General features: G+C 39.2%; 5 protein-coding genes and 1 pseudogene across 28 annotated transcripts; 3 read left to right on the forward strand and 3 right to left on the reverse strand.

The window, feature by feature from the left end:
• The first annotated feature begins 11,358 nt into the window (after positions 1–11,358).
• Positions 11,359–133,607, forward strand: MTUS1 (microtubule associated scaffold protein 1). 6 transcript variants are annotated; one of them, XM_071556387.1, is made up of 17 exons: positions 11,359–11,457; positions 33,269–33,326; positions 46,449–48,621; positions 50,810–51,008; positions 64,184–64,366; positions 68,090–68,221; positions 70,197–70,286; positions 71,366–71,413; positions 105,099–105,316; positions 117,877–117,943; positions 126,273–126,487; positions 127,006–127,111; positions 128,081–128,154; positions 128,260–128,355; positions 130,742–130,858; positions 131,987–132,084; positions 132,931–133,607. In XM_071556387.1, the coding sequence occupies exons 3-17, from the start codon at positions 46,639–46,641 to the stop codon at positions 133,145–133,147; spliced, it is 3,843 nt and encodes a 1,280-aa protein (XP_071412488.1). In that variant the 5' UTR covers positions 11,359–11,457; positions 33,269–33,326; positions 46,449–46,638; the 3' UTR covers positions 133,148–133,607. The 6 variants fall into 6 exon arrangements, with proteins under 6 accessions (XP_071412488.1, XP_071412487.1, XP_071412489.1 ...); XM_071556386.1 differs by lacking the exon at positions 33,269–33,326; XM_071556388.1 differs by lacking the exons at positions 33,269–33,326; positions 64,184–64,366.
• LOC139672412 (zinc finger protein 3-like) lies at positions 49,167–55,020 on the reverse strand. Its single transcript, XM_071556394.1, has 3 exons — positions 54,863–55,020; positions 53,917–53,998; positions 49,167–53,676 (listed from the first exon to the last, which is right to left on the reverse strand). The coding sequence occupies exon 3, from the start codon at positions 53,658–53,660 to the stop codon at positions 52,800–52,802; it is 861 nt and encodes a 286-aa protein (XP_071412495.1). The 5' UTR covers positions 53,661–53,676; positions 53,917–53,998; positions 54,863–55,020; the 3' UTR covers positions 49,167–52,799.
• A 4,995-nt stretch (positions 133,608–138,602) lies between the features above and the next one.
• PDGFRL (platelet derived growth factor receptor like) lies at positions 138,603–158,842 on the reverse strand. 2 transcript variants are annotated; one of them, XM_071556393.1, is made up of 6 exons: positions 158,731–158,842; positions 152,367–152,655; positions 144,982–145,043; positions 143,317–143,610; positions 142,884–143,023; positions 138,603–139,242 (listed from the first exon to the last, which is right to left on the reverse strand). In XM_071556393.1, the coding sequence occupies exons 1-6, from the start codon at positions 158,798–158,800 to the stop codon at positions 139,054–139,056; spliced, it is 1,044 nt and encodes a 347-aa protein (XP_071412494.1). In that variant the 5' UTR covers positions 158,801–158,842; the 3' UTR covers positions 138,603–139,053. The 2 variants fall into 2 exon arrangements, with proteins under 2 accessions (XP_071412494.1, XP_071412493.1); XM_071556392.1 differs by having other exon boundaries at positions 144,892–145,043.
• A 3,309-nt stretch (positions 158,843–162,151) lies between these two features.
• On the reverse strand, positions 162,152–216,056 carry SLC7A2 (solute carrier family 7 member 2). 15 transcript variants are annotated; one of them, XM_071556399.1, is made up of 19 exons: positions 215,631–216,055; positions 198,252–198,424; positions 198,042–198,130; positions 194,513–194,587; positions 190,622–190,684; positions 189,649–189,748; positions 188,238–188,342; positions 187,165–187,226; positions 180,839–181,229; positions 179,453–179,608; positions 177,521–177,686; positions 177,054–177,190; positions 176,181–176,403; positions 173,824–173,963; positions 170,119–170,221; positions 168,715–168,920; positions 168,238–168,404; positions 167,519–167,627; positions 162,152–166,960 (listed from the first exon to the last, which is right to left on the reverse strand). In XM_071556399.1, exons 9-19 carry the CDS (start codon positions 181,212–181,214, stop codon positions 166,773–166,775), a joined length of 1,971 nt encoding a protein of 656 aa, XP_071412500.1. In that variant the 5' UTR covers positions 181,215–181,229; positions 187,165–187,226; positions 188,238–188,342; positions 189,649–189,748; positions 190,622–190,684; positions 194,513–194,587; positions 198,042–198,130; positions 198,252–198,424; positions 215,631–216,055; the 3' UTR covers positions 162,152–166,772. The 15 variants fall into 15 exon arrangements, with proteins under 15 accessions (XP_071412500.1, XP_071412501.1, XP_071412503.1 ...); XM_071556400.1 differs by lacking the exon at positions 215,631–216,055 and adding an exon at positions 210,474–210,551; XM_071556402.1 differs by lacking the exons at positions 198,042–198,130; positions 215,631–216,055 and adding an exon at positions 210,474–210,543.
• Positions 216,057–240,610: 24,554 nt separating this feature from the next.
• Positions 240,611–285,781, forward strand: MTMR7 (myotubularin related protein 7). 4 transcript variants are annotated; one of them, XM_071556412.1, is made up of 14 exons: positions 240,611–240,870; positions 256,083–256,205; positions 258,990–259,152; positions 260,012–260,169; positions 262,120–262,248; positions 265,424–265,558; positions 272,146–272,278; positions 276,032–276,141; positions 278,037–278,162; positions 278,890–278,939; positions 280,629–280,829; positions 282,001–282,141; positions 283,961–284,087; positions 284,579–285,781. In XM_071556412.1, exons 1-14 carry the CDS (start codon positions 240,847–240,849, stop codon positions 284,936–284,938), a joined length of 1,980 nt encoding a protein of 659 aa, XP_071412513.1. In that variant the 5' UTR covers positions 240,611–240,846; the 3' UTR covers positions 284,939–285,781. The 4 variants fall into 4 exon arrangements, with proteins under 4 accessions (XP_071412513.1, XP_071412514.1, XP_071412515.1 ...); XM_071556413.1 differs by having other exon boundaries at positions 260,057–260,169; XM_071556415.1 differs by lacking the exon at positions 240,611–240,870 and adding an exon at positions 253,426–253,494.
• On the forward strand, positions 266,848–266,963 carry LOC139672667 (5S ribosomal RNA; annotated as a pseudogene).
• Positions 285,782–288,358: the final 2,577 nt, after the last annotated feature.

A 288,358-nucleotide genomic window follows, 5' to 3' on the forward strand; every position in this document is an offset into this window, starting at 1 on the left:
CTTTAATGATTGCAATGCATCTATTTTTTCTTCTGTTCTAATAACTTTGAGTGTCTCATTTTAAATATCTCACAGGAGTTTTTGAAATAAGACTAATGCAAGTTGTTCCAGGCTGTCATTGAATCCTACCTCTGTTATACAACATGCTTAATTAAAGATCTCAGCACAGTTCTCATCTATTTCTCTTAGTGGCTTTTCCCTACAAGGGGTTAAACAGCTTCTGAGTTGGTTTCACTAACCCTCCGACTCAGTACAGAAGAAAAAGAAAACAGAAAAATCATACCCATCTGGAGGAACACAAGCCACTCAACCTAAAATTTCTAAGCAAAAAGCTCTAGAAACTGAAGGAAGGGAAGGGCTTCCTTCTTGTTTTACACAGCTTGAATAAGACAAGTCATTAATAATACAACTAGGGAAAAAAAGTCATTAATATTTGCAATTGATGACAGTAACTTTAAATTCTACTTTTTATTTTCCTTTAACTCCCCAATATTAAACTAAAGTGCTTAAGCCAGTAAATCTGATATTAAATTTCACATATAAGGCAATAACTGGACATCCTCCCTGCTATGTAATTCTCAACTTTTTTTTCCTCTCTCCAGAAGAATTAGCAAAATTAAACTCATGCAAATCAACAAGTCAAGTTACAGTGGAGATTAATTAGTCATGTCATCTGCTTCTCAAGTAGCTCATTTATATTGTATCCCAAAGAAAACACAGCTTTAACAACATATCCTTTCTATTATTCTACTTTCTCATTAAAAAGGTATTGGCCACATTCATTACTTAGCATTTTATAGGGAGCATAGCCCTGTTAGTTTGTACATGCTCTGTAGTTCATCATATACTAATGGTCAACCACCTTCTCTCATGTTACCAGAACAAAAATACCTGTGCAAATGTCCAGCTGGAGCTGGAAAGAGGTAGAGCTAAGAAAACAAGGGAGAGATGGCCCATGACATCTCAAGTGTACTTGTTGATGTATGTGATAACAGACTATATATTTCCTACAGAGGTAACACGATGCCTTCGTCATTTGTACACTAATTAACCCTCAAAACCAAAATTCAAGAGTAATTAAGTCATCCTGCAGCTTTTCAAAGAACACCATCATTAAAGATGAAGAATGAGCAACAGGTTGTCCAACATAGGAAGAGTTCCTGTTAGAAATGTTAGCAAGTTCACTGTTGAGATCTTCTGGTACATTACACAGTGACTGTAGGGAAAAATATAGCCTTCCTTAGAGAACAGCATCACCATAATGATTTCAGCAGGTGAAATATAATTTAAATCAGTATTTACCTTTGTTTCTTACTTGATAGGCAGCCTCTTCACCTAAGACAGTTCTAAAAATATACTCAATACTGTATCCTAGACTTCTCTCATTAAAAGATCTTATCAGAGAATACAAGAGACTGCCTATTTCAGAAGGACACATGCTGCATTATGGTTTTTTGTATCATGGAGGATACAGATATTTTTGAAGAGCACAGTAGAAGGTGATGTCTGGCAGCTGCCTCATCTCTGTTGTTTGTTATTCACTTCCATCTTTTTATAGGATCTCCTTTCAGATAAACAGTGTTAGAACCAAGAATGTAAAATGAGACTCGGGAGAAGTCAACTGCTAATAAAAGGTTCCACTGTCCTTTCTTGCTGACCCACTAATTTACATGCAAGCATGTCTGACGTGATACCAGAGAAACCCTTCATTGGGGTGTATTCATGCTTACTCATTAAAAACAAGTAGTTTCAGCAGACTGCTTCTTGGAAGACATACATCTTCTGCTACAAATGTGTTTCTTACATTATTTTAAGCAAGGTCTATATTATTCTCTGAAAGAAAAAGTTTATTTCACTGCCTTTTTTACCATCCAATCATTTTGCTAGAGAACAAGTTACCAAAATGAAAATCTTTTCTTTGGGATGTACTGATTTTGAAAGGCAAGGGAAATCTGGAACCCTTCTGACTCATGGATCTAATTCTCTTAATATGAAGAATAAAACCCGAATATATGTATTTTCAGATTAAGAAGTCAAACCTAGAATTTGAAGATGTAAAAGAGAGAATTAATGTTTTCCCCCCATCAACTCTGATCTGATATTTTCTGTCTTATATAACACATCATTGAACTTTTTGATACTGTCTTCATGTGTGTGGGAAATATGTTTGAACCACTTTAGAGAGCATTTTGAAACCTTCTTAGGAAACATGCAATTCAAGGATTATGTTTTGTTCTATTGCTAGCCTAGGCTAATAGTTCTGTCTGATCACTATCTACAATCAGTTATCTTCAGGTTTTTCACTGTTATAAAACCTTATTAGTAGCAGTTCCTGAATCACAGCCAACATATTAAGAGAGGCTGAGACTTTTGTGTACTGTCTGCATATAGGTTTAAGGTAGGAAAATGGCTCCTTTTCAGCAGCATTTTACACAATGATTAATTCAGTCTCTGGGAGAGGTATACTGCACAAGTATTCCAGGGTGTATTTAAAATGCCCACAGTTCTCCCTGAGAGATTACCTTTGCCAGCATACATCCCAGGTGTGTACTTAAAAGAAACAAGTGCTGACTATGGGAGAAGGCTCCACTATACTTAGCCCTTATTGTTTCAGTTTCTGGACTGGCATGATTAACTAAGGAACTCTGCAACTCCATCTTCTACGGAGACAGCAGCGCTGAAGAGCAGGAAATAATCAGCTGCAGTTGGCACCACCATCCATTATACCAACATTCATAGAGACAGGATCAGTAACCCTTAATAAGAGCATTACCTAGTATAGCCTTTTTAAACACACTGCAAACTGCTCATCACAAATGGCAAATGAAATCCAGAGTACAAGTCAGTGTGTGTAGTATGGTATTTCAGTCAATCTTCTGTGACACAAAGTAGGAAAAAAATACAGGGATTCCTTGGAGAACCCTAGTCATTCTAAGCTTAGAAAATTCTATTTGCTATTACAGTTTCCATTTCAGACCGTGGAAAATTATAAAAACTGACAAATGCCCACGAATAAGAGGCTGAGCAAGAGATTGTGGTTAAGGAGGGTGCCACGTGGGACAGCAGGGATGAGTGTTCTGCTGCACATTCCATCTCTGACTCAGAAGCTCGTCACAATGGAAAACATACATGTTTTCATAATTTTTTGTGCAAATTAACTGACTTCAGCTTTCAAAACATTCCAGTATTGCATCTTAGTGGCTTATCTATGTGCTAACCTTAAGTTCAGCTACAAGAAATCAAGTAGCTGAAGAAACTAGTATGTTTGTTTCTATTACAGTTTAACTTCTCTTCCTATTATCCAGGACTACTGACTCATCAGAAAAACGAACTGAAGTAAAATTAACAAAAGAAATAGATTGCTCAAGCACTGTTAATGCTAATGATTTTATAACTTTGTATGCTTGACTTTTCCTTTTTTCTTACAGTCCATGATACTTCCAATTAACACTTAAGACTACAAAAAAGCCAAAATAACACATGTGAAATATTAATTCAACATTTATCTGGTTTATTAATAACTTTGTTTATTTACCTTGTATTTACAGTACAAAATATCAACAACACATAATTTCATAGAGAAATCGCATTGCATCCCAGGTGAAGAGTGCTGTAGACACATAATTATACATGTATGACCCATCTCATTTACCTGTAATTTTTCAATAAAATAATGTTATTATTTCATGCACCTGATTCAGCAGCAATCTTGTCCAGTTTGTAATGCTGAGTGGCTTGATCCCTTAGGCAGAGCTAAATTTTTTGTGTAAGCTCTGTCCAACTATTAATCCAAGAACAACAGTCTTAGGGGGTTTCCCTAGCCAAGTGTCTTTATCAGTTACAAGTATTGGAGGAAAGAAAATTAATACATCAAACCTGTTCTAAGGAAAAAAAGGATTGGTTCAGAAATGAGTTCACGTATGACCTCTAAGTGATTTATGCTGGTATGGGAAACATGGGCTAAAACACATTAGGTGCAAAGAAGAAACTTCCCCCAACTCGATTATTTCCTCTCTAAATTCCTTGTGTTTTCTTATCTTCCTCCTTTTGGCTTGTGTTACCATACAGGAGGGAAAAAACCCTTACACTTACTTTCATTTTCCTGCTCCAAATGGATAAATATAATTTCTTTAAAATGACAGGTAGAAAACGTTTGGTTTGTGTTTTTTTTTAACTTCTTTTTCCCCAATCTCTTACTGTCCCATAATCTTTTAAGCATAGAGAACAGCATTCAATTTTAATCCCCAAATCAAAAAGCACATGCTATCCCTTCATTCATGTTGGAATTCATCTATCCATATTCGAGGGGATGAGAAAAAGAGGAAAGGATTTCGTTGTCCAGTTATTTGACTTTGAGCAAACTAAATCCTGCCATAGGCTGCTGCAGCACAGCTTCCCCACAGCATTTTGTTCCATTCAGTCTCAGTAAGGCTCAGAAGGGGACATCTTGTTGCCACACAGAACTGGTTTCAAGCTTTTCATCTCTATTTTGCTTATGTTTAGCACATAATACATTTATCACAATTACTCCCATTTTTCTGTTGTTTCTGTCCTGTTACATATGCCACACTTACTTCTAAATAGGACTATTCCAGCCAATGATATAACTTGTGATATTAATGTGCTGTGTGTCTAATAAAATACACATTCACATACACAGAGATGTGAAACCCATAGAAGCCATTAGTGATAGAACAGGATCTAAGCAAAAGCAGTGTGGTACACTACATCACATCACCTTGTGAGCTCAGAAGCACCATCAAGTTAACCCCTATTAACAACTCACTATGCATCAGCTGATCTGCAGAAATTGTCAGCATGTATTACTCTGCATTTACTATTGGCAAACTGTGTGCAAGTTAGCTTAGCCTTCTCTCTTGTCAGAACAAGTCACATCACCATGTATTTGCTGCTGGCTAAGAACCAATTCATCCCCATGTCCACATTTACCATGGTGCAAATGATACTTTCTAAACTGTGCTAACTTAATCTCACATCCAAGCCTCACATAGGGGAGATGCTGCAACAGCAATAGGATTTATGTGTTCCTCAATCATAGAAAAGTGACAGAAGCAAATTATCTTCAGTACCATTTAAGCAGCTGACCTGCAACTAAGAATGGAATTGGTTTTACTTGAGCAAAATTTTATTTTTTCAAGACATTAAGTATATAGTGAGCTAGTGATGAAAACACTGGAAAGTAGGAAAAGAAACTGGCCATATAATCTTTTCCTTCTATTATTTCCCTTAAATTAAATAAGTCTTAGTATTAATAATTCTGCAGACCCCTGTTATCCACTGTTACATAGCTGAAGGCATGTATATCTTGTAGCTGTTGCAGAGACATAGCCCTCGAGGCTCAGAAGCACTTGTTTCCTGGCAAGAAACACTTTCAGATAGGTCTGGGCAGAATAGGTCTCTTAATTTCTCTACCACAGACGGTTCCTTTAACAGAAAGATCTTAAGGAGGACTTCTAGAAAAAAGTTGTTTTCCTTTAAATAAACAAAACAAACAAACCCCCTAAAAACAACAAAACAAAAGAAACAGAAAGAAACCAAAAAAAGGATGCAAAAGTAAGAAATGTGTGGTGCTGTCTCTAATAGCTAGAATATCTCCCACTTCTCCAGCTTTCTGACTCATCTGCAAGCATCTTCTTTGGAGAGCTCCTCCACTGTCTCCTCTAATTTTTTATGGGGTGCCATTATTGTCGACCATCGTTTATTTATCACATCAAACAGTCCCACCAGTTAGCATCTTGAGGCACCTTTTCCACAGGTCTCTTCCTCTCTCTCCTTTGATCAAGTCATTCATTAAATTAGTGCTCTTTTGGTTATTTAAACATCAGCTCCAGTTCAGCATGACTGAAAACCATGATTCTAAATGCTCTTTCTATTCATTAATTTCTTGACATCTACAAAGAGCACCACTACTCTCTTCGGAAGAGGGCAGGTTTGACTAGAAATATTCACATTGTGACAATGCATGAATCTCTCAAATATCTTCACATGACCTGTGATTTAACCTTACCCAGTAGCCATCTTCTCAGCCAGTAAATTTTTTAAGGCTTAACCATCTTCCTTTCTGTAATATCCCTTCCCCATTGCCTTGACAAAGGCAATTAAATTCTTAGTTGTACTTACATGGATTGAAGACACTGCTTTAATGGTAACTCTGCTGGGCCATTGTGTTTAATATACAATTTTTTTTTTCCCTCTCAGGATAAACAAATAGCTATATTTGTCTTTTTTGCATAAATTTACTGATGTGAAAGTGTGTCTGCTTAGGAAAGAGTATATGTGGAAAATACCAAGGTACAACATTCAGTTCAGAACAGTACAGTTGTCATTCTGCATCAGGTTATGTGAGCTCATTGAAATTACACTAAAGGGGGGAAAATTAGTCCATTTTTTATCTAACTGGAAAAAATAGAAAAGTAATTAAAATAATCTAGAAGAATAACACACATATTCTCAAACACTAATATCACGAAGAAAAAAACCTATCTCAATTTCTTGACATATTAATAAGAATAAAGCAGTTAACATGGTACTTTTAACTCCACAAAGATAAAACATAATGCTTTCCTTATTATTTGCCCTAAGAAAATGCTTCAAAAAATATTGAACAGATTTGTTTTTATGAATTGTGCTAGAAACCATGAGCCAATTCTTTAACGTCCATTTAAGAATAATGGAAGGAATAAATAATTCATAAGACATACAACGCAGAGGTTTATTGTAGAGGTTAGAGATAATGGCCCATGAAGGGAAGAGTGTATTACATTAGGAATTCAAGTAAGCTGCAGTCTAATGGTTAAAGCATTCAGAATATTTTCTATTCTCCACCAGCGCTGCATCTAAGTAGAGGTCTGAACCTTGCTTTACTGAAAAGCATATGAAAGAAAAATTATGTATGTGACTAATGTAGCCCAGAGATCTGTGATCTGTTCACCAGTACTTTTTCTGAGGATATCCACAGTCTGATTGTTTTCTAAACTGGGAAGGAAAAATACTGACTTCTTAGAATGATGTTACTTGTTGCCATTAGAGGTAAAATCACTAGTAAAATTACAGGATTGAACCCAAATTATCATCCAAAGACATTTTCAACATTTTCAGCAGGACTACTCCTAATGATTTTCTCTAGCATACCTCATCAGTATGTTGTCAAAGCAGGAAGTATACAATTTAATTCAAGTAAGTCATATGAATGTGAAGTATGTGGTAACAAAAATTAAAGAATATTCATTAGTAATTGAGGCTCAGAAGATAATGAAGTCTCTCAGCTGTAGTGCTATACTTTTCTTCAACAAAAACTGGCACTGGCCTGAAGAAAGGTTTGCTTTGTATTAATGCAGTACTTTAAATGTAGTCTGCATAAACAAACAAAGGTGAACAGTACTTACCACTTGCCAAAAAAATTAAATGCAGTTATCAACAGTCATTACATGTCTCCACAGGCCCTCTCTCTACCACAAAAAAAAAAAAAAAAAAACAAACAAAAAAACAAAAACCAAAAAAACAAAACCAAGTAATCACGACAGCATACATTAACCTTCACCCTGCAGGAATTTCATCTGACAGAAGTCAGGCTCCTGATGCCAGAGAATTACCCATGAACACACTGCGGTGTACTACAACACAGTATTTTCCCAAATACAGCTAGGATAAGACTTATCACAAACTATAAATCCACCACAGACCAGGCTGTTGCAGTGTTAAGAGCTTAAGGCCCCACACTCTGACACCAATCTGGTGCCCAGGAGCCCATAGCTAAGGTCATGTGCCCCCGCTCCCCACATGGCAGTACCTTGGACCAGAATCTCCAAAAACCAATGTGAGAAGCACTTCAATTGCCAATTACTGACACTGCAACTAGAACCTTCTTGGGATCTAAAGCATTTCATTCTTGAGTTAGGCTGGAGCAGGGTCTGCACTTACACATTGGCATTTTTCAAAAGCATGACAGGAAGATAGGTTCTCTCAGCAGCTAAACAGAGGTCAGATCTGGAGAGTCATGAGGACAAAAATGAAGTCCTATCTGACACTTCCCAGGAAATTCCCTTCATCACCAGGCCAGAGGCTAGCTGGGAGGAATGCCTTTCATTGTCCCTACTGAAAATCTGTTATTCTGTACAAAACCAATCCACGTTCATTGGGCCAGGGAAGAAAGACATCTCTTTGCAATGCAACAATTAAGTTACCTAGCTGGGAGCAGGGAAATTTGAATTTCAATCCCTGTAACAACACTGCTTTTCTAGATAATTACCATGTAACATTAAAGTATATAAGAATAAAGAGCCAGGGACAGAAACTGAGTTTCCTAATAACCTATTCAAACCTATCCATTACTCTGGATACCAGCAGGACACAGACTTGGCTATCCTGTGCTGCTGCATTTTTATTGTTATGGATACTCAAGTTACCTGGTACTATTTCACATTATTTATACCTGCTGCAATCATATCTATTATTAAAGACAGACATACATCCATCTTGGGGTAGCTTTTCTTTCCAATCCTTTCAGAGGCATTTCTGGAATCTACTCCTAATTAATTCAAATTGACAAGAAATAAAGAAAGAATATAAAAACCTCTTTTACTCCATTTATTCTCTTTCATGCCTATTGTGATAGTCACCCCATGCCCTGGTCTCTCCAGTACTTTCTCATGGTTTATTCTTCTTTATGGTCCTGTACTGCCCCCCACCCAGCATCCTTTATTTTTCATTTCTCTTCCTCATCTGTGTTTCTGCCTTCCTTCTCTTCATTTTCAACATTCAGTGACATGAACCTGCAATCTTCCTCCTCCATTTAGGAAACTCAAAATGCCTGGACCAGAAGAGCTGAGAAGGAAAAAAAAAAAGGTAAAGAGGTAAATGTCATTCTCTCATTATTATCTCATTTTTAAAGAATTCAAGTCCCTGTTTTTAAATTTTTTTCTTGATTGCTGTTGTCTGAAAGGCCTAGGCAAACAAAAAACCCAGGAAAAATTAAAGAGCCATTGGAGTGGAATAGTTGAAGTGAGCACTGAATGAACTGTGATCTTTGGCGGCATCAAGACCAACACCACATGCTTACAGCTGTAGAAATCAGTCGATATATTTCAAGTCATCCCCACGGTGACAAAGACAGAGGCATTTTTAAGTTGTATTTGAGATTAGTCTTGATACATACAGTTGGAGCCATGCCTGTGAACTTTGCTAAAAGGCTGGCTACATAAACTATCTATCACTTTCACATGACCAGTAATCTAATGATACCACAAAAATCTCACGGTGTCCCTCGCTCCACACATCCAGCCACAGCACTGGACTCACGCCAGGGTGCTTCAGCTGTGCTACTGAAGCATTTGCCTCCCAAGATCTGGAGCACTGTATAGACCCTCACTAACAATTTGACATTATTCCCTGTGGGGGCGTCCAAGTTTTGTGCAATGCTCAGTCCTGTAGCCCCAAAACACTCTTGCTCTAATCCAGCTCACTAGATTTGCAGTCACGTGCTAACTGAAAACCATGCATAATACTACTGACTCCAGCACACTTTGGATGAAGCCCATAGAGACAGGCAAATCTGCTTTTCATAGATGGGAATAAAATATTTTGTTTGTTACTACTAAGCTAACCACAATAAATAGTTCTCTTTCATGTGGTGATGAAACAAAGCAATCATGCTCTATTCCTTTTTTAATTATTAGGTTGAAAGAATCAGTGTCTTCCTCTGGCATGTTTATTCTGAATCATATTCATCACATATATAAATAGCCAGCAACTGTATATAGTAGAGGAGGGTGGACAGGAAGGTCAGGGAATTAACTTGATGTCAAGAAAGCATTTCCTGAAGAGTCACCAAATCTGTCCTGGATAGAAACTCCTACACTGGCACACAGGTAGCCTAAACGCTGCTGTGCCCTTGTGCACCAGACATGCCAGGTAATCGTCTCCAACTTTACTGGCATTGGGAAGCTTCTCCTCCTTGCACATCACATAGGCATAACTTACTTTTTGGGGCTTTGTAGTGATGAGTAAAAGACTTTTCCTTTCTGCCTCGTGTTACAGGCAGCACCAAGCAGCTACTCCATGGGGTCAGGGAGGTTATGATGAGATACACCTCCTCCACTGAAATCTGAGCGGACAGGTCCTGGAGGGAAGCACTGGCTCTACTACCGCTGTTAAGCATAAAGAAGTGGCAGCAAGTAATATCATGGACAGGGTGCTAAAAGGCAGTTATAAGTTGTGGCCAGTCACAACTAAATTCTCACTTTCTGTGTGGTTTGCATTTTTAAACTATTCTGCATAAATGCAAGGACTAGCACAAGTCTGGCATTGCACAGCTTAGCCCATCAGGAAAACTAAGCCAGAGCTTCCTGGGACTTTTTGTAGTGACCTGGACATTGCCCTGGCGTTGCCGCGCGCCGTTTTGGTAACCTCAGAGCCACGGCAGCTCAGCTGCCTTCACTTCGCAGGATCAGAGGCTGGAAGGAGCCTTTACGATCATTCAGTGAAACCGCCGGCCCAGCACCGCCACTGCACCCCCTAAACCACCGACCCGCATCACTCAGCGCCGGAGCCAGATCATACTTGAACACCTCCAGGGATGGTGACTTCACCACCTGCCCGAGCATTGGAATAGACTTTAGGAACTTCGCGGGTAAGAACTGTTCGTCCACGCTCCATCGTTTGGCCCGGCAGAGCGGGCACCCAGGGCAGGCAGCCGGTCCCGCAGCAGCCGGGGCGGGAGGGAGCGCACCGCGGCCCGGCTGGAGGGTGCTGCCGGGGGAATGCGGCCCGGCCGCTGCCCCGGGCGGGGATGGAGCCCCGCAGCACTCACGGCTGCTCCCCCGCGCGGCGCCCGCGCAGCCACACGCGGGTTGGGAACCGAAACGAGGGTGGGCAGGTTGTGTCCCGTCGGTTGTGAGTTTGAACCAGCGCACCTTGCCCGGCCGAAGCAAGGTCACCGCCTCGCAGCCCGCCGGGCCCCGCCGGCAGCCCCCAGGATCCTCCTCCATCCCGCGCGGTATTTTTAGCCGCTGACCCAGTTCCCCCGCTCGGCTACCTGCGCCTCCCTCCCCGCCCGGCCGTGTCCCCGCCCACAGACGCAGCGCCCCGGGACGGCCCGGCCAGCGCCAGGTGAGTGCAGCGGGGCAGGGACGCCGCGGGGCAGGTGCGGCCGGAGCGCGGCGGCAGCGCCTCGCTCGGGACGGCTCGGCCCGGCCCTGCCGGGGAGCGGGGCCGCCGCGGGGAGCAGCCCGGGCGCAAAGCCGCGCACGCCGGAGAGGGAGAGGGAGAGGGAGAAGGAGAAAGAGAGGGAGAGGGAGAGGGAGAGGAAGAGGGTGGGAGGGCGGGCACTGCCGAGCCCCGCGGGGGCGGAGCGGGCGGCGCCGGAGGCGAGAGCGGCCGCGGCGCAGTTTTCTCCGGCGGAGCCGAGCTACAAGTGCGGGGCAGCGTGTGAGCGCCAGCGTAAGTGCGGAGTTTTGTCTTTTACAGAAATACGTCCCCCACTTATGCTGCCCTCGCAGGGAGGGCTCCCCTGAGCAGGCGGGTAACGGAGCGCGGCAGCGGAGCGGGGCTGGGGTAGCCGGGCGCCGAGGTTCCGGCGTAGGAAGTGGGTCACTGTCGCCGCTCCGTCCTGTTCCAACTTACTTTCCTTCTTTTCCCTTGGTGATTCCCCCTCTCCGCGCTGCCGAGTGCCTGAGCGGTGGGCGGCCCCTCGGGGCGCAGGTGCGGCTGCCGTGGGCGCTCTGCCCGGCCCGGCGGGTCCCAACTTCGAGGTGCCCAAGTTGTGTGGTCGGAGTTTGCGATACTGAGATATATGGAAATTGTTTATTGCTGGCGTAGCGTTTTTATCTAGACGAACGCTGGCACCGTGTTTGAAAGGTTTAAAACCTGCTGCAGCTCTCGTGCAGCCTGAGTGCTTTGGTCCTGCACTAGGAAGCACAAACACTCCTGGGATTTCTAAAGGAATATCTTTGCTGCTTGCTCCTCTGCTTGCTGCTATTTATACCACGAAAGGTTGGCAAGGAGAGGAGAGCCAGAGTTTGAAAATGACATTGAGCTTAAACTTGATACCATTGTTTCAAGGCCAAGGCAAGACTGCATATTTAAAATAAAACAAAAAAATGTTCAACAAACAACCCAGTGAAAACACCCTACACCTTTGTTTGCAGAGAACTGAGCATCCCCTTCTCATTAGGGATATGTAGGGTTTTAATTCAGTTTTACTACTCTGACAATCTGCCACCAGGTCTAAGCCTGAGCTTCAGTTCTATTTTTTTGTTTGCTTTATGCTTCTGATGTGATGGACAGGAGAGCTGGTTAAACTCCTGGGGGTTATCTATGACATGCATGGCCTTACTTATGCAGGTAAAATTAATCTTTATTGGTCATTGCCAATGCATTGTAAGATCTGAGAGTATCTACAATGTAAAATATTGTTAGCACTAACAAATTGAGTGATACGTACACTGTTAAGTGTATATCCATGTTAATCATTTTCTTCTTTCTTTTCTTAAATGAACTGAATACACAGTAAACTTCTCTCTCTAAAGTGAGAAGGGATAAGGTTTTCATATAATGAAACCTTTTTTTTTTTTGAAATAGAAAAGCTTTAACCTTCATTATTTATATAACTAAGATTTTCAGAGTGGGTGATGGTGACTAATATGATGGATCTCCCTATCTGGTTTGCTAAATATGAGGTATTAAAAGTTGTTTATTCCTCGTGACATCCATAATGCTCTTGTGGAACTGCAGCGCCACATTGTAGCGGCTGGCTGGAGTGACTTTGGACCAGCCACTGGGGTTAACTTAGTTCTCCTTGTGCTAGTTACCATGGGTGAGCAATGGATTGTATTTGAGCTCTGTTTTTATGGAATGTAATTGTATGTATGGTAACAAGGCTGTATTTAGAATTCATATAGCCACTTTTAAAATACTGTGGAGTTCTGATTTCTGGATGAGATCAGTCTGTTTCAGAACTGTGACTAAAACAGTGATAATAATCTGATCACTCTGAAGCTAAAACTTTCCTTAATATCATTTTCCATCCAGGGTGGACATGATTCTGTATGTAAAGATTCTATAACTTGAAAATATTTGAACAAATGTTAAAGTTTTAGTAGCTGGCATCTTAAAATGGGTTTCATGATCTTTCTGAGCAGTTATGGTTCAGTAAATAGAAAGCTTTACTATTGGATTCATAACTGTTCCTGATTCTCATGTGGTTTACTTATTCTTACAGGTGAAATTGATATTAAGAATTGACTAACTCTGCAAAAATGCAATGTCAAGGCTTTGATAAAGTCAAGATTTGACAGAGTAATGACACACTAAATGGATTTGGGGCTCCTGTCTCTTAACTCTTGCATTGTGTGGTTTCAAAATTTGTCTGCAGCCATGTATAGAAGCACTGGGTTTCTTTTTTAGGAAGAGCCAAGATTCTTGCACAAAAATGTATCTAACAAGTTAGATAGCTAATGATAACAATCTAGCAAAGTAATTACCTAGACTATTATAGTAGGAACTGTGGAATACAGATTTTCCAGCTGATAGCGTAGGAGTGATTTTTTTGAATGTAAAAAATAAAAACATGCATATGTTTTTATACAGACATATTCACTCTATACATGTATAAATGTATATGTTATGTATAAAAATGTGGTATATTACATATCCATATAAGATGCTAAAGTGTGCCACTTCTGTATTGAGATTGTTTGATGTTGAGACATAATTATGTGAGCAGAAGTAGCTTGTGTGGTATGATCCAACAGAAGCTGCTAAAGTGATGGCCTGCCCCAAGTCCCCATCCCTGTCATTTTGTTCTAATCTTTTGATTTCATGATGTATCCTGATTCACTGTTTAATTGGGAAAATCAAGCCTTTTTAAAGTTGCCTTTACCCCATGAATTCAGAGGATTACCTGGTGAGTTTGTGGAATGCTCAGTGTATGCAATAATGTGGGAAGAGTTGTGCTTCTTCAGTGTTTGTGGTGTGGAACCGGTTGTTGCACAGTTTGTTTTAAACAAACATTACAGTGAGAATGATAACAGCCTACTTCTTTTTTAAGGGAGTACTTGTGCTGTGGTATTTGTTCATTTTCCTATTTCATATATGAAGATGCTTTTTAGACTCTGCAGTTGATCTGATAGAGGCATGGAAAGAGTTGTTTTCTGCATTTCTTTTCTTCCCTATTGTTGCAGAGATTATTCCATGGAGTACATTTGCTATGCATATAGGTATGCTTTATTACTTGAAGAAAAAATCAGTGCTAGTTGGCAATTTTATTTGTACTCCAAGTGAAAAAATAATATTAATGGTGAGTCTTACTTTTCTACTGAGTGGGCTTTTTTTTCAGCACAAAAAACTTATGTCAGGACTCTTCAGTGGAAAACTTCCTTTTTCTCCATTCCTAGCACCTATATTGACTTCAGTTTTATTTCATTGACTTCTCCTTCCCTTGGCTGAATTGCATTAATCCTTAATGATTCTGGCCCTTTTGCACTTAACCTCAAAGTGCTTTGCTCTAGTATTCTGTTCAGTTTTTGCATCGGGAAAAACTGAAGCCGCTGTTTGTGTATGACTATGATGTGATTTGTGAATCACTCACTTGCATTGACTCCTCAGTCACTGTTGTCATTCCTCTTTAGAAGATTCCCTTAGGTCTGTCATCTTGTTTGTCTTTCTCACAGAATTTATTTTAGCTCTTCCAACTTTGCTAAGTTGCCAGTGTGCTCTCAGCAATCTTCAAATATTTAAAGATTTCACAATTATTTTTCTTTTTGCAATTTTAAATAACTATTTACAAAATAGGCACTAGCTCATTTTTGCATGTAATGTAAATGTGAATTTATGGGGTGCAATAGGGTAATTTTGCAGGGAAATGAAACCAGAATACTCAAGTCACTGGGAGTTGAGATGTTGTAATGCATTTTGGGTTTTGGTGACCTAGTCCTGCTGCAGACCCCACTAAATGTGCATGCAGGGGTTGTCTGCTCAGAGTGACAGTGGTCATCAGCTGTGCAGCAAACTCCCAGAGGTGGGGTGAAACAATCGGAATGTGTGTGGTGTAGCACTTTATTCTAATGGCTGGTATTCCTACTATCTCTAATACCTTTTGCTGTATACTCTGTGTCTAACAGGAGGAAGTAAGAAAACCTTCCTTCCAGAGTCAGTTTCCCTGCTATGTTTGCTTCATTCATGTCAGGGAAGAAGGTGGACAACCTTTTTTTAAGCAAAACCAGAGCTATTGAAGCAGGAATTGTGATTACTATGAAAAAAAAAATGATGTAGCTATGTTAAGTAACTGGTTTTTAACCTGATCTCCGGTCAATGTATGAGATCCCTATTGTGTATTCTGGACTTGTTTGTTTAGTTTGGTGGCATTTGGTGCTACTGGTCAGGTCTGGATGGAGTGATCTGAGAAATGGTGCTCCTTTTTTCTGTGTTACAGCATCTGTAAACTTATGCAACTGGCAAAAAAGTAAATTATTTTCATCATTGTGCTCCTGAACGGATGTGATTGTGCTTCTGGATGGGTGTTTGGTATGGCGAGTGTTACAGACTGCTGTTTGTATCCATTCACGTCCTCTTGGAGTTGTAGCTGAGGCTGCTGGAGAGAGATGCTGACTTGACAGGTCTCTAGTGTTGAAATGCAGCAGCCTGAATAACCTTGACTGAAGAATTTTAAAAAATAGGAGCATTTTGCTGCACCATCATGCCAAGAGGGTTTGGAAACTAAGGATCTGTATGCCACTGGGCAGTGTGAGAGCACTGTAGTAAAGAGTATGGGCTGGTGCAAAACTACTCTGAAACAAGGACTATGAACTTGTCCATCAGCTGTGTTTTGTGTGCCCATTCTTCCAATTAAGATGATGTACCTTTCTGATTTTACTTGGTGCTTTACCTGTATGCTCCTAGTGAGTCGAATGTGATTACTCTTACTTGGGGACGCTAAAGGTAAAATAGTTGGAATACTTCAAGACTGTGGTATGAGACCATTTTTAAACTGGAGGTATAAATGGAAGATGCTGCTGTGCTGGCTTATGCATAGTATGCATCCTGTTAATGCCTGGTCTACCAGAGTCATCAGTTCTTGGAAAATGTCTGAGTTGCATGCTCTTAGTATCTGATTTAAATGTTTTAGTGGTAATGAAATACTTCTTTTACTGCGATTATGAGAGATATTTGAAATACTAGTGGTGTGACTTTAAAAGGGAAGTCAGGAAGTGCTTGCATGATACTTGCCTCAAGTTGGTATTTTTCTTTGTAACTCTGTAAATTAAAGCACTTTTTAATTTGGCTAGGAAGTATCTTTGGAGTTTACTTTTTCCAAATTCTATATTGAAGTAGAACTACTGCCTTTGCTAATCGGGTTGGTCATGGCAGGGTCCAGCTGAGTCTTGCAAATCTCTGTGGGTGAAGGTTCTGTAATCCGCTTTCGATGTTCTAGCAAATAACTTTGTTTAAATAAATAACTTGAACTGGATGGCTGATGAGCCATTTACAGGATTGTAGGCAAAGCATGTTAACAGAAGTTGGTTGGCAATTGTACCCAGTTTTGATACCGAACTCTTTCAGATGAAACGCAGAGACCTTCAGGGAAACTGCTCTAAAAAAAGCTGTTGGTCACCCTTGCCTCTGACATTACACTAATCAGATGATTCTTTTTGTCATTCTTCATGGCCCTAACTCTTTATTGCAGCTCTCAGTTGCAAGATTGTAGTTCTGCCTGTAGGTGCTGTGCAGTTCTTTGAATGCTGGCTCCTGCTATAAGAAATTCTCATATGCTTCCCTTTGAACCTGTCCTTTCATCCAGCTGAAGTTTCAATGTGCCGAATGTCCTTAGAATTTCGTTTAGCTTGGGGGAAAAAATCTCCAAGTTTTATGGGTGAAATTAGTGGGAAACTTGATGTTTTTAGTGGTAAATGGTAAAAAATTGGAAGACTGTTTTGTGGATGTAAATACAAATAGCTTGATAAATAATTACGCTGCAGAAAAGTGGCATATATACAGTGTGTAAAACTGGGCATCTGTCTGTGTATTTGCAAGTTTTATCTAAAGTTTCTGATTTTTCTGGTGACCTGTGCGATGCAGTGGTCAGTATGGCTTTCAGTCTGTGGAGCAAAACCTACATACACAGCTGGTAATTACTTGAAAACTGGGTGACTAGTTTTAGAGAATTATAAAGGATTGTTCAATTGGATTCAATATATCATTTTCACTTTGGAATGGTTTGCTGGTTATTTTCTTCTCCTGCCTATTTTATTGATTTTGATGTATTTCTGTATTGTTTAATGTTGCTTTTCTATAGCAGCAGTATTCCACACTGGTAGTTTTCTCATGCCTATCTTGGCCTTTAAGTTGCTCAGTTAGAAAGACAGCTTATGGCAAACTCATTCACCATGAACATTTGGAAGTAAGTGGGGTGTTTATTTTGAGAGATGCTGATCAGTAGACCAAACCAATATGCAGTATGCCTTCCTGTGTTAGAATTACTTATATCAACATTAATTAACCATTGAAATTATGAATCAACATAAAACTTTCTGTAATAGTATCGAGATGCTGTCCTCTTGAATCTCTATGATGTTCTTCTGGGGAAAAGTGAAGAATAACTTGAAATTTGGTTTGAAAGGCTTTTAACACTCCTCTCTGCCACAGACAGTGCTGTTTGGGCTATCATGTCATCTGCAATGATGTCACTTGGAGATTAAACTATTCTTTTGATGGAGTTTTACCTGTCACAAAGCATGATCTTTCTTGGTATCTTCATTACTAGGCTATATTTAAAGATTTAATAAACCTGCTGATTTGCACTGGTTCTGTTCATACTTAAATTGTGCTCTTCGGGATTAGCACACCCAAAAATCATGGTTTTCAGAAAACACAGCTTTTAATGAGTTCTCTTCTATCATTTAAATCAGTGTATGACTTTCCTAGAAACTGGAGAATTAAATGTGATAAAAAATTAACTGTTGCATCTGGATTTGTTGCCCAGATTTGTCTGACAAATAGACATGCTAAAGCTTGAATAAAACCCACTTTGGAAAGGGGTTGTTTGAAAAACTTATTCTTGCAGCAAGGTGTATGCAGTATTAGGGTGTTCACTTTGTGGAATGTAAAAACAAACTTCTGTTAATGATCTTCTATCTAAATTCCTAGGAGTGTGCATTACACAAAGCATTGGACTGAAATTGTAGCTTGGGCAGTTGGTCTAAGAAATTAGCACTGAAATTATCCTCTCATACTGGTTTTTATCATGGAGGTCTAATATGACTCGTTAGAAAATCTTGTACAGAGATTGGACAACTGTGCTTGGAATGCTTGAGAAAGCCTCCTCTGGCTTTAATGCCATGTACACTTTTCCATGTATGGCTCAGTGTGATTTGATACAAGTGGTCCTGTCTTGGGATTTTTTATTGTGATTTTTTTGTTCATTTCCTTGTTTTGGAAAAAAAGATTGGTTGAAACTAGGTGGTGATTTGTCCATCATTATATATGGACTTCATGATTCCCTCTATGAGAGGCTTGACATCTTTTTGTTTTGCAAAAGTGCTGGTGTTCAAACCATTACTTGAATTACTATATGGCACTTTCTGACTCCCTCCTCCTTTCTGGTTATTGCTTTGGGAAGTGAGCTGCTCCTTTCCACCTTCCAGACATCAGTCATTCAGTCCTGTTGTGTACGTGATTATTTCTGACTACTGAGTGAGGCTTTTTAATGGTGCTGTGGCTCCTTTGTTGATATGGGCTGTCTGGGCATGTAAAGTTTCACATTGATTCTGTCTCCACTTTGTCCATCTTGAGTTGCATGGCAGCTCACCTTAGATGTGCTTGTTGATGGTGGTGTGGTGCAGGCCATTTCTGCATGCACTTGACTTGCATTTCTTGGCACCATAAGCAGGCTCTGTCTGTTGCAGCTCACTCTTACCTGACCTGTGTACTGGTTATTGCTCTTCTCCCATCAGTTGTCAAGGATCTTAAAACCATTACTCTGTAGCTGTCTGTTATCTGATCTTGGGAAGCCTATTGATTGCTGTTCCACTGTTGCAACACTACCTAATTCCGTGGCTTGTCTGCCAGTTTCACCTCTGCAAGGCGCCCTCAATGCTGACTTGATCATTTTATTGCATTGTAGACAGCTAGGAGATACCTACAGAATTTGCAGGAGCCAAACTCTACTGCAGATTTCCATTAAGGAGAATTCTATTTTGTATACCTAATTTGATCCTCATTTAGTGATAAAGCCAAAGTTATGGGGCTTTATTCTTACCTTTTTATCTTTCAATCAGTGAACATGGAGTGTTTTTATTGTATGTGAAGTCTCATCTTTCTCAGGTCTGTATTACCAGCAGCTGCCATGAGCAGTGTGAAGGCACTGAAAGAGAATCTGTTGGTATGATTCATAGTTCATATGTGTTATCACATAACATGAGGCTCAATTTAATGAATTTTTGCCAGAATTGTCTGAGGCAGACTTCATATAGTAGGTTACTTATTTCTTTGATGCAGTGAGGGTAATTTTATTTGACAATGAGTTTAAGGTAATCAAATTTTTGCCCAGGTTGTATCTACAGGTGGATTTTTGGAGTTTTTCCTTTGCAAGCTTTCCCTAAAGGAAAGGAATTCCTCAGAAATTTTGATCTATGTCCTTACATGTGTCTCATTATACAAGTGTCTCAAAACAACTGTTGTTCCCTGTAGTGCATCTGTGTTTCCTGTGCTTTGTTTCATTCTCATAAACAGTTCATAGGACCTCTTCAGGAATTGTTGCAGTTGAGTATTATGAAACTGAAATGTCTGGGTGTTGTCTCCTGCTACAGTATTATAATCAGCCAGAGCCTTGATGCTAGGAGATAATAATGGCTGGTTTGGCAGCCAGCATAGGTTGGTGGCCTTGGGCAGCGGGATGCCTTTAGGTGTTTGCACTCTCAGTATCTGCCTAGAAGGATGGCAAAGGCTTGCCAAGCAGTTAGGAAGCTCGCTGTGCTTGAATCTGTAGTAGCAGAATGAATGTTCTTGCTCTGCACCAACTCATCTAATGAATAGCTTCTGATACTCATTTGGAGTTGTGCGGAGCACTGCTTCACCTAAGGCTTCTTTGTAGCTCCTTGATGTTCTAATAGCAAGTAGTATGAATGTTGTGAGCTTTGTAGTTTTCTCAGGAGATTATAAAGACTTTTGGTCATCCACTTCATTAGGTGTACTGCTCGTGGTCAAAGTTTGTATCTACCTTATTGCACAAGAATACAGATCAAGATAGCTGAGCAGTTTCTGTATGTGGTTAGGATTCACCATTACTTTCCTTTCCTTTTCCTGAACTTGTTTGGGTTTGTGTGCCATAGATTTCATGTAATAAAATGTCCTGCTGCTCAGCAAATGGGCTCCAAAGACAAATACCATAAAGCCAGTCTTCTGTGTCACAGATTTCTCATAGGTTTCATAATAGTTGTGTTGGGCATAACTCATATTTATTCATGCTTCCTGGCTTTAATAATGCTGCATCTCAACACTTAATAAGTCTGGTTACAAATTTCAGCCAGCTTGATCTGGTAGTTCATTTAATAGCTTAATTGCAAGGTGATAATTGAATAGCAGCTGTCAGTTTCCTAGATGAGGAGGATGTAGCATTAGACTTGAAATCTTGGTAAAAGCTGCCTCTACTGAAAGATGCATTGCAACTTTAGCTATTACCTTAACAAGAAATGTATTGAGAATATTTTTTGTGGTTGTTGTACTGGACTAGTAGGTTTCCTGATTGCTCAGTCAACTATTGACCAAGTGCTTCAAGCACAAGGCAGTGATGCAAGCCATGTTAGCTGGGATCTCTGGGTGTTTCTTGGGCTGTGGCTTTTTCCACCTGTCCTAGCATAGTAGTGATCAGTATTGTAGTTCTTCCATCTGTGCCCACCTATCTTTATAGCAGTGTCTCCTCTAAGCTGAACTGTTGGTGTCCCACAGATCACAGCTCTGTTGTGCCAGCGTGTAAGCCTTCCTCTACACCAATGTGTAGTCACAAACATACGTTTGTAAAACATGCACGTTTTAGACAAATAAGTATTGTGGAGCCTTGGGAGGAGTGTCTGTAATGTATCCAGAACAGAGAAGAGCTGAAGGTAAGGCACTGCAGTGGTTAGAGCAGCCCTTCCAGTACACTTGACATTTCAGTGGTGTAGCTTGGCATGTGGGCATGCCTCCAGCCTTTACTCTCCTGTGGGGCACCCTGTTTGTAAGGTGTCACCTAAATATAGTAAGCCTGTGTGGTGGGGTGTTTTTTCCTTTGCAATTGGCTATTTTCAGTGCAAAGTAATCAGGAAACCTTTGTCTTCTACAAGGTCACTCCATCACAGCCTTTCAGGTATTTCCAGTTGTTTAGCCTTCCTATTGAAGGCCATGTAGAAACTTAGCAGCAGACTTTGGAATCAGTATTTCTGTTCTCTAATCTGTAATGGGATGCATATCAATGATAAAAGAAGTCTGGGTCTGTAGAGGTCATTCCATAGTATCTATAGAGGTTATATTTAGTGCTTGTTTCCATCTGAATTGTGTCAGAGTAAGGCTACTGTTACAAACTGCTTGCTTATTTATAAACACATGGAGAATACCAACTTCCTGGTGAGGGGCTGCCTAGAATTTTGCTCTTAAAAAAATTGTGGAGAAGAAGATTTCTAGGGAAAAAAAATTGGTTGCAATGTGTTCTTGATGGCTGTTTTGTCAACTAATGGTTTCATATAATAGCAGGTTTGTGGTTGTCAAATGTGTATAAAGCTAGATGTTGTAGAGAAGTATGTTTTTCAGTCTCTGGGACTAATCATGGTCTGCAGGTAGCAGAAAGTGGCTTACAAAATAGTTGCAAAAGTGGTGGGCTGGCTTCTTCCTGGCAGCTATTTGGATGGAATTTCTCCCTGAGCAAAGAAAAAAAAAATCACAAATACAGTATTCATGTCCATCTTATTTCATATTGACTTGTGAGTGAACAATTCAAGAGTGTGCAAAGGGTCAGGTCCCTGGATCTCTTAAATATTAATAGCCTGTCAATGTATGTGTTTTGTTTTCTAGTTTTGTTTTAGAGAATTCATAAATGGCAAATTTGTCTTATTTTCTGCCTCAAAATAATATTGAATAACTGGATAAGCAAGCAACCTGTTAAGAATAAGTGTAGCAACCCTGTAGTTTTTAATTCAGCTTTTAGTTGTCTACTATTTTTTTTTTACATGTGAGGTCGATGTTGTGTTTTGGAGTGCTTTTTTTGTGGGTTTGGTTTTTTTTCTTTTTGTCTTTTTTTTACGCCCTTGCACTACATTGTTTTCATTGTCACAGAAATTTGTTAAGCTTGCTTTATTTTGACTTAGGGCTGTCAGTGTAGAAAACTGGTTACTACTGTTTGATAGCTGGGTCTTGACATAGAATCACCAAAGGAGAACTTGCCTGTGAAGTCTTAAAAATCTTTTGACTTTACTAATGTGAAACAGTAGCATTTTTAAACACAGAAGATGGATCTGTAGTGTCAGAAGAGGAAAATGTCAAATAATGTGTGTCTGTCCACACTTGTGAGGTCTGTCATTGAAATGATTGTGAGTACTGTAGTATGTTTTGCATGCTCTTCAGCTCTTCTAGAAATCACTTTCAAAAAGAGGCAAGATGGACTTTGTCCTCAGTAATACTTCCTGGGCAAAAAATTTAATCTGGACTAACGACTGCCTTTCTACAAACCAGTGACTTTGAGGTTAATGTTTAATTATTTAAATGGATTTGGCATGTTGCCTTTGAAGTAGAACAGAATGTGCTTAACCCTGAAACTCAAACTGTTCCCTGGGTAGCCAAAAAGAAAAAAAATATTACCTATAGTACAGTGATGTGGTAACCTGAAAAATCATAATTTAAGGCTAATCCTGAACAGAGTTATCCTAAAGGAGGACTATATATCTGATTTTTTTCCCTGTTTATTGAGGGGAATTTTTGCAGATGGTATTGGAACTTTTTACAGAACTTTTAAGGCTAAATAGTAGCACTCATCTAGGGGTTGAAGTCCACTATGAACAAACTGGTGTAGACTCTAATAAAAATAGTCCTAAAAGATACTGATCTGCATGAAGGAATTTTAAACTTGTTGAAACTGGGTAGCTCGCTAAATTCAGATGACTTTATTTTTAGTTCTCTTTGTTTGGGTTGGAATGTGAGGGTTAGGCAGGGTTGATTCGCGTAAAGCTCAGGCTTAGTTTGGGAGTCTCAATACTTTCCACTTGGAAAAGTTAGAGAAGAAAGCTAAGAGCAATTGCACTTGGTGTTCTTCACATCTCTAGTGCTCTCTACCTTAATCCAGGGTGCTGTGTTGGCTCTGTCCGGAAGAGAGGTGGGAGCTCTGACCCTGGGACTGCGTTTTCAATCCTGTCTGATTCTGACCTTAAGCTTACCAAGAACTTTGCTAAAAGCATTGCAGTCAGTGGAGTACTTTGTGCCTCTTGTGCCAGATGATGCAAACCCAGATTTTCTGTCAAGTATCCCAAGGATTTTCTTATTTTCTTCATATGCTACATTGGTGACTTCATGCTCTCTGTAGTTGAGATAATGAAACAGTGTACAAGGCATGTTAAGGTAAGCCTGGCTGGACAGGGAAGACAATATTCTTTCCTCACCCTGCTTTGTTATATGAATCTCATGTTCAAGTTAAACAAGCATGTGAATTTTTCAACATGTGTAAATGTGAAACCTCCCACTTTACAACTTTTAGTGAAAATAACTGTAAATCCTGTAACTCTAAGACTATGAAAGAAATATTTCACATTGCAACAACTTCCCAAACTAGTACTTTGCTTAACTGATTAAGTTGTGTGGTATTTGTATTTCAGCACAGAAGTGAAGTTCTCTGGGCCAATATTAGTTACTTGCTTGAGCTCATGTTGGCATACCCTAAAGAAAGGAATGACACTGCAAATGGCCAGCGCAGAATTAATACATCACATATTATGATGCAATTTATGTGGCCCAAAGGAGTGGTGCCCAAATAAATGGGTACAAAATCTGTACAGTACCAAAAAGCATCCTCCTATTGGCAGCATGAGTGCTACAACTCTGAAACTGGTATGAACTACTTATTCTTTTGTATCATCTGTGTTGGTAGTTGGAGAGAAAATTTAATGGTAATTTAATGTATTTGGTGATCTCCTTATAAATGAAAAAAAATTCTACTTAAATAGGGTCTTTTCATGAGGGGAGGAGAGACAGACTGCTTTTTGTTGACCAGCTGCTTCCTGCTGGTCGTTCAGAGACAAAGGAAAGATCAAACCAAAGGGAAGTTTACTTTTGAGTGCTTTACACATGGATAATAAAAGGCTAATCTGTGTTTCATCCAAAAAATAAGACATTAAATATTTTGGCTAGAAAACATTTAGTAGGAGCTTTTCAGATGAAAGTTTTAAATCTTACTTCTGAAGAATAAGGCTCTTTTCTACCCCTTGCGTGTTAAATTAGATGAAGGAGAACAATGTGTTCAGACTGTCAGCTCAACTCTCAGGAGCTTACAGTGATCTGTGCCTGGTGCTGCCATGTGTAGTCAGCTTGCTCCAGCAGCACTCTTTAGCATCCTTAGTGCAGGGAAAAGGCTCCAGCAGTCAAAGTGGTAGGTAAGCACTTTGAGAAAAACTGTTCAGGAAAGCACGGAGATTTAGTCGATTTATAAATAGTAATATCTTCAAAAAGAAGATAAGTTTGGATCTGTGCTGTTCTGAAGGGGAGAGGAGAAGGAGGAAAGGTGACTGGTGATCACTTTTTTTTTGGGAGGTATTTGGGCTATATTGAAATAGAGTGAAACCTTGTTATTCTCCATGAGGAGGATTGTTGTGAGCAAAATTGGGAATATTGAAGTAGAAACATAGTTCACAGCTCAGTATTTGCTGACCTTGAAGAGCAGCTTTTCAGAAATGGTTAAGGCTGTGACCAAGCCATAACACCTTCAACTAGTGACCCAGGAACACCAGGTAATGATGAGCTGATGGCAGGCTTGGCACAGCAGGGCAGGAATGGCCAGCGCACGCAACTTCAGTTAGTGATGGTTTTTATTTTGGGATGTTGGTAGGCCATGGTTGTTAGGTGGATCTATGGTTAATGCCTTGTCCTGTGTGCCAGCTGAGCAGCAACAGGTTTTACCACCCAGTGATTCTGAATGCAGAATGCCTGTGATGCTGAGAGTGAACTTGAAACTGAGTATCCTCCCAGTCAGTGGATATATACTTACTGCTTATGTTGCTTCTGATTTCTGTTTGTTTATGTGTTGGATTTTTCTCTCTGAGAGATCATAGAATTGTGGAATGGTCTGTGATGCCAGGGATCTTAAAGGTCAGGTCATCTAGTTCCCACCCCCCTGCCATGGGCAGGGACACCTTCCATTTGACCAAGTTGCTCAATGCCCCATCCAAACTGGCCTCAAATGCTTTCCAGGATGGGGCATCCATAACATCTCTGGGCAACCTGTTCCACTGCCTCACCACCCTCGTAGTAAAGAATTTCTTCCTAATACCTGATCTAAACCTCCTCACTTTCAGTTTGTAACCATTCCTCTGTGTTCTGTCACTACATGTTCTTGTAAGTGGTCTCCATCTTTCTAGTGGGTTCCCTTCAGGTAACAGAAGGCTGCAATTAGGTCACCCTGAAGCCTTCTCTCTTCCAGGCTGAATAATCCCGATTCTCTTAGCCTTGATGATTCTACTTGTAGATAGCGATGATGGCTTGATGATTGTGGCCTGCAGAGAGCAATTCCTATTCTGCAAGTGCTCAGCTCTCTGCTTTTATATTAAGTTTCTGGTGCAGTGTTTTTCTGATGGTAAGCACAATGAGCTGGGAGCCTGGAGATTGGATCTCAATGGCAAACTGGGTAGTGCCACAGTCTGGGCTCTTCCAGTATCCTGTTCTTCCACTGATATCTCTGTGGAGCTGTACTATGCTGTGTGTTAGGTGGAGTTTGAAGCCTATTGCCATCCACTTAAATTTTGCAAGGCAGAAAGAAACTTGGGTTTCCCAAATTAGTTTGTTTGACACCTTTAAAGAGTGTTAATGCTACAAAGCTCCTTGGTAGATGTTGTCATCTAGAACATTGAGTAGCTGAAAGAGTTGTTTCCTCTTCTGAGAGCAATCATTTTATTTATGTACCCTCTGTTGCTAAATTATGTCACGGTAATGTAAGAGTTGTCACAGATTTCAGTCAGAAAAAAAGTCAGTTGATACTCTATGCCTTTTTTTAAGGATGGTGCATTATAAATTCTTGTTTATAATTAGAGGTAACTGCATCCTTTCTTGTAATACTTCTGTATCACCAATTGGATGCACATTATGCGTGGGATACCTTAGATTCATAACTTCTTTTTTTCCCGAAATATTAGAGGTTGGGTTTTTTTAAAAAAAAAATCTTTAATTTTGTGATATTTTAAGAGATTTCAAGTTGATTTCATTTCTGATAGCTTGAAAACCCAGTCATTGAACTGAATAAATTAAATTAATGCAGTGGACATTCTCTTTCTTGTTGAAAAAGAGCAATTATTCTGAAATGTTTAACTATTCAAACATAAGGTTGTGTATGTTTTGGTTTAAAACTTTGGCAAAATTCCAGGTATAAACCAAAGCAACAGATGCTCCCTCCCCCTGACGAGAAAAGGGAGGAAAAAACCCCTGGAAAACTTAAATTGAGATATGTATTTACAGAAAAAGGGACAATTAAAAGCAAACTATAATATAACATACTTATATAAAGGTAAAAAGAAACAGCAATAACTCCACACCTAGTCACCCACCCAATAATACAGATTCTACCACTCTAGCCACAAAACACCCCAAAAGATACCTCCCAAGAGACACCCAGGAAAAGAGGAGAAAAAAACAACAATAAAAAACGTTTACTTCCCAAAGTAAAGGCCTTCTCAAATTAAGGCCTAGCCTAAGCCTAACTAAAACTAAGGCCTACCAAGGCCAAAACTGCCACACTGTGCCCAAAGGTAGCAGTTTCTCTGTGTTTAAAACATTGTCAGTGAGCACATACCACTCAAATGGCTTAATTTAAATGATGAATATATTACAGTGAGGTTTAACATAACTATGGTACTTTCACATTTAAAATGACTTTGTTAAAAAGTATTTTTATATTTATTGCAATTCTTTTATACCTTGAGGAAAAAATATTTTCAAAGGGTCAAAGAAACCTTAACACTGTTTTACACAGCTAGTGTTTTCTAGCTTTCCTTTTTATTTCCTTCCCATTTTTCCTGTAATGCTGAATTAATTTAGAAGCCTATGGTAAATAGGTGTAGTAGCAAATTATATACTTCTAGGTTAATTCTATGATGTGGTTAAATTAATTGAGTAAAGGAAAGTCTCTGGTTCAGTTTTTTGGAGACACAATATTCATCTTTCCTTGCCTGTAGCAAACAGGAGCTAAGAGACTGCGGTTTGTGTCACTTAAAAAAGGTGAAGTGTTAGTTCCATAGGGCACCAGTACATAATTGTTTGATGTGTTGAATCTGGCTTTTCCAATCTGGCTTTTCCTCAGGCTATCTAAAGGTAGGCTAAGATTAAATTTGTCCAAGCTGCTCTTCAGCCTTTTCAATATAAAACTCTCTTCCAGGATAGCTGTTTCCCATAATTTGTGGTGCATGTGTGAAGGACAGTCACGGTGGGGCAAACACCTCACGTGTGTGTGCCCTGGAGCAGTGGGGAAATGTTTTGCCATCCAGTGTCTGAGCACTCTGAGCATCCAGCTCCTAGTGGAGCCCTATGCCAACAGCACCAGTGGCACTGGTTGCAGAAGCTGCTGGGCACGTCAGCTGCTGTGGAGTAAATTTGTGATGTACGTATGGCCAAACTTCACCAACGAAGATTTGGGAAGGTCTCTTCCCATGTGGGTGTGCCCTTTCAGCCTGTGCAGTGGATGTTTTAGTTGAGGCACAGTGTGCGCAGAACTGGCCCCACCGTTTAAGTCCTAAGGTCCATTTGTCACAGCCAAGCGAGTTTGGACAGTGACAGTGAAGTCCTCGGGACTGTCACAGCACCCGGTCCTAACTGGGGCTGACCCTGCTGAGCATCTGAGATCTGACAGGATGGGGTGGCAGGGAGGCATTGAACTGCCAGGAGATGGTCCCCACTGAGACTTGAACTCACGACTTTGGAATTGAGAGTCCACAGTGCTCTCCATTAAACCATGAGATGGCCCTTTAGTAAGTTTGTAGCCAGTCTGTATTTGAGTTGTGGTAGCCCACAGCTGTGAGAAATTAGCAGTTTGTGTTTTTAAAGTCTTATGAGTTCTTCAGCTGCAGAGACGGGAGTTGGTAACTCCATCCCTTCTCTGATTTCAGACCACTCCAGGCAAAACTGTTGCTTACTTTGTTGAACAGAGGTTTTGTCCCTCACTGTGAATAAGGTCTGAAGTGTTACAGAAAGTACCTCTTTGCAAGTATCATTTGTCAAATCTGTGAAGTCCTTGTCAAACCTGCTCTCTGGACATGTTCCTAGCACACAGGGAGCTTTTGATGCAGTGCTGGCAGAGAGTCTAAGGAAAATTCCTCAGCCTGAGCCTTTTATTGCTGCGTGGATGAACTGATCTTTGAAAGCTGCAATCTTGTGAGAGAACTCTCTATAGTTTGGTTTCTGTGTTTATGTTTTATTTTGTTTTTTAATTTTTCCTTGTTATTTTTCAGTGATTGTGCTGTGGTGTATGCCACTGAGGAGAGCTTTTAATGATTAAACTTTTTAAAAGGCCTATGCTTTGACTGCAGGAAGTAGTTTGTTGTGTGTGTCTTTCCACCCTGTTCTAGTATAAGGTGCTGCTGTACTCTGAATAACTTTCCCCATTTATTACTTGAAGTTATTTATTCCAGAAATACAGAAGCATACTCTTGTATGCGATGCTTACCGTTTATTTTTGGCTATTTAGAGGATGGTAAGATTACTTGTATTTTCTGAAGCTGCTTGCTTAAATATGGTTCAAAGTAAATCTTTTAGTTGGAACAATTACCCATAAAGTGGTAATATTGTGGGGGATGTTTAGTGACTTGTATCAAACAATAAGCATGTACTGTCACTGATTTACTGTTGCTTGGTGTTTTGAGTTTTACCACTAAAGCAGAAGCATTAGTGGCAGGCTGGGAGACAAATGCAAAAAAACCCCAAACTCCTTAAAATAGTTTCCAAATGTTGCTGACACATTATTTCCTGGGAGGCTGGTTGATGTGTTGGCAAAACTAGTATAATATGCCATTTTCTATTAGAAGTTTAAGAAGAACAATCAAGTATCAGTTCTTAAAATGGAGACTTGAGGATAACAAAGGACCTCTACTTAATGGCTTTTTTGATATTCTTAGTATTTGAAGCGATCTCTGATCATGAGTCTTTGCGTGGTAAGCTATTGCTTTTCTGTCTGTTGCTACTTTTGGATAAGGTAAAATAACTAAAACCAGGAGGTGCCAGTATTGGATTTCTCAGTTAAAAGGAAAGTTCAATCAAACTTAAAGGTGATAAAGGAAATGTAATTTTTTTCTTTTTATGAAAGGAGGGAAGACCTATACCCAGAATGCGAAAAAAGAGTAAATTAGTATTCCAAACATCCAAGTGTTCAAGGATAGGGTTGAACATCACGAGCGAGCAAATCAGTGATGGGAAAAAAAAAAGCCTGTTTGAGTGATAGCGTGGCTGCCTCTTGCTACCATCCTCCCTTTGTGATTCTGGAATTTGGGTCAATCAAACATACAGCCACAGCATCACCTTAACTTTTAGCTCTATTGTGATTGTTTCAGGGAGAAAAGGTAAAAAAACCCTAAATATAATAGTGTGCAGGAGGAAAGTCTGGATGCAGCAGTTAGACCTGCATATGGGTCTCTGTTAGATAAAAGTAGTAATTATTTCTAAAGAAATCCCAGTAGTAGGTTTTGAAGGCTTGTAGTGCAGTGATCATTTCTTAAGTTTATGATATGATTTCTTAGATCATCTAACAATTTTTAAGAATAGTATCTATTTTCAGCATCCCCTTTTCTAACCCTGAAATGGCAGAGGAGGAATTAGTTTCACGCCTGTATTTCTATACCTCACATCTTCAACTTCTCCAGAAAGCTTGAGATTTTTCTTAATAGAATATCTTTCTCTTATTCATGCTGAAAGGTGAGGAGTGAATGGAAGGAAGTGTGTGCATGTGAGGAGTAGTGTCTAATAGACTTAACAGTCACAGTGAAAAGTGATGGTTGGCATCAGGTGTCCTGCACAGCCAGGCAGGTTTCACCTGTGGCATAGTGGGCTGAAATCTCTAGCCAGAAGGTCTGGGAAAAGTGCATTAAGCTGAATCTGTCTAAATGTGGAATGAAAATGCTGTGGGCTCTGACCTACACCCCTGTCTCTGTGTAAGCACAGATATATTTTTCAAACTTGAAAGGGGAAACCATTCTCAGAACTGACTGACATGATGCATTTCATTGCTGTCCTAAACTGGTCCTTTCCTCAGCAGATGGAGTGGAGCGCAGGCTGTGGAGACAGTGATGGGATCTGCTAACTTTCTTTCCCTTCCAATGATCTGAGGGAACATGGGTTATGAAGGGTTTGCATAGTACCGGTTGCTGGCCAGGAATGGGGGAAAAAAGGAGCAATTATATGATCCTTGCATCTCTTTTTGTGTTCCTGGTCACTCTGCTTTAGATGAAACTGTCTCTGACAACACATCCATGTGCCTGAAAAGCAAATGTGCCCACCTGTGTCTTGCAAGTGAGGCTTCCTAACTTTCAGCTTTCAACTTGACTCTTTGATTTAGCTGTGGGGGTTTAGTTAATGAAAGCAGGTGATCTGTACATCAGTATAGTAGTTGAGTAGTTTTGTTCTGTGTAAGAAGCTGCTGTTGCCACTCAAGCACTTAACCAATATCAGAAGAAGAAACTCATGACTGGTATTTCTCTGTATATGTTCTCTCTAAATAAGTGTGACAGTACAGGCATCCTGTTTCTTTCTGAATATGGTAGGGTATTAAGCAGAAAGTGATCTTGTGACTCTCACGTACCTCTTAGTCTTTGCCTCCCCCAAGTCAGTAATCTAAAAGCCATCTTTGCCATTCTGCTCTGACTGGGGACTCTTATCCAGACACCTTTTTTCAGGATGGGTCTGTATTTTTCTTCCCATGTTGACTAAAATGTGTGTTTTTCCCAGGCATCTAGGAGCATGTGAAGTTGTTGGGGTTTATTCTTATTGTGGGGAAAATGTGGCAGTCTGCAGTCAGGAGGGTCAGGTATTGGGGTGTCCCTGATGGTGATATATTCCTTGTAGTTGTTATTGCTGTTAAAGTGAATGTGCAATCGTGATTGCTGCAGCTGCATCTTCTTAGCTACTAAATCTGCTTAGCTGGTTCCTCTTGTGCTGTCAGCTTTCCTGGATCTCAGCTGGCTCTGTGCATCTAGACAGAGAGGTGGGATGTCATTCTAGGGCTGTCAAAGTCTTGTGGCTCATGTAATATGAGATACATGAAACTTGGCAGCCTCAGTTTGACAGAGGTCTGGTGGTGAGACCACAGGAATGTTCTCTAAGTTGTTATTTGGTTTTCCCTTCCATACTTAATATTTTGAATGTATTGACCTTCTGGGTACATGCAAAATTAATCTATCCAGGCCATGGTGTGAGTCTAATCAAATGTGCACTCATGTTCACTGCTGCTGGTGCTGTGCTTTCAGTTGGCACAGCCTGACTTTGTTATTACATAGTTTAATTCAGAACAGAATGAGTTCACTTGTGGTTGGTTTGGGATCCAAGTTATTTGCTGATCTGACTCTTGATAGGCATACATATTTGATGTTGAAAGCTCAACAGGGATTTTAGTAAATCTATTTTGTATTATTTAAAGAACGAGTATTTTATGATCAGCTACTGGAATGGTACTTTCCCCTTGTAGACTATAAATGACTTACACTTTATATCATAGAGTGAGGTAGAGATAGGCATCTGACTCATCAAGTTAGCCTAATAGTAAGCTCCACTGTGTTATTACACTGAATCTGTGGCTGTGATAAGACTTGTGATTTCTTTGTCAAATAGTTTTTAAAATATAATTTTCTGTTGTGTAGTCATATGAGCAAACACACAGGTGTACGTATGGCCAAACTTCGCAAACGAAGATTTGGGAAGGGCTCTCCCCACATGGGTGAGCCCTTCCAGCCTGCGCAGTGGATTTTTTAGGTGAGGCTCAGCGTGCGCAGAACTGGCCCCACCGTTTAAGTCCTGAGGTCCATCTGCCACAGCCAAGCGAGCTTGGACAGTGACAGTGAAGTCCTTGGGACTGTCACAGCACCCAGTACTAACTCGGGTTGACTCTGCTGAACATCTGAGATCTGACAGGATCAGATGGCAGGAAGGCATTGAACTGCAAGGGGTCTGTCCCCACTGAGACTCGAACTCATGACCTTAAACACACACAGGTACCTGACATAAAAATAAACATGAATACTGAGGTTTATTCCATTTTATATCTGCATGTGGAATCCAATGCTAAGCAGGCTTGTTGAAATAAGCACAGTGGGATTGTGCTGTATCTCGTGTCTAGTCTCTTCTGTGTAAAGTAACTGATTCATGTGCTAGGATGAAATGCAAAATTTGGCTTCTGAGCTGGGACACTGAGACTGGAGTTGAACAGAAGGCACTGATGATGGCAGTGGTTCCTGTGTTAATAAAGATTAGTCTGCTTAAACCAAAACATGCTCTTCAGCTTTTTTGTATGTGTATGCCAGGTTATTCTCCATGTGTAAGGTTCTTTCAGTGGAATCTCTGGGAATCTCTCAAGCATATTGGAGATAGAAAGCATTGTCAAATAATATCCCAAAGACTGCTTCTCTGCTATAGCATGTGTTTGGCTTGGCTTTGCTTTGTATTACCACCTGGTATGTGAAATTGCAGTTTCTTTATAGTAATTCTTAAGAGTGAATGTAGTTTGTCCACAGCACTTAAGTTTGTTAGTTGCCAGCTTTTAGTTTGAAATGAGGATAGGAAAACCCAAATTCTCAATACTGATATGCAAGCTTGGAATTCAGGGACATGATGGGGAGAAACACATATTGATTTCGGTGTAACTACTAAGACAGAGGTAGGCGGTAAAGTGGTAGGATCTAAAACCTGTAGAAACTGTGAGCTTGAATAGACTCTTGATTCTTGCTTCCATCCTGGGTAGGGAGAGGAAGATAAGGGGTGAAACAATTCAGGAGACTTTAGTACAGTTTAAGAAAACAGTTGTTTCAGCTATGTCTCACACCTGCCATTCTCTTTATTACAGGGATTTGTGAAGAAAATAGTTGAAGAACTCAGTCTAACATCTTCTATTGATGTGGAAGGTTTGTTTGTCTGACACATATCTTGGTTTGGTTTTTAGATCAATATATATATGTGCCTCAGCAGAGGTTGTTTATCTGTCATGGGATCATTTGAGAATACACATTTTTCTCCTTTCTGCTTTAAAAAAAATCTGGAAGTGATATCTGATTTTTGTTACAAACCCTTATCAGCAGACAGAAGTGAAGTATTCAAGCCATCAGTAAGTCTGTTGTGTGCAAGATCAGAAGACCAGGATTAACTTGAAAACTTGATACTTGCAGGCAAATTGAACCTTCACCTTCTGTGTGACAATTGTCCCCATCCCTGGGGACTGTCTCCTTTCTGACTTTTGGCGTATGTAGTTTTGACTAAGAACTTCCCTACAGATGCAAGAAATCCAGCCCAAGGAAGCTTATTACGCCTAGCAAATTCCTAGAAATATTTGACAGACTGCTGTTCCTTGATACTTTTTTCGGAATATTTCAACAATTTATAATCTAACCACCAAATACTGCTTTGCAGCCCTGAAGGCTTTTCTATAGCTGCACTTTCCAGAGGACTGAACCAAGTGGTGTCCAGGTGCCAGTCCCTTCCACCCCTGCTTCTTATGAGGCAATTTCCTCTGGAGAAAGTTCCTAATGCAGCATTAATTGCTTGCAGTTGACATTTGTGAGCAGTATACTACCCAAATGACTTGAGAAAATGCATCTGGTATGTTTAACTTGGCTCAGAGAAAGCAGAACCCCAGTGCTGGATCTGAAGGGAAAACTTCAAAACTGAAACAAACTCCTCTTTAAGGAACATCCCCCAGTATCTGATGAAGGAGGAAGAAAACACTTTAACTAGTAAATACTCACCGAATTAGAGAAATGGAAGAAAGAGATCCAGAGGATGGACATCTCTTGTCGATTATCCTGGCTGTTCTGCTCAGCTCAACCTTTTTTTTCCCCTCAACCTTCAGCAATTAGGCCCATGTATTTTCCTAGCAGGAGAAGTTTAATGGCTTTTCCCCCTACATATTTTCTCAGATTACTCAGAACTGGGTGTGTGTCTGTGGTTTGGGGTTTTTCTGTTTCGTTGATTCCCGCCCCCCCCCCCCCCCCCGCATAGGCAACCCATCTCTACTCAGGCTGCTTCAGCATTCTGGGATTCCATTTACCAGAGAAGTTTTATCAACAAACTGGGCATGCAGAGTCCTAACTGAGCAGGACATGAGGATCCTTGTTTGTGTGCTGTGGATTGGTGGATTTCTAGATGGAAATTTACAGACTGCAGCATTGTTAACATGCTTTGTTGAACTTTATGCTGGTAGAGGAAATAATTCTCTCATGCCAATCTAAACATACTGAGATTACTTTCAAAAAGAAGTTGGTCACCCTTTACAGGACAGTATTCAGTTGTGCAAGTTCAATTAACTTTTATTAGCTACCTGACCAATGGGTTTTGTTTGGTTTTTTCTAACAATGTTTCTTCCTCATTCCGTAACATCTGCCCACAGAAGCAATTTGCAGTCCACATATATGGTCCTGTGCAAGAATTGTTTCCCTCCTTTAAGCTGAAATGCAGAAGTTTCTTAGCCATGTCCCAAATAAACTTCAAGCGTGTGGGGTTTCTCAAGTATGCTAGTTTGTGTTAGCCCTGTGTAGAAGCTTTCCACATGCATTGCAGAGTGGTGAAACACTTTAGGTATGAAAGTGTTTCTGACTTGCCTGTGATATGGATGATGGTTTCATTGCTTTTTGTACTGTTAAGTGACTGATCCAGCAGTCAAACACCTGCCATTTTGCATTGGTACTTAGCAAAACTAAGTAATGAAGGTCTGTGACCAACATAAATCCAGAAATAATATTCTGTCTCTATTGCCCTCTTAGTAATGGATGTGTATTACGTCCTTGGAGGAACAGCCTTGAAAGCACAACTTTTGAGAAGCTTGTGCATAATGATACTTTACATTCTGGTGCTCTCTACAGTTTTGAGGCAGGGAAACTTTGAGTTTTGACTCTAAAAGCATCATTTAACTTGAATCTTTTTATTGCCAGTCCCTGTGCAGAATCTGTAGAAGTTGCAGTCAATTTTTTCTCTTAAGTCTTTTTAAGATAGTACTAATGAAAAGCCTATTTATCTGTGTGTTCTCCCAGTTATTTTCTGCTGCCTGTTTGCATGCCTTAAATTTGCTTTAGCTCAATGAATAGCATTTTATAGGTTGCTGCTAAAAGATTGGGTGTCTGATTTTGAAATGACTGTTTAAAGTGTACCAGATCAGAGTGGTGCCCTTTAAATCACTATACTACTGTCACTGCGTGTATGCAAGCTCCCTCCATAAGGCTTATGAAGCCACTGAAGTCAGAGCCGAAAGGGTTAAATCTGAGGTGGGGTGTATTGCAGACTGGATAGTTTATACTTGGCACCAAGTCCTACAGACTGCAGAGAACCAATCCACATGTACAAGTGAATCGCCTGACTGAGAAGTATGGCAGAAGTTGATGTGTGATCAGTCCTTGCAAAAAAGGCAAAGCTGACTCAAAAAAACCAGTCAGAGGAAGAAAAAGGCAGGTTTTGCCTGTTAATCATGAGGCCTGGTTAGGTCGTCAGCCAAGGAGTGTGATTTAGTTTATTGGAAAACCAGAGTGCTGCTTTTTCACTTAGTGGCAAGGAGACAGTACTCTGCCAGTGTGTGTCATGTGCTCTGGCTGTGCAGGTCTCTCATCTCAAGGGGGAAGTCTGTAGCAGAAGCTGAAATTCACGGGGGAACAGCAAGTATGAATGTGGCACTGGGGTGGGTAACTCTTCTGTCACTGCCTGTGGCGCTTACCTTGGTCAGTCCTGGTTTGACACCAAAGCTGATGTTCCCATATAACATGTAACTGTAGTTCCAGAGTGTCTGCAATGATGTGGCAATGTATATAACCTTTGCTCTTGTGGGAAGCTGTCAAGTCAACTGTATGGTCAAATGGGGAGAACTGCTGAGATGTTTGCATTTGAAATTAAAACACCCTTCAGCTCTCTGATTAAAGCTTTGGTGTAGAGGTTTGACTATGCCGTAAAACAAAACATGATCTGTAATAAACACCTTTTGGATTTGATGCTTGACATTAAGCAAATTGAATCAAGGAAAAATGCTAAAATAATGGACTTGCACCACTTGAGTCTTAAGGAAGACATTTATAATTCTTTGCTAGACTACAGCATTCTTGTCAGATGCCAGAGGGACTGAGAGGAATACTACTGTATGGGAGCTCTGAGTCCTGCTGTTGCCTCCGCAAATACAGAACCTTCATCTCCAGGAGTGCTGCTCCTCAGGGCTCAAGGGAAGCCCCCTTGACCCTGAGATTAGCTCAGTTGGTTAAAACTTCGTTGTAATAATGCCAAGGTCATAGGTTCAATCCCCTGTGTGGGCCGTTGACTTAAGAGTTGGACTCGATGATCCTTGTGGGTCCCTTCCAACTCAGAATAGTCTGTGATTCTGTGATTCTCCAGCACTGAGGGGAAACTGCAGGGAGTGGCTGGCAGCCTGCAGGGCTGGATCCCTCTCAAGGGATCCCTTGGGTGAGACTAATAACCTTGCCCTGGCAGCCTTTCAAACAACATGTGCCCAGCTTGCCCTTTTCGCCAGTCTTTCCCCCACCAGGACCTGGTGGAATTTCAGCCCTCATGGCACTGCAACCAGCCTGTCGTCAGGCATGTCAAGTGGCACAGGGAGCTGGTGCTTTCCAGAGAGCACTGACGGCAGACTGCTAGCCAATAGTGTTGCATAAATCAAGCTTTTTCTTTTTTTGTTTTTTTTTTTTTTTTTTAGAATTTTTTTTTTTAACAGCACTGCAGAACTGCCATGCCACCTTTCTTGCCATGTGTCAGTTGCAGAGGTGCAGTGCTGTGTTTAACTTTGCAGAGCTGGTCCCTCTTGGATTCTCAGAGGCTTGTGTCTTTTGGGCCCAAAAGGCAAACAACCAAAAAATGTAAAACCTATGAAACTCATGTAGCAGGACTGAGATCTCGCTGTGAGAAAGTTTCCTTTGTAGGAAAAATAGCAAGGTTTTCTTGTTCTAAAGGATTCTTAAATGTGTTTTATTTGGGATTATTTTTGCCTGAGACTACAACATTTGGAACAGTGGTTACAAATTGCTCTGTTAGTCCAGGTGCCAATTGTGCAGGTGAAATACTGGTGAAACTATTAGGACCGAAATAATATTTCCTGTAACCAGTTTATTACAGTTCTGTTATGTTCTTTTTTCCCCCTTCACTATATATAATCAGTAGCCTTAAATACTTTTTTAAACGTAAAAACAGCTGTTCTTTAATTGGAAAATGCTGCATCTTCAGAATCAAATTCTGTTGTGACGCTGTTGCTGTGCAAAAGTGCAGTCCTAACCCAGAGGTAGAATCCTTGTAGAGTCAGTAGAAACTTCTTGGCTGGCTGTAGTCTTTGCTGAATGAAAAATCACTTCTGCACAGTAAGCAACTTTTGAGTCTGCAAAAACTGCAAGCTGAATAAATTTCTGACTTGGTTAACGTGAGAAATCCTAAGCATATTGATTAATTCTTCAATTTCTACTGCAAAAGAATACCTTGGCAAAGATATGATGCTTTTTCAGTTGTTATATGAAAAAGCAGATCAACGTGTTTTCCAAATTATTCTGGTTATAGCTTTGTTACACAGAATAATCCACTAGAGCTAATTAATACTTATGTACTTACTATATCTTGATTCACTACAGGTTATGTTGAGAGTACTCCAAATGCTCTGTAAACTAGTTCATATCATATGTCAGTGTTAAATATAGCCAGTTGCTGAGCTCAGTTTTAGGTGAAGACTCGAAGGACACGCAATACACGGGAGCAGATGAATCTTTTTGTGGCCTTAACGATCTGATTGCATTGACACAGTCACTGTACTAGCTAGAAGAATGCTAATGTCAGCTATAAGTTGTGTAGTACTCACACTAGTGCTGGGGGCATACATGCTTCATAGAACGGTTCAGGAAAATGAAAAGTTTCAAGTTAGCACATAACCTTAAGAAGTTTGAGTGTATGCTGCCTGGAACATTGTGGTATATTTGCTTGCCATTAAAACTTACTTGTAAAGGCAAATATTTCATGCAGGATTTATTTCTGTGGTAATGGTTAAAGCCATTTCCGCTCTGACTTGCCATTGTTAGGCAACAACCACCTTTTTTTTTTATTATTTTTTCCCAGGGTTACAACTGGCTTTTTAGCCACCACATTTGCAGTGTGGTGCTGTTTCTACAGAGTATTTCTGCCTTTTTTGTATTTGCTCTTTTGTGAAAGCCTTGTACTTGTCAGTCAGGACGAGATTAGCAGGAAACAAATTCTTCACTTAAATATTTATTAAATAGAGGGGGATATTTTGAAACAAAATTTAAAAAACACAAACAAACAACAGAACAGTAAACCCCCATAAAGCCACCAGAGCAACACTCTGCCATTTGTCTTGAGAATCCAAGGTGTATTGGCTATTCTGCCTTGCTTCGCTGTGTACTTGCTCCTCTACTAGATTTAACTCCGCTAGGATGAGAAGCAAGAGAAGAGAATGGGGCAAGTTGACAGCTCTGTAAAAGAGGAGAAACGTGTAACAGACACTAGAAAGATTGCCAAGAGGACTGACCTTTTAGTTTAGAACAGGTCAGCCCAGCTTCTACTTTGAATGTTTAAAGTTTGTTTAAAGAAGTCAGGCAGCAAGGGTGCTGATGGCTGAAATGTCAATGTAGAATGAGAAATTATGAACAAGAATGGATGCTGAGAGACTTCAGGAATACTGCTAGATATTTGAAGACTACTTTGAAACTTGAGGATGTTCTTCAAGAGCACAAAGCTTATTTGCTCTACTTTAAAATTTTACTTATTTGCTGTATGTGAGTGGCTGGGCAGAGCTAGTGGGAATTCTCAGCATAATTTTGTTCTTGAAAATATATTACTACCTTTCTTCCTACACTGCTAACATTTCAGTCTTGGAGGGAAAGTTCCTGTGAATAATCCTGGCCCACTCTTTTGTAACCTGAACATTACAAAATGTATGAATATACTCTTTAAATGGTAACAGTGGACAAAATCAGTTCAACAGAATTCCAGCAAACAGAAAAGGTGAACTGTATTTGTAAGCTCTGTCTAGTCAAGTAACTTGAACACCGATTAGGATTGTTAAGCATGACAGTCTCAGTCTTGTTTGTGCTTACCTATTCAATCAAGTCTTTCAAAAAGAAGGATTTGAACCTTGACCTTTCAAGGAAGTGCTATAATAAATGTACTGTTTGGTTTTTTCAAGTTCCAGCTTCTTACTTTCCTTCTGACCTGAAAATTTTTCCTTCCCTGTACCAGAACATGTACTTTTGCTACACAGTTAAGTTGTGATAAAATAGCAAATAAATATCCCCAAAGCACTTACCTGAAAAGCTGATGATCAATTTACTAAGAAGAGCTTAATGGGATTTTGGAAAAGCTTCTGAACATGAACAGGCTGAGTAGTGATCTCATGCAAAACCATGCCCAGGCTTTGTTTATGATAGCAATGGATAAATAAATTGTAGCTATGACCATGTGTGCAGTTGTGTACTGCAGCATGCTTTGAAAACCCCGTGAGCAGTCTGTGGCATTTTTAGCACTGTATGCTGTCTTAATGAAGGTATAAATGAGAGCCTGGTTAAGTTGTAAGAGTGTGCAGGAATAACCAGGCAAGGGGCTTGTTGCTGTTCTCATCTGCACGTTCAAATAGGTCGCTTTAGTTTGTTAGCTCGTGCACTTCATCTCAAACAATGAAGTTCACTTGCTTACCTGCACTGTGTTAATAGCTGGCATTTCTCACTGGCTTGTGTATGCTTATCTCTGTTACTTGCAGCAGTTTCATCTTGGTGGGTGCTGTAAAACGGAGTGGGGGAAAGGCACGTGCATTTGCAGAACTTCCTGGTTTGGGAGGTTGCATGCACCTCCAAATCCCCAAAATAGCAGACTCTGGGTTTAGACAATGTTATTCACTATCTTGGTTATTTAAGGAAAAGCTGGGCTTTATTTACTACCTTAAAAATTCACTGGACCAGTCTTTCACTTCAGAATACGAAGTTCTCCTGAAACTTATCTTACAATGAAACTCCAAAGTTGGTAGTTAATAAAGGGAAAAGAACTGTGTTATCAAGACACTATAAATCCATTGGAATGTCTGTGTGTGTTTATGTGCTTTCACATAGTCTGAAATTGTGGATGGAGAGAACAGCCTAACATCCTTAAAGAGAGGCCAGCAAGGACAGCCAGAGTTCATAAGCATTTAAATAAATAAGTACTCTTCATCTTAGGAAAACAATGACTATGGATAAGGAAAAAAAGGTCCAAAAGCCATTGAAGCTTTCAGCTGAACCAACAATCTGAGCACTGAATCACTGGAGGCTGTGAGTTTGGGGAAGGTGCTAGCATTGCAGTCTCAGACAACCATTTATTCACTAGTAGGCCAAGCTATTAGGGTAAATGTACCTGTAAGCATCAGCAATCAAGTTTTATGGTAGTCTGGTTTGAACATCTCATGGAAAGTCAACAGCTCTTGCACAGCTGTACAATGCCTGATTTCTGCAGCTGTATGCTCAATTGCTGTTCTACTTTACTTCTTCTATACCTTACAGCCAAGAATTAACTGATAAAAATTTATGCTCCTTGGTTGCTATAATTTGTATGTTACACTGGTGCTTCAGTCCTGAAGCAGTCTGGCAAACAGCCAAGTAGAGAAGGCAAAAACTGGTGGTTCGTGCCTGTGAAAGTGATACTGTTTCAGGCAAACATGCCTGCATGATTGCTTGCAGACATAACTTGCATGTTATTTCTGCTTACCACAGCTTTGGCTTCTAAAATGGCTTTTAGTGACTCTGTGGGGTGGATTTGGTTTTGGTTTGGTGATTTGATTTTATTGGTTTTTTCTTTTTTTTTTCTCCTCTTTTTTTTTTTTGTGGTAATAAACAGAGCACCTTCACAGTGCCAGCACTGTTGTTACTGTGTGTTCCTAAGCAAGCAACGCCATTAGCTTATGAGCACTTCATGTATTTCACTTTTACGAATATGTTGTATTTTTAATGTTATAAATGTTGGTTGAAGTTGTTATAGGATCTTAACTCACTCTCTCTTTAATAGTTTGAATTAGCTTGGCTAGTTCACATCAGGATGTGATGTTACTGAGGTTGCACAGAGAGCTCCAAAATTTGCAATTCTATGTAAATACAGCATTATATGAAATTGTTTGGTTTCCTAGTGCTTTCTTATGGAGCACATGTGAGTGACACTGAACAACATGTTGGGAGGGATGCCTGGTTGCTGCATGCAGACTCTCCTGGATGATGTCATCTCTGCCTTTGGGGGTATATGCTGAAAAAGTGGGAATTCTGCAATTGTGTTCCACAATGTGGTCAAATAAACAGCTTGTAGTGTAATGCATTGACATATGAAATACCTTATATGGTTTTTGATTTCAGTGACTGTGGTAATCATGACCATATACTATGGTTTTCTGCTGGAATGCTGATGCTGCATTTTTGTCTGGCATCAAAGCATATTCAGTTGATGAGAGCACTTCTAGAATGCCTTCCTGCATGTCTGGGCACACCCTCTCCTTTCAGATTTATTCTCCCCCCCATGTCCCCCTTCATACAGGCTGCACAAACATAGCTGATGGGTGTGAATGCTGCATGATGGTTTGGTTGAAAGAATCAAGTTCCAGATGGGAGTACCAGGAAAAGCGTAAATTATTACTGTCTGAATTTGGACACTAACACAAACTGACTTGAATTCTTGTAGTAATTTATCAACTTGTAGATTGAATTATCTGTTGTAATTGACATGATATTGATTCCTGTTTACCTAGCACTGAACAAGTCACTGTCCCTCCGCCCTTTCACAGCACATTCCTGGACACCCCTTGTTTGTTAGTTGAAATAATAAGATCTTGCTCTGAACCCAGTTCTGCATGTTGTAGTATATTTCTCCTGGATTTGGGACTTCCAGCAGCCAATTCCTCCTCTTTTTACAATAATCTACTTGCTGAGCAACTTTCCCTATTTTTTTCCCCAAGTGATATTACTGTTACCCCAAACTTTTACATTTATTGAGGAAGGGGAAAGCCTAGAGCTTTTCTCCAGTGTACTTGAAGTACACAACTGAAATTTGTCAAGCTGAGCTTTAGTGAATGCACAAAGCAGCTGAACTGTTTTGCACTGCACTGTAGGGTGTTTTGGAGGCATAGTACTTGATGTAAGACAAAGTCAAAGCAAGTTTATGAGTAGTATTTAGTTTAGAGAATTCCTCATGTGACTAGTTGCCTGGAATGGTGTGTTCTCAGCCAAGGCAACTTCTCTGTCTGTGCATCTGCTACTGACACTCCCTAAGGCAAATAATGAAATTAAAGAATTTCTCATCACTATTATGTGTTTTCATAAGCTTAGTGAACATACTGGTATTTGCAGAGTTACAGAATGTCAGTTCTTTGAGGAATAATATTCATCTAAGTTACAGATTTTCATACACCACATCTGATCCTTAGAATTACCTCACTTTTTATGCAGGATGCCTTTAGGACTCTGTGGATGTGAAGCTGTATTTGAAGCTGGTCTACTTGCTCATGAAAGTATTGATTACTAGAGTGAAAATTTGCTTTAGAAAGAGTGGAATCAGTTATTTATTGCTGTATATTCTCTGGTTACGTGAAAGTCCAGAGCACTGAGTGAGCAGACTCCTGTATGTACATGGACACCTTGGCATGTGCAACATGGACACACTTCATTTCTCTCTTCAGTCTCAAAACTGCTTTTATTTTTCTGGGAGCTTCTTTAGCATCAGCTGGATCAAGGTTTACTTAGCTGCCTCTTTTAATTTTTGGCATTATTAGCTGTGCATACTGTAAGATAATGCGACCTCAGTCTGTCTTGCTAAGTCTTGATATGTTGAAGTTGTCTGTTTACTGTAGAGAGAAAGCTCTTGCAGAAGGTAAGACTGCTGGTTCGTTCTGAGCTAATGCTGAATCAAAATGGAATCTTAACTTTTTGTTACATGCGTAGGTGAGCAAGCTGTGTTGAGGGCTAGTCTCCAGACAAGTAGCAGCAAGTTTTAATGTGTCAAAACAACAGTGAAGGCAAAGTTTGCAGGTATTTTTCAGCAATTGATTCTGTGATTGACTTAAATTAATGGAAAATTATTCAGAACGGGTTCTTGCCCTGCCTTCAGGAAAGACTTTTGGAAGAACTCTTCAATCTGCCCTAGCTTTCCTAATTGAAGGTGAAAATGAGGGTACTAAAATTGTTTAAGCTTATATAGGCATTGAATAATAGTGGGTAAGCAAAAGGTCTAGACCAGCCTTGAGATACTAGGACATTTTTAGCTGTATAAGCCATTTCATCTCGGAGGGGAAGCAGGGGCGGAGAAGGGTGTGCTGTCTGATCTCATTAGCTTGTTGCTGTTTTCCTTGTTCCATTGTCTTTTTACCCTCCATCTGAATCAGATATTCAAAGTACCATGTAAAGACAAGGTTGTGGGACAGAAGCCACTTTGTATTTGGTTCATAGCTAGCAGGCAAATTGCTGCAGTTCGAGAAGAGTCCTACTTTGGGTGCTGCTTTTGTACTTAAAACTTCATGGGCCATGTGGCCAGTATGTAAAGCTTTATACTTTCCACTGATATGAAAAAGCCTTTATTTTGGATGTAGTTACTCAAGCTATGTTTTCGGCTGGAGAAAATAAGGTTTAAGGGGAAAAGTGAATTTTGAATAATGCAAGAATGCATTTTAAATAATGCATTCTTGCTTTAAGTAACTTACCTTTCATTGCTTAGCATGCTGGCCTCATTTTATGCTTTCCAAAGTATTAATTAGTAAGAGTTTGTTTTCTTTCCCCTGCTATGGTTTCCAAAATGACTTACGTGGTTTCTATGAGGCTTTAAACTTTTTTGATAAAGAACAAATCAAGAGTTGCTTCTCTTCTCATGGCAAACTTGTCTGCCAAAGCAGTCATTGATTCCATTGGACAAAAATATCATGGAATAATTCTTCACTGTGCCTCATCAACATTGCCGTAGCAGAAATCTATTATTATAATCTCTTCTGATCTTGTAGCCTCCTTGACTTGTCATGGTGTATTGCATCTCGTATTGTTACCACAGTTGAAATAGTAAAATAATTTCAGACTTTAATTCATATGTGAATTATAAATTATTCTGCCCACCCTACATATTTAATCCAGAGCTGCTTTCTTCACACCAGATTTCAAATATGTCCTTACATCCATATCCATGTTTGAGGACACCACGCTCTGATGTCTGCATTTTTAATTAAGCACCGTTGACCTATTTGCTCATTGATTTCATGGCAAGTGTCCTCCTCCCTGCTCTTTGATTGGAGAGTGGAATCTGTCATTCCAGATATGTGATGGTGTTCAACACTTGTCCAACTGTTCTTCAGTTGGGAAGCTGACCTTTTTCAGTGATTGCATCTTCAGCCAAATTCCCTTGTTGAATCAAGTGAACTTCATCTCCCCTATTTAGACTTTATTGCTTTGAAAGTGAGCCTTCCTTCTGGCAGATTGCAACCCCCACCCCTGGCAACCATATCTTGTAAATCTGAAGTTCTTTATACCTCTGATCTCATTTTTGGTACTAGGAGAGTTTCATATGAAGTTGTGATAGGAAGGTCATCCAGCTGCTTTGGGTGTTTGATTTCTCTCAATCATGTCTTGTGGTTTTGGTACCTATGTGCAGTTTCAATGCTTGCTAGGAACTTGTGATTATATGTTGCAAGTGTTCTTCTACTGTTTTTGTTTGTTTATGCATCTCCATCCCACATGTGGTCCAGTGTCCTCCATCGTCTGTGTATGTCCCTCCTGCACGCCCCACCTTCCTGTAGGGTTTTGGGTGAGGTTATGCGGCTCTGCTCTGCTGGAGAGGACACTGGGACTGTTTCCTCACTTGGCTAATGATCTTTATAGAAGATGGAGGCTATTACTAGGTATGGGATTGCTCTCCAGTGAGTCTGAAGGGGTCCCATATGCATCTACTGGGTGGCCAATCCAAGCAGCATGTGGGAAGTGTACAAGTGTTGTAACCTCAGATCTCATCATGCACCTCCCTCTCCTCTCTTCATTTCATCTCAGATGTCTTAACTCTTGGAAGATCTTGAGCTGCACTGCTATGCATTGATTCCTTGAAAGGCAAGAAAAGGCCTTCCATGAAGAGAAGAATTGCTCTCTCTGCTTGTTACTGCTCTGTGCATCAAGGGATTAGCACTAAACTTTTTCTTCACTGGCATTCTTAGTGTTGCTCCTGTGTTGCTGCTCTTAATTCTGTTGTAGATCTGAGCTTATACAGCAGCATTTCATCATTATTACAATATAGATCTCTATTTCCTGTCCTCATGCAAACTTGTATGTAAGAATATACATGTGACCAGACGTGGTCAGACTAAAGATGCACATAACACTGTGTCCCATCTGCAGCAGTAACCAGAGCTGAATGCTGAGTGAAGAGTTGAAGAACAGGATGAGTGTGGAGTGATTCTTCTCTAGAATTCTCCTAGTTGCTTGCAGCTCAAGACTGATGGCGTCTCGAATCCGTGTGGTGTTTGGTTTTGGAGAGGTGTCTTAGTTTTTTTGGTGCTTGTTTGTTGTGGGTTTTGTTTCTTTTTTAAAAAACATGGTTCTTAACTACTTGTGCTTTTGGCTTCCAAGCAGTGTGCAGTAAGATGATTCACAGCTGGACTACACACTGGTATGAAAAACCATGCCCTGGTTTTGGGTACCTGCCACTGAAAGAGCGAAAAATGATGGTTCATTCTGTCATGTAGGCCCTCAGATACTTTTTCCTGTTGAGGAGCCAAATCTTTTGGGTTGTTCTTTTGCTTGTATGAAAGCCAAGCAAGCTAAGTATCTGAGAATGTAACCCTAAAGTTGCATGTGACTGCAACTGACCAAAGGGTTCAAAGTTGCTTGGCAGTCAGAGAAGTGGAGATGGCTTGGGAAGGTAAGCATGTATGGATGACATCTTTTTAAAATCCTAATTTGCTTAAGAACATTGGTCAAAATATCTGCACTTCATTGAAAGACTAGGAGCTTAAAAATGTTTACTGTCTTAAATCCTAGTTTGGCTAATTGTTTCTAATTTGTTTTTAATTCCAGAACATTTGAACCCTCTTGGGAAACATGAAAACAAAGAACTGCTTTTTAAATATCTTTCAGGACAATTGACACATTCAGGAAAAAGCTGTTGTGTTTGAGGTTTTTTCTGCAAAATTTGAAAGACAAATCTACATTCTCTGAGATTTTACATAAGTATAAAATGAAAACGGGTTAAAATTTAGCCTTCGAAATGAATGTTGGGAAGTTAGATGACAAAGCAAAGAATGGCTTGAAGTCTTCCTTTCTTATAAGGGATGAAAATGGAAATAACTATGCACGTGACAGAGCTACACCTTCCTCAAGGAGTTGTACCACCAAGATACACAGTAATTCAACTGACCAGAATATAATGTCTGAGCATGAAGATGATTTTGAAAACAAGAGTGACTTCAGAAGTGTTCTTTTAAAACAGCAGTGTATGGAAATACTTGATCTGCAGAAGACACCTTGCAAATGCAACTGCACAGGAGCTCTTTTGGGAGATGGAGATGCTGCATGCAAGCCTCCCATGACTGAACAGATTTGCATGAGTCCTTTGAACTGTGACTTGAAAGCAACAACAAACATACTGAATGGTGACATTGCTATGGCAAAAATACAAAATCAGAGTATCAAACACTCAGTGCCTTATGGTCAGACTGAGCATAAGTGTGTATTAACAGTTCCTGCATCAGAGCAGAACATGCAGTCCCTGATAAATGACAGGGCATGCTGCCACCTGAGCACATTGGATGTTGCTAATGTTACAGGTGAAGCTCTGGGAACTGAGCAAAATGATGATACGCATCTGAGAGAAACACTGATCTCTTCTGAAGTATGTACAAGAGAGAAATTTGATAGAACCAGCTCAGAAAGAACACCTGATTTCACCTCTGCAGGTGTCGAACACTGTCTAAAAAACACTATCAAGACTGATAAAGAATCACAGGAAACAGAAGCACAGTCTGTAAAACTATCTGCTGAATGTACAGATCCATATAGGCAAGATGCATTAGCACTATGCTTAAGCATTAATGGAGATGACCAAGTGAAATCCTTGCAGGACGCCCCTGACCATGAAACTGGGAATTCCAATGCTGAAACATGCATGGATAGTCTTGTAAATAATGTGCACTTTCTCCCAGTAGGTAAAATGGATGGAGAAAAATTATCAAAGAAAACCAGTGAACTCTTAACCAAAGAACAAAATATTTCTGAAAATGCTGCTCTTCAGGATATGCACAACACCCCTTCTGTATCTTGCAGTGTACCAAAATTAAAGAGGACTGTTATACCTGACCTGAAATGCGAAGCAACTTTTGTGGTCTTCAGTCCTAGGGCTGATGAAAGTGATTCTGCTCTATGTACTTCAACCCCTAAAGAACAATCCAAAATTAGAACTTTTTCTGTTTTGGCTGTGGAAGAACTTGAAGGCAAGTCTCCTAAACTAAGAGCAAATGAGGCACTTGTAGGAGGACATAATAAAAGGTCTGTGCTTAAAGCTAGTTCAGATCAAACTGTAAGAAAATCAGTGAGTAGGTCTCCTATTGCATCAACAGTAACCAAAGCAAAGAAACCAGAGATTGTTAGTTTTCCCAAACCTGATTTCAAAAACGTGAAGCCAAAGGTTGTGTCTAGACCTAAGCTACAGTCAAGAGACAGTGCAGCACTAAAACAGTCTCCCCAGTCCCCCCAGCTATCAGCTGTCTCCTCACCTTCGCGGGTGGCTTCCCCAAGGCAATTGTCCTCCTCTACAAAAGTGCTGAATAAGACAGTAGATCTCACTAAAGATTCTAAAGTGGAGTTGTCTGTAAATAAGCCCCATATGCTACATCTTAACAAACGCCTCTTCACTAGCCAAGTTGTACATGCCACAACACATCCCAAAAATGCTTCCCACAAGGCTTCAAAGACACCTGCATTGAAGAGAAGTCCGGAAAACATTGACAAAGCAAGTGCTACTCATTCGGCGTGCTCCTTGGTTTCTGCTGCGCTTCCAACATGTGTAGAGATCTCAAAAGAGATGCTAAACAATAAAATGGAAAGTTCAAACTCATTAATGCAGCCGTGTGCTCAAGATATCAACCTGCCTGGAGGTGAAAAAGAGCAAAGCAGCAATATGGGAACACTTCTGGAAACAACATTGGTAAGGGATGTGGCAAATGAAACGTTTGACATGCACTCTGTTCCTTTGGTAAGTTTTTTCCCCTTTCATACTTCATTTTATTTTTGGTACATTTGGAAAAAAGAAATTTGGCATTGCACAATGCTGAATGGAAATAGCAGAAAGGGTTTTGTGTCTACAAATATAACTGTAGTTTTGATGTCTGAGGTGAAGTCTCTTCCTAATAAAGGAAATTAATAAATACTGGTTTACAAACTGGTCGCACGTAGCATCAACTGTGATTTACTGTCTTCTGTCTTCATCTTTTTCCATGATATACATTTTTTGTAGTCTTTTAAAGACAATGCCATTGGTGCTTGAAGTCTAATAAAAGCAAACAAACTTGGTCAAACTTGTAAAACTGCATAGCATCACTTGGTGGGGTTTTCTAAATATAGCTTTTAATGTACACTTTTTTCAAGATGATTCTAGTGGTGCTGTAGCTTTAAATAGATATGAGAGATAAATTGCTGTTTTCAGTATTTTCATCTCTTTCCAAATGTGCTTTAGAACAGAGTTACACATTTTAGAATTACTTGTGTTAATGTTGTGCATATATTGTCAGTAACATTGTGACACAAAACCAGAAGACCAAGAAGTTGGTGAAACATTTTATTTTGATGTCTGCATTGAATAATTTGGAAGTTTGTTTGTTTGAAGTAGAACCAGGACTCATTAGAATAGTTAAGAGTAGCCAGGAAATATCTCATGCAGAGGGAATATACCTGGCTTTGGGCAATCAGCCAGCTGGAAGGTGCAAACATCCTGTCCGGGAGGTATGAATGTGCTGGTTGGTTGGGAAATACTTTTGGATGAGTCAGCTGCCTGTCAGTAGAAACATGCTGCTTTCAAATACTCTTGAAAGAAAGAAAAACGGAACGATAGGAAAGAAGGGAAGAGCGTCAGGGTTGGGTCGCTCAGGATCTCAGGAGGTATGGTGGGGACACAGAGTTGGAGTCTTAGTGCTGTATGGAGTTTCTCCTGTTGCTGGTTTGTGGGTTCACCAACTTTTGTTAAATTGGTGAAGTGTAGGCTGCAGCTGTTACTGGTAAAATGGATGGTGTCTGAATTTTTGACAGGCTTTACTGATTTGCCAGAAAAATTCCAGTAAAGCTCAGTACACAGAAGCTACTTAAGTAAAACAGAAGCAGCTATGCATTTTTGAAACATTATACCAGAATAAATATTACTATTTATTAGTATAAATAACTTAAAAAACTAAATAAGCATGAAAGCAAGGATGGTCTATTGTAGTTCGAAAGTCTTTAAAAGCTTGGATTCTCCTTTGGTCCTTACTTTTGGTGCTGACAGTTGGAGAGAATGCTTTTAATTTATCCCATTGTTAATATGGAAACCTTTGTGATATTTTTCTGCTTGTACCTGGAAAAACGATAGAGCAATTTCTATAAAATGTGCAGTAGACAAATCAGCTGGACTAAACTTAACTGGTCCTCTGACAAGTATAGATTAACATCTGAAAATGAAGGTGAGGATTGGCATCGAATGTGGAGAGTGCAATAATATGCTGCATCTTGGCTTGAGGCACAGAAAAGCATATGAAGAGCTGTACAGTCTTATGAGTTTACCTTTACAGGTTTTAATGGACAGCAAGAGTGGTCATGAACTAGTCTGTATAAACTGTAGCAAGAATTCTGTATGAAACATAGATATATTGTACATATAAACCAGTTATTTTAAACTTGTCCCATGTCCACTCTTGAATTTATGTTTTATCTATGGGACCTCTGTGAAAGATTTTGACCTGTTTTTGTTTTGTGATACAAGACCTAGACCAAGAGGCTACTGAAATGGCTGTGACATTTCAGGTAGTACAGGATAACTAACGTCTCAGGGCATTAACATGTGTAGCTTGTTGGTAAAGAGATTAGGTGTAGTCATGTAATGGAATTGCTTAATTAGAGTTTGGGGAGGAAGAAATTCTGATGTAAGATGACCTCTGTAAGCTCTTTTTAGTGTGCTTGTCATTAGTAGTGATTAGCTTTAAACTAACAGGTTTGTGTTGCTGAAAGCCATTTAGGAGATGACTCTTGAGGTTCTAAACTGCAGATATGGACAATGTGATAGAGGCTAAGAATATCCTCTACCTGGGTGGTCAGTATTTCATTATCAATTCTGCAAAGGGAGATCTTCAGGTTTTTCACACTGGTGGTGAGTGGATTGTACTGTTGTTGGTTTTTTGGTTTTTTTCTTAAAACAGATGCATTCTGTGAAAAATGGGACAACGCAAGGGAACAACATAATACCAAAGAAAGACCCAATCACACTACGAAGTGTATCAAGTCCCAAGGTTAAAATAGTGCCATCTGTGTTGACCTTGAAGAGAGGATGTAAAAATAAAACTACCAGCACTATTAAAACACCATCTCAGAAAGAAGCTCTTCTGTCAGTGAGCTCTGGTAAGAGAATTTTTCACTGAATATTATCACTTAGCCACTTTCTTAAAATGAAGGTATCATATTTAATGTACTTTCTGATGCAACTTTTAGGATGGTAGAGAGTTGTATTTTTGGTGCTAAATACAGTTCTGTTTAAATTGTAACTTGCAGGGCATGGGGGCAAAAAAAAAGGCAGGCTACATCTCATAATTGTAAAATCTCATCTTGTAATGAATGTCTTTTAAGAGGATGTGGTGCTATTAGAAGAATTGATATTTAAATATTATTTATAGTTTGGTTATATAATAGTACTTCGTGAAATTACAACTAAAATTACTTGAAAGAACAGAAAATACAGAGCCCAAGCACCAAGCTCTTACGATAAGCAACTGTATGCTGTCCCAGAGGGAATGAGCCCTTATTTCAGGTCATAATATATTTTGTTCAGCCTAATTTTAATACAGCTCTATAGTTTTGAGAAAGGGGAGAGTATAATTGAAGGAGAGACTACTGCTTGAGTTGCTAATTAAACCGATTAGTACCAAGGGCGGGGGGGAATCTTAGATTTAGTCTGTGGTCTGCTGTTCACATCTCATGGCTGGAAACTGCATTCTGTAACTGCAGAGATTCAGAAGTGCTCTTGTAATTATGTGCTTATTTTTTCTTTTTTAACCAAGTACAGTGATATAACCGCAAAAGTAGCTTGGCTACAAATGGCTACACTGCAATTTGAAAGTGTGCATACCCATTTATACCCAGTAAGACATGTGGTTTTTTTTCCCGAACCCACTCAATCTAAGATTTTAAAACAGCCCAAAATACTCTTCTTAATTATATACAGGTGGTGAAGTGTGCGTAAAACCTGTATTTGTAGTCCTTTACAGGATGAGTCTCTCAGAGAAAGTAGCTATATGCCATTCTTTGACTTCAGCCTTGCTAATGTGAGGCACTTGCACAGTGAACTAGGTACCAAACTGTAAGCCATCAGTTTCTTGGAAAACTCATCACCTCTCGAAATACCAATGTAGAGCTTCCTGTCTGTAATTAACTGAGATGGATATTAATCCAGGTTAGATTTATGACATGGTCACTAGAAATAAGTGTAAGCATAGCTGGTTTATAGGACTGACTTCTTCCCTTCATGAAGAACAAATTAACAAAATGGAAGAAGCAGAAGTCATCTGCTGTTGAAAATATTAGCCTTTACTTCCCAGATCTTTTTAAAGTTAAACCTGTCACTCCTCAACTCATTTATTGTATGCTAAAATTACAATAGTCAGTAGAATAATTTCCTATTGGAAACAGGCTGCTTTAACTACAAGCAGGAAGCAGCACCTCAGCATTTCAAACTTGTGCTATGATCTGATGAGACTGGAACTTTAATGCTGCACATGAGAAGTGGGTTTTTTTCCTCCATGCCCTTTCTCCAACCCCCTATACTAGCCCACTGTTCCTAGCACATCTTGCCCTTCATTTTGCTGCTTATGCAGTGTTTTGGTGCAATAAAGGGGAATTGATGCATTAACCTATAACAGGTTCAGTTCCCCATCCCTTACCAAGGGAATTTTTAGACATGTTTCATTGCTTCTTGGTAAACATTGTACAGATGCAAATCAGATGGACATGGGGGAAGCTTCTGGCAGCTTCTCACAGAAGCCACCCCTGTAGCCCCCATGTGCCCAAGACCTGTCCATGGAAACCCAATACACTGCCCAACATGTATCACTCAGATTGGGGGTCACCAGGTCTCTACCCTCTACCCAATGTGGGTCACTGTGGATAATCCAAGGGTGATGAAGTTGGAGCAGTGGACTAAGTCCTGCGGTCAGGACACTTGTAGGGCTTCCTTTCCCGATGGGTCTGTTGGTGTCTGATCAAAGAAAAGCTCTGATTGAAGCTCTTAGAACACTGGGTACACTTGAAGGGCCTCTCCCCTGTGTGTGTCCATTGATGCCTGAGGAGATGCGAGCTGTTTCGAAACCTCTTCCCACACTCAAGACACTCGTAGGGCCTCTCCTCTGTGTGCGTCCTGTGATGCCTGTTGACAATTGAGCTGCTCCGAAACCTCTTCCCACACTCAGGACACTCATAGGGCTTCTCCCCAGTGTGGACACGATGATGGATGACAAGGTCAGCGCTGCGGACAAAGGTCTTCCCGCAATCAGGACACTTGTAGGGTCGTTCCCCAGTGTGCAGGCGCTGGTGGATGATGAGGTTGGAGCTCTGGCTGAAGCTCTTTGCACATTCTGAGCACTTGTATGGCCGTTCCCCTGTGTGCACTCGGTGGTGGGCGGCCAAGGTGAAGCCATCACTGAAGCTCTTCCCACATTCACGACATTTATAGGGCCCTTCCCCAGTGTGGATGCTCTGGTGGCGAATCAGGTGGAAGCTCTGGCGAAAGCTCTTCCCACATTCCAAGCACTTGTAGGGCTTCTCCACTATGTGAACCTGCTGGTGGACCACCAGGTCGGAGCTCTGGCTGAAGCTCCGCCCACCTTCCCGGCAGAGGGTGAATCTTTCTTCTTTGGAGCACTGTGGGCTTGATTTGGAGCTGCTTCCTGTGGTGGATGTTCCTGGCTCTTCCTCTCCATTGGCTTCCTGCACTGTGAAGCTGTTCAAAATGACCTCTTCCACAATGTTCTGACACATGGATTTCTCCTCCATGGTCTTCATCCTCAGCTCATTGCCTCTGGGAGGAAGAAGGAAGAAAAGGAAGGAATGAGGAAGAGGAAGGAAGAAGAAAATGAAACTAGGAGAGGAAGGGGATTTGCCTCCATGCCAGAGGGAAGGGGAAGATGATCATCCCCAAATCTGTCCCTGCAGGATGCTGTCAGCAACAGGGTTGTCCTGCAGCCGGAGGTGTGATGGTCAACTGGAAGATGGAGGAAAAGAGAGGGGGGAAATGTGGAGCAACTTCCTCCTCACCTACCTGGGTGTTGTATAGCATCTTCCACTTTCTCCCAGCCTCCTCCTCTCCAACCAGCCAAGGTTTAGGAGTGAGAAATCCTGCTCTGGGGAGGAAAATGAGGTGCAAGTGCACTGAGTTAGGGGTTCCTCCTGTCCAAGTCCACCTCTAGAAGTCACCAGGCATCTTGTGTGTATAAAAACCTCCAAAATGCCAAGATTGAGCCCCAAAAAACCCCTTTCCTTTCTCTGGTCGCTCAGATTTGGGCTGCTGGGGGGTCCCGTGTGTGCTGGGGGCATCCCGGCCCTCTCCGGGTCGCTGAAGTCTCTTGAATCTTGGAGGTGTCTCCTCTGCGGCGTCCCACCTAGGGATTCCGGGAGTTTCTGGAGCCATGGGGTCCCTTATCCCTTGGCGCTCTGCTTCCGTGTGCTGGGTTCCTTGGGGCCCCCGCTCTGGAGTCCCCGCCCTCTGCAAGCTGCTAGGGACACGGAATTGCCTGGGGTCACCCCTCTCCAGGCTCCTCCCTGTCCGCGCTCCCTCCCCTCCGGGCTCTCGGGAGTCTCCCAGCTCCGGTACCGCCCCTCACCGCTCTCTGTGCTCTGGGGCTCGTACCCAGCACGGCTCTGCGGGCAGTCCGACAGCCTGATGCCTGTGCCCTGCCGCCAGCAGTGGCTGACAATGGAACCGGCCCTGCCTGACCCGGGAAGACCAACCCTTACCGCGGCGAGGGAAGTGCATCCCCCGCGGGCATCCCCCGCTCACCGCCGGGTATCCGCCGGCACCGACACCCCCCGAAAAACCACCCCCCGAGGACCCTCCAGTATCTCCGCAAGGGGCTTTTAAGGCTCAGCTTCCGAGTACTACAAGATCCAAAGATACCCTCCCGCCAGAAAAAAAAAAACAAAAAAAAAAACCAAAAAAACCGTGGGACCCCCCAGATATTTGGAGTAAGCTTCCCTGCGCCGGTCACCTGGGGAATGCAGGGGAGACGATGCTCCCGGCCGCAGGGTTTGCGGATACAGCAAGCGGTGGACCTTCCTTCTTTTACTTCTCCTCTTTTTCGTCTGTCCCTCCTCTTTTTCGTCTGTCCCTCCTCTTTTTCGTCTGTCCCTCCTCTTTTTCGTCTGTCCCTCCTCTTTTTCGTCTGTCCCTTTTCTGCTCACCACTCCCCCTCCTGCAGAGCTCTTCGTTCAATCCTGCTCCTCCCCTTCCAGCCTACCCGCTTGTGTGTATAGACTGGGAACGAGAGGCTGGAGAGCATCTGCGGGAAGGGACTGGGGGTCCTGGGCCATGGCAAGCTGAATGGGAGTCAGCAGTGCCCTGGCAGCCAGGAGTGCCAGCCTGCACTGGTGCAGCCGCACCTCAGTTCTGGGAGCAGTTTTGGGCACCACAGTATAAAAAAGACATGAAGCCATTAGAGGGTATCCAGAGGAGGCCACGAGGATGGGGAAAGAGAAGCCTTACGAGGAGCGGCTGAGAGCACTGGGTTTTGTTCAGCCTGAAGAAGAGGAGACTGAGGGGAGAGCATCCTCCCAAGGGGCAGTGAAGGGGCAGGTACTGATCTCTTCGCTGTCATCACGTGACAGAATTCGAAGAAACAGCTGGAGCTGAGTCGGAGAGGTTCAGGTTAGATACCATGAAAAGGTTCTTTCCACCAGAGGGTGACTGAGCACAGGAACAGGCTCCCCAGGGAAGTGATCACAGCACCAGCCATGTCTGAGTTCAAGAAGTGTTTAGACAATGCTTTCAGGCACATGGTGTGATTCGTGGAGTGTCCTACTACTAAAGCTCCACTATTCTGCTGCTAAAGCTCCACAACACCTTTCAGATAAAACCATATCTACTGCTGCTTACGTAATCTGTTTTTAATGTTTTTGGAGTAAAATTGTATGTACACTTACTGTGACCAAGTGGCACTTTGTAAACCAAACTCGGTTATCCACTTAAGCTGAAGCATTCCTGTAGGGAATAACATTTTTTTCTTTTTCATTCAAGTCATTTGAACACACTGGTATTAAACTTTGAAACTGCCCCCCTCCCCCCAGATAAATCATTCAGTAGCTGCACAGTTGTTTGCTGTTGGGATTTCATCAGACTATAGACAGACTAGCTAAATCCAGAATGGAAAGGACTTATGGAGGTCACCTGGTCCAACTCCCCTGCCTGTAACTGGGTCAGCACTGAATTTAGACTAGGTTGTTAAGACAGTTGTCAAGCTGAGTCTTAAAAATGTCCAAATCCTAACAAATTTGTTTCTTTCTGAGACACTGACATATATGCAGCTAGAAATAACCTGCTTTATTTATTTCAAAATAGTTGCTGAGCACTGTTCACCAGCATTGGTATATCTCCAAGCTGGAACTTGGAGTTTTTGCGGAATTAGAAATTGGCTCTCTAAAAGGCAAGCCCACCTTGTTTCAGTGTGCTGAAGTGATTTGTGAAATGGTGAAGCCTCATTTCTGCAGCAAATCTGGAAATCAAGTCATAGTTGCAAGCTGGACACCTTAAAATGATTTTTGTAACTATTTCTTCCTCCATAAGAGAGGATGACATAGTCATTCTAAAACCAAAATCTAATTCTTGGATTTATTAATAATTTTTATTAAGTTGTTCCAGTGGTACTCCCTCTTTCTCGTACTAGTATTTTCATAGCATTTAACTAAAGTAATGAAAACTTGGGTAGAGAGAAGCTTGATAGTATGAATTCCGTGTTTTCTTGAAGAAGATTTTGCACTAATGAGACATTTTCCCTATGAAAAGTTCATCATACTAAAGGACTTTTCTATTCTGTAATTACCTGAAGCATGGGAAAAATAATTTCCCATATGCTAAGAAGACATGTTTAAGTTTTATTAGACCACAGCAAGTTTAGTGATACTCTGAAGTGCTGATTTTCTTATTAGTTCATAATTGCTAAATTCTTGCAGTTGAATTTTGGCTTTACACTTAAATGTGTCATTGAGAGAACCTTCCAAAGTTAAAACCAGAATAGGCAGTGACAGATTAAGACTGAGTTGGTTATTGAGTGTTACTGCTGTTTATTGCACAAAGAAAGGTTTTTCAGATGGAAAATTGGAACCAAATGGTTTCAATTGGTTTTCATACAGCTGGAAACATGTATAAACTTGATATTCAGGACTTTTTGGTACAGCCTTTCACAATACCTAGTGGAGCAGAACCATAACAATGTCGTTCCAGTCAGCATTCCCATAATCCTTGAGTCTCTGTTTTGACATTGAACCAGAAGCTAACCCAAATATAGGTACGGCAAATAATTTTTCAGCTTGTATAATTCCTGCTTTTAGCATGTGACTCTTTAAAGTTGTATTGACTTGCTGCCAAGAGGAAACAAAATATTTTAAAAGGCAACATAACTTCCAGGTTCTCTGAGCTGAAACAGTCAGGACTTTTCTCAGAATCCTGGAGTAGACAATTGCTTGTAAGGGTCTCCATATACTTCCTCATAAACAAATCTGGGCTGCACGAGGGTCTGTATAAGGCTTAAAATTTAGTTTCACCCAGTGTTATTATGCTTTGCTTTTGCAGAACAGCCAGCTTCTTTTATGGATTGTGAAAGCAGCTTCCTCATACACTGACTTATTTAAAATCATTCTTGGTCCAGGTTACTTGGTCCCCATTTCCTTTGTTTAATGCGTCTGTAAGGCTTCATTGCACTAATTAAAGTCTGTGTTAAAAGTGAACTTAAAACTCATATATTCTGTTCAGAGGTGTGGGAAGGAGAAAAGCAATACATAGCTCTCCATGGAACATAAGGTTTGTAGTCCTTAGTATGACAAAAAGCTTATCTATCATCCCTTTTTGGTCGTTTTCACCTAGGCAGCTCCACTGTATAGCTGTATCTCATAACCAGTCCTCTTTCCATGTGCACTATAAACTGGGAGAAAACTTACTCAGTGTATCCAAAAGTACCTTTGTCCAGTAGATGAATTTGTGATGATTCAGAAAACAGCATTATTTGTGAGGGCCTAGAAATGTTTTTCTGGTTGCTTGAGTTGGACTTGCTGGTAACATTTCCATCCATTTCGCCCTCATTTCCTGGCTGTCCTCAGCAGGAATGGTTTCCTGGAAGCTGCCTGGAGCAATATACATCCCTGTGCCAAGTGCTGACTTCTAAGCCTCTGCCCCAGGTGTTGGTCATCAGCTACAGAACAGTAAATACACAATTTGAAGCCTGAAAGGAGACATAAAATGATGTCTCAGCTGTAATTCAGCTTTGTCAATTTTATTAGGTACACTAGCAGAAAAACTTAATGTAACTTTGATTCCTGTTTTCTCTTGTTACTTTTCGTTTTACCATGGGATAGATGCTGTTCATGTTTTTGCAAGCCTTACATAGGGTTCATCAAAAAAAGGCCATTTGGAATAAAATACTTGCTATTTAGCTATGTAAGTCATATTGACCATGACAAATGAGTTAAATTGAAGTAATGTATGTGATAATACGGGATCTGTTGCAATGAATGATTTCAAAGCAAGTTGGTTGATTTATCTCTGGATAATTTGCTTGTGGTTCTCTGAGTTTTAGTGGGATGGGGAAGAAGGAGGGCAGTTGGAAACATTTGAGGATGAATTTAAATTACCTATATTGCAAAGTTCATGGTATTTCAGGTATTCTTCTGGCTTTCCACTTCTAGAAGGGAGCATTTAATCCTGTCAGCTTTGTTCATGGTGCCATCACTGATCATACTTAGGGAATTAAAGTTTTCCCATATGTTCTCAGACTTTTTACAGACAATTTTGTGACTAACCCCATTGAAGTTCTAATGTGTTCTTATAGCAAGAAGCATGATCATACTTGCAGAGAATGATTCTAACAGTCAACATATCGACACTGTCAGAAATGTGGATGGTTCTGTAAGAATATTCTTTAGGAGGGAGGTGTGCAGTAACTTCCCTGCAGGGGAATTTCTTGGTACCTAGTCATTTACTTGCAAGGACATGCTTGTGTGTCTTCAAGTAACTTTTTACCTGTACTGTTTAGTTATGAATTCTCTTAGGGTAGAGGTAGAGGAGAGAAATAGGAATAATTGTATTCCAGAAGCATGTTGTATTTGTTTTGCAACAATGAGGTTCCTCTTTCATGCAAGGAACCCATGAACTCCTGCAACAGAAAACTTAAAAAATTTGTGGATACCATGAATGTAAAAGTTGCAATCTATCAAACAAATTTTAGAGCCTCACATAAGGGGTGTGTGTTACAAGGAGCTGGATGATAACGAAAAGCATAATTCGATGGGGTTGGTGGTCTTTCACCTCAGCTTTCCTTGTAATATGTTGACTTGACTTCTTGTGCCCAGTACTCCTAAACAGAATAGCTGTGGTGAAGCTGGTGGTTGGTGTTGGTTTGCTTAAGTCAGGATGCAAACCACTTACAAGAGTCTCCTGGCAAAGCCGGAGTGAGCAAGCTTTGCCACCACTGTGCAGCTGGCCTTGGAAGCTGGTGTAAAGCTACCTGCTGTCCAGAGACTGGCTTTGCCTGAGGTCACAGGAGGTGGCAGCATGACTGTGCAGACATGATCTCTCCTGGGGCTTAGTTTAGTTTACTAAAGGAAAAACCTAAAATTGACTGAATCCAGCATTATGGGCAGACAGCCCTGAAGGTGGGAGAGCAGGCGTGAGCTCAGACTTGAGGCCTGAGAAGAGAGAAGCTGTTTGTAGGTGCTGTAGAGGTCAGATGCAAGGGATTGAGCCTGAGGAAGGGAGGAATCTCTCGGACTGTGGGAGGAAGTCTGCCCCGTTTCAAAGCTGGACCAGATAGGAAGAGAGAAAGTGAAATTGAATCTAGGCATATAAAAGAGATGAGTTCCCTCTCTTCCCCTGATTGAAAACACCACAATCCCTATTCTGATGATAGAACCATTTAAGGGAACAAAAAGGGTTGTTTTGGTTTTCTGTAACTGCTCAAATAATGCTCTGTAGTAGTGATGATCAGTTTTCCAGTTTTAGTCCAAGCATGGTGAGCTGCAAGAGGAAGAACACACTGCCTCTGTGGCTGCTAGCACCCCAGTTACATTTTTGGCACTAACTTGCTGCTGGTTCCTTGCTACCTGTCTAAGGGTTGTAGGGGAATGGGAAGAATGCTGTGAAAGTCTGCATTAAATGGAGAATGGAGTCTGCCTTAATATATTAACTGTTCTCTGTCCAGCTGTTATCCTCTAAACAAGTAAACATCTCTCGTGCATTACTAGCAACATAACAGGTGTTCTGCCTTTTGGTAATGTTGGTAGTAACTTGAGACTCTAAAGGGAGAGATAATTAGAAAGACATTATCTTCAGAATTACAAAATATGCTGTAACCACTCTTTGTTCCTCAAGGGAACACTTGTATGTGTGTAGCATAATATATAGAATAGCTAGTATTGCTGAATGGCTGACCAGGCAAACTGGGGAGCTTGCAGAAAACTGTTACCATTGCTCCTGCTTTACAGTGTTTAAAGTGGCAACCATAAGCACTCTTACAACTGTGTTAACATTAGTCTGCTAGAAACAATACCAAAGTACCAAAGTCCAGTTTGTCTTTCTGTTATTTACTTGCTCTTTTGAATAGATGCCAAAAAAATAGTGTGTTTTCTTGAAGGTTTACTCCCTGCAGCTTATAAAGACCTTGTACTGTAGGCTTAGACTGAGCTTTTTCATCATGCTTGAAATTATTTTTTATAAGCTAAGAAATTTAGCACTTTTAAAACATAGCCCTTTGAATTTTTAAATTTGCAGGAAAAATCAGAAAAAAATCCAAAATTCAGCATTTTCGAGAGGTAACGCAATGGAAGGTCAAAACAACTGTTAGGGTGAAACAAAAACTGCAACAACGAAAAGCATCCTTCAAAAAACTCCTTTTGCACCTAGTCTGCATGAAGTTTACACCTGGGAAAGGCTTCCAACCATTCATTGCCAGGTGTTGTGTAGCTCTGTGAATGGCAGTGATCAGCTCTAGATGTCAAATGTGTTGATGTGGTTAGAAACCGTGGGCATGAAGTTTCAGAATCTGTGAATATGTATCTGACTTTGCAATCTACCTGGTGTCATCATTCTCTCAATTTGAGTTTTTTAGGCTCCAGTGCTATTTAAAGAAAGTCTTAACGTTTTCTTGCCAACAACCACCTATGAGGGATTCATACGAGAGGATGATTATTTGAGTAAGGGTATGAAAGCTGACTTCAGGCTTCCTGAAGAATGAGCTTTGTTCTTTGCTTATTTCCATTTCAATACAAGAGAGACTTTAACATAATGCAAGTAACATGGTTGTTGCATGGAGACTTTTTTCTAAAGAATTGCCAACCCTTTAGTTCACTGTAGAGGAATGTGGTATTTCTAGTATCCTGCTTCAGCGACTAGATTAAATAACTGATGAAATCCTGTTACTTTGCTATTGCTTGTTGTCTTTGTAGTAATGGTTAACTTAATATCCTGCTTTTATGCTTGTTTCTAGCACATTTGTTTATTATAACATATCTTCCTGCTTCTGTCTTCAAAATGTTAGCATTTCATTCTGTGTATCTCCTTTCTTAGGAAATGGTACTTATAAAACTACTTCGTAAAACTATTAGTTGAAGTAACACCTAGAGTAACTGCTTAATGATCTTATGTCATGACCTAAAAGAAATTCTACCTGGAGCTGCACTTTTGAAAAATTTATTTGAATGTTTGAGTAATTACATTAATAGAAGCCTTATAGTAAAGTACCAAGCAGCAGAAGAACTAAGAAAAGAGCAAATGCCATCTGTTTGACCAGCTTCTGGAACAGAATATCCTAGAGCTTGCTGTGCTCCTGGAATGGGTTTGAGTTCACAGCTGGTTCAGAGCACTGCCATGCTCCAGCCTTTGCAGAGAATTTGGGCTGACTGCAAATCGTATGTAGGGAACATGCAGTATGAGATGAGACTGAACAGTTTCACATACTTTCTTTGACCCCTCTTGAGTGAAAATTGGCAGGAAGAAAATAGGATTTTGTTCCTATATATTTACAACTGGATGAAGGAGTCCAGCACAATAGCAATCGAACATGCTACCTTCATCTTTAATCAAAAGCAGCTGATAAACTGCATTTGTTCCTCTAGCTACCTTTTGAAATGTAGAACTTTAACTTGCCAAGTCATACAGACTTAACAAGCAGTGTTTGTACAGTGGTCGTTTCTTCCTGTTTGTTTTTTCAAGTTTGTTGGCTTTTTGGTTTTTGTTTGTTTGTTTGTTTCTTTGTCGGGGGGAGGGGGGGGGGAATGGTTGGCAGGTTTTACACCTTGTTTTGCTGCAGGACTATTTAGAAAAGGAACTTCTGACTGGTCTGGGTTACTTATTATTCTGGTATGTTGATGAGTCAAGGTGTAAGAAAACAATGTAGAAAGTTTTATAAAGCCATCAGATTTGTTATATGAAGTTCAAATATAACTGATTTTTTTTGTTCAAACACAAATTATTTCAGATATGTTTTCTGCAGTGCTGTGTTTGAAAGGTGTTTTCAGTACGCCTGAGGTTGCAGCTTGAGCTTTAATGAGTTGCATATATTCAAGTGTCCCTTGCAGTAGCTTACAAAAAGTTCTAAAATATGGCTGATAATTTTGTCTCAGAGGTTTAATACAAGGCTATAGTAAAGCCATATACAGAATCACAGTAGTGCAAAGTAAAATCAAACAAATAGTAAAATTGCACCTCCAAAGAGAGATCTGACACAAAGCATGCTTAATGACTTGTTGAACGTTGTGTGTTATACTCTGTGACCAGTATTATATAATATGCTAATGCAGGTTTAGCATATGCTTTATATGAAGTTTCTCTTTTGTTACTGAATTGATCTGAACTAAGGAAAATTGCTTAATTTACTGCTTTACCACTGCTTTTCCTATTTTTGTATACTTGGTACAGGATGTTTTGAGACAGGTTATCTAATCCAGTCACACCACCTACTGTTGAAAGGCAGACATTGGGTGTGTTTTTCTTGGCTGAAATTTAATGCAATCCCCTTAATGTCATGCTTTCTTGGTCTTGGTGCAAACTGAAGGTTTCTTGGTTGTGAGTATTAAAATGTCTCCTGCAGTAAAACTGATGTTGAATGCAGTGGAATGACTAGCTAATTTTTTATAGTTCAGCAGTATTTTAGCTTAAGCAAAATTGGAATGTGTTTTATAGTGACAAGAATGAAGGGAAAGGGTATTCCCTTTACATAGAAATTTGATTGTTCAAAGTGAAATCTGAAACACTAGTTGTCTTTCAAGGAAAATAAACTGTAAAACTTGAAAATGGCAATGGCACCAGAAATTACGATATTTTAGATATCTTCTGTTATAATAAATAACGAAATATTTGTTAAAAAATGTAAGTCTGTCTTCTATATCTCTGGTTTTTTACAAAAATGAAAACTTCTTATCTATATTCAGAGTGCTTTATTAAGATTTTGATGTCGGAGCTGACAAGTATCAACTCAGAGCTGTCAAGACAAGTCTGTGTGTACGTAACTTTGGGCCATTGAAGCTTTAATCTGGGTGCACACTTTTTAGAAATAAACTGAAAGCTTAATTAAACTAAACTCAATGTTCTTGTGGAAAATATGTTTACACGGTTAGTAGTGCAAGGGTGAGCTCCTGTCCTGAAGGTGGCACACCTGTCTTCTGTATGGATACTTTTCCTACTTGATTAATTTAGCTATTGGATGTTTGTATTTAATAAGCTCAAATGAAAACTGGAATTAGTACTAATATGTGTCTGCAATGGCTGCCCCTTAAGAACTTGTTTCTGTAGTGCTGTTTAATTCGTTTTGCAGAACTAGTCAATTTTCAGTATGTCATGTGAATACAATGCAATTTGATACTCTCATGCTGTCCATGTTCTTGAAAGGATATTATCTTTTAGAGTGTTCTGTCAGAGGGGAATGTGGGTGAGAATCTCTGTTTTGGGGGTGGGAACAATCAAAAGCATCCTTTCTTGGATGGTCTTTGAAGTGCAGGTTATTTATATTTCTGTGTTTGCCAGGACAGCAAACCATAATACACAGAAGTAGGACAATGCAAGAAAGACTTTTTTTGTGTACAAATGTCTGCCTTGAAGGCCAATCTGTAAAGGTCTTGACTTGTTTCTGAGGAAAAATACAATGCTTCAAATCTTTGGAACCATTTTTCTGCATTTAGAGCATTTTTTGCCAAATATAAGGTAGATTAAGCCTTTTTATATGGATTTTTTCTGTGTAAATATTTTTATTTGTAGCCATATATGTAAAAGAAGCTTCTTTGCAACTGCTTTTGTTCTTCTTTATCCCTCCTCCTTCACCCCTAATTGACAGGTATAGGATCTTTGCCAGGAGAGAAGCATGCCTCAATGAAAAATTCTTCAGCCTCCTGGACTAGCTCTGGTAAATCCCTTGCCAAATCCAAAGTGCCTGTCAAAAGATCAGTGTTTGAGAGAACATCTAGTCTCTCCTCAGTCAGCAGCACTCAGAGTGAGCGAAGTCTTTTCAGCAGTAATTGTAAGTATCTGTGAGGGTTATGGGGTTTAACTGATAGTCAACATTGGCTGTTGGAAAAAATCCCCTTGGAAGGGGCTCCTCTCTGACAAATGCCTGTGTTAATTCCAGGTATACTAGTTATTAGTTCAAGGTCTTACATTTTTGCCTCTTAATGGAGAGCTTTCCTTCTTGAGATGTGTTGCCTGAAAGAGCTTTGACCCTTGGATTTTGATTTGATGAGTAGAGAACTTGGTACAGCTTCTCTTACATCCTGAAACATTAGAAAACCAGTGTGTCTTCCTGAGCAAGTTTCCTAGTGTTTACATGTAGCATAATAAGAAATAAGTCTGAATAGAATGGTTTACTTGTCATAATATTTGGAAAAGCACATTGCAGGGGTTTTTTATACTAAATGTTGTCTTGAACTGGATTAAATCTGCTTTCAGTGTTTTAGGACAAAATGTGTAAATGAAATCAAAGGCTGGTAAATGAAACTCATGTTAGAAGGTAAAACTTTGCATAGATAGACTTTTGTAATTTCTAATGTAACTGCAGACATCAGTGTATGACCTAACCAAATCCATCTTGATTAAAACTGGGGAGAAAAGTAACAGAATTAGCTTTGATTTTGAGCTCTATAGCAGTTGTAGAAGTTCTGAAGGCAGTAATAACTTCTGACAGTCAGTTTAGGTTAGTATTCTCAGCTCTATGTATTCAAATGAGTACATTCAAATATTCTGTTACTATCATGTCATCTGTTGTATCTTGAAGACTGGGCAAAGGCCTTTTCTTTGTGCCAGATGTCACTTAAATCACTCCACAGTACTGGAAAAGAGAACTGGGATTTAACATATGTCTGTAGTTTATGTATGCACATACACATGCATATGTAAGTAAATTTTCTCCTTATCTTTTTTTTAACCTGTGGTGCCATCATTAAAAAACCCAAGACCTAATATATTCCTAAAGGAATAGAGTATGTGTAATAAAACATGCATGTGCACATCGCTCTGTAGTCAGATCGGTTCTGATACTGTGACAGCCATGTTGACTTTTGCTGTTCAGGTTTAGGACTGTGGCTGGAATTGCTAAGCAGCTTTGTCCTCTCTTCGCTTTGCTCCCTCATGTAACAAAGGAAAGGGTCATTGCTTTATGACAAAGGAGTGTATTCAGATTAAGTGTCCAAACAGATGACTCCCTATTTAGCCTGATTTGCTAGCTGCTGTAATCTGTTTTGTTCACTGCCTTCAAGCTTACAATTTTTTCCGCTCCGATTCACGAAGACCAAGCACGAGCAATATGAGAGGTTGAACATGGCTGCAGTTTCCTAGACTTTAAGCTTGCTTTGATCTTTTTTAAATGACTATACCAGGAGGACTCCGCAGTTGCACAGAAACTAATTTTTCTCCTATTATTTTCATCAATTCTACACTAACACCACCGACTGATTCAGGAAGCCACTATGATATTACGTTACTAACATTGCTGGTAGTGGGGTCTTACAGCTTTTGTATTGTTCCTTTGTTAGCCACGTTTACTGGGAAAAAAAGTAGGTTGGATTCTTTTTCATTTCTATTTTAAAGCATGCATATTGTTGTGTGAAGGTTGGTAAATAGATACAATGTTTTGATTTGCTGATTGTCTGTGAGATTATTTTTCTTTAGTGATGATTTATATCTGATAGTAAGGTTTTGTAAGTATAAGGACTTCAGATTACAAAGAATTCATATGTTAGTGAAATTTTTATGACCTTAAATTGAAAACAATTAAGGAATCTACTTTGTACTCTAATATTAAGTACAGTGCTGTTCTTGGGTTTTATTATTTCATTTAATCTGCTATGCAATAATGCCAGGGAAAAAATTGTATTGGAAAACCAAAAATGTTTTTATTAGCTTGATGGGGGACACAAAGATCAAAATGGGAGGCTTTGTGAATGTCATGAAATTTATTACAAACTTGTGGTCCTGTCAACAATATTAAATTGACAGTCACCTGGCTTGTCTTATTTAAGGAGTTTGCCTTGTGTTAACAGGGAAAATGACAAAAGTGTTTCTACTGCTGTGTCAGCTCAGCCATTTGTTATGGTATATCTTTGGATTTGTACTGCCCTGTGGCAGCATTAGTGTTCTTCTTGTCTAATGAGCACTTGAACTTAATGATTTTTTTTCTCTAAAATTACTTCCTATTTGAGAAGTTTAAAAATCAAGAGGTGTGAAATGCTGTTGTTAATAAAAGCATATTTTTCATGCAGGTTGTCAGTTTGAGCATTAAAAAATAGCATTTTCTAACGGTAGATAAATCTCAGTTTTAGTGCTGAGCCAAAAATACTATAATTTGAACATACTGAAATGTTTAAACTCTGAGGGTAAGAACAAGAACCTGAATTTTAATTGCATTAGAATAATTACATATAAAGGAAATAATGTTTTGGAAATTAAAAAGCTGATCCTAGCACTTGAGCTTTCATTTCTGTACAGTCAATACTTAATAAAATTCTTTAAATGACGTTTTTACTCAACTCTTTAGATTTTAACTGTGGTGAGATAATTTCATACCTGTCCATCTTCTATTGGGATTACAGTAGCTGCTCCTAATTCTGTGAGGAAACAGCTTTGAATCATATAGTGATCAAACTTTGCAAAGTGGCTGTATTTTTTTCTATTTGCATGCAGCCTGGTTAGCTGACTCCAGAGCTTTCAATAGGGCAAAACAGCACCCTAACTAGTCCTGCTTCAGGAGGCTGCTTGCTTACCCAAAGTGGACTTCCATGGTGTGCTTCTGATTTACAGCAAAGTAGCACACCAGTTTGTAGGCAGTTATCTGCTTGCAGTGAACTCTGAGCAAATATCCTTAATTTAGTGATTTGCAGAAAATGTTAAGAATTGTTTCAGGCCTCATGATTTACTAAAACACATTTGTTCTAATCATCAGTTGTTGATCAGGGTCAGGTTCCCACAGAATAAGTGTGTTACTGATGTGTTAAGTAAATTGTTCCTCATGGGTAAGTTCTTTTCCAATATTTAACTTTTTGTGCCTTTAGAAAGGCTCCAACTTGCTTTATTTTAAAAAAAGAGGATGGCTTCAGTTTTATGTGTTTCTACAAGGGAAGGCAGTTCTGCCCCTCTTTCTGTGGTTGAAAATTTATTTAGTGGCTAAAAAGCATCTTTTTGAATCAGTTAACTCATGTGGTTTATGCCAGTGCATTTAAAGACATATAATCTCAAGACTATATGTCCCATCTTTTGATGAACTGTATTAGACAAGCCTTTAAAATTAGCCTGCCTCATGAAAGCACTAATCTGATGCAAACCTGGAAATACATGCCAAAATCTTCCCACCTCCCTTGTTTTGTTTTGTTTTGTTTTTAATGACTAGAGCAAAAGGCAACAGTGTGACCAACTATTCCAGAGTGACTTAGTTTTTGCTTGTCTCTGGTAAATGCCATGTGAGTTTCTTACTACTTACTGTGTCAGTATACGTAATTTTTTAGTACCCAAACTAAAGCATACTCAATCATTACTTATTTTAGAAGTATTTTCATATTTTGAAAACAATAATTTGAAAACAGTGCTTTCCCAAAGTTTCAGGTTTTTGTTTTTCAAGGAAAAATTTCCATTGTGACAATAAACCCAAGCCTCTTTCAAGGTCCTTCAGCCTCTGGTAAGACAGGCTTGGCTAATGATTTATTGTTTGTTAAACTATATATACTTAGAGCAAATTCTTTGTCACTGTCTATTGCAGCTGCAAGTGCCACAATCATCAAGAGTGGAGAATGGCCTTCAAAACCAGCCTGCCAGAATGGCACTTCAGGACCTGTCCCTCTGAAAGCACCATCAAGACCTAGATTGCACTTGTTGAAGTCGGCTTCAAAAGGTACATGGGTCTGTTGGTAGGCAGAGTGAAACTGTGGTTCTTGCCATTACAGTACGTTAGCTCTTGCAGGCAGCTGCCTCCTGAAACAGTGTTATTAAACAGCGGTCTTGGAAAACAATGTGAGGAAGCAAAATCACATCAGTGGTGCTTCAAGTGTTGTAAGACTTCATAGGAAGGCTGAAATGTACTTTCTACTCTCATAATCGATGGAGATACTTAAGAGAAATGAAGAGGAGGTCTGCACTGTGGTAAAGTAAAGGTTTGCAAGGCACAAGGTCTACAAATGCACCTTACTGTATGACAGGTCTCATCACATGGGGTTTGCATTATTTTAATAAGAGTTTTTTTTCTTTCAGAAAGTTCAGACATGGATTCTGTGGCTGCTGGTAATATGCAGGGTAGACCTACCCTGAATTTGTCCTGAATGTATGGTTGTTCTTGTCCTTATGCAGACTTTGCATTTTCATCCCTTTCAGGATAGAAAGGGCTTTGGGGGATGAGGATATTTTTTTAATAAGGTATTATTAGATGAAGTATCTTCTTTTGTAGATGAATGACATCATCTATTCCAAGGGAACAATCCCACAAACTGCTCAGCTTTTCATGCTACTTTTTCTTGATATTCTGCCTACTGGCTGAATTGGAAGCTTTGATTTTTAATGGAGATAAGATGATTCTGCTTTATCATGTTGTGCTAAAGGAAACATTAAATATACTTCTTGGTTTTGTGTTCTGGTTCCAATTCCTGTTCAACCAGTACCTCTTGATTGGTCAACAGTGCTTCTTTCACTCAAGCTACAAACACCAGTTGACAACTCATTCTCTGGCCAAAATTAAAGACAATGGGAGCAGATAAATAAGCTTGTTGTGTCTCTTTCCTAAATCCTAGCTGTAATCAGCTTGCTTCTGACCATCTTTGTGGTGAACTTGTTATTGTAATTGGATAGATCTAATTAAATACTTCATTCCTGCTTTAGACTTAAGTTTTAAGCTGGTATCTGAAATAATTGAGAATAGATAAGAGATGCCTGCCAAATGTCATGCTGTAGTGACATGCTTTAAAATAGCAAACAGTTAAAAGAAACAGAGTTTGACACAAACTATAAATCACTTTGAAACAAACACAAATCATATGGCTCTCTGACAAGCTGAAGCTTTCTGTAGGGGTCCAGCACATGCAGCACAGCTGAGCAAAACTCAACATCGTCAGCAGCCTGGGCTCTGGAAGCATGCCTTAATCACCTGCAGGAGCAGCATGGCCAAAAGAAGCTGGTATTCCCCCATCAGTTCAGTGTTAGCTGGACTACTGTGTTGTGTTTTGGGGCCTTCCCAGTTCAAGAGAGTTGTTTTGAAACGGGAAAGGTTAATTGGGACCTCTGTCTGGTGAAGAGAGGTTGAGGGAGTTCAGCTTGTGTAGTCAATAAGTTGAAAAGGACAGCTGTAAGGGTCATGGTGCCAAACTCTTCTTGGTAGCACCAGATGATGTGGCAATCAAAAATGCTTGCAAATTGTAGAGTGGCAGGTGCATCCTTGCCCGGTCATGCTGTAAAGCTTTCTTTCCTGGAGGTTTGTAAGGCTTATATGGCCACCTGATTCTTGTCTTGGTGGTGACCCTGCTCTGAGTGGGAGTCTGGATAGCTGACCTCTGGAGTTCTCTTTCAGCCAGCAATTTCCTTAGCTGTGTTGTATTAGCTGCTGTTTTGAGACTTAAGTAATTTGATCTCAGCGATAAAGTTAAATCTTTACTAATGTTTTCTCCTTTTTCAGAAGCTTTATTAAAACTGTCTTTTTATTCCAGTGTGAGTTCTGGAAAAGTGAAGCTAAGTTTAAATATACCTTAAATGTTCTAGAAGGTGTCACTTTTTGTGTTTGAGTAGATTTGTGCTTGTACTTAACTGTAAATATGTAATTTTAGATATATCTTTAATTGCTGACATAGTTCTACTTTAAAGTTCATCTCAGCTTTTACTTCTAGGAGCCAAGACCAGGTCTGCTTCACTGAACCAGTGCACACCAAAATCAGCTGGGCCACTGCACTCAGGAAGGAAAGTCAGTGAGATTAGAGGTAATCAGCTGTTGGGTAAAGTCAGTGTTCCACTTCTTGAATCCCTGTCTTGAGAAAGAGCAGCTGTGCTCTGACTTCAGAGCAATGGAGATAGTTTTCCCATTTTCCTCGCAGTTCTTAGTATTCGAGACTGGATCTGCAATGTGTTCCTTATGTCTTTGTTTTTAGGGACATTCACTGTCTACCATCTGCCTGAAACTTGCATCCCATAAGGACTAAAAATAGAGGATAATATCTGTTAAATGATGTTCTCTCACTTGTTGTAAGACTGTATGCTTGCAAGGCACAACATAAAATAGATTTTTCCAAGCAAGATTCTTGTGAGAGCATGGTGATCAGCTCTGGCTGTTGAGTATATTTCTTCCACTTTGTATCAGACATTTGTTTTATCTTTAACTTTGAATTGAAATTAGAAATTGCTGCCAAAGTGAATAAAAAGAATAGATACAAATCTTCAGGAAAGCTTTTTAAGACACAATTTTCACCTTGGGAGCAAAGTTCCATTTGCAAAGCTGAGGTGAAGGAAATATGTATGGTAGCAGTTCAAGGTAATCTTTTCCTGTTGAAACACCTGTTGTAGAATCACACACTATTTGAAAATCCTGAAGAAAAGTGTTGTCAAAAGACCTTTTATAAACTTCTGCACATGACTTTTGGACTTATATATGACAGTCAGAAAGATTGCTTTCATTTAACATCCTTAAAAGTAACACGATTCTTAGATCAATTTTCACATAACTATAATAACAGTAAGGGTGGATTAACTTTCTCAGTGCTTTCATCTATATTTAACTTGATTGGTAGCGCATTTGAGAATGCTGTTAATTTATTACTCCTTTATACAAGTAAAATAACTAGAGCAGGTAGGTGGAAAAAAGTTGCTATGATGCCAGTATAGATGATAGTTCTCTATTATCTGTGGTCCTCTATGAATAAATAAAGTAAAACTGTGCTACCTGACATAAATGAAAAGTGATGATTATAATGGAAAAGAAACGTTTGGCTTAATGGGAATGCATGGGGTATTTTTCTTACTGGCTTGAAGTGTAATTTTTTGTTCCCCTTTTTGAACATCGTAGGTACTCCTGGAAGAAATGTAAACCAAAGCCTATCTTGTTTGAGTCCTGGTGAGTTTTCTGAATGCATTTTTAAATTTTCTGTAGTACAACTCAAATTAGGTTTATATATTAATATATTTGTTCTTTTCTTGGAAGAACTGACTTGCAGTGGATAATTCTCTAAGCTGTCACTGACTTCAGTTTCAATGGATATGGAAAAAAGTCTGGGGTTTTGTCTACTTACTGTCTTCTGGCTACCCAGGTCTCAAATATTAATTTTGTGCTATCTCTTACTCCATCTCCAGTGAAACTTAAGGAGATTTAAGTGGTATACAAAAAAAACAAAACAAAAAACCCCAAACAAACCATGAAAATTAAACTTGATGTAGTTTTTGCTGTTTAGCCACAGTGAGCTAAGTAATGAATGAATTCATGGGTTGTGGCTTTAAAAAAAAAAAAAAAAACAACAAATAGAAGAATCATACAGAACCTTTCTTTTCTGGCAGGTTCATTGTAGATAACCTTTTGGGCTGTCTCTGAGTATCACTGTAGAGTATATTTATATAAGAAGTTGAAGTTATCTGAGGATGTTGATATGTATGTCTGCTCACATGGCAGAGGGAAGAATCACAGCTGATTAAGTGGCAGATGGCATTTCAAAATCTGGCAGAGTTTTAAGGACTTCATGTTGGGTTTGTTTTTGGTGTTTGTGCCAGTCAGGACACCTGGTGCTAATTTCTATCTGCCGGATAGAAAAGTCTTCAGATGATGTTTCTACTTGCAGCGATTTCCGGGTCTTTTCAAGAGAGTTGGCAGTCTGATTTAGTTTCCTGAGAATCAGCATGTATTTGGTGAATTAAAAGCTGCTTGTAATTAATTACTCATTGAAAAGCCCTATTTGAAGGATACTGAAGATCACTGGAAAGTCCTCTGTCCCCTGAGTGAATAGCAGATGCCTTTCTGAAAGAAGTGCTGTGACCAAGCAGATGTTGTAAATTTGATCCTGGAATTACTGGGCCAGTTCAGTTCTGACCTGTAATTCTGGTGCTGTGGCAGTATGTTTTTAATTTCCTGTAGTCATAACTTGAGTTTAATGCTTTTGTCTTTCACTCTCTTGAATGCCAAATATCTACATAATAATCATGGTAATTTGATATCTTCTGTTAAGAGTCAGGGCTTCTGTCATATGTCAAGTGTAAGACTTCTCACAAAGTGCTTTTTCTGTTTGTTGCTTTCATTGATACTTGGCTGAACTAATGTTAGTTTAGGTAAAGCCTGACACTAAGTTTCAGGAGCTCAAATGTAGTCTGCTGTATAAGCATGGAGAGGATGATTTAGCTAGCAACATAATGTCTTGGTCAGCTCAACTGAGGAAAATCACAATGAGCAACAAAATACGTCTTTGTATAAGAAATTAAAAAAGTAAATTCCTCTTACATTTGCTTACAGTAGTCTCAAAATGTAACTTTATTTTCCCCTAAATTTAGTGTGTCACATTCTATTTGCCATGTTGAAAAGTAGTGCTTCCTCCCCTTTTTCCTAGTTTAAGAGAATTTTGCTTGTGATTCATCTTTTCCAACCTAATAAAACATTTAGCTACATGGCTTTGAAGTGCTGGATTGATGCATTAAAAACGCAGCCATAAGCTCCAAATTGGGGGTAATATTCAGTGATTCTTTAGTAAATGTTCTTTAGCATCTTGCTTTTGCCAGTAGCATGGCTGTATTTCAGTGTTTGTCTTAATAAACCTGAACTGTTTCCTGTACTGAGCTTCCAAAACTGGACATGTTAGACTGTGAAGTTAACAAATTTCCAGCTTAAACAGAGCATTAATATAATATACCATTTATGAATGCAGAGATTTCTGATGGGGTATTTTGTATTTTTAAGAAAGATTATTTTTTTCCATCCTCACAGTTGCAGATAGTTCTTACAAAATAAAAATATTGGATGTTCTTGGATGTTCTGCAGTACAATGTCTTACATTTTAAGAAGACAAATGATCTTTTTTAAATGAACTGAAATAATGCCAGCCAGTACCATATAGAATGAGGCCCACTGTCTTTTTTTTTCCTTTTTTTATGGATTTGATAGTATAGTGAAGCTTTGTTCTAGTGATTGCAGCTAGTATAAAGCTTTTGTTCTTTTATTTCAATGCCATAGTTAAGTCTACAGCTTTTAGCCTTACCCAGTGAGGAGTTCCAACCACACTTCTGTTTCTTGCCCCTGTGCCTGGAACTAATTTCTTGCAGCAGGACTCTGGTAATTGATTACAATATATGGATTAATTATCTAGCTCAGTTGTTCACATTGCTCTTCATATTACTTTAAGAATGAAAAAATATCAAGCTTTTCTGGATGTGGTGTCTATTCTGACTGTTGCTGGACTTTCTCCATTTTCCGTTCATTTACAGCAGTGATACAAAGCCAGAATTTGCCTGAGGAAGCAAGCCATAACATACTGTTAGTGTGCATAGACTTGCATATTTTCAGCCATTCCTTTAAAACATTCCATTAAAACATTCACAAGACTTCTTTTTGTGAATCCTGTATTTTTGATGGATGATGTTTAGAACATCAAATAACTTCTACAAGTTCTGTGTGGTGTATTTCTTCAGTACTGGCTTTAAAGCTAAGGCAAATTTAACTTCTTGGGAATAATACATTTTATTATACTTTTTAACTTGCCAACTGCAAGTAAGACTGTTCATGTGCACTTACTGTAATGTCTTAATATAAATATGAATAAAAATATTGCCTCTGGTGAGATGGAGTTTTGAACTAGATGCAAAACTGGTCCTAAAAATGAGTAAAAATTGGTACTGTTTCCTTTATATCTTCAGACCTCCCTGTAGAAAAAGTGGCCTACGTCTCACACCTGTGCAGTATGTTACAGTGCAGTTTGTGTGTATGCAGTGGGTATTCACGTCTCATGTCTCTGTTGACTGAGCATCAAAGATAAGTTACAGTACAGTAAACTCTGAAACTATGTAAGCCAAGCAAAAGCAAATATCCTGTTTGGCAGTTCCAAAGGTAAGGCAATCATTTTGGGAATAGAGCATGTAAATATTTCTTGGAGGGCTTATCCTGTTGTTCCATGACCCTGAAAGGGATCTGTGGTCTATTATGGATAACGAGTTACACTTACGTGTGTGTCACATGACTCTTATCAGGACAGCTAGGACAGCTGCTGGATACACGTGTAAAGTGTTATTAAATATGAACAGTGTGATTTATGTCACATCTTGTCATACTCTGACGGATTATGCAAAGTGGAATCGGTTACTAAAGCCTGTGGAAGCCATGAAAACCAAAGAAGCTTTATCAAGAAATGCTATATGCTCTGTCATGGGATTCTGTTCTCTTACTCTCGTAAAAAAAGGCTTTTTGTTTTAGTTCAGTCATTTGTGAGAAAATATAACACTAGAAGAGGCAATAAATTCAGTCAGGGGGCTTATTGCAAAAGTGAGTAGTTGTGCTGATCCTGCTGATCAAGCTCAAATGAAAAAATAAGATATAACAGGCCATGAAGCTGTATCTTGGAACAGCTTCTCACTCAAACTCTTACACTGGGATAGGATTTTTTTTTACTAACAAATTACTCTGGTTCAAACAAAAGTTGGAGGCATACTTCAATGTTCATTTTACGCCCCTTTCTTTCATGGCCTCAGTCATCCCTGTTGAAACTCAGAGGACACAGTTCTTACATTGTGGAATCTGGGATAGGTTACCCTCAAAATACTTGCATTTTCTATGTCTGGAAAACAAGGCATTAACATACATCACACTCTACTTGTGCTTTAACAGCAACAAAAAAAGCCTAATGTTTTAAAATGATACATGATACTATGTCAAAAAATGTAAACTTTCTCTAAAAATTGAGAAGACTGTTCTGAGACCTGATGAACATCATTAGAAATGCCAAATATGTAGGTCTTCAGTGAATTCTTTTATCTGACTAATCATCTGTAGTCTTCAACATGGTGGCAAATTACCACGCTGATGAGGGATATCTGGTCAAGTGACTTACTAGTGGTCTATTTCTCCTTTTGTATCTGATCAGGAGGTCTTTTGGGGTCTGCTACTGAGTGGGTAGGTGGGGTGTATTTCTTGCAAAAGTTTTTGCAAGTTGCAGAAGAGGCTGTGCAAGTGGTGTTCTTGGTACTTGGAGACTTGAAAAGGTCTTGATGTATATGTGAACATATGTACCCTGGCAGCCAAGAGGTCCAGGATTTCCACGTTGCAGAAGCAGCATTTCTGACTAGCTCTCACAGGGAATTTCAGTGTAGTTGTGTTGAGACTGGTTTCTCAAGTCTCCCCTGTTAAGAACTTCAGCATTTGTAAGTTGGGTTTGTCAGCTTTTCTGTCTCTGCCTCTATCTCCAAGTGAAAAGCCAGGAAATCCTGCAGAAAAACTTGGAACCATTTTGTAAACTCTTTGGGGTGATGCAGGAACAAGATTAGATTCTGTATTATTTAATGTAGTTAATATTTTACGCATTGGAAATTCTAGGAGTTGAGCAATGTAAATGAGTATTTTCCCTTTATCCCTTGAAAAGCAACAATGAAATCAGGCTTAAACCTCTTTTTGCAGATATTGTACTGTGTTTTGGACCATTTTGTTGCCTTTCTAGCTGTAGTAAAAAGCCAACTATAGTCTGACTTTTACATCTTTTTTCACCCATGTGAACTATGAGGACTATTTGAATGACTTAATTGTCTCATGATCTAGCCTTAGAATACCTTCAGGCTAATGCTCTTATAAACAGACAGCAAAGCTACTAAGTAGTGTAGCTATTGCATGTGAACCAGCTATTAATGCAGGTATTCATTTTGCTTTTTCTGTATAAATAACTGTGTTCATTGGGGACTGTCACGTGAAAAGGAGGGGAAGAAATACAAAGATTTTTTGTCCCACCAGTATTAATATAAAGTTATTAGCTATAAGTGTCCCCAGAACATCAAAACCTTGTAAAACCCAAATCAGTCTGTCTGCGTCTCACTTAAAGAGACAATGCTGGACAGATTTACTGTTGGGAAGGATACGCTGATAGGAGACCCCACTAAATAGCAAGAAAGAACCTTCTCTGTAGCAGCTCCTGAAAAAACATTAATACAAGTATGTGACAATTACTATATGGGTCATGTTGTCGGTAATAACATTTAATCTGAAGGGCAGCACTTAACTAATAGCAAAAATCCAAAACTATAAGCACTCTTAAACAAAGCAGCACAGCAACCTAAGCACCAATACAGACTTCAAGCAGCCATACAGACTCAAACAACCTCCCCCCCCCCAAACAGACCAATTCACCAAGACTAGAAATACTAGTTAACACAAAGAATAAGAATATAGCCACTTCCCACTAACACACATTTTAAAGGAACTAAGATAAGGGACTCCACACCTTTAAGTGGAGTGTAACAAAGCAAAACAAGGAATAAAAAGTAACATATATGTACCTGGTGAGTTGTAGCAGAGTATAATTAGTAAATAAGGTTTCTTTGAGGTAAATGCAAAAGATGTTAATCTATTAAAAAGTGTATGGTATGTAAGGATACCCAGTGTGAGGCAAGGTAAATTCAGTAGCAAAGTACAATTAGTAAACAAGGTGTCTATGAAATAAAGTAGCTATAGGGTAAAAGTGAAAGATGGTAATCCATAGGGTATAAGGTATTATAAGGGTATAAGGTATAGGAGTAAAAGGTAAAGTATATAAGGTAATAGGCATTGTAAGATAATATAAGTTTTAAGGTATAAGTGACAAGGTATAGGAAAACAGAGTACATGGTTTCTCACCCCTACATTGTCTGAAGGAGATGAGAGGAGAATGGAGCAGCTCACTGGCTTGCCCCACAATGGGGATGGACTTCTCTCCCCCATTTTTCACTTGTGTCCAATCTCTTTTTATACTTCTTAGGTAGTTTGAGTGACTGTGGTCAATAATTATTTTTGGGGTGTAGATAGATGACATAGGCCTAAGGGGTGGCTCCCTGTGTTCCCAGAAGATGCACAACACTCCATCCTTTATTAATCTTATCAGTCTGGCTTGAGCACTCTCGGAAAGCCACTGGGGTTTCTTTGTCCTCTGACAGTGGTTTCTGGGAGCACCCCTCCAGGGCTGAGATGTTTTGTAACCCATCAAGAGCTTGTCAGGGCTATCAGCCCCCAGGGACATAAAATGATTTTTAATAGTTAAGGGAATATCTATAAGCCTGAAATAATCTTTGAAAGACAATAGCTGTTACTTTCTTCACCAGATTTTCCCACTGTTTCTAGATAAAGTATTATACAACAGCTTGGTCTAAGGATTTAATTTCTTGAGTGAGAACTGCTATGCTCCAGAAGTCTTCGAAGTGAAATGGCATGTGCTGATGTTCAGAAAATGCCACACTAAACTCTGAAGTCATCTGCTTTGACTGGGGTTTGGGGGGTGGAGGGAGGAGGCAGGGTTTGTTTGTTTTTATTTTTCAACAAATGGAAGAGACATGCTTCAGAAGTTAAAAATTAAATTATTCTTGCAGTGTTCTGTGACTGTTCTCAATTCTGAGGGAATACAATCAATGCAAATACTACTGTTGCACGAGGGAGACATGGATGAGCTTGATTCCTCTATCTATTTGCCTGGGAATCTACTGCAGATCAGCTTCAGTTTGACAGAGTGCTGAATTTATAATGATTAAAAGCTTCTGTGTACTAGAAAAAACCCTAAATTATTTAGGATTTTGGTTCATGCTTTCAGAAAGAAGAGGCTTGCTTTTTTCTTGAGGGGAGGATTTGAGCTTAAAATTAGTCTCAAAGCTGCAGTTTGTATTTGTTGTGGCAGCAGGTCCTGTTGCCTACAGGAGGGTTAGTTTTTCAGACTGGAGCACTGGCTAAAGCAAGGTGATCACAGGAAAAGTGGAGTGAGGCCAGTCATTTTCCAGAAATAAAAATGAGGACACAGATGACCCTGTGGCTCTTAGTAGGTTCCTGCTTCTTGTGTCTCTTTGCATAAACAATCACCTCTCAGTTGTTCTGATGTAAAACGTGCCAGTAAAATCCATCTGCTCCTTGCTGCTCTTGCTGTCTTGTGACATGGAGCCAGGTGTCCGTTACATGGGCTTCTTGGATCTAAAGAACTAGTCTCTGATTTAGACTTCTATTCATGAGACACTTATTTGTGTTCCAATGGCATTTTTAGTGATTGTTGGATGTGGAAATGGGGACAGGGACAACAGAAACACATGGAGACACTCTGGACTTGGCCTCATGAGACTGAATTGAGGAGTCTGCAGATGCCAGTGCACTTGCTCCTTTTTTTGTCATGTTACTAATATTCTCAGGGAGTGGCAGATATGCTAAATCTGATGGGGTTAAAATAGGTCTACCTCCCCTGTCAGTCTGATGGTGTCATCAGGTACTGATGCATTTAGCAACCCAGACTCAATTGTGTGATCGTAACAGGATAGAGCCCCTTTGTCCACGGTGATCACCAATTCTGCCCTTGGAGTCTGAGGGAAGGCAGCAGTAAGGTGCTAGTAAATAAAATATATCCATCCTTTTGTCTTCTGTATTATCACTTCCTAATTTATTCTGCTGTTTTCTGGTGCTGTTTTCCATCACCCTTATCCAGTGTCAAGACAGAAAACGACCTCTCTGTGATCCTCGTGTTATGTGTGAAATGTAGATAGTGGATGTTCTGGCATGCTGTGTTAAGATCCCAAGGATTAGCCCTGGCTTTGTACCATGCCAGCACCAGGCACTAGGTGGCTGTCGTGGGAGTACAGACACAGAGCGGAAGGTGCTGCTTTCCTGAGCCAAGGAAATAATGCTAGCAGATGCACAGCCTCGGTGGTGTGGAGTGTACCGGGGTGTGACTCTGAGCTCTGGAAAGACTACATTGAGGGAACCTCTCTGCAAGTTAAGTCTCTCCTGGGAGCTCGCTCTTCAGATGGGGATGGGCAGTCCTCTTGGTGACTGATGTCAGAGCTCGCTGAGCGTTGGGTACTAGATGAAACTGACGTGCATCCATTGCTTTTCATTGGTGCTGTCAGGTCTGCTTCTACCTAATGCAGACTCATTACAGGTTTATGGGGTTTAACAGAATTTCAGCTCTAGAGGCTGGAAAGGCATTTTTGTCAGAAGGTTTTTTACAACTAGTATGATGATGTATATGTTTCTTCATGGCCTATTTCCACCCAAAGAAAGAGTGGAAAGGAGAGGCAGTAAAAGTATCATTTGTGTATCTGTGTAAGAGGAGTTTTGGTCTTTGCTACAAGAATTTTGATGTCCATATTGAGCTTCTCTCTGCTCATGTTTTGCCTGGTGATTCATTCTTTCATCAATTTCCAAACTGATTTGTTAGATCATGTTTGCCTTCTAGAGATTCTTTATTCTAGCTCCAATTCCTATGAAGGAAGTTAGGTTTCAGTGGGGTGTTTCAGGTTCTTTGGTTTTACAAGCTAATGAGATGTTCTTTACATTTCTCCTAGGCACTACTGCAAGAATGGGGAGAGGTGGCAGATTGGTTTTTTGGGTATAGGTGTTTTGGTGTTGGTTTGTGGTGTTCTGGGATTTTTTAACTTGACCCACTTTTGTGAGAGCATCAAATTGAGATGGTGAGAGAATATTGACTACATGGAGCAGTTCCTCTCTTGGAGAGATGTGGCAGCAGGAGGGAAATAAGAGGGAGTTCTTCTGGGTCCCCAGGCAAAAGAGTAAAATCTCATGTGGCTGGGTGTTTAATAGTGTTTAAAACCTTGCTATAGGCCCGGTCAAGGTCTCAAAATGCCTTAATTATGAAAGGACTTGACAATAATGATCTAATATTTGATGAGACAGGCTAATGAACTATCGTGAATTCACAAGGCTGCCATAGCGTGCTTAACAAGCCTTCTGGTTTACTGCTTGGTGTGGTTTCCAAGCATCATCATCTTGCAGGCCAGAAAGAAGGTGATGTCTTTGGTAATAGTATTGGATTAGGAAAGAGTCTGGAACTGAAGGCTGTTGGAAAGATATTTGAACACACATTGCTAGTGCCAAAGCTGTCAATGGTCTTCAGACTAGAAGGAATAGACAAGGTAATGACATGCATGCCCTGCGGTGTGCAGAGGCTGCCCTGGGAACCAAACAAAAAACCCCTAATTTACTGTCGTTGTACTTAATTTGAATGGGTTTGTGTGGACTGAAGATGTATTGTAGTACTTCAGAGTTGGTGGTACATCACTGTGCTGGGAAATAAATGTTTTCATACATAATTTGAAAGCTTTCAGTGTTATTGTCACACAGTGTGCTGTGAAAGTTGGCTTGATAGGTCTGTCTCAGTGCTGGGCTGGAGCTCCTTTTGCTCTACATACAATGAACTGCTTCGTTGCCGCTGCTGGGCTGGCCTCTGTGTGATGTTGGAGATACCCGGATACAGCAACAACATACTATTTTTAGTTCTAGCTGGCTGCTAAATAAACACTCGTGAATTTAAAACCTTATGTATTTTGAGCAAGTAAGACATGCTATTAAAATAGAAAAAATAGTTTTTCAGTAAAGAGAGGACAGGTAAGGCACCACTGGGATGAGACCTGTCAGTGTGATTATGTTTGATTTGGCTTTTATACCTGCTTCAGAACAAGCTGGGTTAATTGTTTCTGGAACTGGAAAAACTGCCAAAGGGATAGATGCTTCAGAACATTAGCTGTGGTTTGGTGAAATGGTAGAAGTGTAGAAGCAATTGAAAAGTACCTAATTTTGTTGTCTCTAGAAAGATACAAAGTCTATGGACAGCAGCTCGTCAAGCAACCGTAAAGTAGCAGCTGTCACTGTGTTTTCATCTGTATTCGCTGAGAGATACTTGGTTAGTCCCCACTCCTGTGACTGCCTAGTAAGGCAGCTACTGACCTCAGACAAAGTAGCAAAATATTTCTTTTTGCACAGGAAGGCGACCAGTGCGTGTGTGTATAGTCATGGTCATACCTTGAAAATAACACATTTTTTAATCATAAAACAGTTAGTCCTCCATTTTCTATTTCTAAATTTAATTTTATTTTTGCTAATGGCCGTGAACTTCACCAAAGTATACACAAAAATTTTGAGCTCATTAAATAGTGAGAAGAGACATTTTATATGAGGGCTAATTAAATATGGAAAGAGACATTTTATATGAGGGCTAATTAAATATAGAAACAGCATCTATGCTATGGGAATTCCTGCGGCACTGCTTATTTGCCTTAGTGTTTGGGTGCCTTCAAAACCCAGCTGGCAGAGAGCTGTTTTAATATGAATTAGTGCCTGATTCCTTGCTCCTCTGCTGATAAATGGAAGCATCTGCAGTGTTAAGCTGCCAAGCTAAACAGAATTTCTCTTAAGCAGCTCTCAAATACTGAATTGTTCCTAGAGAATAGCTGTGTTTGTGGATTTGTTAAGACTTTAAATGTTGACATAAAGTTTGATTGAAAGAAACTATTTTAAAAATGCTCTCCAAAAATCCTTTCACTGTGCAGAGCTGAAATATGCCTTCAGGAATATTCAAATAATGTTCCTTACAGTCTTCAAACAAAAATTATACGGACTGTGACATTGCTGGATTATATATGTGGCTGGTGAGACCACCCACTTCCTCCTCCTGCCTCCTCATCCTCCTTCTCCTCCCATTTCTTCTTTTCTAGCTCCCAGCCCAGAGTCCCATAGCAGATTGAGCATCAACACTGTGATGCAGTTCAGAGGCTATTGGTTTTCCAAGTCACTAAGTCGGTTTTATTCTGAAGACAAGCTTTGTTTTCACAACATCTGGTGAGGAGAAGCTGCCAGCAGCATTTGTGCTGTGGATTTCTGCTTTTACTGATGTTTTGCTCGTCTGTGCATAAGGAATAAGAGCAAAGGAATGGAGACTTGACTATTTCTTCAAGCCTGTTTTCTTTAGCAAGAATTGCTCATTTCTGCCAGTAGTGATTTAAAAACAGAGTATGTGACAGTACATGGAGGCTATTTCTTGCTTATTTATCTTCCAATTGCACTGAAGACATGTTATGGTCCCCGAAATTTTCCTTATCCAACATGCGCATAAGGCTGACAGCAAAGGGGTTGCTCCGAAACATTCGTCTACCTTCTGGCTACAGGAAAAGCACTGTTATATTTCATACAGGTTTGTGTACTTTTAATACGATGATTAGAGGATGCATTGAGGGAATATCTTGTTCCTTCAACAGCAGCTTATTTTTAGCAAATAAGAGCTGTACTGGGCATGAAAGTTTTTGAATTTCATACAGAAGTCTGACTTTTAAGCAAAGTGGTTGCATATTCTGTGTGTGTGTGTGTGTGTGTGTATGCACCCACGCTGAGCTGCTTGTTTGGAAAATGGTTATTCTGTTTATGACATGCAAATTGGAATTTGTTCTTTCCTTGCACAGTTCCAAAAATAGTATCAGGAAGTCTGTGCTATTAAATATTTATCTAATCATTTTAATGGTTATCTGCTGGGAGCACAGTCTTTTCTATATCTTGATTGGATGCAAGAGGGAAACAGGGAGGGAAGCAGAATGAATACAGGCTGTCACGATGTGGCTTTCTGTCTGTGGGAAATACTTGAATACTTCTCTGTAGACATCTGCCATCATACATGTCATGGCACAGGCAAACTTTTGTACCCATTTGTGTTGATGCAAACCTAAAAGGTACAAAGCTTTGAGATGTACAGTGCAAGTGTGTGGGTGTTTAATTCACACACATGCATGTACAAAACACAACAAACAAACAGAAAAAATTCTCTAAATTCTCAGCTGCATCTGACCTGATTTTAATCTTCAGTGGCAGGCAAAGCAAATAAATTGAGATTATGGAAGCTGAGCTTTGTTCCAGGAGATATGTGTGTCATTTTTGGTGGCGGATGGCAGTTGTTCGTTCGTTTGAGCTGAGATATATGACATCTAGAGAAACTGATGGCAGCTTGCATGTTACATAAGTATTTTTGTCCACTGCACTATTTGTAATTTTCTTGCATTTTACTTAGAGGGGAGCAAGCAGCTACATAAAGTAGTTTTGCCGAAGCTCTTCCTCTTAGAGATTTCCTTTCTCACTTGAATACCACTCCCTCTGCCCTTATTTTTTTGGAGTTCCGTGCCACCAGTCAACTTTCCTTATTGTCCTGGCTTTTCACATAGCAGCTTAAATCGTTTGCCTTGTCATTACTTACCCTTGCCAAAGTAAATCCAGCTTCTGAGTTCCTCCTAGATGATAAATTTGTTTATGAACATAATACAGGCCAACTATCCAAACATAATACAAGCTATGTTTGCAGGTTACTTACATGGCTTTAAACTAGTATTGAAATACCTTGATGCTAAAAAATTCTAATGTAAAGGATATCTTTGTATACATACTTATGTTGCTAACAATGTGAAATATCTACAAAACACATATTCCAGGGTTAAAGATCCTAAGATAGTAGGCAAAGGGGAGATAATGTTCAGTCTTCCAAATGTTCATTAACTGCTACTGAATTTCATGTAATTTTGAAAAATAAAAATAAGTATCAATGCACGTATCAAGGAAATTTTACAATTTTAAAAACTAATTTGTTGTTTATTTCATTTGAGTGGATGTGAAAGCAAAACCTATCTGCAGGATGCCTCTGAAATACAACATGTAAACCAGATTGCTAGCCCTGTGTTCTAGTTAAGCAGCACTTCATTAAATGAGAAGTGTTGAAGAGACCTTCTGTGTGTTTTCTCTATGTGCAGTATGTACAGGCTAATGGTGTGGCATTGAAAGGTTGGAGAGGTGTTTGCCTGCTTTCCCTAATCTCCTTTTTTTGTCTCTGTGTCTTGTACGAAGTCACCGTGTTAGCAAAAAATCTGACATACAGAGCTTTGGTTAGCTAGAGCTGAATATACCAAAAAAGTAGGGCATCTGAAAACCAGGTCATGTTCTGTAATGAAGAATGCAAGTATGTATAGATAATACTATGATTTTCAAAACAGCGGAATGCATTGAAGCTTGTTAGTGATTATTTCAGCTTCATAAAACTCAGCAGTAGCAAGCACATAGGGCAATGACAGTGTATATCACAAGCATAAAAACTTAATTTTTTTTTTGTTAAATGCCAGGAGGAGCCATATTTGGTTTTGCAGCACACGTATGAGTATCTTTTCTTGTAGTGTTTTAATTGGATTAAAATGACATGTGGCTAGGGACTGTGTCAATAAATAAGGGAAGGAGTAATTGCAAAAAGGAACTTCAGGGTCCATGTAGGAACATGAGTATGCGTGTTATGTAAGCAACGTGGAGTTACGGATTTGATGTAGATAGCACTTTAAATAAACATTACCATGGATTTCATTCTTTGCTCCCTTTGATCATAGCATAGACTAACTATCTTGTATGACTGTAGAGCATCCTTGGGATACTTAAGGGAATTATTGAAATGTAGAGTTTGAGACTAATCTTGAGCGCAGGTCAAGTTGGATTCTTCTGTTGCCGCGTCCCAGCTGACAGTGCAGTGAAAACAGTGAAGTTAGAATGTGAGCACTGTTGGGAGGAAGAGGATGGAACTTGCTCTTGGGTTTTCATTCTGACTTGAGGATATTTTGCAGAAGCTTGATGCAGTTTCTTCACAGTATGGAGAATGGCTGAACATACAGTTGTTCACACTGGTGTTAAGTTAGTCTGGGTTAGTCATTGCACTTAAATGGATCCTTGGGCTGGATGTGTTTGCACTGCTTACATCTTATCCATGTGGAGGTGTCAGAGTAACTAGAGTAATTCAGATATGTTGCAGTGTAAGCAGTCTGTTCTAGGAAAGCCAAATAACATTAGATTTTTTTCTAAGAATGAAATAAATCCAGATGAAATTTGCTGTAAAATTTAAAGTGTTTCGTAAGGTCTTTCAGTTTGTTGCCTTATACCTAACTTCCATGACTACACTGCTTCAAGGTCATGATACCCATAAATTTTTTCTCTCTTGAAATGCAGGCAGACATCAAAGTGTCATTTTTCTCAGCAACTGGAAGTACAGTACACTTGCATTGTTAGTTGTATATAATGAGTGCCCTCTTCAGCAAAACAAAATCCTGAAGCCTTCAGGAAATACTTTATTAGTATTATTACATCCTTAGACTTGTAAAACTTATTTGTAGCAAGTAACTGCAAAAATCCAAACACTTCAGAATGGCATAAATATGGCAGATATGAGTTTTGTGGGAACCAGTCTTCCAGTGATGAAATACTATATTTGCTTCCTCTATTGAACCATTTAGGATTTTTACCAGAGAGTGACTAAAATGCTCTTATGTCCTTCATGCATCAATGGTGTGACAGAGCAGATTAGCATCTCTGTGTAACTCTGTATAAACCGCAAGAGAAACACATTCTTTTACGAATGATTCAAAATAGTAAGTTTGAGTTGCTTATTTTTTATTTTCCATAAAGATAAAATTCCATACAAGAAACTAGTTTTGCAAATGGAGGTCAAAGCTCTTGTCTTGTGTCTTTTGTTCAGAGTTTTTCAAGGATTGTATACTGTTTTGTCTCAGAATGTTTTCTGCTGCTTTTCCTCTATCTTTCCTTCCCTTAAGCAAACTTTCCTCACTGGTGACGTGCATTGGTGACTAAACATGTCATTTCAGTAATACCAGTTCTAAAAATTTCTTTGCTAATAACAAGCATCACAGATATGTTTATTTGATCAGCTGACATCCTTTTTCAATACAATTTCTTCACTATGTCATTCTTCAGATCACACTGGAACTATAAAATTGGTTCTGTGCATTGCAAAGCAGCGCTCTTAAAGAAGGATTCTCAAAGCCCCAGGTGTCAGAAGTTGCTGTTCATGTGGCTTTTCCCCTCTGCCCCCAAAGAAGAACTGAAGAACTGGTTAATGTCTATCACTACAGTTTAATATAGAATCTCAGAAAGATACCCAACACACTCAACCCTAATAAGTATTCTAATCCATAAGTCTGCTAATGGAGAAATTTTATACAGGATGAGTACATTAAATATTTGTGTCACCACCAAGGAAAAAATAGTTCAGAAATAAAGCCAGCTTATCTGTTCTGAGCAAAAGAAGTTGAATAGCTGGAAACCATTTGTCATGGGGGATTTTGAATTAATCATGTTGCTGGTTAAGTCAATGAGATTCTGCTCCTGACTTAATCTCTTCGAGGCTGGGTACTAAATGACCTGCCTGATGTGCCTGATTTCAGCCGTAATAGGTTGTAGTTTCAATTGGCATGTAGGTGATACCTAATTCTTATTTTCAGTTGGCAGGGCTGTGTGTTTTGGGGTTTGTAAGTACAGTTTATACTATCTGCAAGTTCATCCAGTGGTTGCATTTACAACAGGTATAAAATGAGGGTAACACTAGTATTTTCAAAGGAAGCCTGGGTAACAGAAAGGAGCTGATGAACCTAAGGAAAATAAAAAAGCAAAGAACAAAAAACCCCACCAAAAATCAAAAGAAACTCCACAACCCAACAAAAAACATGCTCAAGTCAAAACAGTATGTGATGGTAACTGTGCATATATTTAATAAAGTATGAAAGTAAATGTCAATGGGGAGCTTTGCCTCAAAAAGTCTTTGGAGAAAGAACAACTGGTGTGCTGTGAAAAGCAGATGCATAGCAACTTGCATTCTGGCTCCACTGTAGCAAGTGATGATGGGTTTCGTTATTCGTTCACTTAAAGGGATTAATTACATGTGAAGGATGCCTCAGGTATTTGTCAATATGAAATAAATAAAACTGTTGCTTCAAGCTTGGTGATGCTTATGCATTTATAGCAAGTAAAAGATCTTCTTCAGGATGGTTGTAAATAAAAAAAGTTTGTACGTGATGTTAGGGAAATACTTCTAGTTAGGCAGGAAATGGGTCGGCAGGGAACATCTGTGGTGAAATTGTTTTAATGAAAGCTCATCCTTTTCTCAGAGAGAACCAGCAGTCCTTCCATAGGAAACTCAAAAGTGTTACAAATAATACTCATTAATTACTTCACTTCTATAATAGTAATGTTAGACTTTAATCAGAAGCACCTAAATTACTAAAAATGTTTTTTGTGTTTATTATGAGAATAGACTTCATGCTAAACCTTTTCAAGTATTTGAAGTGGTAAAACAGGTTTATTGGAAGTGCTTCCAGGAGAAGAGTAAGTGAACTTTCTTACAAAGCCAGACGCAAATTATTCTACTCCAAATAAAACAGAAGGCTAGAAAACTTTGTTTTTCGCAGCCACAAGCATGGGGCTCTTGTTATATAACCAATGTAAAATCATGCTTGCTTATTTCCCAAATATTCCTCCTATCTGCTTAACTAGCTTACAAAGTTAAGACATTTTGCCAATTAAAAAGTAAAAAGATCCTGATAAGAAATGAGTAGCATAACCCTGTTAAACCTGTATTTCTTTATTTCTGGAGGGACCTCTTAGCTTGGATTTAAGGTCAAGGAAGGCAACATGTGTGAATAATGTGCAATGAATGTTTTTCTTGCTGCCTTTGTTAGTGACACAAGTAGAGATGTTTGTAGTTGGAGATCCGTCACAGGGATTAACCTCACATACAGGTTTTTGTCCTTGTGGTAAGTTGTGGATATACCCTAATGAACAACACAGTTGCCTCAAGTACCAGCTCCTCAAGCTTCTGTAGTCTGCTTTTCCTCCCTCCCTACCCACCACCCAGTTAAGCAAAAATCTGTCTGCTGTCATAGTTGTTTGTTAGCATGAACAGAAGAGACTCAGGGGAACATTAAATGCACAGAATGATGTGCTGAATGTTTTAAACTTCATCCACAGGTACATCTTGGTCTCTACAGCAGGCATGGCAAGCAGCCACTCCTTGAGGTGAGCACTGATACCTCTTGGGAAGCCTTTGCCAAAGCAGTCTTAGTGCGAGTGTGGGACATTCTCCAAGCCATGTATTGAGAATGCATTGCCACATCTCAGATTGTGCAGTTTGGTTAGGAGTCATTGGGAAGAGAAGGCCCTTAACTTCCATGTGTGTCAGCAGGCAAGTAGAAGGACTCTGCACTTCTCAAAGGGTGGAGACATGTCTTGTGGCTAATGAAAGTGCTGGGTGCCGCCCTGTTCTCTGTTTTGTTCTCAAAACAATGGTGTGCAATTTCCTAGGCACATCCCTGGGGAAATATTTTTGCCGCTTAATAGCAGGAAAACTGTTCAACAGGACAGGAAATACACAAATAGGTCCTTAACCATGATGTGGTGACTGCCAAGATTCATATAAGTGCCATTTTGTGTGTCTTTTGAAAAGGGGATTTTCAAGCAGCACTTAGAGCTGGTATGAGGCACTTGAGAATGTGCTATTTTCTGTCTTGAACTTACAGTAAAGCATGGAAAAGATTAAGTTCATATGAATGATTTAACCAGCAGCAGTTGAAGTGGTTATATTAAGATGCTGTTTTATTCTGTTGACCAGCAAATGGTGTTTCACTGCCAGAGTAGTGTTAAAGTACTGTTTCAAGGTTAATTTTAGACACATGTTCAACTATGTTGGTATTTGCTGCCCCCGAAAATACATTTTCCTAAAGTTGTGAGCTTATCTCTAATTTTGATAGCTGATTAAATTTTCTTCATTCTGCTGGGACTGTATGTTAATGGTGTTGATATGTGTAATCAAAAGAATGAATAGTGTAACTGTAAATTGGAAAAATAACTTCCACTGTGTGAAGCAGCCCACTGGAGGTGGATATATGCAAAAAACATTTCTAATGCCTTAACAAAATCAGTACTGATCAAGAGTAACTCAGAGTCTTAACCACACTAAGACACAGTTGTATGACAGATAGGTATAATAGATATATCTAAATAATAAATAATCCTCTACCTAGATATGGAAAAAGTTTAATGCAATTTCCCTTACGTGATCTTCTAAACATGCCAGGGGAGTCATCTGCCAGTAGGGTGAAAGCAGGGCTTTGCTCTGTTGTGTGGAAGTGACAGTACAGATTAACACTTTCTGTACACTAACTGCTGAGTTTTTTTTTAGTCATGGGAAAACACCAGATTTGGGACTGAACCTGAATGCATCAAATGAAGTCAGTGTAGCTGAGGAGCCTGCTGGGTTACCATTTTTGGCTTTGATTGAAACCAATTAAGGTACTGATTGAAACAAGGTCATTTGAGTGATACCACAGTCAATAACGCTGGTACTGCTGCATTAGCATTTTCTGCATAGCTTCTAAGAGCTCTGGAACTGATTCCTGAAGGGATTTGGGAAGTTGAACAGTTACTGTAGCTTTACTTTTCTCAGTTCATTTCCAGCCTATAAGCCTAATCATGCCTATATCATCACTGATTTTTTTTTCTTTTTAATCCATGGGAAAACATCATGTCCTAGCTTGGCCTCTGAATTGTTTTATACTAATTTTATACTCAGAATTTGTGACTTCTCTAGAAATTGAATCTGTTTGTAACAAAAGGAGAATTTAGATGTTAGCTATTTGGTTTTTAACTTGAAATTGCAAGCTGCAGTCATCAATTTTATGAGGAAAACATTGGAATTTAACTTTCTAGTCATCTTTTGGTAGATAAAATATGATTATTATGGATAACTTAGCACTGATGATAGAGCTTCTTATGTGCTTAGAAGTGCTATCACTTTGTTGTTTAAAGAACATAATCAGTAAATTTGACTGTAATTTGGATTTGACTTTAAATGGATGTAGAGATTCATAAACACAGGAAGCTGTGTTTCAGCTTCAGAAACAGTTTTGGCACAAAGGCAATAATACAAAATACAGTCAGGGCTCTGGAGGCTCTTTAAATTCCTACTGTATGCCCTACTTTTTCTTCCATAATATCCGTTAGGCAGCATTTCAGTGCCATGGTTAAGTCACTGACATTTGTTACAGTCATATAACATCAGCTAACACTAGTGTGATAAAATAAATAGCTTCTGAGTTCAAACTAAAAGCCATCCTGTCCTCTCTGTGGAAGATAGCTGCAGATACTGCACAAGCAAAAATGTTGCATATGCATGTGCTAGTCTTGTGGTCAAAAATGTTATTTTACAAGTCTCTTTTTTACAGTTGCTTTCAATGAAAGATTATGGTTTCTTGCAGATTAAGTCTTATGTATACTCTTACTCAGAAGGACTTTGAGTAGTTGAGAAAAAATAGAAATATCAAATTCTTGAATATAACAGTTTGAGCTCATGTATGTTTTTGCAACTAATTAATCATGTGTTGTCTGTGAAAAAAGAATTGCTACATCGAATCAGGGACAGCCACAATTGATCAAGTGAAGTTCAGTTATTCATTTACAAGTTACAAATTAGTTCTGGGTTGGTTGGGTTTGGATTTTTTTTTTTTTGCCTTTACTGCAATGAAGAGAATCTCCATAGTATAAGAGCAGTTTTATACATAGATATAGAATTAATTTATGATGCAAAATTTAAGTCTTTGAATTTCTCCTACTTGGATTTGTAAGTAGCAGTGTCTCCCAGTTGCTTGATGTTTGTCCCTAGCATCCTTATAATGTTTGCCTTTTCTTTTGGAAGGAAGCATGTCAAAAAGTAGTTGAAAAGTGTAAAAGATGACCTTATATCTGACTTTCCAGTACATAGGAGACTGCTGTGTGTGTGTGAGAGCAGAAGAGAAAACTTCTCAGCTAGTGTGTTAGTATCTGTGTGAAATGTGGCATGTAGAGACGTTATAGTCAATGATTTAATCTACTTGAAATCAGGTCAGGTTTGAGCTGGAAGAAAACGTATAATGAAAAAAATCCAGCAGAGTGTTTTGTGGTAAGACTTAAAACAGTTGAGCAGTCTGGTGAAATGCCTTTGGTGTCTAGGTAATGTTTACCTTGCTTCAACAAGGAGTAATGTAAATGGTTTTTGGAGACTGCTTCCAGCCTTGTGTTCCTGATCCTGACCATGGCAGCGTGGATTATGGTATGAAGGAAGGAACATGTTTGAGTGTTGCAGTTCAAATCGTTTCTTCCTTTCTGGCTGTGTTTCAGACATTTCACCCCTGATCACATGTGAAAGCTTGGATCTTCCGAAAGGCTGAAAGAGGGAAAAGGCTGGTTCTCTGGTCTTGTTTGAGGGTTTTCTACACAGGTGTGGATATATATAATAGGCTTCTTCCTTCAATAATACACATGCACACCCTGAGTGTATCAAAGAATGTGACGTCACCAAGACATCAGGGTTTGCACTGAGGAGGCAATTAATTGGATCTTAAAAGGGTTTGCAGATAGCATGAACTAGTGAGATTCCCTCTCCCAGCTGACTCTTGAGTCCTGATTTTGTATACAGAGTCTGCAGTAGGGCAAAAATATACCATGACCTGTACTTGGACTGAAGCAGTAGAGGGCACCAGACAGTAAGGAGCAACTTCTTGTACAGGAGTTAGAAAGGGAGTGAACAGACACACAGGAAATAGGAACAGAGAGGAGTGAGGGTCATCAGTCTTAAAAATCACTCTGTGCTTGGTTTTTTGGGAAGTTGTATGTTTCATAGATGATAAAGCACAGCTGCAACTATAAATAAAAAGAGAACTGCTTCAGGTGTTTCTTTGCCTAATCAGACAAATACTTGAATTAGAAACTTACTTAAACGTAAACACCTTATGTAAAATAAATGCCAGCTTCCAATATGGCTTTTCTTTTCCAAGTAAAGCAAGGGAATTCAAATATTTAAGGTTGCCTGTGGTGTATATGATGAATTTATGTTGCAAGATTCAAATACCTAAAATGAGTGTAATAGATGGAGATATAGTTCACAGTTTTTAATTCAGTCCTCATTGGCCAAAGCATCAGCACACTGTAGCATATCCTCATGCAATTTCCATCTTGTTGTCATCTTTCTTATGAAAAATGGATGATAGTGAGGTTTTTTTAAGGGGGATGAAGTTGTTTCCTTAATGTACATATGACCAATCCCTCTCATATCAAAACAGCCATGCTTTAGGCTTTGTACTACAGAAAACTAGTTCTACTATCTTGCCCTTCCTCTTTTTTCCTCAGACAATGGTGTGTAGCACTGTATGGGTAACTAACGTGTGTTAGGCTTTGGCCTACTTCAGAACAAGCTGAAAAAATAATTCAAGCATTACTATTGCCCTTGGTTATTTAGAAAATAACCAGGACAACCCTGATGCACTGGTAGTCTAGCTGGTGCATGCTAAAGTTGTTTTCTGCAAATTGCATGGCATTTCAAATTTGCTTGTTTAGTTTGTGGTCATCTCTGAGTATATGGTGGGTTTATTGATATTTTTTCATCCTTGCAGATGATGTGTGACTCATATTCAGCTTGATATGTACTAGGTAGATGAAAACGTAATTCAGTTCTAGATGTTACAGTTCTTGTAAACTTGATGAAATGTATTGTGAATACAATAGTAAGACAAAAACAGTTTATATTTTAGGTGTTTAAAACTCAACTAGTGCTTTTGTAAGGTAGGCCTGTTGTATGTAAGGAAAAAAGTACTATAGGCACCATGCTGAGATTTCAGAGCATTACTCAGGCTTGCGTGTGTACTGTGCACTTAGCAGGCAGACATCTGTCAGATACATTAATTGCACACTGAAAGGAGTCCCAGACTTAAACATTAAGTCCTTTGTGAAACGTGACTTGTAAAGATTATCCCTTTCAATCTTCTAATCTGCTAGAAAATTTGGATGTTGCTGTTTTGAGGTGTTTTTACATTCTTTCCTGCCATCATCACTGACTGTGCCAATGCACCATTACTCAGTTTGACAAAATGTGTGACCATTGGATGTCATCTCACCCTAGACTAGCTTTGTCATCATCAAGACTGAAAAAGAAACATCTAGCAGTGAAATGACAAAGAAACATGTAACACTAAAACAGCATAGGACACAGTTCAAGAGTGTCTTGATCACTGGTCTTTCCTTCAAAACTTGCCCTATAAAAATGCATAGGCTGGTTTATCAGTCAGGCAATTCCAGCAATGATGTGAGTTGAGCTAGCACTTGTCTCCGTGCTTTTATTTTGGAAGTCACTAGCAATTTCGAAGGTAATGCATTTTATCAGATGTAGTTTGGTATCTTTACAAGTATTATCATCTAATTCCTTGTGAAGCTTCAGTATAAGGTTCATGGAGGTTTTAAAACGTAAATTATAATTTTCAGAAATGTAAGACTAATGCAACATGAAGATTCAGTATAGTAACAGATCTTACCAGATTACTGACAAATGAAAACATATGTCATTAACATGCTTCCTGTAGGGGGAAAAGCAGTGTTGCAGGTGATACGTTGTGCCTTGGACAACGTTCTAAAACAGTTATACAAACTGCAGTGCTGTTTTCTGTAGGACAGGTGACATTGTAGGGGAAGAGAGACACATCGCTGTTAATTACTTGGTGAAGGCATGGGTTTAGGTGAGAAATACTGAGGCTTTAATGAATTGTTAATTTTAATAAGCATGTACCCTCAGGGAACCCAGTTCAAAGGCTGTCATGTGGACAAGAGTCTGTTGGAGTAGGGACTGAAAAGACGTACTGAGACTTATCTAGGAGCTTCAGTGCAATGTAACATTAGGATTGGTACAGACCTTGGATTCCTGGCTGTCCCCAGTGCTCTCCTACAGGGAGATCGCATTCTCCTGTATGAAAAGATGGCAGTGGCATGCTTATAACCCAGTACAAGTCCAGACCTTTATGCTGTCGGACAGAGGGCTTGCTACGCTCCATGGGTTTATCAGCTTCAGAGCCTGAAACAGTATGAAGTATGTGTCAGATTAACTGTCGGGTAGTAGGCTGGCATTTTGCTTCAAAAAGCCCTTGTGGAGGAGTGAAGGACTACTTGCAGTTGCTGATTCTGTTGTGGAAGTTGTGTAAAATCTTATTTAGAAAGGTGTGCAGTTGGAAAACTGCCCTTGCTTGCTATCTCTTTGCAGGTTTCCTCTCCCACCCATGTTTCTGTGCAAAGTACGTCATAATGAAAATGGTGCTCTTGGTTCATACTTCGTTGTGTCAACAAGCGAGATGCTAATAGAGTGGCATGCTTTTTAGTGTTGTATTATAGTTTCTAGGTAGAATTGTAGAACCATTAAAGTTAGAAAAGACCTCCAAGATCAAGTCTGCCCTTTCACAGAACACCACCATGTCAACTGAATCATAGCACTAAGTGCCACATCCCATAGTTTCTTGAACACTTCCAGGGATCGTGACTCCACCACTTCCTGGGATGCCCATTCCAATGCTTAGCCACCCTTTCAGTGAAGAAATTCTTCCTTACTTCAAACCTGAACCTCCCCTGGCACAGCTTGAAGTGCTTTCTTCTTGTCCTGTTGGTAGTTTCCTGGGAGAAGAGGGCAGCCCCCACCCTACTACAACTTCCTTTCAGATAGTTGTAGAGAGCATTAAGGTCTCCCCTGAGCCTCCTTTTCTCCAGGCTAAAAAAACCCAGCTCCCTCAGCCACTCATGATACGAGTTACTCTTTAGACCTTTCACCAGCTTTGTTGCCCTTCTCTGGACACACTCCAGCACCTCAATGTCTTTCTTGTAGTGAGGGGCCCAGAACTGAACACAGTACTGAAGGTGCAGCCTCACCAGTGCCAAGTACAAAGCGACAATCCCTTCACTGGTCCTGCTGGCCACACTATTTCTGATATGGGCCAGGATGCCATTGGCCTTCTTGGCCACCTGGGCACACTGCTGGCTCATGTTCAGTCATCTGTCAACCAGCACCTCCACGTCCTTCTCCAGTGGGCAGCTTTCCAGTCCACTCTGCCCCCACTGTGTAGCACTGCCTGGGATTGTTGTGACTGAGGTGCAGGATCTGACACTTCATCTCTTTAAACCTCATACTGTTGGCCTTGCCTGTCCAGATCCCTCTGGAAGCCCCAGTAGTGACCAGATGCCAGCTGGATGTGGCACAATTCACCACTGCTCTCTGGGCCCCACTGTCCAGCCAGTTTTTAATCCAGTTGGGAGTGCACCTATCTAAGCCATGGGTTGCCAGCTTCTCCAGGAGAATGCTGTGGGAGACAGTGTCAAAGGCTTTACTTAAGTCCAGGCAGACATCATCCACAGCCTTTCCCTCCTCTTCTAGGCAGATCACCTGGTTCTAAAAGGAGATCAGGTTTGTTAGGCAGGACCTGCCCTTCCTAAACCCCTACTGGCTGGGCCTGATCCCTTGGTTGCCCTGTGTATGCTGCATGATGATACTCACGGTGATCCGTTCCATAACCTTCCCTGGGACTGAGGTCAGGCTGACTGGCCTGTAGTTCCCCAGATCCTCCTTCCAGCCCTTCTTGTAGACAGGCACCACACTGGCCAATCTCCAGTCATCTGGGACCTCCCTGCTTGACCAGGACTGATGGTAAGTGATGGTGAGTGGCTTGGAGAGCTCTTCTGCCAACTCCCTTAGTACCCTTGGGTGGATCCTATCCAGCCTGGTAGACTTGTGAGTGTCCGAGTGACACAGCAGGACACTAACTGCTTCTTCTGGATTGCAGGGGGTCTATTCTGCTCGTTGTCCCTGTCTGCCAGCTCAGGGGACCAGTTGAGCTGAGGATATCCAGTCTTTCTCGTAAAGACTGAGGAAAAGAAAGGCATTAAGTATCTCAGCCTTTTTCTCATCCTTGGTGACAATGTTCCTCTCTGCGTCCAATAAAACAGGGAGATTTTTGTTCTTCCTCCCTGTGTTGTTAATGTATTTATAAAACTACTTCTTATTATCTTTCACAGAAGTGGCCAGATTGAGTTCTAGCTGAGCTTTTGCCTTTTCAACTTTCTCTCTACATGACCTAACAACATCCCTGTACTCTTTCTGGGTTGCCTGCCTCTTCTTCCAAAGGTCATAAAAATCCCTTTTTTTCCCCTGATTTCCAGCAAAAGACAGGAACAAACTAGGTAACAGTTTCAGATTGCAGGAGTCTGGTGCGGTCCATAAATATTTGGTTTCTTACCTAATTGTCAGCATTTTAATGGACAGGGAAGCATCAGACATGCTAATAGGTTTTGTTTTGGAAGAGACTTGCTCCTACCAGCATGCCACCCTGTGTGGCCAGTACTGCAAGATATGTGTATGTTCAGCATGTGATTAAAACATTAAACAGGCATAGGGCTCTTTGAAGTATGTAAATACTTCTGAGATTTCCCTTTCCTTTTCACTGTGTGTATAATGAGAATATCCAGTTCTGTGTCTAGAAGTGGTGAGTGAAAAGGGATGGATTTAAAATGCTGCACTGAGGGTAGAAGTCAGTGCTGTAATAACCTTTAGTCAGCGAATAAGTTGCTGTGAGAGAATAGACACAGACTTCAGAAACAGTTCTTGAAACTGAATGCCTGGAATAATATGTGATGACTCTGCACTCCCCCTCCAGGCTGTACAGCATTTAAAAAAATATGTGCTGAAAAACCTTTGTACCCCTGCAAAAAAAGGCAGAAGGATTTCTGCTGTGTGTTTTAGTCCTGCTGAGTCAGTTTAAGCATCCAGGTCAGGTTTCACCTGCCTGCAGTTAAATTTTGTTCAGTTCTTGCAACCTTCTTAAAAACCTCTGTGGTATTTGGTTGGTTTTGTCAGAACAACTTGCAAAGGATTTGATGATAGCTGAAAAAGCTGATGTTCCCGGGCACAGGCTAGTGTCAGATCTTAAACTATGGAAGCTCAACGGGTTATAGTGAGTAAAGAAAAGGGATAACTGCTGTACTGCTTTATTAAGCATTTAGTTGTCATCTTGGGCTTCTGATTGATCATTTTGATGCAATGGGGAAATGCAAGATGAGAAGTGCTGTTTCTCTTCACCCAGCTACTTTGAGACAAGATCAACTAAATAAGTTGCTGGAAAAGCTCCTGAGGTGCAGCATCTTAAGCATTTCAGTTGGACAGATTATCCACATGCAACTCTGAAAAATGAAGTCTCTTTGCTGTGAACTGTAACTGGCTCATGACTGGTGTGCTTGAACTGTGAACAGAGCAAGCTGGGGCTGTCTGCACCAGCTTATACAGAGAGGCCTGAGGAAGCACTTAGAAACAAAACATCACTTCTTCAGGAGCTTGTGTTTGTACAGGCACCAGCCTGGATCAGAGACATAGCGGGAAGGTTCGTGTTCACCACTTGCTGAGATGGATAGAGGGAAAAACTACAGTTGACTAAGCTGTGGAGCAGCTGGGAGGGTTTAGACTTCCATCCAACTCTAGCCTTGAAAGGCTCTCTGCAGACACTGTTAATTTAATTTTGTGACTGCTTTTCATGTGTATTTCTCTGACCTGCATTCATAGCCCAGAGCTTGAGTTTTGAAAGAATTTAGGGTGGTAATTTACAGCCAGTTTATATTCCAAGTCCTCTCAACAATAATTTATGTACCACTGCAGATTAAACCCACAGCTTCCTTATTCATATGGATGTTCTTAAGTTGCCCTCTCCTAGTTGCCATAGCTTGTCACAAGGCAAACTTTAAAATGACAGCCATGAGATCAAATGGTTGATCAGTCTTTCTGCTGCATTGCTTGAATGACTTGTATGCATTGCGTCAGGGGGGAGGCAACAGGGGGGATGGCAGGAGAGCTGTAGAGGTTTTTTGAGGGTTCAGAACTAGCTGTGTAAAGATTAACATAGAAGGAAAAGCTATGCAGTCACCTGTGGGCTGGTTCAGATCTGAGACTGAGATTTGGTGACTCCTGAAGGAAAAATCCCATCATCATACCCATAGGTCATGCAGTACTGCATCAGTGGGACTAGCTCACTTAGAGACAGAAACAATAAAGCACCTAGAGGGGAGGTCAACAGTGTAGGTGTGTGTACTTCAGGCTCTAATAAGCAGGTGGACCTTTGAGTTTACTTTAGTGCTTATTGGTGTATTTGGAGAAAACTGATCCAGCTCAAAACTCCAGTGAACATAATTAGCTGCAAATATCTCATAACTGTTAATACTGTACAGGATACATCCCTACTTGATTCATTGTGTGTTGCGGGATGTATTGGTAGCATTTCCTTACCTTGCAATATTTTAGTTTAACTTGGTTGATTTCATAAATGTGAGTATATATATATATACACTTTGCTGGGTTATATTCTTGTCCAAGTGTTCTGTCCTATTATAGGTAGCAGGTGCTCTTTTCTGTAGCTCTCTCTAGTTTTTATGATCTTTTTTTCATTGTTAATTTGTTTTTTCTCCTTAGTTTTCAAACCTTTTGACAGCTGAGTGCCAAGAAGTCCAAGAGTGAGATGTTTTTGTTTGTGCAGTGGTTTGTGGGTTTTGTTTTTTGTTTTTTTGGGTTTTTTTCTGTAGTATTGTCCTACAGATTTAATTTTAGGTGAGGTTTTGAAGAGTGTCTTCCAGAGTGGAGAAAAGTAAAGGACATCTGCCTGGAATCTGTGTCAGGGGGGTGATCTTTAGGAATCGCCAGATTCCTTAGGATCAGTCAGACCTCTTTAGTTTATGTGAGGAACATACCAAACACATTGTGGGTAGAATGAACGTATTCACAGAGAGTAAGAGACCAGTGTCCAAGGACAGCTTTTCTTCAGTGTGTTATATTAGAGCATTGCAGAGAGCACTTGGCAGTTGGGGTGGATGTGCATACACGTAGGAAGGAGGCTGAAGCTTTTTGATTTGGTGATGCTGGTCAGGAATGACAATTGCAGCACCTAATTAGTCACCTCTGCTTCCTCAGCGAGGCTTTCAATGTAGCTTATAGACAAAGGGTTTCCTCAAGCACTCATTTTTGTCCCAGTTAGGACTCTGCTCTTGGTTAGTGTATAGATGAGCCTGTTCCCCTAAAAATGGATCAGAGGAATCAGTTGGAGACTCTCTTTCTCGTAACCTCAAATTCTTTTTTTGTTATTTTTTTTCCTCCTCCCCTCCCCTCAGGAGTCTGGTGAATACCCTCCTTTTCACCTGCTTTCCAGTTGTGTCACAGAGGAACCAGTGGAAATCAATTCAGCTGTATTTTGCTGTCTGACTAGGTCTTTGCAAATGATTCACCAAGTGAATCCTTGACGGGTGGAGTGAATCCTCACACTGCTCAGCTGAATTACTGCAGCTGTTCATCTAGGGATGCAGAAGTGCTGCTAGTGCTCTTACCTGGCTCTCTTCACCTACCTGTATCTTTTGTCAAAGATGTTACATGGATTCAGACTTCAGCTTGGGCTTCTGCAGCCTGGGTACAAGTCTTTAGCGGTGACTGGGTGAATAATAATGCTTAGGAGTTCTCAGGATATCTATCCAGCTAGGAATGGGGCAAAGGGCAGAGGGGGGAAGAAACTACATCTGCGGCCTGTAGCTGTGCTGGAAAACTGCATCAGAAAGTTCATGTCTGACCTTCTGGGAGATGATATAGAGACTCAGAAAAAAGCTCCACCATTGGCATTGTGTCCACCAGGAGCTGTGATAACCACTGTGGTGGCAAAACAGTCAGGGAGTACCTGCAAGCTGTGAGGTTCTCTGCATAGAGGGTGCATGTCTGATACCTTGAGTGTGTGCGTGGCCTAGTGTGGGAGGCACACTGGCAAGTGGGCAGGTAAACCTGCACTGAAGGCAGGCCTCCCCAGATTGGCTTTTTGGCCAGCAGCCCTGTGGTGATTTGGAAAATCCTGCATCTGTTCACACATGCGCTATTGGCATTCTTAGTGATGCTTCCCAGCCCAAAACAAAGCTGATGGAACTTACTGCAGTTTTTGATGGATAGGTCTCTGCTCTGGGGCACTTGTGGGATCATCACTGTCTCTGAAAGCATCCTGGAGTCATGATAGGGCCAAAGATATGGTGTAAAAGTTCTACTGAGTTCCAACTTGTGTGCTGCTCTGATTTCCATTCTGCTGGTTATTGTGCTGAGTACTTGCTCACCTCTTTGAAAGGAGAGATTGCTGCCTTCTGTAGACCAAGATCATTTTTTCCAAACTGAATCCAGTGTCTGGGTAATTAAATTGCTGTGTAACAAAATGGCTAACAGCCTGGTGTCATTAGTCTACCTGTTTTTACACGAAGCCTAGACCTATCAAGAGTACTGTGCTTAAAAGTAAGAAATTTTAGCTTTTTCAGAGAAAAGTCAACACTCAGACCTGGTACCTAAAAGGCTTGGCTTCCTTAATCTGCCAAAAATATCTCATTAGTCAGTTTTCCTGGTAAGTCTTTATTGTTTTTGAACTAAGGGGCTTCCTGAGGCTCTGGGTTTTTCCAGAGACTGCTGAAAGAGTATTGCTAGCCATGTGAATAAGGAGGGCACTCAGTGGGAGCAGAGCAGTGTCAAATGTGCCCACAGAGGAGCTCCTGAACCCTCACTGTAAATGTTAGCAGAAGGACAGGTGAATAATCACCTTGTTGAATATACAATTGAAATAAGTATGCACTGTTGAACTCTTTGGCTTTCAGCTCCTGCAGGCAAATAGGGCTCTCTTTGAGCCTTTGTGCCGGAAAGGAAGGGCCACTGTGTTCTTGCAGAATTTGGCTGCATTGCAACAAACCTGATTACTGATGCCCAGGCATACTTTGATTGATGCACAGATGAAATTACTGTTGGGAGTGGCTTTTGGGGTGACGTTCCACGTACAATGATGTCAGCAAAAGATTTTAAAAAATTCAGGTGTGGCATAATCTGCCAATTAAACTGATTAGTGCTGTGCCTGAGTCTTGAGAAGGAGCTCCGACTGCAGCCGCGCTTGTGAAAGGCTTTTATTTCGTGCCTTTGGCTCACTTGTACGAGACTTTTTACCTTGTACCTTCTCTGCAGCACGCTGTAGATTGAGGTAGGATACCATACCAAGGGCTAAGTTCTAGCTCAGCTTTCTTCCTATCAGGAGAAATCTGTTACCAGCTCACAAATGTCCCTGACCACTTGAAAGCTGTGACCCTGGAAGACGTCCTGCGACTCCCGTGGGATCAGCATGGAATGCATTGCTGCTCTGTTGGCAGAAGTGAAAGCTAGCCAGGAGGCAATGCAGGCTGGGCAGAAGGAATTAAAGCATGATATGGAAACATCTCAGAAGGATATCAGAACGGTGTTAGCATTGCAAAGGAGCCAGCAGCAGGTGAAAGAAAATCTCACAGCAGAGATGAAGTCTAGTCACTTGGATATAAGAACTGTGCTTGAGGAAATTCAGCGAGTAAGAGAAGAAATGGAAGCTCGATTAAATACTCAGGCTGATCTGGTCTTACTGATCAAAGAAGTGAGCACCAATTTAACGTGTGTAGACAAGGCTTTCCGGAAAATGGAGGAGAGGCAGAAAGTTTTTACCAGCCTGCATCTTCCCACAAGAGAAAATGTTGAGCAAGGATTTTTCTTTGAAAAATGTTTACACCAGATGCACATTGGTTTTGAAAAACCTGTGGAAGCTAACAGTCTGGATGAGGAATGTGAAAAGAAGGTGCTTGGGGGTAAGACTATTATGACTGCAAGTGTGGGGAGACAAGTGAGGTTGTTTCCACTTGTTTGCTTGTCCAGAATTTTGTTTAGGCTATTTGGAATGCTTATAGGAAATGTAATTTTTTTAAAAAATTGAATCTCTTTTAAACAAGAGTTTCTAGTTAGTGTAGGCATCACTACACAGACCTTCCTAGTAGATGATAAGCAAAGGAAGGCTTTGACTTGATTCTGCAAACCAAAAAGGTGGGTGATAGATTTTTCATCTGGTAATCCAGCAACAGTGCACAAGATAGGGAGGCTCAGGAAACCAGTGGGACCTGAGGCAGCCAGCCTTACAAATACTATTTCAACTACAGGACAGAAGACCCAGCACTTAAATGTAATTTTATGGAGCACACCCTGTGTACTGACAGTTGTGTACTTCTTACTTTTCTATGGCTATTAACCACAGAAGCTGTGTATGGGAAAAAGTTTGCTTAATGGAAAAGTTTGGCATGGGTTTATTGCTCTCCCGAGTGAACTAGAGTTGGCTGCTGTGCCATCCATATAGTGACTGTAGAGGGAGTGAGAGGGTTTGTGGACTTTTTCCAAGGTCCAGATCAAGTCTTCTGTGAATGATTCCATGATCAAAAGGCTTAGTCTTTGTAAAACCACTGTCCAGTTACTTTGTTACATGCTGTACTTGCAGATCTGATTCTAGTCTTCAGAAATTAAACTTTGCAACTAGATTGGGTACAGTGGTTTTGAGCGTGTTGGTGAGGAGGGTGGAAATTGTTCTGGTTTACAAGTGTGACTGTATAAAGGTGACAGGTAAACAGACCAAAGTAAGGACGACTGGGGCTGGTAACCAATACTGTCTTCAGTTTAGACTATTGTTAATGTGGTGGTATCAGTAATTAGGCTCTTTTTTGTTTTGATGAAAGCATGGCTTTTGTTTTGACACCACCGCATGCCTTCTATACACATCTGGAAATGATCTGTCATTGCCCAGAGGTATGTAGGCCATAAATAAGCACTGGAGTGTCGGTGGTGTTAATCTGTAAAGGCAGTTCATGCTACAGAGGGTTCATGCTTTTCAGCATTTGAAGTGGCTCTGTATACACATGTCTATGATAAAATTGCCAACAGGAATGTCACTAAATTTTCCCTTCATGCATGCTTTTTGTTCTGATTTTGTTTAGTATAGTATCAGGGGTTGTCTTGCTTGGATGCTTGAATGAGCTTCTAGCAAAATACATGGTGGTCTGGGCAGCACGATAAAAGCAGTGGTATGAGACTGACAAGAGTGATAAGGGGTGGCTGGACTGTGGAAACCGGGAATATCTTGAGTCTTGTTATTCTGGGTTAGTTCTTGTATCACTGAATTTAAATGAAGTAGCTGCATTAGGTAACTGTGTGATGCAATTTTTTCCCAGAGTGAAAATTGTCTGCAAACATTTGTTCAAGTTTAATGCTGCTCTGTCAGAGTCTTAAAAATGGATGTAAAACTCATTTCAAATATTTAATTAAATTACTGCATTAGTAGCTGTATCAGTGAATTTTCCCAGTTATCTTAAATCAAGAAGAATGCTCTAGTTCTCTTATCATAAGTGGAGCATTCAGGAGGGGAGGTGGAATATTTGAGAGAGTAGGAGTATGTAAGCCAGTAGAGAAGGGAAGAGCCGATTATTCACGCTTGTTCTCTAGTCTATGCTCTTCCCCCTGCCTTGGTTGTTGTCTCTTGTGATTTTTCAGTGACCTTCAGAAGGTAACCAGTATTTTCCTAGACACAGTGTATCCATAAGATGTTTGGAAATTTGACATGGTTGCATTTAAGTGTGAATTGTCATTGATGAAAAGACGTCTGCTCAAAGGACATTGTTACGCTGAACAGTGAGAAAAGAAGGTGGTCATGTTAGCGAAAATGGTTGTAAAAATAAGCTAACTAGAACTGGTACCCAAGCTTGATCATTTATATTTTGATTTGGGGTTTCATGCCGATATACCTTTCAACAGCTCTACTATTAAGCTGCAAGATGGAATGGTTTTTATTAAAAAAATATCCTTTAAAAGTCCACATCTCTGAGCAGAAGTGTAGGGAAATCTCAAAGAATACAAGGGCATCTGAACATGATAAAGCAATATGCTGACAATTCTCTAACTAGCAGAAAATCTTGTCTTGAGAGAATTTATTTGGAAAATTAATAGACACAGGAGGCATTTTATACCCAGCTCAGTAAGAAAGGCAAAGAGGACATCAGTATTTTGAACAGGAAACTTGTTTTCAAACCTTTGAATACAAGTGGAGGCTGTGGAAGATGGATGTATTAATGCAATAGTCGATGTGCCAGCTAGACTAACCTTAACTGACAATCAAAGCTTTTGTTACTAATACTGTTTCCAGTTGTGAGATTGAACCTTAGACTGCTGAAACTAGTCTAGAGTCACTTGACAACCTTCAAACCTGGTGCTTGGGCTGTAGAAAGGACTGCTTCTACTTGGTTCGTTTGTCCCCTGTGTTTCTGCATGTTCCTATTTGTTTTTCCAGATCTCACCGCTCAGGTTTTTTCACTTTATCATGAAGAAATCTTGTTAAACTGAAACTGTACAAAGTAATCTGCTTAGATGTCTTCATTAAATTGCCAAGGGATACTTATCTATTGCATCACCCTTTGATTTCAAGAGTGTTTGTTCATTCCCTTTGTGATCAAACGGGGAAGACTGGCCCTATCTGCGCAGCAGTATTGTATTCCCTTTCCAGTCTGAAGGCAGTAGAGAAACCTGTAACCTACACAGTGTTTACGAGTGAGGTGCTGGATTATGTAACGTGGCTTCCTCTGACATGAAATGATTGTGTACTGTGAAGGGATTGAGGTTGCCACATAACTAGGAATATTGTCAACAGTGTAGGTTCTGTACTGTGAATATATATTGAAATATATTACATTTTAGAGCTTTTTTAAAGTCTTGTGACTGAAATTGCTGGCACTAAGAAATGCTGCAAGATCTCCGCGTAATACAGTGCAGACCTGAACTGCAGAGAGAGGAGTTTTTACAACTAGAATTTTAAAAGGAAGGAAACTAGCAAAGTAAATGGAGGGAAAATGATTTGGTATTTAGCAGTAGTTTAAAGTGCAGGAAATATGAAATCCATGTTGCAAAGCAAAGTGGACAATTCTTAGTTAGAAATAGGTTACTGGATAGCTAGGATGACAGAGAGCTTGCATTTTCTAAAAATATTTGTTCAAAGTGCAGTGAGAAAAGTATGCTGAAAAGTATGCCACAGAGTGCATAAAGGTGAGGATGAAAACCAAACACTGTATCCAAGGTTATGGTGCCAGAAATTAACATGGCGGATGATAGTGCCTGCTCTGCAGTGCTAGTGAAATAACTCTTTCTCCTAGTTAGTATTTCAGGAAGTGTTTGTATGAATTTTTAACTACTTTCTTTTGTACCTGACCTTTGGTGAGTTTTCAACATAAAATGCATATTAATCAGTTGTTGTTGTTGTTGTTCTAGTTGACAAGGGCAAGCAGCGGAGTGCCAAGAGCTCGTGCATACAGACTCAAGCCTCCACAGATGCATGTTCACCTGGCACGAAAGCAGCAGAGTTAACACAGTACAAAACAAAATGTGAGACTCAAAGTGGAATCATCCTGCAGCTGAAAAAATTCCTGACATCCAGTAACCAGAAGTTTGAAGCATTAACAGTTGTCATCCAGCACCTGCAGTCTGAGGTAAAAACTCACAGCCCATCAATTTTAGCTTCAGTTTTTTGAACCTTCTCAACAAGGGCTTCAGAAAATATTAATATACCGATACCTAAAATCTGTGCTCCCATTCCAGTGGTTTCTGTTTTCCTCTGAAGGTGATGCTCCTGGCATCAGTTGGATAGAAGAGGAAAAGCATGCCTCTAGGCTTTATGGCCTCTTTGCAGCTTCACCTGCTTTTTAGAAGAGAAGTTTTTAAATGTTTGTGATCAAAGACTCCTTCAGGTTTGAGTGTGTACTTCAAGTTCTGCCCTTGAAGGAAAGATTAGTTTCAACAGATAAGCTGCATGACCTTGCTTTCTCACCTGACATTGGATGGAAGAGTATATAAGGAGTAGTACACTTTTGAGCTACTCAGAATAAAGGCTGAGTTGCTATGGTTTTATTTATTGAATCCTCCATTGTCGGTGGTGTCTTAATACAGATATGCACCTGGAATTAGAGTGGAATAATCTGATGTGGTTTAATGTTTATTTGTTCTAGTCTGTTTGAAATACATAATAACCTAATCAGTTTGATACTACAGTAGAAACAGTCTACTTTGAAAACTTTTGAGAAAAGAAAAATCTGAAGTTAAGGAAATTGCAACACGAATTTACACTGCACAACTGATGCAGGCTTTAATAACAGTTTCTCTTGTATTTATAACTAATGCTCTAATATTGGTATCAATTTCATTTCAACTGTTCCAATATGTGGTGATTTTACACTCTGGTATACAAAAAAGTACTGAGTTGTCTTAGTATGCTGCTAGAAATGTAACATTCTCTTCTTGTGGGATGATATCTGCTCACTTTCATTTAATCTAAAAGTACTGCATTTAACTCCAAGTTTGGCTCAAGGCTAAGAGCAGTGGCTCTTAGCCAGTTTTCTTGCATTGGTTTTGTTGGTTTTTTTAAACTCTTAGTTGGCACACCTTTCTCTGCTAAGGAACTAGTTTAAGATCTTCAAAGCAATTTGATATATGACTTTTGAATGCCTGTCATCCGACAATATTGGGAAATTTATGTGTGAAATTGTCACTGCTTAACTGTGCAGTCTTCTAATTATTGTATAAGCACACTGATTTTTGGTAACTTTTATAATTAAATGTCTTGGCCTTAGTTTCTTCTCTCAAATATTTTGTATTGTAACATGTTAAAGTTCACAAATACTTTATACATGTCATGTTTAGTGAGAAGAAGCCTGTCATACAAATTTGCTTCTTCTAGGCTATTTTACAAGTTGCTTAGCCTAAATGTGATTTTTTTTGTAAGAATTAATGGGATTTTTAGTTAAAGAAAAAGTGGTGTTGAAGATAGAGGGAAGAGAGAACTGCATGGAGGAGACTAGTAATTTTACTAGTGTTTTGCAGATGGAAGGAAAAATATTTCTGTCAAATTGTATAAAATTAGTTATCTTGGACAGTTAAATCTGAGCACATGAAACTGAGCTAGATATGACATACTGATGTATTTTCATGTCATTTATAGGTATTGAGGTTGCTCTCTCCTTTTCCTGGCATAAGACAATATTTGCTGAAGAGTCACTTTTTTATATTGTGTACATACCATACCATAGGGATGAGAAGGACTCTCCTGCTGTGGTGGTGTAAGGAATACTCAGAATCTGTTAGTTAGCTGGGGGTAACATCCTGAAGGATTTATATATATTAGGGAACACTGTGAAGAGTTGTTTTGGTTTTGTTTGCTGGTTTGGCGTTTTTTTCCTTTAGCGTGAAGTATGGCATCTGGTATAACTAACTTAATCTCAGCTGCCCATAGGATTATTTTTCTGAAGTATCTCTTGGAGATCCCTTTGATGTAGTTTTCAAACTCTTTGGATAAACTCAGGGAGAAACCAGAAGTTAGGTTTTATCATGAGGCAGGATCTCATAGGTTCACTGCTGCAGAGCCAACCTAAAGTAGCTTCAGCTTTTCTGGTTCAAAAAAAAAATATCACGCTTAGCTGATTTAATGAGAAACAAAGCTGTGCTTCCACTCTTCCCACTGTAAGTGACACAATGCAATGTAAGCCTAAGAAACAGCTTGCTGGAACCAGAGAAAAGACCTGCCCTTGAATTCTCTGGTGCTGGTCTGTCCCTACAGAAGGCTGATTCAGTTTGCAGAAAGATAAACCAGCCAAAGAGAGCATTTCTTTGCCAGGTTGTGATGTGGACTGTAGAAACGTGCGGTCAGAGTTGGTGTGAGGGTGAAATGGGGTCAGGGACTGGCCTGGCCAAATGGAGAAAAGAGCTGGAGTGAGCAGAGTGGTCACTTTAAGGCTGGGCAACCCTGCCCAAGCATCTTGGCAAAATCTGCCCTGGCCTCTCCCGCTTTCCCTCCAAAGCTGAAGTTCCCAAGAGGTAATTTGGCTGTTAGATTTGTTTGGTTTACTTTCATGTTTGAGGGTTTTTTCCCCAAGAGTTCCTAATGTATTTCTGCAAAAAAGTTTGAAATTGCTTCTTCTGAGCTCGTCTGAAGTGGAATATAGCTGTGAATGAAATCAGGACTTGCTGGCAATGACTTCTGTCAAAAGTGCAGTCAGCCTGTCTGGAGGGAAGGTGAGAGGCTGCAGTCAAAGGGTTAAATGGGATTGAGCAATGCTGTTGTGCTGTTTCTAGCTGAGCAGGAATCTCTCCAAACGCTGCCTGAGCTCAAACCTGTTTGTTGCAAGGGTTACCTTGGAGCTGTCAATAGTAACACCTGTGTCTAATAAAACGTTCACACTTGAGCTGCCAAGTGTCTCTTTGGGGAGGGGCCGGGTGTCTCTGCTTAGCTACCTCCATCAAGGCTTTTCTGAAAAAAAAAAATGTAAAAAGCTGATTTCTACCTCAGAGGAGCTATTGATACACTGAGTTAATGCTAGATGGAAATTCTCTTGGCGTCCAAAATAGTTGATGGTCGTGAACGATGTGGCTGATGAGAACACAGAGTTTTTCCATTGTTGGACAGCTCTGTGTGTGCTGGCAGTGACAGAAACACGTGTCAAACTGCAGGCTAATCACAAAAGCAAGTTTAGTCTTTCTAGACTACTGTGCTTCCCTTGATCCCCTGGTAATTCGTGTGACTTCATGACTATTTTCCTGTGTTTTAAATTCAAACAAGAAAGGAAAAGTGGCAATACAGAGGAAATGGTGAAACTGGCCGTTTACAATAAGCTCATGAAGTGCCAAGAAAGCGGTTTTCTGGTAACCCTTAACTGTGCTGAGCTCTGAAATTAGCACTGCTGCATTTGAGTTGATCTTTTAATTTCCACTACTATTAATTTTCCTTATTAATTTTGAATTTATTTCTTGTCCCTTCAGTAACAGGTCTTGTTCACCAAGGCTTTAAATACATGGTTAGCATGTCTGTGGTAAGTCAGGCTGGGGATGCCTGCAGCCCTGCCCTCTCTTCCCTTGCCCCCGTGTATGCACAGGCTTCTTTGGGAAGGCAGTTCAGACATCTAATTCAGAAAGAGGGAAGAGGAATTATTATGGGTCTAGTTCTATAGGTGTGTCCATTCCCAAAGTGTTATGGGTATGTCCCATATGTGGTTCACTGTGGCAAGGACTGAGAGTGAAGAACCACCAGTGCTGGGGTGGGGTGGGAACATATGCCCGAGAGATCTGCAGCTGTGGCTGGAAGCCAAATGCTCCCTTTAGAAGTAAAACAAACAGAAAAGTACATCAGCAGCTAATATGGCTGGGGCTGTGGCAGCTCCTGCCTGAAGCTTTCCTTCTTGCCTCCTGAGCAGTGCTCAGCTTCTTCCCCTCCTCAGGGCTGGCTCCACAAAGCTGTGTGAACCCTGCAGCTGGGCTGTTGGAACCTCCAAACTTACTGTCGTGTCTAAACTTACATCTTTGAGGGTGGAGGGTGTTTGTTTTAGCAACGGGTATTAGCTTGGTTTTAAGTATGGTTTTAAATTTGTCTGTTTAAGGGAGATTTAGCTTTCAAGTGAAAAGGTAATGTATAGTTAGAATGACTTGAATGGCTTTGTAACCGTTCAAAGTGTGAATTGATAGATAATACCTTTCCATCCTCTCACTTTAGTGTGTAAACTCCCACACTCAGAACTCCTCAAGGTGTTTAAAAAATTTAGATGGTAGAATGTTTAATTATTATAAACACCCATTTTTATTCTTCTAATTCAATAAATGCCTCTAATTAAGTGTTTCAAGAACTCTTAACAGGTTTGACTACAGAAATAAGCTTCAGATTTGTGTCTGTGCCACAGGGTAGTACAGAGATGGACAGAAATTAAGTTTCACTGTAGGGCTTCTCTGGGTATGGTTATGAGAAGAGTGGTATTTACAGCTGAAACTTTACTTGGGAAAGTCTGTGGTGCCATCTTCAAGAAGTTTCCTTCATAGAGGAAAAGGCCATTTGAGAGGCTGTAGAGCCTTGACAACAATATGTGGATAACACTAATTGTGGATGTGAGACAGGAAACAACTTGAGGAATTGTGCTAGGAATTGTGTGGCTGAAACAGGCTTCAGTATTTCTAGGAGGAAATAGAAAATAACCATTAGTATATGACCTGCTATAACTGGCATTTCCTGCCATGTGCATGACCGTAAGAGTTGAGATACTAGTTTTCTTGGGAACTTCTTAGCACTTTAAAGAGTAATTATTTCCATTTTGGAATGCATGAACACATGTATTACAAATATTTGTTCTGGTCTTTCTGGCTGTTCAGCAGAAAATGTTTATATGTATCAAATGAGAAATGCATATCTAACTTAAGGAGCAGAAGTACACATTGCATCACTAAACCCCAAACCACATATAGGAAGAGTTTTGGAACTCATAATCTTTTGACCTACAAGTCCAAAATACATTGGCAGACCTGTTGTTTAGGTTAGCTGTCTTTAATTTTTGCTTTTGATTTTTCTAGAACCTAACATAAACCTTAGCCAGTTTTCATTAGAATTTTCATCCCAAATGTATTTCTGCTTTTTAAATCTGACTTCCCAAAATATAGACATAACTTTTTGCAAGAGAGAACAAGGCTATTTAATTTAGATATTTTTGTGTATCTTTAGAGCAAAAAAAGTCATTTAGAAGTCAAAACATAATATCTTGAATTTGTGAAATGCAAGTATTTTCTGTTCAGTCATAGAGAGAATTTGTGTAATAACACAGTGGTTTCCCCCTGTAGAGCAGACTGGTAGGCTGCATCTGACAGGTGGCTGTTGGAAAGCAAGGAAGCTTCAGATAATTGTCAAGGCTCCTATAACATGTGGTGTGGATGAAGAAGAGTATTTTTGGCAACAGATTGAAGATTTGTGTGCTCTAACATCCAGAAAAACATTTTAATCCATTAATTACTGTGAAACTAGGCTCTGATGGAAATAACTTTTAGAGGACGCGTCAGTTAAGCTATTTATTTGGTACACCTGGGTATTCAGAATGGGCTACAGCTGGAGAGAACTGGGAGTCCTGTCCTATAGCTACTCCTAGCAAAAGGTAGTTTGGGAAAAGACACCTTTGACTGAAACAAACTTGGTGTTTCAGGCCACCAGTGTTGCTTTCCACAAAGCAGCTGGTTTTCATGACTACCCTGTTATTTCTTGTAATTATCTTTTTTCCCAAGAAGATGAAGAATTAATGACAGTAGCAAACTAAAGGTACTATTACAAAATATAAGGGAGCAGTTAGTGGAAGAAAGAAAATAACATCTTTCCATCTTGTTTCCCTCTTTTGATCTGTACTACCTTTTTGAGTGAAATTCAAAACAGCCTTAAAAATGCAGTGATGTGAAGAAACAAGTGTAATGTTATGCTCAAGTATTGGTTCTCATAACATTTCTAATAACTTTATAATGGTAATTACAGTTTTATAGATGTGAGAACTTATGCTGTGACAGGATAACTTGTCATAGCAGCATGGTATCTGGTGGAGACTGTGTCATACTCAGATGAGTTGGACTGAGACAGAAACCTTTAGAAAATGCTTAGAAATAAGCAGCTGCTTGGATAAATTAAACTTAATTTTTATGAGATTGGAAGTTTTAAGGGAAAGAAGGAGTCCTTCTATGTGACAAACAAGCACTAATATTGAGTTCAGAAACCTTGTAAAGTAGAAAACAGGGAGTTAAAGAGAAGTTAAATAGCCTGTATTTCTACATCTGGACCTAACTTTGCAGGGCTATTCCATGAAGGTGGACTTGTCACCTCTTAGTGGGAAAACAAAGATCCCTATGAGCCTACGAATGCCACGTAAAGCCTGTAAAAGCATAAAGAGCCTGCAAGTAAATCCATGTTGAATACATAGTGACTCATAGGAATCCTGTTTGGCAGGTTCTCTTCTTTAGTGTTTCACACACCAAACATCAGGGGAAAAATGCCATCTGATTCTCCATAAATGTACCTAGCAAATAAAAAGTAAAATATCACAAATTACAGTGAGTCTCTATTGGCTAATCATGTAAGTGTTGTACTCTGAGTCTTAATTCTTTTTGAAGTAATAAGTTAAGGTGAACACTGATGGCTTATTTCAGTTGTTGTTAAGAAGGCACTGTGTGTAACACAAACGAGGCCAAAAGTGAATTAGAAGTAGTCATTTCACTATATATTTATTGATGGGAGATGGTTAATGACATTTTCATTTTATCAGAGTAATAGCCTGCTGCTTCTTTCAAAAACACACATGGAACAGAGCGTAAATCCTGTTTATTGTGCCACTTCCTTGGCTCATTTCTTTAGCTTGCTTTTGCCTTGAGTGATGCAGAAGAAATGACACCTCAAGGGGGATTTAGCTGAGGTAGGGAGCAGGTGAGTTTGAAAGACATTAATTTCTAAAATTACTGATGTCTAATTACAAGATGTATTTAGAGGATTGGGTTTTGCCAGGAAAGAAGGAACAGGGGCTGGTAGAAATACTGTGGTGTAAGGACCAAACTCATCAAGGCAGATGTCATACTGGAAAGCGGATGTGAATGGCCCTTTTGTTATCCCTTCATATTTACCTTCAGGCTGTAGCTGATGACACATGAATGACTGGAGTTCATGCAAAGATGTGACTCAATTTCTACATTACAACCAATGATGGTCATCATCTTTTCATGACTGGTGCTGCATGAGGATGAAGTAGACTAATTTCTGATGCTTTGTCCCCAAGAGGAGTACCTCCTCGGATGAGAAAGACTGTGATTCTCTTGACAACTGAGACTGTAACACTATTAAAAATACTTAAATTATGATCTCTTTTTCAACCTCAGTCCACCTCCTGTAAGGTCTAAACATACATGTTATGGAAGTGCTTCCAAATTTACTAATTCATTAAAACTAATTTATTATATTTTTAAGATGCTCAGCATTTCTCTCTGAGTTTGATTTTAACAGTAAGTGCTTGTGATAGCAAATGGCTTGCAAAAACTAGGCTTTGCTTTCCAGAATAAAATTAATTTGGCCCTGTATATGATAATAAAACACATTTAAGTGTTTCCATTCTTTGCACTGATTAATTTGTTTTATGTACTCTGAACAAATTTTATTTAGTCTATTCTAATAAAATGCCTTTGAAAAGAAATCCCAATGCTTTTATATATAACACTGCTGTAAGTTTTGAGTCTTGAAATTACTTGTTTGTGAAATGTATTGCTGATTAAAACTAGAAGGCTGCTCTACAGCCCTTCCTGTCGGAGGTGTTCCCACTTGCCAGTTGTGCAGTGACAGGTGCAGTTGCTGCCCTTTGCCTGAGGCTTGGGGCTGCCTGTCCACATGCTGCAGAGTGCTTGGTATCAGCATTGGCAGAGCCTTTCTTTCTCTGCCTTTTCTGGGCAGGGACCCTGTAGCATCCCAGCACTGAGAGATGAGCATTCCAGTATACTTACTGTATGTTTGTGTCATGGGAAAAGTTCCACAACATGACCTGATTCTCTGTGATATTTTCAGGGCCTAGAAGCGTTCCTTTGCAACATACTAGTACTTTGCAGTTTTTGGTTGCGGCCATCTAGGATGCTTCTTGTGAACCGTTAATGGGGTGGATTAGGCAACTGTGGCAGGTAGTTTGTCACATAAGTATCCGTGTGACATAGCTGCTTGAAAAGAAAACAACCCCTTATATTTTGGTGTACAAATGCAAACTTCTCGGTATTTGTTCTTGTGAAATTTTCTTTCTTTAGTACCACTCCAAAACAACAGTACATATTTCATTTCCCAAAGAACTCTGCTTGTTTAAAATGTGAACCATCATGTGTGTGTAATTACTACCAGATGGGCGGTGTTAGCTTACTTGGGACATGCATACTTGAAACCCATGGTTTGTTTTTTGTGTCCAGTAACTGTTGAAGGATTTGCAGCTTTTAACATGGAGGGAAACTTTGCAAAAGTTGATTAGAACTTTTTGGCCAGGCACAGCCGATCTGTGGCTTTCAAAGCGTTGATTTGCAGGTAAAGCATGAGGCTCCCACACCAGTGCCACTCCACCTGGCCAGCAGCAGGAGTGTGCAGGGAAACCTGAAATGTCTAGCTAGCTGCACATACTCTCAAGGAAATACAGAGTTTCCAGTTTGCTGTAAAACCGCTTGCTCTTGGATTTGGGATCTGCAGAGGAGCTGTGGGATGCTTGAGGAATACCCCCCTATTCCAGCTTGAGAACTGCTCAGAACCGGGCATCTTGGAGGTACGTTGTGCCTGTCTTACATGAAGATTTTGTACAGGTAGATAGCCAGGAAGATTTGTTGCTTGTGTGCTTGGTACAAATATCTCTTTTGTTCATTCTGGAATATGAGCTCTTGTAGAGCTTCCTGCTTTTAAAGCAGAGCGATGGAAACTGTTCAGACAATGATATGTCCTCACCCTTGTTTGTATCTAAAATGACCCCTAGGCTGGTCTGTTTGAATCTCAAGCTGTAGCAAAAAACAACTGGTTGCCAGGAAGAATACTTTTAGTGCTGTAATTGGGCTGCATAACTGCCAACAAAACAAACATAAATGACAAATTTCATCATTTTTTCCATTCCTGATTTGGTAATTTTTGTCATCTTGAAACTGGCATGTACTTGAACCTCGTACCTTAGACCTCATATTTTTCAATCAGTTTGTAGCAGGGCATGCCTCACCTTCCCAATATCCTTGCTGTGTGGCACACATCTCCCTGAACTTGCTTGTCAAATTTTTTAAATATGCCAAGGGTTTTTAACTGTCTAATCTTTCACATAACAAGAAATGTCCTGGTCTCCTTCTTTGTGTTGAGAGCTCTTTTGTAGCATCCAAAAGCAGAGATGCACTGCCCTAATATTGCCTGTGGCAAATGGTTTATTCCCAAACTCTATTCTCCTTCTTTCCTATAGCTTTCACATGTATGGCAGGGGGAATGTTATGGGTAAAACTCAACCTTCTTTTTAAATAAGAAAAATAGGTACCAAATAATCTACCTGATCTTGGCATAAATTCATAAATTGTACCAGAAACAATTTTAAATGGGTATGAAGACCCTTCTTGAGGCTCAGACAACTAAATAAGGATGATCCCTACTGCCAGATGATAAGGCCAAAATTGTTAGATCCTGTATGCTTCCACTTGGTTCTGCCCTTTCAATTTCCAATGTTGATTTTTCAGCTACAATCTCATTAAACATAAACTAGAAGATTACTGGGTATTCCAGCTCAAAGCACCTGTCTTTAAATTGAATTTTGAAGACAGACGTTTACTAGATTATTCAAGTACTTTTGGTATTTTACTGCATTTCAATTTCAGATTTGGGAAACTCATGTTTTCTTGGGGAAACCCCCATACTTGGAGCTTCAGTTCTCTCAAAACTTAGATCAAAGTGTGCTAAGTTAACTGCTAGTCAGTCTGACTATTTCATGGAGCCACTTAGCCCATAAGCAACTTAGTCTTATTTTAGGCTGGCAGTCTCTATGGTGAGCTTTTTCTGAATTTATTCTTTAATAGGAAGTGATGATACAAGTCTGTCTGGATTTCTTGGATTTATGAAACTATGAATGGGCAAGCTGAAGATTGAAGCAAAAGGTTAAACAGCACCAGTAAAAAGCAACAGGGCTTAAGAGCAGCAAGAAACATTAAAATAAAATCTACTAAGGCAGTGTTAGTGTATTTTATATTTTATGTTCTATTTTTAGTTTCAGCCTTTTGTTAGTCCTTGGTGTATTCTTATCTCACATGCCCTTTTCTAATCAAATTTCTTTAACCAAAAGAAAATGCAAAATGTGTGGACCATGAAGAAAGGCCTTTTGGAAAGACTAAACAAAAATGTCAGCATTACCAAAGGGTCTACAGCATGGTCTAGCCACTAGGGAAAATTTAAGATGTTTTACTGACAGAGTGGTCTGGAAAAAAGGTTACTGCAAAAGCTTTGGAAAATCTCATCAGCATGAAAATAAAAGTGCTTTGGTAAGTTAACTTGATTACAAATCCACTATGTGGTCGTGTCCCAGCATGCAAGGATGCAGCTCAAATAACTCACTGTAGCATTCATTTTCATCATCAGATGCTGTGTTCACAGTGGGAAAACTGGTGTTGAACTGGAGTGACTCATCTCTCCTTTCTGAGCAGAGAAGTGGGGAAGAGCAGGGCAAAGTCTTTTAATAACAGAGCTCTCTAGTCTCCTGAGAATTTACCATGGAGAGTGAGGCGTGGTTTTCAATCTTAGCCCGCTGACATTGTAAAAAGCCTCTAAGTGCTTAATATAAAATTGCAACACAGCTGCTTAATAACCCTACCAATGTGTCAGTGTCCAAATAATTGTTAAGACTGCTTAAACTGAGTGATTAAAAGGGACTATTTCCCATACAAGGTCAAAAATATAAATATTTCTAGTAATGGGCTGTTTCTTCTAACCAGCCTTTACAGCTGCAGAATAATTTCCTAAAACTTGCAGCAAATGAGAGTGTATAGCATAAAAATCACTCATTTTGATTAGTCTTGTATCAGACCTTAATACATGACTGGTTTCTGGGTGTTTGTTCTTGCTAGTTTTTTTTAAGAGTGGTGTATGCTATTGCTTTATTTGTTCTGCAGGCCTGCAGTGAGTATTTGCTGCCTCCAGAACAAGGTGCTCTTAAGACAGTAGCCTGTGGTCAGGCTGCGGCAAGAGTTACCAATAGCAAACAGGGAATCTGCTGTAAAGGTGAGGTTTTCCCTGGGGAAAACTGGGTGTAGGCGTGGCCCTACCAGTCTGCAAACTCCTCTACTGTGGGCAGTTATGGACAAGTATGTGTGATTTTTGGGCTAGTGCTTTTTTTTTTTCCTTTTATTTTATTTTTTTTTTTGCTTTTCCCTAAGGTATTCTACCTAAGGCAAAAGCATGCAAAGTGAGTTTCAAGCTCTTTGCGTGCACAGGCGCATGAACATAAGCCTGGGCACTGACAGCAGCAAAGCTCAGGCCTCCTGTGGCTTATTTGTGCATCAACAAATAAGGTGTGAAAGCAGCGTACAGCAAGCTCGAAACGCCTAAAAATAAGCTCCGTTACCTGCAGAGAGGGACAGTGTTGTCTCTGTGATCTCGGCTGCCGCTGGAGCAAGCGGAGATCGATCGGTCTAATGTCTGGGGCTCGCCTTTCATAAAAGAAGGGCTGTGGCTTTAAGTAATCGCTGGCTGCTTGTGCCAATTGCAGAAGCTGCAGTATCTGCCGCTGCCGGGAGCGCCCGGCGCCGCGGCCCCGCACCCTGCAGGAGGCAAGGTCCATCCAGCCTGGCGGGTCCGTCCAGCCTTGGCAGGTCCATCCTGGCGGGTCCGGCCCGGCGGTGCCGCCGCCCGATGAGCGCCGAGGGGCTGCCGGCGCGGGAAGATGGGCTGCTCTAGCAGCAAGCTCTGCCTCTATTCGCAGTGTGCCGCAGCACGGGTAATCAGTGTTTGTTTCGCAGCTTTGCCGGCGGCAGGAGCCGGCCGGGAGCAAGGTGAAGGCAGACGCGTGGACCTGGCCAGCTCCACGCGCGGCCGCGGGTGGGAGGTGGCTGTGCCCGGGATGCGGGCAGGGGGCCTGCCCCTGGCCAAGGCACAGCTCCTGTGCAAAGCAGGGACCTGCGGGCTTCTGCTTTGTTATGGTCTGTTCACAGGTTCTTTATAATTCTCTTGGTGCAAGAAACACCGTCTAGCTTAACATTAGGAACTAGAAGCAAAGGGATGGGTTGTATTCAACTTTGAACAGGGCTGTGCCTTTCCTTCATAGAAGACTGAGCATTTAGCAAAGTTTTTGGTTTTGTGTTTGAGTAAGCTTAAGATAAATATTTAATGCGTGCCTCTTTCACATATACACTATACTTCTGTGCCCTTGACAGCTATGACTTGATTTGTTCTGGAGGCTTGTGTTGCTACGCCCACCAGAAAATATATAATTAATTGCTGCTAAGTAGGATTTTAATTGTAGTGTTATCCTGGAAAAGCTTTCTTTGTTTTAAAGTATAACTACCTTAACAACAATAGAATGTCTGTATATTGTAACAGCCGAACTGTTATCCTAAATGATTCATATCTTGGCTTCTTGCTCCTGCTTCATGTTTTCCTACAGAACACATGTAAGTTAATTATTGGAAGATGCCCTGCTCAGATCACTAGTAACCAAATGTTTGGGTTTGTTTGTTGTTTTTTTCTCTGCAGAGGGAGGAAGCACTGAAGCAGCGCAAAGACTTATCTCAAGAACTACTTAACCTTCGAGGAGAACTAGGTAAGAATTTATTTTTGCATTCTTCATGAGATCAGAAATGCAGCAAAATGGAAGGACAGATGCCCTGGTATTCTAATGACAGCCATTTGATTCCCTGACTGAATTCTGCTCAGATGCTCTAAGCACTGTGGAGCCCTGACAGCGTGACCCCCAGTTCACCGAATTCTTGGCACTGATCTGACTGCGCCTAGTGGGGCCTCCTTGCAAAACATGCATCTGATGACCAAAGCACTCACTTTTTGAAAATGGGAGGACAGCTGACAGCATGTATATTTATGTTTGATCCCTAACTTATCTGTACTCTTCTAGAGATTTGCTGGCGAAAAATTCATAAACCTGTAAAATATACTGTGCAAAATCTGCATTTTTGCTGTAGTGACTTGTAGGTGGATGAGCGTTAAATTAAGGAAATGGTCTCAGGCTGATGAGATTAAGTCTTTGAACTCATCCTAGTGGACAGCTTATAATATGAAACTGAGCTATAATGTGCAGGGGCTGGTGTTGCCAACTTTGAAGCTTGATTTAACTACATTTAATGGTAACTCCATGTAACACATTTGAACTCAAAACCAGATGATCTTGTGGAATGCAAAAGTAATTGGATTGAAAATGGTAGCACTTGAACGTGAAGCTAGCATTCTGTAAAAACACACTTCTGTTATCACAAAGCCCCTTTAAAAATAAAAGCTTGAAAGCAGAAGTAGTATGTGTAGAGCAGTTTCGGATACGTCACTGATTGAGAAGTTGGAAATACTTATTTGTGCATGCTTTGAAAGTTGAGCATTGTCTCAGCCAAAGAAGTGTGAGTGTAGGTCTTGGTAGATGCAGGTGGTGCATTGAATGTCCAGATTTAATTTTTTAGCACTGATTAATAAAGGGGACATTCCCTGGCAAGTGCTCACAGTTGGAAAGTGTAGTGGGGAGGGAGGAATCTCCCTGTCCCCCCAGCTGAAGCAACAGATCACAGCTTCTCCACTTGCCGCTGTTTTTATTACCCAGTTCAGAGGGTTATGTTAAAATGCAGTTTTCTGTGGGCTTTATTTGTTGCTGCATAAAATTACAAGTGTGTGAACAGGGACAGTATTGCAAGCAGAGAAAGCCTTGTTAGCCTAAGTAGATAGGTGAGAGTACCAAAGACACTGCAGGAGTACGTAATGTTTCTTTTCTCAGAAGACTAATGCTAAAAAGCTGAGGCTTCTCTAGAGCTTGATGCTGTCTGGCATCTGTCAAGCTGCAACTTCTAACATCCCCACATATATGAAGCACCTGAATTACAGTTTTGCAGTTGTTCCAGGCAGGTCTCTGTAGGGGCTGGCTTTGAAAGAGCCTGGCCTTCCTCTGCCTTTGCATTGCATCCCCCTGCCTGGGCATCTGTGTGCCCAGCCATGCAGTGAGCTGCCTGGGGACCTAAGCCAGCTGAATTTAGTGGCTTGAAGTGCTCTTTGCCAAAGCCACCTGGTCTGGCTCAGCATGTGGCTGAAGGAGCACTGGTGCTGAAGCAGAGAAAGGGGAAGGAGCAGCAAGGTGTAGGGTTGTGTCCTGCATCAGCTGCAGCCAGTGCTTCTGCTACCCTAAGGTGAACTGGAGTTTTAGTGTGGAAACAGGCTTCTTGCTTCACTACAAAGGTGTGTTATAAACATTATAAACGAGTTGGGTTTTTTTAATGTACTTAGCATGACTTCCTGAGCAAACCTATTTGTTTACCTCCTCATGAAAATGACTTCAGAAAGATTGCTCTCAGCACAAAAAAGTCACTTTTCTTTCATAGGCTTACATCTTCAATATTATTTTTCCTTTATCAACCTAGGTACTATGTTTATCACTTACCTGGAAAGGGAAAATTTGACTTGGATGGAGAGATCAAAAGCTAGCCAGCACTTTTACTCATTACCATGTTTGTGGGTTTGGGGTGAGGTTTGGGGTACCTTCCTGCTTTGATTAACAGCCTGCTGAGCTTATACATGCAACTCCTGTTGCAACAATTTGCCATTCAGTAGGTTGATAACTAGAAAAAACTTCAAGTGCTAGTGTGCCTGATGGATGTGTAACACCTGAATGCACAGAGCTCTCAGGTGAGGATGCTGACTGACATGCTGCTGGAGGAAATTGTCAGCTCTTCCCCTCACAGAGCTGATCGTATTGGGTCAGTTCTGCAGAAACATCTGAATGGCAGCCTGGGGCTCACTTCACTTTGTAAGGTTTCCAGACCACACTTTCAGTGAAGCATTTATCTTCATGCAGCTCTTTTGTCTTAACCGCATCACACGTTTAGCCCATCTATACTGCTCTGCTCAGGATGTAAAGGGAGTGGATTTAATTACAGAAATGAAAAACTACACAGGTCTCCAATTTTATGTAGCTTTAAAAAGAATCGCGGGGGGTTTTGTGGTTGTTTAAGTTAAATTAATCATTTGTTGACAAGGTGTGAGAAAGGCATTCTTGTAATGGTAGCTTTAGCTGAAAATAATCAGCTTAAATACACAACTACTAATCAGCTTTCTATTGAAACTGTTAAATAGATATAGCTCCACTTAAGATTTCCATAGGCTATTTTGACCTAAGTACTGTGAATTTTGATTCACAGTATGATCTAGACATATGCTGGCTCAGAAATTTAAGTGCAGTGTGAATCGTGTTTTGGCCATGTGGACATGTTTCCTGGACTCCCAGCTGCCATGTTTTTAATGCCTGTTGAAGTTTGGAAATGGGCAGTCTCAAAAGAGGAACCAGGTTATGCCCATCTCAGTGTAGTCTGTGCCCTGCCTGTTGCTGAGAACATAAAGTCATCTGCAGCTTGCATCCTGCAGTTTGGATTCCTCAGTTTCTTGCTTTGAAGTTTAATTGTGCACACTCCCACGCTTCTTGATTTACCTTGCAAAACCATGTTGGCTCGCTGTCAGCCAGTCCGTTTTGCTGGGTTATTCCATGTGACCCTTTCTACCAAAATACCATTTTGTTTAATGACTTGAATATGCGTTACAGTCCCAGAACAGGCCTTTGGCAGCGACCACGTGGCTGTGCTGACCATGGGGTGGGGAGTTACCAGACAGTGCTTTCTGCTCTCAGTAGCTGGAAATGCATGCAAGGATTAGCAAGGATAGGTGTTTAGGGAATGGGCTTTTCCAAAGGGAATTCAAATTCATTAACAGTAGAGTTCTGAACTTGGATTTCCTTAAAATCTCTAGCTACAAAGGCTAAACTTTGAGGTTTGAATGTAAACACCTTAGTTCAGGGAGCCTGGGTAGGGATGTTCTGTGTCACCTGTTTCCCTCCTGAAGAAGCAAGGTTGTGTGTGAATTATTTCTAGTTACTTGTTTAATTACGTAAGTAGGAATTGCAAGACCTGCATATTTCTTGAGAGGTACAAAACTACTCCTCTAAATTAATTGCACTCCAAACTGCTTCAGAGCCTCTTTGAAACCATGCTGGATGTGATCCAGCTCAGTCCTGCTACAAAACAGCAGGTACAAAGCTGACTCAGCCTGTGCTCGCCTTGGCCCTTTGAAAATTGCCATTCGTGAGCCCTTCTCCATGGCTTGGAAAGGCCCGAGTTGTACCCTGTGCAGCCAGCCAGATGCTGATCCCATCCCTCTCCGCTCCAGTTGCTGCACTGCAACTGATAAACTAGTTTCTTCAAAATACCTTCATTCTCCTTTTTTGTTGATAAATTATCTTCAAAATGCTTTGGAGGTTCAGACAGAAGAGACTTGTGTTTTACAGATAGGTGGACTGAATGTAATTTGTTTTGCAGCTTAAGGTGATCCTTAAAAATACTTCACAAATAATTCTTTCAGTTGTTTGAGGCAGGGCATAAGTTGCTACATATCATACACTTGCTTGCTTGCTGTCACTTGTCGTGTTTGCAGCATTGGGAATGGGAACTTACTTCCTGGTAGGTAAGTGAATGCTTTAGGTATTTATTCAATCATACTCATTTGAATGTAGCATAAAGCAGCCTTTTTTTGTTTGCCTGCCTCATCTCAACTTGCCCAAGAACAAAAATATGAAGTGCGGCTTAACATCCTGTATTGTTAACCTCATTATAGAAGTAACACCAAGAGAAAGGTGGTCATAAACTTGAAAGCATGTTTGGGTAGAAGAATTTTCAATATTGAGAATCTACCAAAAGTATAAATTAATTACTAGATACATTTGAAAGCATATATATTATACGGAGAAGGAAATGAGCCTTTGTGACTACAGTAAACTTATGGTCAACTGAACATACATCTTGCAGTCTGAAATACAACGTTTGAGCAATAAAGTGTTAGTGCAGTGTAATGTCACATCATGCTAAATTCTTGAGGGGTTTGATGGTAATTATCCCTTTTCACATTCCCCTCATCTATTAAAATGCTGCCAGCTTACTGTCCTAGTGAACTATATTTTGAAATTTCAGTCCAATTCCTTTTCAAAAATCATAACTAGGTCAGTAAGTGACTTGGACAATTTAATGAAGATAACAGTTTGATACAAACCATTTAATTCAGGGTTCAGAAGAAAAAAATCCATATTTTATCTTCTTAGAGCTATGGTTATGGTGAATTTATGGGAATATAAGTTGAAAAATGTTTTATCTAAGCAGTTTAGCCATCAGGACTGAATTGGATGATGAATGGTTTTATAATTAGAATAAGAAAAAAAGTTGAAATGAGATACTGCACAGTTGTAAAGTCTTGGCTACTTTTAGTGAAAATAGAAAACAGATATTTTTAGGGAGATGAAGGCAACTTTTGTACTCTTCCCCTTCAGCAGAAGCTGCTGTTGATGTGGTTTGAATCTGCTGCAGTTTGCACTATTGTAGGCAGTTGCCATGTGCCTGTTTCTTCACACTTCTCTGTTTTATGATTTTGGCACGTAAAAAGCTTTACAATGAAATACCCAAGGTGCAAGTGGCCATTGTTAACTACTACAGGTGAATGGTAATTTGACATGTCTAACCAGCATTTCTGCTCTGAAGATACACTGTTACCAAACCTCAGGAATTTCCTGTGATTCACAAAGGTCATGGTTCTGCCCAAAAGAACCAGGCTCTTCATTTCTAACAGCGTTAAGAAGCCTAAAAAAACAGATTGATCTTGCTCCATGTTGTAATAATATAGGGAGAGACTGTTCTATGACTGGGAGGAGAGGCTGGGACAGTTGAGGGGAGGAATTATTAATGGCTCAGCTGTTTCAATAAAGAAGTAAATACTGCTTCTAGCTGCCAAATACAGCATTCTATATGCTCTATCTTTAAATCTTAAAACTGGTTAGTGTTACAGGTAAGATTGACAGAAACTTCATGGACAAATCTTTTCATCTCTGTGGTTTGACTTTTCTCTGAAATGCTGTTGGACCATTTGTTTCCTGTTGGCTTTTTTTGCTCAAGGTTTGTGGTCTAATGTGTATAATAATGAAGATGTGGAATAGAGGGGAAAAGTGCTTTAAGAAGGGGAAGGAAGCACAGTAGTAATGTACAAAAACCCAGACTATGCTCTTCAGATATCTCTGAAGTGAGTGTGAAGTTGAAATAGAGATTGTGTGTGTGCTACTGGAAAAGCACATGTTCTGGTTACAAATGTTTTTCTATCAGTTGAGTAGCCATCAAGTTTAGTTAGTCAGGAGTTTTGCAGTATCTCCTTGGAGCGAATAAATGGCTGAACCAAGGAATCATGAAAAAGGTAACTTTCTTAAAACAAGATGGAACATAGTCATAAAATCCATGATTCAGTCCGGAGATGGACTGTGCAAAATATTTGCTGCAGATATTTCAGACAAGTTTGGTTTATGGGACTTCTCCTAATTCCAAATTAATAATTCTTCAGTTGGTGCTTTTGCTGAAGCTTCACACTTCACATGCTCAGTTTCTTGCACCACCATGATACTGGTAGCCCATTGGTTGCATCCTAGTTCTGCTCCTTGTTTGGATGGCAGGGATTCATGTCAGGCTTGCAATCCACAAGGAAGTGTTGCAGCCTTCTGCTTTGTGGAGGCCAGACATGACCTTCAAGGTAACAATATTTAATTACCATGTAAGTTTTAAAAGTTTTTGTTTGCCTTTGTAGCATTAGTCTTCTCATAAATCTGAGTTACAAACTGCCTGAAGGGAAACTGATGCACTATTTTCTTTGACAGAGGTGTGGCTTGCTATTTGCTTTTTTATTGAAGTGCTTTGCATCATCTGAAGCTCTGTGTGCTGACATTTAAAGATAAGGCAATGACAAGCAGCACATTCTTTTAGCTAAATGGAGGCAAATTAATAGCTCTGCCCTTGCAAATAATTTTATGCTTGCTTCTTCCTCTGTTGGTTTTAAATGAAGTGGATCATTTGAAGCATTTTGCTACAGTTACTGTAACTGAGGCGTACAAGTTGCCTGCCTCTCAGCTCTGCCCTTACTCTTGCTGCAGAAGGTCAGAGCCATCTGCATGTGGTTGGCTGTGTAGTATCTCGGTTTGGCTTGCTGCCTGGTTCTTTGCATTATAAAGTAATCTCCCCTAACAATCATGTTTCTTCTTCCCCAAAAACATCACAATGCAGCACATATATATTCAAAACCTTTATGCCAAGGTGATTTGATAGAAATGTGAATGCTAATTTTTCCTTCTATTTCTCTTTTTTTCCTCGAAGAGAGCAGTTGTAAGAGAAGTTTGTGAAAAGAGTAAAGCTAGGGAAGTAAAAATTTTTCTTGGTGGTGGTATAGAACGTATGGAAAACTGAAATCCACTTGGGTTGCAGGAAATGTTGTGGTAGGTTTCAGTTGAGCCTCTGCTGCATCATTGCCATAATGAGAGCTTGGTTTAATCTGTCCAGATCAGCAAACCTTTCACACAGACCCAGCACAGCAGAGACTGCTGTTAAGCCTAATTCAGATACACACGTGCAGCTTGATTTCCATGCAGTACAGCTCACTCTCTTAACACTTTCTAGTTTAGCTGCAAGTTCCAAGTGATGGTAGCAGGGCCAAGACTCTTTACAGTTGCCTTAAAAGACAGTGAAAGTATCATTCACTGAGTTACTCACATGCTTTTAATGAGCTGTAGCAAAGAGGGAATCAAGCATGTGTAACTTAAGGTGCTCTGCTTGGGCAGGCTGCTTTCCCTCGAGCTGAACCCCTACTGCTTTGGGAATCAGTCCTTGAAGATCTGTAATGTATTTTTCTTAAGGTTCAAACATAGCTGTGATGAAAATTTCCTGTACTGTGTGTACAAAAATCCTTAAATCTTCTATGCTTTTACAGAGTTTATGTTTACACTGTTTGGGCAGCATGCTAAGCTGCTGTGAGGTGTGTGCATGCATGACTTCTCCTGTGTTTGGGCATCAAGTTAACATTTAAGTTAACATTTTTCTCTTAAGCAGCCAGTCATCTGACTAATTTATTTCAAACGATAGTACTAATCTGTGTAGAAGCAGTTTTGCTCAAGGTCAGTGACCACACACTTGTGTTAGGGATCTGTTTCACCTTGCTTCCAGGCTTTGGATGCAGCTGGAACTGCCTAAGGTGTTTGCTGCAGTCTTATTAATAGTAGGAAAGTGATTCCTCCTATTCAGGCTTGGCTGGCTGGAGATAGGAATGCTAAATTTCAAACTCAAAAACACAAGTCACTAACTAATGTTTTGCGTTTTAACAGCTACAAATGTGGGGAGACAAGCCTAGACAATCTTCTTAGCATACCTGTGTTAATACAAATGTAAAGAGAATTATACAGCATTTCTCTTTCCTTAATACTTTGCACTTTTTGCCCAAGACTATTCTGTATCTTGCATATTTAAATATCTCAGACATGCAGACATTAACAGCACCTTTAAGACTGGCAGTTCTGTATTGGGCTGTCCATGTCAGGCTAGAATTGCTTCTCTGCTGTGTATCTGAGAACGAATAACAATGAATGTCTAGTTTCTGGATATTAAGCCTTTCAAATTTAGCTAAGTGGTTTATATCAGAAACTAAAGTACTCTGATAAATGCGCTACTGAAATAGAATCAAATTAGGTGAAGTAGCAAATGCAATTAATTTTTGTATTGGAGCACTTCAGTGTCTCTCATGAGACATCCATTTTTCTAAGACATGACAAACTGTCACACTTGTGATTTCTATGTGGGTTCATGGTTTAACTAGATTCAATTAATTCTCAGTATAAGAAATAGCGAATCCAATATTTTTGCAAAGATATTTTTATGTGTCCTTGGAGGTGGCACGAGTTTCATGGATAGATCATATCTGTCTTTGTACAACCTTGTTGCTGTGCAGTGTGTTTGCTGTCTTTAATACCTGTAAATGAAGATGGGACATTAGTATTGAACTGGATCCAGTTACCTTTTTTCTCTTTTTTCTTTTGACATCTTCAGTAACCACTTCTGCAGCTTGTGAGAAATTGGAGAGAGACAGGAATGAACTGCAAGTTGCTTATGAAGGGTTTTTGCAGAAGCTAAACCGGCAGCATCATGAAGACTTAGCTGAGCTAGAGGAGAGGCTTAAACAGTTTTACACTGCAGAATGTGAGAAACTCCAAAGTATCTGCATTGAGGAAGCCGAAAAGTACAAAGCACAACTCCAGGAGCAGGTATGTAATATTCAAAGTAGAAAAGTTCTTTAGCAATTGCTTTCTGTTACAAATGAGCCTTCAGAGAATCCTGGGTTTTCTAATAAGAAAGTTATTTTATTTAAGTTTACACTCTATTTTATTGCAGCTATAAAAATACTACACTAAGCTGTGCAGATCTTAAGCTTATGTTTAAACGTGGCAGAGATTTGTTGCGTTTTGCCAGCTTCAATAAATTTTAGAACTCCACTGGATGTTTGAGGCAGCTTGAGCTTTAAGATTAATAGAAACACAGTGCCCTCTGACCTTGCTTTGCAACAACTCCATGCATGTGACAGAGGAACACATCATCCTGTTGGTAGTGGTAAACTTCAGGCATCGCTCTCATTTATTAAGTGTTGTACATGGCTTAGCTTCTCCTATTAAATCCTACTAGACCATTTAAAATGTGCTCGATGTACTACATAAAGCCATTGAAACAATGCTTTAACAGGGGTTGATACATGTAAGGGGAGAAAAATCATGTTGTCATATTGCAGGTGGACAACTTAAATACCACACATGAAAGCTTTAAGCTGGAACTCGAAAACAGGCACTCAGAAAAAGTAGAGGAGTTGAAAAAGGAGTATGAATCCTCTTTTTCAGGCAAGTATTGTGTATTCAAATACATGTGCTATAGAACTGCTAGTCACAAACAAAATATTCAGGCTTTTTGATCAATATGTCCACTTCATTGTTCTTAGTGGCCAGCTATCTTTAAAAACATGGGCTGAATTATTTCCCTTGGAACTGACAAACCTCATCTTACATACAGCAATAGCCATGATCCCACTGTAGTTGGATGAAACTTTTAAAACAGTTTGAGAGGAGACTTTTTCTTTCAGTAATGGCTGAATTACCCTCAAAGTCTCAAGTGACGTAGTAATTCCTCCTATCCCCTAGTTCAATAAGGAGCACCTCAGAATTAAAACTGAGGATAAACTGTAAGGTTGTATACTTTCCAGAATGGCATGGACATTATACACTGTGAACAGTACACTGGGATAAAAGCAGTTTTTCAGGGAGAGGGTGCCCAGGTTTAAATTACATTGCATCTCACTGATTTCAGTGATGTTGATTTCCATCCTCCTTCCAACTCCACTTAATAGCCAAATTTCCAATGATGCTTTTGCGTCTTTAAAAGTGGTGACACTTCACCCTTGTCAAAGAGCAAACTCCTCTGTGTGGCATCTCCACAGTAGGAAAGGAAATGTTTTTCTAGAAGCTTGTGGAAGACATAATTTCAGTTTTTGGTGTTTCCCTCCAGAAACTCAACTTTTGTCAGATATGGCTTGTGCTTAATAAATCCATTTGTTGCATGCAGCTGAAAGCTCTCAAAACTGACATGCTCTCAGCTAATGAAATGGATATGTGAGGGGACAATCAAACCTGAAGTAGCAATAAATCTGATTCTTCATACATGCTTTGCATCAGTTAATGATAAATGTTCTTTCTGTGTTGTCATTGACTCCCCATCTGTGCATATGTGAATGGGCTCGCTTTACAGCCTGTTTCTTTTTAAAAAGAATTTTCACTTATGTGGTATTAAAAATCCACAAAAATAATTTGTTTCAGAGCTCAAGAGCACCCATGAATCTGAAAGGAAGTCACTTGAAGACTCCTTTAAAGAGAAGCAAGAATTGCTGGAGGTTTGTTAAGGGGGCTGGGATCATTGCAACAGTCTAAAACCTGAAAGGTAGTTTGGAGATTTGCACTGATTCTTGGCCTAACTATACCATATATTTTCATTTCAGAAAAAAATTGAGGAACTAAAAAGTGAAAATGACTCTCTGAGCGAGAAGCTGAAATTAGAAGAACAAAAACAAATAGCCAAAGAAAAAGCCAATCTTGTAAGTTTGATCTTCAGAAGTAATGTGGATGAGCAGATTTTGCCTGGGTTTATTGCATAATATGAAAGGTTTGCAATCAAGCCTGATAGGGTTACCATATTTAGTAACATTTTATGTAAATGGCTCGCCTGCCAGAAGCTTTTCGCAAGCACAATGATGCTGTATATGAACTTTACCATTATAAATCTATAAAGCTGTTGAGTATCTAAGTCAGGGATGTAGATAATAGCCTAAGTTAAATTGAAGACCTACATGTATGCAGAAGTTGTAGCATAGATTTTTTTCTGACACCTGACAACTGTTCTAATGGTGATATCATAAGCTTGAGCTTGAATCACTACTACAAAACTCACTTCATGTACTTGAGTCTTTAATGCATTAGTCAAACATCAATTCATACTCATTGCTGATTTATGCTTCAGATAAACTTTTGTCCTGCTTTTCCTCCCAAGTCTGCTGTTATCTCTGATGCTCCTGGGATAGAAATGTGCTTTGAGAGAAGCTTTTTGTGCACTGGGAGGGTTAGATACAAACATGCTTATCTTACCCAGAAATAACTGAAATACCACTAGTATATCTTGTTCTGCAAAGTGAAATTCCATGGTTAAAAACTCACCTAGGATGCCTCCAGTAGAAGCTGTCCTAGTTTTCACTGGAATTTAATTTGTTTGGGTTTTTTCCTCTTACTCCTTATTCTGTTGGCAGGACAGAGCTGCCACAGGAAGAACATGCAACCACAGTATGTTGCTGTGGTTGTGACAGTTTGAACTGTGTTCCATAGGTGTGCTCAGATGTTGTTTAAAGTCAAGTGCCTTTGCGTAGCTGCAAATGTGCTTTGCATCCTGATAGCGTAAGACACATCATAAGCTTGAGGCTTCTCTGTGGAAAAGTACCAGTTTGACTCAGCATATTCTTCTGTACTAAACACAAATTCTGCACTATCAGAATTCCCAACATCCCTTTGAGGATAGAGATGTATTTCCAACTTTCTGGTATCATTGAGATAGCATTACTTGCTATTCCCAGCTTTTTTCCCTAAAAATGTATGTAGGCTTTTGAGTCTTTTTATTTGCCCATGTGTTCTGCTATGAGTAGCTCATGTCGGTGCTCAGTTTTAACTTCAAAAAGACATTTTAAGACCATTGGGATAGAGGAAGGAAAGAAAAAAACTTGAATATGGAACATAATGTGAGTTGTGTTTAAACTTCTCAGGATTGCTTTTCTCACTAGCTCCTAGCTTCCAAGTCACAAGAGGGAGGAATGAATTGTCTGCTGCCTTCACTGAGGCAGCACAGCACACTGTTCAGAAGGAGTTAAACAAGAATCCCTCATGCAACAGTCCTTAAAAACAGGCAGAAGAAACAACTGTGTATGAGCAGGTTACCTGTGACATGCACTGATCTCTGTCCCTGTGGTACCATGGCCCGCAAAACTGCAGGCATTGCCTTCCAGTGTGAGGTTTCTGGTGTGGCAGTGAAGCTGCTACTCAGTGCAGTGCACCTGTATTCTTATCCAAATACACTAAAACCAGTTTTGCTTGATTTTGAAGATAAACTTAGATACACAACACACTTAATCATTGATGGATTTCAGCTTGTGTTTTACTTGGGCTACCTGGAACTGGACTGAGATTTGCTTTATTTCTCCTTACTTTTGCCTGTGGCTTTGCCTTTGAAAAGTAGAGAATGTCTTTTATCTGACTGTGCCCTGTCTCCCTCCTCCCCCTCCACCTTGCAGAAAACAACACAAAAGAGAAAAATAAAAAAGGAGTCCTGACTTGCTGTATTGTAGATGTACAGCAGTGCAAGATTTGTATATGCAATTGCATTGCCAGGCTTTAGGAATAATGTAAAACAGAAAACTGAAATTCTGCTTGTAAATCAGCCATCTTCGGACTCAAACCAGGGAAGGTCAGCTACAGTCAAGTTCAGAGGTTAAACTGCTGGTGCTTTTTTGAACTATTCCAGTGTCTGAAAACTCTTTAAATGTTTACTCTAATTATCTCTTGGGATGGGTTATGAGTAATATGAAATAAATTTTGGAACTCCTAGCCTTAAAGGGAGCCTTTGGGCACTCCTGTGAAACCAGCTTCGCTGTGTTAAATGCTTTCCTTTGACTCACGAGGGTTTTTCATGTCTGTGCATTGTTTTCTGAACAGTTTCTAAGGAAAATTGCAACTGTCCACTTACACCAAAGGAAAAACAAAGTCATAGAAGAAAGTGGTATCAGATCTTGTTATGTATTTTAAACTGTTTGACTTGATTTCACTTAGAGCAAGAAACAGTTGTTACCATAATTATTTTCTTGCTTTTTCTGAATAGCAGAAAAACAACTAAATTGTTCCTGAAATTCAGGTTACTAAACAAACTCTCCGGAAATCTTTCAGAAAAACCCACAGATTATGTACCTGGAACAGGAGCTGGAAAGTTTGAAAGCAGTGCTGGAGATCAAGAATGAGAAACTCCATCAGCAGGATATAAAACTAATGAAGATGGAAAAACTGGTGAGTGTTCCTTGGGGTCTGGCAGACTGGGGCCATGTCTCAGAGTTGTGTTCTGATAATGAACTTGGGCTGGTCAGACTTAAATGCAAGAATTAATCTTTTTTGTTTAAAAAGAAGCATGAAATCATGATGGGACATGATCATGTTCCCTTTTTTTTCTTCCCTCTCTTCTTGTTCATCCTGAAAGAAAAAATCCTTACATTTTGCTCAAGTTGTATGTAACATTGCACTGTCAGAAAAACATAAAGGAAATTATCTTAACAAGAAGGGATCAAATATGAAATGGAATAAATGTTAATTAGCTAAGGTCAATCATTTTAGCTGTTATGTTTAAGCTACTACTTCAACTGTGTTGATTTGCTCCTGACCTGTGTGTAATTCCACATGAAAAGGCAATTTTGGGGGCAGAACTTGGCATACTGTCATTTGTGGCAAGACAGGGTCCTTCTCCTGGGTGGGGCCTTTGAACACTGCTGTAATACTTGTTTAAGCAAAATTTTAATGAGGAAGTACAGAAAGAGGTTTGAATACAAAGGAATACATTCATGTCAGCTGGCTCAGTATTGTACAGCAGCGTATGTTACCCTGGTCTGCAGTTACTAATAAATCACTATCAAACCTTCATCTTCTCTGACAGATGTTGGCCATGGTATAGAAGCCCTTGGACCATCCAATAATTTTTTCAGTTTTTCCTTAAAATGTAGTGGAATCAGGAGAGCCAACAGGGAAAGCTGTTTGCACAGGGGAGCTCCTGAATTTATCATGTTACTGTGTTACTTCTGGACAGTCTTCTGTTTGCAAGAACTTCTGAAACTGCTGCCTGTCACTGGCAGAAGTTACTAGTATGTGCAGATGAACTAACAGATCTCTTATGCAGTCCTCTTTTGTTGGCATGTAATCAGCAGAAGTGGCAAAGTGCCCATGTTATGCAAGGATAAGGAAAGTAGGATCTATTAGACTGTTACAGAACATTAAGTCATGGTAGCAAGTCAGTCTGATGTTACTTCAGGTTTTCCTCTCTGCTGTTAACAAGGTCTACAAACTCCAGGTTATGAACATCTGTAATAGCTCAGTATCTTGATGAGTGAATGTATGGGTTTTATTTTAAACTGTGACCTCCTTTCTAAGGTGGAGAACAACACAATCTTAATGGATAAATTAAAGAAGGTTCAGCAAGAAAATGAAGAATTAAAAGCTCGGATGGACAAACACATGGAGCTTTCAAGGTGACAAACATCTATGGACTTCTAGATGTTCTTATGAACCAGGGGGAAGAGGTTACTGTGATGAGAAAGAAAATTCTGTATAACTATCAGTGAATGCATTTTGTGATACTCTGTAAAAGAATACATCCCCCCTTGTATCTCTACAAATGTGCATTCCTTTGTAGAAGAACAAGCAGGAACAGATTGTAATAGGGTAAAGGCTCAGTATGTTCTTCAGTGCTCAAAAACAACATTTCAGGGAAGAAAAACTAACTCAGAAATATCATCATACAAAGATTGTCTCTTTTAAGTGTTACTGGCTTGTGAGCTAAACCTGTGTTTTAACTGCTTCAGTGAGTGATTTGTCTCCACTTTAGATCAGTGTGTTATATTTAACAAATAGGAGTTATATTTATCCAAATTGTGTTATATTTAACAGTCACAGTATTATTTAACATGAATAAAATAGGTTTGAGGTTCTCCTAACACCAGATTTTGCTTAAATGGATAGTCAGACTCTTCCAGTTTAAAGGAAACTGCAGCTTCTATGTAGAGCTAAGCCTGCAACAAGACCCAAAGGCTCCAGCACAGCCATTTAAAAGCATCTGTCATTTTAAGTAGGACAAGTCTTGCTTTTCAGATGCTTTTTCTGACCTTTAGGGATGTTTGTTACTAGGACTTTCTTCTACTTTCTGCAAACTACCAGTTTAAATCCAGCAAGGATGAGAACATGCTAAATCCTTCTTCTAAGGATTGAATTTAGTTGTGAGCCAAGCAGGGATTTATACACTTTCAAACCTTTCTTCAGCTATTAGCTGACGCCTCCAACTTGGGTTATGTGTCCTTATGTAAATCTTCTGTTTGCAGGCAACTTTCTACAGAGCAAGCTGTTTTACAGGAGTCACTAGAGAAAGAATCAAAGGTAAACAAACGCCTGTCAATGGAAAATGAAGAACTTCTCTGGAAGTTACAAAATGGCGACCTATGCAGCCCAAGAAAACTGTCTCCCAGTTCTTCATCTGTGCCTCTTCAGTCCCCACGAAATTCTGGTAACTTCTCTAGTCCTGCTGTGTCACCGAGATGACATCTCTTGAGAGGAAGAGGGGATTGCATTTCATTTCTGATCTGCAGAACCAATCCTAACTTTAATCACAGGAGCAAGAGCTATATTAGCCAACTATGACAACTAAATGTAACTGGAAACTGTTTGGTGCAAAATGGCGATAGGAGACTGTGAATATGGGAGTAAGACATTCACTCCTCCCAAAAAGACTTGTTGATGACCTCTGTGGACATTGTTGCACAAAGCACTTAAAGAGCAAGGAAAGACTTGTTTGTTGCCTTTTCACCCAACTATAAGAAGAAGCTCAGGGGCTTAGAGATAAAGATCACATCTTTATAATATGTTCCTTATCACCGACACTTTTTTAAGGCTGTGTGTGTGCGTGCGTGTGCTGTGGATGGAATGGATGTAACACACTGTGCGTGTGTCTAATGCTGCCTTCTTTGCTGTGTACATAATAAAGGACAAAAGCTGAACACTATACTTCATTTACTTTCTTGCTACTGACAGTATGCATGCTTTTAAAAGCAGAGTATCCTTGCCCAGAAATGAGGAGAAACTGCCACTCATACTGTAGGTTAGTTTCCTTCAGCTGTTTCTGTCTTCAGTTCAGTAAATAATGGCATGGAATGCTTTGTCAACTGATTTAGTAGTGTCTTGGCCAACCTGCATATGCACAAATTTGAATTAATTTTAAAACCAAACTGAATTGCAGCCATATTTTGCAACCATATCTTGGTTTTCTGTCCATGTACAACTCTGCCATTTATGAGGAGACCTTTTTTGCAGGGTACAATGGATTTTGGCTTTCAGGTCAATACGGTTGTAGTCAGAACCACGGTAGCCCTCAAGATCAGTAGTTTTTATTTGAGTTGCAGGTTTAGAAGTCGAGACTTAGCATCTTACCTGCTGAAAAGGAATTGCTAATTTGCCCAAAGCAGCATGCCCATTCCTGAGGATAAGCTAGATGTAGATTGGAAAGCCAAAGCAAAATATGCAATAATTGTCACTAGATGCATTCTTAACCAGTTCCCAAGAAGAACCTGAAGTAATTTGTGAATTCCAGTGTAGCTGGTGACACACTTACTTTGCCTTTTTATGCATTAGAATTTGTATAAACATTCCTCAGGGCTGGCTAAATTCAACTGAGAAAGAGGGAAAAGGGGGTATCTGTATATTTCATCTTGTTAATTCTGCCATACTGTCCCCTCTTAGACTGCAAGATATTGGTGTTTTGCCAGTATTTGGTAAAAGGTCCTGTGCTACAGAGTCCTTAGAGTAGGTGGGGGGAAACTGTCCTGGTTGCTGGAAAGGAGGATGATGAGGATGTCAGCACTTCTGGAAATGTCACATGCTGAGCTTCAGCTTCAACAGGGTAATCATGTAGCCTTGCTCCACCCTTGATCAGACCTGTTTAAGATGTCTACTCTGTACCTGCTACAGGTGCAACTTCAAATTAGTATTACAAAACACTATCGATGCTCACAGTAGCTTGGGTGTTACAGTAGGGCCAGGAGCACTGTTACGCTACTGGTCAGCGAATGCTGTTAGCTGGACATAAAATTTGCCATGACAGTTACCAGTATCTGCTGAGTTTCCCTGTGTTTTTTAGTAGCTTGGGGACAGGAGTCAGGGGGATGGAAAGCATTTAGGGAACTCAACTAGAGAACCACTTCAAACCATTTTACCTGGCTTGCAAAACTTTGGCTAGTAATGTGGAACACAAGACATAGAAACAAGACTGTTAACAGTGCTCATACAATAAGTAAATCTGTAATAAGACTTGTGATTGACTGTTTCATCATTAATTTACTTAATCTTTCATAATGTACAAGTTAAGGCTGCCATTTCTATGGAACACTATGCTTTCTTTTAATCCTTTTTAGGGCACTGTACATACCACTTACTAGTGGTGTCAGTACTTCATATGGTTTTCAAATTTTACTATGAAAATCCTATGTTGACTACAGCTTGGCTTAAAGTATCTCTTGGAACATTCTTCTTTTCTATGTCAGAGATTTGATTGCATGTATTTGAGCTGAATGCGTTACAATAAATTTTTTGTACTGATGGGAGGATTTTTCTTCTGCCTTCTATTAGTCAAATGATCTTAGTCTAAGGAGGAACATTCCTCCAGCTACTAAAAACTCCTATTGTGTGCTCAGCACAGCAGAACAGCAATGATGAAGCTTCACTGCACAAATTGATGTTCAGCTAACCCTTAGAAAATGTTACCCTTGCTACTCTAATGTAGTAGAAGTTACACAGAGCTTGCTTGTAATTATTAGCAATTCAGTTTGACTTGGCTATTTTAAAAAAAAAGAAGGTAGATAATGGGACTCAAAATGTCTGGTAAAGGCATCTTACACTGGACTCATTAAAATGCTCTCCTTATTCAGGAAATTTTGTGTGTGAGAAAAGCCACAGTTAAGAGTTTAGCACTCTAAAAGGTAATGTCACAGGAACAGTTGTCTAGCCACTGGTAAGAAATTTATTACATTATTTGCAATGTAATGCCTCAAATAAAACATGCAAGAAGATTGCATACAAATGGTTGACGGTCAAATACAACACAGCCCTTCATGTAACACAGCAGAGAACCCTTTTCCAGGCTACTGGTACAGAAAAGTAAGTACGGTATAGTAAGTAATACAGAGACTGTTAATTTGTTGATAGTTTCCCTCCACAATACAGGAGACTCCTCATCTCTTAAACTGCTTGCAAGTAAAATCTCTTGATGCTATTATGAAGAAATGAAGATTTCTTGTATATAGAAATCAGCCTATAAAAACACCTGTTTAGCGTTTGTCCTTTCGGTCTCAAAGAATTAAATAATTCTGTTAATCTGTAAATACTGTTGTAATGTTTGTTTCTGTTTTGAGTATTATTATTTCAAGCTTCAACTTAAGTACCACGTGTTAGCAAAGGCTTTGTTCAATCCAGTTACTTTTACATATTTTGAGGTTTTTTTCTTTAGTGTGAAATCTCCTTCATGCAAAGTTAGAAGCCTGCTCACCATAATCATATGCCAAAGTCAGTCAAGCAATTAAACAAGTAATTTTCTTCAGATATTCAACTTTAACTAGTTCTAACTCTAATGATAAGCTTCAAAGGAAGTTAGTGACATTTATATCTGTACTAAGTAGTTTATACTGCCATTCAAACTACTCCTAATATGGTTCATCTTCAATTCACCCTTCAATACTTTTTTCTAAAGGTCTTTGTACAAGTTGCACTGTATTTGCTGTAAGATTTCAGATGAATCATTTCCTTAAGCTAATTGAAGATGTTTCTCATTACAAACACCAAAGACACTTGCACGTAAACTGGTATTGTGTATTTCGTGCAAGAAATTCTTTCTCAACAGTAAGTAACCACTGATCTTTAAAACTGTAGTTGCCTGACAGCCAGGAAGTCATTTAGGGCTGAGCTGGAGTTAAAGAGGTCATTATAAAGCTGGGATAATCACTGAACCCTTGAGAAACAAATACCTTCTGTCCACTGCTGCTTAGAAGAGCAGTGACACAGGTATGGAAACGGAAACAACAGTACTGACAGCTTTAGGCATATGACCTTGACAAGTCACTTACATTTCATTTCCCAGGCTTCATTCTCTTAACCTGTGTCACTGTTCATTTAGGTGGAAATGTGTAACTGCATCACTGTAACAAGAGGCTTTTGTTAAAATAACTATGTAAAATATATAGTAAAATAATTCTCATAGTTTTCAATTATGAGAGTTATTTTGATGCTTGGGGGGAAGACAGGGGACGATGGACAGGACATGACAGTCATTAAAATTCTTCCTTAAAGGCACTGCTTCTGTAGTTACTATCACTCTTGACAACTGCAAGTGATGGTACACATAACCATTGCACCTGAGGGAGACTACTCAAGCAATGGATTTACAGCATCTTTTCTCTTCTGACAGTGTCTTCAAGGAAGTGATGCTACCACATGAACCACTATGCTATTGAATAAGTTTGGGCAGGTGACACAATCTCCCACTTGCTGGATATTTTGAAGCAGATCAATTATCGAATTAAATGCTGAAATGCATTTTGATATTTAGGAATCTGGCACAACTCCTGCAGTTCAAATGGAAATACATTGTTCTTATAAATGAAAATGCTAAGAAGGATATAACACATTGCACAGCTTCATCCAGAAGTTCAGGCATTCTTAAAGTTAATTTGGTCAGATTTTTCCCCTAAAAATGGTAAAAGACCTTTTTTAGGTATTACTATGAAATTGTATAACCTGTTCAGTCATTTGGGTAACACTGTAATATTTTTGATACATTTTAACAAACAAGAACCTGCCTCCCATACCTTTTCCAGGTTGGTCCTACTGCTGTATTTGATTTGTATTCTGTATTTGATTTTTTTTTGTACATACCTTGTTTCCAGAGGCCAAAGATATTATAATCATCTCCATGTTCTTGAGACCTACGTAGAACCATTTCAGTTTTTACCATAAGTATTTATCCTACCAGTTACACTGGTTTTAGGTTCCTGCATGCTAAAAAAAGCATCCAGCAAGGTTGTTTAATGTTTTCATTAGCTACACTATTAATCAATCTCCTGACTTTATTGAGAAGCTGCCATTTTTCCATTAGCACTTAGAGCTGTCACTGCTCAAAACAGTCCTGTACACATCTGCTCAAAGGTCTGCATTAGCTGGAGCATGGGGCTACCTCAGGCCTTCACAGAAGCAAGCATTAGGAATTCCAGTCAAAGGCAGGCTGAGACAGACTGAAGTGTGTAAGCAAGGGACCAGTTCCTGGTTTGGTACCTCGTATGGTCAGAATAAGCTGTTTTCCACGTCTTGTAAATAAAATGGCTTACATCAATTTTTTTTTGTCATTTAATTCCACTACTGAGGAGTAGATTTGTATTGGAAGTTGTAGCTTACATAAATTTGGTGCTGGAGCCTAGGAAGAAAAAGCATTGCCAAAATGTCCAGCAATGTTGCTATCAAGTTCTTACCTTTCCCTCTGGCAAGGCTCTTTCCTTGCATTGGTTACTAAACCCAGGGGAAGAGAAGCAGTGGCTTATTTATCCAGGTATAGTTCTGTGTAAATGAAATATTAATCAAGTTGAATTTATTACCCCAAGAAGAAATTCTGCTGTGTAATTGAACATTATTTTAATGTTACATTTGCTTTTTTTCCTTGTGTAAATGATAATATATATGTATAAATGCAGGTCTTACCCTTAGCAACCATAATTTGCTACATAATTACTAAACGTAACACTATGCATCTACTGAGGAGTGAACCACTCAGTAAGCTACATATTATAAGGTTGTAAGAATTCAACAACATAAGGAAAATCCAGCATACCCGACTGCTTTCAAGTCTATGGAGATACTAAATTTAGGTGCTAGATGGTATTAATATTCATCAGGAGTGAAAATTTTATTTGTGCGTATGTCTTCACACATATATGAAATGAGCACACACACACATTTATGTTTTCATAATGTTCAGAAATTTAATTATTCTTGCAAAATAAACATTCGCTATTGGCTAATTTTTTAACAAGTTGTTTGTTGTTGTTGTTTTAAACGAGTATAGTATGCTCAGTTTTAACACTGCACACACCACACAGCAGACTGACCTTATGCAAGAGTCTGAGGGGACAGACCATATGCAAAGGAAGGCCCAAGAGAACCTATTCTTAAATGTAACACACCCTATGTGTGTTCAGACTCAAACTTTAATATGCTTCATAGTAGTTTCATTAACTAACAACTGACTACTGCTGGGCATAGTGAACTCTACTGTGGCCTGTCAGGCTAGTGAGTAGGGAATACATTGACATAGAAAGAGTGAGAGAGAAACTTCATTTAAACATTAACGAAGAAAATTAATGGCTAAAATGTCGAGTAACATACAGTTCAGTCCATATCCGAAGTCTTTCCTATCAATTTAGTTCAACTTTAGTAGCTACTGTTGTTTCTCCTTGTAGATTCTGAGCTATACAAATATAGTTTCCAGCATCTTTGGCTTCAAAATCCTCAACAAGAAGAACACTCTTTGAGATTCTTGTAGTATGTCCAATTCCTCTCTTTATCAATCTCCAGAAGTTTTGGATAATCACAGGCCTCTCAAACTGTAAAAAAAAAAAAACAAAAAAAACCATAAACAACCCACCCACATAAAATATGTGACTCTGCAAAGTCTACTTAGCAACACCACCCCATCACACCCTGAAGCAAATGAGGTTGTGTAGCAGGAACCTATATTCAAAAGTCAACCCTGAGTGAGGAAACCAAAAGTGTCTGGCAGTTGCAGCAACATTCCTGCATTAAATATTGATGTACCAGTAAGTTATGCCAAATAAGGATAATACAAGGGCTCCTAAGCACAGATACTATGTATCTTCAGATCAGTGATGGGCTGCCAAAGCTCTGCCTGGAGCCTCTGAATGAGCTCAGTTTTAGGCCACTTAATAAGGCTGCATTTGGGTACCTGATCAAATAAGGTTGGGGGAGGTGTCAGGATAGATGTGTGAGCTCATTTTCAAACTTTCAGTGTCTCAAAAACTAGGCAGCAGGGGCATGACTTAGTTGACCAAGCACATGATGAAAACTAATTCCGTCTCTAGTTTTAGAAACACTATATTAGGTAACATACAAACAAATAGTAACATTCCCAAATACTTATAAATTAATCCTCACATTCTGCTTTCCAAAATGTGTCTGTAACTTCAAAGCCATAACAAAAAAAAATGATGTTTAGACAGAAGGATGGTTTTTGAGTTTTTTGTTGTAACAGGCTTTTTTTGTTTTCCTCTCCTATAAGACAATTCTCTGATTGACTGTTGATGAGGTCACACTCTCTGGCACCTCAGAAGGTCATGAAGGGCTGGATAAGAGAAACTGGCACAAAGATAGACTAAGGCAGTCTCTTTCTTTCCCAAATCCATCAGCTGCTAGTAAACAGCTTCAAGCACATTGGCTTTGCTATATCAGTAACTGGGATAAAACTGTAAGAGAGAAGTTTTGCTTAGAAACCATCTCCTCTTGATTCATGAAATAGATGGATTAACCATTTACCAATAGGAATACTACAAGGCTTAAGGTAATAGTAGCAAAAGGGTAAGTTATACACTTACCTAGAACCAAAGCTACAATCTCACATTTGCAACATGACCCAGTACAAAGGCAGCTGCCAGCCTTCTTGAAGCTTAGGGATGAGATGTAACTGGAGTCAAGGAATGCTTAGGAAGTGGCAGGCATTACCAGCTTTGAAAAGAAATACCTTGGTAGCTGTAAATCTCATCTAGAAATTCTTAACCTTTTAAAAGTAATCAAGCCACTTAGCAGAGCTCTACCTAGCAGGGCACTACCTCCTGTTCCTAGCCTGAAAATCAAGTGCTACCTACAATCACGTAGTACTTTACACTTAATTCAAGCGTAAGTTAGTTCTCTAAATACAGCAAGTGGAACTTCCTTGACCTTACTGAAAGTGAAGGTCAAGGCCATGTAAGGTGGATGCTGTTTGCCTGGCTGGGCTCCTGCTAGCCCAGTTTTTCTCAAACTAATTGCTTTCTGCATTGAAGCCTGTTTCATGCAATCAGATTAGGGAGTGGATCTGTACGCATTCACAGTAGGTGAATGAGCAAAGCATTTGTCAGGGAGTGGCAAAGGGAAAAGAAACAAAAGACAACAGAGTGGGGGAAAACCAGAGGAGAGGTTAGTGAATACAGAGATGAAATGAGGGTCTCCTCAGTCCAATGTACCTGGAAGCAAGCAGGGATTAAAGTGCTGCTTGTGCTGAGGAATCAAGCAGTAGGTGACAGCCCAGCTGCTGGGTGGGGTAGTGGTGGTGAACAAAACCATCACTGAGCTCTCTGCACTGAAAGCAGAAGCATGAATGAAAAAAAACACAAAACAGTTAGTCTTGCAACCTTGTCAGTCCTTTCTCTTGTATAAAAAAGGTCCATCTGGCCAGCATCACTGATGATCCTCTAACTCCACCCCCACCTTTTTTCTCTGCAGTATGTGAATACTTTCTCAGCAAATGTTAAGTCGCCAACAAGCATACAGTGCTTCAACTGTGACATTTACTTGATCATTTTGTGGAGGCCAAAACCCAAACACAACAAACAAAGCTAATGTGACCAAGTAGGGGCATTTCTTCTCCAACCCACCCACCAGAGTCAACTACTATATGAATGTCAGAGTTAAAGCACAACCTTGAAGGACAGAGACACTGCCATGTGTTGATGCATGCCCCTCAAAATAATGCTAAGAGCTAAATTTAGAGGAAGACATTGGGCCTTTAACAAAAAAACCACTACTGCTCCACAGCTCCCCAAACTTTGAAGCACTTGTGTCTTCCCTAGCATTTTGCTTTTTACTTCACAGACAGCTGCAAGTTTCTCCACTCATTTAGACATCTGTTCCTTTTCTTCCTAAATTTAAATGGACACCAGAAACATGACTTCTGACAAACTCTTCCAATTCTCAGTTCAATTATTTACTCTTTAGATCACCTACAGCTTGGACAGGGCAGGGAGGAGAAGTTGGTAATTGCTCAAAACTCTCAGACTTAATAGTCTTGGCCCAAAAATGTACGACCAGCACCACAGGATGGGGGATGAGGGATGGGGGAGAAAGATGGGTAGAGGGGGAGAGGGGAAAATGAAAGAACAAACTAACATCTAAGCAAGGACCTGGTTCTATGTGCCCAGTGCCCTCACCAGTGGTTCAAATCCGTTTTGTGCTCACTGGCTGTCTGGTTTTCCCCCTGATTTAGCACACACCTTCCCATGACAGCAGAGCACTGTAGTCTCTATCTTAATGGCTACTACAAACTTCTAGAGCCCTTGATTTGAATTTCCTCAAGCTTAGTAAGCACTGAACTCAAAACACTCAATTATCTCTGCCATTAAATGACTTAATTCTATGCTGCATCAAGGAGACAAAGCACCTCATTACCAAGCTCTGAATTGTCCTCTGACAACCCAGAACCAGGAGGGCTGGCAAATGGAATACAATGCCAACCCTTTGGTATAGAGAATCCCTTTCTCCTGGTGAAGGGTTCCATCTTCCAGCAGTCCTTCTTTTGCTCCTAGCCTCCTAACCAGGAGAGATGAGGCTGATTAAGAATTAAGCCCCTACTATAACTGGTCAGGGTGATTAGAGGGAGAAGAAAGGGAGTCATCAGTGATGCCAGTCAGGCACATCTTATTGCAAGAAAACAGACCTCAGATTCACTTTGGGTTTCCAGAGGACTCTTTCAGATGAGGCTGGGCAGAAGCAGATTCTGCTTCTAATGTGGGCAACAATTAAGCTAAAAATTTTGTGCTGGGATGATTTATGTGCCCAAGCCATGGAGAAGGAAGGAATATCAAATGCAGAGGCATCAGTGAGGTTTTGTGGCTTGCCCTAGAACAGCCTCCTGATGCTAGCTGGCGTGACCCTGCCTGAGGCTTTCTTTGGAAATGCTGCCAGAGGCCTAGTGTCTCTGGAATGGAAACCTGAGGGAGGAGACAGCTTTGCTGAGCTTGATTTTTACTAACATGCTCTCCAGCTTCATTCCTGTGCTACTTGTAGAATCACAGGGAAGGAAGGTCCAAAGTTCAAGAGGGATATGCTACCTCCTCCTGCCAGCACACCTGAGCTTTTATACAAGAGGCAGACATCACAATCTGCAAGAATTTTTCCTCCAAATCTAGACTGAGTGCCTTCAACATCTTGCCTTTATGAAGAACAAATCATTTCAGGCAGGGCATACATCTCTTACCTCTTGACCTGGGTACTGCCACCTGAAGTTCACATCTACATCTGGCTCCCCAAGGACTGTGCAGATGATGTGAACACTCTCACTGAGCTTGACTCTACTGAATGATGCCACAATTGTGGCTGAGGGTGGACCCTTGGGAACTGAGAGAAAGACAGTGTTTGGAAACAGAAAATTAGCTTCTAAAGTCAAATACACTGGCAAAACTGAGAGTCAATTTCTGACTCAGTTTGCTTAATGCAACAGGTTAAGTGTTTTATGCCTGCAACTACACTAGGAAATTGCTGGAATTTAAATCTACAGTGTTTTATCACATATACTTTTGATTAAGATTTAAAAAATCTGATTACATTACTTCATTTACTTTTTTTAAAATTGCTTTCTTAACAATGCTAGCAGAAGAGTCAGTTTAAGCATATAGAAAACTGTACTTTACCTTCCACATACAGTAGATGATATTTGATGGAAATCTGTGGTGCTCCCTGTGACTCTGCTTTGCAGTAGACAATACCTTTATGATCAGAAGTAGGATGCTGGTAGACAAAACCCTTCTTTGCATCATAAATAATATCTATTCCATCTATTTCAATTTCTTCTGCTGGAAATTCCCTGTGTAGAGTTACTTTTGCTGAAGGAGTAGTAACACGGCATGGGATCACTGCAGGTTTATCTGGGTTCAGATACACAATCTCAAAATAACTCGGAGTAGGTACAAAAAGTTCCTCTTTGTCTGTGCAGAAGAGTTGATATTGTCAGAAAAATATATCTTCATTTAACAGAAAGAAATGAAAGTACATACAAGTGATAATAGCTACAAGGAACATTTAAAGCAAAAAGCTTTGGCCTAATTTTTAATATGCACACACAAAGGGAAAAAAAATCATAGCTTGTATGAAAAATTTTAAGTCAAAAAGAAAAAAGTATTCTTTATCTTCAGATTTTTTTAATCTTAAGAAAACCTTTGCAATTCATTTTACTAAGTTGGCACATATTTATCTGGATCCAATCACCACTGGCAAAATAAGGACTACTAGGAAAAGATAGGTACTCTTTGGAGCTACATGCTTTTAGGCAAAATTCACTGCTCTAAGTAGATGAAATATTTAGTGTTTTAGAATAGTTAAGGAATATTTCATAATTGGCATGCTTTTTAGAAATATAAATATGAAATTTCTCTTTCTAGCATGAGCATTTATGTAATAACTTAACTGAAAAGTTTATTCCAGACTTTCTAAAGGAATGTATTGTAAAAATATTAAGCACTTCTGATAATTGGCTTCTACACAGTCTAATGGTTTAATTTAGCTCAAAAATGTATCCCAAACAATCCTATCTTAACATCTTGTACTAACACATTTTCTAGCCATCAATAGCTCTAATCAGAGATCGAAGGCTGTTTTACATTCAAAAAGCTTTCCACAAGAACAAATTAATCACGTGATTTCAGCTCTGTTGTATCAAGTAGCAGCAAACCATGCACAATATCTGTAGGACAACACATGTTCTTAAAGAGTTTTGATTCTCAATGTGCTCCATAGACTCCTGGGAGAAACTGTGACCGTACCAAGGTCAGTGCAGTCAAGACTTAAGCCAGTGCAGGTAACTGGAAGTGGGGGGCTGGGGAGGGAGGGCTTGTGGTCATCTGAATGCCATGACAAAATGAATCTTCTGCACAGATTAATTTTCTTTGAGACATATTTTCAAAAATTAAACATTTTTTTTTCATAAGATCCTCAGAAAGCCTGTTACTGTTTTCAAAGGTATTTGCTTTGCATTGCATTATGCATTACTTTGGGTAGACATTTTGCATAATCCATAGGGAAAATGGACTCAATAAATCACAATAAGCAAATACTTTTCTGCTCACCAGCACTGCCTTCCTTTATATCCATTAAAAAAAAAAGATGAAAATTGCAGAAGTAAAATCTTGACAGTGAAATTGCTGATGTAGCTTTATTCCTGTCTTACTAGCAAATATATTTTCACTAATAATCCCCCAGGAGTTAATTACCTGTGAAAAAGATGTATGTAGAACCTGTTTTAGTCTCATCCTTCCTGCATTTGTTACCATTGCACAGCTGAAGCCAGCAGCTGTATTCACCTGTGTCTGCTGCAGTGGAGTTTGCAAGGCTCAGCTGACTGTATCTGTCAAGCTGCTTTATACTGTGAAGCAATAAAAACAAAAGGCACAGACAAGCACAGATGTATCTCCTTGGACATTTCTGTCAGCTCACTTCTACTTTTGATTTTACATTCCTGCCCTGCAACTGACCCACCTTGCACTTGCAGAGCTCTCTTCCAACTTCCCCTTTTGCTCCAGCAGAGACCTGCTGTCAGGAGTAGCTTTATTTATTTCAACTATACACAAGAACTTGCAAGATTTTGTCTTGTACAGTTAATTTTTTGATTCTTTTCAGTTCTCATTTTATAATTGGGCTATGACTGTTCCAGGCAGTATATTCATCTATGTTTTGTATCTGTGTGTCCATGTAAAGCCCTTTCTTCATGCTACAAGTCAACCTGCATGGATCTCAGTCCTTTTTTAATACCATTAACTGTAGCACAGTACATACCTAACCAAGATAATTCAGGAGTACTAAATAGCAGGTACTGTAATAACAGTTTGTTTAATGATTTATGTCTGCTTTCAGGATTAATGCTTTACCAATCTTTAACATACTGGTTCAAGTTTCCACTTGCAAACACCATCATTTAAGAGCTTCTATCTCAGCTTGGATTTGTACTGCAAGTAGTGTAATTTTGCATCACCTGCTCCTCTGCCCTAAGCCACCTCACTGGCATTCTCTCACTGGAGCTTCCTCATTACCCCTCAGCTATGTCAGAGCATGACCCTGAGAACTGCTGGAGGGGTACTGGCAGTGCCATCATGTAACCACACAGAATTCAACCTGTGTGATTATTTCAGACTTCATTTGCTTTTTTCTCCTTCTCCTGAATTTCCTAGGCACATCTCTTAGTGGATTGACATTTGTGAATGTGGAACTATTTATAAATATGTAGATATGTATGTAGATACTGCCAGTGTTTCTGAGGGTCAAAGGTCCTATCTATGAAATACAGCAGCTAAAGCCTCATCTTGTTCTCTTTTTATATTTTAATGTTTGCTTTTCTGGCTCTTTCTTTCAGACAGATGGTGTTATAGTTGGCAGTCTGCTGTGTTGACTTGTGATGGATTGCAAAAGCCATGGCCTAAGAGTACCAGTTCTCCGGTAACCCTGATGGCACAGGCGTGTGGCAGTACAGACACACTGCTGCTCTGACCCTTAAAAATGTTCTTTTCAATCAGCTGCCTTTCATGGCAGTACATCCAGAGCATGAAGGGCTCCCTCTTTCGCAAGACATCAAGTTACAAGGTAATTTCTTTTCTAACCAAGTCAGGAGTGATTTTTCCAGTTTTAGGCATTTGGTAACTACCTTCTTTTTACTGTTTCAAATTGGATTTGGACAAATACTCAGCTTGCATGAAGTCTGAATAGCACTCATATTCATTCAACTGTGGATTCTCTGAGTATTTATTATCCTCTCATTTCTGCTTATTAATGTGGCAGTTATTCTGTAAGACAAATAACAAAATGAATCATTTATTTCTGAGATGAACATTCTTTGAAGAAATTCTTATCCCCTAAAACAGCTCATCACTGAGTAACAGTGGTACTGCAGACACGCCTGACTGTACTGTATTCTCTCAATGCTCTGTTTTGTTTAACTCTCCACTGCAGGCAGAATAGCTGATTAAACAGCGAGGCTACCACTTCCAGCTGCATGTGGTTCTTGAAACTTGTGACTCCCCAGGTGTTCTGCTGGCAGTTTGCACAACTACCAGCAATAATAAGCAATGGTTCATGAAACCCAACATTCAGCCTCCAGTCAGACCAGAAGCTTATAAATTAAAAGCACACCAAATACACATCTCAAACAGAGCTAACTGAGAATTATCTTTTCCATTAAAGCCTTCAGACACCATTAGTACATGGATCCACCACAGGGCAATTTTGAGGCCTGCCTAAAGAAACAGGTAAATCATGTTTGTTACCCGGTCATGTGCTTGTCCTACACGACCTTGTCTAATTCCACTTCTTGGAATCATGTAATCATGGTGCAGTAGCATTTTCATTTTTAATACATACACTACTTATATTTTCTTGAGTTTTTGGGTAAGTTTTGAGAGATTCCTATTTGTGCAAGAAATCCTGTTGTGTATCATACCCAACAGGAAGAAGAGAGAATTCCAAAATATGTCCTAGTCTGCATTATTATTACTTAGTTTCACAGTTCACATTTCATAGGTTATATGGCTACATCAGCATAAAATGTTTTGCAAGTATCAAGTACTAAATGTCAACACTACAAAGAAACCTTTATGCCAGAACATTTTTGCCTCCTTTCCTTAATGCAGACACTGAACTATAGCTTGAAATCCCAACAAACAGAAAAATAAGGTCAGAGTTAAATAATTACTGTACAGTGTGTTCTGCTTAACTGAGAAAAAGCTATCCAGTAATCAATAGACATACCCTAGCAAGGTAGTCATCCACAAACATGCACTAACAAAATCTGGCAGCTGAGACTGGAAGTGTTGAAACTTGTGACATGACCATATTAAGCAGACAAAACAGCCCAGAAGTAAATTATAAATGGTAAATCCTGCAGCTGACCAGGATTTCCAGGATAACTTTTATTTCATTAGTATTTTAGATGCAAGAAAATCTGACTTAAAAGCCAGAACTTTGCTGTGCTGTAGAGATCACAAATAAAAATGCTGTATATACAAACATTTCAAGTCAGTTTAAAGGAACTAGAAAATTCGTCCAAAATCTTATTCCCTACATTCATCTTACTGAGCTTTAGTTATCTGACGTTCAGAAGATCTTTGCCAGAAAACTATGCCACATTTAGAAGCTGAAAAAGCTTCTAAATATAAAAAGACAGTGTACATAGCATCACTCAAAAGAGCATCTAGCCAAGTCCTCTCAAGCAGCTGCATTCACACTGACAAAAGAGAGCTTATCTCAAACACATGCTCACTAGGAGAGGAACATAACATCTCACTGTTTTACTCAAAAAAGCCCAACCCTAGCTTTGAGACTTCAAAGCACAAGCAGCAAAATGAAATTCAGTCATACACACAAGCACAGCCAGCATCCCTATCAGGCAGCGGGAGCCTGCATTCACTGAAAGCAGTCTAACTCTGCCCTCTACAACATCCAGTTTCCTCAATATCTCTGAGAGCTCTCCTGCCCAGACACCCTCTGCTCACACAAATGTACATGGGATGCATGTCCAGCTCTTTGCCCCAGCTTCCACCATTAGAGCAGTTCTATGTCACATGGGTTTATTTATCAGATTAAGTTCTCTGATAAATACAGCTGGTCTTCACCAAGTGAGAGACCCAAGCTCCAGACAGAGCAATGTTAAATTAGACAGCCTTCATCTAGAGCAGCTTTTTGCTAAAAAGCCTAAGAAAGGGAAAATGTGCTTGCCCCTATTTTTTCTTTCATCCCTCTCATACATTGTAGATCCAGTATCTGAGTGAGCCTTCAATCGTAAAAAACAGCATTCCAACCCTCCTGTTCTTTAGGTTCACAAGCTGCCTTTGACCATTAACACCGCCAATATTTTTGGCCAGTTCAGCCAGCACACAAAATTTTCAGACAAAGAGTTATCTGCAAGGTGTATTTATGCTGCACAAAGCAAGATAGCAACACAGATAATGTAATGTAGTGCTGAAGCAAGCTAGTCTGTGTCCTTAACCCAGGAACCACGATTGCATGATTCCAGCTTTCTCCTCAGTTGCTACAGTCTCTAAACCTAAGTAAACATTTCAGTGTGTACTGTTATTTACTCCAGCTAGAATAGTGGAAAGGCAGAATTTCTCTTCCATCCTAACAAGAAACAGCCAAAGAGTCCTCCTCCTCCTTTTACTCAGCACCCTTCCCTCCCCCGGATATGGTAGTTTTAGCACGTTAACAGCTCCAGACCTACTGAAAACTGAGACACTCTAGTACAGCAAGCAAAAATATTTTCTTTACCAGTTTGTAAAGTATAGCTACAAAGGCAAATTCAAAGAAAGCATAGCCACTAATACTACAGAAATCATTTCTCTGATTACAATCTTCCTTCCTAGAAAAGGTACATTGCCTTCCACGTTACTGTATTCTCCTTATCATATGGCTGAGTTAAAAATATGGTAAGAATGGCATGGAGGAAAAACATCTGGCTTTTATTTCCAATTAGTTTTGCAACCACCTATAGGAAATACACTATATTGATGCTAAATTTAACTAGCTGCAAAGAAAATGCCAGACCAGTTCAATTTGTACACGGCTCCTACTAGTTAAAGAAAAAGTAGGAATTGGATTCCTGAGCATCTCTTGCTACAGGGATGTACAAATGAACAAGAGAATTGTAGTCATTAGTCCCCAGCAATTTCATAGATCTCATCACCACTGTCCCTCCTTCTCACTCTTCCTCTGGTACATCAACATGCTCCTTCTTCATTTTCCATTACCTCCTCACACCCCAATCACTTCCCCTCTCAGCTGCCGTCAATTCTGGTTTGCACCAGTGCTTCACCTCCAGCAAGACCTGCACTGGAAATCCAAGGTAGAAAAGCCCAGCCCAGTTAATTAGCTGGGCTTCACCCCACACCTCACTCACTAAATGGTAAGGTAGGGATTACCTTTTACTTGGTCATTAAGTACTCACAAAATGTTAGAACATATGTATCTATTGAGATGATGAAACAATTTTTGCTGTAGGTTATTTGGTGATAATTTTTCTGATTTTTGTCCCCTTTGTCCTATATTCATCATTTTGTTTTAAAATAATGGAGGTAATATATTAATAAAATTTTAAAAATTTGCCTATTGCAGTTGGTGCTTGGTGCATGGTCTTGCATATGCCATGAGGAAGATCTAAGCTCCCCTAAAAGATGACTGCATTGTTAACCTTCTCTGCTGCCAGCTCACTTACAAACACTGCCAAGTGTGCTAACTAAACAACATGATACTTTTATGGTATCTCCAGTTAAACTCCATCAATGTTTTCTAAAACCACAGAACACAAATTTCAAATTTCACATTCTATAAAACAGACTTTGTTTCATATGCATCTATTAGCACTACAGCAAAGAACTTGAGATAATTGCCAAAGTCCTGCTAAAATTTTGATGAATACATAACTGCACAGAATACTGTGGTCAACATCTCCATAAATAATCAGTATTCTGTGACTCTGAAGTCTGCTACAAACCTGTATTTTCAATTTTTCTAGTTAAGATCTTCCACTTGCATTTAAAATTATTGATTCAGTCTAATGCAGCCTTACTGCTTCAACAACTTATTTCAAAATAATTTTTAAATCAATTATCATCATATTTGAATGCAGATCCTTAAATATATGCCTTACATAATTTTAAAAGAAAATAAATACTTAGTCACCCAGCCAAAATGTTTTATAGCATTTATTTTATGTGGTGTTATTAAATTTTGCTGCATGGTTGAAATACTACAAATACTGTAAACGAGTGAGAACAGAAAGGTAAATTGCTGAGGCAGCAGAATCCCAAACTACTTCAAACTGAAAAACAGAAAACTGCACAATCAGGAAAAGCATATTTTGTTTTTCCCTAAGCCATCTTAAATTCTTGTATTTTGTGTATCAACAGAAAATACTTAATTTTGTAAAGGAGGAACAGTCAGTCAAATAAATAATAAAGCAGCATTCAGATTCCTCTCCAAAATCTCTGAATATGTGCCCTGCCTTCTTCAATACCAGAGGGTGCCTGCCTTCTTCAACTAACGTGACCTGGAGGTCTACTGGACCAAGCCATGCCAGCAACCTACTTGCAAGTGCCCAAAACCTGAGATATACCTGAGAACGAAAAGCACCACCAAGGACACACCAGCTCCCTGCTGATCTGTACTTACAGCTCTGGCTTGCCCGGGGGCCAGCTTTGTACCGCGGCTGATCACCGCCACCTACTGAAAGGAACACAAAGAGTAAGCAGCAGGAGTTTAAATCGGCCACAAGATCTGTTGAGAGGAATGGCTGTGATAACCCCGCAGTGGGAACAGGCTTGCTGCTGTAACTTACTGTGACAGAAGCCTTGCACTCAGCCAGGGCAGCTCTGGAACTCCTCAGCCACCAAGGGACAACTAAATAAATGCGCAAAGAACTGGCTCGTGAATTTCAGAAGGATGTGCTAGAGATCACAGCGTGTACCTGCCACTCTGCAACACTGCTCTTTGGAAAAGAGAGTAGAAAGGAGAAGAATGTATCTGGCAAATTAATTAACTGGGAGTGATTTCAAGGTAGCATCACACCAGTAAATAAGTGAAATGGATCACTGAGATTCAGATAACCTGTTATTTACAGAGAGCACACACACTCATACTTAATTTAGGAACAAAAGGACAATAGCAGCTGACACCTTTGCTCATAACTCTGTCTCTCTCACCTAATAATCCAAGAAAACCTCCTTGCAACTCTTTCTTAGGCTAACATTCACAGTGCTTCACTGTCTCCTCATAAATTTTTATAAACACCCAGTGAAAACAAACACTACTCAAGGCAAAAAAATGGCTGTGAAAGACATTCTTAAGCTCATTATATGCTCCTCTTCTCTCACATAAATTATTACATTTAATCTACATTTAGCTATGTGTACTGTCCTCAAAAACTGGGAAAGCAGACAAATATATGGGGTTTTAGAAAAGATGTTTAGAGCAACAGGACACTCAGCTGGTGGGGCAGAGAAAGGGAGAGTCCTACGTTCCTCTTCCTGCTGTAACAGCTATTTATGCAGTTTTCATTAAGATGTCACAAGATGAAAAAAAAAGCTTTACTAAACTCAAGGTGACTATCCTCAGCATTAAATTTTGCCACACCACAAACCCTGGAATTCCCTTTTGCACACAAAGGCAACTTTGACTGAAAAACTAACGACTACTCTCACTCGCTCCTTAGCGTGGAGGCTGCTGTATTTTTCGCTAGTTAATGGATGTGGGTTTCAATCTCTTCAGGAAATTAATCTTAGAGTGTCTCAGGTGGTGCCACATTAGCAGCCAGTACAGCCTACCAGGAGCAGATCTCTGCAAGAGCAACAGAGTAGGTTGGTAGTGAGCACCTGCCATTCACATTAACACATTTTGAGTTTTGCTTCAGGCCAACCCTAAAGTGGTTCCCTGTTGTCCCTGTGTCCTGCTGCACACCATCTTTAATTTAGATTCATCTGAAGAAAATACAGTCCATGTGCTGCAAGACTACTCCACAGTGCAAATCATGGGCCAGTAACTGGTGACAATGAAAAGTTGCTCATTCTTTTTTGCTGACATTAAAAACCACTAGGAAGAACATCTTAATTGTAAAAACATAAACAAACAAAAACTCTAATGGTGCTGAAAGTGGTGGTGGTGGGGAAGTTCTGGATTTCTTTTTCTCTCAAAAAAATGAAAAATAGCTTACCTGAGCCTGGAGTCTTTAAAGGTGTCTAAATATGAAGGGTAGTTCCAAGTAATATTACTTCCCTTACACCGAAGTTCTATGCTTTGTCCTGCAGACAGGCTTAAAGTGGCAGCTAGTTTCTGGAAACGACCTTTATCCATCACCTGTGTCAGTATGGACTGAGACTTCAAAGAGGAGTCAGCAGATTCTCTCTCCTTCATTTTGGGAGCTTTGGGTTTTACCTTTTTGTTAAAAATTTTATTTTCCCCGTGTTCTTTTGGACGCTTACTATTGGCAGGCTGTCCAATAACTAGTAAAGCAAAGAAAAGAAGACAATGTTACTCTTTAAAAAAAGGTTATATAGCCTTTCTGGAAAAAAAGGTCTTTCATTATTATCACAGAAAATAACTGAAGTTTTCCTGTTCCTGGAATATATTCATAAAACTTAGTGAGTTAATTTCCATAAGGTTTTGAAGTCTCTGCCATGACCCATTTTCCTGGGGAAAAAGGAAAAGAAGAGAGTTTTGAACAACATGTGGAAAATCTACACTTACATAAACAGACAAATACGTAAGGTATGAAAATAGTGTCCATGGAAAATAGTGTCCAGTCTCGTACCCAGTCTGTGAACCACAGTTGTCATCATTTCATTGTCCGTGAATGTTACTATTTTTTCATATTTTTTATTTTATTGTCCTTGGATATTATTCTTCATTAATTTATCTGGTCCATTTTCAAAATTATAGAAACTAACCATAAATTACATGCCTCCCAGGTTTTGTATGAAATAAAAAAAATCCACTGTTTCTCTAACAACATTCTCTGTGCTATTTGTACTTTTACAAAACTTGAGTATTTTTGAAACATGGCCTTTCCAGATTAATACGTCCTATTCTATTGAATTGTTTCTTGTAAAGAATATGCATCTTACAACAGTTCAGTTACATTGTGTTTGGGTAATGGAAAGAACCCAAAGCAGACTGTACACCAGGTTCAAGACACCGTCAAATCACAGTTGTACATATCAATGGTGTCTTCTTTCCTGTATAAATAGCTTATTAATTTTCAAGATGAACAATATTAGGAGCTGACTTTCTCTAGAACAATCAAGTGTAACTCCAATATCACTTTTCTAAGTAGGAATTATTTGTTAGAAATATCTAAGTAGAAATCCATCAATGTGTATATGAAGTTAGAATAATTTATGCTACTTAGCATCTACCAACAAAAAATTTCAGGTACTATTCCATTGCCCAGTCTTTCAAAATTGAGAGACTCTTCTGCAACTCTTTATTGACAGGGTTTTTGTTTTTTTTCTTTTAGCAGATATTTAAATATGCTGAAAAGCATGTGCCTTACAAAATCCCTGTGAAATTCAGCTGGATGAAAACAATTCTGTAGATATCACAAAAACTTAAGACTAACTCCTACTCTTTATTTCCTGTTAGTTATTGCTCCATGAGAAGTCTTCCCTTGTCTCACAGCACCTTGATTCCCAAGAAGTCTATTACAACAGGCTTAACAAAATCCTTTGGGAATCCAAGTACACCACCCAACTTATCCATGATCACACTCTTATAAAGTCCTCAGAGAATCACAGACTATCACAGACTATTCTGAGCTGGAAGGGACCCACAGGGAACACCGAGTCCAAACCTTAAGACAATGGCCAACATAGGGGATTGAATTTCAGTAGATCTGCAAAATCAAATACACTTCTGAAGCCATACTGACTCTTCTGCAATTCATGTTTATCAGTTCAGTTTACAGAATACAGAGATCTGGCTTTGTGCCTGTACCTCCCTTAAAAATTGTAAAATACTGGGATATTTCCCTGGAAAAGTGTAGTTTATATGATATGTGATATGTAGTGATATCACAGAATTAATTAGGTTGGAAAAGACCTCTGAGATCATCAAGTCCAACCTTTGACCCAACACCCCTATGTCAAATAGACCACAGCACTAAGTGCCACATTCAGTCTTTCTTTAAACACCTTCAGGGATGACCACTCCACCGCCTCCCTGGAAAGTCTGTTCCACTGCTTGACCACTTCTGCAAAGAAATTTCTTCTGATGTCCATCCTGACCCTGCCCTGGTGCAGCCTGAGGCTATGTCCTCTCGTCCTGTCACTCACTGCCTGGGAGAAGAGGCTGACCCCCACCTGGATACAGCCTCCTCTCAGGTAGTTGTAGAGAGTGATAAGGTCTCCCTCAAATCTCCCCTTCTCAATGTTTAACAACCCCAGCACCCTCAGCCACTCCTTACAGGGGACTTATTCTCTACACCCTCCACCAGCTTCATTGCCCTTATCTGGATAATGCTGATAAGTTATGATAAGTTATGTACCCAAGTTAAGACTTTGGCAATTTCAGATTCAGATTTCTTTTATGTCTCAGGCGTACATCATTAAAAGCATTGCACTTAAACACTGTTCATGTTGCTGATTTTCTTTAAAGCAGATTCTTTTGGCATTTTAATGAGACATCTCTAATGATTCTTACCATAGAGAAGGATTCTGTCTCAGAGTCTGCAGTTACAGTGCTTGGTAGGATACTGCATTTGAAGTTTCTGTTATCCTTATCACATCACCATTTTTCATTGAAACCTTCCCAAGCACCTCTATAGTGAACATGGATGCACACAAATAATTATGGGGTTTTTTACTTACTATAGGTATTCTTTCATATTCCAAATTCCTACCAGCTCTACAAATTCTGTGGCAACCTCTCCATACCCCACCCATGTATATCAGAAGAAGAAAAAAATTCATGGCGCTTTTGTAAACTGTTTCTCAAATTCTTTTTGTCTGCTTTATTCTGGTTTTTATATTTAACCTGTGAGTTAAGGAGCCTCCTTATCTTATGCAATTCCTCCTTCCAAAAGTAAACACATCAGTCATTTCTTTGGCTTTTATTCCTCCTACAAAAATATTAAAACTAAAGTCTGGCTGTTCTACAGTAATATCTGAATCCAATTATGTGAATACTACTCCAGATCAATTCAAGAATTGCTGCTTTTCTCAGGGGCTCTCAGAGTAGCAGCTCTAAGTCACCATCATTTGTGGCATCTAAACAACTGCATTCTGCATCACCCCCGCTGTGTGCAATCCAACCTACATGAGAGGAAGTAATTCTTCCTTTTCGGTCCTTGCTGACCCTCTGGCTTTCCTTAGCAGAGGTGTCATTACACATTGAGTGGTCATTTACCAGGTTTGTTGTTCTCCAAACTGGTATTTCAGTCCAGATGACTTTTACTGACAGAACCCATCAGCAATCAGATTTAACACTAAAGCTTTCTTCAAAACATACTGCCACTTCTCCCTTGTGCTGAGCTATTCCATCTTAGTGGAATCCCATGACAGGTACTGTGCCCTAGTAGTAGAAGCTCCCACAGATAGGCCTGATAAGGCTATTGGGTAACCATTCCCATTTCAAACTGGACATTCCAGTTCCTTGTTGAACTTTCAAGTTTTGTCTGTAGAAGTACACAAGCTTTGGTCCAGCCATCTTTTTTTCTTTTCATCAGGACTATTTGTTCAAACTACTCTTTTCCATTTCCACTACTTTCTGCCAACCTCAATCCTGACACTTTTTCAAAGGCACATGGATCTCGCAACCTCCACCAAAGAAAATGCTTTTACTGTGTGCTGTGCTACACCTGACACTCTGCCTTTAAGGAACTGTTAAAGACTCCTCTATGAAAGCATTTCAATTTTAAGTGCCAGAAGCCTGGTTTTGATTTTGTCTAGATGAAGTTTTTTCTTTCCACATAAGCTCCCTCTGTTCTGTGTTTCTGTAGTTACCAGTGAGCCTGAAGACTTCTCTCCCATACCACTCCCAGCTGCACAGTGAGAGCCTTGTCTGTCTGACCTTGTATTTCCCTGCAGGTGACAGCAGGGGTGTTTTGGGAAACACCTTCAGAGGAACTTTTGCCTTCCCACACAGAGAACCTAGTTCTGTCTCTTTGCTGCACCTCCTGCAGAGGTGAGTTTCCAAGCAAGCTGTGGTCAGGCTGCTCCAGAACACTCCTTTATAAGTCTGCCCAGGTATCTACTAACACCACAACTTCTGAACCTCACAATCCTGCCTTGCGTCATCACTGAATTAAGTATCTGTATGTCAAATAACTGAATTAACTGCTACAGTATCATCTAAGATAAAGAGGACACAGAATCAAATCCCTCCAGGAACACAGAAACCACCACCAAGATTCTTCTACTTCCTTATCCAATCTGCAAGACCTTTCCAAGAAAGGGAACAAACTCAATGATCCACTTATGTAAATACATGAATACACTATGTTTGGGGTATTTTACCATCTCACTAGATTTATGGACAGAACCTTTAACATTATAATCCAGCAAAAGCACTTCTTGCTAAAAAGATAAGAAAGACTTAGAAAAATATTGAGAAAATGCTTTATTTCTACCTCTGATCAGCTCCTAATCCATTTCTAAGAGTCATTGTACTCATTTCCTCTGCATCAGTACATTCAGAATCCGTACTAAGTCATCATGCCAAAGTAGGAGACTATGCATCGATAAGTCACAGAAATACACCATGCAGCACTTTTGCTCCTGGTTCACAGAATTTGTCTTATCCTATCCTTTAATGTTTGTCTGCCCCTCGTTCTCACAAATGTTACACACACAACGATTTCAAAATGAGTGTTACATAATCCTAAAGAGCATCCATTGTTCATTTGAGACACCACCTACAGCCACGTGCACATTGCCTAGTTCCAATCTTCAAGTGTTCACCTAGAGAACTTCAGAAGCAGAAAGCAAGCAAGGTCTCACAAATTCAAAGGGATCATGTTCACTGTCTACTAGACATATCCATTCTATAAGGTAGGCCCCATGCTACATCTTGGCACCATCGGAGACCACAAAAAATTCTCAGTAATACTGATGAATTCTTTCTTGGAAAAAAAATAAATCAAGTAAGAGGTTATCATAAAGTGTAATTCTTAACCACCAGGATTACGATGAGAGGGAAGGAGTCTTTGTGATCACAGCTAATGTAACAGAACATCTCTATTTGTCATACTTCAAATGAAAAGCCAATCATCCAAACACAATCTGGAGGGACATATTTCACTATTCATAAACTAAGATAAACTAGATTTGGAAGCCTATTTTGAAACTACAAGTCTACATTAGGAATTCTACCTCTACCCTGAGACAAACAACTTACTAAATATGCCAGGTTACTTTTTCTCACTTTTAAGCTTCTGGATGACAGAGTGAAGCACCCCATCAAACTTCAGTATAAACTACACAAACTGAGAAAAACTTAGACTTGGGAAATATTTTGCCCAAGTTAAACTCATTCTGTGTTTTTATTGTCTATTTCTCAAATAGAAAACACTTTTGATGTGGTGGTGCACACTCACAGACCGAATCTTCCAGCAGAAACATTCTGCTCCTACACCAGTCTGGTCCAGAGTGCAATTCCTTCGTGTGTAGTCATGAGAAAAACTGGGCTGCAGAGGGCTTCTGAAGTCCTTTCCCGTCTCTGTTCAGCTGCTCTGAGCCTTGTCCAGTTGAGCTGTGACTTTCCCAAATGCTGGAGACTCTACAGCCTCCCCTGACAGCTTGTTTCAGTGCTTAGCAGCTCTCAGGGTGGAGGATTTTTTATGTTCGTACAAGAATTTTTCCCTTATGACCTCCACAACCACTTGTGGTACCAGCTTGTCTGCCTTTCACCACGCACCTCAGAGCCTGCCTCCCATTTCACCACAAACGCTTCCGTGGGCTCTGGCAGGCCGTGATCCCCGAGCCATTCCGTGCTAAAACACAGTGGATTTTTTCTGCTGTTGCTCTGCCAAATAAGTATTTGTAAGTTCATTCACGTTTTGTAAAGGGAAATAGCCTCTCTTTTGTCTCGCTAAAGCCTAGATAAGTCAAGGACGAGTTAGGAATGCCCTCTCCCAGTCAAACAATTGCCTCTCCCCACCAAGACTTCATCACAAGCTGGAACGGGAGTTGTAAGAAAAGTTCGGTGCTCTCTACAAACGAACCACCGCGCACAAAACCTTTCATGTTTGTTTGTTTTCAAAATCCGAACACCACGTCCAGCACTGCCCCCGCTCCGGCACTGCCCCTCGCCCCGGCGCCGCACGGACCGCAGCGCGATGCAAACGCGGGCGGGGGGACAGGCGGGGCTGCCGCGAATGCCTCTCCGCAAACCCACACTTCGGCGGAAAGCCTCGACGGATCGCTGTCCGCACAGGCTACGAGCAGCCCGCTTTCCCTCCGACCCCGCCCCCGAGATGGCTCCCGGTCCCGTCCCGGGGACTGTCGGTGCGGGGGGCGCGGCAGGAAAAAGCAAAGCCCGAGGCGACCCGCACGGCGCGGGGACGCGGCGGGGCGGGGGCTCACCGTGCGGCAGTGCTTCCTGCAGCAGCACCAGCAGCAGCAGCGCCGCGCTGAGCAGCACCCACGGCCGCATGGCCGGAGCGACCGCAGCGCTTGCGGACGGAGGGGCAGGCGCGGCGGGGGCGGCCGGCGAGGAGGGGAGGGGAGCAGAGGGGAAGGGAGGGGCCGGCTCTCCCCGCCGCTCGAAGGCGCGTGGGAACTGTGCTGCGCCGAGCGCCGCTGCTACCACCACTCGCCCCTCTTCGCTAAGGCCTTTTGAGCACAGCTGCTGCCCGGATGCGCTGGACCGCGGGTCACCCGTGGAGTGCCATCCTGCGCAGCAGTCCGGCGGGGCCAACACAGCACAGACAGCGGCAGCCCTGCCGTCTGTCCTCGGACCCGCGGCCGGGGTGGAGCAGCGACGCTGTGCGGGCGGTGGCACAGGCGACCCTACCAGTGCACGTCGGGCACAGAACAGGGCTTGTCTAAGACAGCAAAATGACATTTTTACGTCATACTATTGCACTGCTACCAGCCACGGCAAAGAGATTCCCAGTAGCTCGGAAAAAGCTACCTCACGGTGGAAAACAGAGGAAGTACCTCTCTGTTCCTATTTGGAAGTCTATGAGAATGTTCAAGGATGCCTGTGTGAAACACATGAGAAAGCTGTAGGTACCTTTTCACTACTGAGAGATGAACATGGTGAACCTGACATTTGCAGTGTGTATGTTTATGCGCACCCTGGTCTGTCAAAAACCAATTCTTGAAATCTGAGGGTTTACTTGGAGGAGAAGGGAGCAGAAATTATAACTGGAGGGGCCACAAAGGTAGATGTAAGGCAAGGCGAGGACACTGGACTGGGAGGGGGAAAACTGTCAGAGACCAGAGGCAGACCCAGTGGGAGAAAAGACCACAGTTCAGTGTGAACAAAAGTAAACGAGGAATGGTGTTCCTGGCTGCCCCTCCAGGGCTATAGCGGGTGTGAGAGAACATTTACAGATCTTAAAGGAGTTCAAGGCTTTGTCTGCACCCATCCACCCATACACAAAATAAAAAATTAGAAGGGCTATGCATAATGCTGCCCTACTGTCATAAATACACACATATGCAGAGTTTGGATACCTGCTTCCCAGAGCCTGCTCCAAGACTTCAACATGGGCTACAGTAGGGCCTGGGTGTGAAGTAAGATGATGAAATTTCATTATGTCCTTTTCATTTTATTGTCAGTATATCCAACACATGTTGTTCATTACCTGTAAGAAATTAAGAAAAATAGTATTTTTGTTGCTACAGAATATTTTAAAAGTCTTTCCCCCTTTAAACAGAATGCCACCAAGTATTATATTCTGAAAAGGTTATCACTCTTTGTTTTAAAGGTGAATGAATTTAAGAGATAACTCAGAAAATATGTATAGTATAAACTGCAAATTTGCATTGGAAACGTTGTGGGCTTTTTTCTGTCAAGTGCAAATTTGCAAGTTGACTTCCTAGGTCAAATTTCCATTTTGCTTTCATACATAGGATAAGCCAATGACCTAAGGGTGTCTGAGTGCCAAATATTACTGTATTTTAGAAAATATGGTAATAGGACATGGAAATAACACTCAGGCATTAATTTTAAGACATATTAAACTGACATACATACCTGTTTCCTATATAGATATATACAATGAAGAAAGAAAATTATTTTATGAATTTTAAGTGTCCTAGTTTTAAATGTGTCTATGTAAAAAACTAGCCACATTTTCCTTTACAGCCATCAGAAGAACTAATGTAAACCTACATGTAACGAACCCAGTTCTTCACAAGAGTAAGCCAATAGTTTAAATACATCTTTTCACATCACTGTTTTAAATGCGATGCTTGCAGAATGACTTATCATCATTGAAATCAGTAGCCCTACACTGCTTCATTGGACTAAGATTTTCAAGACCAGTCTTAGGAAGTCTGTATGCACAATAAGATGACTATTAATAATTTTAAAACTTCATATGGAATTATATTAAAGAGTTGCAGCATACCTTTGAAAAAATCCAGTCATAGCTACTCTTAAGTCTGTGAAAAAAGATGACTACCCCCAATGTCTTTAAAGCAATGCCAGATAATGAGCTTGCTCTAGCAGTGGGGTTCTCAATGTCAAGGCTATGGTTTTATTCTCTCGCTATACTGTCCTAGTTCACCAGGCTGGGACCAGTTTATCACTGTGTGGGTGGGACCAAAGCTGTGTATTCTAAATTCTCTATGCCATTTCCCAAGAACTCTTAACAATGGACCATTTGCAGCAGCTGCCCAAGGCACACCCAACCCCTCAGGCTGTGAGCTGGACATTAATGAAGCCTGTGAGATAACAGCTGTGATAACTCCCCCCCAGGCCGTTGTTAGCACCTTTACACCCAGCCTGAGGGGGCGTGTCTGCTAATGGGCCAATAACAATTCCAAAATACCCCATGACTCATAGAGTCAGATCAGCCATTGTGGAACTCCCCACCCTGGGGGAGGTACTGGGCATTCCCACCTGAACCTGAGGGTATATAATCTTGGGGTTTGGGGATTTTGGGGACCACTTGGATCCAGAGGAGGACCAGAACCTCAATAGGAGAGACCACTGCTCTTCACCAGACTGCAACCATCATCTGCACTAACAGATTTTTCACTTCCTTTTACTTTGGATTTGGGGGAACCACGTGGGTCTCAGCACAGGGGCCAACAAATACCATTGGGTTTGTGCCCCAAGGTGCTGGGTTATACTTGTGGGTTTTGTGGGTTGAAAACAATTTCTTTTTGTGCCATTGCATTTATTATAATATTGTTATTAAATTGTAACTCTGACTTATAACTTCTTTTGTGTTGGGATCGTTTCTCCTGCCGGTTTACCTTTAAACCAGCACATATACCCACAGTACCATCCAAAGTTGAGGAAGGTTTTGGAGTTGGTTTGTTTCAGATTTTTGGGGGGTTTTGGTGTTTTGTTTTTGTAGAGGGTTATTTGTTGGTGGTGATTGGGTTGGTTTGGTTTTTCACAAAAAGGGAAAAAGGAGGAAACAATGAGTTTATTCATGCAACTCTGAGGTTGGGTGGATACCAGGACAAGGTTCCTCTGGAAATCAAACCTAACATCATCTCTGGCTTGGCATTGTAACACAGAATGCCCAAATCAAAGGGTGTTCACTCTATTTCAGTGACTTCTTCAGTACTTTGAAGCAAGTAGGAAACAAACATTGCCACTATCTTCATATCTCCAGACCATTTCCCCATTTAACATAATAAGTGATTGTGCATTCCCCTCTGTAAAATGCATACAAGTTGCCGTGTTATTTATTTTAAATGTTCTATGATTTGCATAATGTCATGACCTTAGATATCTGGCATACTAATAACTTTAAGTCATTATGTTATTTTTGTGCTAACTAAAACCATAGTGGTGGTTAAAGTTCCAGCTGTCGTATGATGTACATACAAGTGATATTCAGCTTTATTTAAAAAATATGGGACAAATGCACAATTGTTATCCCACAAAGCATATTTTACAGTAAAGGAAGAGCAATGTAATTTTCATCGGAATTTGGAACTAAAGTAACTAAAAATGTTTCTTATAGCAATTCTATTGTAAAGTGGAAAAAAGCACCATATTCTTAAATATAAGCATTTTACATTCATAAAAATTCAAGACTTTTTTCATTTTGTTAAAGCACTTTAAAGACATAAAACTTTGTAGTTTAAGTTGGATCATAATTATCCTATCTACATTTTAAATGCTCAGCAGCATATAATACAGAAATAATCACTAGAATGTACACATGAACAAGACAGTTAAAATTGATACAAACACGAATGTTTTTTAAATCAATGCACACATAACCATTTCTAAAGATATGAAACGCATATTTCATGCTTTACTTTCTTTACTTAACACAAAAGAGAAAAGCCCTCCTAAACATTAAAATCCTTATATTCTAACACCAACTAAACTTAGTAAGCCGGAGTTTACCTGGCAAAAGCCTCATGAAAACATACAAAGACAACAGAATTGTCCAACTGACAATAATAATAAAAATATATGTATATACATAGTTTTGCATGTCTATTCACAGAAATCCTTCAACTTTGCTTATGTTAAGGAGTTTGATTTCTAAAATCAGATGGAAAATAGATCAACGCATGGTAAAGGCATTATATTTAGCTTTGCATTAAAAATGCAGAGGTCCTCAAAACTTATACCAGAAAGAAATACTAAAAGTAGAGGAAATTAAAAACAAATACAAATATGCTATACTATATGAAATACTACCTGCTCTTTCTGTGAAATATATATTTGCTTAACACTGAGTAACTTCAGTGCTTTCAGTGAACATACTGCAATTCATACAAACTTCCTAGCAAGTCTAGGAAGAATTAGGGCCCAAGAGCATTAAAAAGGTGCTTTTATTTTCTTTTCTATGCACTCAAGTAACACATGCCAGCCTTCTTGTGAATTAAATTCCTATTGTAAAAAATGCATCCCAATGTCAATGGACTCGTACCTAATTAAAATGATTGTAGTCCCCCACAGATTTCCTACACTGTCAGGGATTTCACCATCTCAGGATGCTTATGGCATACTGATATTGGCACTTACTAAAACTTCCATAAAAACATTCCTTATATTTCTTAAGTAAAAACATATATACTTGCATCATTTTTAGGAGAAAGGTGGCTAGACTTGTACTTTTATCATCTAATAGAATAGAGAATATATATTTAAGCTTTACAGAATTTTGCCTCTAAATGCATTAGATCATTTGAAGTTTTTGGATGACACAGTTAAATTCATATATGTAGTACATAAGTAACCCTGCATCAATACTATTGACATTTGTTGCTGATAGTTCTCCAACAAAAGGTAATATAAATTTCTTTAACATATGGACACATAAATGTAATTTGCAGATTTCAAGAATCTAACCAGCATTTGTTGTTCAGCAAAACTCATACTCATTAGAATAGTTTTAGCCATGATAACAGACAATGAAATCTAAGTTACTTTAATAAAACTTTCTATTGCAGAATTAGGAATGGACTACCACAAAGTCATTTCAGTTAACATGAATTATTCAGAAATGTTTTATAACTCTTAGCCCTCAGAACAAAAAGATTTATTTGTGCTCCATTAAATATGTTTTAGCTTACTTTCTGAAATCCAACCAGGTAAAAATAATTCCTCTATCTAATGGCATATCCAGAATGTATCAAGGCAAATAAAGTTTTTGGAGGATTTTTTTCTATAAAGGAAGAAAAAACCCAATAAGCTACCTCCAAAAATAGATATTTTGTTTTAACACATACCATTATTATTTCACAGAACAATTTACAATACTAACAAGTGTTAAAAATAACAATGATTTAATTCTACTGGACTTGTGCTTCCAGCTGCTCTCTCAGCAAGTACAGATATAGAGCAAACGTGAGAACAAAATCAGGATTTGTTTCATTCATAGCTCCTGTGTAAGGACTAGCATGGCATGTCCTTTGTTTCTACCAAGTCCCACTAAAGCATCTGGAATTTCAAGACTGCATATACAAATGCATATCAAGCTTAACATAAATATCTTACTTCTGGCTTGTCTGTTTTTGCTAAGTCATGGTCTAATAATAACTTTAAATATGCACACATATAAATAAGCTTTGCACAGCTGAAGAAACCAGGAGTACCCAATGACTTTCATTTCATTTTATCTCATTAGTTATGTGGATAGGTCCCATGATGCAGCTCCTCCCATCTCCCTTATCAGTATTTGTACATGCACATTCTACCATTTTTAAATAACTAATTTCTCTAACAAGGTGGGGAGGAGAAATGTTTGTACAAATGAAAGGAGGCACTGTCAATACACAATCTACTGACACATCCATTAGGTAAATAAGCTGGAAAATTTATTTCTTTTCTTTCTCTCCAGAGGCCTTTGCTGGCACTTGCTTTAGTCACAAGTTTATTATTGACAGTATCCTTTGAAAGGATAATTCCAGTGCAGTACAGAAATTATTTTAACTAGTACCTCAAAATCACTATGGCTAATGCCAGACAGGGGTGCACACATACATTCTATGTGATGGCCTTGGGAGGGAATGGAGTCTTTCTTGCAGATCACAGAACAGCAGCAGTTTGCATCTTGGAAGCTTGGCTGGCCTGCTCTGTGGCATCAACAACCATAAGACAAAGTAAGTCTGTGCTTCTCACACACTGAGATGTGTAAGGAATTTTAAAGGAGCTGTGTTTTGCTGTAGGCTTGTAAAGACATCACAAAAAACTTGACATGGCTATTACTGACTTGCTCCCTCAGCCATGGCTATTTTGCAGGTGAGGATTTAAGACTCCTGAGAAAGAAGTCATTTTAAGATGAAAAAACGGTGATCTATTGCTCTGAAAAAGAACAGGAGAGAGAGATAGAAGCAGCCTAACTAGCCTGGGGGGGTTTGTTTTTTATTTTTTGAGGGGGTTGGGTTTTTATTATTTTGGGTTTTGTGTTGATTTTTTGGGTTTTCTTGGGTGAAATTCCAGCTATTATAAAAAGTAACATGCTTTTTACTGTCAACTACCATGGCTTTCCCAGAATCTAAAGTTTTTTACCTATCAACAAAGATTAATACCAATGATTAGTACTAGCAACAGATCACAACTCTCCATGACAAAGTCCAAGACAGTTCTTACTCCAGAGAGCCTGTTTCTGTAAATACATTCTTTCAAAATTACTTAATATTGTAAAACCCTTCATGGAACTTGAGTCTACTACTTGCTGAGAAAAAGTGTTAAAATATCTGGGTGCCTTTGACAGGTAACATGACTTATGCTGAAAGAAGAATAGTTTCTAATTTTATGAGCATCAAAATAATTATTCACCCAGCACTGCCACAACAATTTCATTCTTTAAATAAATTAGCATTTAGACATCATACCCACATGAATGGATTTTTGGATGTAGGCTTTGCCCACGAAAAAATGCTGACATATGTTTAAGGCTTAATGAAGCGATGAAATACTGTTTGTCGGGGTTTTTTTCCAAAGCTCTCATGTCTGTTTTTTTAATGTCCCCTTCCATCTGAAAAGAACACTGGGATTTTGTGCATTAATTTTGCTGAGGAAAAGTCATGTGTAACACTAATCTTGGAAATACCAGCTCTGGCACATGATAAAGAAGAATGTGCCACGAAATGAGTAGTAAAGAGGAAAACTTGATGACTGCTGTGTAAGTACCAAATTATGTAGTTAGGGATGAAATTCTAGCCCTTCTAAAATCAAAAGCACAGTACTTGCTAAATCACGTACGACTGTCACTGTTGATACTGTGACCAACAGATTATTTCCCATATGCTTTTGCAGAAAACAACAGGTCTCCTCTTGAGAGTATTATTCTATACACACAGCATCTTTTAAAGAAAAGGCATTCACAAAAGTAGAAATCTTGAATACCATTTAGAGGGACTAAAAGCCTTTGAAGTATCTTTACTGCTTGAGTTCTCCATGACTATTGATTAGTAGTCATGATTAGTAAAGATAAACAATTATTTCTTTTAACATAAATATATGATTGTCTACTTTTTTACAAAGTATCATATCCATACAATTACCATTCATTTTGCAAATACTTTCCAGGCCTGAATGAAATTTATATCCCATGAGAGTTACTTCAGTAGAAGGAAGGGAATTTAGGTTGTGACCAAAACAGGTAACAGAGATAAGGAAAAGCTATGAAAGGCACTTGTGTCCACAAGACATTGTCAAATATTCAGAACTTCTGGCAGGCAGTTATAAAATTCTTCATATTTGATGATTGCCAGTGATTTTGGATGACACTTCAAACAATGTCTCCAAATTTTTGCTTGCCAAAGGGTACTTTTTTTTTTTGTAATTTAAGTATTTATCTCCATGCTGTCAGTTCTGAAATGATGAAGATGGTTTAGGAGCTTGTCCAAAGTATCAGTCAGGCCTTGTAGTAAACACTTTCTAGAGGCACAATGTTGACAGAGAGCTTTTGAAATTTCAGTCTGCAAATGTCAATTAAAGATTTAAAAGATTTGTGTGTTGGCAGAGATTAACATTCACTTGTCCTTTCATGTGGAAGAAATTGATCCCTTTCATTTGCATTTTCAGGTTCATCCAGTTCTTCCACAGGGTTCTTTTCTTGCAATCCACTGTTTTCTGAACAAGAATCATCATCTCCATCACTGCGATGACCTTCAACACTGTGTCTGATGCCGTAAGAAAAGTAAATGAGGAAGCCTTCCAAAAGGAAAAAAAAAGTTCATAGGGTTTTCAGGAAAGCAGTGCATTAAAAATGCATATATCCCTCTCTGGCTGAACATATTTGGCAAAATAATTTTCTTCTTCAGGTAGCTGAATCAGAGCTCATGCTTCAGGTCTTCCCTGTTTTATGGGAAATGCCAGTGCATCGTTTTTACATAATTAAATGCTCTAATAGATCATGGAAACTACTATATCTAATTTATGTCTAGATGGAATGAATACAGTTGCCTAGATCTAGAAGAATAGCTGATACACTGTGAAGAAACCCATTACAGATTTCTACACGATTTTGGCTATACTTACTAGGAAGAAAAATTGTGGCTTATTGGAATTCTTCCTATTACCTAAAAACTGTATCTACGATTTTGACTGCATATAAGTACTTCTACTGAAGCATGCTCTTCTTTGATCAGAACATAAGCTGAATTTTAATAAATGAGAGGGTTTTTTCAAATATTTAAGGAAAAGAATGTTCTGAGATGGGACTCATGAGTTCTAGTGTATGAAGTGACTGAAATGAACAGAATTACTTACCAAGTGCCATCCAGAAGCTAAATCTAATCCAAGTTTCTCCACTTAATTGCACCATCAAGTAAATATTTACCAGTATACTGAGTGATGGCAAAAATGGCAATAGTGGAACCTAAAATGAAATATTTAATATATTAAATATATATATTTTCTTGCATGTCACACTTCTGTTATGTAACAAAAACTAAAGGTAACATATGTTATCACTAATAAAGAATTGAATTTTTATTTGCTCTTTAATATAGTGAAATTGTCTTTTTCAATGCATTTAATCAACAGTTTCTAAATATCTTAAAAACTTTTAAAATACATTATGTATAATACATATTCCCTAAGGCTGTAGAAAAACTTTCCAGTTTGTGATGAACATATACTCATGAATTCCTGCATTTACAGCTGAAAAAATATTATATATTTATATACATATCCCTTCTTTCTGAAATGCACCCCCAGCTCCACCAGATTTCTTGACTTTCATAACTATACTTCATTATTTCCATTAAATAACTGATCTTAAAACATAAGTGAATACACACAATGAAAGAACTTATACTCTGGGAGGTGTGAACTATATTGTGGTTCAAAGGATTGTGGACAACACAGGCAATTGATTGTACTGTCATCAGTTTCTGAATTGTTTTCCAGTTTCTAAGTTCTCTGTCTGACTTGTTAGAATCCATCAAAACCGCTCATTAAATAATAACAGAGAAAATGTTATTCACCATAAAGGCCACTTTCTGCTGGTTCTGAGGCTGCCTTTGGATGAGAAGAATGATAACTATGAAGGACACCACTAACACAGCAAGAAGGCCAATACTCCAGGGCTCCAAGTTAGCAATGAAATGAATCCCGTATGTAGTGAGGACACTCAAGCCACAAACCAAGCAAGCTATATAAAAAACAAAATTACAATAAAAGGTCACTTAATTTCTGCATTAAAGAGGAAGTGACTTTTAAGAAGAGTGATATCAAGTCTTCAATATGTAGTGTTATCATGAATATGTTTAATTAAAAGAAAATATACTGGACTACAGATTGAATTGATCCATGGAGAAGTATAAAAGAACAGAATTCTTATATGAATGCAAATGAATTATGACTGAAAGAAGTTGTGTTATCAGTAGATTTTTAATTCTGTCTTTAATAAATTCCATTATTTTAGTTAATGCATATATGATTTTGGGCAGCTGAATCCTTACCTAAGAGACCCACTAGAAAGTTAACTGTAGTTGCAGTCTGCTCAGTTGGTAAACTGGATGGATTAATCAGGGCCTGAAGACGGAAGTGATTCTCTTCTATCATATTTATCTGTGATTCGCTTACTGCAGATTCCCTTTCAGCTGCAGCCAAAGCTGCTTTTTCTGGAGGATATTTTGGTTCCTCATAGGTTAAACCAGGTTGGTACCTGTGCATGAAATGAACAGGATAACAAAAAAAAATTAGGCTTACTTCGGGATTTGAAGCAATATGAGTCTAGGAATGTATTTAAATACTAAATTCTTTGCAGTAGTGCATAAGAATTTCCCAATTTATAACTGTACTGCAACAGCATTATTAGTCAGTATCATATATAAAAAAAACCCCATGGCAACTCACTTTTTTTATGGGTTTATTTCATGATTTGTTGGGACAGTTTTCTAAGTTACATGAGTACATCAATGGGTCAGATAAATGAACAGTCCCGTGGAGAAAGGGAGGACAGGGTCTGTTGGTCAAGAGCAGGGAAAAGGTAGAGGAGCTTGTTTCTGACTTGTTTTCCATGCTGTAAGGGGTGTACTACTGCATAAACTGAAATTTTACATTTGCTTTGTTACATTTAAGTGTATTTTTAAAAATACACATGCTAAGTAAGTCACTATGGAATAAAACAGTCTTCTCTTTTCAAGTGTAGATTATTGCAACAACGACTTTTAACTGAATTTAAGATGTTACACTTTTCAAAGCTATTTATTAGCCTTAAGTAATAAAGACTGACTTTTCAAGTCTAAAAGAACAATGCATAATAAAGTGAGCTATAGCTAGCAGTATATAATTCCACAGTTTTACAATCATGACAGATACTGGAGTTTTACTGAGAAGTATTTATATTCTCACTCATTGAGAGACAATATTTGCTCTCTTCTAAGGCTTCCACATCTTGAAACTCGTGTCTGGTCTTACATTTCCGACTCAGGTAAAACAAAGAAATTGTTTGAATTTTTGATCCCATGAACCATGTAGAACATCTACACCTTTCACATACAGTCCCCAAAAGGTAGTAGGCCTGATTTACACCATGGATTGTATTCATATCAAAATATAATTAATTGAATTCTGTACACAAGCTTATAACTAGTACCTTTGAGACTAATGCTTGGACCAATACTTCTAGAAAATAAAAACTGTCTAGATTTCACAAGAAGCTTTGATTTGACTAGATGCTATACTTACATGACAATGAACCATTGTTTTCTTTGATGGATCACTGCTACTTAGAAGTCATTTACATGCTTGCAGCTTTTGGCTATCTAACAAAAAACATGCCCTGTAAATGTGATTTCTGTTTATTTACTAACTAACACAAGATAAATCACAGTAGAATACGAAGACTGTTTTTGACTCACCTGAGAATGAGGACACAGGTTGCCACAAGTGAATAAGCAAGAAGTGTACCAATAGACATCATGTCCACTAAAGCCTTTAGGTCAAACAGAAATGCCATTACCGCTAAAAATGAAAAGAAAATGCAACACTTCCATGAGACTGACATTCAGACTGGAAAAAATGTTTAAGATCAAGTCCAGCCGAGAGTGCCAAGATTAATATGAAGATATATTAAACTAAGATTTTCAAATCTGTCCTCAATCTAACTTTACGTTGTTTTACTGACAGCAATATGTGTGAAATCATGGTAATCCTTAAAACCACATTTTCATAGCCATTGGTATAATTCCCAAACCAAATTCCCTACAGTTAGGAATCTCATTCATATAGATAGGCACTGGTGAGCTGTACAGTCATGCTGCATAATCAAATGCTTCATATTTGACTTGTTTGGACATAACTATTTCCACACATTGGGACCATATTAAAAATACATTTTTATAGAATAAGGTTCAGATTCTGCAGAAGAATCTCACCAAAGCTGAAAAGATGGATCCAACTGCCAAACCGAGAAAAATAATCTGAACCAGTAAGTCATTTTGAATTAAAATTTCTTCTGAGCTGCTACAGAACTCTATGTAAAAAGAGTTGTCTCACATAAAATAGTTTTGTGTTTGTTTGCTTTTTTTTTTAATGGTAATCCCACTAAAAATAATTTTCAAGTGGCCTTCAGGAAAGGCCAGCAAAATCTCACAAGAATTAATATTTTTAAGATCACTCAACTCCGAGGCAGAAACTTCCATGATACTGAGAGTCATATAGAATTCCTGTGTCTATAAAAGCTAATGTCACATTCCTTTGGGGATTCTGGAATGTCTTTTTTTGTCTGTGCTGTTTCCATACAGATGCACATAGTTCATAAAGAAATTAGCAGAACCCATGATTAAATGAAAAGCTAATTCCAATTGATTTGAAATACATTTGGTTTAGGAACCTCTTAAAGTATTTGCATTTTATTAATGTTTTTGAGATGTTCTGAGTAAAATGTGATTTTCTGAAAACAAGACTGCTGGATCACAGAATTTTTATATAATTTGTGAGTCTCCTTTTCCAATTAAGGAAGACCATCCTGTTTTCTCTAATGATAGTGGATGTTCCTAAACTCAAAAATTAAGCTGCAGAGTGGATTTTTGAATACCTCACTGCTTTGCATGCTCAAAGAAGCATAGGTAAGCAAAGCTGAGGAAGAACAGAATTTACTATAATCTCACATACAGTAGCTATATTTAAGTTTTAATCCTAGCTTTAAAAGGCTACTCTGTTGTTCAGAATAGTCTTTAACATAAGAAAAAAAGTGAATAATGCCTTTACATTTCTGACTAAGAGACAAAAAGGCACAGGATTGCTTTTACAAAAAGGCACAGGATTGCTTTTCTGTCTCTCTTGATTCTACTCCAAGAGACAATGATATATCCATTTATGGTGAAACTGGACTGACAGCAAATCATTTTGTTTTGTGCAGTTTCACCATTGCAATTATGACCTGTGGAAAGGTAAGTCACATAATAACATGTGACAGTTGCCTCAGCTGTAGTCTTGACCTGATAACTTTAATTAAATGGCCAAATACCTAATTTCCTTAACATTTCTAAAAGCTATAATATTATTCATGGTACAAATGCTTAGAAAAGTCAGATAATATAAGCTGTTGCATATATTCATAACTATTCTGGCAAAACTATTTATGGTCGCAAGTTACCAAATAAGCACTTTTTTTTTTTAATAGAAAATAAACCTACTCCTTTTCCAGCAGTAAATAAAGTAGTTTTCAGGTGAGCTGTTGACACACCACATTCCCCAGACTGTCTAAAAGCACTCCAGTGATGGCTGCAGCACAGATATAGTGAGGGCTGTGTAACTGTATCAACCACTTTATCAGGGGGGTAATACAGTTTTCTTTCTTCTCATAATTACTGTGATTTCACATAAAGGTCTTGATTTCATGCCACAAAACTACACTTACTAAGCAATTTATTTGTACTCTGACCAAATAAAAGGGAACTGATAATAATGCTTCATGTGGGAACTGTCGGCAATGACCGTGCCTTTCCACATTATTGTCAAGTACATGGTGTGAGCAGTTCCAGTCTTGTGGCATCTTAGCATGACCCTGATTGTAAATAAAAATATTTTAGTCTCATTTCTAAATCTCTTATTTGAGATTAATTTTAGCCAAGGTTGCTAAATATTCTAAGGCATCTATTTCATACTTGGATTGCTTAAAAAACTTATTTATTTGCCTTTGAGTTAGATACTTTTAGAGCTTCCAGTTTTCTGGGGTGATTAGACATAAACTGAGATTAGCTCAGCTGGTCAGAGTATGGTGCTAGCAACACCAAGGTTGTGAGTTTGATCCCATAGGGACCATTCACTTAAGAGCGGGACTCGATGATCCTTGTGGGTCCCTTCCAACTCAGAATATTCTGTGATTCTGTGACATTTCACTTAAATGGCGATGAAATTTGATCTACATGTACCTCTGCAAGAAGTGTGGACAACAGTGAAACAGTTATATGTTAAGAATTAAGAATTGGCAACAACTCCCAAAATACTGTTTTGCTAAAATACATATTGGCACGTATGTGTATGCATGTATATGCAGACACACATAACTCCCCAACACACACATGCCCCTCAACCACAACCTGGTAAGCTTATAGGAAACCAGAATCATTTTCTCTGAAAGACAATTCAAAAATCTTTGTATTTTACACAAAAATTGATCCTGCTGCAAATGTAATTTTTTTTCCTTATATCTCATAATAAAAATGTGACAGTTATTTTCCCCCTCCATTACAGATGTGATAAATACATTAGGTGTACATAAGAAACCCTGTCAGTAGAGGATCAGCCTAAGGGACTCAGATTAAGTAATAAACTTACTCGCCATACAAGGGGTCAGTATTAAAAAAAAAATTAAAAAAAATTGAATTCTCTCACATTAAGGCCAACACCACCACCATGATTTGCATGATCAGGAGTTCTTACACCCTTTGATTATTCAGTAATTTTATTTCCATTTACATGCAAGGGAAGTTAACAAGCAGCCCTTTTCAAAAATATAAAGTACCATGCACGTGCATAGAGTGTTTAAATCTCAGCTTTAAGTAACATGGGCTTTGAGAGCTTACCAGAGATGACCCCTGCTGTCAAGGTGGCAGAAACTGGTGCCTGCCTCTTACTCACTTTGGCAAGAAAACTAAAGAGTAAACCATCGCGTGCCATGGCAAACAGAATTCGGGGCAAAGGGAACATAGAGCCGAGAAGACTAGAACAGAAAAATGTATAGTTCAAATACAGGTTATTAAAAGCACAATGCTTTACTGGTAAACCCAACTACACAAAAAAGAAAGCTTGGAAGAGTTAATGGGTTTAGGTATAGTTTTTCTTAGGCTCTGTGTTGCTGGTGTTGGTTTTTTGTTTGGTTGACAGATGCTCTTGGTTTTGGTTGTTGTTGATTTTGAACCTAGGCTTTGAAAGCACTTGAGATTAACAAACAAATGAAAAGAAAAAGGTTTTACTGATAGCCTACTTTTCCTAGCAACCAGGAGATTTGATCATTTCAGTCCAAAGCAAACCAAAGCTGCACAACAGTGGTTTATTTCCATATATGTAACATGTTTAGCAGTGCACCTTTCTTTACAATGATCAACTCTTAGTCTCACCTGCTACTGCACCAGACGATAGAGTAGCAACTAGTGGGGTCTTCGTTTTGGAACTGATTTGAGCTAGACATTTGAAAAGCAACCCATCCTTCGCCATAGCATAGATTACACGTGGTAGTGGGAAAATGGATCCAAGAAGACTGAGTAAAAAGCAAACACATGCAACATGGCAAACAGTTCATGCAGAGTTGTATCATGGATAAGATAAACAATGTTAATTAATGGCATGTATAGAAACAAAGTGTATGGTTGAAGACAATACCAGAAAGCCCCATAGCCCAAGGTACTGCAGGTCAGACACAAACAGAAAATTCTTTTAACTGCAAAGTTGATTGCTTTTTTTTAATTATTGGGGTTTTTAAAATTAATTTAGCTAATGAAATTGTGTCATCAGGCAGAATTCAGATTAACAAGATAACTCTTGCCATCACCATCGTTCTTGGGTGTTAGTGGACTGGAAACATGTTCCAGATCACATTAACTATGAAATTAAGCTTTAGTATTCCTGGAGAAAGTCTGTCAGTGAGAAGCAGCAGCCAATAAATAAGCATCAGCAGCATCTCTTTCAAAATGTATTTCCATGTGAGGCTGCTGATTAACAGTATTTCAAAGTAAGCACCATACAAGTATAGCTGGGCAGATTGTTCCTTTCGATTAAAGCTAATTAATTCAGATCTGTTATTAGTAGAACACAGAAAGCTTTTAAACTTTTGATAATTTGAAGCTCTTAAACATACTTCTTAAATTAGGAGGTTTCTTTCCCTTAAAGGGAAATTCAATTAAGAAAACAAAAGGCAAAATCATAGCTAGTATAACCTCTGCAGCAAGCACATTAGTTTCTAATGAGGTAAATGGTTTCTTTTCTTACTTTAGAGAATTGACTGTATCACTTAAAGAAGACACAACTTTTGCATACCACAAATGTTAAGTACGTCTGGTAATGCTTCTGTGACACAAGTGTTAAGGTTAGACATAAGAGAAGTTTTATTGCAAATGAACTGTTTTTAATGTATGAATGTACCTTCCAAAAAGAATGTTTCTTTGCTGTTGTAGCTCTGTAAAATTAATTTATTCTACCCTTCTTTAAGTACACTCACATACATGAAATATTAATGAACATCTTTACCCTGAGGTAATAATTCTTCAGAATACACTGGAAAAATAGACCAACAGTCCAAATTTCTAAAAAAGCATTTTACCATTTCAGGTCATTTTGCTTTCCAATATTAATTTCTTTAACTTAGTTTCTGTCTATATACAACTTTCAGTATTTATCAATTCAGTAAAACCTTCCAAACTGAGGAGACCATGACAACGAGAGAGAAAATAACTATAATCTCAGGATGGAAACTGTCACCGTGACATTCTTCAGTCAGCCCTACAATTCTTTTAATGTCATTCAGGACCTGTTTCCATTTTGTATTCCCTCTTATGTCTAAATATTCCTTTTATCTAAACTATTGTCCACAGTCAGCATGCTTATCATCTTTAGGCTAAAGCCTACAAGGTTATCTTGGAATGCTGTTAGCATTAGTGCTTCCACCGGCATCCTGTTTTCCTTTGTGGAAAGGCAGCCAGTATTCTTGCCACTGAAGCTCATGCAAATGACTCCTTAACTACATAAGTTCAGGTAGAACATTGGCATCAGCATTTTTCTAGCCCTGAATTTAAGTATCGAGCAATTTTCTGTTCTATGCAAGCATTTGTATCATATCAAAATTGGTGCATAATATATATGAATACATACTAATACATCTCATGTCCTCCCTGATCTTTTTTTAATCAAAATAACATGTTAAGATTAAATCCACAGTCTCACAAAGGGGAATAAATTATAATATTTTCAGAGTTATAATCTACATCTCAAATACCCACACAGAAACCACAGGAATAGATGATGTCAGAAGACAGACTGGCTACTGGAGGAAAACAGAGACAGGTAACGAAGATGAGGAGTGGAGTTAGTTAATCATCTCTTCAATTTTGCCTGCAAATACACAGAGCCTATAGCTGTTGAGCCATCAAGAATGGACAGCAAGAAAGGACAAAATGGGTGAAGTTTATTTTACCAGTTAATAAAGATAACTTGCAGGTCATATCTTTGAAAATACGTACGTTATTAATAAAATTCTGCCAAAGAGATAGAGTTCGGTAACAGTACAGTTAAAAAAAAAAGGAACCTAAATTAATGTAGCTACTCTGATGTAGACCTGCTTAAGTATAAAACTTGCTTATAATACTTATTGCTAATTATTTGCATGGACTGAGTCTTCAAAATGAACATATGAACATACATATAAATGTAATATATTATTCATCAGCTTTCCCCAACAAAATTAGTATTTCAATGTCTTTACCTTGTAGACAAAGCACAAAGGGATCCCACTGCTACAACATATTTAGCAGGACCCCATCCAACATACTCAAATGCTACTGGCAGAGGACTCTTCTCATCTAGCAGATAGTATGGCATCATTAGTGTCAGTGCAGCTGAAACCCCAAAATAGGCCATGAAGCAGACAAGAAGGGACACCACAATTCCTATGGGTATGGCTTTCTGAGGATTCTTGACCTCTTCTCCTGAAAAAAAGGAACAGAAAAAATGCCCCACCAAAAATTCTTACTAATTTCCACCTTCAGCTTTAAAAGATAACATCAAAGACAAATAGTTTGTTAATCTAAGTCACGGGAATCAATCAGTAATAGTTTTAAAAATATGAGTGAAATAAGCTGAGAGACACAGAACTAAACTCAGTATTTTGTTCTCAGAAATAGCATTAAAATAGAGGAATATTAAAGGACATAAATTGTATACTTAGAGTTCTCAAAGACCAGTATTTCTAGTTATTTACCTACAGTTCATAAGTTCAGTGTACTCATTCCCTATCAGCCAAACGTAAGCCAGCTTTTAGAAGAGACACCTCATCTCAGAGACTTGTAAAAGTGAGCAGGTGATTAACATATATGAGCAGAAATATTGTATACTAAGCACTTTCCAGACTTAGAAAGCAACAATTAATTGCTTTAGAACAGGAATAAAGTAAGCAAAACCTTCTCCTTCATCCCATAACTATAGCCATATTCAGGAATAAACTCAGGTTCATTCTACACGGACTGAAGAAGGTTTGGGAGAAAGCCAAGTAAGAAGAGTAGACATATTATGTTGGTTTTAAGCTTTTTTACAAAAAAATCCTGTTCAACATATATACACACATATATAAATACTATACCAGTTGTTGCAATGCAGTCAAATCCTACAAAAGCATAGAAACAGGTGGCAGCACCAGCCAATGTTCCTGTGAAACCATATGGCATAAAGCCACCACTTCCATATATACTGGTCACATTGTCATAGGATGAGATGTTCCTATAAAGAACAAAAATACAGCAGAAACATAACTTTATTTTTTCATTATTGGTAGGACAAACATATACACCTTCCTACACTACCACTCCAGAAAAACATCTTAAAGTGTTCTTGTCAAGACAGAGTTCTGCTTTACAAAACTGCACAAGATGACATTTTTATGTCCAAGTTTGTAAAAAAGACAAAAATAACAGCAAAAACATCACCTTACTGACTTTGAAGTTTGTGACAAAACATATTAAAATGCTAATGGTGTGTATATACCAGTAAAGCATGTGTAACAGAAAACTGCTTGGAATATGAGCAAGGAAATAGATTTTTAAAAATTACTTTGCTACTGCAGTATGGTTTCTGAGATATTCTTCACTTATTTTCCAGTTGTCAGCATCTCCTTTCACAAAACCAGAAATCATAACGAAGAGTAGGACCAAGATGTTAACAGCAGTAAAAATTTTATTCACCCATGCAGACTCCTTTACTCCAAAAGATAAAAGACCTGTAAAATGAAAATATTTTATAGATGTGAATGGTCCATCAAACTAAAATGGCATATTAAAGAAGGTATATATGCAAGTACTGTGAATAATACTAAAAAACAGAACCAGATTTTATACTTTTAAAAAGCAGTAGCACAAATTTACTAGATTCTTTAACAGCATGACTACAGGCAAATGTATTGGAAACCACAAAAGAGAAAGCTTCTTTAATTACGTTAGTTAAGTATTTAAAGGTATTTTGAGCAAGGGCTATCTCTTTCTTGTTTGAGATGCCAATCCATGTCTCTGTTTTATTCCATGGTGCAAAAATAGCTACAAGAATTCTATGCTTTGTAAAAACAGATTGTTTTCTTACAGAACAATTATTATTTAGATTAAGAAAGGAAGCAAAATTATTAGATTAATAATGTAACCTATTCACTCTACATTTTTCAGGGCACATCCAACACAGATTAAGTCCCATTTCCTAGTTCATTAGTGAAATCTTTAAAAGAAATGCACACCTCCTGTTCATAACACTGATGCTTATTGATCCTAGAAAACAAGTCTAATACAAAATACACATGCTTTAAGTTGTAGAGTAGTGCATTTAAACAATCTGAATTATACTGTGTCATTAGATTAATAACAATTTTAAGTATACTAACTTAAACTAATAGTTAATGGAAGAGCAGGCAGTGATCAGATCAGGAAAAATTCTATACAATTGGAAAGCTTTCACAGGTCCTTTCCACTCTAAGCATTTCCACTATTATCGCATACTTTCCCTCACATATATCACATGTATTTTTGCTCATTATTTAGAGATTAAGTCTGAAAATTTTAAGCCTCTCAAAATAATGTCAAAAACCTTTCTGACTCCACTAATGAGACATTTGCTCTCTTATCAGAACTTGGAATATCTTATGAGATAAGAGATATATTTTTCTTCACCAATGGCATTTTTTTTGGACATAGGTGTATGTTTTCTTCAGCTCAATTTTTCCCCAAAATGTAGTGTGTCAATCAGCCTAATACAGTATGATTGATAGTATGTGCATTTTTAAAGTCCTTTCTGTGAAAAAAACCCCTCAAACCCAAACCAGGTTTCTGTGTCTTTTCTCTGTGCTTAGCACATACTATTTCCTGTAAAACATCACCTGCTACTCCTATGATTCAGCTTTGCACAGCTCACTATCCAATTACTGAATCATCCTCAGCCTACACAGACAGCCCTGATCTATCCCCACTGCCCCCCCTCCCAGAAGCCATGAATTCCATCCAGTTCACTCAACTGGGATTTTGGCTCTTTACCACAGACACCTGGAGAGGCAAGTGGGGATGAACAGACAGGACACAAATGAAAACTCAGGGGCAGTGGCAAAGCACAGGAAAAGTATTTTACCTTCTATCAGGAACCTCTAATTCTTCACATCACATTACCAAACTACAGAGCTTAAGTTCCCTCTGAAAGAATTAATCAGTGATAAAGCCATGAAAATACACAGAACTGTGTAGTTTTCCTGTTACTATCAATCTGTATTATGGGTTTTCTAAAAAAAGTACTGACAAGTGATTATGTCATGTCTCAGCTTCAACAGAAGGGGGTACACATGCAAATTTGATTATATACATTTAATTCAGAGAGCCATTGTGCCAGTACAAAATGTGCATCTGAACTTCCTTAAATATTACTAAGGTATATCTAGTAAAATACAAACTATAGTTTAGCATTTTTGTCTATAAAACATCACAGCCACCATAATGAAGCCATATATTGTCTTACCCGATAAAAGTAATATAAGGAATACAGCAAAGAAGTCAGGATACTCTGCTAGCCCAGAGTAATTCATTTTGAAGTAGGTACTGAAGAAATGACCAATCCGTTTTCCAAGAAGTTCATCAAAGGTGCCACTCCAGGCTCTTGCTACACTTGATGTGCCTTCATAAAATACACGCGTGTTTAGGGTTTTGCATACATACAGCAGGATATAGCTCTTTCTAGTGAAAAAGAAATATAACTAATCCTCTTGCTGTTGCATTTAAAAAAGCAGAGCTTATGCTACAATTGAGTTTGTTTTATTGAAGAACTTTAATCTTTTAGAATTTGACTAAGTAGGTAAATGGTAACATATTGTTCTACAATTAAAATTTTAAAATTTGTGCCTCATTTATTCCCAAAATACTGCAGAGATTATTTCTGTGTCATTTGTATCTGATGTCCTTCTGGAAGAAGATTATTTCTGAAGTTACATATGACATATTTTAAGCAATATAAGGTAATGTAAGAAAGCATTTTAAGAAAGAGCATGAAGAACAGTTTGTCCACCTGGAAGTAAAGCAAAAAAATATAAACCAAAATCACTGGCAAGATACTTTCCTGTGGTAAAGAGTGCACATAGCCACAGCCAAATGCAACTTGTTTTTACAACTCTCCTGTCATGAAATGCACTTCAATACAATACTGGGGAATGTAAATTTTGTAATGATTTGGGCAACCCTCCTGTAGTTAGGTACAGGAGCTAGGCATGCTCAAACAAAATGTAATGGCAATTTGGAACATGTTCCCCAGAAGAAATAATTTTTTAATCAAAAATTGTTACCTCTGCTGAAGCACTGAAATAGTTATTTGACTATCTGCCATATAAGCATTGATTGTATTCTGATCTGTTCAACTTTGTATTTTATGGGGTTACTTGATAGGGCAGTGCTTAATTAGCATGATGATATAGTAACAAGTTAGTACTTAAACATCACTACTTTCTAGAAGTGAGATACTATAGTGATGCAGTCCCTGTAAACATCCTCGCTGTGTATATTCAGAAAAAAATGCTTATTCATTTTACTGAAATTATTCTTGCTGACCAAAACCAGCAATGAAATCCTGTCTATTCTTGTGCATCATCACTGAATTGTCGACACAATTTTCGTACAAGGTATGTGGTTCATACTTCTGAGAACACACCATTACAAAATATCTTGCAGAAAAAACCTGTTTGCAATGATGCTGCATAGGAGGAAGTAACATAATCAAATTACTTTGGTTATTTTGTCTCCATGAGACTATAAAGCAATAGTAGCTAAGGATAAAGACAGAAAAGAAGCACGGACGTAAATCTGTATATTTTCTGTCTCAGAAACCCCTGAGACCTGTGTTTGTTCTTAAGCTTACCTATAATATAGGATAAAATGAGATTCCAGCCAGTGATAAAAGCCCACAGTTCACCAACAGTAACGTAGGTATACAAATATGCAGAACCAGTCTTGGGAACACGAGCACCAAATTCAGCATAGCAGAGACCTGCCATCACAGACGCAAGGGCAGCAATGAGGAAAGAAATAACGATGCTAGGTCCAGAATCAGATTTGGCTACTTCTCCAGCAAGGACATAAACACCAGCTCCAAGGGTACTTCCCACTCCCAGGGCTATAAGGTCCACGGTAGATAAACATCGGCACAACTTGGTGTCCTCAAGACTTTCACCACTGACATTCTTCTTCCGCACCAGACACCGAATAAAGGACAAAGCTGGCCCACAGGGCAACATGATGGATGTAGAGCTCTGAAATAAAAGAAGTCATTGCAGTATGTAAAAGACAGCATAGACACTGGTGAAAAACAATGAAAAAAGTATTTACATAAAGAAATTTAATCACCTCTACTAATACATTTACACTCTTCTGTGACATTAAATAAGCTAGCATGTGCAATTTTCCCAGGAAACAAATTAGGAATAGAATATTCCTAATTTTATACTTAGCACTTATTTCCCCAGGGAAAGAGATCCATTACCTTTAGGTTTACTATATTGCAATAAAAAAGAAGAAATTTTATCTACTTAACTGCTAGTGGCTACTTAGTAACCATGTCTAAAACAGAAACAGTATATTATCTCATATACCATAAGCACTTTTAAGATAAGGATCAACACCAACATAAATATGAATTTTGGAGATCTGAAACTCCAACACTAAGGCTATAAACAGCAAAAGCTTTAAAATACAGCATTCTAACAGAACCAGTTCAATCTCCATTTGCCTTCAAATACCTGGCTTTTGCCTTTAGAATTTGCTCAGCAAGAACTGCTTGAAATCAAATTAAAACAGTCTTTCTACTCTCTCCTGCACCAGTGAAATTTCCCAGATGTGATTATCCTTCAAAAAATCTTGTACACCTCTCCTTGACAATCATCTGACAAAACCTGATGGGCTAACTGCTCATTCCATGCTAATTCCAGTTCTTCAATATTCTGACTGCACATCACAGTGTGGGGTGTGATCATCTCTTGCACACAAGCTCAGATTCTGTGGCCAGCCTGGTCCTGGAGGCTAGCAGTGGCCTGTGACATGGGTGCCTGCAACAAACAGCAGTGATTCTGCTTCCCAACTCAAACAAATCATAGCTGAGAGTCCAAAGCATTTGCTTGGGAGGGAGGACACAGGCACCCCACAGAACAAAATATCTCAAAGAGGCAGCATTAATGTACAAGTTCTGTCTTTGTGGTTCCGTTTGAATTGTATTGCTGATGGCTAAGAGTTGGTAAGAGTCAAGAGATACAATCTGCTGTCTCCCCAAACTAGTGTTTGTCTTTGCAACTCATACCATAAATATCTATACTGTCCTCATGATTTGTTAAGCGGAACTCTTCTGGGAGCTGCAAATCTATTCAATTTAGATGAAGATATTCTGCTGGCATATACCTTCCTGGTTTGTATCAGTTTCCTAGACCAGTAAAGAACATTTCTGCTCGCAGTAGTTCAATCCACTAACAGCAATGATTTTGCATCAAGATGGATAGCTCAATTAAGAGTGTTTGATCCTAGAAAAGAGAGTTAGAAGTAAGAGAACTGCCATCCTGATATGAGATTGCCTGGAAAAAAAATCCCCTTGGCAGAGAAATCTGTGCAGAAACATCTTATTCCTGTAAGAGCTTCCCAAGTACACAAAGAGCACCTTAAGAAAAAAAGTCTCCATTTCCTTTCAAGTAAAGGGAATTTGATAAAGGATAGTAAATGGAATTGAATAGCTCTGGGCAGAGATGCTTAATGCCCATTAGAAAGGTGATAGCTTGCCCATGACAGTGGAAGGAGGCAGACAGTTAAGTTTCCAAAGCTCTGCTGCAATTAAGCAGTCCTTTCTTTCCAGCAGACTCCCAGAGATAAGTATCTGGCCATGATATGTAGACTTCATACACTAAGGAGATTCCATACATCAGTTTCAGAACTCAGATGATATTCATGTCAGCAGAGATTCACAAGATCTTCTGAGGGGAATCAGCTTTGAAATGTTCAGGCAAAATCCCCTGCTGTGTCTTCTGAGCTCTTCAGAAAGAGCAGCTTTTCTTTGGGTCTGAGGCTGAGGCACTCCACTCCCACAAAGCCAGGTTTATCTATCCTGGCCTGTACTTAGACAAGTATTCCTGATGTCACTATGCTTTTTTTCCATAATGACACTTCCGAATCTATATAATATTAGGATTAATACAACATGAGGATGTTATATTAATATACTTATTAGTCTGTAGCCCATGGTGTCAGGCAGCAATGCTCTTGTGATTCCATGCCCTTTACCTTAGCAATTTCAATGTGGCAGAAACATAGCATTTTTTAAGAAATTATTTCTCCATTCCCCCAAATGATATTTCATTTGGTATTTCATTAACAGAAAAAAGATACTCTGGCAGATGTTGTTTTCAGAATACTAAACGATTTCCAAGACTCCCTTTATTCAGGTGGAATCTCAGATTGCTCTGCTTCTTTGCCATTTGGGACAAGGCGTCCTGAAGGTTGTAGAGTCACCTATTGCAGTGGCCAGGTGAGACATATTATGGTTTTCTCTGCTGAGAAGGGAATTCTTGTGACAAAATAGAAGGAATTTTTCTGCTTCTGCCTTCTCTGATTCTTGTGGAGAGGACAGGAGGCTGATTCTTGCTAGGCACAAGCCAGTAAGAGGAGATACTTGTTCTGACTCAAACATAGCCTTTCTTCTTCAGTTTTAAAAACTGGAGTACAACCAAAGACAAAGTTTAACATAAAATTTTTATGTCTGTAGAGGAAAAAAAAACCATCTCACATGTATGAGAAACTTATCTTTTTAGGTATATCCATCCTAACATGGACTTGATGAACATAGGTCCTTTTACAACAATCACTGCAATCCAGAATGTCTTGAGACTTGCTTGCACTGCTTACTGTACTTACTATGCATATACGCATAGTAAACAATGTCTGAATCCTGCTTCAAAACCTCTGTTTCTGTGTACATCAGATATGACCCCCTTTCAGATTTGGCTGAGCCATTCCAAGACTTCCTACTTGATAGGATGGTGCAGCATGAAGAACTGATGAGCGTACAAAGATACTTGGCTTTCACACAGGATCAAACGACACAAGTAAGAGATGAGAGTGTCTTCAGAAATTACTGACAAGTGTTACCTTTTTCTGAGGTGTCACTTGTAAAGCAGATCCTTTAATGCATTATCCAATGCAAGACAACACCCCGGGCAATGACTCAATGCTGATGTGTGCTGAGTCAGAAGCAGTTTTTCAGAACACTGGGGCTAAGCATGTCTCATGCTCAAATATAAACCTACGGAAGCAAAGAATGTAACAGCTGGGTGTGCCTTTTGGTGGCAGCATTGTCCTAGATAAGCTTACACTGACCACCACACACTCTTAAAAAGCGTCTTATTCCTGCAGACTCACAGATCTTATTCCTGTGAGTTTGGATAAATCTCATGGTTTTCTTTTCTGTCAATCTTTATAACAGATAGGAACATGAAATAGGATAAAGTGAACACATTAAAAAATTCTCTCTCCTACTTTTTGACCAGCAGGTTTCAGAATCATCCTAATTGCTTCTTTTTACTTCTTCCTTTCCCTGCTGCAGCCTAAACCGAGCACACCACTGTGGCCTCTACTTCACCTTGGCCTCTGCTGCCATGAACTCTGCCAGTGCTGGCCTGGGCACCTGCTGAACATCCTGCACAGCTCTTCTCTGAGCCTTCCTGGGGAGGCACACCTGACAGGCTGGGAAAGGGAGGTTTTGATGCTATATTTGGTAATCAATCACAAAGAAAGTGAGTGCTTTCAAGGTATCTCTGAGGCACCTGTCCTATGTTTCTTGGAGACTTGGACACCTGCCTGCCTTTGAACAACAGCATTAGGCATGTAGCCTGCAAGTAGGATTAGCAGAGTGGACTGAATTGTTCATACAGTTTAAAGAGAGACAAGATTGAATCCTGAGCTTACACAGCTTAAGGCACAGGCAATTAATGATAAGAAATAAAAAATGGAAAATGCCCTTTCACTCACGAACAGTGTGTAGTTATTTCTAATTAAGGTGAGAAGCAGACTCAGCCTGATGCTTCTCTCATGCATTCAAACCTGTGCTAGGCCCCACTTTGGTGAAGTCTGCTTTACAGAGACATTTGTCACAAGCAAACACCTGCGAAGTCCATTTGTCACTGACCTTGGCACATTCCTTTTGCTGTGTATAACTGAGGTGGCAGCTCTCTGGCTCTGCATGCACTGGGTCACTGCCCTTCTGAAGTCTCTTTCGGATTCAGTTTTATTTTAGCTACAGATTACTCTATAACACAGAATGTGCCTCCAAAAGTCCTCTGAAAAAGGGAGGTCCCAGTTCAACTGCCTTAAGCTTGGGGACCAATGATCAGCCTGTACTGAAACCTCCTCCTTCCTTGAACACATTCCTAGAAAGAATCACTAGCCGTCCACATTGTAGTTTACAGTTTTACCCCTTCAACAAAGGGGTTTGCATTCAGCAAAGAGACAGGCAGAATAGGAGGACCTAATTTAGACAGGAAAGGAATTTGACAGATCTGTCTAATATAGGCAGGAAAAAACCCACAAAAAACAAAGCTTCCTCATGTCTGATGGACAGTCATGGTATTCATCAGTAGCTGAATAAGCACAGGTATTTCTCCAATCACTTTTGTTCTTTATTGTCTTGGGTTTGGGTTGGGGTTTTTTGTTGGTTTTTTTTCTCTACAGTAGCTGCTGATAGAATCTTCTTAATTTCAGCCTTTCCAGATCATCTACTGCTTGACCACTACACATCTGAATGTCAGCCCCAGAAGAAGAGTCAGCCTTATAATTCATACCAGCTCTTGATTCAGGTGGATGATCAGAAAGATTTCATGGTTATCTGTTGTTAGCCCTCTTCTGACAGGAAAAGTTTGATCTTAAAAGAATTGTAATTACAAACACAAGACAAGGGACAAAGTCTCAATTTGCAATTCATATTTCAAAATGCTTTGACTGCTTCACAGTACTGTAAAATCTACCATTTCTGCAAAGTATTTTCCATGTAAAAATAACCTAATGGAGACTCCTATCCCAAATAGTTGTCAACAAATACCAAAAAAAAAGGGAAAAAAGTAACTTGCATTATGTCAATGATATTGTTTCCATTAAAATCACATTTTAATTTGTCTCATAAGTGGTTTAAGTTAGTACACATTAAACTCCAGCTAAACGTGAGAAAATCAAAAGTTTTGCTGCAGTTACTGTTGAGCTTTTCCTAAAAAATTTTCTTTTACAAGCTCTAATAAATAACGATAAAAATCTCATACTGAAGGTAACTGTTATAAAGTAATATAAAACATCTGAACATCTAAATACTGTTACTGAGATGGATCCTTAATGATTCCTGAAGCCAAAGTAACTTAAAGATATTTTACTTAAAAGCTATTCTGTTGAGCTAATATTATATAATATACTATAAATTTTAGGTGCAGTAATTTAACATTTTTAACAGCATACCAGTTCAGGAGAAAATACTCCAAAAAATTTTTAACATATTGAAAATGGGAAAATATATATACTGGTTAGTACAGATTAATTTAGCATCTTTCTTCAGCCTCATTTTCCTGAAAAACCTGCAAAAGTTTATATATTTTCCATCTACAGAATTTACGATTTTTTTTGTTTGCTCTTAAATACATTTAGCCTTATTCAAAATTGAAGCACCACATTGATTAGATCTTGTGCAATAATATATAAAAGAATTCAGAGATGAAGCAAAACTAGGTAGTCTATGATTTGCATATGTGAGTGTACACACACATGCACAACTAATACATGATTTTACTGCAAGTGTCCTAAAAGTTCATTAGTGGCCAAGACTTTCACAAAACCCCTGATGCCTTGAAATATTTAAAGTAGTGTATTTTAATAATACTTAAAGCCCTAAAATTGGAAAGCAGCACCTGTAACAGAAGTCTAAGATGCATAAAACGGAAAAGGAAAGCTTTATCATCCAAAAGCAGAAACACCTTCCAGTCAGAAAGGGAAGAAAAATGTAATTTGCATCTTCTATATATTAACAATGTACTTTGCACTTTGCCAAAGACAGAATAATGCTGTAATGTAAACAAACTGTATACACAGCTCTTGCTACTCCAAAAGCACATATGTTACAGGCAGTTTCCTATGATAAACTACCTTCTTCTTTCAGCAGTAAACTTCATTACAAACCTGATTCAGAGCAACTTCTGCTGGGCAAACTTCTGCTACTCTTACTCAGTCCCGAACTCCTGCTGTCATAAAGGAAGAGTGAAAGTGATTTTAATAAAATACTTGCTTTAAAAGCCAGCTTCAGGTAACGTGGGAGCTATTGGCGTTGAGGGGTGGAGGCTTGGCAGCCCAAGTGATTGGAGGGTTGAGAGCTGGCCAGCTATTTGCAAGGCAGGCAGGGAGGGAGGGAGAAAATCTTGCTGGTGTTCAGATAAATCACATGAACTGTCTTGAAGACACAAAATCCAACTGGAATGCCATTTTCTACATTTAAACACACCTATGTGCATGCTTACAAAATGCACGCTGTAGTGAGGGGGGAGTGTAGTTTCCCCTACAGGGAAACCTTTCACACATCCTGGAGGAAATTTAGATGTCAAACTTGGTATCCACTGGAATGCCAAACAAAGTCTTTCCACTGTCCTAGTGAAAAATAAACTGGATTTGAAGCATATTGAAGGATACTTTGCAGTGTTTTGAGACCTGAATGCAATGGCACAGCATGAAAACTTGTTCTTTTGGGTAAATTTTAGAAGAATATAAATAATATTAAAAGTATTGCTGTGACCAGAAACAACACTGAAGATAGTACATTTACAGAGCCTGGTTGGGGCCCATTCTGCTGAACTGAGGTAGATGTACCATAGTTCTTGTACTCCTTTATATGGCTCAAAAGGCAAAAATGCTGCAGACAGGAATTAAAACAAGATAAATATTCCTGTGACACAACCAATAAATAAACCTCGATTTCATAAAAACTACCTTCCAGAATAAACCAAACCCCAAATATAATTTACAGCTGTATTTTTATTACTTCCAATGACAATTAACTCCACTCCAAACATGTAGTAGCATTTCCAGTCAATATTATTCACAGCATATTGTTTCCTTTTAAACACTTGTGTTTCAATCACTTTATTTTTGTTCAGCTAACACTAAAATGATAAACCTTGCAGAAAAAAGCCCTTTGCTTCTTGTAATTGAAAAGTCTTTTCTAAGAAAATAAGTGGAAAAACATACATTACGTGACAGACCCTGCTACTTTCTCTCAGCTTTTAGTTTTCCATGACTTTAAAGTCTGCCAGTCATCCAGAAGGTGAGAGGGATCCTCTTCCTTCCCTCATGGAAAGTCCTGCTTGCTGCAGCCACATGCAAGGGAAGAATACAACCTTTCCTCAGCTCTCACAGATCCAAGGAGAAATGCTCCAAGAAGAGTGTGCTCCACAGGACTGAGCCATGTTTCAAGACCAGGAGTCTAGATTACATTATCCAAGGCAATTATTTTCATAAAGTGCAAAAAGGTGTTAAGAGAAAAGTCTTCTTTGTTGAAGCTGTAATGATGACAATACTAACTCTTCCCCTCATGTTGACCTCATCCTTGTTAAATATGAACTTTATGTCTTTCACATTTAATACCCAGTCAGAAGACAGAAACAAGAAGTTATGCTACAGGTAATGTTGCTTGTGCAGAAATACATGAACACTACTTTTAAGGAGCATCACTCTGAACTGTGACAATATCTAGGCATTTTTCACCAAATCAGCATTCTCTAACAAGTCTATGAATAACTTGAGAATGACTCAGATAGTTCTTGAATATCTCCAGGGAGGTAGACTCCACCACTTCTGTGGACAATCTGTTCCAGTGCACAGTAGCCTGCGCAGTAAAGTTCTTCCTCATATTTAGGTAGAACTTCCTGTGCATCGGTTTCTGCCCATTTCCTCTTATTGCTGATCTCCTGGCTGTGATAACAGTTCATCCCTGGTAACACCAGCAAATCCATGGATCATTACAAAGACAGAGGAGCTAGGCTTCTGTGGTTCATCTGACTTTCCAAAACTTAATCCTGGGAACAGTAGCACACAGGAGCTGCACTGCTAAAAGGCATTCAAACCTAGAACTGTCCTGGCTCCCAGTCAAGAGGCAGGGAGCTCACTGGCTTGTGAAATAAAATAGCTTGCATCTGTCACCCCTTGATCTAGCGTACTGTGGGGTAGATTAGTATGTCCTCATTACATAGTGTTTGGATCAAAGGTCCTATGGACAGACAATCAGACATAGTTTTGTGTGTGTTTTCAGTACTGCAGGCTCAAAATTACAAGACCATGTTGTCACCCAGCAGAGTGCAGTCCTTGTGGATTCAACTGAAAGGTGTATTTTTGTGCCTCAGGGTGTGTGACAAAGCAGCATCAGAGAGATGTTCGTGAAGGGACAGGGTCTAGTAGGGTATCACTGAAGCATGCCAGAACTGGTCCTCTTTGGACAAGGCTGAGCATACAGAGTGCTGTCTGGTGGCAGCTACCTGCAATAGCATACCAAACTTCTCAGAGGAAATTTTCTCTCCAGGAAAGGGCTGTGGTTAAATTCTGACTTTAGACTTAGCAACTACATCACACCTGGATTAATCCAAAATGCCTCATCCAACAGTTCTCTAATTTGCATACCACGAGGGCTTTCGTAGCACATTCTTTCCATAAAGAAGTTGATCAGAAATTCTCTTCTTGCCAGGCAACAGTTGACCACATTAGAGGGAATTAGGGGGAACTGAAAGAGAAAATTATTGATTTTATTTTCCTATGGAAGGCTGGTTTTAAGACTTTCTCTTAGAGTGGTAAAAATGAACGATATATCTTTATAGAGATATGCAGAACTTCACGCTCAGGGAATTTTAAAATTACAAGAAACCCCAAACAAAACAAAACCTAAACTGTTACATTATGAAACTCTTGCACAGGCTGAAACAACATACTGCAGATGCCCAAGTGATAAACTGATTAAATGCTGCCCTGCTCTTGACTCTGACTTTCTTGACTTGACTCTGACAGTCTCACAGCTACAGGCCAAAAATATGTGGAATTTTACATAACTAGAGGTGCTAACTTTGCACATGCATATCCATGTGCTTGCCTATGTAACTTCACATACTTCATCAAGGTTAAACATGAACAAAAGTGCTTGCAGGACCGGGCCTTAGTGAACCATAGCAATCCCTTGACTTTGCAGCTGACTGTAACAAACACAATTTTTGACACAGACAGTGGAAAAGGAACACAACATGTTTTGTACGGTCTGTACAGCTCTGATGGATAACAAGAAGATGCACTAGTATTCATACAAGGATTCAAGTGCCAGCAAGAATCTTTTCTAGATAAAGCAATGACATTTTAGTAGTTCTGACATGTGGTTCTGAGGATAAAAATCCAGTGTAATCTTTATAAAGTTCAACAGTAATGTAGGCTATCTCTATAATGACAGCATAATTTCTGAAGAGAATAAATTACAATTCCACACTTTTTGAAGAGCTTCCTATTTATTAAAATATATTTATTTTAGATTTTCATGGTTGAGGTAGATTACTAAAATCCTACAGAATATTGTACAGATTAGAATAAAATTATCACTTATCAATTCTCTCACCTTTTCTTAATAATTCTTTTTGAGTTTGTACTTAGAAAGAAAAATATCTCAAATCCTGAACTTCTGTAAAAGAAACACAATACATCCTATGAACATAACCATATACCATGAGACTAATACAAGCAGGAATAATAAATCTGCGATCCTGCACCATTTCATATATAACAAGAAGAAGGGCTACATTGGCACAAAGTCCTATTATTTATTCTGATCCAAGAATGAGTCATTTAAGCTAATATTAAGCATGTCCCAAGCAGCTACTAGCTATCATTTGTTTAATTCTAAGCATTCTCAGGGGTCTGAGGAAAATGTTTGTAGTGCTGACTCACAGTGCTGCCCCTAAGTCTAAAGTCAGACTTTTGGAGACACCTTGGAGAAGGAAAGTAACTATTTAAAACATACTACCTATAAAAAAATCCACACATACTTTTTCCCCCACATCCACACCCTGAACACAGAATAAATACAGATAGGAAATGTAGATAGAAAAGTTTGTAATGTATACAAAAAAAGAGCTAAGAAAATTGAAGTTAAAACTAACAAACACTAGAGTGCAATTTAAAATACATTGAAATGCTATGTCTTGCCAAGACTGGAAGAAAGCTGTTTTGCATCTCGCTGGACACTTGGGAAAGGAGCATCAGATGCAGCTCCACACCACAGCATGAGGAAGGCACCACCACCACTTGAAGCGTGAGTACACGTCTCCATTAGAGGTATGAAGTTACAAACTTTCAATAAGAGCAAGGTGAAAGATCTACCAGAAAACAATTTTTTAAGACATTGTGCATTTTTTGAGATGTAAGTTATTGAATAACATCTTATTCTTCTTTTCCATAAGGCTGATGAAACTCACAACATAGTGAACTGAAGCAAACTTTAAAAAAATATTCAATTTCTGATGACAGTCCATGTTTGAGCCAAATGTGCAGTAGCATACTACTGACGGTGTGTATTTTCTTCTAATGGCAGCTTAGGTAGGTAATTAGGCAAATTTCATTGTAATTATCCCAGGCTATGCAAATGTAACTGTCATGGAAAAGTAGTACTTAAATCTCAAAACTTAAAAAACACCAAGACTTTTACCCAAATAATGGGCTCTGAATTATTAGGTACAGATATAATAGTTTTTAATTGTTTTGAATGTGCTTCCTTTGTAGTTTTTCAAGCTCACCCTGTTCTAGCTACCACTTTCTTCATTACCTGAATTAACAAACTGAACATTTATTTTCCAACACTTCTATAATGTAGGACTATCATCCTTCAACTTACTCTTGTTTACCCCAGCCAAGCAATCTCATTTTCAGTTTACTTGGACTTTTTGTTGCTGTTGGAATATTCGTGAGAGGGTTTTGATGCATTTTCTTTAAAAATTTTAAAGACATTCATTTTTCTTTAAAACAAATAGGAAATATTTCCAGTTACTATCTTTACAAACATTGTTTTCCTATAAAAAACAATTTTGTCCAGAAAATTTCTATTAATTCAATTAGTACTTAGAAATTATTTTCCATGCTGGAAAATGTTTGCAAGTTGATAGGAAGGTTGCTGTTCTACTCTTTTTAATCAGTAACAGCGCTTTACCTTTCACCCCACAGTTACTAAGTTTCCATAACAAACTCTTGTGTAAGACACAAGCAAAAGCCTCTTAGAAACTAACATCAGATCAATTCCAGGTATTCTGTTCTCTTCAAGACCAGACAAAATCAAAACCTGACACTCTGGAAAACTAGTAGAGATGTAGTTACAAATACAATCTTTTTCAGTGATAATAAGAAAATATAAGCAATGACTGCAGGATCAAAATTAAGTCCTATCACATTCCCTGCTGAAAATTTTATTGATTTGCACAAAGGCTGGTGGTTCTCTAAAAGGGACTTAGCCACTTATTTTAAAGTAAAATAATGAGAGCCCTTCCACATGTCAGGAAGTGGCTTCTAAAATGTCTATAAAATCTGTATTTTCTAATGGCTTTGTCTGTGTGCTCCTGTGCACTTCCACAGGGGAGTCGAGGAGTCAAAAAATAGCCTAATTTCATGGCGCAATAATGAAAATTAGGCAAAGAACTAATGATTCCCCTAATTTGCCTCCTCTCCTCCCAAACTCAGCTGGCTGGTTTGGTGGCACATGTATCACATTCAGGGGTTCCTACCCCACTGAGGTTCTCCAGTCCCATCCTGGGTCACAGCACCTCTCAGCCCATTTGACCAGTGCACCATACACTAATGGGCTCCAGGGAGTATTTTTCTTTTTTTGAAAAAAGTGCAATTAATTTGCTGTGCTGGGTTACTGGAAACTGTTTAAAGCACTCAATTTTATATATAAAAAAAAGTTGACTTTCACCCTTTTTTATATGAGGGCCATGAAAGGAAGGAGAGAGAATGGAGAAGAGAGAAAGGATGAATACTTCTAATTAAAAACTAAAAGAAATCATGGACAATACCAGAAATAACCTCACTTACAAAAATACCATGAAGCAAGGGAAGGAAAAGAATTCCTATTACACATCTTTCTTGTTTCTATATGACATTGTATGGCACATGGAAAAGATGCTATCTTCAAGGGATTACAAAAGGAAAAAAAAGATAAAAAATGAACTAGGTCACCTAACCAAGGTGTGACAACTTTCTCATAATGAAACATCTAAAATTAAATATGTATTTATTATCTGTCAATTATAAGAGTTTTAAAAAGTTAAGATTGTTTTCTTTTGCTTACATAAATCCAACAATTAAATGAACATGTTTATATTCTGTATTTCTTTTATCTTAATTCAAAGGCTATAAGAATTAATTTAAGACATTCTTGCATAAAAGTTTTGAAAAATCTCCTTTGCAACCAAATATTGCTTTAAAATAATAGTAAAGTATATGAAGTATGATCCATCACTTGATGTGTTCTGGACTTTAAATGTCAAATCAGAGAAGTACTTTGCTCTCATTCTGTGCAAAAATGGAACTTGGACAAGCCCAGCACCACTGGCAGACATCATGAACACCAGACAGAAGACCACAGCTATGATTTATTTTAGGTTTATATATCAGAACAATACAAAACAACATAAACAGGATTAGTTACTTCACAGGATATAAATAAGCTCTATCTGCAATGTTTAATGCCAGAAGCATTAAACAGCATTTTGTGGTCTGAAGTTACTGCTGTTAAGACCACCCCGCATTCTTTGCAGGTACTTTCTGCACCCTGCAAAATCAAACACCATTCCTTTCAAGTATGAAATCCCCAAAATAATAAGTCACTGCAAAGTCACTATAGCCAACCTGTTAACAGAGCACTACCCTTTGACATTAAATGTGGACAGTACATCCAGACATTCTGAATATTTACTGTCCATATCAAGATCATATAAATCCTAACATCTAACATGATTTATAACTGAGGTAACTAATGCCATGTCGTAACATAATAGAGCACTTACAGACAGCACAGGTCTGTTCAGTATCTTCTGAAGATATGCTGAAAACCCTCCATGAACTTCCATAAAAAAAGAAGTACTCATTTGTATCTTAAACAAATCAGAGCTATGCAAGACAGTTGCATGACCATGATGAAGGTGGCTGCTTTCAGATCTACACAGACCTGACTCAATGTTTGAAGCTTGAAACATTGGCAAGTCTGCCTGAAGAAACTAGATCTTCTCTTGGTATACATCCAGAACAAGTTCTGCAATAGCAGGTGAATCATTTCAGTAAAGCATTGAAAAAAAATCCAACATATAAGACAGCACAAGCATTGGTTCATAAAGTAAGGAATATTCTAAAATAATAAATAACATATGGAATAGCACAAACATCCCAGATAAAGTCATGTGTGTGCATGTGTTTCTGTTACTCCCAGTCAGCCAACATGATGGCTCCTTATTTGCAACTTTACCTTCAACATGAATTGTCTGGAGGTACTGGAAAAGTTAGCAGCTTAGCAGTTCCACAGGTTTTCCAGGAGGCAGTTCTGCTCATAAAAATCAAAAGCCACTTAAGCATTAAATTGCATTTACTCTACCTCTGAAGCTGCTTCACTGACTACCAAATGGCACAAAGGAACAAACCTCAGGAATGTTGCTTGCAGTAATATATCTGCAGTACCAACTGATGCGCCAGTTAAAATAAATTACTAGCAAATGTATTTTCAGGATAATTTGTATCACAGAAACTGGAAAGTTGTTGGGAGACTATCACTTTCCCCATGTGAAGATGAGGTGAAATACAATTTTGCAGTTTTACTTTGTTCTGGCAATATAAATTTGTAACTTTTTATTGTATCTTCAGTGACCAGAAAGCATCTGGATAAACATTTTATACCACCTCCTACACTCAATCACTTTCTTCCCTTGCTACATCCATTGACCCGGAATGGCATGACCAACTTCTGACTGAGGTGGTCAGGCGATGTCACACATCAAACATCCTCTTCTAACTAATATGTATTTATCATTAGCTATACAGAACATCAAGCCTATTTAGCTACCAAATAATATCATCTTTGTTCTTTAATTCTACATTCACATATTTCTTATCTTCCATTTATTTAAGTGAAACAAGATACTTCTCCTGTTATTTGTTCCTAAATCAACCACTTTTTCTGCATCTATAGTGAAATTAGCCTTATCTCCAGATGTGCTGGGAATAAGTTATGAGGAAAACCATATAGAACACTAGATCCTAATACAGCCAAATATATTTGCTTTAAAAAACTCACCCCAAATACAGAAGCCAGGCCCTCACAGGTCCAGATACTGCAAATAAGTAGACTAGTTGTGACCAAAGAGATATCTTTCCACATATTTTATGTGTATGTAGCTTTGTGTGTGTGTTCATGAGTGCAAACTACACTGTTTCTTGGGTTGCTCCTCAGTCCCTACTGTGTAGAAAGATAGTTATGATGGCTGGATCACAACTTTGGAGTAAAACTGTCCTCCTTCCTCACTTCTGATGAGCTTTGGAGGCAATGACAGCAAATTGGCTACAAACTGTTCCTTACTTGCCCCAGGAGCAAAAGGTGATCAGGACAGATTCATGCTCTTGAGGGTCAAACCCAGAAATCAAGTTGCTAGTTGAATTGCAAAGATGGGAAATTACAGGCAGAAAATTCATCTCATTTTACCAACTGTGAAAAAAGCTTCTGACATCAAGTATCTTTCTTTAATTTCATTTTTTAGTCAAGAGAGTAACTAGTATACACACAACCCCATTTGGGTAAAATATTGAGTTGCAAAATGCCTTAGAAATTACTTCTAATTTTTAAATGCCACCACTTCCCTTACTAGTATGAGATGAAATATTTCGCCAACTTACGGATTTTTATTGAACCTGGTCATTGGTTAGCACCATTTGTAAATGATACATGTTTTCATAATGCAAAAAAATTTTGGCACAAAGACTAAGTACACATTCCTCATGGAATCACTATTAAAACATGAAGCTTTAATTGCTCAACAGCACCAACAAATACTCATATAATGACTTTCCTACATAAAATTAAGATAATTAGTGTAAAATCCTACATGCCAAATCTAAAAAAATTATTAGCTAGTTTAAATTATTATCAATATGTCAGCAAGCATACCTTGGCTAAGATCCTTTTTCACCTATGCACTGCTTTATTTGCCTTCAGAAAAGGCCACTTTGGCATATAGTTGCCAAACTATTCCTCTTTATTTTTGTCCCTAGACACTTAACCAGTAATACATGTGCATTTCTCATGCAGAACTCCAGTTTCCAGCAGCTGAAGAGCCTAAAGCAAAACCAAACATCCCTTGTGATCAAACTCCCAAAATTTCTGCTCATGAAGCTATAGCTCTTCCATCACTGAAATACTTGCATAACCATCTAATATCAAGCTTGCTTTTCAGCAGTAGTATGCAAACAGTATGACATGTCAATAGTAACTTTCAGACATATTATCAGTTCATGCCAGAATCCATCCTGTAGCATGAAAAGTGAACTGGATTACTTATTGTCAGTAATATTAGACCCAAACATAATGTCTCTGTAATTTTGCAATATGTGATTTTTGACAGATACTGAGATGCCAAGAAAGGCATCATTGTTGACTGTCCTGTTTAATTGCAATTGTGATGATTTTGTGATAATTCCAAAAGAGAAAGACAGTCTCTGTGATGAGTGTTCTTCAAACATAAGTAGAGAGTTCCATCTCTTTCAGTAGAGGTTAAAACAATCCCATGAGCATCTTAATAAGTTTAAAAATGTGCTTGACTAAAGCAATTTTAAAATGTTAATATTTTCCTCAGTAGACTAGAATATCAAAAGCCATCACACAACCCAATATATTTAACTGATCAATTGTAAGTATTAATTTCAAAAATAAAACTCACCTCAGAAGAAATTTTAAAGTGGGAACTTGAAGGGAATTTGGTTTTATTGGTTTTTTTAACCAAGAGCATTATATAAGATGGATGAAGAAGGCTGGAAACTACTGAGACACAATAACTGCTCCACTAAGAAAATATTCTTTAAAATATTTTAAATTACTTCTGGTTTTATAATAAGATTCCTTTGTCTTGGCTGACAGCTGACTCTACTGGCCAATGGTATTCCATACCATATTCTGACATCATCTCAAGTATAAAAAGAATGAGGAGGAAGAGCCTCTCTCTTTCCTGATTGTGGCTGGAGTGGAGACAGGACACTGCTGCTGCTCTGGTAGTTAGGCCCCAGCGCTGCCACTTGCTGCTGTTATGTACGGGGAAGTAAATGTTTATTCTTAGTTTTCTCTCTGCTTGGGTCTGTCCTTCAGGAAGTTGAGGTCTTTTGGGGTGCCTTGTGGGTCCAGAGTGGTTTGTGATTTGTGCTGATGGGCAGTGGGGAGTTATTGTTGCTTCTTCTCATCTTTGTATATATATTGTATTTAGCTTTCAGTTTTCTCTCTTCTGTGCAAATATAAAAGGCTTGCCATTTTGTTTTAATTTTTTTCTTCTTTCCCTTTTCCCTTGGGAAGGAGGGAAACTGACTATATTTGGGTATTTGGCATTTTGCAGTTCAACAGAACACACCATGGATTCATCCATTAATACAACATAATTCTTCCAGGTTATTTGGTCTGATGTGATAAACTGTTTTGAAAAAAAAATCCTTTTCAAATGCTATCAATCTGGTATATTTAAATTAAAAATAACAACCTCTAATTAAAGTAACAAAATAGCATGAAGGTTTGGAAAAACAAGGCAGGAGTTCTAGGTCTCAATAAAAAGGTATGAAGGACAAAGCTCCTTACAATTTCCTGGATTAAGAGCAACTTTATTTACCAGCAAAGTTTCAGCTGTGACAAATTAGACATGAGTTTTTGGTGACAGCCAAATGTAGTTTTAAAAATCTATCAGCACAGAAGAATTTCCAGCTAGAACAAAAGGTAAAAATCAACCTTTAAGATTTTTTATATGACCCACCTGGAATTAATTGGCATCTTCCTCTCATTGGGCAAGGATTTTCCTAAAGCCTAACTTCCTCTTGATTTCCAAACTCTGCAGGTAAAAAACTTTAAAATAGAAGACAGAAATCAATGAAACCTGATACTCTGCTACAGCACTGCAGATGCCTATGGAAATCTGCCACAAAAGACTGCCTGTTGTGTACAAAATCATCTGCAACTACTTTACCTCCAAATGATGGTAGATGGTCTACCTCCTCCTTGTGTGTAACTCTCCAGTAGCACTAGTTGTCATCCTACATCGCTCTGATTATCCTCAGAGATTAACTGGATACTGACAGACTACAATCTCTTGCTGACATAATGTTGAGAGAAATGTTGGAAAACTCTGAGAGTAAAAACCTGAAAAAGAAAAGTGCAGTTCTTCTACCATGCATCATAAATGGGTGTTTCTTCTGAAATTTTCAAGACAACTTATTTTACATTGTCAAATATAGCTAGGTAACATCCTAAGCAGCAAGGATAGAACTTCATAAGGATACAGTTGAACATGCTTCACTTACCCTGAAATTCTCAACGATTGCAAAGAGAAATGAAAAAAAAAATCTCCAAACCCTTAGAACTGATTCATTACCTTCAACGCTGGCCTTAAAAAGAGGCTTTTTCTGATGGGAATTACAAAACCCACCACAAACTGCAGGCAACTGTGCAATGGCCAGGAATACTTCTAATAGGCTGTTTAGGGCAGGCAACAGCAAATGGATGAATTGTCAAGAGCAGAAAAAAGGGGTTTAGTCTTGAAGGACATCAGTGGCCTCAGTACTGGACTGCAATGATTCATATGAAACTGGTGACAGCTATGAAGCCAAAACACGAGAAAAGGAGAAAAAGGCAGGGGAGCTACTAAGACCACAGATCAAACAAATCAAAGACAGCTACTCCTTCAAAATAAGGAGTCAATTATTTATATTTTTAAAGTATAACTTTGCTCTCTGCTATGATAGCTGCATGAGTGTGTGACATTAAACTTTTGTCATGACCTAGTCATAAATCATCCAAAAGGGCATAAAATTCATCTGAGAAAGGAAAGACAATTACTCTAGCATTTCATGCCTATCACCATAAAATATATCCTGTGATCAGTGATGTGATGACAATGCCATGACTTCTTCAAGAGTTAAAGTAATTTCCTATTGCCTTTTGCTCTGCCTGTTCCTAAAGCTCTATAATGCAAACTCTGCAAAAAATAAACCCCTCCAAAAGCTATTTCATGTAATTAAAGTTATGTTCTGCTAACAGGTTCTATTTAAATACAACACAGAGCATAAAAGTGTCATTCACGTAGGGAAATTGTTAAAACTAGGAGTCTGGCTCTTCCTAGACTTAGCTTAACTTAATTTATTCATACTGCTTTTCTTCTCCTGTTTCTCCCACAAAGGACAAAAGACCCAACAAAATAATGTTCAGAGTCTTAACTGCCTGGAAGTAAAACAAAGCACATTTGTTAAAGCTTGTAGAAAAGAGAGGAGATGGATTCTATGTGAACATGAATAGCATTCAGTGGATTCCTTTGTTCAAAATTTATCAAACTGAGTATAAAGCACACAAACAAAGCACAAGTAAAAAGCATATGCTGGATCAAAGGCTATTTGGAAACTGCAATCTAAACCAGATGAGAAGTTATGGATATAGAGGAGTCAATTTTTGGCATAGGTATGAATTTTGGAACAGTATAAAGATCAAAGAGAAACTACTGACCATTAGGAGTATGACATTTCCACATCCCCAAAATGTATTGAACATCTTCCTAAGAATATAACTGGGCATTACATGGACTCTACTCTTAGGCTTAGCATTAAATGTTAGCCAGAAATTACTCCTCATGATGTCTATGCTTAGTACAATTTAGCAAGGCCCAGAGACAGCCAAAATTGTTATGCAACAGAACGTCCACTGTGCTGGGAAATATTTTTAACACTTAGAGAAACTAAAAATCTTCCTGTAAAAAAAAAAAATAAAAAAAGAAGAAAGTTGGGTTGTAGCTGATAAGTATTTTTTTCCTGTCAGCTTTACAGATTACAAGAAGTGTGTTATAGTATAGCTAAGAGTAAAATGACTTGGTGACCCCATTTATTTGGATAATTCTTGAGGCTAGTGTGACTCAAATTCATGGAACTAATTTGTCTGGATAACAGCTTTACAAAAGTTTTGAAGAGTCTAGACATATTCACTGTGGGAAAAAAAGATGCACAATCCATTTTACACAAACTTTTAAAACAATATCCTGCAGTCATCCTGTCATATTGTAAATTGCACTTCTAAAGTCAACAGCAGATAAACTAAAGCAGTTGAAAGTAGCTGTGTTTGTACAACACTGGAAGATATCAAGGGAAATGGAAACAGCCTTTTTGACTCAACCATTTTGTAAGAAATGACAATAGCAAAGAAAGAGATTGGTTTTCTGCAGTGCTATAGGCTCCACACAACTTAATTTTTAAGGTATGTGAAATTTTACTTAATGATGATTTGATTAAAAAGTAAGCTATTTCTCAAAGCACTACTTAACTATGTAATTTCCTGTCCACACTGACTGAGGCTTGGGAGAAGAAATGTAGGATTCACGAGATGTTTGAGCACTGTTTCTAGCAGCCTAGCATAGCTTGACTAACTGAAGAAAGAAAAAAGGTGGCAAAAGAAGAGACGAACATTGTATTTGAGTTTTACATCACTCTCTCACTATAGCTATAATTTTAGCTTAGAAGTATGTTTTAAAACTTAGCTCTTACATACTTTGGCCTTACTCCATTGTGGCCTGCCAAACTGTTTTCCAAAACTGGTTTGACTGGAACTGTGTTCAAACATTGCTGCCAAGCTATTTTAGCTCCTTAAGAGGAGGAAAAGAAAGAGTCAGCATTTATTTCTTAAAAAAAAAAAAAAAAAAAAAAAAAAAAGAAAAGTAAAAGAAAACACTTAATTCTTTATCCTTGATCCAGAAATACAAATTTATGCATAACCAAAAAGACTGAAATCCCTTCAAAATTAAGGGCTTCATTATAAAAACACTTAAATTTACTACAGATTGTAGCCATATAGCACAATTCTGTTTATAAATAAACTCTGAGCCCTAGCTAGTGAAACAAAAAACTTTTCAACTCTGCTAAGATAAAAAATATATCTGCAATTATTCATCTTGTGGGAACACCCAGCTCAGAATCAAGGCCTTAGAAATTAATCTAAGAAAAATCAATAGTATGAAAAAAGTAGATGTAAAAACCAAAATGTGTGTAGGCTGGTGAGTACACCTCTCTTCCTACTGGTGCACAACCAACATGCTTGACTATCAAAATGCCAAGAAGCTCCAGTACAGCTATTGTTGCTCATAACTTCAAACAAGAATGGAGTAAGCTGGTAAAGGCCATCTATCAAACACGTATGTAGGTTTCTCTTGCTGATGTTTCTTAGATTATTCAGATTCAATACTTTCCATTACACAGCAAATGCAACTATTTAAAGCACTGTCTTGACACTTACCACACTTTGGCAAAGCTCCATGAAGATGGATACTCCTTTTTTACATGGAGTCACATGAAAAAGACAAAGGCTAAGGGGTACAAGATATTCCCTAGAGAGACTCCTATTAAGACACAAGAGGAAAATTTTTCACAATGTGAGCATTCAGCCATTGGAATAATCTCCCCAGGGAAGTGGTGGATTCTCCAGCATTGGACTCTGTTAAGACTCAGCTGAACAGGGTGCTGGACCATCTTGTTTAGACTGCTTTTGCCAAGAAAGGTTGGACTAGATGATCCTTGAGATCCTTTCAAAACTAGTGTTCTCTGATTCTATGTTTTCATCCACTGAAGATCCACAAATTGTTTGGAATAAGAAATTCCCTTCTTTGGGTACTAAATTTCATGACACCATGTATGCACACTAAAAACAGTCTAGCAAAAAAAAATTTGACTTAAACTTCATGTTGTCATACTTAGCTCAATTTTCATGCAATACTGCCACAGTAGATGAAGTTAGGGGGTGAAATTGTGCTAGAATTGTGCTATCTTTTTGTGACCATTACCACCAACACAGAGTTTATCAATGCAGCAGTCTCTGAGCTTGGAGAGCAACAGTGGAATTAGCTGCTGAACTGTCACAAAAACAAGTTTTGAAATGGAATCAGAAAGAATAAGAGTCATGTATAGCAAGTGAAACCCCATTGATACTACAGTCAACAGTCTGACTGCAGCATCTATAGGCAGAGCATTGGCACTTTTGTTCAGATAAAATGCATAGTTTCAAAGATTTTCCCAGTCATGCTGACCATTCACTGTGAACAATTCTGAGACATCCTTTCATATGAAAGGAAATTTGGATATGCAAGCCAGAACACAACCTAATACACTCCAACTGGTAATGGTAATTCAGTCTGTGCAACCAGACAAAAACTAAACTGAATTACTACCAATTCTCCCACACATACCAAAACATAACAGGCATGGTCAGTGAATCCACAGCATCACAAGTTTTCCTCTATAGCTTCATTACTGCAGAGCTGCACCAGTTGCACTACACACAGATAACAGTGAATCCTCAACTGCAAAGGCTGCAGGCTGGTTTGCAACCCACCTGAATGCAAAGATGTTTGCCAGTCAGCTAAGGTCTGTGCCTCCTTCACTGCATCAGCAGTCACAGCATAGTCTGAACTAACACCTCAAGATGGAATTTCCACCAAAATAAGTGATGTACCCCAGCTGGATGCTCCCTCCTGCTTTCTTCCCTTGGACCAACAGAAACATTTCTGTGGCTGTAAAGTCAATTAAACTGGGGAATGGAACCACACTGAGTAGGTACTAAATCAATTTTGACCCAGAGTAGTTTACAGATACAAGTCACTGCAAATTGCACAAGTTCTTGTACCAGCATTACTGCAAGGTACATATGGATAAGGATTAACCACTGCAGGTGAGCCTTGAAATAGAACTCTCTTGGATGCAACCACTACTCTGAGTAAGGACAAGCTTACTCTCACATAATGCAGAGCTGTCAGGCAAGCTAAGAACCTATAAAGGCCACAACAGCCTGAATGGGAAGATTAAAGTCTAGAATGTAACACTGCAGCAGTGCTGATAGTGACTGACTCATAACAATGTGTCAAATATGAACCCATCACTGGCAGAAACACCTACAAAGAGCAAAGCCATTTTAAGTGAACTTGGACAGTGCTGTTGTTCAGTCTGCAGCATTACTGGTACATTTTGGGGAAACAGAGATATTTGGAGAATAACAGCTACAAAAATTACTTTAAGTCTTATTCCATTCCAAGTTCTGTGTACTGAATTAAATGCTGACACCACACCCTGCACCCTGATGTGGCATTCACTGATGGAACTGCCAAATGAAACTCTGACTCCAAGTTACTTGAGCTGAAATTCAAAAAGCAAAATAAGGATATTACAGAAATAATATAGGCATTATCAGTTCTGCTTTACTAATGAGAAAATAAAGCCCAAGTTCTATTTCAGCATGCCTTTATTTCAGTGCCCATACTCTAATTTCAGTGTGAACTGTAGAAAGAAACAGCTGAGAAAGACAAGGACAGAGGCTGCATTTGTATAGGAGGGGTTTATTATTTATTTCAGTCTTTGGTTTCCACAGTTTTTGTAAAAGACCATTAGGAAAGCTCCGCTCCACCACATGCTGAAGTGGTCTTAATACAAGAACTTGGAATTCAGGTAGGAGGTACTGCTGAATTCTAGGGCTCATTTATCTAAACCCATACAAACTGGACTTCTCCCCCTTCCTTTCAGTTATAACTTTCACACTGATAAATGTCCAGGGTTCCCAGGGTTGAGTATATGCCATTTTAGTTCCTAGTATGTGTCTAAGGAAGGGGCTGTGGCAGGCATGCAGACAGTACCTTCTTCCTACCATACACAGGCAAGCTGGTACACTGTACAAGCCTGAAGACACACATAAACCAGTCACACACCCATTTCCGTAAAAGAACAGTCTTTTGGTTGTTCTTTGAGATAATTTGGTCTTTGAATGCTGACTTGCCAACTTAAGATTCACTACATAAAATAACCCCAAAATTTTCCAAAATTATATTGCTATATTTCCATAGTCCATACTAAATACAGTACTGCCACATTAATTAGCGAGCAAGATCCCAGAAGCAGCTGAAGGTTTAGATATGCTTTCTTGATACAGGTGTTCAGTGATACATGCAAGGGATGTAGAGAATCTCTCTAGATGGTCAAATTAATACCAGAGGCCAGCAAAACAACCCACACAGGATATGAGCAACAGTTTTGTAATTCCCATTCTTCACTGCTTACAATGATCAGCCACTCCTCACTGTGCAGCCTGGCGTGCGATTATATTCTGAAACATCAGTCTGAACATACAGCATACACTTCACATTTATATATCACATGGTATATACTTACACATATTTCAGCCTTGAGAGGGATTTTAACACTAGCATTTCTGAAGCATATCCCACATTTCTGTTTCTTGAAGGCTATTACAATATCAAGTGTAACCCACTGAGGCTCCTACCTCAGAGTCTGTGCTGAAAAAGTTATTTTTTTTTTGTTCTGCCCAGTAATGTACCCAATTTATTAGCAATGCTGAACCAAGCCAAATACATTTCAGCAGAATGGTATCAGTCAAAACAAATGCTAATGTCAAAGGCTGTAGGATTTCTGATGGAGCAATCCAAACTTTCCCTTCCTGGGCCTCCAGAGAAGAAATCTGTGGTAGAATATTCAGCCTTATGCAAGTACCCTGGTAGACCCAGTTCCAAATCCAGGCAGACAACTTCTATAGCTTATCCAATTCACAGATTTAATTCTCAGGTTAGTTTTGTGGAGGATTATTTGTTGTTGTTCTTGAAATCTTGCTTTCTAAGTTTGCTAAGAGAAATGCAAAATTCTCCACATTCAAGCCAGCAGCAATGCTAGTTGTTTATGAGAAGACCACAGAAGTAGCACTGTAAGTAAAGTTGCTATATACCACTGTTTCAGATCTTCCTTCAGTCTTTGGATGGGGTTTCAAGTGGTGTGTTTACTGTCAAAGAAGAGTCTACATTTAGCACTTGGAAGATTTTCCCCATGGAAAGCAGATGCTGCGCTAACCAGTGAAGTGATGAAATTCAATGTCACACATCTCACATGCCCTGCTGTGTGTTTCCAGAGTCCTGTTTCCCTCAACATAGTGGGAATCAAAGTATAGGAGAGCTTCTTTGCTTACAGTTCCAGGCTCCTTTCCAGGCACCCCAAGCTGTCCCTCCAGGGAACACTATGAACAACATTCACATCACTCTGCCTCTCTGCTGCCTTTCTGCCATTTGTAAACAGTTGCAATTTAACCAACTCACTGCCTAACTGTGTGTTATCAGCAATCTTTGTTACCAAATTCTTAGAAAGCATATGGAACACTGAAACCCATACCTTCATTAACTAGGTTTCAGCCAAGCTAAAATACTGGATTCCACTGTTCTCTTACGTAGAGTAAAGAAATATACTTATCCTATTAACCATCTTCTACAGGCGTAATTTTTACCAATCATGATGCAGCTGTTTGGACAAATATAGTGTAATATTGCCTGTTTTCATAAACAGGTACAAGAAAATAATTTTTAATTATTTTCTTAAGAAATGCAGATAGGTTATAAAAGCCTAGTAATAAATGCAAATGAGAGTCGAGAGAGTGTTTGGGAGGGGGAAAGGAAGAAGAGGGGTATTTTGCAACTTTGGCAATTTCACTGGTTCCTGCGAAAACAGTTTCTATTTACAATGCCAAATAGAGATCAGAATCAGGTCAAATATGCAATAGTGGAACTACAGTTATAGTAAAGATGTAACATATTTAAAATAGGAACTATCCAAAATCCTTCATTCAATACAGTTTCACAAAAAGTTGTTTACCAAGCCAGTCTAAAGGAACATCAGCACTTGGTAAGTGGTATCTTGATTAAAAAGTTGTTACTTTCTTTAGCTTCTGTCCCAAGGAATGAAACTGAACTCTACAGTTCCTATGTTGCAAAAAAGTATGATTCTAAATGCCAAAACTTCCTTCAAAGGTTTGGGAGATACCACAGTCCTATGAACAAACCTTTTCAACTAATCATTTCTTCAGTAAAAAAAGATGGTCTAAAAGTAAGGGAAGACAAACATCAGAGGGCATAAGTGAAGTTATGGTATGTTTTACAGCTATGTAAAGCACATTGAATAGTTTCTTCCAGTGGTGGTACAACTGAAGCAGCTCATACTGCTTAGTCTATTCTCCCCTCTGTGCCCATCCCTTAGTTGTGGCTGCACAGCCATGTGTGTGGCCATTCCACTGGAATAGGGAACTGATCCTTAACCAAAAATATCCCAAGGAAAAAGTGAATGTTTCTTAATCCAGTTCATTGCACAGTACCACAAACAGCTGTGCAGGCATAGAGGGATGGTTACTGGAGCAGGAACAAGAGATAGCAGCCTGGAGCACAATACAAGAGCTTCTTATGTTGACAGAGCTTCAGTAAAAAAAGCACAGACTGTCCATATGAGCCCATGCAGACTGGGAAATTTACTTGTTTCACAGAGTCCAGTGGATGCATTTTAATTAATTTCCATGAAAGAGTGTAAACATTTCACTTTACATAATTGGAAAGCTGACTTAATTTATTGTGTGTGAATAAAAATGCAACATCAACAGTATTTTACTGCAAATTCTGCTCTTTTTGCATCTGGTTCATTGAACTAAGTGCAAACCATCTGTTACTATAGGACAGAAAAACAGTCAAATGGAAAAAAAAACCCTTATTTAATACAAATATAAAATTATTTGCTTAGACAATTAATGAAGTGGAGGATATAGGCAATTAAACACCATAAAAGGCTTTACAGAGTACTACAGAATTGCAGAAAGGTTTATAAATGTTTATAACTGGAACAATTAGAAATACAAAATGGAGTTATTAAGTCTGATGTTGAAACTAACTGCTTGGGAATAAGACACAATGAATTAAAATAAATTAAAAAATAAATTACGATGGTCTAACAAAATATTTCTAATTGCTGGACATTGCATGGAAGACTGCAACCAGTTCTGAACTGAATACTCAGAAGTAGCATCCCACTAAGGAATAAATGTTGAAACAATTAGAACAGATTTTCTTCACTTAGAGAAAATATGTTACAGGGCTGATTTTTCCCTCTCAGTTTCTTCTCCCTCTACCATGAAAAATACAGTACCTCACTGGCCTAAGACAAGCATTCTACCAGAACACCTCATAGCACATGGTAACTTGTTATCAAGTATTGGTATTTTTCAGTATCAGGCTCCACCATGATGATGAAAGTTGCCTTTTCACAAGGCAAATGAGATTTCATCTAATGACATATTAAGATCTACTTTTTAACTCCTGAAAACTTAGTGTAATTTCCTTAAAACTCTGAAGAAGTCACAGCAATAGTTGGGTCACAGCATCAGTTAGGTTAGAAAAGACCTCTGAGATATCCACTCCAATCTATGACTCAACACCACTATATCAACTCCATGGCACTAAATGTCACCTTCAGTCTTTCCTTAAAACACTTTCAGGTGATCTGGGTCTACTGCATCTTAAACAAACCTGTTCAGACTCTCAGAAGCAAACACCATGTCAATCACTATTGCTTCCCTGTGCAGCATTTCATCTTCAGCTACAGAGAACAAACTACCACAGAGGAGCTTGTAATACTTTTTTCTCACATAAGTGGCATAACACAAGTTTGCTACTGTTCCGCCTCCATAAATTCCAAAAGGTTTTTCAAATACAATGGCCCTCTCATCATTTCCTAGATGTTGTGTTGCACTAACCATATACTTCCCTGAGCAGAAAACAGAGATCTCGGCAATATGGGAGCTCTGCATATCATCTCAACTAAATGTTATTAATGCGCTTAAATTCCACTCAGTTGTTTAGACTCTAAGAAGAGTCAAGGATGTCAACTTTCTGTCAGGCATTTAGATTTTTCACATAAATGGACAAATAAGAAAAGTCCATTTGGCTTTGTGCAAGAAGGCAGAAAAATAAAAATACTGGAAGAAGGCAGTTACATACAGACTTTAGGAAAAATACTTCACCTCCATAAGTCTGCTTCCAAATATGATTTTAGCTCTATTATGGTCAGGTTATGGGACTGTAGGCATAGTTTGTTTGTTTACACCAGCACGAATGTCTACAGACCATGAAGTTATTCTATACCAACTGATGTAAGGATGAAATATAGCAGTTTCTACTGCACTGAAAAGTAAGTTGGGGAACAGGAACGACATGAGATACAAGGAATCACAACTCATGTTTGAGGATTCCTTAGGAGATATTTGAATCTTTATTAAGAGTAACTGTTCAGGCCAATTCAGATTTGGGGCACAGGATAAGATATATATCTAAGGATGGTAAGGACAGGTACATAGGTCACGTTAAGAGAGTGGAAACCCTCAAGGCAGGCATATTAGGTAAAATAGGAAGTCTCCTCATAGATGGTATTTTTAAAAGTACTAATATCAGCTTCTCCAAACTTCTCCATCTGACACTGAACATTATATTTGCAAATCTCATAGTATTTCTAATGACACACCATATACTTCTTGGTAATCCATATGACTGAATTTTTAATATTGAATAATTTTACTCATGTACTTGTAGCTAATGGGAATTTTTCTCTTATCAGTTTGCCAGCATAGAAATTTACATAGTGCATACTCATGCCTTATCGAAAAATATTTGTTTTTTAAAAAACAAATTCATAGATGTAGGAGGCATCTTCTACAAACAGGCCTGAAGGAAGCCTCGAGCTCAGGACTTCCCTCTTTGCACAGAATGAGACCTTGTTATACACGCAGAACAGCTCCTCCTTATCAGAGGGCCCCTCCGTGAGTCTTTGTAAAGAAAGAGGGTGGATGCAGGATGGTGAGTTGTGCATAGGTGTAAGACATCAACAGTTTCTGAAAACACCTTGCTGAGGAAAAGCAACAATCATACAACATATAAATTACATATTAATGTACCTATTATTGCAAAAACATGTAAGAATGTTTGTTGGCCTAATTTCCACATAATAAGCCTGATGTTTCATGATATTGCTCAGTACTACCCTTAAAAGTTCTCTCTCTCATCAAATCCTTACAGCAGAACAGAGCAACTAAATTCTGCAACTTACTGCACTCAAATAATTACTACTACTTTAAACCTTAAAACAAGTTAGACTGTCATTACAAGGATCAAAAATACTGCCTAGTCATCTAAACTACTGCTTCTAAGAAAGCACACTGAAGCACTGTGCCTTTGAAAAGAATCATGAATGCATGTTAATTCTATATATCCACACGATTTCTATCTAATTCACAGTGCTCAAAGTATTTAATGGCAAGTCATATCCCATTGTTTTCTCTCAATTGCATGATAGTCCAAAAACATTCAAGGGCAAAATAAAATCGGTATTACAACAAATCATTTATAAACAGTGAATTCAGAGGAAGTAATTTAGGTCCTCATGTAAGTAATCAAATATCTTCATGATATCCAAATGTTACATTTTCCTTAAGTAACATGGAGATGTTTCTTAGTCTAAGGAAACTTAGAAAAGGACAATGACAATCCCTTTCAAATTCCATTTCAACTATTATTTATTCCATAACTAGAATGCATATGGGACTGCGCAAACAAAATAAAAGAAACACAATCGCTTTCCCATGTTGTCAAATAGCTTGTAATCCAACTCCAGACAAAGAACTAGCTAACCTCAAAGAAAATGGGCAAGGAGCAGGGATTAGCTACATGAACTTACACAGCTACAGAACAGCTTATACACATCACTCACTGTTTTCACTGTAGAGGAAATGAAGATTAGATTAAATTGACTGAACTCCCTCCTCCCAAAAAGAGTCATACAAAGCATAATCTTCTTTAAAAAAAATAAATTTATTCCATACATTTCTTAAAAAAAAAAATTTGGAAACCAAAAAGCACAGGTGTAGTAAATTTGTATACTAAACATAGATGATGGTAGAAAAGTCTGGCAAAACCATTGGAACAGTTTCTCTTTTCCTTCAGTCCAATCTCAATCAAAAAATGTTTCCTAGTTAAGTTCTCTGCATAAGAAAATGTATTTATTTGCATTTCGTCAGTTGACACCTTCCTACATTTTGTTATCTTTCTACAGCAGATAAATTTACAAAAACTCCAGTAACCAGTAAATTGGATTAGTGTAATTCTAATAATCCCTTTCTGGTAGTACATCTGACAAAGTAACTTTCAGAAATGAGATCATTTAGTGAGAACTACCATCCAAGAACTCTGAAAACTGATGTTACCACCACAAAGGAGCAAAACTACCCTGCCATTAATTAGTGATACAGGGAACTACAGCATAACACTGAATCACCAACACTGTCTCTGTCTATTCAGATTACTTACCAGAAACAACAGATGTGTGCATGCCACTGCATTTCTGATGAGTTGTCACAGGGAACTGAGGGCACCAAAACCAATCTTTTTCTAGCAACTGCATGGAGGTCTTTATGGTTCACCTACATTAACTGCTGGGTGTGGTAGGAAAAGGTAATTGCAAAGGTGAGATGGAAGAAGAACCAGAGTCAGTGAACAAGCATGACAATAATGTGATGGTTTATATATGATTGTTTCCTCAGTTTTTCTCCTGTGTGGCTGGTTTACTTCTACCTGTCAGATGCATGCAGCCATTCAGATACTGAGATTCTACTCTTTCAAAATCAGTATTGTAGAAGTCATCCTATGGCCTGAATTTTTATGTAAACTAGTTTTAGACTAGGTTTCTAGAAGCCATAACCCAAACTAGAGTAGCTAGCTGTCATGAGAACTATGGTGTTGCTATTCCATACCATTCAAAAGTTCATTGCTGTCTGGGCAACATTTTGAGAAACTCCATCTGTTTTGGGGATTCTGTTAACTTTACAATATGTGAATGCAGGTATACTTTATTTGAGAGGACCTGTTATTAAGTTTAACCATAAAATATTCTACTCCAATTTAACACTTACTTCTTTATAGCATATGTTGGGGGGCTGCTTATGTATATACACAACCGTCACATGTACACGGGAGTCTATGCAGTCAAGGACAGAATCTTAACATCCACAGTACAGAAAGCATAGATATGACAGTTGTCTGTGTATGCTATTCCAGTAGCACCTCTTCCCTAGTACATTCAAGAAACAGACTCAACACCAGCCGTTAAACTATTAATTTTTTAGAATGTCACAACCTGCCCACCCTCATTTCTACAGGGGTTCATGGTCAAGTGAGACTGAGGGAACTAAAGGATATCTGTGTATGTAATTGCTGCAGTCCACATATTGTCATTTAGAGATCCGTAACAATCATCTTGCAAGCACAATGTTTTATTCGAGGTAATCTTGCATTTCTTCTCCAGATGCATGTAGAACAAGATGTCCTGAGCTAACTGCTCATCCTGTGGTCAAGCACATGCAATGTATTTCCCAGTAGTATCTCACAGAGATTCAGAAATATCTCATTCCACACATATGCAATTCTATGCAGGAATTTGTGAAGACAAGGGCAACATTCAGTGCATTTCAAAATGATCTTCCCCTTGGAATGTGTGCACTCAGATAAATTACAATTTTGAGATCAGGCAAGATAGTATTGTGGATCTTGGATGACTGTCAACAATGACTAAACTTAGGAATTCCAGAAGCCACTCTTACTAGTAACCTTTATAATTCTCACTGGAGTTGTAGTGGCAGATCACTTATACAAATGCTTTTCCCAGCAGAAAGGAGGACACGTTTGCCATTTTCGGAAAGTTCAACTGTTTGCTTCCAACAGCCCTGTCAGTTGACTGACCAACACCAAATCCCTCAGCTACTAAACCAGTGGTATGGAGTCTGACCCCAGCAGGAGAATGCACAGAAAGACAGGAATCGACAAGACTGAGGATCAGAACTGTATCATGACACTGAGAGATTACAAAAGCGATGCACTAAACAGCAAAGGTATCATGAAAGTGGGCACCTTCAGATACACAAAAATTTACAGACACAGAAAATACATTACTCCAAATACTTTTATATACTTTTTAATAAATTCAACAGCATATAAAATATTTTTTAATATCTTAGCATGGAAAAAGCTAATGTGAGTACATAAAGTTCTGCTTTAGAATCACAAATATGCATTAAAATGGCATTGCTAACTGTTTTCTATACCTTTGGCTATATGGCATTAGCAGATCACCAGCTGCCTGGGAGGTACCTGAGGGGAAAAGAAATGCCAGAAAATTGCTCATTCTAGTATCAAAAATGAATAATAAGTCAAAGACAGGACTGGTACCCTACAGCACATGCTATATTAATATATACCTAATATTGTGAAGGAAAATTTTCCTAAGGGGTTTTACTCTGAAGTATATAATAGAATGGGTCAGGGAGAATTCTGGTTAAAAATAAGACAGCAGGCAAACCAGGAAAGCATGCTATGTTTAGTTGTGGAGCTATTTTTAGCGTCATGTGATACCTGTATCATGATGGACATATGCTAAAATACTTATGTAACCAACACAAGTGAAAACTACCAGAAGGTATATGAGTAAAGCTATGAGAACTTTAGGATCTTAAATGAGGGATCTTAAACGAGGGAACGAGGTACAGCTTAAGCTCATTTTTTTATAATTTGCAGTCTTTCCCCTTCATTCACCTGTCTTAAACATAAAGTCCACTGCAAAATGAACAAAAATCTGCCAAGGCACAAAAGGAGGAATTAAATTTTCACAGCACCTTTCAATACATCTCTTTTTGCAATGAACACCAGTCACAACTTTTCCCAGTTACTCTGCAGTGCATTCAAGTAGAAATGTAGAAGTAACGTGCATTTTCAAACAAGCTAAAACCTACTTTGATTTAAATTGATGTGTGTGTTTAATCTCTGTTCCATTTCTGGTCTCTACAATTGTAAAATTAAGTTTCACACCTTTTCACTTAAGATAGGTGGGGGGTTTACAGTTACCTCCACTTAGAGATCTCCTGCTGGATCTTTATATACAACATACTTACCCAGGAGCCTTGCCTAGTTGTAGGCCTGTCATATTCATCCTCAAGCACTGATTTACAAACAGAAACCTCCTCCAAAATACGTTGTTGCCAAAACACTTACAAATTGAAAAAGTTTTAAAAGGTTTAAAATTACTCTTTTATCTTGTCTGTCTTTCTGTACTCACTGCCACTTATGCCAACATATTCATATATCAAATATCCCACAGAGTAGGTAATATATGGTATCAATAACAACACATTGACTCCAAAGTCATTTTTGTCTTTGAGTACCTTATTGACTAAAATCTTAAGCTTAAAGAAATAGAATTACATCCTGGCACATTGAAAATACACTAAGTACATTAATTTATTAACACAACACTCCCAGGCACATGGTGTGATCCTTGGGGCCATCCTGTGCAGTGCCAGGAGTTGGACTTTGATGATCCTTATGGGTCCCTTCCATCTCAGGATATTCTCTGATTCTATGATTATTAAGAAAGTTGAAACTGATTTTGGTTTAATCTGCAAGTGTGTACAAAGCTACACAGTCATGCACCTTATTAAGTGCATTTTTTACTGAGGTCAAGAACTTTGTTCAGACCATTTATGCATGCACACAATAGCAAACATATGTAGCTTCAGGATCAAAAGCTTTATTGCATTAAAACTTCATGAAGTGCCAGTTTGCATTCACATCTGAAGAATCAAAGGTTGTATTTTAGTAACATCAGTTAGATTTTACTTCATTCATGAATAATCTTCATCACAACATGTGGAAAAAGAGTAAAAATCTATGCTATTTGTATCACTGCATTTTTCGTAAGATATCAATACAGCTACTTATGTCTCTATAGGGTTATATTGTTCCTGTACCAGTTTGTATCAGAGCCCAGTGGAGTTTAAATTGTGTGGACAGAGAAGAGACAAATGGAATTAATTGCAGCAATGGAGATCTGCTTACAGGAGCAGGGCAGGCAGGCACCATGTCTTTTTCTATCTGACTATGCAGTACATTATTGATATCAATGAAAACAAGTTTAATTTTTTTATAGGCCTGATGCCTATTTTTTCAGTCAATGTTTTAATGCCATTAGCTAACACAAACCAGAACTCAAAACATTTTCCACAGTGTGTAATCCAAATTCTAATCCAAGAGCCACTGTGTACTGAATCTGCACAGTGTCTATAAGAGCTTTTCATAGAATGCGTTTTGTCTTTCTAGCATAAACAAACTACCATCAGCCTGTTTCAATATATACAAGTTCTACATGCCACGATCCCTTGTCTTACATTCTCCATCTCTGAAACATCTGAATGCCTCTCAATGTGTTTGTTTTGGTTTTACTGAAAAGAATACAAGGAGAAATGTTTGAAAGCTTTAAAAATAATGTTAGGTATTAATACAGTTGAAGCAGAGGGTGGGCATGAAGTAATTCCTTTCACACCTGAAGCCAAACTTCAGGAAACGTATTCCTTTCAGAAGTTTCTTTTGCTGGAATGATGCATAAAACTGGCCTAAAACTCAGAAGAAATTACATGCACTGTCAGAACCAAGGGGTGTGATAATCCCACTCCCCCAAAACTATGGTAATTCAGCCGAATTAATGGAGTTCACCTACACCCAAGACTTGCATCAGATTCACAACACTCTATCCAAATGTTATCATAAATCTCAAGTGATACCAAATATTTTAAATGGAAGGATTATGTTCTGCTGCTTCAGATTCCTCAAATTTTAAATTATTTCATTGGACTAGTTTCCTCCAGTTGCCAGCAGCATTACATGTTGAATGACTTACACTTCAAACATATTTCAACATGCAAAGTCGGCAGAAGGGCACAATCTCAGTTTTCCTAAACTTGCTTAACCACAGTTAGGGACCTGTACCCACTTCATACTCTTCACTGAAGTGTGATTTCCCCAGCTTCTCAAAACGCACTGAAGAACTGGGGTTGCACTGCGAATGCATGCTTTGAGAAAGTAAACCCCTCCAAGGGTAGCACTTACACTGACATCAGCTACAGGTGAAATTTTTGAGGGAGCTCCTCGGAAACCCATGAGAGCCGTTTCACCCATCCACGCCTCCAAACTTAAAGTAGTAGCAGATGCTACCCCAGAACCAGCAAACAAGGTCCTGCACCTGCAGCCCAGCAGCGCTCAGGTGCCTTTCCCCTTGTGCCCGGCACCCACTGATGCCTCTGCCCGCGGGTGCTCCGCGCCCCAGCACCCAGAGCTGGCGGGGACAGGACCGGGGCCATCAAGGAACAGCCAGCGCCGTTCCCTCCAAGCAGACTTTAAAAGGCAGCAGAAAAGTCCTTGCCTCTCCCCTTGCAAGTCTCCTGGCGCTCGGAATAACTCCTCGGAGCAAGGAGGGGGTTCAGCGCCCCCCCGGCCGCACACCGGGGCTCTCGCCTGGTTCGGACGTGGGACCTCTTGCCAGCAGGTCCGAGCCAGCCGAGAGGCCCCGGCAGAGACGCTTCCTCCAAGCCCTCGCCCACCCGGTCCCGAGGAAGGGAAAGTCAGGAGAGAGGAGCCACTTACGGGGCCCGAGCACGGCTCCCTGCGGTGGTGCGAGCTGCGCGGAGCTGCGGTGGCAGCGGCGGGTCTCTCTCGGCGGCAAAAGCCGGGGCGCTCTTCCCCTCAGAGCCCCCTTGCCCGGCCTTCCCACAAGTGCGGGTAGGCAAACCCCACCCCGCCGACCCCCTTGCCGCGGTTCCCTCCTCTCCTGCGTTTAGGAGGCAGGACACCCCGCTCAGCTGAGCGGCGCGCTGGTGCAGCGGCGATGGGGGTCTTCCCTGAAACGTCGGACCGTATTCCCCGGCGTCTCCCTCGGGGAAGGGGGGCCGGGCAGCCCGGACCCCGCGGCGTCAGAGCCTACACAGACACTCCTGCGGCCCTCGCCCTTATAGACTCCCCGCACCTCCGCGGGAATGACCATGAGAGTCCCACCCGCGACGTTCCCACTTCTCATTACGAGCAACCACGGGGCTCTTCAACGTCGCTTTGCCCCAAGTGCTTTGATGTTCTGCACGCGAACAGCCCCCGCTGGGCGTTCGTGATCCGCCCTCTGAAACAATTTTCCCCACAGCTTCAGACGGGCGAGCCTGCCCCGGCCGTGCAGGGCGGCGGGAGCGGCTGCTCCCGGGCCGGCCGCCTTCCAGCCGCCCCTTGCTGCTCGCTGGATCTATTTTCCGCGGCACCTTTCAGGAGCATGTGTGGGGGTTTGGTGGGGAAGCTCCAGGAAGCGGTGGGAACGAAAGTGCAAGAGCCGACCCGTCGGTCCTAGCAGATAACACTTCATATGTTTCTTTGGGGAGAGATCACAGACAAAGTTTGGCTGAGAGCAATAGAAAGTGTCACAGGATGGGTACAGCTTGTCACACGTACAATGCAGCTTCTTTTCATTTCAGTATCGTCAGTATTCCTCTCCTCCAATCTGCCTCTTCCTCGGGCCTTGTCATATTTGTTTAAGATACCTGGGACTTAGCAGTTCTATCTGTCTAGGTTGGAAAGTTTTTGTGCCTCCTTTTGCTTCAGTCTAAATAATTCAAATAATTTCCCTTAGACATATATCTTTAAAAATTCATTTTAAGGCTAAGAATAGCCTTGGGCTAAGAATACCTAATGCTAAGAATAACATTAAGAATAACTGGAATGAATCTTACAATCATCATCTTTTTCTCCCTGCATATATTCTACTTACAGAGGCAGTTAAATGCTACCCTGTTGCCCGATCCCATCAGATCTTGGAAGTTAAGCAGGGTCAGGCCCTGTTAGTACTTGGATGGGAGACCTCCTGGGAATACCAGGGGCTGTAGGTTCTAGTCCTGAGGACTTTACTGTCACCATCCAAACTCGCTCGGCCATGGCAGATGAACCTTAGGAGTTAAAGGGTGGGGTCAGTTCCACGCATGCTGGGCCTCACCAAAAAAATCCACTATGCAGTCTCAAAGGGCACACCCAGGTGGGGAGAGCCCTTCCCAAATCTTTGTTCATGACACCTGGCCATACATACACATACATACATACATATTCTACTTACATAGGCCCTTTCCTTTCAACACCATAATCTGAATCTCCAAGCCAGTCGAGGGAGGTGATTGTCTGACTCTGCTCTGCACTGGTGTGTCATAACCTTGAATACTTTGTGCAGTTTTGGGCACCACAATGTAAGAAGGGTATAAAGCTATTAGAGACTATCCAAAGGAGGGTGCAAAGATCGTGAAGGGCCTTTAGGGGAAGCCATACAAGGAGCAGCTGAGGGCACTTGGTCTGTTCAAGCCTGGACAAGGGGAGACTGAGAAGACACCTCATCACAGTCTACAACTTCCATGTGAGGGGAAGAGGAGGGGCAGGCACTGATCTCTTCTCTGTGGTGACCAGTGACAGAACCCAAAGGAACGGCCTGAAGTTGTGTCAAGGGGAGGTTTAGGTTACATATTAGAAAAAGTTTCTTCGCCCAGAAGGTGGTTGAATACTGGAACAGGCTCCCCAGGGAAGTGGTCACACCAGCAAGAGCTCCAAATGTGTTTGGACAAGGCTCTCAGACACATGGCATGATTCTTGGAGTGTCTTGCACAGGGCCAGGAGCTGGATTTTGATGATCCTTGTGGGTCCCTCCCAGTTCATAATATTCTGTGATTCTATGAATACATAAAATCCATTACAATCCTTTACAAATATTGGCTGTGGATATGCTTGTCTCTTTTCTATGATACTCTGTCGCCATATATAGTGTGTATGTGTATTAAATGTGCATACATACATTTTTAATGTATATATAGATATACACACACATGAATCCCTGCTGTAGGCTTTCAGAAAACAGAGGTTGTTCCATAAACACCAAAGCTGACTCAGGAAAAAAGGTTTATATTTGAATTTTTATGTGATATGTTTAAACTTACCTCTTTTTGCTCAGATCACAACTTTCCGATGACTTTTTCCCAATATCCAGACCTTATGCTACCAGGATATAACTAGCATTTCACTGCTGAGTTAAACTCTTATGTAGATTTTTATGAACAGACCTTCAAATTTGCTTCAAGAAATATTTACAAAAGACCAGTAATCACAGAACATCACAAACTATCCTCAATTCAAGCTAGTTACTGAGCTTACATTTCACAAAAAATTAAGCTAACAGATTCCCATGAAGATTTCATGCCAGCCCTACAGTGCTTCTACCCACTCCACATCCATATGATTTCCTGAAGAGACTAATGTCATGAGCTGTCAAGAATGCAGGCAAAGACTATGGAAGTCTGGATCATTTTCAACAATCCTAGATTTCTACCTTTTTGCTAGAGGATTTAAAACTTGAACATTTTCCTTTTCTTTCATTTTTTGGATCTAAATGTCATTTGTTCTTTGAGCAAGGAGTTGTCTGTCTGTCTTTCCACAATGACAAACAATAGTCCTTACTGTTAAAAATTAATACTTATTAGTGTAGGTATCAGATATTTTACTGAAGGACGTTTCTTCTGTGAAGATTCCACTTGAAGCAGTTGTGTGTATATGTACATCTTCCTCTGTCAAAACAGTCTGTAAAGTGTGAAATTAAATACTTACATCTGGTATTAGTGGGGTATTATGTCAGCTCTGTTATACTACATTCCTTTGTTAACAACTGAAATGTCTTTCCTTGCTCTCTCAGTCACTATGGTGGCTTTGAAATGTTCACAGATACATAACTGTTTTTATGAAAAGCAGCAGAGTGTCACAATCATCAGCGAGCATGTTTCTGGGGTTCTGATAGTCCTATGCAGCCACAGATTTCCTTCTCATCAGTAGTAAGTCCTTTCCTGTACAGCCAAGATAAAATACCTGCTTTTGGAACAGTTCCCATTTTGGGGGTCTCAAACTCATATTGTCAGCCTTCAGTTTATTACCAGCAGCTTGTAAATCTGTCAGTTCTGATTCAAATGTTTGGTATGTACTAATGTACTTTGTAATTAAAGCAAATTGTTCCAATTTAAGCAGTTGTTCCAATTTGCTGTTTTTTCAGCCTCACAAGGAATGCATGGATTCAAGCTTAATGGTTCTGTGGTTCTATCCTGCAGTCAAATGTTCAACTGCAGCTCACAGACATACAGTCCAGCTTTAAAACTGCTAGAGGAAATCAGTCATGAGGTTCAGTGCTGACTTCAGAAATGGCCAAGAATTTTTTGTTAATTTACCAAGGCTTCCTGGGTATGTTTGTAGTCAGCAATGAGTTCTATTATCTCCATGACTAGAGGTAAAGAGGCAAGAATTAGTCCAGGTGAATGAGATCTCTGATACCATCACTTCGTTATTGGATACTGCCTGGACTTCTGCATGAAAATACTCAAACCCACCTTTGATGTCCTTATTGACACTAGGATATTGTTAATCTCCTTTCAAAAGCTTAAATTCCATATTTAACCTGGCTAGGTTTTGCCTTTTTCCTTCTACAGGGAAGCTCTTCCAGAACTGTAAATCTGAAAGGAGCCAAACAACTGTAAACTGATTGAGATCTCACTCTGTGAGACTCTGGCTTCATATGATCATGCAGAGGGCCAATCTCACAAGGTAAGAAGAGGAGAAACGTATTTGGGTGTGACTGTTTAGTGACTTAGCACTACATAAGTGAATTTATGGCTCAGAATAACTGACTATTCTCTGTTTATTTGCAGAATAATAATCATGGACCATTCTGTTAAATGGTCATGTTGTGCCCCATCTTGTTGGACTACGTCTACACTTAAATTCTTGGTAGAATTTCTATCTTGCCTTTTCTGAACATTTCAGGTATAATAGGGAATGTCATCAGCCTACTGAAAAAAGCTACATCAGTAAGGTGAGCAGTGCAATGAAGAATTTTTCCCAATGAACATCAGTTATTCAAAGAAGTCATGTAACTAATAGGAAGCATATTCAACCAAAACATCAGCAATCAGAAGGTTATTTGTTCTTGTCCTTGCCATTTGTGCTGGACAACAGTTTTGATTAAATATTCCAATGCATATCAAAAAAGTATGCATGTGATGCATAAAATCTTCTGAATACAATTGAAAGGTAATTTTCAAGTAGCTGGATTTGTATATACAAACATTTTACTAAGTGTGATTATACTATATTACATATCAGAAGTCAGATGCTAGAATAATTAAGTGCAACAAATCTGTGATACTAGTTTTGTGAAATTTTCTGTTACCCAGCATATTCTTGCTGCGCAGTGTGTGCAGTTACTGTATGAATGCAAAATGACCATTCTCGACCACATTCTTTAGCTGATAAATGCAAGGAGATTTATGTGTACAAAACAAAGGTAAAACAATTACTCATCATTTTTTTTCCCACATTCTTCATTTTCTACATGAGTGATGCAATAGAAATGTAAGACTGTGTCTCATTCTGCAAATGACAGTATTTTCCTCTGTTAATATATTCCTTTTACCTTCCTGTTTTTTCACTGTTTTTCTAATGGTTTGTGTTCTGAGTATTTATTTTCCTGGGTGGTGTATTGACAGGAGGAAATGTCAAAGAGATAATATTAATGTAGTTAATGAACACATAGTAAACAATGTCTTGAAGTTTAAACATGTATTTATTCCATTTAACCACTTAAAGTAGCCTTGTTTTTCCAGTTTTCAGTCTTAGTGAATCAGTCTGCTGTTAAATGGTTTCCACCAAATGAAATTACTAGATAGAAGGGTGAAAGAAATACTGGCCAATCAGTGAGAATATGGTGGTCACCTATGTTTATGGGGGTATGGGAACTGAACCTGGAGAAGAAATCCATCATATAGTGGATATAGTACACATGCACACACCTCTTTTCCTCTGGCCCTCAGACAGTACTGCAGATTTTTGGGAGATTTAGAGAGTTGTGCCATGATACAGGCATCAGTACTACCAATTTCTACAATCTCAAGTCTTTAAATGTTTGATCTTCAACACTTGGAGTCTAAATCTGGGAGAAAATCTCTTCTTGCATGTAAAGAAAAACATGGAAAACATATATCTTGATCCAAGTGAGGCTCAGAAAACAAGGGTCTGAAGATAACATAAATTATAACATTGAAAACCTGGATGACTTTTAAACAACTATTACAGTTTTTGGAGTCTGACATGATTTTAGATTGAGTTCACAATACTGATTGTAACTAATGTGTAAAGCTGAATATATGATATTAGCTCAGATTACAGATCAATAATATATCATACAAAAAGGTTCAAAAAAGCAGAGGCAGGGTGACAAAGAGCAAAAACAAGGGGAAAGAAAACCTTTCTCTAACCAACACAACATTTCCAACAAAATTATCATTCCTTAGAAAATAAAGTTTGTTTATGGGTACTTAGCTATGGGGTTAGGAACATTAATTCTATTAATGTTTTCAGGGAGATTATGTCTAAAGGAAGGTACTTAGTGGTACGCTTAATGCCCCTGTGAGCTGTGATGGCTGGTGATTTGAGAGGAACAGGCTAAACTCTGGCATCCTCCCTCTTCTCCCTCTGGTTCATGGCAACATTTTTCATAGTCAGTGATTCTATGCAGAATGTAAAAGCCATAAAAATGAAAGTGTTCTTCCTTGCAAACAGGTTAATACTTGTCAGGTCATGACAAAATTACATAGCAGAATGGAAGCTTCATGATTTGACTACCCGGAATACATTTAGCCAATAGATAACTAGGGACTTTCATTATGCAGGACAGACTATCCTTTAAACTTTTAAAATACAAACACAGAGGGGAAAAAAGTTTGCAATTAAAAAAATACAGCCAAGAAGTATTTTTAATCTGTGTTAGTAAATAAAAAACAGTGTATTTTATTAGACTGGAAAACAACAAAAGAGCATTTAAATAAATCACAGAAAAGTAGTGTATCTCAGTGAATAATCCATTACCCATTTGCATGGGGAAAAAATGTATGAAGATTTAAAAGAATATTTGCATGAACACTGGATGACAATTTTTAACAGTTTGGGGATTTATTTTCTTTAGAGATCTTGGCCATGTAGAGCCAAAAATGAGTTATTTCTTTTCCACGGCAGGAAAAAAGTTCTAGCAGGACTTAATCCTCAGCTGTCTAAAGCAGGCTTGCCATTTGAGACTTCAAGGGGGTGTACCAAGGGGTGTGTGAGGGGGAGTGGCAGGAGAGCTGCAATCACCTCCTGTTTTCCCGTGAACACTGAGGTAACCAAGTACCTCCAGCAACCTGTGGCAACTCTCAGGTGTTGAGCAACTGAGGCCATATCAATTAAACTTCTAAAAGTAGCAGGAACTCATGCCAAGAAACTTGCCCAGCCTCATCAGCAAAAAATCCACTTTTTGTTTCAGTTATCAGCAGATTGCTTACAGATTAACCACTGCTATACAGTCACTGTTCAAAGGCTCAACATACTCTCTTCTGGGGTCAGAATTTGCCTAAGTACTTTAGGGTTTGACTAGCCATAATGAATCACATGAGATGCCTCAGTATGATAGTATTAGCTGACTTGCTGAAGCTGAACTGGCAACATAGGTTTTGGCACATTTAGCAAGAGAAATGTAAGGGTTGACTTCTTTTCATCTCTTCTACTTTTCCACATGAGCTGTGCATGGAATTGACACCTTAGTTGGTCTGAGAGAAGTGAAGGAGGTAATCTCTTAAATTAGGATGGGGTAGTGATTTTGGGATTTGACTTTTGTAAGACATGAAATAGCTGAAAGTTTTTCAATCTGACCTAGGTAGAGGCACTAGTTGAGTTCAGAAATTTTATGCACTGTTTATGCATATATGTATTACTTGCATTACTCAGTGGAGTTCTGCATAGAAGTAGCATCTGCCAATGCAGGCTTGTCTGGGATGGAGAGCAGCAGAAAGAGAACAAAAATGTGGTCCAGCAGAAGTGAAATGCCAAAGCTTAAAATGAAAATCCTTTCTAAATATGGTCTTGGAAAAGTGGTCCCTGTTGGGGACCTTTACTGTTATCAGTTGTGCAAGCTTAGGATAGCTTTTGAACCACAAACCTTTTATCTTTCCCAGCATCAACAGAGCCCATGGACTCTATGACAATGTCCTGAGACACTCAGCTGTCTTGAAGAGTCCAAACTTTCAGTTTAGTGGGAAAAAAATACCTCTCTTGTGATTTATAAAGCTCAGATAACCAGACAGAGATGTTGCCTCATTGGGTTTCTGGGATTCCTGAAAAAAACACTTCACACTTGAGAACAAACTTTTATGTAAAGGTTTGTAAAGTTTTGTATGTTTCTTTGAGAAGGATGCTCAGGTTATCTTTTAACAAACAATGTTTTGGATTCTGGGTTCTGGTAACCATTCATATAGAGCATTGTGTCTCTGCTGTTAGATTTTTTATGACATGTGAACTTGGATCTCCAAAACTTTGGTCAGGCACTTTGACAGTCCGTGCCAAATGGGCACTATAGATACATCGTGTGAAACATGAGCTGCTCTATACATTTCAGTCAGATAGTTAATTTTAACACCAAAGGCAATTCTACATCAATGCCACTGCTCTTTAATTAATTAATGGTCTATTACTTTATGTTCACCAACACATTTTAGTTTCAGTTCAGCAGTTTTACACTAGAGCTCCTACTTATCAGAACCTACAGTTCTCCTAAATCACTTCCTGTGTTTCACTATGTCTCTATCACTCAGATGACTGACCAAAATTTTAAAAAAAATCACTTTTCAGAGTAAAGCAATATTTTCAATCAGCTTTCCCAGAAGATTTCACTGACCTTTGGGTTGCTGTGTAGTCCCCCAAACAGCTATTCTTCTGCTTCTCTGTAGCTGAAGATGTGAGAAAAGAACTTCCCACAGGAAAAGGGTGGGAGAGAGCAGCCAGATGTGGAAGACTTAAACAGCCCTTCTGCCCTTGGAAAAGAAGGAATATAAATATATACTGACACATTTTCAAATTCAGCTCTGTGTGGTGTGGTGGGAAGGAAGTTGAATCATTCAGTCCCAGTTATACCACTGGGGAAACCATGTCAGCACACTGCTCCATCTCCCCATAACAACAGCATTCATTAATTACTGACATATTCCCCAAGGAAAATAATGTTTACAACTGGGGCTTGTAATTAACTACAGAGATGCCACAGAGTCTATGACTAGGTACATTGTGCATGTCTTTGCTCATCAGTGTATCAATGTGTATACTCTATATATTATAGATTATGCATATAAGTACTTTGAAGCTGATGAAAATGACAATGTGTTTACAGATTTTTGATGAGTTGAAGCTAAATTTTTAAGTAGAAAAGAAGAATGCAATGTTTTGGAAATTGCACATAATTTTTCTTCATGATTTATAACATTTGCTCTTTTGATTTTGTTTCTTCAAAGAAAAATATCACCTAGATAACTTCCTACAACTGCCACTGGATTTTGCTTTGGACCCTTTTGTTCACTTTCTCTTCTGAACAATACAATAGAAGGCATAAATAAAATGGTTGTACTGTTCCGCTCTTACTATTCATCAGTAAGAGATGACATATCATTGAAAATGTATCCTTCAAAATTCTTTGAACCCACCAGAGGAAAGCTGGTAGTAAATCTACGGTAATACTCATGATGGATTTTTATACACCACCTTTCTGCACACTTTTTCTTGAATAAAAACTACGATTCATACAATAGTATTCTCTTCTTCTTTTGATACCTAAGACATGGTGAGCTTAACTGAACAAGAAGTGCTGGAAGACTTACTTTTTTCATGGCATCAATACTTATACTTTATCCCCTTTAGCTACCCACATATGTAACTCTTGTCCTTCAGGATGAGGGCAGCTAATGTCATTCTTTATGTTGAAGGAAATCTGTCTTTAATCAATACTTATTAAATTCATTAATCAATATAAGAGACTGCTGAAAAACTGGAGGACCTGTATCTTGTCCTAGGCTTAAATCTGGTAATTCTGGTGATTACCTAAGTTTCTACTGGCCTCTGATACAAATACAAGACCTGAGGCTTTAGGCAGAATTGTGAGCACTTATTTTAACCAAATAAGGTTATTTGAGTAAAATATTGTCCTAGATGCAAACTGTGATTAGAAGTGGAAGAAGCTCATTTGAGTTCAGAGTTGCAAGCACGGAAAGGTAGAGGTTGTGATTCTGGTAATGTTATGTGACTTGTTTTGTCCCCTATGCTGTATTAATTTTAAAGGTACCATGTCCAGGGATTCAAAAAGCAGAGGAAAAGTCTCAATTTAGAGCAGTTTCTATCTATAGTAGTACAAACAGATGCACATTCTTTAATGATGCGTTTTCACATTTGTAAGGACCTCTGTAGGACTTTGGGGAAGAATGTATCCCTGAGAGCTGATTCCAGTCTTATGCAGCTACTTATGAAGGAGGGATAAATGCTCTACAATGTAGAAGGCATTGAGTCATGGCTTTACATGTGAATGTGGAAAAGCCTCTTCAGCATAATGGTCAGAAAAACTGACATTAACTTTCTCAACAATGACTTTCTCATTTTCCAAATAATGTTTGCTTGCTTCAGTTCATAAACAAGTTGAAATTTTTTTAATGAATCTTATGGCACACAGTAATGGAATCACTGTTTTAGCCACTTTGATTGGTTAGTGGGCTTATACTTGCACAGACACACTAAAATATATGTGTATTTGCTTAATAAATTTGTGAATATCTAAGTTTGCATTATCATTTCTTATTCTTTCATTGTTCTTTACATTTTTTAAAATGCTGATGCACAAGGCACAATAGAGCAAGCCTGCTAAATACATGGAAACTGCAAAGAAAAATCTAGTCAAAGAGCTGCCAGCTGTTACAGGGCAATTGCCCTCATCAAATGCTGCCTTGTGATGTATATATATTACACTGCAATCTGCAGTGTATATACTCAAAAAAGAGGGGTTTTATCATGGCAGATTGAAGGCTGATAGGAGATATGATTGCAGCATGTATTTCAAAGGCTAAGTTTTGGGAAGAGAGAGGAACTGTTTAGATTGGCAAAAGAACATGTTGGCAAAAGATGTTGGCACAAGAAGCCCATGAATACATTTTGGCTAGGACATATGAGTCAGTATCTAATTTTTTTGCAGGAGTGATGTATGGGGAGAGGGTAAATAAAGTAACTGGTCTCAAAATGGAGATAGCTGATTTAGGAGGAAGATCATATAATGGAGTAGGGCACAATAGCTTCACGATTCAGAAAGTCCCCTTTAGTCCTTTGTCTTTCTGAAAGGATGAATGCATTTTTAATTACTAAAGTAGTTTGGGAGAGTGCTGTCTATATTTGTTACACTGCCTGGGAAACATTAGGCCTGAGCACAAGGATTTAGAAACAATTTGTATTTTTATTTTCTATGTATGCTTTTATAAGAATGAGCACACATGGATTGGATTTATTTCCCAATTTAAAAAAGTGCAAGAAAACAGGGTTGTGTTAGTAACTACCCAAAGGTGGAAGACAGCCAACACAAAGAATTAAACTTGTTATAACAACACTGTAACTATTGGGATAAACAGTTCAGCTCTAAAGGCTGTGTAAGACATAGAACTAACACCCTTGCCAGTGACTGTTGAACACTGGCTGTACTGGTCAAAAAGTAGTTCTTTGCAGAGTAATTTATTCATCACTTCTTACTGTCAGAACTAATACAGAGCATTACCTATTAATCCTCATATTGAAGACCTTCCAGTCCCAAGGTTTGTGGTATTCAGTTTACTTAAAATTAGCAGATTTCTAGAGCTTGAGCTGATGGCAATGGCTAAAGTGTGGTTTGTAGTTAAGCAGGTATTATGATTCCCCTCGTAAATGTCTGCAAGTGTTCAGGCCAGAGAAGGTACAACTCTCCCTGTAACTTATGATTTACTCTTTTCCTGAGAAATCATGAATTGACACAAATTTCACAAAACTAAAAAACTGTGTTTAAGATAGGTACTTTAGGCTACATGAAGCGACAGCAACTCACCCACCATACTCAGATTCATAGAAGTAGGTTTTTGGCCACTGAAATACAAAATCTATGAGTTATCCCAGAACTTCACTGCTGGGATGTTTGGAGATATTCCTGTTTCATACTCAGGTGAACCCACACACAATTTATACCTTTTTTCTTTTTTTTTCTTTTTGAGTGTCAATACGATCCTCTAGTTGGAGTAACTTTCCCCCTCCCTTTCCCTCTCAAATATGTTTTCAGGAAGTTATATTCTCTCTTCACTTTTATTTTACAAGGCTCAATAAGCAAAAAAGCTTCCAATCTTCTCTTGGGTAGTAGGTTCTTCACATCCCTGGTAAAGCTAATGGCCTTTTCTTACACCCATTCAAGATTAGTTCCTATTTCTTGGATATGGATGAAAAAAAAATGTAGACAAGTTCTTATATGAGGTCACCAGGGCCTCTACACACAGTGCCTACAGGGCACTCATACTTCCTATGTTTTTACATGGAATTTACAACAGGATTGTGTTGACTTTTTTTGTGTCTGAACTAAAGCTTCGAGAAGTTGATTTAGTTTTTTCACAGGCAGTTTCAGATCTGCAGAAAATTTCTCATATGTTATAAACTGCTGGTTTATGGAAGTATGAAAAATAGAAAGTGATTATGTATTTGTCTTTTATTCAAGCAGGAGAACCTTAAGACAAAGGGATTATTGAAGCCTAGAGTTGGACAAGATTGCTTAAAAGAGGAAATTGTGAGTCCATTCTAAAGTAATTGAAGAAAATTTCAAACCACTAACACTGAACCTTCAATATGACAGAACTTCAGACATTTGGTAGGAAAAAAATTACAAGAAATCCTGAGTAGCAGCAAGTGAAAAAGAAAAAAAGATTTCATAGTGAAACCATTAAGTTTTAACTCCAGCACCACTCAAAAGACAGGGAAACTAGCTGAAGTAGAAAGAAAATGTATATTGTTTGGTTTTAAAAAGTAATTGTGTTCAGGAAGAGGGATCTTAAATTTCTCCAAGGAACAGCATCTCTTGTGTGCAGATTCTCTGATCTGTAGTAGATGCTGTGCTCACATTACAGTTTTTTCTTTAAGTGAGGCTCTCACTTCCTTTCCACAGCAGTCAAAATTTCTGGAAACCAAATGATCTTTTTCATATCTCTCTGTCTCCCTTCCCACACCCTCTCCTCCCCTCCCCATTTCTCTCCCCCACCTTCCATCCCTATTCCCATTGACACATTCACTGCCTTGAGAGGTTAATGAGAAAGACTGACTGCCTTTTAAAATCAGACCAGGTACAGTTCCTGACTGTTACATTTTTTATAACTCTCCAGTTTTGTGGCAAAAATCTACCATCAGAGTATGTAGAAATTTGCCAAAAAATCAAGAATGCTGAGAACCAGAATAAAATAAAAAAGCTAAAAAAATTCAAGAGTTTCTATTGCTAGGCATACTTCCAAGCCATCCATCCTCAAAAAGTGTGGAGTTTCCCATGCCCAGTACAGAAGCCAGAAGTGTTACTGTAATAGCAATAGTTAGCCTCTACAAGTTGTGTCAGTCTTCTTGTCCACAGGGACTGATGATCACATATGGAATGGGAGTGGATCTGGCAGTGCAATGTGGGAGCCAGCTCCTCTCCTCTCAGAGAAAGCTGAAAGTGGTGGTCATCCAAAAGTGGCTTAAACTGTCACTGCAGCTTGCAAGAGCAGTTTCCCACTGAATCTGATGTCTTGACTAGTTTGTTATCAGAATACTTAGACAGGACTGTGATTCAGCAGTGTCAGAGAGGTGGATTGGAGTTATTTCTCTTTTAAGCTATGCTTATCATTCATGCTATAGAACTACAGGCTTCTAATTTAGCTAGTCTTCCTCTCTTATTTCCTCCAGAGCATCAGTCAGAGCAGAAGTATAATGTGGATGCACTGAGTGGATCCCTCCAGCCTGAACTGAGTATTTGTGAAGATTTCTAAGTCAGCCCCTGAGGTTCTGTGACTAAAGCTAAGTTGTGTGAAGTGTGTATTGGAATGATACGCTTCAAGCTGGTTGTTCTTTCTTTCCTTTTTGGAAAGGAGAGAGCACTGGACTGTCAACAGAAGCAAAAGAGTTTTGACTGCTGAACCCTCCACCCCATATCACAAGGATACAATGAGAAGTTCACTGCTGTTCTGATCAAGACATGCAAAGACACATGAATGAGGTTCAGACAGTGAGCACTTGCTGTAAGAGGTATTTGGGTAAAACCTGCTAGCAAAAAGCTATCAAAGGTTGTAGGTGTCATAATGCTAAAGATGCCAACTCAGAAATTCTCATTCATTGAACAGATGTACTAACTGCAAACTTATTCAAAGAGAAGAAAAATGTTCTTTTATTCAGGTTTCAATTTTGAAGGTGCTGCACACCCCTGAGAAGATTCTTGGGGTGTTCTGTGCAGGGCCAGGGGCTGGACTCAATGATCCTGATGGGTCCGTTCCAACTCAGAATATTCTATGATTCTATGATGCACTAAGGGCAGTTAAATGCCTCCCTGACATCCGATCCCGTCAGATCTCAGAAGCTAAGCAGGGTCAGCCCCGGATTAGTACTTGGATGGGAGACCTCCTGGGAAATGCCGGCTGCTGTAGGTTCTAGTCCTGAGGACCTCGCTGGCACCGTCCAAGCTCGCTCGGCCATGGCAGATGAACCTCAGGACTTAAACGGTGGGGCCAGTTCTGCGCACGCTGAGCCTCACCTAAAATCCACTGCGCAGGCTGGAAGGGCACACCCACGTGGGGACAGCCCTTCCCAAAGCTTCGTTCGCGAAGTTTGGCCATACATACATGATGCACTTTAATCCTACCTTTTAAAGCCTTTTGAGTCTGGGTGAGTTAAGTGCAGAATTAGATTCTTAATCAAGAAACAGTATTTTCCATTAAAACGGAGAGTAGTTCAGGGTGAAGGAGGATGCAGGATTGCTCAGAGAAATGAAGACTTGCAGCTGCCTTACACAATGTATCATCCACCAACAATAACAGACACGTGGTCTATTCTTAAGTGCTACTTACCATTACTTTTTTTTTTTTAATTCAGCTTGGAAGATACTTTGGTGTACTTCTAACAATACTCTGATATATTTATTGTGACTTCTTCTACTGAATAGGAGCAGCTTTCATCCTATTCTCATTCACACCCTCCAAATAAGGCTAATTTTAGCAGGATGCTTTTACAAAGAGGCCTCAGACTTGCCACTATTTAGTTCTACATCAGAGGTTGCATTCAAGAGAAGAAGGGGTGGCAGAAAACATCTGAAAAAAATAGCTTTTTTTTTTACCAGTTTTCATTTTAAAAATGTCTCAATTTGTACAGATTAGACAACTCACAGAAAAAAAGCAGCTACCTCTCATGCCACTGCCATTAAGAACAAGCACATGAAAACTCCTCTGACAGTCTTGTTAAATGCAAATTTAAAAAAAAAAACAACCAACCAAACAAAAATCTCACTAAACCTCAGAGCATTCAGATACAAGATGCTGAAACAAAATATAGTTTTGTGTTTCTTTTGATATACTAAATTGTTATCTCTGACTACTGCATTCTTCATCCTTTGAATAATATGACAGATATAAATTTTCAGGGAAAAAAATACCGTAATGTGTACCAGGCTCCAACAAATATATATCAATGAAATCTGTGGAAAAACCTTTGAATACAAATCTTGATTAATTCCGTGTTGTGAAATCATCTTCTTGGATGGAATCCTTAACCTGTTCAACTTGATTAAAATTTTTTAAGAAGTAGGCATACTGCATTACCCTTATGGTATTTAAAATACCTGCTAAAAGATTTACAGTTACCAAGATGATGTAAAATCTTAGTGGGCTTGTAAGAAGAGAACTACTGATGAAATCATGAGAAGCACTCTCTGCTACCACCATGTTACCTCCTGGAGTAGAAAAGCTCTATGTGTCTTTGCTCAGTTTTGCTCAAACCTGTAGAACAATGAGGTTTGGTAGGTTGGCTTTCTTTCAGTAATTTTTGGAGCAAGGCTTGCTCCTTGGCTCATATATCTATGTGGACATGTTATTGCTCACAGTGCTACTTCAGTGCTGCTTTTCCTGAAGACTTCTAGTGCTTGTGCATTTGCAGCCATGATAGCAGTACCTCTTAGTTGTTACAACTTGACTCCTCTATTCATTTAGTGAAGAGGAAGCTATCACACTTTTTAGGTGCAGAGGGTTACTGGCTCAGAAATCAGTTAATCCTGTAATTTGTTTCTAGTTAATGATACAAAAAATCATTTAGGAAAAGAAGAATCTGACTGCACACCTTCTGAGTAACCATTAAACTGTCCAGATGACAGACAGAATTCGTAATCCCTTCAACATGTATCAACAATGAGCATAACAAAGAGAAGAATCTGGCATCCATAAATGGATTTCTCAAAAGTCTGAAACAACCCCAACCCTCTAGTCTGTAATTTACTTTACAATTTACTTCCTCGTGTTAATAGTAATGTATTGGATCATATGGCAAATTGAATCAGTTGATGAATTATTAATGTAATGAATGCTGGGAAAATAAGTTTATGAAGAAGTCAGTGTACTTTGTGAAATTTTATTTCATAGAAATGATGGGACATGAAGTTTATTGTACTTTATGCCTACAGTTATTGCCATATCAAAATCTAACCAAGGTCACTGTTCTGAGTGGAAACCACACGTGATTTACTAACTGGAAAATTACACAAGGTTCTAAATTACACAGACCTTGGATTTCTACTTTACTAAATCCACATCACATATTTCTCTTTAAATAAGCCTTCAAGAGCTTTGTTTGATTGTTTATTCAACTGCAAAACATACTGATGTAACATATTTGCCAAATCACATATGGAAAGAGATTATTAAGACAATAGAAATGAAGGCTATGTAGTTTCATTTAGTCATCTGCTTTCATATCTTCCACTTATCTCCCCCATTAGTTAGCAAAAATTGTGTTTTGATGATCTCATTAAAATGGTCACAAAAAAGTCACAGTGGCATATTATCCTTCACAGTAAAAATATACTTGAGTGTTAATAAGTGATAGCCTAGAAGAAACATCATATCCTCCCAAAAAAGGGCATTTTTGCACTGTTTAATCAACTCAATGAAGTGTAAGGCAAATCAGTGGAGGACCCCCATATCTTTCTTAACTTGATAATTTTTTTACTGTCATGATAAAAATGTTCATTTGTGAAGACAGACCTTCGGTATCTTTAAAGCTTTGTTTCAGATAAATATTTAACCATAGGATACTTGGAGGGTATTTTTTCTAAAAGTAAGTTTTTTGAGGTTTTTTCCCTTATAAATTCCATATACCAGGAACATTTCTCATGGTTTCTGTGCTTCTCTCATCTAGTTCACATTTCTTTTGCCCATTTCAGCATTATACTGAGAAGATAAACAAAAGCCAAATTAAAAAAAAATCTATACTTTTCCACAAATACATAATTAAAGATGAAAATTTTAAAAGTTATGAAAGAAATTAATTTACTCCTTAGATTTTGGAAATATTCCAATGAAGGGTTTGTCCAAGGAAAAAGAGATATCTTGACAAGAAAAAACAACACTGAAAGCCAAAACATCTAAAAGAGATAAAATCATCTTGAATCTCAGGATTTTCTTGTATGATTCTGCAAACACTGAACTTTCTGTCAAAATACACCACTAAGATTAAGACTTCAAATTATTCAATTGAATTTCAATGTTTTCTAAGATTAAAGAGATTGCAATAGAGAAGATAAGCTTGTACACTTGGAAATTTACAGAAATTGTTCCCTGAAATTTATTTTCCATGTAACAATATGTAATAAATACTTGACAGACATTTCTGAAGTTCAAATTATGTTCCTTGAACATCAGTCCACAAGTCTACAAGTACTTCTGCCTTGCCAATCTGGCAATTTGTTTTGCTCTTACTCCCTCTTCCTGTGCCCATCAGATGCAGTCAGAGACAGTGGAGCTAGATCCACCTCAGGATTACTGGCAACTGCTGGGAGAAATTTTTGACAGTGGGGAAACATAAATTGTCAAGTGCTATTCTCTCTCTCCCTCTGAAACAATTCCAACATTTTCTGAGAGCATTCTGCTCTCAGGAACCCTCTGAGATGCCTTTATTCCTCATGAGAACTACCAAACAGTACGCTAAAATCTTTAAGTTCTGCATGCCAGAGAGCAGGTCAGACAAAGGCAGGTCAGGAACCATAGCTGGTGTCATGGGGCAGTTTGCCACACATGTTCACAGCATAAGAATGTATGACACCATATTCACAATAAGGAAGATGTTACATAACAGGATTTATCACCTGATCTTTAAGTGAGGATCCAGACTGACAACTCTGAGCCATTTGGGATGTCTTTAACTTTGACATGCTATCACAGCAGCTGAATCATTAAATCCTTCTCAGCCACTCTTCCTGCAACATCAGTAAGGACAGAAAGGGGAAGAGATGGGCAATCTCTGCTGGGGAGGGCATGAATACCTCAAGCAGCTTCCAGGACTAGGTCTTTTGTATGCATCATGTTGACATAGAAGAACTGGAGTCTTTAATGGCAGTTTCCTGTGCTTTATAGAGTACTACCAGCTTGGCATTGTGGCAGCTATGGATGAAGTTCAGTCATATGGGTAGTTTTCTAATAAAAAATTAACCTTATGTGCATGTGTTCCCCCAACCTAATCATGTGCTTTCCCCTGCCAATGTGACACTGCACCTCAGGATTATGGAAAATAGGTTTGCATAAATGAAAAGAACCAAACCAAACCACAAACCCCACACAAGTTACAACTGGAAGGAATGCCATGTGTTCTGCTTATGAGTAAAACCATGGTGAAGTAACATTTGCAACACCTCTTCTTTTCAGCTCTGTCTTTCCCCATAGTCCCACAAGCAAGGGAAACATTTTCCTGCATTTCAATCACACTGTTCCTCAGTGCAAAGTTGGGTCACTCAAAGATTTTCAGACACCTTGTGTCACTGACAGTTCAAAACAAAAAAAGGTTTTGTTTTGTATAGCTTCTATCAGCTGCCTGATGGCTGTTCAGCCCCTGCTTGGCAAGACAGAGATGGCATTGTCTAGAGAACACCCACTATAGATTTGCAGAATGAAGGAGCAAAAATGAAAGAAGGAGCAGGCTCTGTGGAAGAAGACCATCTTCCTTAGGAAAATGGTCCATCTCCACCAGTGTGTACACTGATGGGATGAAAATTTAAGTGGGATGACGCATGGTGAAAATTGACAAAATAGCCACAGAGAAGGAGACAAGGTAAAAGATCATTGTGGAGGAGAAACATGAGTTTCTTGACTTGGGAGGCTAAGGCACATCAGGTTCAGTTTCCTACTATGGTCTCATTTTAAGCTTCCTCTTGGGGCAGCCACTGGATCCTTCAGGCCCTCGAGTCCAGAGACAGCTTTGCTACTACTGCCTAAGCCCATACCAGCAGTGGAGGAAGTAATGCCAGAGCATGCACTCTACCCCCCAAATTGAGTCAAGAACAGCTGTTTAGAAGCCACATAGGACAGAATACTTAGTTAAATCCTTTTAAGAAGAAAGTTTCTGCTTTCCTGTTTCCACTCTTTTCCACAGGGATAAATTATGAGAAGGGAGCATATTGGTGATGAAGGAGCAGGAAGTAACTAGAAATAGAGGCTTTCAGATGTGAACTTTCATATATGCAAGTTCTGCCTGCACCACTGAGGGTCAACCTGGGCTACCATGATGCAGTCCCATTCCTACTTTTATGGAGGCAAAATATTTTCTGACTCTGAGGAGACCACGGGAAACTTCAGCTAAGGCCCAGACCAGGACCCAAGGTTCTGCTCTTCCAGGAATATTTCCTCAGCAGATTCTTGCAGCTGCAGTAGAAGTAGTTGTATATGTTGGGATCTCCTTTGGGGGGGTTCAGTAGCATCAGGCCAGTTGCCATAGCCTGACTTGCAAAACAGCAGCACTGAGCAGCTGAGGCAGAGGGAAGGACTGTAAAGGACAGGGCTCTGAGGCATCACTCTTACATAATGCAGTGATGTCTAAAGTGCACTAAGCAGATGGCTAACAAGCACAGACACAGAGAGGTCTGCCCTGTGCGGGCACAAAGACTATGGAATAGCTAGTGAGGCAGTGGGATGTGAATAGTTCTCGTGATAGTAGTATAGGTGTAGATCAGCATTAGAGATGTAAGCTGGCAATTAACAACTCAGTTTAGTTGCTCATGTTGTGGCATGCAGCAAAAAAATACAGTGTAGACATGTGCTTTATGCGTTGACTATAATCATTAAGTTAGTTAACCGTTAACTAACTCACTTTTATACAACCATTTTGTACAACTATTTCTGTAGTTATCTGAAGTTAATGATATATCTCATTTCACAGTTATTTTTTCCTAGAGATTGCATCCTTTCCACTCAGATGAGGACCTTTCAACCATAATAATTCATGTACCCTGTGATCAATGTTGGAACAATACTCTGAACATTCCACTCTGGGAACAGATTACATCAAATGCTGTCTTCTCATGAAAATAATTGACAGAGATAAAGAACACAAATTTAATACTACACATGGTGAGAAAAATTCAAGAGTTAGATGTTTCCTGAGCTTTAGGGCTTTCAGTCCAGGAGCACCAGAAGCAGTTACAACTTTCTTCAGAACCCATCCCAAAATTTTTTTTTCCCCAAACCCAAGAAGCAATAATGTAACCTGAAAAATACTGACCAGGTGAAAGTGAAATAAAATGGATTCAACTATAAACTGGGTAAATTTTGTAAAAGCACACCTGAAATCATTCATAACACCCTTTCAGTCCGAACACTGAAGTTTTTATGACCCTTTCTTAATCAGCTATTTCTCAAAAACTAAATTGCTTGTCAGTAGCTTAAAGATTATCATGTAATCTGAACCTCTTTATCACAGAAGGTTAGCAAGTGAGACTTCACTGATATCTTTCACAGTGTCAGGTTATTTCCCTAATACCGTGGTCAATTAGAGACCAAGGCAATCACCTGAAATTCAGAATGAACTCAAGAGGCACAAGGCAGCCCAAACTGATTCTGGTCACTTACTGTGATGGCTGATTGTCAGTAAGACAGTAGAAATCACATCAGTTTCAGTTGTTTTGCATAGACTTTCAAAGAACTCTGTTTTTCTTTAGCATCTTATTAATAAAAAGGGGGAAAATATAAAAAATAGAAGCCTAATCTTAAGGTTTCCTTTTTAAGGCAGAGAGAAGCAAATTATCTCAAAAATTTACTTTCATATGGTGTGAATTTGGGATATATATTTTTGAGAAACAAATTTCATTTTTTTTGTTTCCCTACATAACACATCACAGTTTGTGTAAAATTTGGAAAGTAATCAAAATCAGTTCACAGCTATCAAACAGTCATGCATAAATCTTGTAATTTAAAAGCCCACAATTGCTTCACTGAATTCTGGTAAATGGGAAGCTGCAAGATAATTGAACTCTTTGATATTTTAAACATAGCTTTACCTAGTTCTTATACAAAGGCCAGGGAATACACTTCATGTGTTCACTTTTTCTTTCTTCTCTAAGATGAGAAGACTTTTTTCCCTAAACCCAAATATACCATATTCATTTCTTTTTCTTCATGTTGAAAAAAATGCTCCTGGCAGACCATTGATATCATCTCATAAGTTAAGAAAATTTTCTTTGTGAAAATGTCGGAAGCTGCCTGGCTGTGATGATTTTATTTTTCATTGAACAATACTTCATCAGATAATACACAGTTGTGGTCTGCATTGAACTCAATATCCTTATTTTCTTCTCCTAAGTTATTGCGGAGCCTGTGACTGAATGATTCAATGGAAATGGTCTGAGAAGATAAAAATGCTTTTTATAAGTATATATTGGTCTTAACAATTATTTTTATTTTTTAATATCATTTAAGGGAATATTTCAGGCCAATTATCCCAAATCTGGGCCGATACCATGTATGATGCATTGCATATTGTATATAATAAATGTTATATGATATATGTTATATGATCGAAATATCACTTTATTTAACTGCGGAATAGCATTAAAACCATTTCAATTTCCAGAAGTCAGCTGGTATTCTTTGCTTCAAAAAAATTGCTTTTATAACAATGCAACAATGTTTTATAACAAGGCCAAATCAAAGACTGCTTTGAGCAATTCTTGAAAGAAATGTTGAAAGGTCAAACCTAGTACAAGTCAAGTTAAACAATAAAGTGACAGCTGCTGTTTGCCTCCTTTACCTTGTCACATGCAGCTCCTGCTGGATTAACCAGGGTGAAGTTTGTGCGTCCAAGTGCATTTGCCACAAGAAAGTTGCATGTTCCCTGAAAAAGTTCAAAAGTTATGAAACAAGTATAAACAGACACACTGTTTCTGAATCCGTGGTACTGATTATCCTGGGTGTCAGTATGTTCCAAAAGAATTAATCTTTATCATTGGACAACTGGCATGAAAAACCCTGACAAAAGGAAATAAGAACAAATCCTATGAGGAGCAGAGCAGCTGAGGGAGCTGGGGTTGTTTAGCCTGAAGAAAAGGAGGCTCAGGGGGAATCTTATTGAACTCTATAACAACCTGAAAAGAGATGTAGCCAGGTCTGTTCTCTCAGGTAACAAGTGATAGGATGAAAGGAAATTGCCTCAGTCTAAGCCAGGGGATGTTTAGATTGAATATTAGGTTTAATGGTAACATGGCATTGTTAGGGTAATGGTTGGACTCAATTATCTTAGAGGTCTTTTCCAAACTTAAAGATTCTATAATTCTAAGAAATTAAGAAGGCATTAAAACAGTAGGGCAGGACAGTGAAAATTGTGGAAGAAAATAATTTTGAAATTACAAAGTAGTTACAAGTTACATGACTCTCTTGTCTATAGCTGGTGTAGATATATTATGTTCAAAAATGTATTAATGCACTGTACTTTATATGGTAAAAGATGGTACTATATCCCTTTTTTCTAACATAAAAAGTCTAATTTTCCATGGATCTTACTGGATATCTCCATTAGAAGAAGACTGATAAAAAAGTTGGTTGACTTTGATGTAGTCCTGTTTGGTTTGTTTTTCATTTTCAACCACTAATGTACAAAGACCTGTATGCTGAATTGCACGAGAAAGTGCTGTTGTGCACAAAGCACTTCTTCCCAGCACTGAGTCCAGAAGCATTTCCTTGGTGAGACTGACTCCACTGAACCATAACAGAAATGTTTACATACTGGAAGTGAAGTGTGTGCTTTCAGGATTTACTGGATGGATGAGGCTAAAAGCTGACTATTGCTTAGGCATATGGAAATTAATTATGCTGGTATAATTCTAGTGATGCCTCTGGGGTTTTTTGATTTTTGATTTTTTTCATTTTTATAGATTTTAGAAGTACTTGTAACTGTAGTTAAAATGCAGATTTTAGTAAGTTCAATGTTTACGTATTTTAACCCCTATCCCATATCAATGCCTCAAATTCTTTTAGCTATTTACTCTTCTTTTCAAAGGAGAAAGCTGAATAATATCTTACAGCCTGTGCTAAGAGACATAAATAGTGGCAGAATGATCTCGAAGCCAGAACGCTGGAAAACCTCCAAGTGCCCTGCGTGCTACAAGGAAGAGAAAGATGATGAAGAAGGGGTCCCACTGTCCCCCAGACTCAAATTCCAGTAGAGTGTGCCGGGGGCAGGATGGGGCTGGACCGAGGGGATGTGTAAAGAAGGGATTGGGTGAAAAATATTATAAAAACCATGGAAAACGGGGCTCGGGGTCGCATCATCATGTATTACTGAAGGCCCTAAGCCTGGACATTAAAGGACTTTCACTTTTTGTCTTATCCCACACTAACTTGGCTTGGAGTCCTGCTTTCTGAGGTCTCTCAAGGCATCACTAGTCCTCAGTGACTGGCCTTCTTCATATGACACTAATAAAGAACTTTGTTGGCAGTTGCAGCAGATATGTCAAAACCCATGTAGGCATGGCAATTTGATGTTCCTGCTCCTACATCTTAGTTGAGTCAGAGCAGTAGTCTACGGAATGTTATTTTCTGTTGTTACCTCACTGTACCCCTACAGATGATATAATTTTCAGGATAGTTAAGGCAGCAGTCTCCATGAGTCTGAAATGCAAATGGAAAATGTAGGAGAAGTTTTAGAAGGTTATGCTTACTGCAGCTTTGCTTGACATTTGCAGTAAGAATAACTTTTATCTAAACCCAAGTTCTGCTTACAGCTGCACTCACCCATCCATTATTTTTACCAGTCCAAGACAGGTCAAAAACTCTGGCAGGATGCTGAGCAACAGATTGCTAACAAACAGGCTTCTCTGAGCAATGGCTTAGTTTTACAGCTATTAACAAATGAGAAGCAGAGTTAAAGTGCATACGCATGTAGGTCTGAAAGTTTTCTTGACTCTAACAGTAGGACTTGAACTTGGCTGTGATGAATCACAAGATGTACCAGAGAAAAAGTAAATATCTCTGGGGACTGAAAGAATAAATGTACTTTCTTCCAACTTTACTTACTAATGGTAACAAATGCCAAAAGATGATGAGGTATGGAGTGAATCATAAAACCCCCTCATGATGGCCTGGATTTGTGGATAAGGAATGGAGAAAAAACCCCACCTCATCTAGGCATTCCTTAGCAAGAAAGCGACAGGACTGGAGAAACAGTGGCATGACATGTGCCACTTTAGTTGTTCCCATTATTCCCTTTCCCTTGAGGTAAAACACATTTTAGCTTTTTTGTAACCCCATTTTATTTTCAACCCATGTTTTATCTTTAACAAAACAAATTAAGCTCACTCTGTTCTCTGCAGGCAAGAGGATGATATGTGAGGAGCTTCTGCACTCTTGCCATGGCCTTTGTGGATTTGGGAGGTCTCTCATTTATTTCTATGCCTTGATGAGGCTAGTTCCTATTTGAGAAGAACTGATTGAATCCACTGATCAGTATAGACTACCTGGGCATTTTACAAGCCTCTGAAGCTATGGTTTATCTGAAATAATATATTAGCACATCTAGTCATTTGCACATTGGCATAAACACTGAGAAAGGTTAGCTTTTTGCTCTGAATATGATAGCAATTCAAAGAGAGTTAGAGATACCTGCTCTTCACACAGGTAAGCTGGGGAAACTATGTCTGTGGCATTTCTTTTTGCTCCAAGAGGTAACACATTCCTTGCAATAGGTAAGGCAAAAGATGGGAAATCTGGTGTAAGAATGAAAACTGTATGTTGCAAAAAAATCCTCCCTTGTGCAAATCTGCGAATGCAGCAAAGTCGTGAATTATAGAGAAACAGACAGGCAGAGCTTCAGATAAACAAAATTCAGTGTTTCAGTAAGTGCAACTTTTGTCTTTCACATACTGTACATGCTGGACCAGGGAACAAACAGAAATGGGGGGAGGCGATCTGAGACAGAGCTCCCTTTATATTTCCGATCTGATCTTCCCTGAAAGAAGGGGAGAGAAAGATGGAATTCTAGATAATACAGCAAACCACCCAGGCTGCGCCTTCGGGTGCCCGGGGCTGAGGCAGCGTCCCGGGCGGGTCGGGGGCAGCGCGGCCGCGGCGGGCGGAGGGCGCGGAGCATCCCCGCGGCATGGCAGCGGCCGGGGAGGTGGAGCCAGCCCCTGACCTGCCAGCATCGCAACGCGGGCACAACATCTGCTAGGAATAAATCCTCCCTTTTCCCTTCCTATCTGCACCGGAAAACGCGAGATAAAAATAAAATGAAAATCTCTTATTAAAAAAACCACCACCAACAAACCAGCAGGGCTGGCAGGCGAAAATCGGGGACAGGCCAGGTGCGCAGGGCCGCCTCTCCGCCGGCGGCGGGAGGTGCATGAGGAGCTGGGCCGGGCGCCGCCGCCATGGAGCACATCCGGATGCCCAAGGTGGGTCCCGCCGCCGCAGCATCCTTGCCGCGCTCCCGCATCCCTGCCGCGCTCCCGCCGGCCTCTATCCCGCGGGAAGGAGGGAGGCTCTCAGCGCAGCGCCGCGGGCCCCAGGCTGCGCACAGCCTTCCCCTGCGGGCTCCGAGCTGCTGCTGCGGGCTGGTTTCGGCCGGTCTGCCCTGCAATCCGCCCCACATGCCGGCGGTGGGCGCGGTGCTGTGCGAGGTGCCCGGGGGTGGTCGGGCATTTCAGCCGCTCCTGGTGCAGCCCCCGAGGCCCGCGGGGTACCGGGGCCAGCCGCGCTGTGCGCTTGTCACACGCCTTGAGGCTGCCCAAGATTTCAGACTCGGTGATGAATTGGCTGAGTGTTTGTATGTATGCGTTCGGTGTTTGGCCAGGGTAAGCAGTGTTTTTCCATAGCTTTCTACGCACAGGGCCTGTGTGTGTTAGGAAAATTGCCACCTTGCTCTAAAAAAAAGGAGATAAGGGTTTGACACGTAAAAAAATTCAGATTAAAAGTAGTCCTAAAAAAGTGAGCCAGAGCAATATGTTAATTTGGAGATGGGATATATTTTCATGTTTATTTTTTAGACCAAACCCCTGAAATTTACTTGTATTTGATTTTGGCCCATTTATTTATTATCATTATTTAGTATGATGATGTGAATTTGAGAGTAGGGCCTTGTTCTTTCTTCCTCTATAGTTTTGGGCCTTTAGGTGTTAACCTGCAAATCTGTTAAGAAGATAGGCATTTATAACAACTGCCTTTCCTCTCATCTCATTTCATGATCTATTATCTGCTTTTTGGGAAGGAAGAATCTCAGAATAATAAGAATGGATCCTACTGCAGGTAGGAAACGATCAGTGAAAGTTGTTTGAACAGATACTTCTGGCCATTTGCTGAAGAATTCTGAAAGAATGAATGAGGAAAATGTTAAAAACAATAAGGGTAGGAAAATATCAAAATAAATTGTTATATTTGCTGTAAATGGAAGATCCAGACAAGTCCCTGTTGCAGGCAGTGGAAGCTTATCCCTCTTCTTTTCTACAGCTAAGTCCTTAAAATGATACTCTGCATATGTAAAACCCATTTCAGCTTCTGACAGCTGTGAGAAGGGATTGTACTGATGCCTCAAGGCACTGAAAATCTTACTCAGTGTGAAGTGATTCTGTAGTCCTGGATCCAGGCACTCCCTTACATTATAACTATGCTAAAAGTTATCTGATACAGTAAAGCAGTGAAGGTGTGATTTAAAGGTACAAGTGTTACAAAAATCCTTACAAATTTCCTCCATAAATATAAAAAATCAACATGAGTCACTACTGAAATACTGTATCTCCAGTTATTCCTAAATGCACTGACAAGTGCTACCTAGCAGAATTGGTATCTTTCTTTTTTTTTTCTCAAAACCCTCTTAGCTTAAAATCAGCCACCACAAAAGCATTGGGGATTTGTGGTCTTGTTTTTACTGACTTTGATTTTGATAATTTGAAATTGAGCATTAAATGTTTTCCAGTGCCAGGAATGTAAAAATAGGTAAGGGAAAGCTATGTGACTGTAGGGATGTTCTCACAGTATCATGTGTTAGCCTCTGGTGTCACATTTCCTGACTTCATCCAATTTTGTCCTGAGAGAAATTTGACAAGTGACTGCCCTACTCTTTAAAGGTATTAATCTCAGAATAATGACACTTTTCTTGATTCACAAACCCAGCCAAATGGACAATCAAGATAAGCCCCATACTTAGCAAATTAATAACTTCAATATTATCTGAAAACAAAATTCCTGCCCTAAGTAAAAGTTTTTCCTTCAGAGACAGGCCTATAGTAATGGCCATGATGTCTCAGCAATTGTTTTAAGTGAAATATAACTGTAGTGAGTGATGGTTCATAAATATTAAAATTAGTAATAATTAATGCATAAAGTAAAATAATACATTATTAAATAATAAATAAAACATAGCTGACATTTAAAAAGCAGAAGGTAATTCCATACCAGTCGGATCAGTAGTTCATTTAGAGCACTACTCTGTGTCTGGCAGTGACAGAGGAGAGAGAACATTTAAACCTGGCACATTCTGCACCTTCTCACCATCTACAGTTAGTATTGGGGTCCAACCCTTCTTAGTTCCATTATTGTCCATTTATGACCTCTCTGTGTAGCTCTACAGTCTCCATGGGTGCAAGTTCCAGAAGATTGCAGCTTTACAAAAACATTACCACCTTCTGTCTATTAAAAAGTTCTTAGGAGTTTCCTTCTGGACTCCTTGCTTCTAGCTTCAAGAATTTGTTAATAACAGTTCCATGTTCACATTGTCCATCCTTTCACAGTAAATCTTGATCATAACCCACCAGATTCTGATATTTCAGAGAAATGTCATTGATGACCCCAAGACCTCTTTCCTGTATTGAAAGTATCAATTATGAGTCCATGGTTCTGTAGATACTGTCTAAGTTGTTTTTTTCTGTAAGTATTCTACTTTATATCTGTCTCTGTTGAAAATCCTATGTGTCTCTTTTGCCCACACACTGTTTTGCAAGGCTCCTCTGGAGTAGGATTTCCTACTCCAAAAGCCATTTGGGTCTTTCCCAACAGACTGTGTTCACCTGCTAAAACAATGTTTTATATACTGAGCATTATTGTTCTACATATGCGCTATATTTTCACAATGCCATCCTATGTATGAAGGCTATAATTTAAGTACATTTAAGACTTGCAAACAGTAACTCACTGCTAAATGTAAAACCTCAATAGCCTTTTAAAAATTAAACATCAGTAAAATTAGTGATGGATATGAGTTTGGCTTGAGCAGCAAGATAGTTAAGGATAACTCTCCAAACCTGAAATGTGACAAACTGCTCCTACTATCATAAAAAATTAATAAACAATACTTCTGCATAGATTAGAAGCACGTTTTATGACTGTGTGTAGAGATATGTCTGGCCATGGACAGGATGAAAGATACAGAGCTCTGTATATATGTTTACTTCAGAGGGCTACTTTGTGCACTGTTGCTAATCAGTTACTTTATTTACCACTCTTCATATAATTTGTCTTTGTGTATTGACAGCAGGCCTACTGAGTAGCCTTCTTGTAATAAAGAACACATATCCCTGGTGTAACAACTGTCTTCAGCGTCTTCATTTAGCCCAAAAATTCTTTTGGCTCAGTATCTCTTGTTAACAGAATAGTTTGGATTACTTGAGTCGCTCAAGTGCTTCCATTTTTGTGATGGTATGGTAAGGTATTTCCTTTAGATGATGCTTATCTCAAGCAGAATTTAAGATGAGCTACTATGTTAATGATGAATCTTTCTTCCAGGTATATTGATTTCCAAAACAAATTTCCAATATGTGTAATTGAGTTGTGTTTGCTTTTGTTTTCAGTCTGTTTTCCCTTCCATAGTTCTTGCTTTTCATTCTACAAGTTTTATAACATATGTCCATTTTCACAAAGTCTCCATTAAGAGACCGAAATAATTTACATCTGCTTTATATATGAGAGTGTCAGTGGCAAAATATTTGTACAGGTGTTTATCTAGGCTAATAGCAAAACTGAACCCAGTCTTTAGTCTCCAAAACTACCTTTTCTGTGTTGCTGGATCTCCACCTTTTTTTTTTTTTTAAGCTAAGATGGCATATTCTACCACTGCGCTCTGTGCGCCTTCTCTTTAGATGTGATATTATAGTTATATATTCTATATTCAGGCTACAATTCCTTTTGGAAAAGTTCGATTTTACTTCAGTGTTGTAGGAAGCTGGCAGCAGTCCTGAGGCAATACCAGGAGCCACACAGGGATGTGTATGGGTTGTTTCCCCCTCAAACCAGGGAATGCAGTGCCACAGGAACATCACTGTAGTCCTAGTGCCTGGCTAAAATTTTATTTAATTTGCAACATAGAAAGGCAGAGGAGTGAGGTTGGCATGGCCCTTGCCTTTTGCTGGTGTTATGGGTCATCAGCTTAAGAGCAGACACTTTATTGTGCTGTCTTTTAAGTGCCAAGTTGATTTTCTACTTTTCAAGTGTTATGTAAAGGGGGTTTCTGTTCTTTCCTCTAAGTATACAACTTAGAGCAGTGCACCTCACAGTTCGGCTCGTGTTTTCTGATCCATAACTGTTTTCTCACTCTATATCATGATTAAGAAATGTTAAACCAATTCTGGGGCCAGTGAGGTTTAATGGCTTCAAATATGTCGCTCTACTTGACTGCTTTAGTCAAGTGGTACACTGAAAAATCTACACTAATTCTGGACACTTTAAACTCTGATTTTGTGTGTTATGGATTTTTTTCTGATTAATAAGTCTTCCCTACTTAGAACGCAATTTAGTTTTCTTTGAGTTTTGAGTTTTGTAATATACTGTGCCAGAAAATATTCTATGGTTTGACATTCATGACCGGAGGTGGATAAAACGAAAATAGAAACTGCAGAAAATATCTGCATGTTGTGAGATTGGAGTTATAAGATGTGTTTGGAATTTTGTTCATAAAATATTTGTTTTGAATTGGAGTTATCAAGATACCTGCTTTTTAGTGCGGGTTTGGATTTGAACAAAATCCTGTAACAGCCATTGTTCTCAAAATATTTAGTCATAAAGTGGTCAAAAGATCATGAAGACTTTCATATTTTCAGTAATGTGACCCTCAATAAAGAGGCAGCTGGATAAAGTCATGAAACATGCTCTAAAAATATGGATAGCCACATACTTTAATCTGGCAACTTGGTATCCATGTCTAAACCAGTCATTCAAAAACTTACTGCACTTGAAAAGTGGTACTGAAAATCATTAAGACAACATGTCTGCAGGGTACTCTTTGATTTTTGTTTATGCATAGTAGGAGACTGGGGTTGGAGAGGAGGATTTGTGAAGTTTGGCTTTGGGGTAGTCAAGGAAGGAATCTCTAAGCCTGCTATTAATGGACTAAAGTGGGTGGTATTTAATCCATCAGTGTCCGTAAACTAAAGGAATTTATTTGCAATAGGAACTGCATGCTGACATTTCCTGCTGTGCAGGTGTACTCTGTTGAGAAAGACAGATCCCTACCATGAGTCAAGGGAGTCCTACAAATCCATTTTTAATGCAAATCTTTCATGGCCTGCACAGCTGAAATGGCCTGGTCCTGCTGCTCTCAAATAGGCTGCTGGACAGGGCATAGTTTGAAACATGAAATAGAAAAGCCTGTATCAAATACAGGAATTTAAAGATACATTTCTTTTCAGTATCCCTTGTTGCATGCAGGATTCTTTCTCCCTATATATTTTTTCATAACCAAATCTAAACTAATTTAGCAAGTGTAGCAAAATTTACTGTCTTGAGGAAGCCCTTTTTTACTTTTAAGGTATGACTTTTAATAGAACACAGGAAAAATTAGGAAATTCCTTAAAGTCTCTCTTCTCCTTTTCTAGATAAATGAAATCCAATATAGACTGAAAGAGAAAAGATTATGTATGAACTTTATATTATGATATTGACACCATATTGCAAGTATGCTACGATACTGACACAATATTTTAAGCTATATACTCTCATGAAGGTTCCAGTTTACTGCATCCCTCATACAACTGCATTTCAGGTATATCTGATAATATGGTGCTCACCTCACACTTCTTGCAGATCTTAGCAGACAATTGGGGTTTTTTTAAGCCTAATTGTGAGATAGTATGTTTTCTGTCTTGCTAACATTATGAATAATTCCTTATTCTTTTTTTCATCTCTTTTCCAGTATTCCCATTTCAGTTCAGTCCGCTAGTAAATTAAACTTGCTTAGATGTTTCTTTAATATTCTCCCCCATCCTCAGCCTGCTTTGCCCTGAGGAAACTTTTTACAATGCAGAACTTTAGGTATCTTTACTTAAATATAATTATTTATGTATTTCTGGCTTTGTTTGACTCTTTTGACACATGCAAACATCTAACTCCGTAATTAATTGTGCATAATTTTACTGCACTTGAGAAATCTTTTCAGAGATGGAAATAAAGTAACATGGATCAAGTACAGTTTTCATAATTCTTATGAAATAGAAGAGAAACCACATTAAAAGGCAGCATCCACTGGCAATTGAATTTCCCTTTATTCTTGTTCCAAGATTATGCAAAAAAAATACTTATTGTATATTTTGTTTAACAAGTACAACGCTGCTATCTTTGTGTTGAAAAAATTGTAATAATATTTGGTCTTTTGCATGTTGTCTTTTTTCACTCTCAGGAATTATGCTAAACACATGGATGGCTGGGGTCAAACAGGGTGAAAAAAGCTCAAATATTCCACTTGGCCTCAAATAATACCAGCTGTGCTTCTTACTCTCATTAGGCTGGGGCTCTTGGCTTTCACAAGCACTTCCCTTAGCTTTTGTACCTACAGTTGTTACAATCTGCTTCAATGTTGCAGAGAGAACTTCAGATGACAATAGTCCTGTGAGCAAAATTAACACTCAACACAAGTTACCTGTTGATACCAAAACCTGATTTTTATTAATTGCTAAGAGGTGCAAAGATAAGAAATAAGAAAAGGTTGGAAAATGCTAACATCACTTTTACAAGCAGAGAAAAGATACTACCAAAACTACCTTTTATGCTGAGCTGGTGTGTTTGAAGGGGTGAGAAGCAGTGTCTGCCATTTTTTTTTTCCTGTCTCTGTCACTTTTCGCTATTATCTCTTTAGCTCTGGGGGGTGTTTTACTTCTCTGGAATGCAGCCAGGATGTGTGGTTTCATTGTTCGCATGGAGCTGTGTTGCAGGCCATGCAGGGTTCCCATTCAGCAGCACCCTTTGGCCCTCAGAAATATGGTAAGGGTAGAAGAATCAGATATAACTCACACATGTGGCATGGTGTGTCTCAGTTCTCTCCAGGCTGGTGGAGTTTCAGTCTCCAGTGGTAGGTAGGCAGCAAGTGGTGGCAGAGAAAAGGTGAGGGGAAGGTGAGGAGAGATTCCCGGCTATGGTAACCAGTTCTCTCTCTTCCCTTGCCCCAGTTTGCCAAAATTTTTCTTCAATGTTTCCAGTGTTCAAAGGAGGTTGTACATGGTTTCTTGGCATGTAGCCCTGTTCACTGTCCTAGTTCAACAGGAGGGACCAGCTAACCCTGTGTGGGGGTGATCAAAGCTGTGTATTCTACCCCCTCTATTCATTCCCCAAGGTCAATGGGCCATTAGTAGCAGCTGCCCAGGGAGCCATTATCACCTTCACACCCAGCCTGAGGGGGGTGGAGCTGCTAATGGGCCATCAACAGCTCAACACCCCCTGGCTCCCAGACTTAATCACCCATTGTGTGAGTCCCCGCCCAGGGGGAGGGACTGGGTGCTCCCTGAGGGTACATAAGTGGTGGGTAAGAAGACCTTGGGAACTTCTTGTCGGATCCAGAGCAGCAGCAGGACCTTGACAGGAGGAGATCACCGCTCTCACCCAGCCCACAGCCCTTGCCTGCACCAACAGGTTTTTCATTTCCTTTTGCTCTAGACTTGGGGGAACCACAGGGGTCTCAGCACAAGGGCAAACAAACCCCCTTGGGTTTGTACCCCAGGACACTGGGTTATACTGCTGGGGTTTTGTGAGTTGAAAGCAATTTCCCTTTTGTGTGTTAGTGTTGTTATTGTAATATCATTATTAAATTTTAGCTCTGACTTATAATCTCTCTCGTGGTGAGTTCATTTCCCCTGCTGGTTCACCTTTAAACCAGCACATTCACCTGAAACAATAGCAGGATCTTCTGGCAGGAAAACTGTAGCAGGACACTCTAGTGAGAACTTCTGGCAGAAAGCGGACAGAATTTTTGGTACAAGTTTCGACAGGCAAAACATTTTTTGTGGCTTTTCTATATTATCTTTGTGTTACATCAGTGCTGAAGCCAATCAGTCACTAATTCCCAGGATTCAGTTTCTTCTTGCTTTTACTCACATGTGTAACAAACATCACAAGGTGAGTGGGGAAGGCAGCTGAAATCCCCACTTGGTCTGGGAGCCCAAAGGGATGGACAAGAGGAAGCCTTTGTAGGGCTAAATGTGTGCCCCTCACCCAAACAGGGCCCAGCCCCATTCCTTGACTCTGGGTCAAGCTTTTCAGCATCAAAGATCATCCTGTCAGTGGCCTTTTTACCCTTGAAGAATTGCTGAAACTCCTTTGTACAGTCAAGTTTCAAAGTACTTGACCAGCTTTTATCTGGAATTGCTTTGTCAGATTGTTTTAGAGCAATGCCTTTCAACTGTCTGAACAACAGAAAACCTGAGAATGTGGCCTGAGTGAGTACATTTCCTGCTTACCTTTAATTGGCAGCTTTCTCCTGGCTGGGAAGGTTTTCTGACCTTTCTCCCTCTTTAGTATTAAGGAACTAGAGAAATTAGTCACAGTTCTTTCTGAAGGAGTAGGGAGCACTTGGTGATGGGTGGGAGCAGAGCTATTTGGTTCTTGGCTGTTGGATAGGCTTTTTTGTTTGTGTTCTCCTTCCAGATGGTCAGTGATAATGGGCAGCTCAGTGATGACCGTGGCAGAACTGGCTGCTCAAGGGTCTTCTGCTTCAGGTTAGCTAATACATAGGAACCAAGCACATGGACTTAAAACCTATGTAGTGAGAACAAAACTCTTGAGAGATGGTTTTTCGTAATTTAACATTTCATTTTATTTGAATATCCTACAGCAGAGACAGTTTTGTGTCAGATAGACACGAGTTTTGCTGTGGAAGCAAAGTGATGTCTAGATGTGCAGGATCGAGTTCTGCCAATCTGCTGTACAGTTTTACTTTCCTCTTCTTTCCCTGCTCGAGTCTGAGTCATAGTCAGAACTAATCCTACATTTATCTGAAAGAGCTTTCCCATGTGGAGTTAGGAATAGCCTGAAAAAGTAGTAGTAACTTCTGTATTTGCAATGCTGACAGGGTTTGGAGACGCTGAAACATGTTAACAAAGTGAGAACAGAGGTAGCATATTCAAAATGCATTTAAACATAGGCCAGGCAGTCAGAGCTTATTCAAGAAGTAATCTGTACTAAAAAAGAAAACAAATTAGGGTGCATGGATATTTTTAGGAATAACATTTTGGCAAACCAACTTTTCAGAACACTTTCAGGGTCATATATTTGCCATTCTTCCCTAGTTAGGAAGTCCCATTGAAACTGATGGGAGTTGTGCCTGAATGAAACTTGACCCACAATTTTCCCTAATTTTTTTCTTGAATGACCTCCTGGCAACCTTGTTCATAAGTCATTTGTCATGTTTATTCTCTGAATAAAAAGTGCCTTCCATCTGTTCTTAATCTGTGTTCCCTTTAACTTCTATTTTTGCCTCCTTTTTTCTGTCATCTGTGGTGCATTGAAAATAGAGGTTCTGGCCAACTTTATTTATCCCCATGTAAGGGGTTGAAGTCATTGAAATAAATCCCCAGCAGTCTTTTCTTTAGGCCTAGACAACCACAGTCATCAGGAAAAAAAAAAGATGAGGGCAACAGCTTGAAATAACTTATTGAAGTTTTACTTAGATGCCACTGTCTAGAATCCCTTGGCTAACACTTTCTTTTTTGCTTCTTGAGATCTTCCAGCTCTCAGCTTTATAGGGTGCTTTTTGCCCTTTTTTATTCTTTACCTCATTTTATTCTTTTCCTCATTGGGTGGGTGCAGAAGAAGAAGGCTCATTCTCTGAATCTTTTGATTAGCAGAAAGAAATCTAAGATTGTGGCTAGCTTTATTTTACTTTACTTGTTTTTCCTACCCATGGGTGAAATAAACTGCTTTTTCAGAAAGTTTGAGTAACTGGAACCTAGGAAGAAGAAACACAAATCCATGCAGAAGGTTATGCAGAGAATTTTTAGAACAAGTTCCTGAGACCTTAGAGATTATTACTGCTCCTGAAGGCACTTAATGCCACTTACTCCCTATAAATCAGAACTGTGGATTTGAATCCAGGTAGAGTGTAGACTTAGGGAGTTTTCTTTCTCTTTAGAAATGGTGTTAGACATGATAAGGTGGTTCATTAAGCAACTTATTAGTAAAGCTGCCTTATTTTCCTCATGCTACAATCACAGATTGACACATGCCACCTGAGGACTAGGCAAGGTTAATCAGCTAATCATGCTAATTTTTGTTGAGTCAAATTTTGAAGCTGTCACTAATTTTAACTGACTCTTACTGTATTTTTGGAGGTCAGTAGAGGTAAGGGCTACCTAAAAATTCAGTCATACATGATCTCTCCCAATACTTTTTCCTTGTTGAGCCTGGTAGGAAAGTTTATTCTGAGTTGTGCTTATCCACACTGATGTACTGGAAAATTGAGAAGCTCTTGTTAGAATGCAGAAAATGTATGATATTTTGAATGCTGTGCTATGTCACCAAAAATTGTCAGTATAAAAATTTTTATATTCCAAATAAATAGAAATTGCCTAACCACAGCAAATAAAGATGGACAATTGGACCAAAAATGTGTGTGTTGCACTAATATTATTAAAAATCTAGAACAAGTGCTGAAACTAGTAGTACTGGTTTAGAAATGAGAATCTTGATGTACTAGGCATGTTGGAAACTTAATGAAAAAAATAATCGGTGTGACAGGCACATTGGTGACAAATTATGTGGGAAATACAGGTAAAAGATTGGATTTCGTCTGTCTTGAAGTAAACAGAGTCAGATCCCATGGATTAATTACATGATGAAAGCCAAGAGTCCCTACAGATTGCAATTACAAGATCAAATGAACTGTAGCACCACAGGACGGCAGTATGATATTAGAACTCTAGTAATGTCCTACCTAAATAGTGGCATTGCCCATGAAAACCTAAACAAGGTCAAAGAGGGCATGAAGATGAGAAATGCAATAGCAGTGGGAGACATAATTTACCAGATAAGATTGGATAAATGGGCTGGGGGTTGTTATTCTGAGTACAAGTTTGGGTTTTTTAAATGATTGCATATACAAAGGTGAATTGTTTATCTCAGGGGAAAAAAAGAAAGTAATTCTAAATAATTCTAAAATATGGTCTTAGATGGTGATAGAAAGATCTCTTTCAAAATACAGTTAGAACCAACGTGTGACAGCAGCTAAAAAACTTAGATGCAGTGTTATTGAAATAGAAAAAAAAGGGAAAAAAATCTCCCAAGGCAATGTTCAACTTTAAAGAGAAAACTACATAAAAATGTGAAAACTGTTTGAAAAGAAAGAGAGCCAAAATTTTAATTATTTATAGGAATCATGAAGGTTGTTAAATATGGGAGCTCGCTGCAAGTCAAATTCCAGGGAAAGGCTTTAAAAGACAAAAAAAAAGGTTTGTTTAGCTAAACAGCAAAGTGAAGGAGTAAGAGGATGTCTCTTATTAAAAGGACTTCTTTTACTGGAAGTAAAAGGGCTTTCTTCAAGTTGAATTTGTGCCTAAATGAGGAAAATAAAGCATAAACAAATTAAATATAAACAAAAGAAAGGCCAAAAGAGATTTTGAAGAATAACTTGGCAAAAAATACTAGATAAGTGATTTTCAATCTCTTTTTAAGTGGGTAAAATCCTGACATAAAATCAATAGAACTAGTAAATTATAAAAGGAGGAAAGGTGTTTAGAGACATGCACATTCTGATATATTCTCTGTCAAGAACATATCAGAAGATTTGTCACCAATGAAATTGTTATAAGAAATTTCATAATAATCTGTCAACAATGAACAGAAAAAATTACCAGGACAAGATTATATCTCTTCAAGTTAGAGGAACTAAAGTACAGAACTGTCAAACCAGTATAGTAGTATGGCCAAACTTCGCGAACAAAGATTTGGGAAGGGCTCTCCCCCAGGTGGGGGTGTGCCCTTCGAGCCTGTGCAGTGGATTTTTTAGGTGAGGCACAGCATGCACAGAACTGGCCCCAGCGTTTCAGTCCTGAGGTCCATCTGCCACGGCCGAGCGAGCTTGGACAGTGACAGTGAAGTCCTCAGGACTGTCTGCAGCGCCCGGTACTAACCGGGGCTGACCCTGCTGAGCATCCGAGATCTGACGGCATCAGATGGCAGGGAGGCATTTAACTGCCCGGTATGGTCTCCACTGAGACTCGAACTCATGACCTAGTGATACAGAGTCCGGAGTGCTCACCATTACACCATGGGACCGCCCTGTCAAACAAGTAATGATGGTGTAATGCTTAAAAGTTTACTGTTCTGAAGAAAATGGAGGTGGTAAATATGACAAGTTGATTTGAGCTGCAACGCTCTCTTAAGCCCCTTGCTAAATTATTAGATTTATAGATAAATATGATAAAAAAGCAGGTGAATCTGCGTAGCTTTCATAGGGGAACTGAGAATCTCTAAAACTAATTTGAAAAAGTAAGTGAACATATAGACAAGGGTGATCTCTTTGGTAGAAGATAGTTGGTCTTCCAAAACTCATTTGAGCATGTCCTTCATCAAAGGATCTTGAAGAAAATTAAGTATCATAGGATAAGACATTCAGACTTCACAGTAATAACTCATTACAAATTGAGAAAAAATAGTAGAATGTATTGTTTGTTTTTGCAAACAATTGTTTCTTTTTTTGAGGGAACTCATGACTAGAGATCCAGTGAAGCTGTAAGATCCTGTGAAGTTCAACTTAAAAGTGGTTTGAAAGATACAAGGAGCGGAGGAGATGCCAGAGGTGGCAAAATTCACCAGTAGTACTATTTTTCAAGGTAGGAAAAAGGAAGGATTGCTGTAGGGCTTGCAGCAATGTCTCATTATATTGATAGACTAAATTTATCATTAATAAATACAAGATAATACACATGGTAGGTAGATCTTAACTTATATGTGCAGACATGGCCTTGAATTACAATTGCTAGTTCTAAAAAAATCCTTCAAAACCCACTGTGTTCTGCAGAGGACAAAAAAGAAAACAATGCTTGAAAACTCTTAAAAATTGAATAGAAAACAAAACAGCAAATGTCACAATTCCACTACACAAACCTATTGTACATCCAACTCTTTAGTTGTGTTTGCACTTTTGTCCTCTTCTCAGGAAACAGACCTCACATAGGATAATGAGAAGTATTGAAGAGCTTGTCTGGAATAGCTTCCCTAAAGGCCACAACTATATAAAGTTGGGCTCTTCACGCTTGGAATGTGGGGGTAGAGGGAAGGATCAGTAACAGCATGTGTGGCACAGAGACAGTAAATCAGAAACATTCCCTGTTTGCCAAACTGTTCACCAGATGTGTAGTGCACCTGTTACTGTTGGCATGTTCAAAATGAGCAAGAGGAAGGGATTTTTTTATATAACGCATAGCTGAAATATGAAGTTCACTCTTAGTCGGTGTTGTGGATTCCAGTAGGTTACAGAAATTCAAAATGTTATTTAACAAAACTAACGGAATTTAAACACTATTAGGGCTATTAAAAATATGACCTTGGCTTAGGAAGGCTCTAGGGCTGGGTTAAGATCCTGAGGGAGCTTGTCCATAATTGTACATGCTTGTCTCTCATACTCTTCCCTCTGCTGAAACTGTCTGCTCTTGAGAGAGAGACTGCAGGGCAGGTTGAGTCTCTGACCTTGCCTGGTGCAGCCATTATATTTGCTTTAATGAAATCAGACTTACCACACAGCTCGTATTCCAACTGTTCCTGTTTATTCATATCCGACCTTTATTTTGTTTATAGTTTGTATTTAAAAAAACTCTCCACAACCAAAGAGTTTTGTTGGTTAGCATTGTTCAGTCATGGGGTTCAGAGTGGTGAATGGGGAGAGGATGTGACTGGGAGGCCTGGAAGTGCATCCCTCAGCACTGCCCCACTCTGTGGGTGCTGTTTTGCTTTGAGTCTCATGGCCCAGGCTCGTTCAGTTTGTGGCTGAAGTGGTGAGAGCCTGGCGCAGGATCAGGGCCTGTGCCGCAGAGTCCTTGTTGGCTGGACTGCAGTGTAGGAACCTTTTGTCATCCAGACAGAGCTAATTTTTGTTGTTCTTGTGGGTTCCTTGTAGAAGGGCCCTGCCTACATTTTGCTTTTGTGTTAGTCCTCCTCTTTTGCTTACTACTGTATGCTTGCTGGATTAATATTTTATTTCTTCAATTCCTTCTCAACCTGATATGTGACCTCTGAAGTAGATGGTCCTGGGAAAAGACTCCATCTATGCTTTCTAGCTCTTTTATTTTTGTTTAAAGCAGATTATAACTGGCCTTGAGGGAGAGGACTCTGTTTTAATAATGGTTTGATTTTAGGCATTTTGCTACCAAACTGGCTTATTTTGGTTTTAAGTGTTTCTTTATTCCTATTTTTAAAATAGGGCAATGCATTTGGAATACACATTGTAAACACATAATTCTCAGATGCTGGCAGTATTCTGGGATTTATGAAAAACTAATTTTAGTTTTTAAGTTGTTGTAGTAGGAAATCCATCAAACCCATGGTTGCAAATTTTTAACTGTTTTAGGCAGGTTTTGTCTCATTGGATATCTATCTACCTCGTTGGTTTTTCTATTGTTCTGGTTTTTCAGTTAGAAATCAAAAAGTGTTTTGTGTTCAAAGGAACCTTAAAGATCATCTAGTTCTAACCCCTGATAAATCTCTATAAAATGTGCCAGATACAACATATTAATGGTATACAAGCCACAAGCTGGAGATCTGAGAGGTATGTATTATGGACTCATCTTTCACAGGAGCATAGTAAGGAGACAATGCCCATTTTGTGCCCAAGGTGGGAAAGCAGTGGAAATGAAGTCCTTGATTACCATTAAAAAGTGACTGGAAGTAAAAATTTCTGGTGTGACCTCTGCTGTCAGACCTACAGGAACGTAGGGTCAAACGCTGAACAGAGGTTTGCCTGGGAGCCTGAGTGAGACCTTCTGAAGAAACTCTGCCACTGTCATCTCCTGCTTATTGTATTTTTTTTAAATTTAGCTTTCTGTGTATTCCTGACAATTCTGGAATGGCTTGAATGGAAAACATGGAGCTAGAGTTTAGCTAAAGGCCAGGCCCTGCCTTGCTATCACAGGGTTTTGGTAAGATCGCAAAGACCTCAAATGAGAAATTGTTTGAAATTCTTTGCCAACAAGTTTTTGGATACAGAAGTACCACTAGAGGGGGAAAAATGAAAATTAAGGTACATCTGGAATTAGATCACATAGTATAATCACACTTTTTAATATAGTGATACTTTTTTATATTGCATATTGTACTAAAAAGAACTTAATTTGTTTGTAATGGATAAAATGTGGACATGGAGCTGTCACTATGGCAGGCTCTGTCATAGCCTAATTTTTTTTTTCTCTGTCATTTATTTGTATAGGTGGAAAATGTTCGGTTACTTGATCGTTTATCTTCAAGAAAAGCTGTGCTGGGAACCTTGTATCTAACAGCTACCCATGTCATATTTGTGGAGAATGGTTCTGAAACACGTAAAGAAACCTGGGTATGAATTTTTGTCTTTTCAGTTAGCTGTAAGTGTATGGCACTTTACTGATGGTACTTTGAAAATTACTTGCAAAACAGTTTAGACAGAGTAAAATAGTTCATATGGATGCCTTTATAACTTCAGGGCATGTGAAATTCCAGCCTAGTAAATTTTGAAAATTTTCAATGGAATCTGGATATTGCAGTATAGTAAGAGGAGTAGAAGGGCCTTCTCTGTATGAATACCAGATGTGCTTGAATGAGGAACAGCTGCTGTAGACCACAACATTGCTCCTATCATCCAGGAAGAACTGAGGAGACATGCCTTGAATGTGAACTACTACCTTGGCTCTGTCAACTCTTGCCTCTCTTGCTGACCACTTGTGCTGAAACAGTGATTTTGTTGTTTTAATATTCTAATTTTTTTATAATGTATTATTTTGAATTAACTGTTTTGATGGCTTCATAACATATGTGGCCTATTGTCATGCTTTAACCCCAGCCACTGACCAAGACCCACGCAGCTGCTCATACATTCCCCCACCAGAAGGACCGGGAGAGAATTGGAAAGGTAAAAGCTGTAAAACTTATGGGTTGAGATAAAGACAGTTTAATAGATAAGGAAAAAGCCATACACACAAGCAGCAAAACAAGGAATGAATTCACCACTTCCTATGGGCAGGCAGGTCATAGAATCATAGAATCGATTGGGTCGGAAAAGACCTTTGAGATCATCAAGTCCAACCCTTGGTCCAACTCTAGTCCATTTACTAGATCATGGCACTCCGGACCACGTCCAATCTGCGTTTAAAAATCTCCAGGGATGGTGAATCCACCACCTCTCTGGGCAGCCCATTCCAATGCCTGATTACTCTCTCTGTAAAGAATTTTTTTCTGATCTCCAACTTAAATTTCCCCTGGCAGAGCTTGAGCCCATGCCCCCTTGTCCTATTGCTGAGTGCCTGGGAGAAGACACCAGCCCCCACCTGGCTAGAACTTCCCTTCAGGTAGTTATAGACAGTGATGAGGTCACCTCTGAGCCTCCTCTTCTCCAGGCTAAACAACCCCAGCTCCCTCAGCCTCTCCCCATAGCACTTGTGCTCCAGTCCCTTCACCAGCCCTGTTGCTCTTCTCTGGACTCGCTCCAGCACCTCAATATCCTTTCTGAACTGAGGGGCCCAGAACTGAACACAGTACTCAAGGTGTGGCCTCACCAATGCAGAGTACAGGGGAAGGATCACTTCCCTGGTCCTGCTGGTCATGCTATTTTTGATACAGGCCAGGATCCCATTGGCCTTCTTGGCCACCTGGGCACACTGTTGACTCATGTTGAGCTTCCTGTCAATTAGTACCCCAAGGTCCTTTTCTGCCTGGCTGCTTTCCAGCCACTCTGTGCCCAGCCTGTAGTGCTGCATGGGGTTGTTGTGGCCAAAGTGCAGGATGTGGCACTTGGCCTTATTGAACTTCATCCCACTGGAATCAGACCATCTCTCAAGTCTATCCAGGTCCCTTCCAGCAGATCGACACTCCCTCCCAGCTTGGTGTCATCAGCAAATTTGCTGATGATGGACTCAATCCCCTCATCTAAATCATCAATAAAGATGTTAAACAGGACTGGACCCAACACAGACCCCTGGGGAACACCACTGGTGACCGGCTGCCAACTGGATGCAGCTCATTCACCAGCACTCTCTGGGCCCGACCCTCCAGCCAGCTCCTAATCCAGGAGAGGGTACACTTGTCCAAGCCATGGGCTACCAGCTTCTCCAGGAGTCTATTATGGGAGACAGTGTCAAAGGCCTTGCTGAAGTCCAGATAGACCACATCCACAGCCTTCCCCTCATCCACCAGGTGTTCAACCATTCCCAGGAGAGCAGGGCCCCATCACATATAACAGTTGCTTGGGAAGACAAACACGATCACTCCAAACAACCTTCTTTCTCCTTCTTCTCCCCACTTTATATGCATGCATATGTCATATGGTATGGAATATTCCTGTGGTTAGTTGGGATCAGCTGTCCTGGCTGTGTCCCCTCCCAGCTTCCCATGCATCCTCAGCCTCCTTGTTAGCGTTACAGTATGAGAAGCAGAAAAGGCCATGGCTCCATGTAAGCAATAACAAAAACATCTCTTATGTTATCAACCCTGTGTTCAGCACAAATCCAAAACACAACCCCATATCAGTCACTGTGAACGAAATTATCTCTACCCAAGCCAAAACCAGCACATATGTATATGTATAGCTAAAATATTGCTCTAGTGTGATACCATTTGAGAGTCTTCTATGTAGCTTAATTATGCATCCTGTGTCCACTTTTGTACTAATTAAATCCATCCTCTTCTGGTCCCACTATTCCTTACCTGATTTTTATTGTAATGCTTCATCTTACCTGATGCAGTACTTGAAATTGTATAAGCATCATCACTCTATCCATGAGAAGGCTCAATAGTTTGGCCTTGTCTAACTGATGGCGGTTCATCTTTTCACTCTGCAAACAGATGAAAAGAGCTTTCTCTGCAACCACTAACTCACACTAAAGCAAACAAACAAAAAGGTTTGGATAATGTGGACAGGCTGATGTTTGAGCTGAAACACTCCAGAAACGTTTCTTTGTCTGCAGGTGATGTATCGAGCACTGCTTGAGCCTGAAGCTGGAGATGGAAACCAAACTGCAAGGGGAGGAGTGTAGGGGGGTTTGTGAAACAGTGATGAAAGCTACTGTGCCTGCCCTGGCACATCAGTATAAATATTTTTTTTTTCTTAAAGATTTGATTGGCATAACTATTTTCAATTCCCTTACAGGTTCTCCACAGCCAAATTTCCTCTATTGAGAAGCAAGCCACCACAGCCAATGGTTGCCCATTGCTGATCCGCTGCAAGAACTTCCAGGTCATCCAGCTGGTCATCCCTCAGGAACGAGACTGCCATGACGTTTACATTTCTCTAATACGTCTGACTCGACCAGGTATGGGAGGCAAATGACACAGAAAGCAATTTTCATCCTACTACTGATCACCAGGATTAAGACACTGATTAGCATAAATACAGATATATTCCTAAAAAAAGTTAAAAACTCCAGCACCATCAAAGTTTCTTATATTGCCCTTGATCTATGGGAACAGGTGGTGTAGCTACTTAGGCAATTTCTTGGTAATGGTAAAATGATTAATGTAGCATATACTTTTTTTTATGCTATTACATCATCTGTATCTCTAATGCCTTTGCTAATAATTCAAGGACAAAATTTTACAGTCCACAAAACTAAGATTTCATTGAATCTATTGGAAATCTTCCTAATTAGGGGCAAAGACTATTGAGTTAGTTAATTTTTGGAAGATTGTGCTACATAGTCCATTGTTCACATCTTTTGTCTTTGCCACTGGGCAGATGTTATGTTAATAAAAAGGGACTTCTGGACTGCTAGACAGTAAATTCTTTTGCAGAACACGTGCTTACTCTGGCACTGACTGCAGTTTTCTTTGGATGAAAGTATGTTGCTGACATTTTGTCTTTATGCTGGGGGAGGCTTTTACAGTTCTACTGAAGTTTAGCAGAACAGTGTGTTTGTAGTAGCACTTCTATGAAGGCACACACATTTGAACATATACAAATAACAGAAGAGCACAGTACTTTGAAAGTTTGCTTGTTAGTAGCTATAAACCAGGATATGAGCTTTTGTAAAGCAAAGCATACTGTTTGGAAAGAAACTACATCAAGGTCAACACCATGGTCTGTTTTTGAAGTGTGATTTCAGGATGAGAAATTTGAAGTGATTTACTGGTTTTGTTTGTTTGCTTTTTTTTTGTTTTTACCCTTTTTCCCAGTGAAATATGAAGAGCTATATTGCTTCTCATTCAATCCAAAATTAGATAAAGAAGAACGACAGCAAGGCTGGAAGCTTGTGGACCTCACTGAGGAGTATAATCGGATGGGTGTTCCAAACAACTATTGGCAGATTTGTGATGTAAACAGAGACTACAGAGTGAGTTGTTGTGATTTTTTCTGTTGCAGAGGCTGGCTGTAAAACAAATCAGCAGCCTGACCGTGAACTACCATAATGCTTAGCTGCAGGATTCCTTTGTGCTGAGTGCTGTACACATGTCATAAGGCGCAGTTCTTCCATTCTTTCACATAAAAAGCCACATAGACAGTGAGAGAAAGGATGTATGTTCGTTTAACAGATGTGGAAATGAAGCACAGAAAACATGTCCTCAGTGTTTTAAGTGTTAGGAGTTTAGCTGCCTGGGAAGAAGTTTAAATCATATCTAATGTTATGTGTCTGAAAAAGAGTTTTCCTGACATGTAGGGCTATAGAAAATTACTATGCAGTCATTTTAAGAAAAAAAATTGCTCAAAATAGGGAGCTTAGCAATAGTTTATCCCCACTGGCTATTCCCACACTCCTTTTGAAGCCTCTGTGGTGGAGTGTTAGCATTTTTCACAGTCATCTGGTAGGTCATATGTCTTCCTAGCTGCCTGCTGTCCTGCCTCATTCAGTCTTGTACAATTGAAGATCATAGAATGTTAATTAATTGTGAGAAATAATAACCAAAGTATTTTTGAAGGAACTTTGTCCATACATTCCATTGGCTCTGTTGCTGGAGCACATCCATGTTAAGGAAGATCTCTGAAGTTCTCAGAGAAGACTGAATGTGCTGTCAGCATTTGTTTTCTTTTTGTTAAAACAAGTGGAAAAAATGTTTGACCTCTTTTAAGTTAAAGTGTAGGAAAAATGCAAGAAGATCAGTTCACCACAGCAGCATCTCTAACCACAAACCATAACTTTCCTTTCTCCTTCATTACATATCTCTGTCTCAGAAAATAATTTCTTCCTGGGCATCATAATTCCTTTAGTCATCTCAGAAAGTCACAGGGAGATGCTGGATATCCTTTTGATCCCAGTCAGAATGCTATAGACAACGTCAGGAAAAGAGAGTTAAACTAGGATCCCATCTATGGTCCCACTTGTCTCCAGAGGGACTTTTGGGCTTTTTTTGCAGGTTCATTGAGTTCCTCTCAGAAGTGGTAGGCATAGTAAGGGCTGCTTGCCTTTTGGTATCTTCATTTCACATGGTTTAATTTCTTTTCTCCAAGTCCCTATTTTATTAATTAATATTATTATGATCAGATTTCCTGGAAATTTGGCTCTATAGTCCCCTCCCATTATAACAGGGTGTTTGAGAACTTCACCTACTCACATTCTTTCTCCCAAATTCTGCAACAGAGGAATCTGCTGTTGTAACTACACCCTTGCAGTACATAATGATAAATCTTTTCTGGTATGAATGTAAAGTAAACAACATACTGCAGCGGAGTGAAAGGACTTCACACAACAAACTTATGAAGTTCATAGTGAAGACATTTTATTACACCTAGCACACACTTTATATAGGGTTAGAACTACAGCTTATTGGCTAAAAAGAGTTACACACCACCACGCTAGAAACTTCAATTGGTTAGAACCCATTATCTCACAAGTCCAATGTTTTGGAGGACTTATCTTAGATGTGTTCAAGAACCTCTCCAGTGCGCTGCGAGAAACCTGAGGAGCTCCCATGCGTAGCTAACTCCTCCAAGCAGCTGTGACTTGTTTATTCTTAGCTGCCTTCAGTCTCACAGGGTCTCATATAGATCTGAATTGCTCACTTGTGATTTTACTGTACCAACATGAATGTATGATAAACCTGTCTGTTCTCAACAAGGCATGAATCAACATTTGGAAATACAGCCCTTCTACTTCAGTTTTGCTGTCTGTAAGTTAGGATTAATACTTTGCAGCTTCAAAAGCATGTTTTAAGAAATGTCAGTGATGTCTATGCAATAATGACAGAACATTCTCTGAGATTTGAGTTCCTTGGTGTTTTGTTTTTGCTGTGGAGATGGCTAATGTTACTTGTACTTTGTAGACGAAATAAGCAGTTTCCTTTCACAGGTCTGTGACTCCTATCCCACAGAAGTGTATGTACCAAAGTCTGCGACTGCACACATCATAGTGGGGAGTTCTAAATTTCGGAGCCGAAGACGTTTCCCAGCTCTTTCCTATTACTGCAAGAATAACAATGTAAGTGTGAATATGAAGCTTTGACATGTTTGCTTATTTTGACCTTGGTTTTGTAATTCTTATAGTAAGGTTTTACAAGAAGAAATCAGTGATTATTAAAAAAAATTATTACTGTAGCCTGTTAGTGTGATTAGTTTATTAACAGGTATTAACAAGCATTTAATGCATTCATTTAAACCCAACTGCATCATCCAGCTAACACAAAAAAAGTGATCCCTATATAATAAGAAAGTGGAGTAGTGCAAGAGGCCCTGAGACATGGGTGGCAGATGAGTGAAGTCCAGCAGCAGACAGCTTGGGAGGTGACTGGGAGGAGAACAATTGGTGATTGGGAGGAGCAATTTTGGATCTGGTAGCAACAGCCTGAGACCAAGCTGAGGAGATTAAAAACTATACTTGCACCAATTAGAGAATTAGGAGTAGCTTTTCAAGAAAAGATCTATGAAGACCCAAAAAGGATGGATGAAAGAGCTACCAAGTGTTGGCTGAGCAGCATGTTGTGGGTTTGTTGAACCGTCTCTCCTTGTCTGCAGGAGTGAGGAGTGCCACCTTCTCTCCATAACACATATTCTCAGGGTTGAGCAAGGAACTGCCTCATCTTTTGGAAAAGGCCCTGTCCCTAGATGATTTGCATTTGTTTTTTCTGGCAGCTGAGGTAAAGGACTGAAGGATCCATGGACTTGGTGTTTTTATATTCGTGTTCCAGACCCTTAGAGACTGGCCTAGCTCAGCTATGATTACCAGTTAGGCAACTAGTGTCCCCTCTGTACTCCTCTATCAGTCCCAGACTGGCAACTGCATCTACAGGTCTTCTCTAATGCTGGAGGACAAGCAAGAGAGCTAGTCTGGGATTACAGGGCATCTGTATATTTTGCCACATAGGATAGGAAATATGTCTGTAGAATGTCACAAGCGTGAATTATAAGCTGCAACCCTCATGGAAATCTTCAGAAAGAAAATTTTCAGAAAGAATAAGACACAGACACACCTTATTTACTCTGCATTTCATCAGAATATTGCTTCCATAAAGATCTGTGAATTTTACAACAAAAGTGGAGGATGGGAAGATTTCAATAGTAAATACAATCTCTGCATAAATTGTATATTATTTTTCACATTTTGTTAAGGCCAAATTTTTCAGAGCTAATCATTTTGCATAATCAATTATGTCCAAATATAGATATCTAGGATTCAAAACACTTAGGCATTTTCAAGTCTTAGTGAAAGAAAAGGTCTCAGGGGTCAGCTAGACTCCTGTACATAATTATTCAGTTTAGATTATTTTCATGGTTTCAGCCTGAATGTTTTCACTGTTGTGGTTGGAGTTCAGGTTAAGTTCAAACTTCCAGGATCTTAAGTATTGTGTTTACTTGTGGATCCTTCATGATTCAGAGGGCTAGGGAAAGCAATGTTGGAGGAAATACTTCCTTGTGAGACTGGAGGTTGCCATGAGTTGCCTGCTGATGGAGTAACGGAGAGGAGAGGAAGATGATTCATGGTGCTCACAACAGCTTAGGAATAGGTGTCCTGCATGCAGAAGAGACAAGGTACCACTCATTCAGTCTTTCATATCCAAAACTTTCCCATAGCTCTTTTGTCCTGACAAATTCAGTGATGATGTAACATCCTACTTGAGTCTTACAGAATCTGTGTGAATAGAAGTCTGGAACTACGTGTTCAGCTTATGCAATAACAAAACATGACCTCATCTCTTGCCCTGTTCTTAAGTGTGGCCCAAGAAATTTTAGAGACATGCATGCTCATCCTTGGCAGTAGGCCTGGGACAGCAGGAAATGATCTTTTCATGGACATTGTGGGTAATGATTCCCATTTGTGATATCTAATGGTCACTAGGTGAGCTTGTCTTCCTAGTTTTGGAGTACTGGCAGTGCTGCTGTTTCTTAAGCTAGGGCCAAACATGAGCTTAACCCACAGCCTCACTTGACAGACAGGCCATTTTTTCATACTGGTGCCAGCACATAGCTTAGTCCTTTGGGCCCCGTAATGATATAATGTAGTGGGCTTCAGCCCATACTTTCCTGAATCCTAACCTTCATCCACAACCTTGACTTTAACCTTAGTCTTGAGGTCTGCATCTGCCTTGTGCACAGTACACTATGGATGAGAGAGAAATGTCTTCCTTCTATGAAAATGGCAGGCCGTGGACTTACTTTGCTTCATGCCAAGGAGGTATAAGCATGTGTTAAATCACTGGAATTTGTGGTGATCAGGAGGCAAAACTGCATAACTAATAACCTGTTTGCAAAAACTTTTAATAAAGTTGAACAGTTCAGAGTTTCTGTCTTAAAGATCCACATTTTACTAACTACTGACAGTTCAAAGATGTGACTGAAAAAAGTGTGTCCTTTCTCACAGTAATATATAATCTGTAGGGCAGTTGTGACCTTCAGCAGGCAGATTCTGTTCATGCCTGTGTTCAGTGCTTAGAAAGTACATATATTAGCCCCCTGCCTTCTACAAATGTAGCTGCCCTCTGCCTAGCAAAAATAAAAACCTCCCTGCTCACCCATTTCAGATTTTGTTCCTTCTTTCCTGGTTCCATCTGGAGGTCTGATCCTGATGGGTCTGTGGAGAAACTCTTTTGCCTCCTTCAATAGCTGTGATTAATAAATTTACCACAGGAGTCGAGCTGCCTGACCCACTTCTTATGCAGCAAGGTCTTCCTCTAGAGGCAGTGCTAAAAATATACGACCCTCAGTGATCTGGCTGCATGTTACAGGTTTTTGTTTCCTGGACTCATGGTGTTAGTAAAGCAGGCATGAGTGCAAGTTGGCTGTAATCAGTATTATACCTGCTAAGTGTGAGTGACAGTGCAAAAGAACTTATTCTTTATGTTCTATCAGTGTTCTTGTGATTGCAATGTGTACTCATTCTCAAGATAGCACCTTTCAGGAGTTATTCCACATGAGGCAAATACTGTATTTAAAATAGCTCTAACACTTGTGTTCAAGGCTGGATTTGGGTCAATGGGATTGGATTGTTTTAGTATTTTCTTGCCTTTTTAAAAATAATATATTTATTTACAAGTAGTTCATTTTACTGTTCCACCCCTCTCATGTAACTGTATATCTGTGCAAGCAAATGGTTTTGTAAATGCTTCTGGATGCTAAATACTTAATAATTCTGTTGGGTTCTTTTGTTTGTTTTTCTGCAGGCCTCCATATGTAGAAGCAGCCAGCCTTTATCTGGTTTTAGTGCTCGGTGCCTTGAGGACGAACAGATGCTCCAGGCCATTAGAAAAGCAAATCCAGGAAGTGATTTCATATACGTTGTTGACACTCGGCCCAAAGTAAGTGTATTAGATTTCTTGCACATAGCAAGATGGAGTCTGGGCTGAATACATTAGGGAAGATTCACAAGTAAGTGTCTGACCATACTTCTGATCTTAGTCACATCTGTGTAGCTCCACATCAGGATTTATCAGGGGAATCTTAACTAAGAACCTTGCCAGCATTGTTATCTCTGGGGGAATTCTTTTCTTTATACTGAACTTGTCTCTTTTTTTTTGTTCTTAGCAGAATGTTAAGATACAGAAAAGTAAATAACTTGTAAGTATTTACACACACAGAGGAGATTTGTCATGTTGCAAACCTCTGCCTGCTTCTACTGAAGTTTTCCAGGCATGATTTCTCTTGCGAGTGGGAAAATGTCAATGACTTCTGCATAAAGGCTAAGTAAAGACCAGTTACTGAAGTTACAAGAATGGAGGAGAGTTTTTAATATATTTCCAGAAGTTTTGTCGTTTTCAAAGAGAATCTAAAATGTGGTAAATCGTGATCTCAGATGCATATCTCTATAACCGACTAAAATCCTCTGGCCAAGATAAAAGCTTTAGAAAAAAATACACTGTTCAGAAACATAGAAACTCAGTAATGATCTAGAAGAGGTTGGAAGCTAAAAAAGCATTATGTCCAAATTGTCGTGCTAGGAAACAGCTCAAGGTGATGAGGACTAGATAGGCTTCACTATCTGAAGATGGGAACAGGGATATATTCTTAAACTTTCAGCAACTTCCTTGTGGAAGTGACCAAAGCCTCTGAAGAAAATAAACTATAGGGGCAAATCTCCACAAAATCCCTCATAGACACATCATGAGTTACAGCATGGGAGAAGGAAAAATGGGAGTAAATGTTTGAGGAAAAGGAACAAGAAAGCTCTTGCAGTATCCTGAGATCAGGAGCCAGACCCTGAAAAAGGCAAGGTGAATAAAACTGAAAAACACAAGGAATGGAGTGAGAAAGGGCAACCCTGGCAGAGCTGGACAAGAAGAAAGGAACCTTCATGGTTGGCTGACTGAAGATGTGATGGGGGCTGGTGGGAAGGTGCTGAGTGTGCACAGCTGTAATGGGAGGCAGTAGCCAGAAAATCAGGGCCTTGGTGTGTCTCATTGACCTGTCACACTGAGGACTCTGTAATCTGGGGACTGCTTTGACCTTCAATTTCCTCTTTTTTATTGGGAAGACAAGGATGTACAACCTTACTTGTGGTCATGAAGCAAGTGGATAGTGATGAGCACTAGGGAAGGATTGGTACCATTGTGTTCAGAACAGTCTTTAGATATGAAGTACAGACCTTGCTAAGTACAGCCATGCCACCCTGACACCTGATCCCATCAGATCTTGAAAGCTAAGCAGCGTTGGGCCTGGTTAGTACTTGGAAGGGAGACCTCCTGGGAATACCAGGGGCTGTAGGTTCTAGTCCTGAGGACTTCACTGTCACCATCTAAACTCACTCGGCCATGGCAGGTGAACCTCAGGAGTTAAAGGTGGGGTCAGTTCTGCACACGCTGTGCCTCACCTAAAAAATCCACTGCACAGGCTAGAAGGGCACAACCACGTGGGGAGAGCCCTTCCCAAATCTTCGTTCGCAAAGCCTGGCCATGACAGACTTAGCTGCATAATAATGCTTGTTTAACAGTTCTCTATATGTAATAACAGTTACAGTTTCTTTCCTACCTGATGGTATTGGTGCTCTTCCCTATTTAAGGTAGTCTTTAACTGATGTGATTTATTGCTAGCAACTTACTGACTTGGCTATTAATAATGTTTCACAAGGTATTAACAGGAAGCTCCCTCCCTGTAAACTTTTCTGGTAAATGACTTTGAAACACCTTCTCTGTGCAGTGAAGAGAGCCTGTACTTTTTGGAGGGTGTGGAGAGTGTGAACTTGGCTTACTTAGCCATGAATGCCACCATATTTCCAGCAATGCTGGCTTCTTCAGGAGCCAATCAAGAAATGAAGATTATTTGTTTTCACTGAAGTTTTCTGTAAAAAAAGATTTTCATGTAAATTTTATATACCAGATTCCTACTTCTCTCTGTTCTGCAAAAAGGGACTGATCTACTAAAGCTCCTGTGGTCCCAGGTACCAAATACAACCTTGTTACAGTTTTGCACCTGCTGATACTTTTATCAATCTAGAGCATATAGGAAGGGATAGGTATCAGTGGAAGCAGTTCCTGGCATTCCTCAGGGAACCTTTAGCACATGTAAAGCTAAGATACTGAGTCCAGAGCAAGGTTTCCCATTGCTGTAGGAGGCTAAAGAACTATCTTCCTCTTCTCTCATCAGAACCAATTCCTTGCAAAGGTTGTGAATATTGATGGGTCCTTCAATTCAACATTCTCAAGTGCTCTTCATAAGATTACCTCAATGCACTTGATAATCTTCAAAACAAAAGATTTGGCCATGCAAGAAAGTTTTGTTTCCACTTCATCTAAATATACCAGGATGACCAAATGCAGAGCTTTACTTAGGCTACTGTCTTTCCTCTGTGTAATTACAGAAGAAGCTAATATAAACTTACTGTTTATAATTAAAACACATTAGTTCTATACTCTTTATAACAAGACATGACTTGGTTAACCTCCGCATTAAAGAAAATGCCAGGAAATCTTGCAAGTGAGGTCTGTTACCTTTAGAGGTCGTATCTTCATATTCACTGAGATTAATCGAGGACAGGCAAAATTTAGAGAGCTTCACAGCAACTACTTTAAGAGCAGCAGATGGAATTTTGGTAGATGATGTGGAAAACTTGTTAGTAAATATTGTGGCAGCTGCAAAGTTTGGCAACAGATAGTATTTAAAATAAATGAGTGTTAGAAAGCCTTGCAAATTTAGCCTTATATTTATTTGCTTTTAAAGAGGGCTATTTCAGATTGTCTTTTAAGAGAGGATTTCTGTGATAGAATTGCATGTACTGAGAATTAGGTCAGTTAGAGGACAGGTGTTTTTTGTTTAGCATTTCAGAGTTTGTGCTGCCTTAGACTTATGTGTACAGATCTTTCTTCCTGAAGCTATAAGGCTACTGCAGAGAGAGACTGCTTTATTTTGTTTATATGAGAACACTGATGTCTACTTCAAAAGAGAAAGATTAGAATTCAACAGATAATTTATATCTTTCTAACAAGTCACACTGAGGACTCTGTCCTTAATTGACATGCTGTTCACAGACTGTATCTTTTTTTTATTGTTCATTGATAATGAAAATATTAGCAGACTGCTGGTTGGTAGGCAAGAATGGGTTTTTTTGCCTGCACTTTTTTCTGAACTGTATATTACAAGTTAAAAGACGTTTTACCCAAGATTTGAATAAATCAAAAAACATAGTGTTTTGCCTAGGTTCCTATCTTAAAACATAGTTCCTTCTGTTGTAACATGATGAAGGAGCTGGCAGAAGAGCTTGCCAAACCGCTCTCCATCATCTTCCAACAGTCCTGGCTCTCTGGGGAGGTCCCAGATGATTGGAGGTTGGCGAATGTCACCCCAATCCACAAAAAAGGGCTGCAAGCAGGACCCTGGCAACTACAGGCCTGTCAGCCTGACCTCGGTACCTGGCAGGGTTATGGAGCAGTTCATCCTGAGTGCAATCACACAGCACCTTCAGGGTGGACAAGGGATTAGACCCAGCCAGCATGGGTTTAGGAGGGGCAGGTCCTGTCTGACCAACCTGATCTCTTTCTACGATCAGGTGACCCACCTGGTGGATGAGGGGAAGGCTGTGGATGTGGTCTATCTGGACTTCAGCAAGGCCTTTGATACTGTCTCCCATAATATACTCCTGAAAAAGCTGGTAGCCCATGGCTTAGACAAGTGTAGCCTCTCCTGGATTAAGAGCTGGCTGGAGGGTCGGGCCCAGAGAGTGCTGGTGAACGGAGCTGCATCCAGCTGGCGGCCGGTCACCAGTGGTGTTCCCCAGGGGTCTGTGTTGGGTCCAGTCCTGTTTAACATCTTTATTGATGATTTAGATGAGGGGATTGAGTCCATCATCAGCAAATTTGCTGATGACACCAAGTTGGGAGGGAGTGTCGACCTGCTGGAAGGCAGGAGGGCTCTGCAGAGGGATCTGGATAGACTTGAGAGATGGGCTGATTCCAATGGGATGAAGTTCAACAAGGCCAAGTGCCGGGTCCTGCACTTTGGCCACAACAACCCCCTGCAGCGCTACAGGCTGGGCACAGAGTGGCTGGAGAGCAGCCAGGCAGAAAAGGACCTTGGAGTACTAATTGACAGGAAGCTCAACATGAGTCAACAGTGTGCCCAGGTGGCCAAGAAGGCCAATGGGATCCTGTCCTGTATCAAAAATAGCGTGGCCAGCAGGACCAGGGAAGTGATCCTTCCCCTGTACTCTGCATTGGTGAGGCCACACCTTGAGTACTGTGTTCAGTTCTGGGCCCCTCAGTTCAGAAAGGATATTGAGATGCTGGAGCGGGTCCAGAGAAGAGCAACAAGGCTGGTGAAGGGACTGGAGCACAAGTGCTATGGGGAGAGGCTGAGGGAGCTGGGGTTGTTTAGCCTGGAGAAGAGGAGGCTCAGAGGTGACCTCATCACTGTCTATAACTACCTGAAGGGAAGTTCTAGCCAGGTGGGGGTTGGTCTCTTCTCCCAGGCACTCAGCAATAGAACAAGGGGGCATGGGCTTAAGCTCTGCCAGGGGAAATTTAAGTTGGATATCAGAAAAAAATTTTTTACAGAGAGAGTAATCAGGCATTGGAATGGGCTGCCCAGAGAGGTGGTGGATTCACCATCCCTAGAGATCTTTAAATGCAGATTGGACGTGGCGCTGGGTGCCATGATCTAGTAAATGAGCTAGAGTTGGACCAAGGGTTGGACTCGATGATCTTGGAGGTCTTTTCCAACCCAATCGATTCTATGATTCTATGATTCTATGATTCTATGAAATTCATGCAATGTTTCAATTCCTAATGGTGATCCACACATGTAACTTTTCAGCTTTTTCCTTTTGAAGTTCAGATGTAAAGTTCGGTCCTTGGAAACCTATTTTGACATAGACATAAAAAAGCTAGGCTTGTTCATTTTGGCTGGAGGGAAGTTGGCAGCAGACAACCAGTCCTCAGTTGCATGAATTGGCTCCAAATTAAAATTGAATATCAGGAGTATGTGTGTTTGGGGTGGAAAAGGTCAGAAAAGAAGACATTCTTATATATCCCATGATGCCATTAGCCAAGCACTCAAGTATATTACTGTGCGTTTCAGAAATGACCACAGAAACAGCAAATCAACAGTACTGCCTGCAATATTGGGAAATAAACTGAAAATGAAATTATCTGCATAGCCCCTTGTCCCTTAGGCAATACCTAAAAGATACTTGGGTTTGATTTTTTGAGAGAAGTGGCTCTCACTGAAATGAAGATGAGTCACTTTTTGTCCAGTTAATGCCTTATGAAGTCTCTCCAAAATCTTTGTTAGTGTCTGGATGTGCAATATCCTTTGTTATTTATTTCTTAACTCTTTCCTGAGCAGAAGCTGTTGGTTGTGCTTGGAGGCATGGAGGTCCTGCCACTTGGCCTGCTTTGTCACTCCTGGAGCCTTCATATTTCTTGACAAGTTCAAAGGCTCCCCAGACTTACAGCATGGATTTCATAGAAGAGCAGGGACTTTATGCAAGAAGACAATTTCTTTCTATTGTACAGTGAGATTTTGCTATAGGAAATTAAAAAAGTAGATAAGGTAATAAAGTGAAAGTACTTCATTCATTTCTACCAGCTCTAGTTTTCAGCCCAAAGATCAAAATTTGGCATGCAGAGCTTGGAAGATAGTTTTTTTCCCACCCAAGGATCTCAAAAGGGAAGAGGAATAAGCATTAAAGCCCCCTTAATTTTATGCTTGGGAAAACTGAATTAAAGAAACATTTTCTAACTTTTTCATGCCAGGAAGCAAGTAACAGATTCCAAGACAAAACTTCAGCTTCCAGCTGAATGTATTTTTTTTGCTGAAGCACAGCAACTCATTTGATAGCACCGCATCACTGATGAAAATATTTGTGGTAATTTTGTCAATTCAAATATTTTGTGGTCTTACACAACTTGAGGTCAGATATTATAAAATTAGGAAAAACTACTCCAACTCTCTCTTCATTATTCCAAGCTTCAAAGAACTACGTGCTATCAAGGTTTGGATGGTTTGAGTAGTAAAACACAGTAACTTGGGCAACATTACAGTGTGCACATGCTATGACACTGGCATGGCAGATGAGACACTGCCACCTCCTGGGTACATTTTGCTAGTAAACATAATGCTGATCTAATATAAAATCGAAATAGCCTTTTAAAACCAAATTAAAGCCTTTATACTCTTGCAGAGGTACCCTATCTAAGCTGTGGTTTTTTGTGTTTAACCATACTAAAGAAGTTCACTTAACAGCTTTGATATAGGGATATAAGAGACTCAGCAACCCAGCACCCTGCAATAGCCTGTAAACAGATCCCCAATTCATAACCCATTGTGTTGACACTGTGATAAATGCCTCCTATTCGTGCCTGACTTAAATCACTCTGATTTATTGCCATAGACAACAAGCTTTGTTTTGAAAAGAAATTGCTACTGGTTTTCATCCGATTTTCCCTGTGTTTTTCAGCTCAATGCAATGGCAAACAGAGCAGCAGGGAAGGGATATGAAAATGAAGACAACTACTCCAATATCAAGTTTCAATTCATAGGCATTGAGAACATCCATGTCATGAGAAATAGTCTGCAGAAAATGCTTGAAGGTAATACTTTTATTTATTGGCAACTAGAGAAAAGAATTGATCCTTCTGTCACAAAAATCAAGATAACTGCTCTGAAATCAGCAGCAGTGAAAACAGGTATGAAAAGAGATCTTTGCCTGTTGCAGCTGCATGCAGCTACCTGCTGGCTATTGGAATTTGTGCAATGGAGCATCATGGTAACTAGTTGTTATTTCCTAATTATACAAATGCCTTGTTTGGTGTCTGAAATCCAGATATCATTTACCTTAATGACAAAAATCATTTGACTTCAATGCACCTTACTGCTGCTCTATCTTTTTTTGAAATTTATACTTTGATTGTAAAATGAGAAAAAGCACTTACAGCTGACTTTGAGGCTAGTTGAAAATAAAGGATTTTTTTTAAGTTTGGAAAAACTGTAGTTTGATTTTTGTATGTGTATAGTAATGCATTTTAGACTGTGAATTTTAATAGAAAGTTATTCATGCCCTGTAAAGAACATGACACATCAGCTGTATTTAGTCAGTGGGTGTAACCATTCAGCACCTTCATAATTCCATGTGAATTAATAATAATTGCTTTATAAATACTTAGTATATAATTCAGCACATCTGTTCTGCCATTCCATGACTTTTTAGAGGTCATCTGGTAAAAGAGTAAGGGTAAATAAGCTATCCTTGACCCCTCAATGACTTGTTGATTTTTAACAAGCAAATAGTAAATAGTGCTCAATCCACAGTGTCTCAGCATTTACTTCATGTATGTCATCAACAACTTCCATCACCTACTAGATCAGCTTGATCAAGCTATTCTTGACTTGACGTTCTGCTTCTATATTCTTCATCTGTCCGCCATTGACTGTATGCAAACATAAATTTGAGATCTAAGAAGAGCTTAAATTTTCCATGACATGAAAGCTGTCTCGAGTTTCAGATAAGAGCATTTTATAAAAACTAGCATTAAATTGTGATGTGGGTAAAACTGTCACTCTCTTCATGACTTATTTTTACTTAATTCCCTGGTCTGATGGCCTCAGGTAGGAAAACAGAAGAATTTTTAATTCACTAGGAAATAGTGTTTGGCTAGGAGAGAGGCTAAGTCAATGAACAAGTCCCTTTATTTGTTCAGATGAAGACCATCAAAGATAAAATAGTAAACAACCAGCCTGGCTGCATGGGCCAGTGCTGTGTATAACTGAGCCAAAAGTTCATGAAACCAGCCTATGGCCTAAACTTATATGGAACAAGGTAATGTCTAGTGCATTTAACACTTCAAGTTGCTTGGGGAGTATAAATTCTTGGAATCTAGCCATATGCTCAAAACATTTACTTTTCTCCTAGGTTTTATATTTGCTATGTGGAAATCTCGTATTTAGCAACTTGACTGATAAGATTAGAAATCAGAGAAGTTAAGTTCTTTTAAAAAAATCTTGCAGTGTACCAGGGCTTTTGTTATATAAGATGCTGTGTAGTTTTTCTCTTTCCGTTCGTATGTGTCCCTTTATCTGTTTCTCTGGTGGCCTCTAAAAAGCTACTTATTACCTGACTTGAGCATACAAAGAGACCTAGAACCTGAAAGGCTGTCAAGGATGATGATAACACATTTAATATGGCTTTAAATTTTAATCAAGGAATACCTTGATAATATATCAATAATTACAGTAATATCAATAATTATCAACAACCTCCTTGAAATAGTTTTTAATATTAGAAGGACATGTGACTCAAAGACTTTTCTCAGTAAAGATTCCAGGGCTGACTGAGGCTGCTGTTTGGCATTTGTGGCAGGATGGGCTGTTCCGCACACCCAGGGGCCAGCCCAGATCTGACCCCCGTTTGCTGTGCATTGAGGTGATGACCCCACAATGCTCCCAGTCTGTAAACAGCAAATGTGAGCTTCTCCTCCCCTCACAGCAGGAGCAGGAACTGCTGATGTAGGAGCAGCCCCCTGATCCTTGGACTTCAGTGCAGATCAGCCAGTAAGAAAGCTTGAGGGCTTGGCCCATAGCAGTTATTCCTTCCTCTACTTATGGCCTTCCTGCCAGAAATCAGGGAACTGGTCCAGCATCCCCTTCTGCTACTTTTGCTGGTGGAAGAGGCAGTTTCCAACAGGTATCCTGTTTCTTCCTCGCCTCCTGGGAAATGGGCACACCACTGGATTTCTCAGAGCTCTGCCCAGGGGCTCTTGATTTTCCTGTGCCTACACCATGGATGCACCAGGCCTTATTTCTCAAAGATTTGGCACCTTTTCTTCTGAGTTGGAATTGCCTTTTTCCCTGAGGATAAGCCTCATAATTGAATTCATAATTCAACTCAGTATTAAAGTCCAGATCAGTTGCCAAAATCATGTGAAATATACAGTGTATGCCTTTAGGACAGTCTGAACTTTGCTCAGTGAAGTGGTTGGTAAATATTGACTCTAATTTGGCAGTGGGAAACAGCAAAGCACTGTTTCAGCCTTACCTTGGGCTTTTGTAAACACAGGCAGCAGCTTCAGCCAGAATTCAGCCACTAATTGGTCATGCTTCCATCTGCACAGGAGCATTAATCATGTGAAAAGCTGTTTGCTTTCAGTGCTGCTATCTCTGGATCTTTATAAATATCCCTCAAAAATTATTTTTAAAATAACCATCTGGAAGAGGCCTTACATGCAAACACTGTAAGACTGTATGGATACATTAGGCCATTTTGCTTCTGAATTAAATGCAATTGGGACAGTCAGCTCAGATATGATATAAACTCTGACTTTGGCTTCTAAAATCAAATTTCAATTACAATGAAGAAAACTATAGGAAACTAAAGTTATCCCAGTGACTATAATGGCCATAAATAACTGAGTCTTTTAAGATTTCTGGACCACAAGAGACCTCCTAAGACATTAGTAATTGGACAGATCATACATTAACTCTGTAAAGACCATGTCGTTTTTCACTTTATTTCAAAAATGAATTTCACTGGCTAATAGTTTTTCCTAAAAAGACAGTATAACCCGAAATGGATCAAAATAAAGGTGTAGCCTATTTATAGGTTGAATTTAGTATCTCACTGTTGAAATCAGATTGCACCAAAATTCATTGAGTACTTGTTTGCTGCTGGATTGAGGTATCTGATGTAGATTCTGATTGCCCTTTTGCCCTAAACTCTCTAACATTAAAAATTAGACACTTGGATACAGTGAAATAAAAAGAGATTATAACTTTTTTCTTCAAACATGTCATAGAATTTGAAAGGTTTTCAGGAAAATATTTTCCTTGATGAATTATGGTTTATCCTCACCATCAGAATACTTTCTAAGTGAAGCTTTAAAAAGGTTTCATTAAGGGATGGAGAAGTGTAGAGTGAATGGCTTTAACTTGACCACAATCCTCTGCGGTGATGCTGGAGTAGGAGGCAGTCGTTCCATTTAGGTGGTTGATGGCCTGTCTGACAGCAGAAATTATGTGCTTTCTGTTTCCAAGCCCCCAGTGTTGAAAACTTCACTCCTAACAAAATTTTGTAAAATCTTTGCTTCTCAGAAGGATGCATTTGGTGAAATGTTTGCAATAAGCTTTATGGCAGCTTCTCTTTTTAACTTAACACATTGGGTGAAATTTGACTGAGCCCTGTTTCTTAAATATAAGCACTTCAAGGGGAAAGGTTGTGAAATAGTCGTTCTTTTCAAAAGATGCATGTTTTACACAGGATATTTGAAGAAGAGACGACTCGGAGGCTGAACATTCAGTGAAGGTTAAGGGACTCTAAATACTGTACATTTAAAATGTAGCTTATTTTGCAGTTTGCGAGCTGAAATCACCTTCAATGAGCGACTTTCTGTGGGGCCTAGAAAATTCTGGCTGGCTGAAGCATATCAAAGCCATTATGGATGCTGGCATTTTTATTGCAAAGGTAAAGTGTGTAAAATGAGAACAGAACTTGGAGCAACCAGATACAGAAAGTGAGGACCAAATTCTCTGATTGTGGATAACTTCTCTCTTCAATGGTGTTATGCCTGAAGAAAGGCCATCTTGCAATGCTCCATATATGAGGAGAGATGATTCTTAGATGCTGTTGTGTGGACCTTTGCTAATATGGTAAAAAAGGCTTGTGTCCTCTTGTACTAAAGCCTCTAGTAACCCTTAACTTGTTATGCCAGGCATTTGAATGTCCTTACTTTACTCTCCAGCAGTGATTGCTACAGTTTCTTTCCCTATTTCCCCTGCCTCCTCCACTGGTTTCTGGATATTGCCTTTGTTGAAGGTTTCTAGTAGTTGTAATATGTAAAATTAGCTACTGCATTTTTCCTTCTGAGTTATTAGGCAACCAACTAAATTCACCTCCTGAACCAACTCCTGTGTGTTGCCATGGCCAAACTCTCTAGCAGCTTCTATGCTTACATACTTGAGAACTGTTCCAGGAAACAGTTGTTGGCTTTAATAAAAAATTATTTCTCCTAATCCTACCCACAGTAACGCAGACATTTGTCATCTGCCAACAGTAGCTATAATTTTACTACTTTCTTCCTTTTACTGCTTCAATTCTTATTTTTGAGACTACTATTACAATTTCTTACAGGCCATTTTATTCACATGACTTGCGACATACAACTATATAGATAAAACTTCATGGGTTTCCCTCCTCACTGACTGCTTGTTTCTCTTGCTTTGTTTTGTCCTTCTCTGTAGGCAACTGTAGTTTCTTACCTGAACAGCAACTGTGGGTTAAATGCACTTCCAGCCCTAATACTTTTCATTAGCTTATAGAAATCAGGTCATTGACATTAGCTTTGCCAGCTTTTCCCCAGAGGTTATACTTAAAATACTGTCAAAAAAATTATCCTTTGTCCATATGCTTGTGCCTCCTCAGACATGCATTTTGAACCATTCTTATTTGTATGGTTCCCAGTTCTCTATTCTTGGTCTTCTGCCCACAGGGCTTCTATTTTCGTAGAATTTACTTGTCTCTTGAGATAAACATAGATAATTTATTTTTATTTCTCATTCCCTATTAAGCCCACACTTAACTTAGTGTTTGTTTTTCTAAGCAGTATCTTTCCTAACCTATTTTATTTTCCGCTTCCTAAATTTAGAACTCTTTAGAAATGATAAAGACCAAAACCTTTAGAATTAAAAAAAAAAAAAAAGAACAACAACCAACCCTCAAGTTCTAAAAATAATGCAACACCAGACTCTGGTGAACTTATCTCTTCTTATGTGTCGATGTATAAAATGGGATCCTCTCTCGCCAGTTATTACATTAAAGATACTGATAAAATCTTGCTTGTTAGATATGGACATTTACCACAGGCTTCCCCACAAATCTTTACAGTATCATCAGTGCAATGCAAAGTGCGGTATTAATATCCAGGCTAAAACTGGCATTGCAAGCAGAAATTGCCCTTACTGACGCTTACCATCAAGATGAGAACTGAGCAGCCATATTGCAAATATGGCTTTTCTGTTACTGGTACACGTGAGTTAGAGCATTACCTGTATTTGAATCTGCTGTAGGTAGTTGTCCACTCTGACGGACTGATGTATTTTATTGACACGAATCCTACATCTTCCTGTAGTGGAGTGTAAACGGGTGATGCTCAACCACCCTATTGCAGGGGATAGCATGAATTAAGACGTTTTAAACAAAAGCAATAAAACTCAACATTATTCAAGAATTCTGTGGCAGAGTAAAAATTGAACCAGTTTTCTCAGTTCCCAAATTAATACTCTAGCACTGTCTCACTGTTCCCCTCTTCCCATTGTCTTCCTCCCTGCTTGTGAAGTTTCTGACTTTTTCTGTATCCTTAGGCTGTGGCTGAGGAAGGTGTGAGTGTGCTTGTTCACTGCTCTGATGGCTGGGATAGGACAGCCCAGGTTTGCTCTGTAGCGAGCCTTCTATTGGATCCATATTACAGAACTATGAAGGGATTCATGGTAAGCAGGTTCTTTCACAGCGTAAATGAAATAGTATGGCATTGCTTAAGGTTAATATCTTTGGTTTTAATGGGAAATATACCTTTTTTGTGGGTTTTTTTTTAGAGTAGGAAGGAAGGCTTCTATATGTTCACATTAGTCTCCCAGTTTCTGTATGAAATGTTATCAGTGGGGCACCCATTTGGTTTTTTCCTAACCTTGACCAAGAAACTTTCTTGCAACGTAGGGAGCTTTTGTGCAAGCAAGAGTTTGTACTTATTTGCAGTGAACATTGTAAGTATCAGAAATGAATTTTTTCTAGACATGAGATTGCACTGAGCAGCTGTGTTGGAAAGTCTGTTCCTTTCCCATGTCTATTAGCAGTGGTAAAGCATGTAGGAATGCTGTCAAGTTACTGGTCGAGTGTTAAAAAGATGTTTGAGACATATGTAAGTTCTATTTTAGAAAATGATGATGAAACAAGCTAATTGAAGTTGTGCTGAAATACTGGCATCCTATCTGCATCCATGAAGAGAGCTACTTTCCCTGAGCTGGCAGCAGTGCTCGTCACTCATTGTTTTACTGATAATTCTGAAAATTATTTGGGATTGTAACACTGCTTGCTTTCATCATTCTTGCTTGTGACTGCCTTTTCTAAGAATTAACTGGAATTGCAAGTACTGCTTGTTTACACCACAGTTCTGCCTGTTTCAACATGTGTCAGCTGAATGCAATATTCTCATTTTAGGTGTTAATTGAAAAAGACTGGGTTTCCTTTGGCCACAAATTTAACCACAGGTAAGGTGGTGCTTGGGTTGTCCAGTATATATATGTGTTTATGCAGTTAGGATCTGCTGCCCATTCCAGTTCTTCTACTTTGCTGCCTTACAAAGCATATCAACAGAATGCCCTCAGGAAACTGCCATACCCTTTTCTCCTACTATGTAATTTAGCTACCTGGAAAAGTCAAAGTGAAATATTTTTATATCAATCTTTTCTTATATCTGCACTCCAAAACTGCTGTTGGGAATCCTGGGTGCTGGTCTGGCTGGTGCTGTGAGCATTGAGAGGTCCCTGTGAGTGAAAAGTAGTATGTATGTGGCTTGCAAAATCGCTTTGGACTCCAGCAGATCTTTCTGCAGTGCCAAGGCTTCCCCCACATAAAATCCCTGTTCAGCAAAGCCTACATCTTCCAAGGCAGTATTTAATCTGAGGCATGGCTGTGAGTTATATATTACATAAAACATACTCTTTCTATTACACTCTGTTGTAACAAAACCAGCAGGATTTGTTCAGAAATGTTGGCCAAAGTGAAGTGGAAAGTAATTTATTTGGGCAAATTATTTTGAAAATCCATTCAGTGTGAATGATATAATGTAATGAAAATGTTTGAAATCCTTCTATTTAAACAAAGAAAAATATTCACATTTTCTTTGGGTTTTTGAATTTCAGTTTCTGTAAAAATTAAAAGTTCAAAAGTTTTTATATTGGGGTTTAATTACATCGTATTGCTTAATTTGAATATAAATTTGTTATAGTTTCAAAAACATAATAAAGCTTCCAGGATATCTGTGCAGCTTCATACCACCTGTGAAATTCCAGCAGGAATTACAACAATTAATATGGTACTGTAAGTTGTCCATGATTACCAGTGATAAAAGGTATTACAAAATGCAATAACCACTGGTAGTTTTGATTTGCTGTGCAATGTTGCTCTATTTTCTTCAATGCATAATAATATCAGAAGTTTCAATTTTAGAAGCTTTTCAGTTTTAGATGTTTATCAAATTCCACTGCGTTGGCACAATATACATATATATATACACATAAATACACACACACAACAAGCAGAATAATTGATTGAAAATGCTTCTTTCTATTATGTTGACTTATAAAATATTTTTTACTTCAGTGTGGTTTATATTTTCAGGGTCCTTTTCTTCATTGCAAGTGGTTCCAAGAGGCATTTTTATAGATAGAAAATTTGATGTTCACTTGACAGTTAACAGTAGCATGTAAACATTTCCCACTTCGTAAAAATTTCACCAAAAGAAGGCAGCTTTAACCTGTTTTCTGCCAAAGGTATTCTGTACCTCTCCTGCTGTTTTCTGCTTTGGGGAATGGTCTGCTATTAAGAGACTGTCTTAAGACACAACTTTGTTACTAAGCCATTGCAGTCATGATGACATATTACTGTAGTAGCATCGATAGCATTAAAACATGGCTCTGCAGCAGCCAGCTGTTTGTAGGGGTAAGGTTACAAGACACACACAAAAGGGGTTTTTTTGTTAAAAATTCTGCCTTCATTCTACTCCATGATTATTGCACCATTTTTGTAAGTAAATAACTATACTAGTAGTTGAGATTTGAAATGAATTGCCTATGATGTAAGTTGCTCACTAAAAGTGAGGGGTTTATTTTCACTTGTGTGTTAATTCAGTTGTCATAGAGGAATTCAGGTTGTAATTGAATCTTGGTTTGTTTCAGGTATGGCAACTTAGATGGCGATCCAAAAGAGATATCACCTGTTATTGACCAGTTCATTGAATGTGTTTGGCAATTAATGGAACAGTTTCCTTGTGCCTTCGAATTCAATGAGAGATTCCTCATCCACATACAGCATCATATCTATTCTTGCCAGTTTGGGAATTTCCTGTGTAACAGCCAGAAGGAGAGACGAGAGCTGAAGTATGAATGCATATTATGCATTTTATTTCTTTAGTAGCATATTACACATGGGGTCAGTAGCTGGTGGTGTATTGAGGAGTCAGACATTAACCAGTCTGCACGTATGTGCTTTCATAAGGCACAGGGTGCCTGTTGTCTTCTGGCAACATGGATTAATACCAAAAAAAGGTTGACCCTCTGCAGTGTAGCTCTGCTGGGAGTGTAATCCATGGTGTGCATGACAGGGATTAGTGAAAACCGACAAGAGCATTAGTCCTTCAGCCATGTGGGCCTACCTTTACTGCAGCCCTAACAACATACAAGACAAGCTGTCCCTGTAGCTGTAATTAAGGTGATAGTAACTGTAGTTAAGTTCTCAAGTTAAGAGTTACTGCTCTTCTGTGTTTTTAACCTCTCTTTGGATCTCAGGACATTTTAGTCCTGCTGTCCTGGGTACTTTCCTTATGAACAACCTTTTTGTTTGGTAGCCCGACCTAGGACTTGGTCAGCAAACTATCCTTCTGCTGCCCAGCCCCAACACAATTATGAATTAATCTACCTGCCCTTAGGCCCAAACAGAGCAGCAGCATCATTCCTGGCAGTGCTGATGTTTGTTTCTGCATCCTGGGTCCTCAATATATGATGATACCCATCGCTTTTCTCATGTACCCTGATCATGTCACCAGTAGCAACAAAAGAAAGGTGGCAATTATTGCTGGCTGCTGCCATTTAATGGTCCCTTTCACTGCTCAAATGCAGAGCAGCCACAGTGCCACAGCCCATTTAAAATCAAAACCATCACAGATTATCATATCCCATCACCTAACTGCATAAGAAAATGTAGTTAAGTGGGGTAGGAGTGTTTCTGAATGCTGGGCATCCCTTTGGTGCAGAGATTAGCCTGAAAACTTACTTTATGGAAGTGGTCCTGTCCACCTTGCAGAGGGAGTAGTTTCTCCACCTCTCTCCAACTGCTCTTGCTTTATGGGAAATTGATTGGATTTTGCCTTTAGTGACCAACAAGGGAATATGGGTCTTTCTCTAGACTTACAACTTAAGTCTAATTCTGTTAAAGAAGCTGATTGTTAATGGGGAGTGTACAGAGGACTAGAATGCTTAATCTAAGCTTTTGCTATTCCTGAACTGTAGTAGAGACTTTAATATATTTTTATTTAATGTATTTTATTTTCAGAATCCAAGAACGAACATACTCATTATGGGCTCAGCTGTGGAAAAATCGTGCCGATTACCTGAATCCTTTATATAGGTCAGACCACAGTCAAACCCGAGGGACCCTGCACCCACAGATAGCCCCATGCAACTTCTTGTACAAGTAAGTAGTATCACTTCCTAGACAGAATTGCAGGATGTTTTAGTACAGAACAGCGTGCCTCCATATATATCTCATTCTGTATGGCAGTTTACAGAGTAAATTCAATCTCAGATACAATGTGTTTGTTCCTTGTGTGCTCACAGTCAGCCAACACCTCTGCACCATTCCACAACAGAGCATTAGTCTGAAAAGAAGCTTAAGATTAAAGCTATATTGATAGTTGTGTGCCCTAATTTCATGGTTACTCACTTCTTCCACCGAGAAATGCCTCTTTCAATTCTGTTCTCGTCTGTGGTTTCTAAATTTGGAGTTATTTCAATGTTTTCCTTCCCAAGATTTTGTGATGTTTATTTGGATCAATTGGTGTCAGAAATAAAAAGGATCAAGAAATTATAGGGTTTAATTGCTAAAACAAGTGTTTAGTAAAACAAAAAGCAGACTTTACCCATGTTGTTATACCTCAAAGTAAGTTTTACTTGATTTTTCAAAATGTAACAAAATAATTTTGAAATGTTATTATTGACATTCTGACTGAATTAATTGTACCATTAATCTTAACAAATTTAAGAACTTGAATATTTATAAAAACTGTGATTTAAGTAAAACTGATCAGTGTTTTCCAGTTGCAAGTATAGCACCTGTTAAAAAGTCAATAAAAATCCTAAATGACAGAAATTCAATTCTTTCATGTCTACTATACCAGACTTTAAAACAATTTAAATATAGTCATTAATCATATTCTTTGGGATAATAGGATTTATAAAAGAAGTACTGATACAATAGATCCTCCAATGGATGAGTGATCCTGTGGATTTAATGGAATTACTTGGGTGCGTAAAGATTTCCCAGCATGAGTTATCAGATGATAAACTTAAGAGGGAATGTGACTTAAATAGCATACTCTTGGGATAGGAATAATAAGCCACCACCAAGCACGCGCATGCTCTATAAATATCTGTCAGCTACTTGACTAGCCAGTTGCAGCTGCCGGCAGGGCTTGGCTACTTAACCCATCTGCTGAACTAGTTACACACCGAGTCTGGCTGTGGCCACATTGCCAGGAAGGCAGAAGACAGGAGGAGCAGTAGAGCAAGCTACAGACACAGTTTGAGTTCTTTCCTCCTGAAAATGAAAAATCAACTCAACTATTTTACTAAAGTTTTGTCAAGGAATTCCACGGAACAGGAAAATTGCCAGTGTATACAATTGCTTCATCTATAGGCAGTTTAAAATGCCAGTTTAAATTGTAAGAGAATAGGACACCATACTGGTTTTTACTCATTTTTAACCCTTTTATACAGTGGACAGAAACCTCAATTAACTATCTGCACCTCCTTGCTCCCAGCCCCAGACAAAAGCGTACAGAATTTTAAAGTTGACTTCATGGGAAGTTAAACAATTGAGAACTAGGAATACGAAAAACTGTCTTTACCTTTGGTTGTTTTATAGGTACCATTGCTCTAGAGTTCCTAGTGTAGAACAAAATAATAATAAAAACCCAGTAACACAGAATTTTGCATTCAGCATGTGATCTAAGTCAAAGCTACATCCGCCCTTTTACTGTCTATCAGAATTGGTTCAAGGTGCCTATGACCACAGAGTTGTACCTTCAGGACAAAGCAAATACAAATGAATCCTGAATCTTGCCAAATACTCTGAATTTATGTGTATGCACTGTAATGATGAATAAGCCTTGGATGGATGATTTAGAACATTATATGGCTAGGGGAAAAAAAAAAAGAAAAAAGGAGTGTGCATTTATGTCTCATGAGGCTACCTCACCAAATGAGAAAATTCCTGACCTTCCCATTAATTCCAGGTTCTGGAGTGGTATGTACAACCGCTTTGAAAAGGGGCTGCATCCTCGACAATCAGTTACTGATTATCTGATGGCAGTGAAGGAAGAAAACCAGCAGCTGGAAGAAGAGCTGGAGGTCTTAGGAGAGGTAATAAACACTTGAGCTTGATACTCCAGACTTGGTAACTGATGATAAATGAAATTTATCTCCATACACTGCTGAGTCACCTACATGCTACAGCCTTTTTTGGATCAAGGTTGTTCAGCAGTTATCTTTGTTCTCAGATAAATTACCATGAATGTTTGAATTAAGAGAAAAAAGTGTTTTTTAGTTTGAGGATAAAATTTCACCTGTGTTGGTGCACAGGTACTATGGAAAGTAAGTGTAACTCAGTAAGTGTAATTCTTCTGTAACTCAGAAAGAATTGTAGCTCAGAAGGCTGCTGTAAGTCAGCATTGGTTTGAGATAAATTGTGCACTTCCCATACTCCATAAATGCAAATAGGCAGTTTTAAAGGGTGCTGGTTGGGTTGGGCTCTGAACTTGTCTTGTCTTGAAAAAAAAAAGGCAAAGACATATACAAGAAGATTACTGGCCCTAAATGTGTTCATGTAATATATATTGTTTTCTTTATTTCAGCGATTGGTAAATCTTCAGAAATCACAATTAGGTGATAATAAAGTCAAGAGTAAGCAACGAGACCGAAGCAAACAGTTAGGGCTGTCTACTTCCAACAACAGCTTAGCTAACACTCCCCAGGAGTACAGCAAGGATCTGAAATCATTCCCATCCCGGAGCCCTTCACAAGGGGATGAAGAAGATTCCGCTCTGATTCTGACACAGGACAACCTGAAAAGCTCTGATCCTGACCTCTCAGCCAACAGTGATCAGGAGTCTGGTGTGGAGGACTTAAGCTGTAGGTCCCCAAGTGGGGGTGGCTGCTTGCCTAGTGAAGACAGTGGCAAGGACTCTGATGAGGCTGTATTTCTGGCAGGCTGAAATACCTTCAGGGCAGCAAGGATCCAGATGAAATTGAGTCTTACACAGTCTGGAATGACATCTGGAAGTGGTCTATGGCCTAAAGAAATAATCCAAAGAAAGGGAACTGTGCAATTGTGTAAGTAAGGATCTAAGCAGAACACGCTATTATTAAGACATAATAAGAGAGAACATCTGCTGTTATATTTAGTTAAGCCAATGTGGTATTTAACTTTATCAATGCTGTACATAATTATTCCTTACTTTGTACATTTCCATAATTATTTATTGTACAAGAAAATAGTTCCTCTCCAAAGATGTGAAATTCCAAAGTATTCTCTTACACAAGATTGAAGATGTGTTAGTGTTAGCCTTACTGGTGAAGCAGTCAAAACTTATTTTTGTAGAGCTCTTCTGCCTTCAAGCTTACTATGTATATTCTTTACTTTTTTTTCACAAGGTGTTAAATTTTGAATTCAAGCAATTGTTTTGCATATCCTTCTCCTAGAATCCTTTGCAGCAAAGTAAAGCCAACAAATGGACATATGCTCTCTAAAGGGACGAATGAAGCTTGATCTTGAAAACAAAATCCTTTAGTTGCAGTTTCTGCTGTTCTGTGTGAATGCATCCCATTTGTACTTGATTTTGACCTGTGTTGAAAGTTCAGCAGTATTTGTGACCAAACCCAAGGAATATAACAATATTCATACAGCCTTTGTGCTAAAGCATCCCTTTATAACTAAAACTATGCTAGGCAGTTTATTCTAGCCTCTTTACATTTTGCTCTCAGTGTTTGTATCTTACCCTTGTTCCAATGCATCTACATAAAATTTTAAATGTAGTAAAATCCTAAATTCTCCAGCCTATTTTGATTCCTACTTGAAAGTGTTTTATTTGAGTGGGAGTGAGGTACATTGCAGTGGAAAGTAGAGAAAATTAGTTATAAAAACCACTTATGAAAACATCACTCTGAATTCATAAGTAAAGGAAGGTTATGCCCATAAAGGAACTGTTATAAAGAATATTTCTTCCAAATTTTGTTGTTCAAAGTAAACTAACCACTACCAACTATTTTTAATACCTTCACACAAAATTTCCCTTTTAGTATTTGCCAACCTAAAGAGCACAACAATGCTAATTTAAGAAAAGGACTGATGTACCATTCACCAGAAAGTTTAATCTTGTTTAAGAATTTTCAGAGTTTTAATAGGCGTAATAGTTAACATAATCATCAGCACAGCATTAAACAACTGAAAAAGGTTTAAAATTTGGAAGGTTTTGAAACTCACCACAAAGGTGGCCATATTAGGCTCCAATTCTTTCTAGTTTTTCTTTTTTTTTTTTTAATATTAGTTAAACCAAGCAGTTAAAAATATAATTCACATGACTGCTCCTACCTGCTTGGAGACAATGTCATGTTGAACTGTAGTAAAGCAAAGCAGTAGTAAGGTAAGTTTACTTTGCATTTCACAGTACTCCCTCAAATATGGACTTAGAGGCAGAGTTATATAAATATACCTCAACTTAGAATTGTCAGATTTTATTATTCAGTCTGCTTTTATGGAATGGTTTTTCATTCTGTTCTGTGAAATTCTGTTATTAAAGTGTGTAGGTAAACTTCAGTATTATTAATATCCTGCTAAGGGAGCTGCTGCCTTTGAACAAATAATTCCTAACAGCAAGGTTTATCTTAATGTTATACTGGAAAGGCCAAATCCTCAATTTGATAAATCAAAGTAGCTCAATTCAAATAAATACAACCCTGAGTTATACTCTCTTGAGAATGTAGCCTTCCGTTTTTAATCCCTGTGGATTTTTAAGAAATGAAACCCCTGATTTTAATTGCACTTTTAAAAAGGTTTTGTATTTTGAACATAGCCAGTAAAATTTGTGGTACTAAAGGAGAGAATGGGTTTTCTCAAACTAAAGAAATATGCTGCAAAGTCAGCAATGAAAACAAAACACACAAATATTCTACCTAAAAATAAGTTTGAGAATGGGCAATGTTACTGCACATCTTTAAAATATGAGCTTGTATATGATGATATTGTGTCCTATTAGAAATGTCTAGAAATAAATGCAGAACAGCAAGATATGCAAATTCAAAGTACTGTCTTTGTGTCGCTTATGCAACTTCTTGTAACTACGTTTACAACGAAAACACTCACATATAAATATTTTCTTTATACACCTTCACTTAGCAGCCCTCTGTGATGTCTTTCAGACTCTGGAATTTTTCATTAGCTACTAATGTTTTCATTATACTGCATGTATTTGTGGCATTATCAGACTAACGAGAAACACTTCCAAATAAACACTTAGGTGTTATTTAATGTTATTTCACACTAGTGAGTGAAACAAAGGTTTGCTAACCTGATCTTTATAATACGGTTCTTCATTTTCTTAAGAGTCACTTTGTCACTGAGAACAAGGGATTTTTGCATGTTCCCTACTTCGATACTTTAATCCAGTGATTTAAGTTGTGGAGGAATCTACAACTGATAACTAAGAGAACCAGGACTCTTGTTAATTGCATTTATTATACGGGAGCACGTTACACCTCTGTATTATTTTTTTTTCCAGGAAATGCAACCCAAAAAAGGATGAGAACACTACACTATGAACTACACTGATTTCTTGTAGCCTTGTGGGGCTCTCCCTTCTGCTGCAAATCTTTGCAAATTTGGTGTAAGCCTGCTGTAATTGGAAATAGGATACAGATGAGCATAACTAAACTGCTGGAAAGGCCTCGCTAGGTTCAGACTGTTGTTTAGTATTAAGAAGGACACTGAGGGCAATGGGATTAAACAGCTGAAGCTTTCTCTACAGAAGATCACCATCTAAAGCACAGAAGGAAACCCTATTCACCAGCTCTTTTTATTGGTAGATCCATACAAGACAGACAAAGGTGGTAAACTGCAAACAGATTCTAAAAACCCGAGAAAAAGAACTCACAAGTTCGAGGGCACAACTGAGAGCAAATGATATCACTAAAAGGAAGTAGACAAAAATGAAAAAAAAAATAAAAGGAGGGAGGCAGGGAAGAAAAGCTCTTTGTAAAATCAGCAAGGAAGACAGGAAACCACATTCTTTGAAGGTGGGGCAAGCCAGAGCACATAGCATGAACGATGTTTAATGACACAAACTAATAACTGTTAAGCCTCAGCAACAACTAAGAGATAGCCTTTGCAATGAAGATAAGCATGTCATCACTGTTGACTAGCTAACTCAATGCTTTTATGTGGACATTGCCCTGATATGCACAGACTGTTCTCAAATGTATCATATTGTCAAGGCCAGGGGTTGCTTCTGGGTGCAGGCTGAAGGCTTAGTGCAGCTTCTAGTTTGGTTGGTCACCCTCATGCTCTTTAGTGCAGAGACAGGTAAACATCACGGTGATTGAAAAATCTTCCAAGGACAGGCAAGTCACTGACAATTCAT

The sequence above is a fragment of the Pithys albifrons genome, chromosome 5, assembly GCF_047495875.1.
Source record: "Pithys albifrons albifrons isolate INPA30051 chromosome 5, PitAlb_v1, whole genome shotgun sequence".
NCBI lineage: Eukaryota > Metazoa > Chordata > Aves > Passeriformes > Thamnophilidae > Pithys > Pithys albifrons.

Excerpts from the sequence above, each read along its gene's own strand:
- MTUS1 (XM_071556387.1), top strand. The coding sequence starts at position 46,639 with ATGAATGTTGGGAAGTTAGATGACAAAGCAAAGAATGGCTTGAAGTCT. Across the intron at positions 70,287-71,365 it reads GAAAGTCAGTGAGATTAGAG|GTACTCCTGGAAGAAATGTA; the intron begins GTAATCAGCTGT and ends TGAACATCGTAG. Across the intron at positions 71,414-105,098 it reads CCTATCTTGTTTGAGTCCTG|TTGACAAGGGCAAGCAGCGG; the intron begins GTGAGTTTTCTG and ends TTGTTGTTCTAG.
- LOC139672412 (XM_071556394.1), bottom strand. The coding sequence starts at position 53,660 with ATGAAGACCATGGAGGAGAAATCCATGTGTCAGAACATTGTGGAAGAG.
- PDGFRL (XM_071556392.1), bottom strand. The coding sequence starts at position 158,800 with ATGCGGCCGTGGGTGCTGCTCAGCGCGGCGCTGCTGCTGCTGGTGCTG. Across the intron at positions 143,611-144,891 it reads TACATACATCTTTTTCACAG|ACAAAGAGGAACTTTTTGTA; the intron begins GTAATTAACTCC and ends TCTTCTGCACAG. Across the intron at positions 139,243-142,883 it reads GGCAGTACCCAGGTCAAGAG|TTTGAGAGGCCTGTGATTAT; the intron begins GTAAGAGATGTA and ends TTTTTTTTACAG.
- SLC7A2 (XM_071556396.1), bottom strand. Across the intron at positions 173,964-176,180 it reads CTTTGTGCTTTGTCTACAAG|TCTTCTTGGATCCATTTTCC; the intron begins GTAAAGACATTG and ends CTTTTTACTCAG. Across the intron at positions 170,222-173,823 it reads ATCGTCTGGTGCAGTAGCAG|CGGTAATGGCATTTCTGTTT; the intron begins GTGAGACTAAGA and ends TTTCATTTTTAG.
- MTMR7 (XM_071556412.1), top strand. The coding sequence starts at position 240,847 with ATGGAGCACATCCGGATGCCCAAG. Across the intron at positions 260,170-262,119 it reads ATGTAAACAGAGACTACAGA|GTCTGTGACTCCTATCCCAC; the intron begins GTGAGTTGTTGT and ends TTCCTTTCACAG. Across the intron at positions 265,559-272,145 it reads TTGTTGACACTCGGCCCAAA|CTCAATGCAATGGCAAACAG; the intron begins GTAAGTGTATTA and ends TGTGTTTTTCAG.